Source organism: Pristis pectinata, chromosome 23 (assembly GCF_009764475.1).
Source record: "Pristis pectinata isolate sPriPec2 chromosome 23, sPriPec2.1.pri, whole genome shotgun sequence".
Lineage (NCBI taxonomy): Eukaryota > Metazoa > Chordata > Chondrichthyes > Rhinopristiformes > Pristidae > Pristis > Pristis pectinata.
In genome coordinates this window covers 17,616,422-17,860,214 of record NC_067427.1, presented here as the reverse complement: position 1 = coordinate 17,860,214, position 243,793 = coordinate 17,616,422, and the positions used below count along the sequence as shown (strand labels likewise).

General features: G+C 40.5%; 9 protein-coding genes across 22 annotated transcripts in view; 5 read left to right on the top strand and 4 right to left on the bottom strand.

The window, feature by feature from the left end:
- Positions 1-4,546: 4,546 nt before the first annotated feature.
- gfi1b (growth factor independent 1B transcription repressor) lies at positions 4,547-49,601 on the bottom strand. Of its 5 annotated transcripts, none has more exons than XM_052036986.1 (9): positions 49,551-49,601; positions 37,291-37,486; positions 36,664-36,751; positions 23,208-23,335; positions 16,894-17,055; positions 13,109-13,374; positions 11,958-12,095; positions 10,679-10,844; positions 4,547-7,410 (listed from the first exon to the last, which is right to left on the bottom strand). In XM_052036986.1, exons 4-9 carry the CDS (start codon positions 23,317-23,319, stop codon positions 7,229-7,231), a joined length of 1,026 nt encoding a protein of 341 aa, XP_051892946.1. In that variant the 5' UTR covers positions 23,320-23,335; positions 36,664-36,751; positions 37,291-37,486; positions 49,551-49,601; the 3' UTR covers positions 4,547-7,228. The 5 variants fall into 5 exon arrangements, with proteins under 5 accessions (XP_051892946.1, XP_051892945.1, XP_051892944.1 ...); XM_052036985.1 differs by lacking the exon at positions 49,551-49,601 and adding an exon at positions 37,999-38,048; XM_052036984.1 differs by lacking the exons at positions 36,664-36,751; positions 37,291-37,486; positions 49,551-49,601 and adding exons at positions 32,313-32,618; positions 33,062-33,332.
- On the top strand, positions 44,760-87,728 carry tsc1b (TSC complex subunit 1b). 4 transcript variants are annotated; one of them, XM_052036968.1, is made up of 23 exons: positions 44,760-44,876; positions 56,330-56,511; positions 57,535-57,638; positions 59,859-60,011; positions 61,278-61,422; positions 62,448-62,602; positions 63,903-63,976; positions 65,127-65,305; positions 65,874-65,986; positions 66,800-66,932; positions 67,847-67,959; positions 69,178-69,259; positions 71,663-71,767; positions 73,507-74,101; positions 74,670-74,717; positions 77,162-77,205; positions 78,063-78,229; positions 79,298-79,480; positions 80,614-80,724; positions 82,487-82,609; positions 83,945-84,138; positions 84,354-84,512; positions 86,168-87,480. In XM_052036968.1, exons 2-23 carry the CDS (start codon positions 56,406-56,408, stop codon positions 86,640-86,642), a joined length of 3,561 nt encoding a protein of 1,186 aa, XP_051892928.1. In that variant the 5' UTR covers positions 44,760-44,876; positions 56,330-56,405; the 3' UTR covers positions 86,643-87,480. The 4 variants fall into 4 exon arrangements, with proteins under 4 accessions (XP_051892928.1, XP_051892929.1, XP_051892930.1 ...); XM_052036969.1 differs by lacking the exon at positions 44,760-44,876 and adding an exon at positions 50,015-50,083 and having other exon boundaries at positions 86,168-87,728; XM_052036970.1 differs by lacking the exons at positions 44,760-44,876; positions 74,670-74,717 and adding an exon at positions 50,018-50,083 and having other exon boundaries at positions 86,168-87,489.
- Positions 87,729-89,637: 1,909 nt separating this feature from the next.
- On the top strand, positions 89,638-112,515 carry gtf3c5 (general transcription factor IIIC, polypeptide 5). Its single transcript, XM_052036821.1, has 11 exons — positions 89,638-89,879; positions 91,008-91,233; positions 92,654-92,852; positions 95,175-95,370; positions 97,474-97,578; positions 100,153-100,267; positions 101,283-101,363; positions 102,727-102,824; positions 103,298-103,380; positions 103,876-104,018; positions 106,151-112,515. Exons 1-11 carry the CDS (start codon positions 89,664-89,666, stop codon positions 106,303-106,305), a joined length of 1,617 nt encoding a protein of 538 aa, XP_051892781.1. The 5' UTR covers positions 89,638-89,663; the 3' UTR covers positions 106,306-112,515.
- LOC127582295 (bile salt-activated lipase-like) lies at positions 111,915-127,871 on the top strand. The gene is made up of 11 exons (XM_052037473.1): positions 111,915-111,920; positions 112,381-112,636; positions 114,424-114,543; positions 115,529-115,726; positions 119,309-119,439; positions 120,659-120,766; positions 121,290-121,407; positions 122,821-123,004; positions 124,250-124,453; positions 125,147-125,344; positions 127,013-127,871. Exons 1-11 carry the CDS (start codon positions 111,915-111,917, stop codon positions 127,185-127,187), a joined length of 1,698 nt encoding a protein of 565 aa, XP_051893433.1. The 3' UTR covers positions 127,188-127,871.
- A 655-nt stretch (positions 127,872-128,526) lies between these two features.
- spout1 (SPOUT domain containing methyltransferase 1) lies at positions 128,527-145,193 on the bottom strand. Its single transcript, XM_052036823.1, has 12 exons — positions 145,086-145,193; positions 142,022-142,064; positions 140,061-140,174; positions 138,902-139,061; positions 138,033-138,122; positions 137,054-137,103; positions 135,031-135,161; positions 134,609-134,681; positions 133,312-133,410; positions 133,114-133,216; positions 131,724-131,871; positions 128,527-129,607 (listed from the first exon to the last, which is right to left on the bottom strand). The coding sequence occupies exons 1-12, from the start codon at positions 145,128-145,130 to the stop codon at positions 129,533-129,535; spliced, it is 1,131 nt and encodes a 376-aa protein (XP_051892783.1). The 5' UTR covers positions 145,131-145,193; the 3' UTR covers positions 128,527-129,532.
- Positions 145,194-147,258: 2,065 nt separating this feature from the next.
- endog (endonuclease G) lies at positions 147,259-152,599 on the bottom strand. Its single transcript, XM_052036774.1, has 3 exons — positions 151,949-152,599; positions 149,642-149,751; positions 147,259-148,520 (listed from the first exon to the last, which is right to left on the bottom strand). Exons 1-3 carry the CDS (start codon positions 152,483-152,485, stop codon positions 148,238-148,240), a joined length of 930 nt encoding a protein of 309 aa, XP_051892734.1. The 5' UTR covers positions 152,486-152,599; the 3' UTR covers positions 147,259-148,237.
- Positions 152,600-154,719: 2,120 nt separating this feature from the next.
- Positions 154,720-192,742, bottom strand: tbc1d13 (TBC1 domain family, member 13). 3 transcript variants are annotated; one of them, XM_052036770.1, is made up of 13 exons: positions 192,625-192,742; positions 188,873-188,946; positions 185,500-185,540; positions 184,249-184,310; positions 181,482-181,581; positions 179,964-180,046; positions 178,946-179,105; positions 178,427-178,628; positions 176,331-176,494; positions 174,131-174,291; positions 173,163-173,220; positions 168,083-168,184; positions 154,720-161,600 (listed from the first exon to the last, which is right to left on the bottom strand). In XM_052036770.1, the coding sequence occupies exons 1-13, from the start codon at positions 192,645-192,647 to the stop codon at positions 161,535-161,537; spliced, it is 1,296 nt and encodes a 431-aa protein (XP_051892730.1). In that variant the 5' UTR covers positions 192,648-192,742; the 3' UTR covers positions 154,720-161,534. The 3 variants fall into 3 exon arrangements, with proteins under 3 accessions (XP_051892730.1, XP_051892732.1, XP_051892731.1); XM_052036772.1 differs by lacking the exon at positions 168,083-168,184; XM_052036771.1 differs by lacking the exon at positions 185,500-185,540.
- Positions 192,398-224,251, top strand: zer1 (zyg-11 related, cell cycle regulator). 5 transcript variants are annotated; one of them, XM_052036765.1, is made up of 17 exons: positions 192,398-192,484; positions 192,980-193,137; positions 199,045-199,274; positions 201,020-201,179; positions 203,645-204,084; positions 207,336-207,512; positions 208,358-208,472; positions 208,677-208,823; positions 209,853-210,026; positions 210,404-210,619; positions 211,343-211,384; positions 212,502-212,621; positions 214,892-215,007; positions 217,634-217,822; positions 218,328-218,425; positions 219,467-219,569; positions 223,304-224,251. In XM_052036765.1, the coding sequence occupies exons 3-17, from the start codon at positions 199,117-199,119 to the stop codon at positions 223,359-223,361; spliced, it is 2,313 nt and encodes a 770-aa protein (XP_051892725.1). In that variant the 5' UTR covers positions 192,398-192,484; positions 192,980-193,137; positions 199,045-199,116; the 3' UTR covers positions 223,362-224,251. The 5 variants fall into 5 exon arrangements, with proteins under 5 accessions (XP_051892725.1, XP_051892726.1, XP_051892727.1 ...); XM_052036766.1 differs by lacking the exon at positions 192,398-192,484 and adding an exon at positions 194,227-194,313 and having other exon boundaries at positions 193,015-193,137; XM_052036767.1 differs by lacking the exon at positions 192,398-192,484 and adding an exon at positions 194,227-194,313 and having other exon boundaries at positions 193,026-193,083.
- An 11,266-nt stretch (positions 224,252-235,517) lies between these two features.
- Positions 235,518-243,793, top strand: part of zdhhc12a (zinc finger DHHC-type palmitoyltransferase 12a) — a 9,390-nt gene continuing 1,114 nt past the window's right edge. Inside the window, exons 1-5 of the mRNA XM_052037021.1 lie at positions 235,518-237,316; positions 239,843-239,979; positions 240,676-240,777; positions 241,634-241,800; positions 241,941-243,793. The exon at positions 241,941-243,793 is cut by the window's right edge and continues 1,114 nt beyond it. Of these exons, the coding sequence (XP_051892981.1) occupies positions 237,220-237,316; positions 239,843-239,979; positions 240,676-240,777; positions 241,634-241,800; positions 241,941-242,256 (819 nt within the window). The 5' untranslated portion in view covers positions 235,518-237,219 and the 3' untranslated portion in view covers positions 242,257-243,793. The remainder of the gene's footprint in view (positions 237,317-239,842; positions 239,980-240,675; positions 240,778-241,633; positions 241,801-241,940) is intronic.

The following is a 243,793-nucleotide window of genomic DNA, read 5'->3' as shown; positions in this document are numbered from 1 at the left end:
GCTTTCAGATTTTTTTCTTTCAACTTTCTCTCCTTATCTTTTATTCCCTCTCTTTCAATTCTTTGTTTCCTTGTTGACATACTGGGTTATAAGATTTCATGCTGGCTCTCAGTCAAATAAAGTTAGGAGATCTCTGCCAACAGGTGATGTGATGCTTACTTATGTGGCCCCAAATCTGTATTTGCTGGTTTAATGAGTCATTTTCCCATGAAAATATCTGAACTGTGAGCTATTGTATGTGATGATTATCTGAGTTGTTGGGCAGAGAACATTACATATGTTTGGCCAATTACTGGAAATCAGGATTGGCACTTTGTGCATCATTTTCATACTAATGTCCAGGATCAACGTTGGTGTAGCATGCATTGATCTTACCTGTTAACACACAAAACCTGTCAGTCAACTTTGTTATCCATGTCTCTGAATCCTGATTTGCATATTGAGCTGTCCAGGTGCCTCTATTTTGTTTCATCTCTAAAGAAAGATCTTACACTTATATTGTGCCTTTCACAAAGTCAAGCTTTGCTAAGGGGTTTTACTAAATATTTCTGAAGCCTGATGAATTGTTGTCATGTGGAAAACATGGCAGTTAATTTGCATGCAGCAAGGGCTCTCAAGTATCAATGAGCTGATGACCTCATCAGTTGGTTTTTAGTTTTTGGTTGAGCAGTAGGTATTGGCCAATACAATCTTTTTCCTTCCAAAGATCAAATTTGCTATAAACTGAAACCTGCCCCATTATACATATTAAGTGGGACAGTATGTTCTCAAGAGAAGCAAGACACTCGAGTTGGTAATTAGTATTACTTTTTGCTCTAGTCAGAAGGTTTGGGGTTTGTGCTCCATTCCAGAGATCTTGAGCACAAAAATTACTCCAATATTGTACCAAGCGAGTGCTACACTAATGAAAGGAGAACCTTTTTGAATGAGCTGTTATATTGGAAGGGCTTGATCGCTCTTTCAGGCAGATGTAAATGGCACTGCGGTAAGTTATTTTTGGTGTTTGGGCCAATATTTATCACTCACTCAATGTCACTAAAACAAATACAAAAACAGAATGCAGAAAGAACTCAGCAGGTCAAGCAGCATCTGTGGAGGCAAAAGATAAAAGTTGACATTTCGGGTCAAGACCCTGAATCATGACTGAGAGGGAACAGGAAAGATTGCTGGTTTATAGCACTATGTAGGGGTGTGGGATAGAGGCTGGTAGGTGATAGGTGGAACCGGATGGGAAGGGATGATGGGCAGATGGAGCTTCCAGTTGTATGACTTTTTAATTCTCCTTCCCACTCCCACACCAACCTGTCTGTCCTTGGCCTTCTCCGTTGCTGTGGAGAGGCCAAATGCAAATTGGAAGAACATCTCATTTTTGGCTTGGGTAGTTTACACCACAATGGTATGAATATCAGATTTTCCGATTTCAGGTAACCTACACCCCCCTGGTGCTCTCCTCCCTCACACACTCACCTGTCCACCTAGTCTTCTTTTCCCTTTCTTCACCCCCTCCCCCACCTGGTTCCATCTTCCCATCATCCCCTCCTCATCTGGCTCCACCTGCCAGCCTCTTTTCCACCCCCCTCCCCCAACCTGGTTTCCCCTGCCCATCATGTTAATATGCATCATAATATCTGCCTCATCCCTGCTTCACTTACAGGCGTCAAGTCATGTCAAAGGATGAATTTCACAGACAGACAGCCATCTGAATCTTCCCCAAGTCAGTATTCAGCACGGGTGAGCGGCTACAACAAATGGCACCCAGCGATTTCATTATGCGGAACATCAGTATTGAGCATTGTCCTCATTCCACCCAATTTTCATAAAGGTGAAAAGGTGAAGTGATGGACGACCAGGATTTAAGTCGAAATCTCTGTAGTTCAGTACGTGCAGAAAAGGTTTAGACACATAAAATGAAGAGAGGGTATCACCATTTGCAGATGGTACCAGATCTAACATATTGGAGGAATATCGCCAAAAATCAGAATGGTTTCCATTGTAAGCAGTAAAAGGCAAATTAAATTTGAGATAGCAAAGAGGGAGATGTAATTTTGTGGTCCACATTAGAACACCACCCATTCCTTGGAAGTTGTTAAAAAATGGATAGAAGAACAAAGATATCTAGGAATGCAAATGTGTAAACCATTAAGATGAACAACACCATTTGATAAAGTATTTAGGGTCATTTTTTAGAGGAACAGTAATACAAAAAATATTAAATTTGCATAGAATAGTTAGACTACAGGGAGTACAGCTCTGCTCTTCATATTACAAAAGTTATACAGAAGCACTGGAGAGATTTGTCATGTTGCAGCTATCAGAAAAGATTGAATGGGACGTGGCTTATCCCACTTAAATAGACACTTGGTGGAGAATCTGTTTGATGTCAAATTTTGAAGGAGTTAGATGGTGTGGATGAATCTAGAATAAGGGGTTGTAAATATAACACAGTCACTAATCAATCTAATTAGTATTTCACATGGGATAAAGGGAATGTGGATCTTATTGCCAAATTGAATTGTTAAAACACAGAATTGATGCCCTTAGGGGAAAGATGTGACATGTATATAAGTGGGAAGGGAACAGAAGAACACAAAGGCAGGTGGAAAGTTCTAATTAAAGTAGAATGAGTTCCTGTGGACTGCAAGAACTGGCATAGACAAGTTGGGCAGAGTGGCCTGTTTCTCTCCTGTTTATTCCATGTTGTACAATGCAATGCATGTTCCCAGTGGAATCACTGAATAACAATCAAGGACAGGCACTTGGTCAGAATTTTCACAGTAAAGAGGGAATTAAGGCAGAATAATCACTGCACTGGCCTTTCGCTAGGATCTAACCGTGTAGATAACAGTCAAACCTGGAATCATTCCGGATTGTATGTTTCAGTAGGGCACTGCAATGCCCCATCTTAGACCCACTGGCTATGAGAGTATTATGCCACCCTTCAGAGCCAGAAGGACTTGTATTTATACCTCCTTTTCTCACACAGTCCTTGGGATTGAGGATGGCTTACTTCTTATAATGCCTGTCAGCATCATCCCAAAGCATCTTACAGCCTATAAAATATTTTTGAAATGCAATCACTGGTAATAACAGAAGAAATGTAGCAAACAATTTACTCCAAGCAAGGTTTCACTCCCACAAACTGAAACCTGATAAGGCCCTGATCATGTAGTTGTATAAATGATATTGGTTGCAGGATTATATCCTAGCACAAGACTTCAGGCAAAACATCTTCTGCCTACCTGGGAGGGAAGATCTTAAAGATGCATTACTAAGAGTGCAGAGTTTATGTTTGTACTCATGTCTCTGGTGGGATACTGAACCCACAACTTCTAACTTAGAGGCAAAATGCTACTCCTTCAGCCATAGACAACACCAATCCCTACTTATCTGGAAAAAGTACAGTGCGTACCCAACCCACCAAGGGGATTGTACCGTTGTCAAAGGAATGGTGACAGTAGGTCTCAGTGTCTGGTCAAAGCTTCTCAGAAACTACCAGTTCACAATTGGCGATTGCTGCCTTCATACAATGGTGCAAGTCATGCAGCTGTTTGCATACTTAGCATAAGAACTCTCAGAACCTGTTCAACCTTCCATCAGCTGCTCCAAAACTGATTTAGGTCTTTATTAAACTACCTGATTTGACTTGGGTTGAAACTCGATGCTTGTTCTGTACTGAAATCTTGAGTCATTCACAACAATCAACACCCTCACCACAAGAGTAAATTTGCTTGTCAAATAGGACCCAGTTCAGTGTTCTCTGATACTCCACTCTCCGTCACCCTCCCCACAGCTCCAAAACCAGCTGCAGAGGTGGGAGATGAGAGTGGGGAGGTGCTCTCTGTGTGCGCATTTCAGCAGTTTAAAGGTCGCAGGCAAATGTACCTATAGCTGCAGGCAATGTCTCATCACATGACCATCTCTAGATGGATGAGAGACAAGGCGGCAAAACATTTAACTCCTTCAGTACCACCTTTGTTATTTTGAGCTGAGTCTGTCTGTGGGGAGCACACTTCTACCACTGCCAATTTGTACCAGCCCACATTTAATGAAATAGACATGTGTCAGCACATTCTTTACGTGTCCTACTGTACACATCTGTATCCATAGATACCTGTACCTGCAGACAGTTCCTGTGGCCCCATAGTGGTGCACCACACATTCTTGCACAATGGTACCCTTACGAGACAGCACGGGTCTACCACAGTCCTGTACTAATATGCACTTCCACTCAGATCAGGAGTAGGAGTATTGTTTATTTTTCCTCTCTCCAGCACCAGGCAATGAGCTCAATCACAGCAACCCAATCACATGATCTCCTCAGTCGCAGCTGAGACCCTGTTAGCCTTTCCACCCCCTGCCCGGTTGTGAATAGACTGAAAATGGCCACAGGACCTGGTCTCTTGTGGCAATGGGTAGTAAACTGATTCAGCCTCCTGCAAGAGAGATGCAACCCGTATCATAGGTCAGGGGTTACAGTTTAGCATCACCAGGGATGGCTCAGAAAATTAACATTAAAAAAGATGAAGGGGAAAAAAATCAACCAACTCAAAACTGGCAAATTTGCATGGATTTTATTCTGAATAAACACAACTGGTATCAATAAGAGAAAAAAAAAACAAGTGATAAAAATCGTTCTTCGCACATGCTGGTGTCAACAACTTGGTGGAACATATTGCTGGACCTTCAGTTGTCCCTGCCCCACACCTACCACCGGCTTCCCATAAGAATGTGATCAATATTTAGAGTCTTTAAAAAGACTCATATTATACACTTATATGCATATGTCATTAATGTACTTAATGCAAACCCACCACTCCCTCCCTACCTATAAATGGTATGCCCACATCTACTTTCACAATAAATTGGAAGGGAAATCAAGTTTTTATTATTCTGTTGGATGATTTTTATTCTTTAATCAAAAGGAATTATAACAAAATTATAATGCCATCCATTATTTATCTTCCAGGAGTTCCCTCAGCAGGGTCCTGGAGATACAGTTTATTTCCTGGATACTCTTGGGCAAACCTGTATCATTGGTGATGCCTGCACCACACAGGCTTGTGGGATGGAAGCAGCTTCCTTGCAGGATGATGAATCCATTGATTTCAATGGAAACAAATTCCAGAAACAGAGCACAATGCGCAGCTGCAACAATATTGCATGCTTTGCACGTGCAAGTGAGCATGAACAGTTACCCCCACTTCTCAGGAAGAACAAAAGTAGGAGCAATGAAAATAAGAGAGCCACTAATAAATCCAGGAGATGCTTTTTTACCCAGGAGGTTTTAAGAATATGGAACTTGCAATGATATGAATATTTGAAATAGATAAAACATAGATGCAATCAAGAGGAAATTAGATCTGCAAATAAGGAAGGTAAAGAGATGTTGACAAGATGAGATGATGAGTTTGGACGGAACGTAAGTACCAACAAGGACTTGTTAAGTCAATGACTTTTTCTTTGTAGCACCTGCTGTACAATTCCAGATCTGTGATAAACTGATGATCATAACTAAAGAAGAATTTCAAATCACAACATTTTCTGAGCCATTTATTTCCTCTACAGCCACTCTCCCTACCCCCTATCCCTTCTCACCTCCTCTGCCCCAGCCCTGAATGATGTCCAGGCTATATTTGATATAGAGGGAGGAAATCCTGTCAAATTCTCACCCACCCCTCCCCAACAAAACCCAATGGCACAAGGTCAATTATAGATTTTGCTCTTTAGCTGAGATCAACCAGTTGAGCACAAATTGGGAAGTAAACTAGGAAATCAATTTGTTTGGTTTGGTCCATGCTAATCAACAACAGCAGTAACAGCTTTGCAAAACCTCTCTGTTGTGTCTGCAAGGGTGACCCTGAGCTTCCAGTTGCCTGTCACTTTAATTATCTATCCCACTCCCACTGTGATCTCTGTCTTTGACTTTCTACCTTGTTCCAGCAAAGCCCAACATAAGCATCTTCTGTTTAGCCCTATAACAGCCCTTGGGACATGATATGGAATTCAACAACTTCAGATAACCAGCCTTTCCTGTTCGTGACCACTTCTGATGTGAGATTGTCCATCTGTAATATTGTCAGTTTTTATCTCTCCACAGATGCTACTTCATCTGTTGAGTATTTCCAACATTCTCTTTTATTTCCGATTTCCAGTAACTGCCGTGTTCTGCACCTCACAGTTTCAGTACTCCACTGCCTTTACCTGCTTTTTCTATATTCACACTCTTCCAGACAAATCAGCAATGATGAAGAAGCATTCATTTCCTTCCTTATATAGCACTGCAAACAACTGTGCCACTGGACGCAATTGGTCTCTACTCTCTCATAGACATTGTCTTTGTTCTCTCCCACCCCTCCCCCTTTCTGCAACATAAAATATGCTTGTATTCTTCATTTCTGAGCTCTGATGAGGGGTCAACTCTTGCTTTCTTCACAGATACCGCCTGACCAACTGAGTATACGCAGCATTTTCTGTTTTTAATACGACAGCAACAAAATGCATTTAAACTGTGCCTTTCTCATAGTAAAACATCCCCAGAAACTCCACAGGGATATTATCAGATAGAAATTGGCATTCAGCCACTCAACATCAATCAATAGGACTGTTTATCAAAAGCTTTGTCAGAGAGCCGGGCTATGAAAAGTGTTTAAAAGGAGGAAGAGTTAGAGGAGTGGAGGTGAGATAGGGAATTCCAGGGCTTGGAGCCTGGGCAGCTGAAACCAATGACAGACCAAGGGCAAGTGGCTTGAATTGGAAATGGGTAAAGATTTCAGTTATTTGTAGGGCTGAAGGAAGTTACAGGTTGGTGGGAATGGAATGACAGTTGGAGAGGTTTGAAGCTAATTGACAATCTGCGTGGGTCACCAGAGGAATAGGATAGAAGACATTACAGCAAAATTATTTCAGAATACTTTGAAAACAACTGACAGGAAAATTGAGGAAAAAACAGCGCCAACAGGGATTGAACGTTCCTTCCTGCTTTGATAGTCCACAGTTGCTTGTTTTATTGACCACAGGGCCCAGTTGAATCGCCTTGCCTACCAGCAATTTTTTTCTGTAAAGCAGAGTAAGTGAATAGTTGGGATGGTCGTGGGGGGTGGGGGGGGGCGAGGGGGCAGGGGGGTTAGGGTTGAGGAAGGGACTGCATTCATTCTGGCTGTTGATTGTCATTTGTTGCCCGATTCCCTCACAAACTCCCACCCCACACCCCGCACTTCAAGTGTAGCTTCTAACACTTCAAGCCATGCTGAGTCTCACAGTGACGGCGGAGATCCACCTTGCGTTGGAAGCCTTTGGCACACAGCTCACAGCCAAAGGGTTTGAAGCCACTGTGCTTGCGGCTGTGAGTGATGAGGTTGGAGCTCTGACTGAAGGATTTCCCACACACCTGACACTTGTGGGGCTTCTCACCTGAGAAACAAAATGAAGCAGATGGTAAAGTTAACAGGGAGTAGAAACTTGCATTTCAAAAGCTCTGCTCACACCTCAGGATATTACAGCCAATTAAACTGCTTTGTTTCTGACGTTATTATCGAAAATGTGGGAAGCATTTTGCTCATGGCAAACTCCCACAAAAAACAATATGATTAAAAAAAGAATGCTGAAAACACTCAGTAGGTCGGACAGCATCAATGGGGAGAGAAACCATGTTACTATTTAGGGAATGGCCTTTACAGTGTGATAATGACCAGATCAATCATTTTATTATATTGGTTTAGGAATAAAATGTTGGCTGGTGCTAAAAGAGAGAACACTCCTATTTTTCATTGAAATAACATCACAGAATCTTTTAAAATCTAGCCAAGAGGGCCAACAGGGAATACTTTTAATGCCTTCCAAAAAGGTAGCAAGGAAAACAAGACTTGTATTTATATAGCAATTTCCAATGACATCCCAAAGTACTTTGCATTCAATGAAGTACTTTTGAAGCCAGTCAGTCAACAATCCCTCAGTACTACACTGAAATATCAACTTTGATTAATTTTAAGTTTAAATCTCTGGTGGGGGAATTGAACCTACAGTTTCTAACTCGGAGTTATGAGTGCCATCATGGGCAGTAGCATCAGGGTGGGGGGCAAGTTATTGAGCATTAGTAGTGTTACAGCCACAGGAGGGAAGCAGTTTTTCAAAGGACTTCTGAGTATTGTGTGTTATTATGATTAAGTAATAGTGTCCCCAGATTTCTTAATACCACATTTGCTCTCAGCTGCGGCTCAGTGATAGCATCTTCTCACACTCTGAATCAGAAAGTTGTGGTTTCAAATTATTTTTTCTCTCTCAGAGGGTCATGAGTCTTTAGAACTTTCTTCCTCAATGGGTGATGGAAGCAGAGTCTTTGAATGTTTTTAAGGCAGAGGTAGATAGCTATTTAATATGTAAGGGGTGAAAGGTTACCACAGATAGATAGGAATGAAGAGTTGAGATTACAGTCAGATCAACCATAATCTTTTAAATAGTGGAGCAGACTTGGGGGGCTGCAGCTAGTTCATATACAAGTCCAGTAGAGTCAAGGTGATGCCTTAGGGTAGCACTATAACAGTGCCAACGTTAAGATGAGACTTCAAACAAAGGCTCTATCGGAACTCTCAGGCGGATGTAAAAGGAGGCTGGATATGGTGTCTGCTTTTCTGACTTGCAGAAATTCATCCCCAGTCCTTTGTGCTGAACTTACAATACAGCAGCAGTTCCACATTGTATCCTGCTTCCAAAATTTGGTTCTAATGCCTTTGCTTTCTGCCCTTGTTATTACTCTTTGGGGTATCTGTGTCTCTCCCTCTCTCGTTGCCTAAATCCCACATCCTGCAAGCCAATGTCCATTGTATATTTTGTTATATCCTTGAGAAGTTACGTGTGTCCCATTATAATCATGTGAATATCGGTCTGTTACGGGGTGGATACATGAGTGCTCCTGTGTTCAACTGCATCTCACTGTAATGTCAGTGTTCCACCGTGCTTATATGAACAAAGATTTCCTTCTGCCCACCTGTTTGGATATAATGTGTTCCTGTGTGAAAATCAACGTGTTCCACTTCACCTACATGAAAGATTGCATTCTTTTTCGTAGCTTTGTGAATGTAGTGTGTTTCTGTCTGAATATAATGTACTCCACTTTCCTTGTGTGAATATTGGTGTGCTCATGCTTACCTGTGTGATTGTAACCATGTGTGAACAAAGGCATGTTCCACTCTGCCTGCTTGAATGTGATTTGTTTGTGGGTGAACTTAGACATGTACCTGTCTACCTGCATGAATATGAGTGTGATCTTTTGTGGAGACGGTGTTGGTGGTTTCTTAACAAGTGCCTTGAGGTCCCTGCTGTAGGCAATCCAGGTCTCAGAAGTGTACAGACCATGAGTTTTGTGCCAGGTCCAAGATCTGTGGAAGAGTCTATGGTTTCCATGTTGGCCTCATCAACCAACTTAGATCCCACAAAATTAGAATCCTTCACCCTCAGGGGTAAGAGAAGGGAGAGAAGAAGAAAGAAGAAATAATAAGAAAAGGGCACATCCTGGACAGTGATTGCCATGGAGTTGCAGGATTTTGACTGAATCAATGAAGGAACAGTGACACACAAAGCACTGGAGGAACTCAACGGGTCAGGCAGCATCTATGGAGGGAAATGGACAGTCAAAGTCTTGGGATGAGACCTTTCACCTGGACTGGAAAGATGTCAGAGACCCACTCTCCCCTCTCCCTCATCTGCCTATCACCCCTTCACCTGGATCCACCTATCACTTGGCAGCTCTTGCTCCACCCCTTCCATCCATTTTTTTTATTGGCTATTTCCCCTCTTTCTTACCAGTCCTGGTGAAGGGTCTCAACCCAAAACATTGGCTGTCCATTTCCCTCCATAGATGCTGCCTGACCCGCTGAGTTCCTCCAGTGCTTTGTGTGTTGCTCCAGATTCCAGCATCTGCAGTCCTTTGTGTCTCCAAGGAACAGCAATATATTTCCAAGTCAAGCTGGTGTGTGACTTGAATGGGTTACTGAGAGAGAGTTGGTGGTGCTCCCATATAACTGTGCCCTTTTCCTGTTAAGCATTTTAGATCACAGGTTTGGAAATTCCTGTCAAAGAAGCTTTAATGAATTACCATGCTGAACCTTGTAGGTGCTACAGGTTGTAGCCAAATGCAACAGGAGTGGGTATTGTCTGGTTTGGTGTTGTTGAGCTGGAGCTGCACTCACGTAGGTGAGAGTATTCCTTCACATTCTGACATTCCTGGCAGCTAGCAGAAAGGTTCTGGGGAGTCAGGAGGATTCCCAGCCTTTGACCTGCTCTTCTAACCACAGTGTTCATGTGGCTGGTCCAGAAGTTTCTGGCAAATGGTAACATCCAGACTGTTGATACTGGGGACTTAGTGATGGTAATATCATTGAATTTCAATGGGAAATGGTATACGTTCTCTTGTCAGGGATGGAAAATTACTGGGAGTTGAGTGATGCAAACATTACTTGAGACTTATCAACTCAAGCCTGAATGTTGTCCAGGTTTCACATGCAGGTGTGGACTACTTGATAATAAACTTGTTGACTCCCTGTGAATAAAGGCATGTTCCACATACCTGTGTGACTGTATGAATGTTCCACTATACATATATGCATATAGATGAGTTCCACTGTACCTGTGTAAGTATAGGTGTGTTCTACCTGAGTGAGTAAATACACACATTTTACTCTACCTGTGTGAATATAAGTGTGCTTCTTCATGTCTGACTTCTGGTGGAATCGCTTTCCACAATACTGACAGGGATATGGCCGGGTGTCAGAGTGAATCAGCAGATGGGTGGACAGTGTGGACGATCTCTTGAAGGTTTTCCCACACATTTTGCATTCAAAGATTCTTTCCTATAAAGGAGAGAAAGCATGAAACTGAAACTTAAAATTACACACCAGGACAACATGTAAAAGTAAATATCAGTATAACTCATCAGGCAGCTTCGAGAGGGAAGATCACATTTTGGCCCAGAAATTCATTCTCACTGAAGTGGTGAGTTAAACCAAAACCCACACCTATAAATACTGGTGGATCTGCTCTCCCCTCCTCCCCTGTATCTGCCTATCACTATCTCTTACCTGTATCTACCTATCGCCACCTTGTGCCCACACCACCTCCCCTCTTTTGTCCACCTATCACTGTTCTGTTTCTCCCCCCTATATATTGGGCTTCCCCTTTTCCCATCTTCAGTCCTGAAGAAGGGTCCTGACTGGAAACGTTGACTGCCTGCTTTTCTCCACGGGTGCTGCCTGACCTGCTGAGTTCCTCCAGCATCTTGTTGTTTTTTCTCCTATAAATACCAGTGCAGAATAAACACCGTAGTACAAAGTGATCCTCGTGGAAATGTTTATCTGTTTTCATTTCCCTTGTTGGGGCACAGTTAGTAATGGAGCTGTATAGGATATAGAGCATCCAGAAATGCCAAGATGAATTCACGGACGCTGATCACATTTCTGCAACTTCAGTTGAACTGCACGTTACACAAAACAAAATTATACTGTTTGATGGAATTTCTAAGCCTACGGTTTTCCTAATTTTTGACTCCTCTCCCAAATACTCCTCCCACTGGGATATAGGTCACCACCTATCATGAACTTCCCGATTCCCTCTAGAGTACAGGCTCCCCCTTGGAGGTAATGATTCTCTCTGGGTTCTGTCCTCCCCTGAAGGCACTGCTCCCCTCTTCTCGTTTGATGTGGACTCTCCCTTTAGGGATAGGTCCCCTCCTCTCCTTAAGGTGCCGCTGAATCTCAGTGTTTCTTTCCTCAGTTTGCAGATGTAATTGAGATACAACTTGCTTCCTCTTGTGAAAGCTCTCTCATAAAGGTATGGGGACTCCTCCTCTCCCAAAGATGCTGATTCTCACATGAACGTGGAATTTCCTCCTCTCTCCGCTCCATGGGCTCTTGACATTCAAAAAGTCAAATTTCTGACAACAGGAGGAATGGTATGGATTGGAATACCTGTGAGTGGATGTTCAGGTGCTGTTCCAGGCTGACAGCATGACCGAATGTTTTCCCACACAGATCACAGGCAAAGGGCCGCATTCCACTATGAGACCTCCTGACATGGACCTCCAGGCCATGAGGGGTGGAGAAGACCTGCTGGCAGAAGATGATTATCAATGCAAGGATCATGTGAGGGCTTTCCATTTGAAATAAGGACCTCTCTGATTGTCTCTCACATTCTACATCACACATTGCACAGTTCTCCCTGTTCTTATTCCCACTGCCTTTTTCATTTTCATTCTAATTCACATCCTGTCCTTATCCCAAATCCCATCCTCTTCCTCATTCCAATTTAGATTCTTATTAACACCTCAAATGCCAATCAAATTTCCTTTCACAGTGAGATTGTTCAGAGGACCCAATTCCCAATGAAATGGGCCCCACTGGTCTCCAGAATTCCCCACATGGATTCTACAGTGGATGGTTCCCAAGTCAAGCATTCACCTGGATTCCCACACACGAAACAATTGTGGATGTGTTCGAAATAGAATCTTTCACCACCTCAAGAGATCACAAGTGATTTATAATAATGTACTTACTTATTAATTAATTAAGTACATTACTTATTAATGTACTTAATTATTTACAATAATGTACTTTCCTAGAATGCATTCACTGTTGTCATAAAAGAAATACGAAAGCCAATTCACACAGAGCAAGATCCCACAAACAGCGATATGATTGTGACTAAGAGGGTGGACTGATATCTCAGGGAGAGATTGTAAAGTCATATATGCTCTGGAATGAGTCTTGGGAAGCTTTACTTCTAGGTCAAGGTCAAAAAACAATCGTTACTAGTAATCTGTGTTTAGTTGTTGATGGAGGGATAGACATTGGTTTCCTCCTCTTCAAAATGGTCCCATACGATCTTCTACATTCACTTTAAAGGGTAGACAAAGTTTTGACAACAAAATGGCACTTCTCTGTTGACACTACACTGCAACATCTACATAGTTTTCATGCTTAAGTGTCTGGTGTGAGACTTGAACCCACAACCTTCTGAAAGGACAACAAGAATGCTACAATTTGATTGAAGGCCATCAACTATCTCTGAAGCCCCATCCCTGTGTAAAAACCCAATTTTACTGAGCGCCAGTAGCAATTACCTTATTACACTTCACACAGTGGTAAGACTTTGATTCTGAGGAGTAATGTGTGCTGTAATCAATAGGCTGGTCAATCTCTAGTGGACTTGCAACAGAGGACCTGTACAAACCACCTGCATCCACTAAGAGGGTGGACTGGAAGCTGGGGGAGAGATGGCAGAAGTCATATACGTTCTGGAACGAGCCCCAGGGGAAGCTTGGCTTGTAGGTGGAAGTCAACAAACAATCTTTATTGCCAGAGGACCTTGAGAGAAGGGAACCTGATCCTGCAACAGAAAGGAACACAACTGAATGTTAAATGCAAACTTTTTTAGGATGTGCTGGAACTTTTGAAAAAAAGTTAGGATGGATAAGTCCCTGGGACCGGACGGGATATATCCCAGGAAATTGTGGGAAGCGAGGGAAGAGATTTCTGAGACCTTGGCAATGATCTTTGTGTCCTCACTGGCCACAGGAGTAGTACCAGATGATTGGAGGGTGGCAGATGTTTTTCCTTTGTTCAAGAAAAGGAGTAAGGATAATCCTGGGAATTATAGACCCGTGAGTCTTACTTCAGTGGTGAGCAAATTATTGGAAAAGATTCTTAGGGACAGAATTTATGAGCATTTGGAGAAGCATAGGCTGATTAGGGATAGTCAGCATGGCTTTGTGAGGGGCAGGCCATGCCTCAGGAGCCTGATTGAATTCTTTGAGGATGTGAAAAAACACATTGATTAGGGTAGAGCAGTGGATGTGGTGTATATGGACTTTAATAAGGCGTTTGATAAAGTTCCCCATGACAGGCTCATTCAGAAGGTTGGGAGGCATGGGATCCAGGGAAACTTGGCTGTGTGGATTCGGAATTGGCTTGCCCATTAGAAGACAGAGGGTGGTTGTAGATGGAGTGTATTCTGCCTGGAGATCGGTGACCAGTGGTGTTCCACAGGGATCTGTTCTGGGACCCCTGCTCTTTGTGATTTTTATAAATGATTTGGATGAGGAAGTGGAAGGGTGGGTTACTAAGTCTGCAGATGACATGAAGGTTGTGGATAGAGTAGAAGGTTGTCGAGGGTTATAACAGGACATTGATAGGATGCAAAGTTGGGCTGAGAAGTGGCAGATGAAGTTCAACTCGGAAAAGTGTGAAGTGATTCACTTTGGACGTTTGAATTTGAAGGCAGAATACAGGGTTAATGGCAGGATTCTTAGCAGTGTGGAGGAACAGAGGGATCCTGAGGTCCAAGTCCCTAGATCCCTCAAAGTTGCGCCGCGTTGATAGGGTTGTTAAGAAGGCGTGTGGCGTGTTGGCCTTCACTAGTTGGGGGATTGAGTTCAAGATCCGCGAGGTAATGTTGCAGCTCTATAAAACCCTGGTTAGACCACACTTAGAATATTGTGTTCAGTTCTGGTTGCCTCACTATAGGAAGGATGTGGAAACTTTAGGAAGGATGCAGAGGAGATTTAGCAGGATGCTACCTGGATTGGAGAGCATGTCTTATGAGGACAGGTTGAGCGAGCTCGGGCTTTTCTCTTTGAAGTGAAGGAGGATGAGAGGTGACCTGATAGAGGTGTACAAGATGATAAGGGGCATGGATCGAGTGGACAGCCAGAGACTTTTCCCCGGGGCAGAAATGGCTAATACGAGGGGGCATAATTTTAAGGTGATTGGAGGAAAGTCCAGGGGGGATATCAGAGGTAAGTTTTTTTAACACAGAGAATGGTGGGTGCGTGGAACGCGCTGCCAGGGGTGCTGGTAGAGGCAGATATATTAGGGACATTTAAGAGACTCTTGATAGGCACATGGATGATAGAAAAGTGGAGGGGTATGTGGGAGGGAATGGTTAGATTGATCTTAGAGTAGGTTAAAAGTTGGCACAACACCATGGGTCGAAGGACCTGTACTGTGCTGTAATGTTCTATGTTCTAAGGTCAATCCCAACTCCCTACTACTGCACCTATAACTCTGCTCCTCACCTTGTCCCGGGGGAACAGATACAATGAAATCTCCATAAGTGCATCCAGTCAAAGAGCGTTGCACGTCAAGATCCACTGAACAGAGATAATCCATTTCAGAAATGATAAATGTACGTCAATGCATTCAATCGCTTTTATTTCTACCACCACAAATACCGCACTCAGACCAGGAATCTCAGGTGTTGTTTTTTAGCAATAACTTACTGCATTTATTCCAGTGCGACACTGGCTAGTCTCACCCCTTCCACGTTCCTTACACTCAAACTAAAACTCTGCTGGTTTTACCCTAATTTACTCCAAGTCTGACATGCCCATCACCCTTGTGGTTGCTGTCCCAAATGAGCTCCAAAAGATTAGGATTACCTCTTGCACATGCTTGATTTTAATCACTGTACTATTGCCAGCTGTATTTTCAGCTGCTAAACCACCTAGGTCTAAATTTCATTTCACCCCTACCAAACTCTCTCTCTTTACCTCTCTTCCCTCCTTTAAGATGTTCCCTAAAATATACTCTCTAACTATCCTTAATGTAATATGTCCTTGTGTGCCTTGTTGTTCAACTTTGCTTGATAAAGATCCAGGGAGACATTCATAGTGTTAACATCGCCGTACAAATTCACACTTGTAAATCATATTCTCTTTATCTGTATGTCATACAAGCATGTATGTCATACATTATAATGGCTGGTCAATAAAAAATGATCAATTCAGAATATATAAATTCAGAATACAGCAAAACTCCAGTGATCTGACATCCTCAGCTCTTTGGTGGTGCTGGGCTGGCAGGTTTTCTAAAATAGTGGATGTTATTCCCATTAATAGCCAACACACTTTTCATTCACATTGTTTTAGATATTACACAGTAGTATAATAAATCTTCCAATGAACCAGGAGAGTTTAAAAGCAGCAATGTGAACCAGAACCCCCAGAGAGTTTGAAGGGAGCAACAGAACCAGGGCCCCAGTGTGGTTAAAGGGAGTGCAGTATATGGAACCCTGGTGAGTTTAAAGAAAGTTCAGGAAATAGCACCCAGTAAGTGGAAAAGCAAATTATTGGAGTTTTACTATATTTGTGCATTTGAAAAGAATGTTGGTAGTTCAAGAACCCTGTCTGAACATGCCATAAATGTACAATTTAAAGGAAGACAGCCATTTCATTCTGTTCATGACTTTAGGGCCCCCGGGCACAAATTTGCAACGTGTTCCTATTATCTCTATTTACTTCAACTCTTGAAAATACCAGTTACCGGGTACAAAAATATACAACTGCAGGAGGACCCAATCCTGTGCTCACTGATTGTTATGACCACAGTCAATGGCAGTCATGTTATCTATCAAATCTTCAGGAATACCTCTAACTACAGTTGACAAAGCTCTACTGGGGGATGTGCCCCAAAGCTGGAGATGCTTTCTTTCAGGTTAGGCTTAAACTGAGGTGGCATCTGCCCAATCAGGTGGACATTAAAGATCCCATGACACTATTTTGAAACAAAATGGTAAGTCCTCTCCAGTGTCTTGGCCACCAAAATAATAGTAGTGTGATCTGGTCAAATATCACTGTCCATGGGATCTTGCTGTGAACAAGTTGGCTGATATGTTTTCTACAATGACTGCTCTTTTAAAATACTTGATTTTTAAAATTGCCTTGGACATTCTTAGGTTATGAAAGATACTATAACATGCAAGGTTTCCTTGCTGTACACTCATAAGATTTGTTTGTTTATGGGTATCATGAAAATCAGGTTTGCACAGGAACATTTCTTTATCCTACTAAGATGTTTTAAATGGGGTGAGCTGAAGTGCCTGTTGTGAGAGTGCATAGCATCTCAGTACCTGGAGTGAAGTCATATGTAGCGGCTTTAGTCAAGCTCAAGGACGTCTTCTCATAGTCTCTGCCATTCTCCCAGGCAACCTCCTCTTGCTCATGTTCACTGTCATGAACCTTTGCCCCAGCGGAGGGGCTGGTGTGCTCTACTGGAGACCATATGGGCAAATCTACAGAAAAACAATGAAAGTTAATCAGATTTCTGAAGTCTTACAAAGAAGAATAATATATTCACATTGATATTAACTCCAACAGGTTTTATTACTCCTCGTCTCCATTTCTTATCTCAGCTCTCTTTAGAAAGAAACTGGTGCAATTTGTGTGAAGCCCTCCCTTGTTCTTGAACTCACTGCAACAACATAAGTGGTGCAAGAATTACCTGTTACTCTCTGCCTGCCATTCAAAGTGAATAGATTGAATTTGAATAAAACTGATTTGAATCCAGTGCCTTGGTTTAACTTCTCAATACTGTGTTAGAAAATACACTAGGTTTTAATCTTTGTGCCAAGAAAAGTCAAAATCTCTTGTTGTAGAGTTATATGTTGGGCAAGGAGGAAAAAGTGGCTTATATGGAGTCAGGATGTCCTAAAACACATCATAACTTAAGAACTACCTTTAAAGTGATGTAGGAAACAGAATTATTGCACCTAATTTGCAGATGACACAAAACTTGCCAATGTAGCGATAGACTGCAACACAATATAAGCAGGCTGGTGGAATGTGCAGATGTCTGGCTGATGAAGCATAATGTAGAGAAATATGAGGTGGTGGATTTTGGTGGTAAGAATGGGAACAGGCAATATAGAATAAACATACTGTTCTAAAAGGGGTGCAGGATCAAAGGGAACTGGGGACATAGGTGCATAAATCATTGAAAATAGATGGATAGATGGGGAAAATGGTTAATAAAGCATACACAATTCTAGGCTTTATCAATAGAAGACATGGAGTACAAAAGCAGGGATATTACACTGAACCTTTATAAACATTGGCTTGGTCTCAGTTGTGAATGGCACTAAAGGAGCTCAGTGCAAAGTTTTAAACCTTTGCATTTTTGATTCCAAGAGAGTGATGCCTGAAAATTATCTTTACGATTCCAAAAGGTTCCCTCCTATCCTTACCCTCCTGCTTCTCTCTGATGCTGTTGGTTCTGAAATTGCTTTAGATGCTTCAATTGCTGAGCACCCACAATATCCCCAACCTGCCAGCAGCCAGGCATCTTGATCCCAACCTTCAGAGGCAAAACTGCATTCCCAACCCCTTGTCAGGGTGAGTCTGGAGGGTGGTGCTCCAACTGTGGTGAAGGGGTGGTACAAACTCTCGAGGGAGAGGTTAAGCTTTGTCTCTAGATTTGAAGCCACAAGACACAGGAACTGGGGCTTCAATTTGGAGATTTTAGAGGGGCTTAGGCAAGGAGAAGGAGCCACTCATTGTACATCTTGAGAGGTCTATTTGGAGGGAAAGGGAAGGCTTTTCCTCAGATATTCCACCCAGTGCTGAAGGACCTTCTCATGAGTAGCCTGTGTCAGGGTAGAGAGGCATTGAGTCTCATGGTGAGTGTGATCATGGGGTACTTTCTTGATCACTGCTCTGGTGTAGACACCTTATCGAGACCTTACACTGAGATGTGTGTCAGTTAATATGATGAGTGCCCAGCTGTTTGGGCATGAAGGTTTCACGTCTGGGGCTGCTTGTCTTTACACAATATCCAAGAAAAATGGCTGCACACGAATCATAGTCATTTTCTCCCCTCATTAAATCAGGAAACAGTGACCAATTAGCCCTGCCAAGACTAATGACATGGCCCCACACTACAGGAAGCAATTTACCTTTATCTATCATAACATCTTTTATCGTTGTAGACATCTTAATTAAATCAACCCTACCTTCCAAACACAAGGTAACACAAGGCAAAGCCTGTCATTGTCAATTAACTCTTTAATCCGTGTTTAAATCTGGTGAATCTGTGCCGCATCCTCTCCAAAACAAATATATCCTTGCTGAGGTGTGGCACCCAGAATTGAACCTAATTATTCTAGTTGGATTCTGATCAAGGTTCTGTACAACTTCCTCCCCATTGTATTCATAATCCTCTCTGCAAGAGAGGCTTCTTCAGAAGGTCAGAGGCCAAGGGATCCAAGGAAGCTTGGCTGTGTGGATTAGGAATTGGCTTGCATGTAGAAAGCAGAGGGTTGTGGTGGAAGGAGTGCCCTCAGATTGGAAGGCAGTGACTAGTGGTGTCCCGCAGGGATCGGTTCTGGGACCTCTACTTTTTGTGATATTTATAGATGACTTAGATGAGGGGGTGGAGGGCTGGGTTAATAAGTTTGCGGACAACACTAAGATAGGCGGTGTTGTGGATAGTGTGGAGGGCTGTCGGAGCTTACAGAGGGATAGTGATAGGATGCAGAGCTGGGCTGACAAGTGGCGGATGGAGTTCAATCCGGAGAAGTGTGAGGTGGTACACTTTGGAAGGACAAACTCCAGGGCAGAGTACTGGGTAAATGGCAAGGTACTTGGCAGTGTGGAGGAGCAGAGGGATCTGGGGGTTCATATTCACAGTTCATTGAAAGTTGCCTCACAGGTGGAAAGAGCAGTTAAGAAGGCCAATGGGATGTTGGCTTTCATAAATCGCGGGATTGAGTTTAAGAGCCGCGAGGTGATGATGCAGCTTTACAAAACTCTAGTTAGGCCACACTTAGAGTACTGTGTTCAGTTCTGGTCGCCTCATTATAGGAAGGATGTGGAGGCATTGGAGAGGGTGCAGAGGAGATTTACCAGGATGCTGCCTGGATTGGAGAGTATTGAATATGAGGAGAGGCTTAAGGTGCTAGGGCTTTATTCACTGGAAAGGAGGAGGATGAGAGGAGACATGATAGAGGTATATAAAATATTGAGAGGAATAGATAGAGTAGACAGTCAGCGCTCCTTCCCAGGGCACCAATGCTCAAGACGAGAGGTCATGGCTTTAAGGTTATGGGTGGGAGGTTTAGGGGAGATGTCAGAAGGAGGTTTTTCACCCAAAGAGTGGTTGGTGCATTGAATGCACTGCCTGGGGTGGTGGTGGAGGCAGATACATTGAACAGGTTCAAGAGCTTGTTGGATAGGCATATGGAGGAACGTGAGATAGAGGGATATGCGGGAGGAAGGGGTTAGGTAGTGTGAGGGTGGTCTGATGGACGGCACAACATGGTGGGCCGAAGGGCCTGTTTTGTGCTGTATGGTTCTATGGTTCTATGGTTGAATACATTTGCACAGATTTATGCCAAGGACAAGAGGATTTAGTTATAAAATTGAAAAATATAATAAATTTGTATAACATTTTTCATGATCTCAGAATGTCTCAAAACATATTATAATCAGAATCAGGTTTATTATCACTGTCTTATATGACATGAAACTTGTTTTGCAGCAGCAGTACAGTGCAAAGACATAAAAATTACTATAAATTACAAAATAAATAAATTGTGCACAAAAAAGGAACAATGGAGTAGTGTTCATGGGTTCAGGGACTGTTCAGAAATCTGATGGCGGAGAGGAAGAAGCTGTTCCTAAATCACTGAGTGTGGGTCTTCAGACTCCTGTACCTTCTCCCCGATGGAATCAGTAATATAATAATCATCTATTTCTTCCTCAGAATAGTGCCTTGGGATTCTTTAGATGAAACACAGTCTTCACTGGGGCTAGGGTTAGGGTTAGTGCCACACTCCCTTAGCATGGCACTGGAGAATCTCCGTAATGAACTTGAATCTGCAACCCAGAGGTGAGATAGGCACTCTTTGAGTTCATGGTCACGAAAAGGAAGTGCCACTGTGGGAATAGCATGGGCACAAGCACAGGTCAATTACATAAACCAGAGTGAATCCTATGACCTCGGACTCTGACCATCCTACCTCTTCCACAAACCCATCTTCGTCTGCTTTTCCATGGCCAATGGGAAACTGAATGACTTTCTTCATTCCTTGGCTTAGATCGTCAGACAGCCTTTATGCCAATATCCAATAGGTTTATTGCAAATAAATTTATATTGTTCCAGGAACATTTATTCTGAAAAAGTCTATTACAATCCAATAAAATAAATCATTAATTAGGCCACAGCTGAAGTACTCTTGCATTTCTGATTGCCAAATTATAGGAATGACGTGATTGTACAGGAGACCATGCAGAAGATGTTGCCTGGGATGTGTTTCAGCTAGGAGAGACGAAATAGGCTGGGTTTTTACCCCTAGAGTGGACCTGATTGAGGTGTACAAAATTATGAGGTGCATATACAGGGTAGAAAGTGAGAAACTTTTCCCCTATTAGAGGTCTCTGTGAGGCTGTTGTTTTAAACTGAGATTTAGGAGACTTAGAGCAGATTTGAGGAAGAAGATTTTCACCCAGAGGGTGGTTGAAATCTGGAACATACCGGAGGCAAGTAATACAATATCTCACGACATTTAAGAAGTATTTAAATAAACACTTGAAGCGCCATGCATAGAAAGTCATAGGCCGAGTGCCAGGAAATTGAATTAATATAGACGGGTAAACTTGATGACCCACAGTGGGCCGAAAGCTCTACTTCCATGCTGCATGACTCTATGAGTTTCGTCCCGTGTATTGCATATTAATATTTAAATTCCTGGAGACTTCAGGGCAATCCGGGAGGGTTGGGAAACCCCCACCACACTTCTCTGGAACTGAGTTGCAAAGTAGAACCTAAAGTGCGGAACATTGTGTTTTATCACATTCCCAAGCACCCTTCCCGGGTGAGCCAGCGATCACCTGCCTTTGGCGGACTGTTCTCTCGGTTTGTTTATATAACAGAATGGAGCCCCCTTCACCGCCCGGGTTATGCAAATCTCTTTTCCAACTCATTACCACCGGCAGCAATTGGGATTTCAGTTTCAATCTCTTCCCTCATGAAAGCATTGCCACAGCTACTGGTCACGAAGAGATAATGATCTCTGTTTACTATTAGCAACACAAATGCAACTGTCTGCCTAAACCCTCTCCTATTGAAGAGATTAATAATAATCAGGTCGGGGTTTACATGTAAACACTTGATTCTTGGCTGGGTGAGAATTTTTTCGGCAGTTTCTTCTTCCCTTTCACCTATATCAGCAATAACTTTTAGCTGGAATCAGCTCCAAATCTCTCGACTTTCAAATCTCTCTTCAATGCACTCCCCAAATAGAAGTGCCAACCCCAACTCACACTCTTCCTGCAAGTTTTGTCCGCCCCTCCCACACTCCTTTAACCGCCCCTCCCACACTCTCCTGTCATAGGTCACCTGAACTGTCAATTCACCTGAACTGTCAACAATGATGAGACCTTTATCATTTCAAGAAAGCAGAAGGGAACAAAATGATTGAGAGATGGAGAGAAAGGAGATTAGGCTGTAAGAACATGTGTTCATAAGTAGGTCATTGAACCTACTCGGATCACTGCTGACTTCCTTCCTTTCCTGCCTCATCATGACAAGATACAGGGGATAACATATCTCGCATTGCCCTGTCCTACAGGAAACTTACCAACAGGAGGTGCCGACACTGGCTGCAGTTTGCAAGACACTTTATCATCGGTGTATCGAGGCTGGTTACAAGAGTTTGTCTTTCTAATTTTCACCACTTCTCTTTTCAACATTTCAGATTTAAAATCATGAATTGATCTAACACCTGCTGGATTTTGAAGAAGAGTATTTCACATTCCTGCTACCCTTTGCATGTTCCCGAGTTTCTACTTAAGAGCCTGGCTCAGATTTTAAGATTGTGTCCCTTAATTTAGTTTTCCACAAGTGGAAACATTTACTCTCAATTCCTGTTAAAATCCTAAAATTCTCAAATCACCTTTTAATCTTCAGTATTCCAAATCTTGTTTATCTATGCTCATAATTTAACCCTGGTAACAGTCTAAGGAAACTCACTTGTATTCCTTGTAAGATCATTATTTTGTTTCCAAAGTGCAATGCTCAGAAGTTACAAAGTCCTTCAGATCTAATCAGGGTTTTACATGGTACTAATAACACTTACTCTGCTACATATCGAGCTCTCCATTTATAATGACTATGATTTGTTCCAGAAACCTTTTTGATTAATGGTGGAGTTAAATGAAGGTCAAATGAGGGGCTTTCAGAGAGACCAGAAAGGGAGTGCGGAAAGTTAGAGAATCGGGAAGAGTAAGAGGGAAGAGAAATGGGAGGAAAAGATGAAAAGTACAAGGATAGAAATAGTAATGATGTCATAATTAGTTCATAAAATCCATCTCCCTTCTTTCCTGCCTCATCATGACAAGATACATGGGATAACATATCTCGCATTGCCCTGTCCTACAGGAAACTTACCAACAGGAGGTGCCGACACTGGCTCCAGTTTGCAAGACACTTTATCATCGTTGTATCGAGGCTGGTTACAAGAGTTTGTCTTTCTAATTTTCACCAGGAATGATTTTGGCATTGTGAACTCTAGAGCACTGGGGAGGAGAGGAAAGAATGGAAGAAATTAAAACATCATAAATTGAAATTGCCAAACAGGAGGAACAGCATTCAGGCCATCAAAATTCATCCATCCCCAGTGCCCATCCACCACAGCATCCAGTAACTGCTAAAATGATTCCAGGCTCCCCCCAGCCCTCCCCAACCATACCATTATGAGTCATATCCCAATCTTGATCATGCTTACAAAAGGTGCGAAGAGCTTACACAAATGGTTCCAAGGATGTGGGTCTTCAGTTATGTAGGGAGAATAGAGAAGCTTGGGTTGATTTCCTCAGAGCAGAGGTGGTTAAGGGGAGATTAAACTAGGGTTTTGACAGAATAAACAAGAAGAACTTTTTCCAATAGCAGAAACATAGTGGAGAATATGATTTAAGGTAATTAACAAAGTAACCTGAAGTAAGATGAGGTTATCTTTTGAGCAGCAAGTTGTAATGATTCAAAATTCATGACATTAAGAGTGGTAGACATAGACTTGATTATAACTTTCAAAGACATTGTATAAACATTTGAAAAAGAAATAAAATACAAGGCTATTATAAATCCCCAGGATGACTTGCATCCTAGGGTTTAGAAAGAATTGACTATGAAGCAAGCAAGATCCAGAGGGTAAAGGTACCCATCATGTGCGTCCATCATCTTTTGTGTGTGTGTGTGTGTGTGTGTGTGTGTGTGTGTGTGTGTGTGTGTGTGTGTGTGTGTGTGAGAGAGAGAGAGAGAGAGAGAGAGAGAGACTCTGTGTGTATTAGTGCTGAGTGAAACTTATACATGTGTCCACCAATCTGTGACCATTAATATCCATGCGGCAGTTTGATCTCCAGGCATCTTGGTCCCTTTGTCTCTGGGTCAAGGCCTCACTCTGTCTGGCCAGTGTGATTACTGGAGAGAAATGACTATCCTACATAAAGAACAATTGCACACTTGCAAGTTCCACTCCACCATGTAAACTTGAAGACTTGGGACACCAGGACCCTCCTGGACAGTGCTAACTGAGTATCATTCTGCTGTCACCGCTTGGTAACTCAGATGCTTTCACAATGAATTTGCCACACTTCAGTTCACTAGGGTCATTGACACACAAACCCCAACATTGGAAGCTATGGATGAGGCTAAGCAGAACATCTAATCTGATCTTGAAAAAATCCTGATCAGCATCCATGAGGGAGACAAACTGATCTTCCTGGGTAACTTTCTTAACAAAGTGCAATTGGCGAGAAGCAAGTAGGGAAAGCTAACTCCAACAGGGTCTTTCTGACAAAATGCTCAGAACATGGTCTTGTCAAACCAACACGGTTTCATCAGACAGATGACAAAATCCCTCGTCCAAGCACTGGAACCTCTTTGATTACATCATCGTCCAAGTTAGGGACCACAAATATGTTTGCATCACCCGTGCATGACAGGTACTGATGACTGCTGGATAATTACCTCTAAACCACTACATTATTTCCATCAACCCGTCCTCAAAATACTAATGTCAACAGAAAAGTGGCCACAAGAAAATTAATGATGAATCTCTCAAGGACCCCAAAAAGATACTTTTCCTTACACAGCTCTTCACAGACAGCCCATCAACTCCCAACCTACAGGGGCTACACGTGGTCCACACCATATGGACTGCCCTGAAATCCACCCGAATTGGCACCTGTGAAGAGTCTCTTGGCACTTCTACCAAGAAGAACAAGGATTGGTTGATGAGAACCAGAATCAGGTTTATTATCACTGACGTATGTCGTGAAATTTGTTGATTTGCGGCACCAGTACAGTGCAAGACATAAAAATTACTATAAGTTACAAAAATAAATAAATTGTGCAAAAGAGGAAATAACGAGGATTCATGGACTGTTCAGGAGCCACAGACTAATTAACTGCAAATGCAAGGCATTCCTAGATTGGAAACTCCATCATGTTTCAAGGGAAGAAAAACAGCTCTACAGCCCCTGCAGGCAGAGGTCCAGCCCACATCCATGACCTAAAGAATGGATCATGGATGGAAAGAATGCGGGAGGTCCATCAATTCGAAATAGTGATGCCAGTGGGTGTTTCATCACTGTTAGGGCCCGCTATTGGCCAAACATCTGAAGCCCCACACCACTGAGAGCCAAGAACAGAGGTGAATTTATTAAGGACAGAGAGGCAGTCAACGCTTGCAGGAAGGAACACTTGGAATACCACCTCAACCAGGAGCCTGTCCTTGACTCCATCCCATCGCAGATTGCACAATCCAGCCTTCCGGCCAATCGTGACTGACAAAGTCAAAATGGCCGTATACCAACTAAGCACAACAGGGACCTTGGAGCAGATAGTTTCCCTTCCGAAGTTCTAAAATGTTCATTGAAGAGCTTCAGTCATGAATCCATGTCTCTTTGTCCACATCTGGGGAGAGGGGGCTATGCTAGGGGACCTCAGGGTGCTGTAATCCTGCTCACCTTCAAGAAAAAAGACAAATCTGACGATGGTGACCATTGGCACCTCCCTACTATCTGCCACAGAGAGAGCCACTGCCAGGGTCCTTCTCAACCACTCCTCCCAGTGACTGAAGAGCTGCACTGCAAATCACAGTGTGGTTTCCATCCATCTAGATCCACAGTGGACTTGATCTTCACTGTATGACAACTCCAAGAGAGATGAAGGGAGCAGCACTAAACGCAATATGTGGCTTTTTATGCCCTCACTAAAACTTGTGATTCTGAAAACTGGGAAGGACTGTGGATTACCCTCTTCAAATTCAGCTGCTTGTAGAAATTCATTTCCATCTTATCCTTGCTTCATGATGGCATGCAGGTCATAATCCTAATTAACTGGTCTACAATGTAGCTAATCTCATTGAAGACCAGAGTCTAGTAAGGCTGCATCAAGGCCCAACATTTTAAAAAATTTTTCTCACTGTACTACTGTACCTCACCTCCAGCAAGCTTCCTGCTGGTGTGGAGCTAAGCTTCAGGACTAATGGGAAACAGTTCAACCTATGGCACCTAAACTCTAGAACTAAGGTCACCCCATCCTCAGTCTTCATACTGCAGTACACAGATGACTCTTGCCCATGCCCACGTCCAAGACATTGTTCACTTGTTCACTGAAACATAGGAGAGGACGGGCCTTACATTGAACATCCTCAAGGCAAAGGTCCTCTACCAACCTGCCAGCACTGTGCAATGCCACCCTTTAACAATAAAGATTCATGGCAAGGTCTGGAAAATGTGGACCATTTCCCAAGTCTCAGGATCCACCTCTCTGCGAGGGCAGAAACCAATGATAAAATTTACCACCCTGTTCAGTGCACCAGCACAGCCTTTGAAGAAAAGAGTGTTTTAAGACTAAGACCTCAAACCCAGCCACAAAATCCATGGACTATTGAGGAGCTGGGATCCCTGCCCTCCTTGGATCATCTACAGCAGGCATCTCAAGGGACAGGAGATATACCACTGCCAAATCCTCCAGATCTACTGGAAGGATAAATGGGTCAAGTTCAGTGTCCTCTCTCCCAGGTCTCAGCTCCAGCACTAAAGCTCTAATTACATTTATTTGGCTCCATTAGGCAGGGTATGCCATTTGCAAGCTTGACATCTTGAAAATTTCTACAGATGTACAGTAGAGAGCATTCTCAGTGGTTGCATCACTGCTTGGTAAGGAGGCTCCAATGTGCAGGATTGAAAGAGGCTGCAGAGGGTTGTAGACTCAGCCAGCTCCATCATGGGAACAACCCTCCTCGCCATTGAGGACATCTTCAAGAGGCGGTGCCTCAAGAAGGCAGCATCCATCATTAAGAACCCTCACCATCTGGTACATGCCCTCTTCATGTTACTACTATCGGGGAGGAGATACAGGAGTCTGAAGACCCACACTCAACATTTCAGGAACAGCTTCTTCCCCTCCGCCATCAGATTTCTGAACAGTCCCTGAACCCATGTACACCACCTCATTATTCCTCTTTTGCACTATTTATTTATTGTGTAACCTAAGTAATTTTTATGTCTTTACATCATACACTGTACTGCTGCTTCAAAACAACAAATTTCACAACATACTGTATGACGTCAGACTCCTGAAGCAAACATTTGATTCCAAGCTCTCTCACAGGAAGAGATAACCAGGTGGACAGAGGAAAAAATTCAAAGATGTCCTCACAGCCTGCTTGAAGTAAAATACAAAATTCCTACTGACCTCTATGAATCCATACACAAAAAGACCACTGTGTGTTTCAATATACATGTGACTAATAAAGATATCTAATCTTAAGAAGATGGAGCACACCACCTCGCAAATTTTCCACCTGTCCATCCTATCAGACACCTCCTACTGCATCTATATAGGAGACTGTTTCCTACATTGGCCTCATCAGTGACCCTAGACCCCACAGAACTGGAGTAGAAGCAAGTCATCCTTGATTCTGAGGGACTGCCTGAAAAGATGATGATTGTCACTTTCTACAGTTCCATTGGCTTTAGAACGGTTCCCATAGTTTGGAAGGTAGCAAGTGTAATCCCACCATGTAATCCCACATAAGGAAGGGGGAGAGACAGAAACAGAGACCAGTTAACTGGACCTCAGTTGGTGGGAAAACACTAGAGACTATTATTAAGGAAGTATTAAAATGATACTTAGAAAGTAATAATTGGACTAGGTAGAGTCAAAGGAAAGGAAACCACTTTTGACAAACCTGTTGGAATTTTGTGAGGATATAACCGGAGAATACATAATAGTGAAAACCCTTGATAAGGTACCACATAAAGGGTTATTAAACAAAATTAGAATATATAGGATTGGGGCTAAGATAATAGTATGCATTAAGGGATGATTAACAGACTGAAACTGAGAGTGGGAATAAACAGGTCATTTTCAGATCAGATTGTGATTAGTGTGGTGCCACGGGGATTGGTGCTGGGATCCCAGTTTTTCAAAATCTTTTCAATGAGAGGACTAAGGCTGAGAGGACTAAGCATAACATATCCAAGTCTGCTACTGGTATAAATCTGGGTGGCAATGTGAGTTGTGAGGAGGATGCAGGGAAGCTTCAGAGGGATATAGACAGACTAACTAAATAGGCAAGGACATGGAATATAGAATATAATGTGGAAAAATCTGAGGTCATTCATTTTGATAGAAAAAATAGGAGGAGAGCATTATTTTTAAAGTTGTGAGAGATTAAAAGCTGTTGGTATTCAGAGGGACATGGATGAACTAAAGTTAATATATAGCTACAACAAGCCATTAGGAAGGCAAACAGTAATTTGGCCTTTATGGCGAAAGGATTTGAATACAGTGGCAAAGATACCTTGCTGCAATTATACAGGGCCTTAGTGAGGTCACACCTGGTATAGTGTGTACAGGTCTGATCTCCCTACTAAGGAACGGTATACTTGCAACAGAGTGAGCGCAACATAGGTTCATTAGAATCCTAACTAGAAAGTCATATATGGGGAAATTAAGCAAAGTAGACTTACTAAAGTTTGAAGAATAAGAGGTGAATGCACAGAAACGTACAAAATTCTTACAGGACCTGACAGGATAGATGTGGGATTCGTGGTGTATGGAACCAGGAGTCTGCCATTCAAGTGGTGAGGAGGACCTTCACCCGGGGGGGGGGGGGGGGGGGGGGGAATGTTCCTTCAAAATTCTCTACCCAACATGGTTTGTGGAGACTTGGTCACTGAAGGCATTCAAGACAGACTGACAGAATTTAGGATATCAAGGGATATCATGTTATAATACAGGAAAACATTGCTGAGGTAAAAGTTCAGGCATGTTTTTATGGAAAAGTAGAGCAATTTGAAGGGGGGTGGTCTACCCCTGCTTCTATTTCTTGAGATTTTTTGAATGAAAAGCTGTTTCAAAGAAAACGCCAGAGACACAAAGAGGAAAATGACCTTATTCTGGCCTGTATCATCTTGTGACTCACCCCTATGTTCCACCTGAGCCAGAGTCAAAACCATCAAGAGAGGTGATAGGGGGAGAAAATGTAATGGAAAATGTTGACAAAAATAAATGATACCTAAATGTTATTTCACTCTGGTGCTTTCTTTCTCTATAATTTCTTCATTTCTTTTTATCACCCTTCCCCCAAACCTGGCGGAAGCTTATTGACAGAATGGGAAGGTTCAAAGATTGGCTGAGGTTTTTCTGTGAATTTCTGACATGCCGGTATTTCAATGTATTCAGGCATATCTGTGGTTTTTCAACTCAGATATGTGTCAGAGGCTGGGTCATTAGTATTAGTAAAAATAACCAGCCAAACTACAGTGACAATGGAATTTGTATTGAACAGTTATGTTGTGTTAGAAAGCATTAATAGTTTCCCAAATATGCAAAGGACCCTGATGTAGAAATTCACTGAAATCCTGGAACATTCCCAAAGGAAAAAGAGGCAACCAGAGCACCTGAAGGAAACCCGTGTGGTCACAGGGAGGACATGTAAACGCCACACAGACCTCCGGTGCTGTTTGTGCGGAGTTTACACATTCTCTTTGTGGCCACTTAGGTTTCCTCTGGGTAGTCTGGTTTCCTTCCATATCCCAAAGATGTGCGGGTTGGTAGGTTAACTGGACATTATGAATTGCCCCTGATCTGTCAGTGAGTATTAGAACCCTGGGGGAGTGGATGGGAACACAGGGAGAATAAAATGGGACGAGTTAGGATTATTGAAGATGTGTGGTTGGTGGGCTGCGTGGACTCAGTGGGCCGAAGATTCTCTTTCAGTGTAACTCTGCCTTCTCAACTTAAGGAACTTAAACATGAGAAACTTTGAATAAGAAGTATCAGAATGGGAATTATATTGCTGGTCGGTTAAAAAGTCTTGATAGGTTAAGAGTCCTAATGACGTGGCAGAGCATGATTGGATCGTCGTGTGTGTGAGACAGAGCAGGAACCCAGGATAGAGCAGGAGTAAGTGATTGGGTTGGAGTCCGTGACAGGGTCAAAGCTCCTCTCAGCCGTCCATCCCTCCTTCATGCTGAGATCATAAAATGAGGGTGCTCTTGTGGAGCTGTACAGTGTGGAAGGTTAGGCTGCAAGTGATTAAGCGATAGAATGAAGGAAAAATACTTAGGTTTTGGAAGCTCCCATCCTGACACCAGGATGTTCCAAAACAAGTGAACCAACTCTGAAAGGTCGTCGCTGTTGCAATGCAGAAACAAAAACACAGCTGTTAAGTTGATCAGAAGGTCCGACTGCTTACAGTGATGTTGGCAGAGGTGTCTATATTGGTCAGCTCACTGGAAAGAACACCCGAGCTCCGCTCTAAAATGAAAAAAACACTGAGGGATTTTCACGTGCGTTCCGGAAAGGCGACGGGATCTTTGCCCAACCCCTCATTTGGAACACAACACCTCCGACCAGGGCACCGCACCTTCTGCAAAGCACTGGGTCGGCTGGATATCAAAATCAATCTGATTTAAATACGGCAATAAAATGCAAGTAATGCATCCAGAGCGAGGTTTTGAACACGCGTCCAGCTGCCTACGAAGAGAGCGGCCACACTGCCACGGTTACAGGCACCTCCAACTTGCCTTCACAGAAAGCTATAAACTTGGAATTTCAGTCGGGAAATCCTTTCCCCTCTAAAATGAGATTTTATTTTCCCGCAAGAGCTGTACAAAGGCAAATTATTGAGTGAGCTCATCTGATGAATGCTGCAGTTGCCCCGCTGAAGGGCGAGGGGTATCAGTGTTCCTAATCCCTATTAATGGTACCTGGTGCATAGCGTGCAATGTTCTTACTGAGATCATCCGCCACCGACCCCGTGGTCGAATAGTCTCCTGGCATTCACTGTTTAAGTGAACAGCAACAGACCGGGCATAGAAGAACTGGAATGAGGGACAGCAGGAAAGGAAGACTATTTCCTTCATACATCCTGAATATCTGTTCTTCATCGGGAATAAAATGTTATTTTCTGGTGTGCAGGGGTGTTAGTAACACGCGAAGTCCCCGCGGACACTTTCACACTTCGGGTGTCGGGGCTATTTCATCCCCCTCATTAGTAATGGTGACGGCAGGTTAAACGGTCCAGAGGTTTACCCAGACTACAACAAGGTCCCCGAAATTATGTTCATTAGGTTTGCTATTAAAATAAAGCGAAATCGCCAAGTATTTCTTTCAAGTAAAAATCACGTATTACAACTTAGTTGCGTTCATAAAGCGTAGTGAAATTTAACACAATAATCTTCGCAAGACACAATCCTGTGTCATTTACACAAATAAATTCAGCATTCATCCTGACTAGTTCTGCCCCTTCTAGGACAGTTGACCGTATTTGTGGGAGCGAGTCCTTGAATCAACAGCATTTGGAGTCAAAGAGATTCCAAACTTTATTTACCTCTAACGTGGGGACTGGGGAGAAATTCAGATTGGGGAAAAATGGAATTAGGTTGGTGGGGATGTGGGGAACTGTAGAAGGGGAAAGACTGGAATTGGGAGGACTCGGGTTCTGGGGAGACAATGGTTCGTGGAAAATGATATTTAAAGAGATTAAGATTGGGGAGAAATTGGGATTTAAGTAAATCTAGATTTCGAAATTGCTGGGCGTGGCGATAAAACTGGGATTGGAGTAAAATTGGAGAAAGACTGCGGTGGGGAGAGGCAGGGATGGGGGGGGGGGGTTGCTAAATAGAATCGGGAGCGGCTGTGAATTAGGGAGAGACCGCGATCGGAGTCTGTTACTTCGAGTAACTTGCTCCAGCGCGCACAGTGAAGGAGCAGGATCAATTGTAACTATTCAGGTCCGGTTACCTCTCAAATCCGATTCATAAAGCGCCCCGAGCACAATGCTTAGACCAAGCACAAACGAAGAATATTATATACCACGTCGGACGACCTTCCTCATTAACTATAATAATTGCTATAAATATTTATTAGTTGCATCTCATACGCACAACTTGCTGCTTCGCTTTTCCTTCTAGTACGTTATTACTTTTGTCTGCGAACTACAGTCCTGCTGCGTTTAAAACCTCCAACACTCACCGAATTTGCAGGCTGGAGCGAGGGACGTGTCCCTGATCTGTGTTGGTTGTTCCTGTGTGAATTGTAACAGGAGTCGGGGCTCCCGGACCTGCGGGACAGGTTGCACCTGAACTTGTACAAACTCTCCGCTGTCTCTCCGCTGCTGAACCTGCCTGTTAAATTCAGCGAGTTTCCCCTCTTGATCTTCTCTCTCTTTTCAGCCCGCCCTGATTTTTCAATCTGATAATTATTTTTTCCCGCAAATCTGTTTTTTTTTCTGGAAGTCATACGGTAGCCAATAGAAAAAGAGTAAAGTGCAAAGCTGTTCTGAAGGAGAGATCAACAGAGGAAAGAGATGCGGACACAAACCCGAATCAGTTCCATGAGTAGTACAGAGACACTCAGATCAACAACATTTAATAAAGCGAAATAAGGGAAATTCAAATAAAGGCAGAAAGTACTTGAAATACTCATAAGGTCAGACAGCATCTGCGTTGAGAGAACTGATGAAGAGTCATCGACCTGAAACGTTGATCCTTTCTCTCATTACGGATGCTGCCTGACCTGCTGAGTATTTCTAACATTTTCTGCGTTACCACATATATCCCACAAATGTAGACCAACGTGTATTATAAACGCATGAAGGGAAATACACTTTGAAACAGAAATAGACAAACAGAAGGTGAAATAATGATTGTATACCCACCCACCCACACACATCAGAGACAGAAATATCCCCTTAGATTTTGCCTTCATACATCCATCTTTACCTCCTCCTGTTCCTCATCCACAGCCTCTCTTGATTCACCAACAGTTGTTTCCTTTCTAACTCGTTTTACTATTAGCATCACTCCAATCCTGCCCGGGGTGCAGTCTCTTGAATTACACGTGCTTTATACATGCACATTGTTACTTTTATGAGCAACAGAGAGAGAGAGAGAGAGGGGGGGGGCAGGGCGAGCGGAGAGAAATGCACAAACACATGCGATGTTAGAGACACAAAGACAGATTTAAAGCCAAAGAGAACTCAGCTAAAAAGAGGGAGGGAGCGACTGGGGTAGAGAGAAAGTCAAGCAGAAATACATGCTTGTACGTTGACAGATAAAAGAGATAAACACGCACATAAACAAAAAGGCATACACTCAGTATACACTCAGTATACACTCAGCATACACTCAGTATACACTCAGTATACACTCAGCATACACTCAGCATACACTCAGTATACACTCAGCATACACTCAGTATACACTCAGCATACACTCAGCATACACTCAGCATACACTCAGTATACACTCAGTATACACTCAGCATACACTCAGTATACACTCAGCATACACTCAGTATACACTCAGTATAGCCTGAATGATAGGGACCGATGGATGTTCACTGACAAAACACTATCTCGGTAAATTTAGAAATATTATTGGGAATGTCAATCATTTTTGGTTTCAAAATAAAAATGCTTTGATGCATAACATTCATAACAGACATCTAGTTCTGTGTACGTAATGAATCCTGTGCCACTCATTCAGATTAGGCATAACATTTCCCCAGTGGTGAATGTTCTGATTTTATAATGTGTGAACAATTTAAAGTTCATTTCTGTTACAATAAAAGGATACCGTGATTAACGTACAGATAAGCAATCACTGAAAGCATAGGTTTCAAAATGAATTTGATGTTCACATACTTTTTTAGGGGAACTACGTGGTTTGGGAGTACATTAGAATGTAGACACATAATACACAATTCCATTGTGTATCAAATATAAAAATATCTTTTCACTAGGTGCTGCTAGTGTTTTGGATTGAAGTGTATTTATTCCATTTTCTCATCAAAATGACAAAGTTTACAGCACAGAAAATGTCCATTCAGCCCGTAGAGTCTGTGTCAGCTCTGTGCGAGAGTAATTCAGCTAGTTCCACTCTCCTGCCCTCTCCCATCGCCGAGCAACAATTCTTTTGCCTTTCAGGTACCTATCGTTCCTTTTTGAATATCGAGATACCTTCACAACCTAACACCCTGCACCCCAACAGAAGTTACTGCCCTTTGTCAGTCTTGTTGTGGTCACCATTGACCAAAACCTCACTGGATCAACTACATAAATACTATGGCTGCAAGACCAGGCATCCTGTGGCAAGTGACTCACCTTCTGGCATCCAAGTCCGTTCTACTAGTTACAAGGCACAAGTCAGGAATGTGATGGAATACTGTCTACTTACTAAATGGGGGCAGCTTCCACAATACTGAAGAAATTCTACATCATCCAGGATTTTGCCCGTCATCTTCATTCTGCATCATCTGCCTCCTGACTCTCTGCCAGCGGGAACAGTTGTTGTCTACACTGCTTAGACTTTCATGAATACCTCTATCAGATCCCCTCACCACCTTCTCTGTTCCAAGGAGCAGCCACAGCTTCTCATACAAGTGCCTCATCACCCTCCTTAAGGCTGTCACATTTCTCCTAACTCTCCACCTTGAATCTTCATTCCCTGCACCCCTGTGGCTACAGTTCATATCTTCTACAAAATGCACTGTAGTAACTTGCCTGGAATCTCTACTGTCAGCAAGGGCAAGGACTTCAGGTGTATAGGACACCAGCTCCTAGTTCGCTTCTACATTGCACACCATTCTGATTTGGAAATCTTTCATCTTTCCTTCATCATTACCGGGTCTAAACCTGGAATCCCTACCGACTGTACTGTGGGTATACATTAACCAGGACTGCAGTGGTTCAAGGAGGTGGCCCGCCAATACCTTCTCGAGGGGAATTAGGAATGAGTAATTAGGGATGGCCTATCATGTTCATTCTTTGTCCTTTGGTGCTTAATCCTTCTACCAATGGGAGCTGCCTCTGTCTACTCTGCATGGACCTTTCATCATTTTAAATATCTCTATCAGATCCTCCCATAGCCTTCTTTGCTCTCAGGAGAACAACCCCAGCTTCTCTGGTCTATTCATGTAACTAAAGTCACTCATCCTTAGAATCATTCAAGTAAATTTCTCTCTAAGGTCTTCACATCTTTCCAAAAGTGTGTTCTCCAGAAATGGACATTTTAATGAACCAGTGTTTTATAAAGCTTCATTGGGATCCCTTGCTCTTGTTCTCTATATCTCTATTTATAAAGTCCAGGATGTTTTTAAGTCCCTTTCTCAATCAGCCCAGCCCCTTTCAATTATATACACATATACCCAGGATCTTGCTTATCCACTACGTAGAATTATAACCCCTAGTTTATATTGCCACTCCTTGTTCTTCCTATAGAAAGGTAACACTGCATTCCTCTGCAGTAAATTTTATCTTCCCTGTATCCACCCATTGCACCAGCCTGTCTAAATCCTAGAACTATTCTACTTACAGTTTACCATACTTCCAAGTTTTGTGTACTTGTGGAAATTGTGCCCTGTACACAAGTCCAAGTCATCAACATATATTAAGAAAAGTGATTGTCCTGGAACCCATCTCTGGGGAACACTACCAAAGATTTTCCTCCAGCATGAAAAACAACTGTAACATATAACATCAATGCATAATATATTTTTTTTAATTTCTTCTTTTTAAGTGCCACACTTACATCTCCCAGATAACAGAATTCTTATCTAAGCTGTGCAGAAAAAGCTTCAGGGTTGGTAAGACAGAAAACCGCCTTGTTCTCGATACAGAGAAGACAGAGATAGACCAAGTGAAGGAGAGAGATAGGGCAGAAAGAAGAAAGGAGAAAGTGAAGGAAGGAAAATAACAAGGAAAGAGAACCAGAAGGGAGAAGATATGATTGAAAGTGGCAGTAAAATAAAAGGCATTTAATACGCACAACAACACAGGTATAATTTTACATGTAAAACCATATTAATCCATGCTCAATATTGACAGATCCAGTACAGTCCACTGAGGTGTATACTGTGGTGTAATATAATATCTGAAATATGAAAAATGTTTTATATGTACACATGGAGCTAAAGAGAATATGGCTGTGAATCTGAATAATGTGCAAAGAGGACAGATACAGGCAAACAGAGAAACAGATTTACATATATACACAGGAACAAACACAGATTGTGTTAGTTAAACAAACAGTTATATGTATATGGGGATATACACAGATCTCAAGGTTATGGGAGGGAGATTGCAAGGGTTCATTGAGGGTTCACTGCAGCACCAATCATGTCCACAAAACCATGAAATACGTGTTAATGAATGCTGACAGCCATGCAGTGAGTCCTCCAACTTTGCCAGGTTTGATGAATGGAGGGCAGGCACTTCCCAATGGGAATATCTAGCCCAGAAACACCCACTCAGGACAAAGTAGCAGTGAGTCATAAGATTCTTCCTGGAAGGTTCTAACAGCAGAAATATTCAAGACAGTACTACCTTTCACTGACAGTGATGTTCTCCTGGTTAAAGCTGACTTCAGGCTTCGAATGAGCAGGGACATGTTCAGCAAATGTAGAAATAGAGTCTGAAAAACAAACATGAAGTCTTCCTAGCTTGCAGATCCCAATAAGTGAGCATGTAAGTTAGTCCTCAGTCTGTATTGCAATGGCAGTACACTTTAAAGATACCTCATTGACTGAGACTGTGAAAGATGCAATAGAAATGTAGATCTCTCCATCAAATATACTGTCCTACTTCCAACACTTCTTGTTTTCATTGGAACAGAGGGAATCCTGCTGGGAAATCCATAATCCCGGTCCACAACATCCTTTCAGTAGAGCAGATTAAACAAAACGGGAGCGGTCTCGACAGACCGTCCAAAATAACTGACAGCTAAAACTGATGTGGAGGCAAAATAAAAATCAGAACATAAAATAGCCTCTGATCTACACCTGTGACTTTCCCCTCCTCAACTCATTGTATCAAATGGAGAAGATGGAGCAGGTGGGTGAACGGGTGAGGGTGGGGGTTGAGGGGCTGATGCCAGGGTCTCAGCTATATGTGGTTAAATGCACTGCTATAAGCCTTCAGTACAAAGAATTTGGATGATGTTCTTTTACTTACAGAGCAATTAAGGTAGTGGGCCCATCTTACTTAGCCTTTTGTCGCAACACCACTTGATTGAAAGGAAAATCCCACACCAGGTGCATTAGAAGAACAGACTTGTACAGACTGTTGTTGCTCCAGACTTGTTGCTGTTTATTACAGGTGGAGTGATGACCATGATGGCTCATATGTATGTCTATGTAGAATGGCACTCCTGAAAATGTTGGAAGTACTCAACAGGTTAGGCATCTTTCTTTATACAAAGTGCTTCAGAAGGCAAAATTTGACACAAAGTCACACTAATTAAGACTGAGTCCACTGTTTTTAACACTTACAGGAGGAAAGAATGACTGGCAAGGCCAAGATTTATTTTCCATTCCTATATGCCCTGAGAAGGTGATGGCAAACTGCCTTTTTGATCTGCTATAGTTCTTCTTGTGAAGGTATGTCCTTGTTGCAATTAGGTAGGGTATACCAGGATTTAGACCAACAATGGCAATATATTTCCAAGTCAGAATGGTATTTGATAGCATTCCCAAATACCTGCAACTTCAGAATAAGTCATGTGGCTATAAGCTAATGCAGGTATATGTGTGATTAAATAGGGAAAAACAGATATTTTTAGCCAACATTCCTAATTCAATCAGGTTTACAACTGTTGCCTAGTCTTTCATTAATTTGCTGTTTGTGAGATAACCCTGCGCACAACCTGGTCTCTGCATTTACCTGAATAATAATCATATCGGAACTCGAAAAGTAATTAATTGGTTGGAAACCTCTTGATGCTGTAATGAAAAAACAACATCCGTTAAATGGTGTCTTTTACAACATTTGGATGTCCCAAAACAATTCATAGCCAGAGAATGCTTTTGAAGTGAATGCAAGGCCCCACATTCATGAATAAGGTAAATCTATTTTTACTGATGGTAGAGCAACAAATGTTGCTGAAGACATCAGGGAAAACTTCCCAATCCTTCTTTAAAACAGTCCCTTGGCATTGTATTAGGAGTGTTGACCTAGATTACGTTTTGAAGTGCGACTTGAAGCCACAAACTTTTGCTTCTGTTTTAGAGAAAATTACCTCTAAGCCATCGCTGGCACATCCAATTCTGGGTTGAGAACAAAGAATAGCAATCAGCATTCCTCTTCCCTATGTAGTTGGAGCAACCCTGTGATGGGTCTTCTTTACTTAACACCTGACAATTACTTAGAAGTGTGTAACTCCTCAAGATGTTCCCCAAGCTTTTTAAGTAGCTGCTCTAGCGCCATATTCCACTGTTCCCTGCCCAATTCATTTTTAATAACATTGGGAAGGCCACCCACAAACTTTAAAATTAGGTTAACCAGAAAAAAGAAGCAAGCATCCAGTGGGACACTATCTCAAAACACAGCTTTACCAGAACAAAATCCTGCCAGCTACTATCAAATGTGTCTGGTATTCCTCAGGTGATGGATAATAATTCCTCCTGCTCTCCCCTTATACTACCTCCACTCCTGCAAAGCATTCTTTCCTGTATTCTTCTGATTTCCTCCATCATACCTTTGATAGTTTTGCCATTTGTCTTTGATTTTTTATTAACCAATTATTCTCCTGATATTCCCCCATCATCTCTCTGATATCTCCTGCATTATCCATGATATTCCATCTATGATCCCTCTGACCCTACAACATCCCTCTGATAATCCCACCATTATCCCTTTGCCATTTCTTTCATTGTTTATGATTTTCCACACTTCCTCTCCTTTCTCTTTTTATTGGTTTCCCCTATCTTGTTTATATCTATTTCTCTTACACTTTATCTCATTCTTATTTTTTTCTTTTTGATTCTCTGTCTCACGGACTTTCTGTGTCTCCAAATTCTTCTAATGCTCATCACTCTGCCTTCCTCTCCTACTCTGACCATCTGTCTCTCTTTTCCCCATTTTGTTTGTCTCACTTCAAGACATCACTTTGTCCCCACTTCCCCCTTCCTCCCTCTGTCTAACACACTCCCTATCCCCCTCTGGATCATCTTTTCCTTTGTCTATTGTGCTACTGATGGGTTAATGTCCTTCTGTCATTGTAAAAGCCATCAGTGTCATTCACTGAAGCAGGATAATACTCTGCAATCCTGTCTTAACTCATTTGCATTGGAAATTACTTCAAATGTTTCCATCTGATTTGTGTACAACTGTTGTGGGAACTGTTGATGGAACAGACTTCATGGAAATGATGGTAACAATACCTGTGCCAGCAAGTGATCAGTTGCAAATCCTACAGTAAAATCTCTGCCCCACCGTACATCAATCTAACATTTGGATCTTGTTCAGAGAGATGATCTCAATAAACCCAGTGTCACCCAGTAAAGTAGAAGCTATTATTGAAGTGGTAACAGGGTACCTCAAAAATAATATTAGGATTAGAAAGAGCCAACATGAATTGTTGGATATTTGACAAATCTGTTAGTGTTTGTGAGGTTATGAGCAGCAGAATAAATGAGGAGGAGACCAGTGGATGTGGTGTATTTGGACTGTTAGAAGGCTTTTGATAAGGTCTCATGCAAGAGATTATTAAACAAAATTAGAGTACTTGGGATTGGAGATATTTCATTGGCATGGATTGAGGATTGGTCAATAGCTAAAAAACAGAGAGTAGGAATAAACAGATCATTTTCGGGTTGGGAGGCTGTAACTAGTGGGATATTGAGGCCCCAGATGTTCACAGACTATGTTGATAAACTGGATGGAAGGGCCTAGTGTAATATATCCAGATCTGCTGATGGTAAAAGGTTGGGTGGCAATGAGGAGGATGAGAAGGAACTTTAGTGGGTGGGCGGGGGGGGAATAATAGATAGGTGAAGTGAACAGGCAACGACAGGGAAGATGGAAAGTAAAGTGAAAGAATGAGAGGTCATCCACTTTGGTAGAAAAAAAAACGAGAAAAGCATGGTATTTTTCAAGCGGTGAGAGGTTAAAAGGTTTGGTGTTCAGAAGGACCTTGGTGTCCTGGCATATAAAGCACTTTAAGTTAATGTGCAGGTATAGCAAGCAATTATGAAGGCAAACAAGAGGATTTGAGTATAAGAGTAAGTAAGTCCTACTGCTTTTAAATAGAAACAACATAAGGAAGGATATACTTGCAGCAGACAAAATGCATTGAAGGTTTACCAAATTAATTCTTGGGAAGGTGGGATTTTCCTATGAAGCACACAAGGCCCAGATTCTCAAGAGTTTATAAGAAAGAGAGGTTAATTTAACTACACAAAATTCTTTCGGGCCTGACAGGATAGATACAGGAGAGATGATTCCCCCGACTGGACTGTGTAGAACCAGGGACAATAGTTTCAAAATAATGAGTTCTCCCTGGCGTACATGTATTCCCCAACTAACATCACAATTGAAACTGATTCCTGGCCATTTATTTCATTGCTTTTGATTAAACATTGCCTTCTAACTATATCTAAAAAGTACTTCCTTTGTTGTGAAGGGCTCTGGAGTACGCTAATATTGTGAAAGACACCATAATAATGCAATAAAAACAGAAAATGGGGGAAATGCTCAGCAGGTAAGGTAGCATAAATGGAGAGAAAAACTGAGTTAATGCTTTAGCATGTTTCAGGTCAATGACCTCATGCCTGACCTGATAAGTATTACTGGGACTTCCTGTTATTATTTCAAGTTTCCAACATCTGATGATTTTGCTTTTCAATCATAATAATGCAACTCATTCTATTTTTCCTTTCTTTAAACTAGAACAAAAAAAAAGAACTGAAGTTATTTGTGCAGATTGTTTTTCAGCAAGGGAGAGAAAACCCCCAGAGAGAGAAGGGAATGGTGGACTAAAACTGTGCAGAGATGGGGAATGTCAAGACAAGAATGATTCAATGTATATTCAGAATAGATACGAAGGAAGGGCTGGTGTAGCACTCCAGTCAGCACAGGTTTGGCTGAAGATATCTCACATGGCTTCTGTGGCCAGAGTTCCGGCAGCCTGCAAGGGGATCTTCAGCACTGTTCTGCAATTAGCTAGCTGTTGAGTCTGCTATCCTTTATCAACTTCCCTTTCCCATTGCATGCTGTAGCTCAGTTGATAAGGCACTCATTTTTTAGTCATAAAGTTATGAGTTCAAATCCTGCTCCAGAAATAAGCACAAATATGAAGATTGACATTATAATCCAGAACTGAATGAGTGCTAGGTTCTTGGAGGGGCTGCACTTTCTATATTGCAAGAACAATTACACTGCAAAAGTACTTCAGAGGCTGAAAAATGCTATGGATGGCAGTTAAAGTCTCGATAATAAATAGATGGTTTCTTTCTAATTTCAGAGTGGTTTTGAACAGTTAACAATGCTGTGGAGGCATCAAATAAATTGAATACATAGAAGGTCCTGAGTCGACTTGGAGCTCACCCCCAAATCCACCCAAACACTTGAAGAATGTGCTTAAGATCCCAATGGTCTCTTCAATACAATCCTGGTAATGCCAGAAGCATGCAAACATGTTCATTCAATACATTCCAGGGGTGGAAAAAATTGTTGGGAGAGAGGGAGACTGTTAGGGAATCAGGGGTGGGGAGAAAGAGGTGAGGAATCTGAGGGCGGAGGGCAAGCGGGTGGAGCGGATCAGGTTTAGGGGTTGAGGCTGGAGGTGTGGGAATGAATGTGTGCCTGTACATGCTCCACATATAACAATATGCATGCTAAGAGTGAGTAGCAGAGTCTGATCTCCAATCATCTTGGACCTTCTTGCCTTTGGACAAAGACCTCCCTTTCTCAAGACTGCATGGTAGCTAGTGTGCAACGGCTATCCTACATTAAAAGGATTCATGCGCAGGCATCTTCCACTGCTCAAAACTGGAGTGGAAAGCAAGTCACCTTCGATGCCAGGAGGCCACCTAAGAAAGTGGAGAAATAATCCTTCAGCACATTTTATTTCCTGGAAGGTATGGATTAAATTTTTTTTAAAAAGTAAATGAAAACCAACAAAACTGACAAAGGGTCGCAGACCTGAACCGTTGACTGTTTCTCTTTCCACTGATGCTGTTGAGTTTTTTCCAGCATTTTCTGTTTTTATTAATGCTCTTTAAAATGTTCGCTCCCGGCGTGCCTGCAGTCCCACTATCTACCATTGGTTGGCACTGTCGCGCGGTTCCAGCTCTGATTGGGCAATAACTTTAGAGAGAAATCATGGAAAATCCATGAGAAATCATAGCAGATTTATGATCATGTCTATGCAGGTCAGCGAACATGTTTAAGGTGCCATGAATTTACCGCCCACAACAGATGAAAGCTCTTTTTGCATGAGATTTTCCTACAGCTGCCCATAATTATACACAAGGCATAGAGTGACCAAAGCACATAAGTGCTTGAAGGTGAATAATAATATAGATGGTGGACAATTGACCTAAAAAGGGACAGAAAATGCTGGAATTATTCAGCGAGTCACGTAAAGAAGCAAAAGATGGGCTTAGAGAAGGTAATTGGAAGAGCAGAATCATTATGCTATTTCAAAGATGAAATGTTGTTTCTTGAATTTATAGAGTTTAGGCCAAGGGCAATCTAACACTCCTGGGTACAGGGGTTTCAGATAAGGTAGCAGGGGTTAAAGTTACATAATAGAAGGAAGTGGTAATATTGACTAAGAAAACAATTACAGCTTTGAAGAGGGATGATCTACTGGAAAGACCAATGGGAATATGCATTGAACTGGGAACACAAATGGGGAAATTGCATTGCATGGAATTGTACTATAGGCCCCCTAAAAGTCAGAAGTAAATGGAGATCAAATATATAGGCAACTTTTCAAGAAGTGCTTCACTCTGGAATTCACTCCTTAAATATCCTTGGTGATAATTGGAGAATTTAACTACCCTAATATTAACTAGAATTGGACCAGAGTAAATCATACAGATGTTGAAAGTCTTTCTCCACTGACAGAGCCTAGCACATTCTCAGTATCAGGTCCAAGAATATCCATTTCCTCCATGGGTCAGGAATATTTAACCATCAAAGAAATTCTCTGAACACATTTCAGAAACCAAGAGGGGAATGTAATTAAGATGGGGAAATGGAAATGACCTATTTCCCTTGGTAGAAAGGCATAGATTTAAGTCAATTGGTATAAGGATTAGAGGGCAGTTGAGAAAACTCAGTGAGTGGCTGGGGTTTAGAACACTGTTGTTGAAAAGGTGGTGGAGAGAGAAAAACCATCACCATGTGTATAAAGGACCTGGATGAGCTCTTGAAAGGTTGTGACCAAGATATGGGAAGTGGGTGTAAACCTAAAATCCATTCCTTGACCAGTAGAGACAGGATGGGCCAAATAGGCATTTTGTGTGCTATAAGTTCCATGACAGAGAGGAAAGAGTGAACATTTTGCTGAAAATCGGAAGAATAGGTGAATGGAAGTTTGGAGTCATTCTTGTGATCTCAACAGAGTGGTTGCCCAGTCAAAGAAGTCACCCCATCAGGATTTGTAAAAAGATGACTAAAATATACTAAATTAAAAGAATATGTAAAATTCTGTATCTGCTGAAAAGAGTCGTGAGCCCCTGGATGGTGGAAAGAAGAGCTGTAAAGACAAGTATTGCATTGCTCATGAAGGTGCAAATGAAAAATGTATCTCCAGATTTCTATCAATAGGTGGTGGTGTTTTATAATTAATAATACATATACAAGGTTATAAGTGGTTCAGTGTAGTTCAGGAATGCTGCAGTAATTTTCATATATACAACAGCTTTAACATGGAAAATGTTCCAAGGTGGAGAGGATATTTAAGGAGGGAATTCCAGAGTGAAAGGCCTGGTGGTGTGAAAGCTCAGCCACCAATGGCTTGAATGATAGTGGGAGGGGGGGGAAAGCTCCTTGCCAGGGTCAAAAGGAACTTGAAGTTCTGGTGAAGGCAATGAAGTGGAGGAGGGGAGCTGGCTAGATGAAGTTAGCAGAAATAGGGAAAAGCAAATCGAAGGTACTGGAGGCGGGGACCAATATAGAGACAGAGTTGATAGGTGAATGGTTGTGGACAAATTGGCTCAATTTTGTACAGTAATAATATGATGGATAAATTATTAAGAAAAGCATTGGAATCCTTAAGAATCTAAACTTTAAGTAGAAATTATTAGAAAAAAACAGTCAAGCATTTGTAGCGTGGCCAGTTTCAGACATACCCTTCCATTAAAAAATGTGTTAAATTGAAGAGCATTTTATAGACCAGAACAAAAAGGAAGAGAAAAAGTGATACACAAATGAGAGAGTAAATATGAGGAAAGTGTATGTGGTTGCGAGAAAAACTAGAAATGTTTAAAAATCTGGAGTGATTTAAATATGTGAAGATGTGTTAACAAGTCATATTCTAATCCTCGTATCTCCATGTTGTAATCCTTCGTCTTCTCGAAAGATGGCACGTTGTCCAGCAGATGGCAGCATCACCATCCTCTGCTAACAAAATGTTGCTTCATACAGAATAAAATATTCACGTTTTACTGCAGTGTACTAAAATTCAGCAGGGGCCACTATCAAGCTATTACATCATTGAATTTTATTTTTAATTTTATTTCATGCCTTTCCTACAGAAACACCTCCGTAAGAACATAGCATGGAAGAGAGGCAGGCTGTTGCTGCAAACGGTAAGCAATACTTTGCCTGATCCTAATAATAGTAACCTTGGCTGGATCCAGGAGCAGACCAATGTTCTCCAATAGGCACCTTCCCTTCTGTGATGGATGACCAAATTCTTGGATCATGAAGACTGTGGTGCAACTGGAAATGGGGCAGCTGTGCTCATAAATAGTGAGGAAAAGGGTTTCAACCCTTAAGATGAGAAACGGGTGCATTGTCTGAAACAAATGCATGCAAAGTTCATGAAAAGGCTTGAAAATATTAAACATGACAGCCTTGTGCATACACTTTATTGTATCAATTGCAAATAAATTGAATGATTTCATTTCTGGCAAATGTGGGAGAAAATATGCAAGCTGAATAATTTAGATTCTGGGGTTTGGTTGTGGAATTGTTGTTTGTCCACTGCTGCTTGTCATCTATACTAATGATTTGGATGAGAATGTAGGTGGCATGATAAGTAAGTTTGCAGATGACACCAAATTGATCGTGTGGTGGACAGTGAAGAACATTGTCTAAATCTACAACAGGATCTAGATCAACTGGGAAAGTGGACCAAGGAATGGCAGATGGAATTTACTCAGACAATTGCAAGGGTTGCATCTTGAGAAATTAAACTTGCACTGTAAATGGCAGGGTCCTGGAGAGTGTTGTGGAACGGAGAGATCTAGGGCTACACGTAGTTCTCTGAAAGTGGCAACATAGGTCTGTGGAAAGTGGCAACATTTGGCATGGTTGCTTTCATCAGCCAGGACACTGAGTACAAGACACAAGACACTGAGTACAGCTGTACAAGACATTGGTGAGACTGCAGTTGGAGTATTGTGTGCAGTACTGGTTATCTAGATTGTATACCTTTGTATGTGATTAAGCTGGAAAGGGTGCAGAAAAAATTCACAAGGATGCTACTGGGACCGGGGGGATTGTGTTATAAGAGACTAGATAGGCTGGGGCTATTTCCCCCTGGAATGTCAGAGGCTGAGTGGTGACCTTATAGAGATATATAAAATCACGAGGGGCATCGATAAAGTGGATGGTCACAGTCTTTTTCCCAGGGTAGGAGAGTCTATAAGACTAGATAGCATATGGTTAAGGTGAGAGGGGAAAGATTCAAAGGGATCTGAGGGGCAAGTTGTTCATGGAGGATGGTGGGTATATGGAACGAGCTGCCAGAGGAAGTGGTAGAGGTGGGTACAATTACAACATTTAAAAGATACCTAGACGGGTACATGGATAGAAAAGGTTTAGAGAGATATGGATAAATGCAGGCAAATGCCACTAGCTCAGGTAGACAACTTGGATGGCATGGACAAATTAGGCTAAAGGGTTGTTTCTGTGCTGTATAACTCCATGTCTCTACGACTCTATCATTGGAGGAGGCTGCAGAGATAGGGTGAGGGGAGAACCATTTAATTTAATTTGAAGTTCCCTGGCCATGTCCTCAGATTCTGTGCAGATAAGCTGGCAGGGATATTTGCAGACATTTTTAACCCCTCACTGCTTCAATCTGAGGTTCCCACCTGCTTTAAGAAGACCACTATCATCCTGGTACCTGAGAGAAACAAGGTAATCTGCCTTAATAACTACCGCCTGATGACTTTGACATCCACCATCATGAAGTGCTATGAGAGGCTGGTCATTGGCACGCATTAACGCCAGCCTCCTAGGAAACCTCAACCCACTGCAATTCGCCTACCTTCGAAACAGGTCTATGGCGGACACCATCTCCCTGGCCCTACACTCATCTCTGGAGCATCTGGACAGTAAAGACACCTACGTTAGACTATTGTTAATATTGACTACAGCTCCGCCTTCAGTGTTATAATTCCAAGCAACTCATCACCAAACTCCAAGTCCTGAGACTCAACACCTCCCTCTGCAACTGGATCCTTGACTTCCTGACCAACAGACCTCAATCAGTAAGGATAGGCAGCAACACCTCTGGCACTATTATTCTCAACACTGGTGCCCCACAAGGCTGTGTTCTCAGCCCTCTACTCTACTCCCTGTACACTCATGACTGTGTGGCCAGATTCTGCTCTAATGCCATCTACAAGTTTGCAGATGATACCACCGTAGTGGGCCGTATCTCAAATAACAATGAGTTGGAGTACAGGAAGGAGATAGAGAGCTTAGTGACATGGTGTCATGACAACAACCTTTCCCTCAATGTCAGCAAAACAAAAGAGCTGGTCATTGACTTCAGGGTGGGGGGGGGTGCGGTGGTACACATACACCTGTCTGCATTAATGGTGCTGAGGTCGAGAAGATTGAGAGCTTCAAGTTCCTAAGAGTGAACATCACCAATAGCCTGTCCGGGTCCAACCACACAGACGCCATGGCCAAGAAAGCTCAGCAATGCTTCGACTTCCTCAGGAGGCTAAAGGTGGCATGTTTCCCTTGACATTCACCAACTTTTATTGATGCACCATAGAAAGCATCCTATCTGGATGCATCATGGCTTGGTATGGCAACTGCTCTGCCCAGGACCGGAAGAAACTGCAGAGAGTCGTGGACAAAGCTTAGCACGACACGCAAACCAGCCTCCCCTCCATGGACTCTGTCTCTACTTCTAGGTAAAGCAGACAGCATAATCATAGACCCCATCCATCCCATACATTCTCTCTTCTCCCTTCTCACATCAGGCAGAAGATATAGAAGCCTGAAAGCACATACCACCAGGCTCAAGGACAGCTTCTATCTTGCTGTTATAAGACTATTGACCTCACATTTATCTGGATTGAAAGCCATTTGCCAATCCTCAGCCCACATAGCTAGTTGAGGATTGGCAAATAGCACAATAAGATGGTCTCTTGACCTCACAATCTACCTAGTTATGACCTTGCACCTTATTGTCTACCTGCACTGCACTTTCTCTGTAGCTGTGACACTTTACTCTGCATTCTGTATTGTTTTACATTGTACTATCTCAATGCACTGTGTAACGAATTGATCTGTATGAATGGTATGCAAGGCACGTTTTTCACTGTACCTTGGTACAAGTGACAATAATAAACCAATTCTAAGTGTTTGGGGCAAAGGAGTTGATCGAGGTCAGCAAGCACAGGCTTGATTTGTGATAGACACAAACAATGGAGATTTGGATAAAGACATAAGAGCTGCAGCTGCTGGAATCTGGAGCAAAATATACTCAGTGGGTCAGGGAGCATCTGTGGAGACAGGGGATGTAATGTTTCGGGTTGAAACATAAGGACTGAGAGTGTAGAGGGGAGATAGTCAGTATAAAGAGGTGAGGGGGGTGAGGCAGGAGCTGGCAGGTAATAGGTGACGAGGGGGATGATGGGCAGTTGGAGCCAGGTGGGGGGAGCAGAGGGGAGGATGGATGTAGAGACTGAGGCTGGAAGGTGATAAGTGAAGACAAAGGACTGCAGGCTCTGGAATCTGATGAGTAATGAAGGTGATGTGGAACCAGATAAGGGAGGGATCATGGACATGTGGAACCAAAAGTAGGTGGTGTTGTAGATAGTGTATAAAGTTATGAAAAATCATAGGGGATATTGATCAGCTAGCTATATGGGCTGAGGATTGGCAAATGGCTTTCAATCCAGATAAATGTGAGGTATTGCATTTGGGAGGTCAAACCAGTGTGTAGTGCAAGTGTGTAGTTCACTAAAAGTGGTGTCATAGGTAGATAGAGTGGTGAAGAAGATATTTGGCATGCTGGCCTTCATCAGTCAGGGCATTGAGTATATAAGTTGGGGAGTTATGTTGCAGTTATATAAGCCGTTGGTGAAGCTGCACTTGGAGTATTGTATACGGTTTTGGTAACCCTGTTATAGGAAAGATGTTATTAAACCAGAAAGAGTGCAGAAGAGATTTACCAGGATGTTGCTTGGACGGGCGGCTGATTGACAAGGAAAGGTTGTATAGACTAGGACTTTATTCAGTGGAACATAGGAGATTGAGGGGTAATCTGATAGAGATAAGATCACGAAGGGCAGAGACAGGGTGAAAGCACATAGTCTTTCCCTGGGAGGGGGTGCTAAAACAAGAGGGCCAAAGGGCATCAGGGGAACTTCTTCACACAAAGGGTGGTGTGTATTTGGAAATGAGCTGTCAGAAATAATGGTTGAGGCAGACACATTAGCAACATTTAAAAGACATCTAGAAGAGTACATGGATAGGAAAGGTTTAGAGGGCTATGGGCCAAATGCAGGAAGATGGGACTAGCTCGCTGGGCAACACAGTTGGCATGGACCAGTTGGGCCAAAGGGCCTGTCTCCATGCTGTATGACTATGACTATATGAACCAGTGGGAAATGGGATAGCAGAGTGAAGTATGTGATTGATGGGCAGCTGGAAATGGGTGGGGGGGGGTGGAAAGAGTTGAAGTGCTGTGTGGTTGATTATGTTCACATTGGAGGAAAGTAGTACTGCAGGAATAAAACAGCAACATTACCATATTTTTGATTTCAATGATTTGTTATCAATGCCTGGACACTGTTGTTACCAAGTGGGTATCACTCATAATCTGTCACCAGCTATTTGTAAAACCATTCCATTTCCTGACTACATTCCATTATTCCACATTTTGAATAATGGAAACTACCTTATCCAAAACAAGATCATTTCATAATCCACTTTTTATGTCTAATATAAATGAATATAAAAAGTTGCCCTGTTTTCCGAGGCCATGAGCTGCCTCTTCAGGTAACTTGTACCTTTATTTCACTGGCTCTCTCCCCGCCGCCTGCTGCAACCATTGAAGCTTCACTTCTGACTGTGATTGACAGCTCGTTGGACACGCCCCTTTGCCCGGCAATAACCTGTTTACCAGAATGCAGTGACGTCATACCGAGTCGGGGGGGGGGGTCCTTCGGGCGACCAGCGCAGGCGCGCTACTGGCCCCCTGAGATCACGCGCAGCCGCATCGCCCCGCGTGAGATCCCTCCGCAAGCAAGAAAAGGAGAAAAGAGGCAATAGAACAACAATTTACACACATTTTTAAAAAAAATCTCAGAAAAGCATGTATAATAAGAGATATTTTTGATTGTGGAAGGAGGGGAAATTATAGTTTGCTGACAGGTGATTTTGCAGTGAGGGGGTGCAAGCAGCATGACGCGTTGTGAGGAATGCATTAGGAAGTAGTCCGGGGTTTATTTGTTTTCCGCTCGGCGGCGGATGTGTTGAGTCGGGGGGAGGGGGTGAGGTGTTCAAGATGGCGGCGCCCTGTGGAATGTGGGGTCTGTGAGAGGTAAAATGCCGCGGTGTCCGGGCAAGCGGGGGGCGTCCGACCACGGCTCCGGCTCACCGCCGCCCCTCACCCGCGCTCCGCTCCCCGCCGTGAGCGGGTGGGGATAAACCGCTCTTTTCCCCGCCCCTCATCCCATTGCGGGGGGGAATGAGCCGTCGGGGGGACCGGAGGGTCTTGAGGCTGCTTCGTCCAGCCCGGGGGCCGTGGCTTAGCGGCCACTGGGTGTTTGGGACGTGGGGCTAAAGGAATGGGTGCAGTGTGTATGACCCGGTGCCACTGTCTCAGGGTCTAGTCAGTGTTGGTGTTGTTTTCAGGCCCCAAGCTGCAGCCGTGGCAGGCAGTCCTTTAGTACGTGTGGGAGCAGCAGAACGGCTCCCTGACCGCCCTTTATTGTACAGTAACCACTTGCTTGTGTGAAAGTAATTGCCAAGTCTGATCTTCCTATTGCATTCTCTCTCGCGGGTCCCGCCCCAAGCCACCCCCAGAATGGGTTTAAACCAGTGTTGTGTGGATTATAAGGGAACTAAGATTCTTGCCATAGTGACCCTTTTAACCGTTCCTTTTGTGTTAAATTATTTTGAATTGTGGGGGTACTTTCAGGTTATTTCATGTGTAAGTGTTCTTTCCTAATTGTCTTAATAACTGGGTTGTTGCATTTAGTGTGATGAATGGATTATGCCTAGGTGACTAATTTGGTAATATATTCCACTTCTGAAGGAAATGAAATAATTAGGTAGTTAATAAGTAGTTAAAAGATAAAATAGGGTGAGGAATTGCTTGATGGTTTGGGATTGAGTTTGTGTGTACCTGAAATGACGGATTTTTTTTAATTGAGATGACAGTTAACCAATCGTTAATGTGATAGTAGAACTGTTAGTAAGTAATTGCATCTTATCATCTTTCTGCAGTTACATTGTGTAGTTTGGGTGTGTATAAATTTGCATGAATCTCAATGATGTATGCAAATTCTTGGTGCTTGTATTTTTAGATGCAAGGTTGCCTTCAGGCTAAGGTGGCAAGCTGTAGTTTAGTACATTCAAAACATTATATTTTTTGAATATTGGGAATCAGCAAATATGGAGTCTTTCAGGAAAATACCAGTTGGGTAAAAGTTACTGTAGAACAGTGGAATAGACTAGGGGCTGAATGGCCCATTCTGTTTTTATGTTCTTGAGGAGGGATTGGGGACAGATCTTTTCTTTCTGTTCAATCTTGCTTTGAGCTGAGAACAAGGATGAACTAACTTTACAAGTTTGCTTAATAAGTATTGCCTCCATTTATTGTCAGTTCCTAATTCTCTCATGGTGGTGTACGTCTTTGTTCTCTGTGTGGTGAGGATACTTCATAATATTAAATTCCAGAATTCTGATGCACTGTTGAAGGTTTCCCCCCCAGTTTGGGCTCTGATAAGATTATCTTGCAGTTATTGGCATTTACAACTGTTACCTGTCCCCTTAAGTGGTGCAGGTTGTAGACCTGAGAGGTGCTATTGAAGTAGTCTTTGTGAATTGCTGTAATAAATAGTAAACAGTGAAGTCTCAGTGCACTGATATTGGAGGACAGGAATGCTTGGGGCATTTAGTATGCCATTCAAGAAAGCAGATTTGTCCAGGATCGCATTGAATTACTTCAGTGTTGGTGCTGTATTTATCCATGAATGTGGAGTGTTTTCCATAACGTTCCTGGCTTGCACACGGTGAAAAGGCTTTGTGAAATCAGATGGGTCACTCCATAGAATGTTTTAGAATTTGGCAGACAGTATGCTTCACTCCACCATCTTTGAAGCCTTAGTAATAATTGCCAATGTTTGTGAAAACAACTATAAACCATCTACCATATAACTGAAGCATGCTAAATAGCTAATGTATTTCTCATGGGTCATTGTCCTCATTTGATGATGTCAATGCTCCAAAGCTAGAATTGTCTGCTTGATTGGATAGATTAAAAAAGATGGAAAGAGGTCATTTAGTCCATCCTACATGTTACCATTCTCTGAAAATATTTTCAATTAATTTCATTCTTCCTCATTTTCTCCCACAGCCTTAAATTTCTCCTAAAACTGTGTGAGTAAATGATTAATTTTCAGTTGGTAGGCTTTTACTAGGTAATAGGTTGCCACAAATATCAATGTGGAGCCTTTGCTATTTACAATCTGTCATTGATCTAAAGTTGCTGACTTGGTCTGTACCAAGAAGCAAAGAATGAAGTGACGACAGCAAAAAGGTGTGAACAACTGGGCAGTATGTGAAGTAGTCAGCTGATATCACAGTAGCAGCAGCGTTATTTGTCACATGCTTTCCTGCAAAAAGAATTGATCAGTGATTAATGTTTAGCATATACTGTGACATATTGATGTGGACAAGATATGCATTTGTGTGCATATCTTGTGTCAATCTTTGGGGCTGGTTGCAGTGACAAATGGAGTCAGTGCTGGCACCAAATGTGCAGATAATGAATAGCTGGCAGGTGCTCTGTAGGATATAGTGTAGTGTGGCAATGTCCAGACTTCATTGTCATTCTAAATGTTTCTGTCATGTTCATCTTGCAAGCAAGTTCACTCCTTGGCTGGATAGGTTCATCAGTTTAAACAGTTATGTGGGCTGTGTCAGTCCAGGACATTACTCTTTTCTTTAAAAGTGCACTCCAAAAGATTTTTTTAATGTCCATTACATTTCAGATGATGCCTACTGTTGGATTTCTGTACATGTTTAAAAAAAACATTTTGACATCATACAAAATGAGACCATGATATTTTTACACCTTTCTGAAAGTGTAAATCGGGCTTTTCCATTCTGAAAGATTGCAAATATTGTTGCAAGATTCCATTCAGCATAATTTTAACACTTTTGTGCTAAAAGAAATTCACTAATATTTCTGGGAGATCACATGTGAATGTGACCTCCCAGAAAACTTGAACAGTTGAAACCATTTTCAGTAGGAAAGGATTTGTATTTTAATCCAATCAGTTTGACTGTGTAGTTTATGCTCCCTGTGAACATCCTCCCACTCCACTTCACCTTGCTCTATCAACAGAACATCCTTTTTTCCTTTCTCCCTCATTTAAGTTTACCCGAAATGCATCTATACAAATTACTTCATCCACTCGTGTTCCTGAGATCCATGTTATTGCACTGTGTAAACATCTCTCAGAATTCCTTATTGGGTTTAATAGTGACTCTTGGTTTGGATGCTCCCTATGTGGAAAGAACATCTTGCATCCACTCTATCAAATGTCATTCTACCACCTCCATAGCCTCCAATCTGATATTATTAGTCTCAATTTTGCTTTGTACTGCATGATGCCCAATGTGAGTAAATAAACTTGTGTAGTTGTCCCTACAGCAAGTGGCCAAGAATTTGAAAGCTATTTTATTTTGATCAGTAGTTATGAGCATTTTGTCTTCTATAGGTTCAGTTGCTTTAAGTTTCAAATGTATGTATGTTCCCATGTGACAATGAACAGTGCTCATCAGAGGCTTTGAGGTAATATTTGGCTTGGATGTGAGTTGGGGAGGGGAGAAGAATGCAGAGTACCTAAGGGATCTGTTCTCTGCTTTTATGTTCTGCATGTGTTTGTATAGCTTCACATTGTAATATAAAGCATTTTTACTTAGGCTTTTTAAAATAATAATTTAAAATTCTCATCTTCCTATCCAAATCGTATCCACACTCTTGCTTCCTTCTCAGTACTTCAGTTCTCCAACCCTCTGACATTTTTGTGGTCCAGCTCTTAACTTATTGGCCATACCTTTAGTAATTGAGAACACATGTTCTGGAAGCCTCTGCTTTTGTCTTTCCTCCTTTTAGATGCCTCTTAAAATCTGCTGCCTCTGTCCTGATATATCTCTGTCATCTTCAAATTTTCTACTTTTCTGCCTTTGAAGCATCTTAACATATTTTACAAGGATCTATAATTGCAAGTTTTTGAAATTGGCAGATGCTGCTTCTGCCTGAGGTTATGAACAATTGAAACAAATGAAACATTTCCTTTACCAAGAGCACAGGAGGAGCAGGTTCTTGTGTGCATTACCATTCTATAACACTAAAGTTTTCATGCAATGCAACAGTTAGTCCAACAAAAATGTATTTTTCTATCACAGGGTTGTGTCCTTAACTCTTGCTACCACCCATTGGTTGTCAGTCTGCTAAAATGGGTTGAATCATTTTCCCAGCTGGTGACCAAAAACATTGCTAACATTTGGGTCCTTGAGTTTCAGCCCTCTTCTGATGTGTTATAATGTCAGTAGTATTTACTTCCTTCCCCTCTGGCCCCTTTTTCTCCACGCAACTTTGGTGTTCAAGGGAAAACTCATGTCTCTACAACGTTGTGATACAGACAGACAAATCTCCAGAGTGTCTTCAGTACCCAGTCGGACTTGGTATTTACACCCATTGAATTACTTTTTTTATTTATAATGATTGTGGTAACTGAAGAATGATGACAACCCAATTTGTGTATGGCAAAGGCCTTAAAAAGTAGCAGTGGGTTGATGACTGGATAATGTATTTTCTAGCAATGGTTTTGAGAAATATTGGCCAAAATACAGAAATAATCACTTCCTTGTCTTCAGATTAATGCCATGGGATCAATAATAGCAAGAGGTTTGAGTACAGGACCAAGAATGTCTTACTACGATTGTACAGGGCTTGATGGGGTAACTCCTTGCATTAGAAAGCATACACTTGAAATGGAGGGAGTGCACTGAAGGTTCACCAGACTGATTCCTGGGATGGCAGAGCTGCCATAGGAGAAGAGATTAAGTCAGTGTGGTTTGTGCTCACCAGAGTTTAGAAAAACTTGGAATATTCTGACAGGTCCAGACAGATGATTCTGACAGATTAAACAGACTAATCATCAGGAGCATGTTTCCCCTGGTTAGAGTGTCTTAAAATGAAGGGTCACAGTCTCTGGTTACTGGGCAATAGATTTAGGACTCAGATGAGAAATTTGTTTTCTCCCCAGAGGCTGGTGAGCCTCTACCACAGACTAAGGTTAAGTCCTTGATATTTTCTAGAAGCACATGTCATCAACGGGTATGATAGAGCAGGAATATGGTTTTGAGATAGAAGATCAGCCATGATAATTTGGAACAATAAACCTGTTAGCCTGACATTAATAACGAGAAAAATGCTGGAATATGTTTTTAAAAGTGGTGGAGGAGCACTTAATAATATGAGCGAGTAGTCAATGTGGATTTATGAAACTGAAATCGCATTTGATAAATGTTAATTTTTGAAGTTGTAACTAGGAGAATAGTTGAAAATGAGCCAGTTGATGTGTATTTGGTTTTCCAGGAGACATTCAGTAAGATACCATGAGGTAATTAGACAAATTTTGAGCACATTATTAGAGGTACTTGCATGGATTGAGTATTGGTTAATTGAAAACTGTAGCAATGAGTGGAGTCATCTGTAAGTTGAGAGGCTATGACTAATGGGGTGCCTTAGCAATGGGTGCTGGGATCTCAGCTGTTCATAATCTAGGTCACTGATTTAGTTGAGGGGATCAAGTCTAATATTTCCAAGCTTGCTCATGGTACAGTGGGCTATACGGAGTACACAGAGCTTCTGGCAGATATAGACAGATTAAGCTAACAGTCAAGGACATAGCAGCTGAACAATGTCGTCCACTTCGATAGAGGAAAAAAATGAGAGCGCTAATTTTTTTAAATGATCAGAGATTGAAAGTGTTGGTCAGAAGACATGGGTGTCCTTTTACACGAGTCACCAAGAATCAACATTCAGGTACAAAAAGCAATTAAAAAGTAGGCAGTATGTTGATTGCAAGAGAATTTAAGTATGAGTACAGCCATCTTGCTACACTCGTACAGTGCCCTGGTGAGGTCACATCTGGAATAGTGTCTCCCTACATAAGAAAGGATATATCCGTGGGACAGGAGGTGAAGCAAAGGTTTATCTGATTTGTAAAATGAGGAGCTGTTGGTCAGACTGGGTCTGTATTCTCCTGAGCTTAGAAAAATGAGAAGTGGTCCAATTGAAAACTACCAAGTAATTTGACGTGGTATGAATGTTTAGAATTTTCTACCCAAGCAAGCTGTGGATCACTAGGTATATTTAAGGTAGAGATCAATAGATTTTTAAATGGTCAAGGGAATCGTGGGATATATGGTTAGTGCAGGAAAGTGGTGTTGATATGAAAGACCAGCTGTGATGTTGAATGGTATAGCAGGCATGTGGAGTTGAATAGCCTACTCCTATTTATGTTACCGTGTTCTTGTATTTTAGGGCTGCCCTACTAGTCAGCAGTTTAGCATTGCAGAGGGTGGAACTGAGGAGACGATATACGTGAAGTGCGCACAGCATGACGCAGCCGGTGAATGTTAGTGACCTGGTTCTGCTGCTAGAATCCACAAACCTTCAAATCTTTGAGGACGTGAAAGGACTTGTTGTGGACCACCTTCGCTCAGGTGAGGCTGTGCTGGGGCTTGTCTTTCAGATTTTTGATGAAGTGGTCCTCACCAACTTGGGATCTTTATATGCAGTATGCTCGTAGGTGATTCCTTTTGTTTAAATTGACTTTTTTTGAAGTAACTTTCCCTGTGTATGTTTTTGGTTAATATCTGGTGTGTTTTGGTAGTACTTTCATCATCAGAGGTTAATTTGGGAGTCTTCAGTGTTGTAATATTTTTTGAGCTCATCCAGTGTTGCAGTTAAAGCTGCAGTGTGTGCCTTGCGGTTTAAGTATTTCCACTTGCTACATCTGTTAATGGGAAATCTTTAAACTTCCTATATATTCTTTAAACTTTGCCACAATTGCAAAGAATTGGAGGAGCACCGTTAAATGTATCAAGGTACAGGGTATTTCCAGATTAATGTTCCTGTCCTTTGCTGATCATTAGAATCTTATGCACAAAAGGAAGCCATTCATCATATAATGCCTGTTGGAGCTCTTGGGAAGAACCAATCAATTAATCTTGCACTGTTCATAATAGAGCAATTTTTTTTTTATTCAGCTTCATCTTTAAAGTTGCTATCAAGTCTCCTTCCTGTAACCTTCTATTAGGCATTGCACTTCAGATTAAAAAAAATTGTTTTATTATCTCTGCACCTCCCCTTGGCTTCTATTTTGCCAACTGTCTTAAATACTTGTTCGCTGATTCTCAAGCTAGTCAAAATAACTTAATCTGTCGAATTCTGAGCATTTCAGTGAAATCTACCCTTTAAACATGGATCCAAGAACAATCCCAGGTTCTCCACGTAGCTAAGCTGCTTTACCCCTGCTGCCATCCTAGTGTGGTAAGCACAATGTTCCCAATTGAGACTTAGCAAGTGATTTAAAATAGTTGCATGTTATTTCATGCAGAGAATCATGGTTGGTCTCCTTATCCAACCAACTTATTTTGAAATGCCATTTTGCAAAGTTGACTGAACTCTTGCTCAACTAGTAGAAGTTCCTTGTTTGTGTCAACTAGTTGTTGATATGTCTGCAGATCGTGGCCCCTTGCTGCTGAACTCATTAGTGGATCATTACTTGGAAAATAATTCTCTGCCAGCTGTGCAGATTCTTTCAGCTGTACAGGAGCCTCATGATAAGGTAAGCAGGATAAACAGTGTGGTGACTTTGAAGACATATTTATCTTAATAATTTTAATTACACAATCATTTCTGAAGGGCTTTGAAGGAAATCTGGTAAATTTAGATTCAACTCCATTAAGTGGCAGTTGGTTTAAAAACTTAAGTATGCCAAATTAAAGGAACTTTCAACAGAAGGTTCTTGTAGCTTAACAAGAGAAGCCAGTGCTAGTTCTTGATGCTATTACCCAAGATGCTAAATGTGTAGATGTGAAAGAAGACATTTTATTTCATTGCTAAATTTAATCAGATGTGCAAATAACCCATTTTGTGAATGCCCCTTCTAAAACCTTCACAATTGTCAGATCACAATTTTTAGGATTTAAACTTCACCTTGGGACTGGATATTTCAAGAAGTGACAGTCAATTTTTATGCAAATATGATTTTTCATTAATTTACATACTTTTTCTTCATATGCATCTATTGTGTGTATTCTGAAAGGTACCTTTACATATCTGCCACTGCATCTTGATTGATCCCTCCCTTAAACCTGCTTGCCAGTTCACTGTAAATCTGCTTTCATGGTCTCACAATTGTCCTTAGTTAGGTTTAAAATAATAGCCTTGGAGCCATCTTTTAAATGGAATGCCAAATTCAATATGATCATTGCTACCTTGAGACACCTGCACTATTATTTATCTTGTTGCATTATACCAGGTTGAATAGAGCATGCTCTCTGGCTTCAGAGCATGCTATTGTAAAAGAGAAATATCCTAAAAACTTCATTTAGACTTGTCTTTGCCCATCTGATTTTTTTTTCCTCTAAATATAGATTAAAAGTCCATGTGATTATCACCATACTTGATAAACACCTATTCTTTTTGATTCTTTGTACTCTGTCCCATAGTGTGGTTACTTCTGGGGGGGGGGCATAATTGCTGCCCCAAGTATAATCTGCAGGATTCTAAGCAACTTGCCTAAGTTGCTTCAGTGGTACTTTTGAGCTCCCTGGTTGCTTCCTCTTGGGTCAGTGATAATAGATGTAACATCGTCTATAGCTGTCCACTACCTATACGAATACATATCATTCCTTCACTAATGCTAGATGAAAATCCTTGGTTTTCCTGCCTACCAACACAGTGGGAGAATCTTCAACACAGATTGCATTAATGTAAGAAAGTAGTCCATTCCCACCAAAACCACAAAGACCAGAGAGACTGGCAATTGTTGAAAGTAATGCTATGTCCGGAGAACATTTAAAAGAAAAAAAAATTGATGATTGAAACAGTACCTTGAGAGGACTGGATGTGTTTTGATCATCAGAGCTATATCCTGGCATGTTGGTAAATTATGCTAGTGTTCACACCACATGGGCACTGATTGCTGGCCACTTCCCATCTGCCTAGATCAAATGTTTGTTTGTTTTTAAATATTGGCTAGCAGTCAGCAGCAGGGTTCCTGGCTTTTTTTTCCCATGACCCCCTTGATATTCGTGTATCTAATAAATACCCATGTCCAAGAGTCCTTTCCATGCTGGGTACTATACACGTAGACTGAACAATGAAATCTTAAGTTTTACTGCTGCCAGAAAAATTCCTGCCTTTGAGGAGAGCTTATTTTATCTAACACCACACTCTGCAGTCTTGCAATTTTTGGTAAACTCCTTCCCCCACACTAGGGAGGGAAGGAGAGGTGAAATTGAACACCTGTCAGGTTGGTTGTAACTGGATGTTTGACTGTGCTTTTTTGTTGAGATTAGCCTTTTCAGAATTCTCTTGATGGGGCTTGTAATGAGCATGGCTGGCAGCATTATTGCAGTTGAGAAGTTTTAAGCTGGTGTCTGTGGGACTAAAGTTGCACAAAGTCCAGAACAGTGGTCTGTCTTAAGGAATGTTAGTGAGCTGCTTGGAGTTCTAAGACAATTCAACAAATAGATTTTTTTTTACTGATTCTATATTTGTTTCCAGATTTTAGCTTAACAGAACTGAATTCAAAGTCCTGCCACAAACACACTGGGCCAAATGACTTGCTCCTGCGTATCACTCAATGGTTCTAAATTTACTAACTGCTATAAATGGGATTTGACCCCTCATTCTGAACTACTAGTTTAGTAATGTAACTGTTATTTCACTGTACCTGTGGTGTGGTATGTACCAATGTCTGTGGCTTGGAGGTTTTTATCCCAGGTTTAACAGGAGGAGTTGCAGTGGCTTTAGAATTCATTCCACTTTTATTTTTCAGCATCTTTTGGATCGACTAAACGAGTGCATGGGAAAGGCAGCCACCCGTCTAGCTGCTGTGACCTTATTGGGTCACGTCATCCGACGTGAGCCCACTTGGATTCATAAACTCTTCCGTGCCCCTGTGTTGGTTTCCCTGCTCAAGTGTCTGAAGGTTCGGTATTCATGAGTTAATTTTTTTAACTGAACTTTATTTTTTCCTTGTGCCCCTGGTGTTTCTATCACACTTCATGTTCCCCCACAAGATAGGCTCTGATATTTGTGAATCTCTTGCCTTCTGAAGCTGGCAGTGTATAGCTTTAAATTATTGCATTACTGGTAGACTTGAGGCTTTATTAATCATTTTTGATCAATTTTTCTGAAGACTTTGACTTTAAGGCTTTAAATATTTAAGGCTTTATATGAATATAAAGTTGGATCTTTTTTCCTCTCCTATTCTGTCTACCTTCTCAGCCCCTAAATCCCTTTGATCTGCAATTGAGCTCTTGCAAGTAATAAGCAGAGAATAACATCTCTTAATATTGTATGTTGAGGAGTCTGTGACTTGTTTTTGTCCAATGCTGGAAAAGTGTTGATTTTTGGGATATCCCAAAGTGCTTTAGCCAAAAGAGTACTTTAGAAGTGTAGTCTTTGGTCACGGTGTAATTTTTAAAAAAAATTGTACAATATCTCACTAACTTCAATGAGGTAATGTCCAAGTAATTTGGTTTAGTAATGTTGGGGTATTTGATGGATAAATATTGGACAGGACATGAAAGAACTCTCTGGTCTTCAGAATGCACAACTGGGATCTATATTTAGTGTAATAAGGCAGCACCTCTTGACACCGCACAATACCTTCAGTATTGTGTTGGAGTGTCTGCCTGTGTTTTGTGCTCAAGTATTTTAAGTGAGACGTGAACCCATAACCTTTTGCTTCTGAGTACTCCCATTGAATCACAGCTGACACAGCAGATATGCTGTTATTTTAATGTTAGGATTTCAGGGGGTAAAATTTTTCTATACTGTAGAAAACTACAAAAAATAGAGATGTACCTTTTGCAGCTTCTCTATGCCTGACGAAGGTTAGTGGAAAACTGGAATGTCCTCCAAAAAGCTGTTGAAAGTGGGTGTCAACTTAACCTCAGATTTATTGGGCATGACTATTAAAGCAAATGGAATCAAAAGCAGGTAGATGGGGTAAAACACAAATCATCTATGCTCCAATGGAATTGACAGAACAAGGTGATGAGACCGGTTGTCCCTTTTTTTTTCTCTGTAAGCCTCCATGCTAAAAATGTACACAGAAGCATTCCTCTAAAATTCTCATTGCCTGATTGGGATTGAGTGCCATCATCCATGTTTTGTCATACAATCTTTAATTTGTATACAATTGCTTAATTTTTTTAAAGATCTGCCTTTGTTAATTTGATCTCTACAGACTGAGACAGATGTTGTATTCCTTACTACTGGAGTTCTTGTATTAATCATCCTCCTGCCAATGATCCCGCAAGCTGGGAAGCAGTATCTCCTTGATTTCTTTGAAATCTTTGGCCGGTTGGCTGCCTGGAATCTGAGAAACCCAGGTATGCTGATGCATCACTAAGACTGATGAGCTTGCTCTTCTGCTTGAGGGATTTTCACCTGCTTGGGAAAACTTTGCTTTCAGTGCAATACTTCTGTAATGAGTATCCTTTTCTCGCTAAGTCTAGTGAATAAAATTGAGTTTTGGCACTTTCTACTTAATCAGTTAGTACTCAGTACAAATTGGCAATCTCATTTGAGTATTCAAGGCTAATTAATATAGAGATGCCATGGGCAGTTTAGGAAGTTGAGAGATGACATGGCTTGACCCTTATGATCTTTGCTGTATTTGCCCTGGAAAGACTTTGGATTTGTGTGGGTCCTTTCATTGTTTTAGGATGTCCAAACTGCTTTTTGTGATGGTAGCAGCCTGGCAGCCAATTCATAACAACATTGATAATGAGCAGACTTGTTTATTTTCATGTTGCTAGTTGAGGGATTAAATATTAGCCAGGAAGGATTCCTCTAATGCAAAATAGTGGCAATGGATCTTTTGTTGCAACAAAGGTGGCTGCCTTTTAATGTGCATTCAAAGTTATTTTAATCTGTAACTTGGGCGTTCAACCTTTTTGGAAGCCCATAATTTTTTGTAACCAAACAAAATATTGTAAAATGTGGAAATCTGAGTAAGTGAAATACTGGTTTCTCTTGGTAGATCTGTGAGAATTGATATTTTAGATCTATGATCCTACAGTAGTTTTCTGCACACTTCACTTTTACCAATTACTTGCATTTATAGAATGCCTTCAACATGTTATTCACTCATTGGAATAATGAAACTGATGTAGAAGCACTGGACCCTAGACTGTAATTAACCATGTCAGTATGTGAATTGCAAATTTGCTATTAAGCAAATTGATGCAAAGGGAATAGGGAAACTTCCTGAAGTGCTTTTCTTTATAATAGAATTGAGGAACAACTGGAAGTTTAGTTCTCTTTAATTTGACGGACAATTAATTTGTTAATGTTTAATGATAAGGGCAATACCATCTCTTCATTTAATCGTTTTTTTTCCTATTGCTTCTAGGCCAAGTGTCAGAAGTGTATCTGATCCATCTACATGCCAGTGTTTATGCATTGTTTCACCGTCTCTATGGGATGTACCCTTGTAACTTTGTATCCTACCTCCGCTCCCACTACAGTATGAAGGAAAATGTGGAGATTTTTGAGGAAGTGGTTAAGGTAAGAACAAAGATTTTTCTTTGGGGAGGCAAAGGGTCAGAACATTGAAGTGCTATCTAATGAATGGAAAATCAGTCTTGGTTGAGTAAGATGATAAAGCCCAGGATCCTTTCCAACATTGGAAAGGAAGGGCAAGGCAAAGCTCTTGTATTGTCTCGTTAAAGTTGCTGTAGGTTAATTTTTAAAACAAAATTGCTTTTCTATTGTCTTTCATTACCACCATGATGTTCCAAAAATAATGAAATCAGTGGCCAGTGAAGTAATTTTGCGGTTCTTGTCCCTGTAGCGTTGCTAGAAATGTCAAGCCTGTTTGTGTGGCAAGATCCCACAAGCAATGAAATAAGTAGACCTTTGGATCTGTAGTAAGATGTTGGTTGAGGAGCATTGTTAGGACACCTGGGAGAGTTTCCTTGCGCCCTGGGACTTTTAAAGCAGAGAAGGAGGCTTCCTTACTTCCAGGAAGACTAATCCATTCACATTTATTCCCTGTCCTCAGTATTTATGTTAAAGGTGGTGTTGAGCTATCATCTTGAAATGCTATTTGTGATTTTGATTTTAAATGAGCATCTTGGTGTAAGACTGGAGTTGCACTGATCAAACTGAGTAGTGATGGTTGAAGGATTGAAAGTGCATGAAGTGGGAGATGTGTGGTAAGCTGCAAAACAGACCAGCTGGAGATTATAGGGAGAGTGGCAGTAGGAGGACTGGACTTGAGATGTGAGGGGTAAAGGCAGGCTCAGTGTGCCATCTACCATGAGTAAATTAATTGCCAGTGTCCATGCTCTAGTGTGACACAAGTAAGGTAGGATGGGACATTAAAGCAGCCAGCTCCGGAATAAGTCAATGCTTTTAAGGAGTGAAAACTATTTGAGTGGGCAATGTAAATATTTGTTAATTAAAACAATCTTGCAAATTAATTTCTTGGTTGAATGTTGAATACAATTACTACTTTATAATTAACCCAATAGTTTATAAGAGGCAAAAGCGCAAAATTCAGGAAATACTTGGGCCAAGCAGCATCTGTGGATTGAAAAACTGAATTAATGATTTGGGTCAATGATTTTCTGTGACACCGTTGCCTGAGATGGTAACTGGTATGATTTGTAAGTGTCTAAGATTTCAGTTTTGCTGCAGACTGGTGCAAACTTGGGCCTGAGATTTATTAATATTACTGCAGCCCTGATTCTATGTTGGTGAGGTGTGTGTCAGAGACTGGCTTAGCTCTTTCTTTGTATTAAGTGCCAATGGATTCTTTGTTGCACTGTTTGTAAACTTGCTGCTTTCCTAATATCTCTTGCAGCCGATGCTGGAACATGTGCGAATCCACCCTGAGCTAGTGACTGGAACCAAGGATTATGAACTGGATCCCATTAAGTAAGTGACATATTGCAATCATAAGGTTCCACTCTTATCTTCATCACAACCCCACCAGTTTTTTTTATTTTAAAATGTCAACTCATTGATGCATTTAATCTAATATGGGTTGTGTGGAATTTTCAATTAGTATCACCTGAGCAACTTAACATTGACTTGTCTACTCCACACTGTTTTTGGTGTCAGTCAGATTTTGTCTTTAAAAAGTGATTTGATGAAGTGTAAGTTATCTATTTATAATACAATCCAAATGCTAGTTGCCCTATGAGGAAAGTTATCATTGAACTAAAAATTTTCTCACTATTGTATTTAAAAGAAAATCCTCATTTATCTGAGGATATCTTAAAATACTGTAGCCACTTGAGTATTTTTGAAGTAAAATTGCTAATTGGAATGTGAGAAGCCCAGAAGTGATTCTGGCATCTAATGACCCACAAGTAGTGATGTGATTTGATGTTCTGTACTATTGATTTTGCAGTTAAACATTGATTGTGGCAGAGTGAATAAATTTGTCTTGTGAAATGTTGTGGGAATTTTTGCATCTGCCTGGCAGCACAGACTGAGCCTTAGTTTAAGGTCTCATTAGAAAGATGGCCTTTACAGCATGCCTCGAGTACAGCTGGAAATTATGGCTTGGTTACCTGCTTGGGTCTCTGGTGAGGATGACTGGACAAGATAGCATCAAAGTGTGATGGGGAAAATGTGCAAAGGGGCATTAATATAGGAGCTATTGAATAATGTACAAAATAATGTATTTAGCAGAAATTTCTCTGCAGAGGTTCGAATGTCAAACCTGAATGAAACTGATGGCACTAATGCATTTGAAGGGAAGTTTAATGAATGCTTGAGGGAGAAGTGAATAATGGGTGGAACAGTTGACTTGTTGGGGGTGTAAACACAAGCATTGGATCAGTTAGGCTTTTGTATTCCATCTAAGTATCTGGCAAGCAACTTGGGCTGAAATCTAGCACAATAACATAAATGTAGTGAAGCTGTAGTTGTGTGAATTTAGTGTGAAAGCTGGTGACTAAACCTTCATTCCCATGACAACTGGTTTAGACATGATTTGGGGCAATACTTCCTCTTGGTCTTACTCAGTTAAGTGTGATTAGCAGTGGTTAATGGTTCTGTTTCCTATTCTGTTGCACAGATGGAAGAGATTTGAAACTCATGACATTGTTATAGAATGTGCCAAAGTTTCCCTGGACCCAAAAGAGGCATCCTGTGAGGAAGGTTACACGGTCATGCCTAAACATTTCTCTACACATAGCCAACACAAGCACACTGACCACAGCTCCAGCCCATTCTCAGATTCTCAGAGCAGCTTTGGTAAGTATTGGAACCTTTCTTTTAATTTCATAACACTATAGAGAAATTGCATGCAAATTGGCTATCTAGTCATGTTGGTGTTTGCTGTACACGTGACCAGCAGCTCAGTGACAGTTATGTTTTGATCTTTTTCTTTCTGACCTTATTTTACCAGACTTTCTGGTTCGGTCATCAACTCTGACAATGCAACCCCCTGTAGTGTATAAATCTGCTCATAAACCATTGCTTTATCCTTCATGACTTAACCACTTTGAGATATGTTAATCATTAACAGCATAGTGTAAATTTTCAATGCATTATTCTCATTGTGGATGTTTTTCTCTAACTGGGGCAACCCTTCAGAAGAAGACAAAGGTTAGTTCTTCAGGGACTCTTTGGAGATTTTAAGTGGCTGTATTTTTCAGAAAATTTCCAAGGCATAGCAGGTTACAGACCTAATGTGGACAAATGGGATTAGTGTAGATAGGTACAATGGTCAACAGGGACGTGGTGGGCTGAGGGGCCCATTTCTGTGCTATATGACTCTAAATTTTTTTTGCTTAAAGTCTCACTGTTCACTTTATTGCAGGCAGTGTTTCTTCTGCAACTTACACGCCCAGAGTCCCAATCACCAGTCTCCCAGGATCCCAGTCTCTGTACAGAACACCAACTGCACAACGCCTTCCTGCAGAAGGGCTGCAGGTAAGTGGAGTCACCACTTGAAGGCATGGCCGGTGTGTCTAGTAAGTGGCAAGTGACAGTTGCACAAAAGTGTCAGACATTGACCACTTCTAATAAATGCCTTGGCACCAATCCTGGCATTACCATCAGTGTTTCCCCTCTTCCCCCAACCCAATTAATAGTCTGGATGTCATGACTGACCAGAAACCAGAGCAGAGCAGCCACACAAATATTGACACTGCAAAATCAGGTTGGAGGCTGGTTATCCTGGGTTCCCTGACGCCCTAGAGCCTTTCCACCATCTACAAGTCAGGAGTGTAAAGGAATACCTTCCATTTGCCTGCATGAGTGCAGCTTCAAAAACATTCAAGATAGTTGCTGCAGTCCAAGAAAAAGCAGCCTGGTTGATTGGCCTCCCATCTGCCACACAAAGCATTCATTCCCTCTGAAGCTGGTGCAGTGGTTGCTCTGTGAACCATCTTGCAAAATTTATTGTAGTTAGCAGCTCTTGAGTGCACCATTAAAATGTGTGATCTCTACCACCAAGATTGAGAAGGGCTTCAAGAGGCATGTGGGGACACCATCACCTGCAGGTTCCCTTCCATGTTTACTTGGAAATGTATTATCTTTCCTTTGCTGGGTCTAAATCTTGGAAGTCCCTACCCAACAGCATTGAGTACTTTCAGCAGAAGGACTGACTAGGTTCCAGAAGGCAGCTTGCCACTGCCTTTTGAGGGCAATTAAGGATGGGCAATAAATATTAGCTTAGTGCGTGATATCAAGATCCTAAATATGAATAAATAAAAAATCAAGTTGAATTTGTCTCCCTTTTAGGATGTGCTGTGGAGCCCATCTTCAGCATGCGGGCTGTCTACACCCCCTTCCTCCAGGGGACTTTCCCCAACGAGCCTTCATGAAATGTCCCAGAGTGCCTCCTGCCTGTATGCTAGAGTCCACAGTACACCTGGTATGTATATCACAGCCAATTCGTGGTCCATGTAAGAGCCCCTTGGCTCACTGGACATAAACTGTTTGGAAGCTGTGACACTAATCAATAGTCTTTGAGTAATTGAGTACTTATCGAGCTGCTACGTGGCATCTTGACGTAGGCTTGTCTGTGTGCAGAGAAGCAAAAGCTGAATGCACTGAATTTCATTTTTCAGCTGGATATACAGACTATAAAATTCAAGTTATCACAAGATTTCTGAAGTTTAATGGAGGTTTTTATTTTCATTCTTTCCACAGTAAATTGAAAAGTACTAAGCACTGCAATTAGTTAATTCACTTCCATTTAAGCTGGATTGAACAAATGTGTGGTTTTGCACTGATTTTAATGGGAGAGTTTTGAGAGAGAGCACTGAATTCAAGAGCATTGGCTTCTTATGACCAAAACCTGATACTTCATGAATCGAAGTTTCATAGAGCTTGTAATTGGGAAGATTGCAGCAGTTGACTCTGAACACCATCCCAAACTTTGTTTTATATCTACCAACATTCATGCAAATAAGGAAAGCAAAGAGAAGGCATGAAAAGTACTGAATAAATCTAAAAATCCAACAGTTTTTACATAAGAGGATAATTATCTTTATTGGCTCTTGTTATCTGTTGTCACTTTTTCATAATTTTGTGGAGTCTGTATTGCTCCTTTGTCTCTCCATCCTGGTGTGCAGGAAATTTGCCCTTTTAGAATAAATTGGATTGTGTTTTGAGCACTGTGCATGGATCCTTTGTCATTTTATCTATCATCCAATTGCATTTTCCAAAGTATGAAATACAATTTGAGATTAAAACTACTTCCCCTTCACAATATGCTTTTTGTTAGAAGTGGGAGGACTGGAGTTGGAAGAGCTGTTTGTTAATTTTGACTTTTTTTTTAAACAGTAGGTGGAAAAGGGCAATCTACGGAAGCACCAGCCATATCCCCTTCCCTGCCATGTCCTGCAGATGGGAATGAACTAAGCAGCAACTCGGCAATTGCAGTACCATCAAGAAAGGTAAATCTTGCTGGATATCTGAATGGTGTAAATTTACAGGTTCATAATGATTCAATTCTTATGGTGTGAATGCTGTTTGAGAGGCACATTATCCACTAGCCAGTAACAAGTTCAGTGAGAATTTGTTAAAGGGAAATTGTATCCAACTTGATAGTTTTTGAAGGAGGATTGATGAGGAAAATGCAGTTGATTTGCTGTATATGACTTGCAAAAGGTGTTTGATAAAGTGCCACAGTAATAGGCTTGTCACCAAGACTGAATTGTGTGATATTCAAGCTCTCAATTGAGATTAAAGGGGCTGAGAGAGCTTGGACTGAAGATTGGCGAGGTAATAGGAAACAATATTAGTGAGAGTTTGTTGGACTTGAGGGACATGCACTATGCAGTTCCCCAGGGGTAAGTACTAGGACCACTGCTTTTCTATGTTAATGATATGGGCCTGGGTATGTAGGGTGAAATGCTATATGGCAGAATAAGAGACAATGTAAACCACAAGGCACAATGCTAAAGAATAAAAGAACTGTGACCCAAGGACGTATGCATAGTTTGTGGGTTTTGGAGCACAGAGGTCATGGGCTTTATAAATGGAGGCAAAGAACAATAAGAACATGAAGCCAAACAGTCAGGGAAGGTATACAAGGGTGCAGAAGAAATTTACCAAAATTATTCCAATGACAAGGGGTTTGGTGGATTGAGGTAATTTGAGGTATTTAAGATCGTAGGTAGAGAACAGCTGTCCACTCTTGGAGAGATCAGAGAAACAAAGGACACCAAATGAAGGTGAATGGTAAACGAACATGACCAAAAGCTTTATGCAGCATAGTGGTTGGAATCCTGAAGGTACGGCTAATGGCACTAGTGGGGGTGAATCCAACTGGAACATTCAAAAGGAAGCTGGATAAGTATCTCAAAGAAAAGAATGTGTGGGGCTATGGGGGGAGGGTGGGGGAGTGGTATTAGTTGGGTGGTTTTAACAGTTGATACAGACTTGACAGCTGAATGGCTGCCTTCCATGCTGTAACCATTTCTTGTGCTTTCATATCATTTAACTGTAAATTTCAAATGTCTTGCAGCTCTGCTTTAGTCATCTTTTGGGTATTAATTAGAACCTAAATGTTAACTGCAAAGATTCCAATATTCTTGACATCTTTCACTTTGGACATATTGGTATAATGTTCCTCCAAGACCAGTGGTGCAACATTTGTATTTTTGTTGTAGGATGGTAAACATGAGAATGTAAAGCCATTAAAGAGACAGCAGCATGTGACAAGTGGTGATAAGGGAGCAGCTGACAGTTCACGTGAGTAGAAAGTTTTGCATTGTGTAAATAACCAAGTGCTTGGCCCCATGAATGTGTTCCAGTTTATAAATTAGTAGAGAAAAATAACTTGTTCCTTGAAACTTATCTCAAAATTGTATAATAATTAGATTATTAATACCAACTGCTTGTGTTTATCTTCTATACAAGTCTCTTCCTGATCTTCATTTCATCCAAGGGCCACAAGTAGCTTGAGATGTTTTTCATGGTAGTCTGGAGGTCTACTGCATCATAGAATAAGAAATCATGAAAAATATATGGTACAAAAGGAGCCCATTTGTGTCTTTGCCAGCTTCCAGCATCATGTCTGTCGCCTTTCAGATTATGGCTCTTCAAGTACACATCTGTATTATTTAGGTGTCTGCCTCTACCATCCTTTCAGGCAAGGAGTTTCAGATTTCTACCACCCCTGGTTATTTTCTTTCACCTCATCCAACTAATTACTTTAAATCTACACTGCCTGACCACATGGTTAAGTGAAGTAGATCCTTCCTATTTACTCTCTCTAGACCCCTTATATTAAGTCTTCCCCTGCCTCCTTTCTGTTCCAGAGGAAACAACCCTAGTTTATCCAATGTTTCCTCAGAGCTTAAAATTTTCCAGTCTTGGCAGCATCTTCCTACAGGAGAGGGTAGAAGCTTACAATCGTTTCTACCCTCTAATATGGTGGGCAGAACTCTATGCAGTGGTGAAGCTGTAGTGTAATTAGTGTTGTATATTCTACCAAAACCACCTTTATTAACCAAGGTGTGTATTCCATGCCTTTCAACCACTTATTTGGCTGTTCTGCTACCTTAAGGATCTGCAAGGTTTCTGTTCCTCCATACCTCTCTATCTCGCCATTTATTGTATATTCCACTGCATTGTTACACCTTCCCAAATGCATAACCTCACCTGGATTGATCCCAGTGACATTTTTCTGCCAGACCACCTACATCTTTCCTCCTCCCTGTCAACCATGCAGCTAGTTTTGTATCAAATTCAAGCTTTCTAATTGTGTCCCCTACATTGAAGTCTAAATCATTAATAATTTCTGAAAATTACAGGACTGAGTACTCAACCTTTGAACTTCATTCATGAGACTTTTGGTGTCAAACAGCTGTTACTAATAACTCTGCTTCCTATTAAGCCAGTTTTGGATCTGTTTGCCACACTCCCTGCATCCTAGGGGGCAATTACTTTAGTTGCCCTGCCATGTGGGACATTATTTAAAGCCTTGCTGAAATCTATGCAGATTACATCAAATGTAATGCTTTTTGTCTCTTGAATTGTGGTGGGCGGGGGGGGGGGGGGGTGAAGAGTATTTGCAGTGGCAAGTAGTGGTTAAAGTGATTGAATATACAGTATACCAGGTGACTAGCAATTCTGAATGTTCAGATTTAAAATAGCTGATTTGAAACATTCAAAGTCAGAATGGAATGGTCACGTAATCAATGCGACACTAAATGTAGAATTGGTGTATGTAATAGCTTGAAGGTGCAATTAGTAGTGTTAAAATCAATTAAAGATTAACTTAAAATGCTTTCTGGGATTCTAACCCAAACTCTCCAGAATAAAGAGGCTGAAAATGATTGCAAGCAGCTTCAACTGTCAGATATACAAACCCGTAAGTTGTAATTTACAATTAAATAAGGAGATGATGTTTGGTAGCAGTTAAAAATAGTTTCTAGCAGTTGTCTTAATCAAGGCAATTAGAAGCATCAGGTAATGAGTGGATTAAGTAAAACTGGTTTTATGCAGTTGGCCCACCAAAATGATTCAGATAATCAGATTGGACCTCTGTGCACTGCTGCCTCAAATATCTTCACTCTCGCCATTTCAAGCACTCCTTGTGGTAGAAAGTTCAATATTTGATGAAGTTCATTCTTAGCTCTTAGTAGGATTTATTTTATTAACCTTCCTAGTTTGGCCTCATCAAATAAACCGCTTTTTCTACATCTATCTTATGAAACCTTTACATTATCATGGTCCTCTCTGGGATGATTCAAAAGCAAGTGTCCTTTGACTCTTTGTAGCTACTGCTCCATCACAGTAAATTATTGTACCTCTGCAGTCTGCGTGATGTTTGCACATTCTCCTTGTCACTGTATCTCTGGTTTCCTACTTCCCAAAAATCTGCTTTGTAGGTTAATTGGTTGCTGTAAATTGCCCCTAGTGCTTAGATGGCAGAATATTGGGAGAGTTGAGGAGAATTTAAAAAAAAATAACAAGGATTAATGTAGGATTAGTGTAAATGGGTGCTTAATGTTCAGTCTGGACTTGGTGGGCTGAAGGGCCTGTTTCCGTGCTGACTTTGACTCCATGTGTGTTAGAATTTGGCTGTTTTTGTCAGACTTGGTATCGTTTTCATGTAATCAACAGTTTTTATTTGCATCTTGTATTCAGGTTTAGAGAATGAGAATGCCAAAACAGTATCCTTGAAAGAGCTACCAGAGGTTATAAAAGGATTGAATCTACAAGAGGATGGAACAGAAAAGGAGAATGAAGAAGGTATGTCTTATTCACCAGCAGTAGTTGAAATCCATTGATTTGTTGCATAAGCAGTAAGATTTTTTTCCACTACAATTAAGTCTTTTTTATTCTAAGTGCCGCATTCAATCTTTCTAAATTTTTATTAATATGTCCTCCAAGTTGTGTTCATAAGGAACTTTATCCAGAATACTGCAGTCTTTTCTGATGTATCAACTCAGCAGACTATAATGGTAGATAATTGTCAAATGATTGGGAGTCTGTGGTTAATTGAGTCCTTCGCCATGAATTCCAATTCTATCAATAAATTTCAAATGTCATTCCTCGGGAAACATCCACAGCAGGAAGTTGACCAATTTTTTGAAAAGAAATTAATTAATGGATTAACTTTGTACTGTAGTGACTGCACACAGTACAGATTTTGCATTTTATTTGTAAAGTTTCATGGTCTTGAGATCCTTGTATGAAGGAGTAAAATAAGTGTAGGGGAGGGAGAAGATGGTTGTTATTGAAATTGATAGCACAATAGACGGAATTGCCATAGATGCTGCCTGACCTGAGTATTCCCAGCATATTTCTGGTTTTATTCCAATAATGAGCCATTTGGCTCATTTGGTCTAAGCAAGCATTTGTGCTCCCCAAAAGCTGCTGCTTATCCTAAATCATTTAACCTTATTTTGTTCCTCATGCTTCCCTGTGATAGAGGAGGCCATTGAGTCCATGCTGGCTTTGAGCAATTGCATCAATCCAGTGCCCTTACATGTTTTCCCCTTTTCTCTATTATACTCATCATGCCCTACTCCTGGATTATCCTGCCACCCACCTATGATGTATAGTAGCCAATTAACATACTAAATATCACATCTTTTGGGGAAAAAAACAAGAGCACCTGGGAGAATCCCATGTGATTGGGGAGAACATGCAAACCCTAGACAAAAGCAGAGGTTGAGAACAAACCTGGGTCATTAGAGCTGAGGCAGCTGTGCTACCTGTTGAGCTACTGTGCTGTCCTATTTAAGGGGAGCCTTGTTAAATGTATAACTTCCATTCATCTTGGATGCTCCTTGTTACAGCACATTCTACACGTTAAATACCTTTTGGACTAGAGAGGTGTCTCTGAATTCTTTATAGGGTCTTGGTGATCTTTTTATGGCTCCCCGTTCTGATCTCTTCCAACAAGTGGCAACATCTGCCCTGATCTATTACATCAAACACTTTCTATCATGTCACCCCTCTAATCTTTTTTTAAACCAGAGTTTAAGTACATGAGAACATAAATGAAAATGTAATTTTATAGTACATAGGAATGTTTCAGAGGTTCCTGTGGTCATACTCTGGCATGGATTTTGTGCAGCAAATGGCCTGTTTATATGTTGTAATGTTCTAAATTCTTATGGTATCTGCATCAATTTCTATCTCTAACCTCACTTGGAAATTCTCTCCCTAACCCTTCTTCTTCATCTCCTCTTCCTTCATTTTAAAGTGTCCTTAACACTGTTGCTTTGACCAAAATTTTAATTTTTAAAATATCTTTGTGGCTTCATGGCAAATTATCTTAAACTTCTGTGAAATAACTCTGATTGTGAAATCTTTATCAACTTACCACATCAAATGTACTGTAGATGGTGATTGTTGCAGATTTATCAAAGGAATGGACCCTAGGAAAATGTTCAATTATGTAGAGGAGGGTAAAAGAATGGTATAAGTAGACCTGTACTAAGTTTTACAGTAGATAAAGGATATATTTTTAACTTTAACAGCTGCTATTGCCGATGAGCTTTCTGAAATTACATCCTTGGATCTGCAGTCCCTGGTTATTCGGGGAGGATTTGACTCTCCTTTTCAACACACAACTGAAATGCTTACTGGTCCTCAGACAAAGCGTGAGCAAGAATCATCCAATTCTGCCACTGAACAGGGATTGCACACTGACCCCCACCAAGTGCCATCAACAGCTGGTAAAGCATCGGAGCCTCGCAGACAAGAGCAGTGTCCTGTTAAAAAGGGGTTTATGCCCATTGAGAAACCAAGTGAAAACTGTTCTGGAAACATTAAACAGGAGGTGGTCAAAGCTGGATCAACATCATTGGAACTTATTACACCCAGTCCCCTGTTTAAGGTCCAGGCATTGAGACCTCCTCCCCTTGGTACTGGGCATCCTCTCCCTTATGAACACCTTTTTGAATTGGCCTTGCCCAAAGCAGCAAGTCTTTTCATTAAACAGAAAACCACTGAACTTCAACAGTTAGCAGGCAAGCAATTAGAGGATCCATCGTCTTCTTTGATCTCACCTCTTGATGTGCTGGATAAGCTGATTCAGCAAGGAGGAGATGCGCATGTGAAGGAGCTTAGCAGGTAAGGTAGAAAGAAAAGGTATGACTCCCAATGCAGTAATGAAGTGTTCCATCATTGCAAGTGCTGTCTTTCTGACACATTAACCTAAGGCCTTGTGCCGTCTTCTGTAGGTCCATAAGGTCCCAGGGAATTATTTTGAAAAGCAATATTTATCCTTCAACCAACATTACAACATTTCTGATGAATGTGCTCAATACTTTCAGACAAAGCTGAAAGTACTTCTCAATTGTTCTAAGGTATTTTTTCTCCCCCCACATGATCAAATTATTTGGAATTGTTAATGCTTGAAAATTGCGTAGATTTTTCATTTCGTAGCTTTCTTTTTTATCCAGCTCTAAGTTTGAAGCAAAGGCTGAAGTTACTTTCATACATTCCAGTCATTGAACCAACTGCTTTATACAACATTCTCAACTAGAGTTAATAGATTAGTGCTGGGTAGGTCTTGCACTCCAGCTTGCAATCATTTGGATGGCATGGCATAATTATTGCTGTGAGATGTCTGGAGGTGTCTTGATTGTTCATCTGGGCAAGGTAACTGATGGAAGTGCCTCTGCCATGTTTATTTTAGAGTTTACCCTGTGCAGCCTGATCCCCACAATCAAAGAAAAATGGTCAGGTAAGTGCAGAATTTACCATTGTATCATTAATAGCCACCAATTAATTTCCAATAAATGGAACCATGGAATATTTCTAACTCACGTGGTGCTTGTTTTGGTTAATTTGCCTGATTGAGTAACCTGTTTCCTTAGCAATTAAATTTTGTACATAACTTCTGCTGCAGAATGGGATCTGATTAGTTTTTAATGGCTTTCTCTGAACACATATTTGGGGGGAAAAATGATGAGTTAATTGGAAATGGAGGTGAAGTTTTCGGGATCACGTCTAACCAGAGCTTGTGACATAACACCACTCAACGCACTGGCTTTTTACAAGGTGCTGTTTGGGCAGGCATGTCCTTTTATTTCTGATGTCAGAGCAGTGGGTCTCAAACTTTGGCTAAGTGACTTGGGATTTGGCCACCCACACTGTTCAAGCCATCTTCTGAAAGTCAATGTCAAAAACACCAAAGGAGAAGAGTGTTGCCTTTTACAATCAGATTTTGTTAGCACACAGCAACAGATTTTGCTGTACACTAACAGAAACCAATTGTTGTTTGAATCTGATTAACCTTGGGTAACATCTTGTTAATTCAGAAACCCAAGGAGGGATCAGTACATGTGGACTACATCCAGTCTCCTTTTCATGTGTATCCACTTCTAGCCTACACTGGAAACAAATGCTTTTTTTATAATTTTTTTCACAACCCAGGGCGCCTGTGCCAGCTGGGAGTATTCCTACCAATTGGTCCTTTTTCACTGTTCATTAGACCAGAATGTATTGTCAGAAGACCAGAGCATGTCAATGGACCATCTCTGTAGCAGGGTGCAGTGGACAAGTCTCTTCTACTTTCCTGTTTTTAAATTATTTTAATTGAGCATCATATCAGCATGTGAACTAATCAGACTTTTCCATTGCTTTGAATACTGCACATAAAAAAAATAACCATAGTATTAGCAATTTGCATACAATATGTTGTGGACAAATGATTTTGTAGAATTTACAATGCACAATTGAGACTTCTGATATTTGTAACCCATGCAAGAGTCTCCTCATTAAATCTTATGCTGTGATTTCATTGGTAACTTCAGTTATTGTATATTAAGACTAGTGTTGTCTCCAAGCATAGTTAATTGATGTTTTCCCTCTTCTGATGTATTCATGTACTCAGATTTTGTATCTCATTGTATTTGCAGTTGTAGCTCTAATTTGCAGCATTCTTCTTTAATGTACTCAGCTTTCAATTGGTCTTGTTTTACTTGTGGGAAAGAAGAATAATTTTCGGGGGCAGGGCTTAATGTGCATTGAGAATTTAAGCTCTGCTCTTTTGCCCAATTTTACAGCCAGTCGATTTGTTTTTGATGTAATAGGAAACTGCTCTAAGTTTGGCAGGTGCATTGTGCGGAATCCTAAGAATCTTATTTTGCAATGTGAATCAACTGAAGGAACATTTTGCTATTTCCACTTTGGGCACCCTGTGATATTTTTCTTCCAAGTACTCACAGCCCTTGAGTACATTGCAGTTTAACCAAATGTATTTATTTTTAATCTGACCACCTTCTGTAGTTTGGGATGCTTACTTTTTAAATATATCTAATTTCTTCACCCCAGCTGTCTACAGGTGTAGAGGTCATTGCTGCTGTGTTTTTATTACAAAAAGCTGAATTGCCACCAATTGATAGTGAAATCCATCTAATGAATTACTTTAGAAATGTTCTCTTGGAAGCCAAGTTTCCCAATAATTCATGCACTGGGGAGAAAAAGCACATCAGCAAATGAGATGTTACACTTTACTGGTTGGAGATATTAGTGACTGTTCTGTTGTGTGGAACTTCAGGCTGCCTCTTCAACAACAGAAACACACCAGCCTTCGGTATGGTAGTGAAACGTTAGCCTAGAGTTTTGCCATTGTCCCAGAAGTTGGGTGGGAAGGGGCTTGAACTGCATGGTCAGTGTACCTCCAGCTAAACTGGCAACTGCTTTCACTATCCCATAAATCACTGGTAGCAACTCAACATTTTTACAACTTTGTACCTCTTCCTTTTTTTTTCCTACTGGTCTACTGACTCCTGAAGCAGCCTACTGCCACATTACTCAAATGATGATTCTGCACGTGAGCCCTAATGTAGTGTCAATGGACTATTCAACTGCTGAGGACCTTCTAAGTTAGGTGCAGTCCTATTTACAGTGAAGACCATCTGCTCATTTCCAAGCAGAAGCTGCAGTAATATGGTAAGGGGGAGATATGAAGAAAAAGGTGTGAGATTCTTGAAACAGTTAACAGGAGCTACAGCCATTGACTAATACTGCATTTTACTATTCAAGTGGAATCTTGAAGTTCATTATTGATTGCATTTCACTGTCATTGTAATGACTTTGCATAAATTGAAAACATTCAATTGGTAAAATGATTAATACTATTTTATATCAGTTTCTTACTTTTTTTTCCTGTACTAATTTTAGATTGCCTTTGCCCAGCAAATCTGCAGACTGGACTCACTTTGGAGGTATGTGCTATATATTAGTGAATGCTGTCCAATTACAGTGAGTGAAGCTGACAAACCTAAATGACGCAACATCTGCTATGAGCTGCAGTTTAAGGCGAGTGGTTATTAAGCTGATGCATTGCAATGGAACATAAATGTACACTTGTGCTCATCATTTCTTGTTGCCTTGTGCTTTTACAACCAAGAGGTAGCCTTGGGCCAATTTTTTCGGATTTTACTTCCTTTTGTAGTTGCAACTTCACAAGATTTGTCTGTGGTTTTTGTTCCCTCCCAACTGAACTATTCCCAGTCTCTAATTTTGCACTGTGGACCCGAGTTTGTCAGATATGCTATCTGTATTCTAACTTTCATCTGGTCCTGTCGAATACTACACCTTGGCACCTGTTTTGGCAATTACTTGCATTTTAAATCTTGGTCCTGTTTTCCATTTTCTCCATGGCTCGTCCCATTTCCTGCTTTCAGTTTTTAATCAAACATCTATTCATTCTAAGTTTGGCCACCACAAATGAGCCATATGCTCTTTCGAGTCAACTGTCAATTTTGGTCACTTGCAATCCCTATTTTAATTGCTCTACTGTTGGCAAATGTTCCTTCAGCTATTTCACCTGTTGTAACTCTGTGACTTGGTATTTGAAAATTTTATTCAACACTCCATAGTATCTGGGATTTTGACCTAGCAAAAGACGCTGTGTGAGTGCAAGCTCTTTTTAGCAGTCAGGTAGTGAGGAATTAGATCTTTTGTATTTGGGGTTGTATAAAGCCAGGAGAAATTGTTATTGCTACAGCTTGGCAAAAGCTTGTAGTCCTTTAAAGCTAGTTGTAGCTTTCTATCTTTAACATTGTTCTATTGATCCCAGGTTCTGCCCCCATGGATGAGCTGCACACTCTTAGGAATCAACTTGTTCTACTGCACAACCAGCTGCTTTATGAGCGTTACAAGCGAGAACAACATGCTGTTCGGAATAGACGTTTGCTGCGCAAAATTCTCAAGGCAACTGCACTGGAGGAACAAAATTTAGCTATGGTGAGGCTTTAAAACACTTGCATTTATCTTGCTGGCCACTTACTCCAGTAATATCCCTTGCTTTAGGTTGCATAAATTTCTTTCTGTGCATTGTGTGCAAGAAGGTTCAGTTATGACTTTTTATATTTTTCCCTTCTGTTTGGTTGCATATTGAACCAGAAGGGTATTTTCTAAACTCATAAATATTTTACTATGAACAAAAGGAACCTGTCAAGTTCCTACTGTCTCACAGGGTGCAAATCCATTAGTCCCATTCTGCCTCTGGTTATTTCCCTGCAACTTGTTCTCACTTGCCCACCAACTCCCCTCCCCTTTGATTCTATGGGGTTGTTTACAGTTGCCAATTAACATGCATGTACATCTTTGGTATGTGGTTGTGATGAGAAAGCGCCCTTGGCCTGGTCCCTGGAGCTGAGAGGCAGCAGCACTAGCTGCTGTGCCACCTTTTCTGCTAAACTGGATGCAAGAGATCCCAGAGTGCTCTCGATACAGCATCCTAGATGCTCTCTCAATTCTATCTGCATTCCTCTTAAGTCAACATGTAATTTGTATGGTCATTAGCTGCTTATGGAATCTTTCACAAATTGTAAACAGTGATCTTAAATATATAAAAGGTATTAGAATCCATTTAGCAGAAAATGGTCTCCTGGCAACATTCACATTGGTATCTGTTGTAGGGTTTTGTTCTGGAAACACTATTCATGATTTACCCTCTTGATAGTTCAGTAATTGCTACTAATGTAATTGAGGTTATTGCTATCCTTCCTCCTTTACCAGACCCTGGAAAAATCTGATAAGCTGTTCTGTGTTTAGTCTTGGTTAATACTTGCAAAGTGCCCACTTGGATGGCTGGTGCTATTGTGGAACTGTGCAGTCAAAAATAAAATCCAACCAGGCATGGGTAAGACAAATGAAGCTTGTGGCGTAAGGTGTCTGCTGAATCACCAGTGAGGTGGGGAGAGGTTTGACCATTATACATTAATCTACTTCATTGTGGATAGTATGAAGTTTACTTCCTGACTATGGCAATTGAGCCTTATTCCTCTTTTTGCCAACCCTGATGTGCAGAAGGACCAGCTGAAACTCCAAGAATTGGATATCGGATCTCTCAAGCACAGTTTGATTGTCGAGCAGGATAAGTATCAGCAGCTGAAGAAAGAGAAAGAATCTATCACTGGACACCTTAACAGCCAGATTGCAGAGCTCCAGAAGGGACGTGATGACTATCGTGCCAGCTGCCAGGAACTACAGGTAAAGACTGACTATTGGAAACTTGCAATTGGGCTAATTTGGGATGAAATTGGAAGTTAGAGATTATTGTGCCTGTTAAGCTCCAGCACACACCTGTACACAATTCATCTTGGAATTGGTTTATTACTGTCACTTGTACTAAGATGGTGAAAAGTGTCTGTTTGCGTGGATTCAGCCGGATCATTCCAGACAAGTACATCGAGTTAGTAAAAAGGAAAACAAAATGCATTCCAGTAAAGTAACTCATTATTTACTAATCAATAAAATTCCACTGAATCCAATATTTATGGTAGAATTTGCTTTACTCCAATTCCCTTTTATTAATCGGATATCAACCTTTTTGGTTATTCCTGGTTGTCCTTAAAAAGGTGGTGATGAATTCCCTTGAACCAATGTAGGTTGTGTGGTGAAGGTATTCCTACAGCACTGTTGGGTAGGGAGTTTTAGGGCTTTGATCTGGTGAGAATAAAGGAATAAGTGTTATATTTTCAAGCTATGTTGGTACTTTAGATCTGCTTACAACAATGTTGAAAATATTTTAAAGCTATCTGAATAAATGTGGTAGGTACTTCAAACCAATGCATCTTAATTTGGAGTTCAACTGTCTACTCTAAGGTGACTTGCGCAAGGTTGAGGATGTATGGGGGTTAAAAACTCTGGGCAAAAGCAGTTGAGGCTAAATCCATGCAATTTTAAAAAGATTTAAATAAAATTTACCTATAGTGTTAATGGTAGCAATACAAAAAATGGTTTTGTTAAAATGAGGTTTTCATTGGAAGGAGACACGAAGCAAAGATCACAAATTTAATACAATTGGCAAAAGAGTAAGAATAGAAATGGATTCATAATTTTCAAAAGTGGCAAGTAGAAATATTTTTGCATAGCTCTTTCAAAGCACTACCACATTTAGTCCAATGATCTTGTTTAGTATTAAGTGGTGAATTGAGTTGATGAAATGTACAGAACTCTTTGCTGTGCTGCTGGGTTGGAAGAAAGGTTGGTTTAACTTGGTAAATTTTTGGACATTGGAAAGGTAAGTGGGACAGAGGCCACAATTTTATATAATACATCCATTATCTTTGTATCCTGAGTTTTGAGCATATCCAGTTTCATGTCATTTCCATTTTTTTTAGAATAAGCTACAAGATTGTCAGAAGACAATAGGAGAATTGAAGCTGGAGCTACAGAAAGCCAATAACAAAGCATGTAACACAGCATATCTACTGAACCAGATGACTGAGAAGGTAAGGAATGTGACAGTTTACTTGATAGAAATAAAATCCTAAACTGGCTTGGGTAAATTGACAGTTGGCATTGATTAATGTTATGAATGTTTTTCCTTCCTTATTCTGGCCTTGACTTGTGATAATTACATTCCCAACATTTGCTTCCATTTGGCCCATGTCAGTAAACAAATATGATTCTCATTGACAGGGTATGGAGTTTCCCACTGAGTGCAGATCAGATGCATGATGTAGATACAGAACAAGTCTTTTCTATCTGATGAAATATCCAAAATAGATATAGCAAGGGTAGAGTAAAGCTTCCTTTACAAGTACCTATGCAATGTTAGAGTAACATTTCTTTTTCCCCCACTGCTCTTCCAAATTTTAGACACTTTCTCCAAGTTACTACACAATTATTGCTGCATACTTTGACTAAACTTTTGGATTGTTTGCTGATGAGGAAGGAAGACATTTGATCCTGCTTTTAGTTACCTGGTGGGAATGCCATCATCTGAGTCAAGCTTAATGAAGTTTGAGTGCATTAGTGCAGCAGTGCTGAGGGAGCGCCACACTGAGGTGCTGGTTTAAAGATGTCAAAAGTCGTAAGCTGTGGCTTCAAAGCACTTGGACATAAATCCAAATACTTGCTGAACTGATGTGGCTACTTTAAGCACTCTTATTACCTGCCCTCAAAGCTATTTCATGGAATTGTACACCACAGAAATGGGCCCTCTCAGCATACCTCCATGATGTCTGTCTATGCTAATCCCATTTGCTTGCACGAGGCCTGTATCCCCCTATGCCTTTCCTACCCAAATATCTGACAAAATGCCTTATAAACTTTGCAATTGTATCTGCTTCTAGCATCACCTCTGGCAGCTTGTTCCAGATGACCAGTATCTTCTGTGGAAAAACTTGCCCCTCAGATCTCCTTTAAATTTCTCCCCTCTCATTTTAAAACCTGTGCCTTCTAGTTCTAGATTCCCCCTTAGTTGATTTCTGCTAATTGTACCTTCACAGTTCAGGTCCAGATGAGCAATATAAATCTTGGAAAATGTGAAGCAGGAAACTGTAGTTTCCTACTTCTGAAACTAACTAACTGAAATCTTTCTAAGTGCAGGCTAATGTTTTGTCTGCTTACATTGAATGATCGGTAATGCTAGCATTTATTGTCCATCCCTAATTACCCCTCCATTTGGAGCCAACTATGTTGGTGGATCTGGAGTCTCAAATGAGTCAGCATGGGCGAAGACAGAAGATCTCATTCTCCTAAGGACCTCAGTAAACCAGATGGGGTTTTATGACTGGTGTTTTCATGGTTACCATGACCTGAGACTATCTTTAATTCTGGATTTATTTAATTACTTCAAATTCCCCAGCAGCCATGGTGGCATTCAATGATCCAGAACTGTGACTGCTAGTCCCGTAACTGAAATGCACTACCGTACGTAATTAGGTTTGTTTAAGGTGATCACCTAATAATAGGTTTTATACTGCTGTTAATTTAAAGCAAGTTATCCATTGTGAAATCCTCTTCCTCCAAACCTACCCCTCCTGTCTCCTCTTGAGCTCCCATTTTATGGAGAGAATTGGGAGTCCCAGTATCCAGACCTCTTGGCATTGCCTCATTCAGTGCTGTAGATGTTGGTTTTTTGGCTGCAAGGAAACAAAAGCCCATCTGTTAATCTCCCATCATCCTTTGTACAGCATTTCTTCCTTGACCCTCCGTTCTGTGCCTTTGTTCACAATGAAATGCTGATCATCTCTGTATTACTTCTAGTTCACCAGTACCCAGTCTGTGCAGCAACAGATGGAATGGCTAAATAAACAGCTCCTGCTTCTGAGCGAAGTGAACGAACTGCATATGGAGAAATTGCTACACTCACAGCTGGGCTCCGCTAAGGTAAGGTTATTGGCAGAGCTTTGTTGGAACTTGATTGTGTATGTTGAAGCTCAACAAACACTTCATGTTCAGCAGTTCTTTGAAACTGGAGTCACTGGAGAAATTTGTCAAATCTGTAGCAGTGGTGTATAGGAATCTTTAAATTTGATCACTGTGAACCTGTGAATTAGCCTTTCTAGCTTTGTACAAGGGGGAAACTAAGCTGTGAAAAGCATGGCAGGGGTGTTGATACCTTAGTTTTTGAAATTCTCTTCTTGACCAGTACCCTGCAATGGCTTCCTCTATCCCTTTAGCCATGTCTAGCCCTCAATCTTTTGATCTCTGCTTGATTTCATTTTAATCAACCCATTTATCGCTGATTCCCTTTGTATATCCCTTCACATGGCTGTGTTTGGGCTGCATAGGTTCTCAGTCAGGCATTCCATTTTTTAAAAAAAGAAGGGATATATGTAGGATTAGTGTAAATGGGTAGTTGATGCTCAGGTCAGGCTCAATGGATTGAAGGACCAGTGTCTGTGTTGTATCTTTCTATGATTCTGATTCTAAAAGATCTCCAGCTCTCTTTGACCAAGTTTTGCTCAACTGACCTAATTTTCTTGTAACTTTGTCAGATTGTGCTTTTGTGGATTGCCTCGGGATATTTCACTTTGCCTTCTAATTATATACTGCCTTAACAATAAGACCAATGCCCATTTTGAAAATATTGCTGATATTGGAAGTCAGAAATAAATGTTGAAAATACTCCCAGGTCAGACAGCTTCTGTGGAGAGAGGAAAAACATCAGAATTGCCTAAATGTAAAAACATGAACCATAAACTATTTCTCTTGCTGCACAGATGCTGCTTGACCTGCTGAGTGATTTCAGTATTTTCTGACTTGATTCATTTCATATTTGAGTCACTACATTCTGTTCTGGCATTGTTTTTAATGTATACAAGTGGGTCTTTCTGCAAGACTTCTCTCCAGCTTTGTCTATCCCCATTATCACTGTTTTGAATTTCTTATGGAAGCTGTGTATGTAACTGCGACTATAGTTTACTGATAGTAGTTGTGCTGTTCTGTTTCTGATTGGCATGAGGGTGTAATCACATTGTGACAACTTTATAGAGCACATTCTGTTACAAGTATAGTTATCTCTTGGGGAAGTGCAATTCCTCAGGTGAAATTTTAAACAGCCCCCCAGCAGATGAGTGTAAAATATAAATTGATGTCATATACTTGTTTTCTTGGTTGTTTATATCAGACTCTCCTCTAGAATACAATTTGCTAATGTTCATGTAAGATCCTTTTCTTTCCTTCCCCCTCTCCCCACCTCACCTTTGTCATTTTGTTCAGGCAGCAGAGACAGAGATGGTTCGGGCTACTTTAATTCGAGAGAAGGAGAAAATGAGGAACCGCATCCAGCAGCAAGTCCAGCGGATGGAGGCATCACAGCGGCGCATAATGGAACTCGAAGGCCAGCTGAATAAGAAAGAGCACCTTTTAATGGAGCAAAAAAAATACCTGGAGAATGTTAAAAATATGGCTAGGTATTGTGGTGCAGTACATGTCCAAGGTCATGGTAGGGTTTCTTGCTATAGTGGTGCATTTACCCTTTTGAGTTACAAGATGAGCTTTATTATTTTCTCAATGTTGGCATCTGAATGATTCACTGGGAATTGGGTTGTAGTAGGGAGGATTGGTATTGAAGACATCTGACCACCCTGATTGTCTATAATGAAAATCTACTCTATATTTCTTTCAGTGGAGAGCTGCAAGCAGCAGAAAGCCGTTATGAAGCTCAAAAACGAATTACACAAACTTTACAGACTGAAATTTTGGAACTTTATAGCAAGTTGGAGCGGACAGGACCTCCAGAGAAAACATCTGCAGCAGAGAATACCACTCAGTCCGTAGAAGAAAAGTAGGTTCTTAAATTGACAATGTGTATCTTGTATCATATGATGAATTGAAATACTCCCCTTTTCACCTTCTGTGGTCTGAATTCTATCTATTTCAGACTAGTAACCAAGTGAAATCAGCTTAACCTTGCCTGCCTTGAGGTGGACAGGTCATATAGGAAAGCTGATACTTTGGCAGTTTGCATCAAGGCAGTTTGAGTTTCTTTTTCCCCTCAAGTCTAAGAAAACTGTTATCTACTGAAAAATCATGGAACTGAGTGAGACCTTCCCAGTTTTTACAGAACAAATTAGGGCAGATTTTGACAATAAAAATTAATCCTCGCACAAAAATATTAAAGCCAACTGAGTGAAAGCAACTCATTCAATTTCATCCAGAGATTAGAATAGGCTATAATTTCCACTTAATAGAACTAGCACTTCTCTGAAAATGAACTTCATTTCTTTCTTCTGATAACCTTTCTTCTAATGCTGTAACATTAATTCTCTTGAATCTTCCAATATTCTTCCACAGAGATCAAAGTTACTTAATCTTAGACTAAAACGTTATTCATGACTTTCCTATTTGGAGATCCTATGTCCTTGAGGCTCATTTTGCCCAAATAGCCCCTTGAGTCCTGTTCTTCATCCAAAGTCAATGTTCAACATCGCTGTCACAGACTTTGTACTACTTTTTGGTATTCCTGTAGGTGCAAACTTGATTACATTTTGAGACTCAGGTATTTGCAATGAAGATATTACCTTTTTATATCTTCACTTGATTTGCGGTCCAACCTTTCAAATTCCACTGAATAATTGATGATTATATCATACAAGATCAGCATAGAGTCAGGTTAAGTATTGCTTTACCTTTCAGTCATATTCTATCACGCAACTTCCACAAGTTGCATCAAATGTGTAAAATTAACATCTAGTAAAACAAGTGCAAAAGCAAAATACTGCTCATGTGGGAAGTCTGAAATAAAATTGGAAATGGGTGGGGCAACATTTCTCTTTTGGGTCAATGATCTACCATGCATTTGGTCTTGCCTCCAAATTTAGAAACAAGTTTACTACTTTTCCTGATTATCTGGTAACTCCTGATGGGATTGTGTGAAGGTTGAGTGGGGACACAAAGTGTGGTTGTAAACATGTATGAACAAGTGAATGCCCTCTTGAACAAGGTGCCAGATGCCTTGATGTATCCCTGATAACATGCTTGCAAGAATAGGAAATAATGCAGATGGGGGTTATTGAAATTTGGTGTGGCATTTAAAATGGAATGGACCAGTTGGTCAAATGGCACTTTGCTATATAATTACATAGCTCAACCTGAAACTAATGGAGTTTGAATTCACTGAAGTGTTTTAATGGCACTATCCCTAGCCCTTTTAGGATGAGGGATTGGCCACTTAGGATTGATCTCTTTTTTTTAAAAAAAGAGCTTTGTCAATCTTTGGAGTGTTCTCTCCATCACTATCGACATCCCACTTCCAAAGGACAGAGTATGTTAGGTTGTTGAGTGTTTTCAAGGCTAAGTAATTTGAGAATTGATGGACAATAGTTAATGTAGAAAATCAAACATTGTCTTGCAGAACTGGGCAGGCACTGCCACTGCCCACATGTCTACTCTTTGTTGCTGAAATGTCATTGTCTTATGGTCTTTTTCTTGTGTAAATAGGTCTGAAAACATTATTATTTCTGAATCATTTGATGAGACTTTGAATGCTGAGAACAAAACTGAACAATCCAAGCCTCCAATAGCCCCAAGCACATCAGCTGATCAATCTCCCAACAGGAAAGCACAGCCACCACCAATGGTGACTGAGTTGATGGACCAAAGCCAGGGTGCTTCAAGTATGATATTTTTGGAGCAACCCACAACACCAGTCACTGTCGGCTCCTATCCCAGCTCCAAGAGTTTTCTTGGGATGCGTGCCCGTGAGCTGTTCAGGAACAAGAGTGAAAGCCAATGTGACAATGAGCGGCCGAAGATGGACAGCCTTTTGGACTCCCTCAAAACTGAGTGCAACATGGAGCTGGGCAGTTCTTTGGGCCCCTTGAAACTGCAGGTGCCTGTGCAAGTACCCAGTCCTGAAAGTGTCAGACAGCTCAGCATAATGGACTATGATGGCACACACCATGACCAGAATTAATTGTTTTGGGGGTGGGGGGGGGGGGGAGGAGGTAGGTGGAATGGAAAGAAACTTAGTCAGTATTATTCTGAGCAGTTAATGCCTGCTTTCCTTTGTAAGCATGTCGTAAGTTTAAAACAAGGTACAATCCAGTAAAGGGCACGTGTTCCCTTCAATGGAATGTTTATATATTTAAGAGGAAAAAAGACATCAAATTCCTGTGTAACTGTGAACAAATGTTGTCTTTAATGTTTTGCACTACATTATGTTGTACATATGTCTGTATACAATGGCCACCCAGTTATGATGGAACATCTGATTGGAATCTTTTATACTCCCTCCCCTTCAAATGCTTGCTGCTGACCCAATCGGACTGCTCCTCGTCAGTTGGGATGGAAGTGTGACTTTCAATGTTCATCATACAAGCAGACTGACTATCTTGCGGTGTTCAAAAGAAAGGCTGGACCAACTTCCCGCAGGAGCTATCTATCAGACTATGTACTTTAAATAATGAAACACTGCTGTGATATTTTAACTACCCCCCTTCACACTTTCCCCTGGCACTGCAGTTGCTGTTTCCCATACTGCAATGATTTAAGAGTCTTGAAATTACTCACCACTTGAAATCAAGCCAGAGGCTGGGGGCAGAACTGCTTGTTGTGAATCTAAGCTAGAGACCTTGACTCACCATTTGAAGTGTAGTGGTTTTGTTCATGGTATCTTGCCAGATTCATGTGAATCTTTGGAAGTGGGGGCAAAGGTTTGGTTTGACTGCTCAGATACAGTATTTTTTCTTTGGGGGTTCACAGTTGAGTTGATGATATTGCGCAGTGATTTAATAAAGGGCTACCCTCCACACTTGCAATTCTGTTGCATTAAAGTTATTTGTCTCCTGACTAATGTCATTGTATTTCAGATTTTTGATTATCCAGCTGGAATGTGAATGCAGAGTGAACCCTTTCTACTGCTTCAGGTGTATATGGAAATTAGTTAGTTTTTCATCCTTGGCCTCTCCAATTGATGTACTAATTTTAGTCTGTCAAATATTATGAGCAGTAAAGTAAAATCAAACATGCTAGACAAGCAGTTTTGGTTGGTTATAGAATTTCTCAATTAAAATGAGTAAGCTGTTGCATTTACACAAGGAAGCACAAATGCACTTTTAAAAATCACCCAAAATTCAAGGCTTCTCTACCCTTTGAAATGAGAGATCTTTTTAATTGGTCTATAATTGCTCATTACTAAATTGATTACCTATTAATATGGCACTGTTTGATTTGTCTCAATATCAAAGGATAGTGCTAGTCTGGAGAGAATAAATACTGGATTAATTTCTATCATGCTGGCAATTTTGCATTTGTTTTATTCCCCAAAGTGAGAGCATTATCAGCAGGGGTACTTTCACTGCCCTCTTTAGTTCCTTCAGATTGGAGTTTTTGATGTCTGTGATCTGCTGGAGTCCTTGTGACAACACAATCAGTAGTTTTGGTAGAATATTAACTTGCTAGCTGTGAAAGAACAACAATATATGACCAAGTCAGAATGGAATGAAACTTGATGTATCCAAAACATAGCTACATTTGATTTCCACATTTGATGTTGGAGGGAAGAAAAGTGCTGTTCACATCTATGTAAATTATTGCATTGCATGCTTGTGTTGCCACATACCACCAGTGTGATGGTAGGGTGATTTGGTTTGGGAAGCAAACTGTTTAATGTAAAGCTTGAGTGTTTTTTGGATCCATCTGTCTAAATGAAGTTGAGGTAAGCAGGAGCATGACCTGTTATTAAGGGCTGAAGAGTTTAGACTTCATTTTGTAGAGTATCAAATCTTGCCCCTATTCTTGTCATCTTTTAAGATGCTCTGGGGTGCTTTAAATCTTAACTTTAACCCAATAACTTGGAGACAGGGTAACCTTAACCCTAACGTAAAATCAATGAAAGTAGAGATGTGAGCTAGATGTTGCAGGCTATTTGTGTAGTGGCTGTCAGATACAAACCAACGAGCTTGCAGGATAATTTAAGTTGTATTTCACCACCTGCACTACACCACCACTTCTATTTCTATGGAAGCCAAGTTTTTGTTGCCTTTGTCCTTTATGCTACAATGATTAGATATCATGTGCAATTGTTCTCATGTTATTTAGCCTTGTGCACCAAGGGCAAGGTTTTGTTATGTGACTGTTTGCAGCTGGCAAAGTTTAATAAGGTTTTATGTTCCTAGTGTCATTTGTAATCTTGGTGTATGTGGTACATTCACCAACCATGAATATTGCTTTATCCTCTGCGTTGATCTTGGAAGTAACGGGTAATGTTGTAGTTGCATTTAGATGGTTCTTCTATTATTCACAATTTTAACAAGTAAAATCACTAACTCCTAGATCTTGGGAAGAAAATGGATGTGTTCAAATCCATGTAAACCTAAGCTGCTTGGTACTGTTATAAGTATTATGGGATCTCATAAGGAATTAGGAGAAGAGCCCTGTTTTTCTTATGTATTTTTGCACTCAGCAAATTCAGTAACCAAACTTTGGATCCTTCACTCAACATTACTGGAGAAACAATTAGTTATCACATTGCTGTTCCTTAGAGCACACCTCAAATCTTCATTAAAGTACCCTGTGCCATTTCAAATTACAGGATCCAAAGTAAATGCAAAATTTTTAGAACAGTGAGGTGTCATTTCCATCTATTCTGCATAGATAAGATTAAAGCAACATCAACCATGGAAACTATTATTAAATCAAAATCACCCCCCAGAGAAAAAGCTATATAAAATATACAGAGCAATAAAGTAATAAAAATAAATCTGTTATAATGATAACATGAGCAGCAGAAACTGAATTTTTTTAAAACACCTTAAGTTCTTTCATTTAGATCCTTGATCTACAAAACAGCTCATCAGAATTGTACGACTTTTTTCCTGAAATCGGTCTATTAAATAATTACAGTACGTTTATAATATAAAGCGGAACCAATAGTATGATTATTTGTTCCTCCTTGTACGCCGGACGTAGTTAGGTGTAGGACTAGGTTACTGCTATGGCGGCAGGCGTGCAGGCGATGGAAGTGGAGTCCGAATCTGGGTTGGAGTCTAAGTCTGGTCAGGGGTCTGCCAGATTTGTCGGTGCACAGACCACGGCGGTCAAGGTCAACTTTGACGCCGAGAAGCGACTGGTTTGCGCTGAGTACCCTGGGTTGGTCCGCGACCCGTTGAAGATGCTGGAGACTTTGGGCGGGGAGGAGGGGGTCTCCCGGGTGAGTCAGTGAGCCGCCGCTAACGGCTCTGGCCTGCTTCCCCTTACCCCAGGAATGGCCCCAACCTCCCAATGAACCGTGCGTCCTCCGCGTCCGACTCTGAAACAAGATCATCATCACTTCTGTGTTCGAATTAGTGACAAGGTTACGTTGCCAGCCCAGGCTCACTGGTGGGACTCTCCTGTCACCCATAGATATGAGCACAAAAATATAGGCTAATCATTCACTGCACTGGGGAATGTACTATCGAAAATGACTTTCAGGTGAATTTTTTAAATGCTAGCCTATCTGTCTCCCCAAGATCAGAAAATGCACAGAGGAATGCACGGGTGTTTGTTTAAAATTGACAGATTTTGGAGGGGCGCATATGTTGCGTCTTTGATGTACGGGAGGGACATTATATATTTTTCCACTATCATTGAGGGGGAGAATGTGTTCCCGCTATGATATTATTTCAAAGAAGTGTATTGTCACTTGACACATATGACTAAAGTAGATAATTTGGCCATTATTATATGTAAGAAGTTGTTGTACATTAATTGGCTATTTGATATCCTGCACTTCAAAAATATATGATTAGCTGTAAAGTGTTTTGACTTGGGGTAAAGCCACAAAGGGTGGTTTATAAATCAATACTCTCCTTCCAGACCTGACCCATTGCCCCCTCACCTGGTGTTGACAACCGACCAACCTTCCCCAGGATATCATCCAACACTTACCAGGAGGGGTTTGTTTTTCATGTTTGACTTATCAAGTGTTTCCAGATTAGTATAGTGTTGATTAGAAATTGAGTAGAGCATCCTTTGTACTAAACCTTTCCTCTGATTCTCAAATCTACTAAATGCGCTACATAGGTATAACCGGTGTTTATAATAATAATCCTTTAAAATAGGGGTGGTGGTAGGAGCTAATACGATAGGTTATACCTATGTAGCGCATTTAAGAGACTATTAGATAGGCACATGGATGAAAGAAAAATAGAGGGTTATGGAAGGTGAAGTAGAGAGGGGGATAGATTGAATGGAAATAAGGTTTATATAGGTTGGCACAACATCGTGGGCTGAAGGGCCCGTACTGTGCTGTTCTGTTCTATGTCTTATGTTCTAAAATCTGTTTATTTTGGAATAGACTTATGCTGATCCATGCAGGAGGCTTGAACTGCACTTCCGTCCAAAGGATCCTTACTGCCACCCAGTGTGTGGTAACCGCTTCCCCTCGACCAGCATGCTACTTAGGGTTAAGAGGAAGAGGAGAAAAATTACATCAAAGGGATCTCCAAAAGAAGGAGAGAGTGAAGAGGTTAAATATGAAATGGAAATCCTTGGACTTATTGGGACCACTTACAAATTTCAAGGTAATACATTATCAGACTGTATATGATTTAGCTGGTTATCTTCAGAGGAAATGAGAAAATAAATACTATACAGTAGGTTCATGACAAATTTCAGCCTGGCATTGCCTGTAATTTGCAGGGGTTTGTTTGGGGCAACAGGAAAGAGGAGGGAGTGTGTGATGCATCAAAATCTTTGCTGACCAAGGGATGTTTGCAGGTGGAGTGAAAGAGAAGGAAAAGCTCTCATTGGACTTAGATGTGGGTGATTCTGTGGTACCGCTTTGAGAAAAGCTAATTGGTGTGGCTATTATTTGTCTTTCAACCAACATATTTTTTAAAAAGGTTGGTTAGCCAACCATTATCACATTGTTTGTGGGTGCTTGTGCAAAAGGTCTGTCACATTTACTACATTGCAAAAGTAACTACAAAAATACCTAATTGGTTGCAATTTTGTTGGGATTCCCTGAGATCATACAGAAATGCATATTTATTTCAATCTGTGCAATGTTAACAAGTGAGAATTCTTTGTTTTTACCTGAATGGCATGATCCTCTGTTACTTTCCTCTGGGGTAGTTCATCAATATTTAAAAATGCGCCTCTGTCTTCTATTAAGTGCAGAGTACATTTTTTCTTTCTCTTAAGAAAATGCTGGACTTGGATTTCCTGGGCAGCCTCAAGTAGGCAGCCTTCATTTATTAATCTGTGGTGAAATTTGCATCAGGATACTGTTATACCTTATACCACTGAAGGCCCTTGGGTCTGTTTAGTCTATGTCAGTTCTTAAAAGAAATTTATCCAGTTAATTCCACTCCTGCCTGTTATTACCCTATAGGCCTCCAGATGTTTGCCTTTTTAAATATTTATCCAATTCCCTGTGAAAGTTACTGTTCAATCTGCTTCTACCAGTCAAGGTATTTGCAGCTCACCAGATAAGAACAATTCTCTTCAACTTCTCTAGTTCTGTTGCCATTTATTTTATATCTGTGTTCTCTGGTTACTGACCCTCCTGCTAGTCAAAACCATTTCTTATCTGCTCTTGCCAACGAATGTCAGGATTTTGAACACTTCTTTGAAGTATCTCCTCAACCTTCTCTTTTGCAAGAGCAATGATCACAGCATTTCTTGTTACTAAACTTTTGATACACTTTCAAAAATGTGGGACCCTGGATTGAATACAATACTCCAACTGTGATCTAACTGGTAACTTACAAAATCTTAAGCATAACTCATCTTCATTTTGACTTTGAGGTTATTACATATGAGCCAGATCTATGCCAGTGCTGTGCACCTCAAAGAGGTAATGGATACTTTTCTATCACCCAATTTTTGCTCCTCTATCAGTTGAAGCACATTGACAGATACGCACAGACTTGTTTATTCTCTCTTGCTCATTCTCTGTCACTATTCATTGCCTGGTGGATTTCTGATTGTGTCTTACAGGTATGTCTGATTTCCAGTTTCTTGCCTTGCACAATACAACAGGAGGCTCACAAATGTCCATGTATGACAAAGTCATTCTCCGCAAGCCTGAACACAAGGAGTTTTTTGACCAAGAATTGCCACTCTATATCCCTCCTCCAATATTTTCCCGTGTGGATAACCCTGTAGATTATTTCTACCGACCAGAAGTCCAGCACAGGTCAGTATAGAGTACCAATATTGTGAATTTAACTCATTAAGATGATTAGGGAACCACTGAACAGAAATGGGCCTTTTGGCTTATCCAATCTTTGTCTGCTTTAAGGCTTCTGTCCTTTTTTAACTAACCATAGCTGTATAATCTTCTGTTCCTTTCTCCTTCATTTCTTTCTGCCTTGCTCTTAAATGGATCTTTGTTTGTCATCTCAGCCACTTCATGTACCAGCAGATTTCACTTTCTCACCACTCTCAAGGAAAAGTTTTTCTTGAACTTCCAAGTGGATTAGTTGTGTCTATCCTTTCTGAATTAGGAGCAGAATAGGCCATTTGGCCCCTCAGGCCTGCTTCTCCATTTAATAAGATCACAGCTGATCTGTCTGTAAACTCAACTCCACATTTCCATCTATCTGCAGTAACCTTTCAACCTGTTACCTATCTAGTATCTATCTACCTCTCTTAAGAATGTTCAAAGACTCTGCTTCGACCATCCTTTGTAGGGAGTTCCAAGAGACAAGCCCCCCAGAGAGAAAAATTATCTCCTCCTCTTTGTCTTAAGCAGGCAACCACTTATTTGTAAACAGTGACACCCAATTCTAGATTCTCCCACAAGAGGATACATTCCCTCCACACCCACCCTGTCAAGACCTCTCAGAGTCTTGCATCTTTCAATTAAGTCCTCTCTCACTCTTCTAAACTCTATCAGAATCAAACCTAGTCAGTCCAACTTTTCCCCATAACTGTCTCCCCTGCATTCCTGATATTAGTTTAGTAATCATTCTCTGAACTGCTAATCCATTAATTTCACAGTATTTCGATGTGGTCTCACCAATGCCCTACATAATTGAAGAATAACTCTCCCTACGTTTGTATTCGGTTCGCCTAGCAATAAATGATAACGTTCTGTTAACTTTTCTAATTACTTGCTGTACCTGTATACTAGACTTTTGTGAATCATGCACAAGGACGTGCATGTCCTTCTGCACCTCAGAACAATGCAATCTCTCATTATTTTGATAATATGGCACCTTTTCATTTTTCCTGTCAAAATGGACAATTTCACATTTTTGCACATTATTTGTAAGGTCTTTGCTCACTGACTTAAATCTGTACCCCTATGCAGCCTCCATATATTCTCTTCATAACTTAATTTCTTATGTATTTTTATGTCATCAGTAAATTCAGTAACCAAATTTTGGGTGCCTTAATCAAAGTCATTTAAATAAATTGTAAAAATTTGACACCCACCCCAATGCTGATTGCTCTAGCTTTCCACTTGGAAAAGATGATGGAACATAATCACGGACAGAAAAAGACCCATTTATGTCTATTCTGTGTTTCCTGTTAGCTAGTCAATCTTCTTTCTACATGAAAATGTTACATCCTACACTATGAGCTTTTATTTTCTGCAATGACCTTAAAAATTGCTTTCTGGAAATCTAAGTCTAGTACTTCCTCTTTACCCACAGCATATAACTTTTACAATGAACTTCAATAAATTGGTCAAATATGACTTTACCTGATTACCTTGAATTTTTCCAAGTGCTCTGCTATGACATCTTTAAGAATAGCTTCTGATATTTTCCCAATGGCAGATGTTAAGCTGACTGGCCTGTCATTTTCTGCTTTCAGTTGCCTTTCCTTTTTGTATAAAGGCCCTTAGTTTTAATTTCTCCCACTATTGAAAATATAACCTTTTTGTCTACTCTAGCAAACCCATTCATAACTTCAAAGACTTTAATCTGTTCATCTCAATTCATTTTTGGAGAAAAGAGCTCCAGCCTGTTCAGTCTTTACCAGTCATTGTTTTTATTTTCAATCACCAAAATAAAATTGTAGCATCTATATTTCTTCAAGTGATTTTGCTCTAAATCCATAATACTAATTAATTTTGTATTAGTTTTAAAAGCCTTATCCTGACAATATTTTCCTCCTGTAGGTCCCTATCGATCAGCACATCCCAGTGGGTAGTTTGGTTGCTGCATTCCCAAAAAAAATGTACTTGCATGATTACATATTTTTTTGTGGGGTTATAGAAGGTTTAATTATAATGCAAGCTCTTTTGTATTCTATTAGTAAATATGTATTTATTCACAATGTCTAAAAATTACTATCTGATGTTGAGAAATTGCAGTTGCTTTTCCAAATGACTGGTCATAAATCCATTCTATTTGAATTTTGGATCTGGCATCCCACAAAGGGTTTCATTCTTGGATACTGTGGCATTTTATCTGGTATTGGCAGAACAGTGGAAGATTTAGTAGGTGTGATGTAGAGAGTGAAACTAGTTAGCAATGATTTGTTTTTCCTCTGTCCCTGTTTCTAGGGAAGGTTATCACCCTCCAAAACTGTCCAACGAGAACTTGATTGGTCTGGGCCGAGCCCGCCGTCCACACAATGCCATATTCGTGAACTTTGATGATGCTGAGGTCCCGTCCCAGCCACTTGAAGCTGCAGTTCAGAACTGGAGAAAATTTAACACTCAGGAAACAGACCGGAAAGCTGAAGAAGAACTGAAAAGGGTGAGCAGTAAAATTGTCCTTCTCTTTCAGCTAAATGTTGTTTATTTAGATCAAGGGCGAAGTTCACTTTTCAATAAAGAGCAGGTAAGTTCTTCCTGGTGAAATGGCAAATATTCATTCCTCAACCAACATTATTTAAAAACTGGATCATCTTGTTTTTATCACATTGTTGTGTCAGCTTATTATTGCAAATTATCTGCCATTTCCGCTCTACTATAACAACAATGACAATTCGGAGATACTTTCATTCTAAAGTTCTGCTGTTTTTACTCTTGTTTATCCATTTTTGGGATGGGAGGTATCCCTGGCAAGGTCAACACTTAGAGCCTGTCTCTAGTTGACCTTGAAGGTTGTTGTGACCTTTTTAACTTGCTGTGGTCAAAAGTGTGGATGGGGTTATATAAATGCAAGTTTTTTTTATCCTGTGGTGTGAAATGATAAACTGATGTTGCACTATTCCTTGGAAAAATCTCCTAGAAGCAACCCCATGTCTTTTTAACGTTAACCAGTGAAAATCTCACCTTGGAGATTTGTGTACAAAATCCAGACTGAGACATCAGTGTAGCAACTGAGAGAGTAGAGCACTAAACAAGGTGTCATCTTTTAATTGAGACACTAAACTGAGCCTCCATCTGACCTCTCAAGTGAATGTAAAGTATACTGTGGCAATATTTCAGAGGAGTATTGTGGTTGGCCATAGTCCCAGCTAATAATAACCTCTTCACAAACATGATCAAAAACAGATTCTGGGAACTATCACATTGCTCTTTGTGGCACACAAATCGACTGTAGCATTTTTCCATTTACAAGGTGTCAATGGTTCAAAGGTGTTTTGTTGGTTGTTATTTGAGATGTCATAAGTTCATGAAAGGCAGTCATCACTTTTATTTTTGCAGTCATACAATGATACAGGGTAAAAACAGAAAATGCTGGAAATATTCAACAGGTTAGGCAGCGTCTGTGGAAAGGGAAACAGAGTTAATATTTCAGATCATTAGAAGAGTCTTAAACCTGAAATATACTGTTCCTTTCCACAAATGTTGCTTGACCTGCTGAGTGTTTCCAGTACTATAGTTTTAGTTTCAGATTTCCAGCATCTGCATTTTGTTTTTAATTTTCAATGACACAGGATGTTGCTGTGTAGATATGAAAAGGCAAGTGTTTGTACCTCATGCAGCAAGTTCGTTTAATTTAAAATATCATCTGGCCCTATGGAACAACAGTGATATTGGTGAAGAAAGATCAGTGAGAGTTCCCTGTATGTATGTTGTTTCATTGTCACTGCCCCAGTCTGACACGAATCACGCAGTTTTCCGCTGGTTATGGAGACGTCAAAATGGGAGTGAAAAGCCACCTTGCAAAATGATACTGTAATAAAATATTTGTTAATGATCATTTTGATGCTTGGCTTTAATATTTTTTTTAAAAAACTGCCTGGGCTTTGTCTATATTTATAACAGAAATTATGTAAGTAAATTTGTTTTGAAGTAATTACAGTTTGCTCTTACTGATGACGCTGTCATTCCTCAGATTTTTTTGGTCTTATTTCCTAAAAATGTTTTACAGTGAAATTCCCATGCCATAACCAACTCCTTCTCTGCTTCCCACACTGCTGAGGTTTTGCAGTTAACCATAAAACAATTAAGTTTTTTTGTGTATAAGCTCATGATATATTATGTCAGGATGGAAATTGAATGTTATCTGTTTTTGCTGTTCCAGTCATCTCCTGCCCTTTAACCACAATACTTAATTTTTAAAATTAATTCTCACTGACAGGATTAGTATTAAGTTGTAAATTGCCCTGCAAGGGTGTCTTCTTGAACTGCTGTTTGAAGCAACAGGCTAGCTTGCAAGTCTGTTTCAGAGGGCAGTTTAGAATCAACCACCTGAACCTGCACTTGATCATTAATACTCTGGTTTCCTGAAGGCTCAGTACGTGACAAGGACTAGTATTTCTGACAGTGAGCTAACTCTGCCTTCATGTGCTGTTTCCATCAATAAATAAAGGATTACACATACAGTGTTGTGAGTTGTGTGAGATTACAGAAGTGTAGTTAACAGTGGCAGAACATAGAATCACATTGTGTAAATCTGTCTCCTCAGCTCTTTGAAATCCGGCCCATTTGGTCCCGAAATGCAGTGAAGTCAAATATTAATGTTCATCCAGAGAAGCTGAAGCTGCTCCTGCCGTTTGTAGCCTACTACATGGTGAGTCACAGAGAGTGTTCTTCATAGAATCATAAAGACGGTTTCAGCCCACCTCGTCCATGCCGACCTTGATGCTTATCTACGCTAATCCCATTTGCCCACATTTCGCCCTCATCCCTCTATACCTTTCCTATCCAAGTACCTGTCTGCACTCCTTTTAAACATTGTAATTGTATCTGCCTCCACCACCTCCCCTGGCAGCAGGTTTCAGATATTCACCATCTGTATGTATGAAAAACCTCCCCCTCAGATCTTTAAATTTTTCCCCTCTCACCTTAAACCTGGTCCCTCTAGTTGTAGACTCCCCTGTCCTGGGGAAAAAGATTCTGACTGTCTCTTCTCTCTGTGCCCATCATAATTTTGTAAACCTCTATGAAGTTATCCATTACCCTCCTATATGCCAGTGCAAATTAACCCATCCTATTCAATCTCTCCTTGTGACTACTGCCCTCCATTCCAGACAACACCCTGGTGAATTTCTTCTGCGCTCTCTCTATTGTTACCACTTCTGTCCTGTAGTGTGGCGACCAGAACTATACATTGTACTCTTCAGTGTGATCTAATCAATGTCTTGTACAACTGCAACTCTTATACTCAATGCTTTGGCTTTTGAAGGCAAGCATACCAAATGCCTTTTTCATTACCCAATCCACCTGTATCACCACTTACGGGGAGTTATGAACTTGTACCCCAAGGTCCCTCTGTACGTCAATGCTACTAAGATCTCTGCAATTTAATCTATGTTCTACCAGAATTTGCCCTTCCAAAGTCTAGTACCCCACACTTGTCTGAATTAAATTCCATCTGCCATCGTTGATCCCAACTTTCCAGCTGATCCCACTGTATCCTTCGACAGCTTTCTTTGCTATCTACGACTCCACCAATTTTTGAGTCGTCTGCAAACTTACTAATCATACCACCTACCTTCTCATCTTAGCTGTTTAAATATATATTACAACCAATAATAAGTGAACACACCATTCAGTGTGGTACTGAAGTGCATCTGTCAGAGGTTGGTGATGTGTTTTAGTAGGTCTGCCATGTTTGGCTTCTCTGCCCCTGGGCATTGACCTGTGTACTCACTTCATTAGCCAGTTTACCAGTGCTGAACAATTCTTAACTGTGGTCATCTATGTGAGTACCAAGTTGTAGCAGTGCTTGCCTATTCCCTGGATGAATAGTTGCCGTTAGTCACTGCCTTAAGTTCATAAGAGAAGGACTGCCATTTCAACAAAGTACTACTTTGCTGGTAGGAATTGTTTTTAGTTTTGGCTTCACAAAGCAGTTGAACAAATTTGTCAGGGTTCTGTGTTTTTAGTGAAGTTTTTCTTTACAATATTTTTATTAAATCCATGAAAAAAAATACAGAGTACATGCATCAAAAAAGAAAGTAAAAATACTACTGAATACTTTGTATTAAGTCGTACTTAGGATTACAATACTCTAAATCAATAATCACATATAGTAGTTAGTTAATAAGGAAAGAAAAAAATTGAAATATTACAAAAAAAAATCTACCCCCACTACCAAAACCCGAAGCTGTTAGATGGAAGAAACAGCAAGGAAAAACCTTAAAAAATGTAACAATGTAAGCCAATATCTGCATTTTAGTCCCCAAATCAGAGATTTTGAAAATAATTCAAAAAGGGTCCCCACAGGGTTTGGAAGTCCAGGTTAGATTCAAAAACTGAACAGCGAATCTTCTCGAGATTCAAGTATGACATAACATCCCGTAACCATTGAACATGCGTAGGTGGAGTAGCTTCCTTCCATTTAAGCAATACTGCTCTCCTGGCTGTAAGAGAAATAAAAGCCAGAATATGTAAATCAGAAGCCTTCAAAGTTTCTCCAACAATCCCAAATAGTGCAGTCAAAGGATTAAGTTTAAAATTTATTTTAAAAATTACAGAAAAAGTGTGAAAGACCTCTGTCCAATATTTTTTAAGACTCTGACAAGTCCAAAACATGTGAATTAAGGAAGCCACTCCGTTATTGCATTTATCACAGTAAGGAGATATATCAGAATAAAAATAGTGAAGTTTTTAATGACTGTAAAAAGTCAGTGTGGTTTGTGGTTTATCCCAGCATAAAATGAGAACATAAATTTAAGCATCTGTGGTTCATTGCTCGGGGTCTTTGATATGGATGATGTTGGGGATAGTTGGGACAGAAGAGGAAGGGTGGGTCGCAGTGCTGACTGAGTGTCAGTAGGTTATGGGATTTGATCATCGTGAAACCTTTAGCATATTACGTGGCTGGGTCTGTTGTCTCTGGTTCTTGTGCAGCTGAGGAGGGGAAGAATATTTGTAAACCTCACCTTCGTACACATTCTTCTACATATGTTCAGAAATATGGCAGAAAGCATTTTTACAGTTCTTTACTACGGAACTGGATTCTTACAGAGGGTATAAGCTTGCTGTGAAATTCCTAAATCCTAGTTTCCTCTGCTTTAGATTGCACAGTGAAGCCTTTAATTGGCAAAGCAATAGTGCAGTCAATTCCAGAAATGTTATCTCTTATATCTACTGTTCACAACTGGTTGTTTTGCATTTTCTCTTCCGTTCTCTTTCACAGCTTACAGGTCCCTGGCGAAGTCTCTGGGTAAGATTCGGATATGACCCAAGGAAAGATCCCAAAGCGAAGATTTATCAGGTGTTGGATTTCAGACTTCGTTGTAGTACCAAACATGGTAACTATTGGGAAAGAGAAACTGAGCGTACTCTGTGCTTAAAATCAAAAAAACGTATATGTGGTACAGGAAAAGAAACTTGTGTGTATGTGTTTATTCTGGCTTTGCCCTCTCCAACTTCGTTATCTTTCTAAACTAGGTTGAACTCCCAGTGCAGTATTAAAGGACTACTGCACTGTCAGAGGTGCCACCTGTAATATTAGGTGTTTGTCCACTTTCATGTTCATGGAGTTGTACAGCATGGAAACAGGCTCTTTGGCCCTCTCTGTCATTGTCATCCAACTGGTATGTGTCTAACTAATCCCTTTTCCCAGTACTTGGAATTTCAAGTTATCATCTAAATACTTAAATGTTGTCAGAGTACCTGCCTCAGCTATCTCCTCCGGAACTGTGTTCCAAACTTCAAACATCCTGTGGGTGAAAAAAAAATTCTTTCTCCAATCTCTTCTAAATCTCCTATTAATTGCCCTTAAACTTGTGCCTTCTGGTCATAGGTACCCCTGCTAAGTTTAAAGGTTTCTCAATACTGACCCTATCTATACCCTCAAAATTTTGTGTACCTCAATCAGATCATTCCTCAGTCTTCTCCATTCCAAAGAAAGTTAACCCAGCCTATCCAGTCCCTCCTCGTAGCTGAAATGATCCATCTCAGGAAATATCCTGGTGAATCTGCTTTGCATCCTTCAGTGCACTCTCTGAAGTAGTGCTGTGGGATCTTTTCTGTTCATCTGGAGGACACACTTGAGCTAGGTTTGACATCTTTTCTGAAAATTGCACCCCTGACGATGGAGCCTCCTTGGTATTGCAGGTCCCTCAGTAATGCACCTCTGTCAGTGCAGATTTACTGATAATGTTTTGTGCTCAAGCCTATGACAACTTTATGGCTCCATAAAGTACATTACGTACCTGCTCCTGAATAGTATGAGCTATGCAAACAGCCTACAGGGGATTAAGTAAATGGAAATTCCACAGTTAAGTGCTAATGAGGGCACAAATATAATCTTGTGTTTTGCAGGTTATATGCCCTCTGACATGCCAGTGAAAGCAAAGCGCAGCACATATAACTACAGCCTGCCCATTACCATCAGCAAGCCAGGTAAGGGTCAGTAAATGTATGTACGGCAATAGGAAAAGAGCTGGTTCAGCCACTCCCACACAAGTTATGATTTGCAATGCCTTAGGTACTAGAGATCAACTTCAGTATAAAATTTAAAACCTGACCATAGCCAGTACAGCCATTCCAAATCCTGTCAGGTTTTGATCAGGTAGCAAAGTTCTATGTTGAGTACTGAGCCTTGGTGTATTTCTTTTAAAAGGCTCAGCCCAATCTGACCCAAACCCAAAAGCTTTGATACCAGACCCAACACATAGTTAGTGTTGGTTCTGGTCTGCCGAGCTCTTACCTTGTACTTTTTTGATAAAAGGTCATTGAACTGAAGTGTCTCCGCAGAATTCTGCCTGACCTATTTTCAGCATTACTATTTTGACTTTATATAAGGAAATTCTAGGCTAATTCGGAGGGAAAATATCTGAAAAATTCCTCTGCAACTTTATCAGGTAATCAAAGCTAAGTCCCGAATTCCCTGCATTGCCTTTCTTTTGTATGAGGTGATGTTTACCCAGCCTGAAAGTGGTTCATCTCTAGCACAAAAAATTCAGTGAATTATCACCCCCTTCATGGACTTGCAGTCTATTTTACAGTTTCACTGTTCTCTAGGCCAACATGCTACAGCCTTTTGACAGTGTAGGTGATATCTTTATGACATGACGTCTTCTGATTTATTTGTGTCCAATCAGGAGACTGAGGCATCTTCTCCTGTTAGAACCTACTCTATCTAAAGAAATTAATTGAAAAGAGAGAGAGCATGTGGAATTTTGTTTAAATCCCTGTTACCCTCGACTTGCTCACCCCTTATGACTCCTTTGCCCTTATAACCATCTGAAATCTCTGCAATTGACCCACCTGAGCCTCTTCCACATCCAGCGGTTTAATTACTCCAGCGGAGGCAACTGTGCCTTTGACTGCCTGGACACTAAGCTCTGGAATTCCCTCCCTTTACATTTCTGCCTCTCTCACCTCCTTTAAGATGCTTCTTTGAGCCTATCTGTGAAGTGCCTGGGGCATTTTACTGCGTTGAAGCTACTGCATAAATACAAATTATTGTTACCAAATAGCAATCACAAGTGCTGATTGAAATTGCTCAAACACCTGAAGACTTACCTGATAAAGTTAGTAGACTTCAAATCTGCAAATACAAAACAAGTAACCCATTAAGCTGTTGGGAATATTTTGCTCAATGCTTTGAGCAACACCATAGTAATTGAAACCTATGCTAATATCAGATGGTCAACACTGTCCAATGTTGGCAACTGAGCATGATGTGTGGATGGTTTAAATGACGGAGACTGCATTGCTTTTTAATTAAATGTGTGATTTTGATATTCCCTCTAACTCTTAGCCCCCCAGGTTGTGAGTATTCAGGATCTAACGAAATCTCCAAAGGTCCTCAACTTCCCACAGAGGAAAATGCTAACCCTGTCTGGATACAAACTCAAAGTAAGTTTCCACACAGTGGAGATGTTGGAATTTCGCTCAATGTATATAGAGAGAAGACTATGGACAATGTATGGGCCAGAGAGGACAGTGCACAGACTAGAGAGAATCATGAGGAGGGTTGTGCATATATTCAAGGGAGTTACTAGAAAGGATGGCCATAGGTGAGAGTGAGTCAAGACGAACAGGGTGCAAGAATCACCACCAGGAGGTTTTGTGATGGACACTTGTACACTGTTGTCTGGATTGGTTAATTAATTAACTGAATGCCTCTTCTCACTCGCACATCTTGTAAAGTTTTTCTGCCCCAGTGGGCTTTGTTTTAGCCTTTCTTGGCATTGTCTCTTCCTACCCAGATGTATCCCTCTACAGGTTTGAATAGCCTTGTTGCCAGCAAAGGATTGAATTAGATCAGGTTGTAAGGGATGCCCTTTATGATGTCATCATCCCGATTTGTGCTATTCTTACAATTCTAGGAGTTGGCGTACATCTTCCGAGAGGACACCTTGCCACCCTATCGCCAGATGTTTTACCAGTTGTGTGACTTGGACGTGGAGAGGTACTGACCCATTGAACTTAAGTAGGAAGGGGCTTCATTGGGGAATAGAGAATGGGAGAGTGATTGGGATGTGCAAGTATTGAGGGAATTTGTCTTAAGCTTCTCACTATTGAACTGGGGTGTCTCAGTGATAAATATTGGCCAGGACATCAGGGAGAAATTCCCTGTTGTTTTTCAAAGCATCACATCTTTTACACATACCTAAGAAGACAGGTGAAACCTTGATTTAAGTTCCTATCGGTCCTGTGCTTAGCCTATCTGTTAAAATCTCTGGATTGAGACTGGGTCCTCAACCTTCTGACCCAGGACTCAACTTGTTTGTCACAATCTAGACATTCTGATCTGGATTAGTGTGTATTTACTGTAACCTCCCATGGAACTTTAGCAGTAGAAATATGGAATTAAGATTAATATAGCAGCTTACCCAGTTTTCAGAGCATTTCAATAGTTAGAAATGTTGAACGATGGTCATCTTGTTCTCTTCTGATATTTCAGTTTAAAAAAGATCATCCATCGCAATAAAGGCAAAGAGACCACTTGTAATGAGAGGGATGGCTGGTGTTTGCCCAAAACCAGTGATGAACTCCGGGATCGGATGTCTAACATGATTAAAGAGGCTTGTCGTAAGAACCGAGCAGGTAAGGACGGTATCTACACTGAAAAGAAGAATCAAAATCATTTTCTTCTGGTCAGTCTGACTTTGTTTCTCTCTCTGCTTCAACGTCTAACTATCCTTTTTTTATTTGCTTCTCTGCTGTGACTTGGGTTAACCTTATTCATCCTGTTTAAACTCTTTAATTACTGTGACAATATCCACCCAATAGCCAGCACCCCATGATTCTTGCGTACTTCTCCATACCTGGATGCAATCTTGTTAACGTTCTCTGCTTCATCTCCAATATGTCTCTCTGCAGACTCTCCGCATCCTGCGCACAATTTGCTTTTCCACTCAGTTTAGTGTCATTAGTGAACTTAGATATGCTGCACTCAGTCTCCTCTTCCAAATCATTAATGTGAATAGTGAACAGTTACAGGCCCAGCACTGACCCCTGCGGCACCCCTCTCACCACTGATTGCCAACCAGAGAAACACCCATTTATCCCAACTGTCTGCCTTCTATTGGTTAACCAATCCTCTATCCATGCTAATACGTTACCCCCAACGCCAGGCGTCGTTATCTTATGGATTAGTCTTTTATGCAGCACCTTATCGAACACCTTCTGGAACTCCAAGTATACAACATCCACTTGTTCCCCTCTATCCACTGTGCTCATTATATCCTCAAAGAACTCCAGTAAGTTTGTCAAACAGGACCTGCCCTTCCTGAGTCCATGCTGTGTCTGCCTGATAGAACTATTTCTATCCAGATGTCTCGCTATTTCTTCCTTAATGATAACTTCAAGTATTTTCCAAACTATAGACATTAAGCTAACTGGCCTATGGTTACCTGCCTTTTGCCTACATCCTTTTTTGAACAGTGGTGTGACATTCGTTGTTTTCCAATCTGCCGGGACCTGCCGAGGATCCAGAGGATTTTGGTAAATTATCACAAATGCCTCTACTATAACTTCTGCCATTTTTTCAGTATCTTGGGTTGTATTCCATCAGGACCGGGGGGACTTATTAACCTTTAGGCCCACTAGTTTGCTCAGCACTACCTCTTTAGTGATAGCGATTGTATCGAGGTCCTCGCCTCCCATTGCATCCATAACATCTCTCTTTGGCGTGTTAGACGTGTCCTCCACCGTGAAGACCGACACTAAACAGTCGTTCAAAGCCTTGGCCATTTCCGCATAACCCTATATTAATTCCCCCTTCTTGTCTTACAAGGGACCTACGTTTACTTTTGCCACCCTTTTTCTGCTTTATATAATTATAAAACTTTTTCTACCTGTTTTTATATTTTGTGCTAGTTTACTTTCATAATCTATCTTCCCTTTCTTTATTGCTTGCTTAGTGGTGCTTTGTTGCTTTTTAAAGTTTTCCCAATCTTCCAGTTTCCTATTACTCTTTGGCGACTTTGTAATACATCATAATATGAGGTGTTACAGTACACTTCTGACTATCTTAAAGGATGAAAAGGTGTGTCATGGCTCTTTGAAGAATCAGCAGTGGGATAATTGGGTAACATTCTCAATTCAGAATTAAAAGATTGCATCTTCAAGCTCTACTCCAACATTTATGCCCCAAAATCTTAGCCTGACACTTCAATGCAGGACTGCTGGTTGTGCCAATGGCTCTTCCTCCCACCACCCTCCTCAACTCTTGGCATTGTCACATTTCATGCCTCCCCACTGTTTGTCCTTTCACACCCTCCCCAAGTCACACTGTCGTCTGTCACTTGTTGCTGCACCTCTTTGGATCTGTTCTCCTGGAGTGACATTGTTATCCATAGCCCCATACAAAACAGGAACCTTGGAATTCTGTGACATCCATCTGAGTCTCAGACTAACTGAAACATAAAGGCTATTTGCCAGTAATTTGGGGAGCTTCTAGTATCTAATGCTGGAGTGCAATGGGTATTTTGTAGCACCCTGAACATCCTCTGTCTACATGTGTATTAGAGATTTGACTTGTGGAATAGCTCCACTTCACTAATAAGGCTTAACATTTGAAAGTTACACTTTTCACCTACGGCATATGACAAGTGGGTGGGCTGGGTTGTGTTTTATTATCCTCTGCTAAACTGGAAGGACCAGATTGTAATCCCTTGTCTCTATAAGGCTGACATTGCCTTTTCTTGTAATTGTTTTTTTTCTTTCATGGTCAGCTTCAACCTCTTTGAGAAAGAAACCATCAGTCACACAGGAAAGAGAAGAGTATGAATCTGCTGAGGAAGAGGAGGAGGAAGAGGAGGAGGAAGAGTACGCACCATCAGAGGGAAGCGAAAATGAAATGGAGACTGAAATTCTTGATTACATGTGATTTAATTGAATGTGAGCTGGACTCAGTTACGAGGAGAGAAGAGCAACACTGATTATGTTGCATTGAAAATACCCCACTATACTGACAAAGGATGCTAATTTTGCAGGGACTGTTTGTAACATCACGTAGACCTTGTGCAGCAGGGTCTCACGCTGGCGTTGCAGGCTGCATTGGGGCCAACATCTCCGATAGAAGAAACTGCTGCTGGAGTTGGGTGTTGGCCGTCACTCACTCATTCTGCAGCTGCTTGTTTTCTTTTAGCGAAGGCAATGTATTGGAAGGTGACCAAGACCTGAGCAAGTTTAGTTGAACTGGTGTTAGCTGACCAAGAGATGTGGGACCTATCTGCTGATGTGCAGCATCTTCTGTCTCTCCATTATGTGACCAGGGAGGCAAGTGGATTGTGTGGAAGCTCAGTAATGTGTAATTATGAATTTGTTATGGAATATCAAATGAGACATTTCTGTGGTTTGATGTGAAAACTTGTGGTTGAGTTGTGGGCTGCAGGCTGGTGTTCTCTGTGACACCTTATCCTTCAGGATTTCTCCTGCAGTGAGTATCCATTCAATAGGCACCTAATCTACCAAGACCAGCTTCCTGCTGCTGGCCATGATGTTGGCACCAGAATCAGTTCCAGACATTCCCGTTGCAGGTAAACAGGTTAGGTTGCAAGACCTTTATTTTCAGGCAGTTTAGTGTATCTATTTTTGTAACCCAGTAGGCAGTTGTGCTTCTGATTCCGCAAGGCAGTGATTTTCCATCTGGGATGAAATGAAATCCAGAAGGGACCCGAGTGCCTTCACTAACAGAGTAGTGAGTCTAGCATCAGACACTGGCAGAGGTGAGGGAGAGTAAAGCCAATAGACTATAGAGTTGAGGGGGAAGGGGAGGTTCTACTATCAGATCGTACTAATTATTGCTCTGAGAGAGCAACTTCAGCCATTCCCAGCATTTAATGGATTTATTTCAGATTTCCAGCATCTGCACAATTTTGCTTTTCAATTCTAATTATGCCTGAGCCAGCCTCTGCAGATCATGAAGTTAATACTGCAAACTAATGGAAACTTCCCTGCAACTTATGTACTTCCAGTAAACCTGCAATCCTCACTTAACATTCCATAGGTCTTGGTTCACTCAGCCTGGGCTTAAATTCCTTGGCTGTAGGAGAGAATGCATTCATACATCTGCAAATGAAAGGTAAGAAAAGACATGCCCCACACTTACATTACCAAACAAATCATTAATCCCTCTATACCCATGATATTCCTAAGTGCATTTCTTGGTGGTCTGGTTTGGCGGTTATTAGTATTAGGACAGGATTGTATGTGGCTTGAATGGACATAGGCAGCACTCGTGGGAGGCTCCAGGCTTCAGGTGGATTGTTTTATCCATTTGGTGAATGATGTACTGTTAACCTTGAATTCTAATGTTACTTTTGCTGCACTCATTCTAAGTCTGACTGAACACAACAAGAGCATGGAAGCAAAGGAAAAAGAGTGGTCCAATAGTGAGAGGGAGCTGGAGGTGGCCCTTTGATTTTCTTCTCTCCACCAATCTTTATCCTTTCCTGAAAGTGTTAAAAAAAAATCCAAAATTCCAAAACAATTGGTGCAAACTTGGTGTTGGAGGGGGATTGCAATGTGCAGAGTTAGCATGATCTAATACAAATGGAAATCATGTAAGCAACAGGTGCTTGAAGCTCAGAACACAAACTAATCTCGTGCTTGAGAAATTCTCAGCTGTGAAAACAGTTATTAGGATAAGAGAGTGCGATTTGTGGAACTGTTTACCTTAGGGAAGCAGGGACTACAGAGTGCAGGACGAGAGAGTTACTTTTATTGTGAGGTCAGCACGATTGATTTTCTGTTTGTTCATGTTTTATTGACCCTTTGCCATCATCAAATGAAAACTGACACTAATCCCTGTCACAGATCTGTTGCTCCATTTCATTTCATAAACTGGATATTATAACATTAACTCGTGGTACTGGTTGTGCCAGGGGAGGCGTAGTGTGCAACTTTGCTCTCAATTACATACTAAAGAGAACTGACATTTATGGAAGTGTACAAAAAAAAGTCAGTTGGGCACATAATTAAAGAGGACTAATTAGTATCCTTGTAGGGGAAGAAGCAAGAGTCCAGGACCAGTATGGAGAGTGTTTTAAAGAACTGGTACAGGGAGGATTATCCAGATGGCCTCTTTCAAAATCGTTGTGGTCCTGTGAATCTACCTCTCACATGCATGCGATATCTGAGAGTACCAGTGAATCAATGTTTAGAAGTAAATGCCCAGTTATTCTGTATTTTAGTAGTATTAGTTGATCTCCAGGATACCAGGAGAAGTCCTCTGTTCTTTGATTAATACAGTGGCAACCTTTTACATTTTTGGAAGTTGGGAGATAGGTTTAGTATTTCATTCCACCTGTTGGTAAATACTGTTCCTGTTCCTATGGTGCACTACATAGAACAAGCACAGTCCAAGTCCAGGCCCACAGGTTCTGCTGTTGCCCAGGGCTGATGGCATGTGATGGACAGTGCCAGCATTCTAACGGAATGGATCAGAGACCACTTATGGTATCTCAAAGGGCAAAAGATTAAGATCTGATGATTCCCAGTGGGTGTTTCATGGCACATGCCCTGTACACAAACTTTTTCCTTGCTCCTCTCCACAACTCACAATGTAAATTAAATGTAATGGTGCCATTGCATTTGTCTACAAAAACACTGCTTCCTATAGCAGCTATTCCATATTGAGGCCAAACATTTAATTCCAAATTTAGGCCATGCTTTCCCCAACGTCTTCTCTGAAGGAAGAACTCACTGGGGACTGGATCTAATGATGTTGGCTGCATTTGATGGGCAACAAGCTAAAATAATGTTGGCTAATTAAAATAACTTCTCTGCAGCCCTGGTGATGTAATTTTGTCGTGTTTGGAGGGAGTCACATTATGGGATGTGGCCCAAAGAGCCACTGGCAAAAATGAATTGAAAGCAGCTGCATGATGTTCAATGGCCGCATCAGATAGAAATCATCAAGCCTTTTAAAACAAAATAATTTAAAATTGCATAGAATGTAAAACACACAAGCTTGTCATTTGTTCCATGCTGGTATTTGTAGTCTATTAGAGTTGCCTCCTACCCCATTTGATTTCACCCTGCACATCCTTCTATGGTTCTCTCTGTCGCTGTTTACCTCACTTCTACTTAAAGGCATTCCTGCAATTCATCTGAACTGCTCCAACTTTAACATTTTAATCATTTTCTGGATAAAGAAGTTTCTATTGAATTTCTTACTGGATTTATTAGTGGACTTTGTTTCTTTATGACCACATTAAGCTCTCCTCAAATGGGATCATATTCCCCACATTTATTCTGTTATACACTGTCCTAAATTTAAATACTACAGACTGGTACCACCTCAACTTTTCTTCTGAGATAGAAACCCCAACTTGCCTGACCAAACTTTCTTAGCAGTCTTACTGTGGTTTCTAAAATTATTTCAGTTTTTCAATAACAGTGGACCGAATGGTCTCCTGCGGTGTTCTAGCACAGGAGGTCTAATTGGAAGGAAAAGAACCAAGATAATTTTTATGACCAGCCGGGTGTTGAAATATGAACAAATTGAATGGCAAGGGCATCAGCAATATCCCCTCTAGTAGAAAGAACTAGCATTTCTAAGTACCAATTTGTCCTATTAATTTACACTTCAATTTCAGTCACTTTATGTAGGGAATGAAGCAGCAAGTTTGTAGACCAGTAAATAATTGACCAGGACCCTGGGGAGAACTTCCCTGTTACATGGATTCATGTCTCTGGAGAAAGACTTGATCTGACAATCTTCTAAATCAAGCGATGAAGGATTACATATTGAACCACAGATGATGCCCTGACAGAGATGCTGTTGCTGTTGGACCATCAGATTAAAGTAAAATGTTGCCATCGATGCCACATCAGATTGGCTCTGGCTCAGGAGAATTCCAACTATCCAAAGCCTAATGCTTTATCTTAGGTAATTGGGAGGCTGCTGATGAGGTCAGACAGTGAACAGGTGTAATTCCTATTAGGGCCTGAAAAGATCACAACTGCTGCATTGATCACTGTGAAGAGCAACAGACCTTAATGGAACTCCATCCATGACAGCCTCACCTCCATCCCATAGGTAACAAATGTCTGTCATGATCTAGTGGTCCAATACCACCGCTAAGTGTGGAAAGATTGATGGTCAGAGATCACTGCACGAGGTTCTGATGTGAATTGTATTTAAAGATTGCAATCAGTGATGAGGCCTGAGTGTTGAAAAGCAAGGCTGGCAAATGATAAGGAAAAACATCCATGTCACAGTACAGGCATTTTATTTCATGTTGCCGATCTCCGTATGATTGCTCCTAGCTTTTTTTGTGAGTGTGCAACAAAGATTGTAAGTTGCAGACAAAAGCTTCAATTTATGTCACAAATAAGGAAATGTGACTTGTGACTTAGGTGTGCAACTGAAGATAGGAAAACATCAGTTTTGTCAAAACTGTTGAACTGAATTCATGTAGAATTGCCTTTGCAATTTTCCTGATGGGTATAATTTAACTTGGGAGTGATTGCTAGCACTATCTAACCTACGTAAAATGACTTTATGTGGAATTTGCATATGAAATATGAGTACTGATGGACCAATTCTTGGTTCTACATCTACTTAAGGAACTCCATCATAGTTTTAACAGCCCTTTGTCAGTTTTCTCCTTTCTAAAGGTAGGAACCCTAGCCTGTTCAGTTTTTCAGTTTTCCCTTGCTTTTTTTTTAAACTGATTCCAATTTTTCAGTCCTTCTCTGGGCACCTATTCCACGAGTCACTCTTGTGTGCAAAGAGAAGTTTCCAGGTATTAGTGCAATGCTTGTCTAATCAGTTCGACTTTTGTCTCTTGTATTTAATTTAGTTTTCTGAGTGACCTTTTCCCCAGCATTTACTGCTATTTGCAAACCTCTGTGTAGGATCTCAGATCTGTATTAATAGTGCATTTATCCACTGGACTAATAACAGATCCAAAACGTATTTGTTTTCTTCTTACAATTAAACAGATGAGGCGTATTTATTTTGTGAATATAATGTCCCAGTGGTTTGGTAAAAATCATGGGGAAGGATAGTGAAGGAAGAAAACACCTGAAACATTCCTGCTTTAAGCAGTATATTTACTGAACTTCTGTATATTGATAAGGTGTTGTCACTGACCTTGAAAACTAGTCTGTCTTTTGCTGATTATAAATGCCTATCCACGTTAACTAATGTCATTATGATATACTTGTTTATTAAAATAAGCAGACTAACCTTGACAGTGTTATCTATGGTCAATATATAGTGTAAGCTAATATTCATGTATATAAACGTATGTTGGAAAAGCTCAGATTTAAAGTGCAGACCTGTAAGATGACTTACTGGCAGTTTCTTGGGCTCCTGTTAGGCAGTTTTTTCCTTGATGCTCTAGCAAGGGCCACAGTGAGTCTCCGCATACCTCGTTATTTGTAACTTTGTGGGATTAGTAGTCAATTGTTATACTGTCCTTTCCCTGAGGGGACTTGAGTTTGACTTCCATTTCGTTTGACAGATGTAAGTCCTGTGTGGCTATGGAGGTAATTGGTATGATGCATGTAGAAAAAGGAATCCACCCATAAAATAGTCTTTAACTCGAGACAAATTAGTGCTCAGTGAGACTATCACTGGAGTGCAAAATGCCAATATCACATAGCCATCGAAAAGGATCTCTTCCATTCGCTGAAAGCATTTTAGAAGGAGCTTTATTCTATCCAATCCATTTAGAATGTTTGATGGGTTGGTGTAGAGGTGCGTTTGCTCTGTATTTAACCAAAGTTTAATAGTCCTTTGATAAACAGGGGAATTGCATGATTATTAAGAATGGAAAAACAATGATCTAGCAAAACAGATAATTGGGGCCTAAATGAAAGTAGAAAGGTTTCTTGGTTTTACGTTTGGGACATTGAATATTTAAAAAAAATAAGATATTGACTTATATAGGATGCTGTTAGACTGCAATTCTGTATTAACTAATTGACCTAACCACTGTGGAACTAGTGTTCTCTGATTCACTCACTTGATTCTCTGTACAATATTTCTCTCCCTCCTCTATTCTTTTTCCTTCACTGTCTCTCCCTCTCTGGTTCCCTTGCTCTTTCCCACCAGCTGGGTGTCGTGGAAACCGAAGGTGGACGTGTGGAGGGTACCTTCAAACGGGATGGATTGTTTTCATCTGTGGACATTTTCAAAGGAATTCCTTTTGCTGCCCCTCCAAAGCGATTTGAGAAAGCTGAACCACATCCCGGGTGGCCTGGTAACATCTCTCCTTTTTTGCATTTTGTGATGCCTTTATTCCACTTAAAAATGGATAAAAGATATCTTCAAAGTCCATGGTCCAATCAATATAGGGAGCTAAGGAGGGAAATAGCTTGTAAATATAATCTTGAATGCTCTCACAGATAGAGAACATCATTATTTAGACGCAGGTTGTGGGTGTCGCTGGCATTGCCGGCGTTATCACCCTTAAGAAGATGGTGGCAAACAAACTTCTTGAACCCTTGCAGTCCACATAGACAGAGGTACTTTATCATAATTTGGTGCAACTAAGTGACTTTTTCAGAGGGCAAATCAAAAGTGAACAATGTTGCTCTAGGTCATGAAATCACATGTAAGACGCTCATTTATGGTTAAGGATGAGAGGTTTCCTTCACTTAAAAGTCAATAGTGAACCAAATGCCCAATCTGTTATTTTTCTCATTCCTTATTTTGGATGAATAATTGAATTTAAATTCATTGGCTGCCATGGAGAGATTAGAACTCGCATCTCCAGTTTATCAATGCGTGTTAGACTGGATTACTAACTCAGAAGCAGCCACTACACCATTTGGGTTGCAATACTGTTTTGGAATTGGTTTATTATTGTCACCTGTACCAAAGTACAGTGGAAGAACTTGTCTTGCATACCCTTCATACAGATTAATTCATTACACAGTGCAGTGAGGTAGTACAAGGTAAAACAATACAGAATGCAGAGTAAAGTGTCACAGCTACAGAAAAAGTGTAGTGCAGGTAGACAATAAGATGCATGGTCATAACGAGGAAGATTGTGAGGTCAAGAGTCCATCCTATCGTACTAGGGAACCATTCAATAGTCTTATAGCAGCGGGATGGAAGCTGTTTTTGAGCCTGGTGGTACGTGCTTTCAGGCTTTTGTATCTTCTGCCTGATGGGAGAGGGGAGAAGAGAGAATGTCCCAGGTGGTTGGGGTCTTTGATTATGCTGGCTGCTTCACCAAGGCAGTGAGCAGTGTAGACATAGTCAATGGAGGGGAGGCTGGTTTCCCTGATGTGCTGAGCTGTGTCCACAACTTTCTGCAGTTTCTTGGGTCCCAGGCAGAGCAATTGCCATACCAAGCCATGATGTATCCAGATAGGATGCTTTCTATGGTGATTCAGTAAAAGTTGGTGAGTGTCAAGGGGGACATGCCAAGTTTCTTTAGCCTCCTGAGTATCAATTCCAAAATCAGATTCCACTCCACAAACTTGAGCACATAATCCAGCTGCTACTACTAGTACATTATTGCTAAATTTACAAGAGCCATGATTTTGTTTTATAAATATGAAAGTCTATTTATTATTTATTGTGTTCCTCTATTTATAATTTGAGCACTCTTAATAGACATACTTAATTTTAGTTTGATTGCATAAAAGACAACTGAATTGTACAACAGAATCTACATTTAAAAATGTTATTGATGGATATTAATTCAAAAATGTAGGTTTGTGCTATGTCACAAGCTCAAATTTAAATAAATGTTCTAATCAATTGTATGGTCTTGGGAAAAATGTGTGAAAACATTCATTAATAAAAGAAAAATCTGCTCCAATTAAACACTAATAAGTAGGGTTTGAAAATTTTCCTGCATTTATAATTGATTTAGTTGAATTAATACTGTCTAGTGATCTCCTGCCCTACACTATCACAGAGTCTACACTTAAAAACTAATTGCCTGTAAGGTGTTTGATATTTTCAAAGGATCATTATAAACCACAGTGCATTTTCTTTCCTTCTATTAACTCCTGGTGCTTGTGTCATTACCAGATATATTGAAGGCTAAAAAATTCAAACCCAGGTGTTTCCAAACAACTTTGACACAGGATTCTGTTTTTGGGAGTGAAGATTGTCTTTACCTGAATATTTGGGTCCCACATGGGAAAAAAGGTAAAAAAAAAATAAAATCACAGATTAAAAGTGTACACAATCACCATTCTCAGTTTAGTGATTGTAAAGTTGCATCAATCTTATGAACACAATCATTTTCTTTGAGGTCTTTGTCTTTTCCAAATATCTATGGTATTGTGTTTGTTAGGGATGTTGGTGTTGAGATGTCAAGTTTTTTTTTACACCTGTAGTAAGAGAGACACTGATCTTTAGCAGACCCAGTACTTAGAGTTCAGGTTCTCCTATACATCACAATACAATGACTTTAACCCAATTGCAATTCACCCACAGTTTCATCAGTTGCAGCAGGTATTCCTGTGCCCTGTCTGACAAAATACCTTTATTTTGTGGCATCTTATGGGTACAATTATATCACTACAGAATTGGGTTGCTAGTCTGCCTCTCTTCACTTGAGCTCCAATGCACATTACTTTTATTAACTTAATGCTGAAATTATTGCAACACAAATACTATTTAATTTGAGTTTACATCCAAACTGTACTTGGAAGTGTTTGAAGGTTTAGTACGGAGGGAGCTTTATTACAGCTTGACCTATACTCTGCCTGGGAATTTTGATGAGACACTGTGAAGAGAATTTTAGTCTTCTCTAACCTATATTGTACTGGGGAAAGCTTGACATTGATAACAGCGAAAACCAAAACAATTTTTTCAGTAGTAAATGAAAATTTAAAGAATTGCAAATGTTTTTCTGAAACAAAAACAGAAAATGCTGGGAATATCCAGCAGGTCGATCAGCATCTGTGGAAAGAGAAACAGTTAATATTTCAGATCAAAGACCTGATGCTGCCTGACCTGTTGAGCATTTCCAGCATTTTCTGTTTTTGTAATGGTTTCGCTGTGTATTCAATTAGCTCTTTTGTAACCACAAGCTCCATCCTTCAATTTTATAACATCTGTTGCTATGTAGATTTTAATCTGATTAATCAGTCATAATGAAAAAACTATTTGCATGTGCCCTCCTCAGTGTCCACCAATTTGCCCGTTATGATTTGGATCTTTGGAGGAGGTTTCTTGATAGGATCAGGGCAGGGAGCCAACTTCCTGAAGAACTACCTGTATGATGGACTGGAGATTGCAACCCGAGGCAAAGTCATTGTTGTGACCTTAAACTATCGGGTCGGTCCACTGGGGTTTCTCAGTACAGGTGATGCCAATGCACCAGGTTAGTGTTTACACCTTTTTACCATCATCATGACTGTCACTGGATCTCAGTGCAATAATTTACATGTTTCTCATCCTCATTTTTAAACATCTCCTTTGATCTCACCTCTCACTATCAATGTAACCTTCTCCAGGCCTACATTATTTAAGATCTCTGTACTCCTCCTGCTCTGGTTGGATTTCTATTATTCTGCCTTAAGGACATTTTACTATATTTAGTTTGCTATATAAATGCAGCATAATGTTGTAATGCTATATGATCAGGTGGCCACAGACACATACAAGGTTGCCCTCCTACCTGCTCCTTGCTCCTCCCTCACACACCCTCTCCTGATCCCTGTCTCCACCACCTCTGAATTCCTTCATCTCCAGGTCCCAAACCTCAGCCTCTGTCCAACCCTTCCTCTTGCATCCTCTCCTCTTTCTCTCTTCTTTCAAACTCCCCTTCTTTTCACACCTGTTACCTCCTCCCTCCTGCTCACCTTTTAGTCCTCCAGTCCATTGCATGCACCCACTCCTGGATCCTACCCCTCCACTGACCCTCCATCTTTGCCCTACCCCACTATCCGGCCTTAGAAACTTAAAGTAAAATTTCCAGTCGTTTGTTGAATGCTGCCTGGAGTTGACTGAATAGCTTCTTGCCTAGTCGCAGGTCTCCTTTGAGAGATCTTGATGCTGGTAGTGTGCAGATTCCCGGTGTGTTACAGGCATGTAGTTGGTTGTCGATGCACCTTTTACTGGTCAAAGGAGATAGATTATTCTTCTCAGAGGAGGGGCCGAAGCCTCTACCATCAATGGAAATGGCATCTGCGCGCGCGCGCGTGTGTGTGTGTGTGTGCGTGCGCGCGTCTGTGTGTAGCCTGCTCTCCAATTGTCTTATCACAGGATGAAGCTCTTCCTCTGTTTAAGACTGTGTAGTAGTCAGTGTGCAGTGGTAACCCACAATAAAAGAATGCACCCACAGGCAGATTCCACTCCTCAATATGAAATTAATTAGAAAGTCAGGGCCCTCATGGGCAACCCCAAAAGCTGCAGACCTGAATATTGCTCAGCTATCATTGCCTGGGCATCCAACCACTTTACACTTTGCTGACATCACCACCTTGAATGAGAGGCAACAGACAGGAGATAGCCAGCTCAACAAACAAGGTAACAAGGTGGTGGGTACACTTTCTTTTGGAATGCATCATCATTGGGTGAGTTCCAGTGTCAAGGATGAGCAACTTCCCTCCCGATGGCTGAGTATCTCGCGATGTTGCAGCTCATCCAACAGAGAACAGGTATGCTGCAGTCATCAATATGTACAGTCCCATCCTGGAAGCTACAGGTGAAGTCAAGGAGAACTTCCTCAACCCTGGTCTGAGTCCCAAAGGAAGATAAATGCTAGAGTTGGAAAGGAAGCAAATCTCTGGAAATGTATGATTGGCAAGGAAGGAAAAGAGGAAGCTAATTCCACTGGAGCTCTCCTGAAAAAGTGTTTGGAAAATAGTCTTGTTAAAACCAACAATCTCTTTTTTTTAGAGAAACAGCAACCTCGTGACAAAATCCCCTAACTGGGCTTTGGCATCTGTTAGACTATGTCATTATGCAAGCAGGAGACCACAAGGATATTCTCATCAGCACTGCCGTAACAGTTGAATTGACCATCCTTGTCCTGTCATTTCCATCAGCCTGACCCATAAACAACGATGAGACCAAAAATACTGATACAAGAAAAGGTTGCAAGATGCCTCAGCCTTTCACAAGCAACCAGATGATTCCCAAGTAACGGGAGCTACAGTGTGTCCACAGTTCTTAGTCTATCCTGAACGCCACCATATTTAGATACCCGTAAAGAGACACAAGAGACTGCAGATGCTGGAGACTGGAGCAACAAACAATCTGCTGGAGGACCTCAGTGGGTCGAGCAGCATCTGTGGGAGGAAAGGGATTGTCGACGTTTTGGGTCGAAACCCTGCATCAGGACTGCTAGTGGAGAGGCGGATGACTGGTATAGAGAGGAGATGGGGAGTGGTGAGAAAGGATTCTGAGCTGACTGGTGGACTGAGGAGGATTGCAAGGTGACAGGTGGGTAGTGCCAGGTAGGGGAGGTGAGTGAGGGTGGAGTTAGAAGACAGTGAGTGGTGAATGATAGATGGAGGCAGACAGAGAGAGAGGAAAAGGGGAAAAAGAGCAGCTGTGTCCTTTCTTCACACTCCCGTCCACCCACTTTGCTTCATCCTTTTTTTCCCGTTTTCCTCTCTCCGTCTGCCTCCATGTATCGTTCACCAGCCACAGTCTCCCAACTCCACCCCCACTCACCTCCCCTACCTGGTACCACCTGCCTGGCACCTTACACCCCTCCTCGGTCCACCAATCACCTTGGAATCCTTTCTCACCACTCCCCATCTCACCTCTCCACTCGCAGTCCTGATGCAGGGTTTCGACACAAAACGTCGACAATCCCTTTGCTGCCACAGATGCTGCTCGACCTGCTGAGTTCCTCCAGCATATTGTTTGTTACCTGTAAAGAGACTCTTGGCTTCTTTAGCAGTAAACACTGGGAGTGGGGCAAGAATGACCAGAAGGTAATTAACTACAAAAGTATGGTCTTCTTGGATATGAACCTCTACCATGCATCAAAGGGAAACAAAAAAACTACAGGCACCTCAAGTGTGATGTGCATAAAATTCTGATCTAAAGAATAGGTGATAGTTGGGAAGAGTGCAGGAAATCCAGCAACCAGCTGTTAACCACAATACTCATGGATTCTTCACAAATATTGTAGTTAACAGCAAGTTGTTGGATTTCCTGCATAGCTAGTAGCTTCACAAGATAATCTACAACACAAAACCTTAAAGGCCCATCAGGTGCAAAGGAGAGCTTGGAGAACAAAGAGCCTGTCAGTGCCCACTGGAAACATAGAAATTAAGTGCTGGAGTCAGCAATTTTCCCCTTCAAGCCTGTTGCGCCAATCAATGTGATCATGATTGATCCTCTATCTCAGATGGAAAGGAGTACTTCTAAGAACTCAAGTTAGACTCTGCCCTGAAGCAAATCTATAAAACAAATGGGAAACTGGTCAACCTTCACTGCCTCTACCCCAAAGCTAAGGTCGTTGTAAACTCAGTTATTGAGCTGCTGTACCCTGATGACACTTATGTATGTGGACACTTGACAGACCTCAAACTCATTGTGACTTGTTCATGGAAGTGTACAAATGGCTTCACACTAAACATCCATAAGACAAAGGTCCTTTCCTAACCTGTAATGGTACATGGGACCCTACAAAACGTGCATCCAGTGTGCTGTAAATGCCGTCTTGTTCTCAACATCTGCATTATTTTTAAGAACTTGATGGACATTAATTAGTCTTTCAACTCACTACCACAGTAAGCTAAACTTTATAATGAATAGTGTGTGTGTGTTTGGACAACCAGTTAAATTATCATTAATGCATTAGCAATCAACCTCTCTGGCCCAGAGAGAGAAGAATTTAAACTGTTGCCTGCCATTCCCACAAGTAATGAATTCTTAAATATTTTTAAAATGTTTGCATTTTTCTTTCTTCATTTTTGTCTATCATTGCTATTGCTATGCACAGGTAACCAAGGTTTGTGGGACCAGCACATGGCCATTAGTTGGGTAAAAAGAAATATTGCTGCATTTGGTGGAGACCCAAATAAAATCACTATCTTTGGAGAGTCTGCAGGAGCTGCTAGTGTCTCCCTCCAGGTAATTCGACAGTGGCAGTGATGGGTGATGTGGTGGATAGAGCAGATCTGGGATTCAGTCACCTTCTGAGCTCGATCATCTGAGATGGAGCAGCTCCACTCCAATTAAACTTGGTGACCTGGGCCAGACGGGAAATAATGCAAGTCAGGTTTGAGATATTCCTGATCATTGTCCCTGATTAAAATAGAGGGTAGGACCAGGTTTAGTGGACTGCTTTATATATTTAGAGGTGTCGGTTTGGTGGACTGCTTTACATAATCAGAGGTATTGATTATGTTCAAAATAAATAGCTGCAGGGTGGCTGGAACTATGATAGTCAGAAGTATCACACAGACTCACTGACCTGTACACCCAGAGAGTTAGAGTCTGAGTCTAAGTCGAGTTTATTGTCACATGCACAAGTGCAATGAAAAACTTACTTGCAGCAGCATTACAGGCACATAGCATCATAAAGCAGCATTCACAAGAAAAACATAAACATAAATTATACCCAATTTTTACAAAAAATTTTTACAATGACCTGAACACCCAGAGAAAGTCTGAGGCAATGACCTGTACACCTAGAGTCAATGACATGTAACACCAGAGTGAGTTATGAGCTGTATGCATCAGGTGAGTCCAAGACCTCTGCACACAGGATGAAACATTGACCTGTGCACCCAATCAAGGCAATGATCTGCACCCCGGGGAATCAGAACTAAAGCCAGGATTATTTTAGCAGGGGAGATCATTTGATCTCTTCCCTACGTGTTAGCTGTTGACCTGACATGAGTGTTGATTTTGCTCCATTCTATCTTCCTCCTTTCAATATATTTTATCTACAGGAATTTTCTGAAGGTGTGCCAAAACAGTTTGTTTTCTGTTTAAGTGTTCTAGATAAAAGAACATTCTCTTCTTTTGCCACATATTCTGACAATAGAAAAACTGTTTAGCTAGTCTTCTTGCACTATAATTTTGAGGCCTATCTACTGTAAGTAATTTGGCACTTCATAAACACAAAATGCCACATATACTGTAGCACTATTCAAGGCTGTAGTACTTGGAGTGCTCTTCTGCATCTAAGCTACTGTATAAAGTTAGGGATGCTCGAAATAGATCCCAAACCCAGATTGTGACAACTATTTCCACCAAACCGCACCCCCACCCCACCCCCATAGAAATAGTCTAACGAATGTATTTTATTAGTCAAACTTACATAGACTTTCATATTTTTTCGCAGACATTGTCACCATACAATAAAGGATTGATAAAGAGAGCAATTTCACAGAGTGGGGTTGCTACTTGTCCCTGGGCAATTCAGAGGAACCCGTTACATTGGGCACAGCAGGTCAGTAAACATCAATGCCATTGCAACAAATTATCTTCCAGAAACTGACCTGGGCTGAGTTGGATTTGCTGAGCCAGTGTTCAGTGTCAAAACATCTGCTTTATTTAATATTGTGAGAAATATTATTGCACACGGCCATAATTTTCTACTGAGCGATTCTCATTCCAGGGTATGGCTGGGGTGAGTGTGGGGAACTCGATGCTTCACAGATGTTGGGCTTCATAAGGTGAGAATGTGCATCAAAATGTAGCCCAAGCCTGTTGATGCCCATCTGGGGAAGAGATTCCAGTAACAGTCGAGATCTGGTAAGGAGCCAGTCTGAAGAAAGTGACACAAAACTGGGCAGCAAAACATTAGTGGGCAGTGCATTGTCATCTTAGAATCTAAGGTAAATCCTCAGAGTTTGAATGGAGAATTCTTGGGTGTACTTGATGAGGACACTGGTTTTGCAAAGTGAGGAAGTGCTAATGGGAGAAACATAACTGTATCTGAACATACTAAGATGTGATCTGGCATTTTTCAGCTTGCTGACAAGGTTGGCTGTCGAAGGAATGACTCTGCTGCCATGATGGCTTGTCTGAAGGTCACGGATCCCAAGTCTGTCACTTTGGCAATTCCTCTAAAACTTATAAAATCGGAAAGTAAGACTCATAATATGAATATTCCTATCTCATTTAAGTAGTTTTTGACCATATTTTGACTGAAAATATTTAAGCAATATGGCATTTATATTTTGGGGTTTTCAAAGCGTAATGCATTTATTTGGTAATTAGTTTATTGTTATCATATGTACTGACATACAGTGAAAAATATTGTTTTGCATGCCATCCATACAGATCATTTCAAAACAAGTACATTAAGGTAGTGCAAAGGGAAAAGCAATAACAGCATGCAGAAAAAGTGCAGTGCAGGTAGACAATAAGGTACCAGGGCCATGACGAGGTAGATTATGAAATCAAGAGTTCATCTTTTTTGTACAAGAAGTCCTTTCAAGAGTCTTAAACATGACAACTTAGACTGTGAGGCCAAGAGTCCATCTTATCATACAAGAGGTCTGTTCATTAGTTTTTTAAACAGCGGAATAGAAGTTTTCCTTGAACTTGGTGGTGCTTGTTTTCAAGCTTTTGTATCCCCCCTCCCATCGGGCAGAAGATACAAAAGCCAGAAAGCACTACTACCAGGCTCAAGGACAGCTTCTATCTCGCTGACGAACAGACCTCTTGACCTCACAGTCTACCTTGTCATGGCCTTGCACCTTATTGTCTCCCTGCACTGCACTTTCTCTGTAGCTGTGACACTTTATTCTGCATTCCGTTATTGTTTTTCCCTTGTACTACCTCAATGTACTGATGTGATGAATTGATCTGTATGGATGGCAAGCACAAAAATAAACCAATTTACTTCTGTCCGATGGAGAAGAGAGAATGTCCAGGGTGGATCGGTCTTTGATTATGTTGGCTGCTTTCCCAACAAAGTCTGTGAAGAAAATAATTTAAAAAGGTAGTTAAACTGGGCGTAGGCAGGGACTGAAGTTGCTTCTTTAAGTTGATTATTACTTCTCCCCCCGGAAATTCTCTCCACTTGCCTTCAAAAGGTTTCTTTAGTCCATTCACCTCGTAGTCCATGCTGGTATTTATCCTCCACATGAACTTTCTGCCAGTCACCACCCAATCCCATTAACACAATCCTCTGTTGCTTTCACTCTCATGCCTTGATCTAATTTTCTCATGAATAGATCCATTCCCCTTTGCCTGTGGCGAGGAGTTGCACATTCTTCCACTCATGCTTTTCTTTTAATCGATGTTTGCTATTTATTACACTGCCCTATAAAGTGCTTTGAGATCTCCCTCCGCAGAAGAAGGACAATATGTTATTGTCAAATTTCCTCCAGTATCCAAAATTCCACCACTTGAAGCAAGTAGTCAGAAAAAGAAATGACGAGCATATTAGGTGGTAATTCCCTATTAATGAGGGAATGATATCATGGTGTCCTTTTGCATGTAAGAGGAACAGCATAACTGACCAACTACTGCTCTTTTTAAAAAATCACTTAGATCCTCTTATATTCAACATGGTATGGGTCCCTGTCATCGATGGAGACTTCATTCCTGATGAGCCAAAGAAGCTCTTCCACAATGCTGCTGGTATTGATTACATCGCTGGTATCAACAATATGGATGGACATATTTTTGCTGGCCTGGATGTTCCTTCAATCAATAAGGCTGGAAAGACCTATCCGTATGGAACATGGGTTATTTTATTCACTGTATTGGTTTTTGTTGTCTTGGGTGAGACTCCCTCTTAGGAAGATATTTCTTTCCCTTCCCAATATCCCCATATCAAGCATGATTCTTTGAGAGGAACTTATCTTGGACAGATGGTTGAGTGGCTACAAGACTTTGTTGAGGGCAACTCATTTCCTGCGCCCCCCCACCCCACCCCCAATCCCTTTGTGAAGAAGAAACTTGCTCTTGTTTGGAAACTCTCCAGATTCTGAACTCAATGTTGTACGGATCTGGGGGACTTTAAGTACACATCCCATCCCATCAGTTGCTACTTCATTTATATTGTAAAACATAGTTCCAGCAATCCCATGATGTGGACTGCATCTAATAAATGGGTCTAATAAAAGTTGTCCCTGGCCTGTATTGGGAGGGGGAGAAAGGACAGATGTTTTAGCAGATGTACACTTGTCACTTTCTTTAACTAGGGTGTGGAGTGCTATCATTTTCTGACAGCTTTTTCATAGAATAATACATCAATAGTATCATATAAATAGAAGTTTAGAATCTTCCTGAGGTGCTTAACAAGAGCAATATGAAAATAAATATTTTTTGATACAGTTCCACATTAGAAGACATTAGAACAGGTGACCAGAGGCTTCATCACAGGTAGGTTTCAAGGTGCATCATGAAGGAGAAAGAGGTAAAGAAGCAGAAAGGTCCATCGTGCCAGCACTGACTTGTGGAAAGAGCAATTAGTTCCATTGTGCGGGACCTTTCCCCATAGCCCTGGTAATTTTTCCTTTTCAGGCATACAGTCCAAACCATGATCATCTGCCCAAATAGCTCCTTATGTGGCTTGGTGCCAAATTATTTGCTATCACTCCTATGAAGCATTTTCCAATAATGTACTGTTTTAAAGCAACATATTAAGTACTTGGCATAGGACAGGAGAAGGTCTTGAGGAAAGCAAGGGGAAAGTCTATGGAAGGATTTATAAATGAATGAGAATTTTAAAATTTGAGATTTACGATACACTTATGCAGGTTATATTAGTTGCGTGTTGGTAACCACCAGAGAAGACAGGGATTGGACAGGTGGCTATAGAAGTTGTAATGGACAGGGTAGACAATGGCCTATTTTTAAACAAAACTTATCTTGTGATTCGTTACCATTGTAACATTGAAATTATTTAACTGTAGAGTTTTTAAAAAATTGTCCACAAAATAACCTTGATTGTTGGTGTCTACAATATCCACAGGAGTGATCTGTATAATCTCATTCGAGGGCTCACTGTTGACACAAAAGGACAAGGCGTCAACATTACTTATGAGGAATATACCAAGAACTGGCCTTCCAATCCAAGCCAAGAGACTATTAAAAGGACAATAGTGAATCTGGAAACAGATGTCCTCTTCTTGGTGCCCACACAACTGGCACTGGATCTTCATTATCAACATGCTCAGTAAGTAAATCTCCATCTATGAGTACATCTTGTGTAGCAACTTAAGTAGAGAGGCATTGAAAAGAAGTGGAAGTTAATAGACTGTACCATTAAAGGAGGGAGAGGAAGATTCATTCAGCTATCCAATCAGCCACTGGGGATGAAATATATTGATATGTATCCACTGGATAACTATAAATATGGTTTGGACTCTTCTGTTTGAAACCAGTATTTTCAACTGAAACAAAAGAACATTTTATTCTTGATTCTTGCCTGGGTTTCTGTTCAATGCCCAGGCTACCTTTGTGCTCAATTCCTTCCTGGCTGTACTGGTCTGAGCAAGGTACCGATATAGAAGGGAAAATGGGGAGGGGTTAAGGTGGGATAAGAGTGGGGAGGAAGAGATTGTCATTTTTGTTGATTTTCTTCTGTTCCCCTGGGAATTGTCTGGATGTTGTTGGACCCCTACACAAAATTGATATAAAGAATAGGAACGTGGTTAGAACTTGAGGCCTCTATAGCTGCTGCTCAGCTAGAGATTAGTGAGATAAATATAGAGGGAAGAAGGAATAGAAGGACAGAGTTAGATAAAATGTGGGGAGAGACCTATTATGCAGCATCAGTTATGTCAGATGGCCTGCTTCATACAGCTGATATTTCAATGTGTTTTATCTGTTATTTCATTGCATTATTTCTTTTTCACTCCTCTCCCAGGGGAGCACAAACATTCAGCTACCTGTTTTCTTACCCTTCCCGGGCTCCTATATATCCCAAATGGATGGGCGCTGATCATGCAGATGATCTCCAGTACGTCTTTGGAAAACCATTTGCCACTCCGCTTGGGTACCGATCAAAGGACAGAGATGTCTCAAGAAACTTTATTGCCTATTGGACCAACTTTGCCCACACAGGGTGAGAAAACAAAAGAATAGATTTACATTTCTGCTGTACTTTTTCAATTCAGGACTTGCCAAAGCATTTCACAGCTAATGAAATAATATTGAAGTGTGGTCACTGCTGTAATATAGGAAAACACCACTGCCAATTTGTGCAGAGCAAAACCCTGCAAATAGAAGTGTGATCATCTATTTTTAGTGATATTGGTTAAGGAATAAGATTTAACTTGGGACTCTAGACAGAGTCCTTCTATTCTTTAAACTAGAAGTATGGGATCTTTTACATCCATGCCAAAGGACAGACAGGACCTTAGATTAGAACCTCAAATGAAGATGGCATCTCTACTGGAGCAGGTTCCTCAATTTTGCACTGGTTACATTGGCCTGGATTTTTGTAATTCTGTCTCTGGAGTGGGATTTAAATCCATAATCTTCTGGCCTAAGGTGAAAATCCTATCCACTGATCTGCAGCAAGATGTGCATCACTAGCTGCTTCAAGCCAAGATACTTTCTCACTTGGATGGTCCACAGCACCCATTATATCAAAAACAAAAAACACTTTTTTTTTAAAAAAAACATCTGTGTGTAGATCATGCTGTAGTTAATGCCCATCAAAGGATCATTGTTAGAAAACAAACAGGTGGAGTAAGTGGCAAAACTATAGTAGATGAAGTTCAGCTGGACTGCACAGTGATATAGTGGTTAGCATGCTGGATTTGATCCTGACCTTGGGTGCTGTTTGCACATTCTCCCTGTGACCATATGTGTCAGTGTGCTCTGGTTTCCTCCTACATCTTAAAGATGTGCTAGTAGGTTAATTGGCTATTATAAATTACTTCTATAATGTAGATAAAAGTCAAAAGGGTTTTGATGGGCACATGAGAGAGAGAATATATAGGACAACAGGGAAATGAGGATGGAGGGAATGGGTTTGGTTTTGTAGGGAACCAAAGTGAAGCTGTATGGTGAAGATCTGACTTTAAGCAAATTCTCCCATATATTTTAAAGCATTTAGATAGTAATGATAAAATGTTTCATGGAACTCATTAATGCCTGGATACACTATATATTTTCATTAGTTTAATTATAACATTAAGATGAAAAAAATCAATGAAATGAAATTATAGCAAGGATGTCTAGAGTGATATGATATGGGTAGGTATAGACGTTTCTGACTTGCAGAGAAATCTGCACTGCCTGTACTGTTCAAGATATACCACAAGGAGACAGTTGTAGTTTGGGCCCCTACAAATTCCCTTAGCTATGCCTTTGAACTGGCAAAAAGTGAGTAGAATTGAAGGAAAAGTTATTCAGCCAGGTGAATGATTATGTTGGTGGAGGTAAACTAGTTGACCATCTATTCAAGGAAGGAATGGAGGCCCTCAGAGTAGAGGGATTGTACGTCCATTGGGCAGGTGAATTGGTTAGGCCTATGATCCTATCAAAGAGGCAAAGGGCATCAGAGGTATCACAGATGTAAACAGGAAGGAAATCAAGGTGAGCAGAAGCAAGTTCAGCAGGGCAAGAGCATGCTGAAGCACGCTGCCTGAGCTGCTGAGTGTTTCCATGATGTTCGATTTTTATTTCAGATTTCCAGCAACTGCAGTTTTTTTTATATAAGTTATAACTATAAGCTGCTCAAAGAGAATATAACCAGCATATATAAATACATTTTGTCTTTCAGTGATCCTAATAGGGGTGAATCCCAAGTTCCCACTTCATGGATCCATTATACATCAACATACACCCAGTATTTGGAAATTAACAATGACATCAACATGAACTCTGTCAAGCAGCGGCTTGGCTACGAGAGTGTTAACTTCTGGAACCGGACATATACTGCTTTGATCACTCCTTAAACCTGCGCGGAAGGGTTTGATCAGTGCACAACTCTGAAATAAACCAATAATTTTAGACCTCATCTTTTAGATGTTTACCTTTGTCTTACTGGTTAGATTGACCCACCTGCATTCATGAATAGACTACCAGCTATAGAGTAGAGAATTTTCCTTCTCATCCCACCTACCTCAATGAAAGATTTTACTCAAGACCAGTAAATTGAATCCTTCCCTTCCCATTGACCATTAAGGTAACAATGAAGGGAATGGATAGCACATTCCACATTGGGACAGCCAAGTTTCTGTATGGTTGGTACTTCCCATTTCATAAAGTACAATCAATCAATCTCAGCTCAAGTAGTAAAAAAGACTTGCATCATATAGCATCTTTTCATGACATTAAGACACCCAAAAGTACTTTACAGCTAGGAGTGTAACGGTACTATTGAGGGAAACACAGAAGCCAATTTTCATAGATGTTCATTTTTCAATTATGTTAATAGGAGATAATCATGGTGAGGCAGTGGTGATATTTGTCATCTCCAACATCAGGGCAATCAATTAGGAATGGGCAATGATGATCGCATCCTTTCAAATATTGCCCACAGCCTGAAAATACAAAAGGAAAAAAAGGTCTCAAAGCAGTAAATGTTCCACTTAGCCTTTGCCAAGGTTTCTTCAAGATGGTTTATGTGGTGAATAAGGGAACAGCAAATGGGCAGTGTCCTCATCAGCCTCCATAACCTTTTTTTTATATCTCCCTATGAAAGGGATTTGTGCCAAAGTTAGAAGGTTGTAGTCCCCAATGAACTGCAACATTGAGTTCTCAGTGAATTAAAGCATTGCACTGAAGGTTGATGCTGATAAATACTTGCTGAACTAGGAGTAAATTCTGTAAACTTTATACCCCTTACACAAGATTCATTAAGAGAGGACAGCCATACTAAACTTTTTTTTGCACTGAATCCTAACCTGGAGATACTGACTTCGAAAGTCCAACACAAGGGTTCATGTTCTGGACGTCAACCTGGCAATCCATATTATTTTGTATTTGTTAATTGTTGCTTTTTAATCTGCCTGTAAATCAGTATACATATCTATAACACAAGTAGCTTGATACTTCTAATTTATTTGGAACAGAAAGTTATATGTGCCTTTTTATGAACCCATGAAAATTAAAACTATTGGTGCACCTCAGAGTCATTTAGAATATGCAGCAATTTCACATAAAATTAGAAAATTAACAATGTTAGTCAGCATATTCTTAAGGTAGCTTCACAGATAAGGCAATATCTGAGTAATTATAAGTTGTTTATATTCTAATATTGTGAAATATGGTGGACTAGAGAAACAAATGTTTTCAGGAAGTAGCATTTTCAATTCCATGTTTTTGATGAGTCAATTGACCTGACAAATAACTTGCTCAGGCACACTAATGTGAAGCAGTTACCTTTGGTATATAAAAAAACACAAGTATTAATTTCATTGCTCCCTTAAATTTCTACACACCAAATTTGAAGTCCTGAATCAAGGCAGCTGCCAATGGAGCAGATACTGATTAACATAATGGGTACTTGATGGTCAGTATTTCCATAGTGAGCTGAGGGTCCTATATTTGTGCTATGTATGACTCTAAGTTGAGCCCAAACACCTTGGCTAGAACTAAACAGTCAATAAGATTCTTTGAGGATTCAGAGCAATACAGAAGATGGCAGGAAGAGGGAAATTGGGTAATCCAAAGAGAATTATAAAATCATGAGAATAATCAATGGTCTGCCCCTGATCTGTGACAATTTCTCCAAAGTAACAGTTCAACTAAAAATCAGAAATATTTTAAAAAAATAAGCCTTTACTCCACATATTACGTCAATAATTCATCATAAAAATACAATTTAACAGCCCGTGGTCTTAGACTGGAGTGATTCTGCATGGCAGTCAATACACCTGAAATGTGACACTAATCAGTGACTCCAAGAAGGGTAACAAGAAGCTTTCCTGATCCTACTCAGAGATACTATATCAGCTTGTCTATAAAACCATTTATTCTGAAATTGACAAAACACCAGAATAGCAGTTGTAAGATAAGTCAGTTTGGGTCCTGTTCTACACATTCTATAAAATTACTTGAATGCTTGAAGATGAATAACATGACCGTTGGAAAATATGCATTATAAATCTTCCCCAATAGTTCTTTTAATCTGGTAAACATTCTCCAGATTCCTATGTAAACGTAGCAACACATGATGGAATGGATCTCTGTAATATAGAGATAAGCAATATCTGTCAGGAGAATGAGCAATGGCTGATAATTAATGATCCTCCAAGGTTAGAGTAAGAGAGACGTGTTGTAAAATGTTTCCATGAATTCAACTTGAATCGGCTCTTCTGAGTGCACTGTCAATCTTTGGTCGTAATATAGAAAGAGTGATGAGAATAGCTTCCTGGAAAAGGGCAAAAATACAATTTGCTGTAAAATTCAATCCCTAAACATTGAGATATTGTTCTAAGTGGAAGGACTGGTGGGAATGCCAGGCATTTATCCACAGAATGCAAGTGACTCTGGAAGGAGACACATGGGAATATTTGAGTATTCATTGGGAATATGGGCCATTAGCCTCTCAAGATTGTTTAAACATTCAATGAAAGTTGAACCTAGCTCCATATTCCCATATTTCCCAATATCCCTTAATACCTTTGGTTAACAAAAATCTGTTAATCTCAGATTTAAAACTAACTGACGTAGCATTAATTCCCATTTGTGGAAAAGTTTGATCATCCTTTCCTGTAGAAATATTTCCTTATTTCAATTGTGAAAGGCCTGGTTTTAATTTTTGGATTAAGTTCCTTAGTCTTGACCTCTCCAAACAATGAAATTAGATTAATGCCTACCCTATCAATTCCCCTTAAAATCTAAAAAAAATCAATTAAAACACTCCCTCAACTTCTAAATTTGTGGAATTACTTCCCTAATTTGCGTAATCTCACCTCATAATATTGGAATCCAGATGTCATTCTGATTTAAAAACTGCTCTATTCCCTCCGAGACCAATGTTTTCTCTTTAAACTACAACACACAATAACTGCCCACAATATATTTCTTGTGATATAGCTATGGTTTTCTCAGTATAACTGCGGGAAAACCACTACTCCCTTGCATTCAGGGTCTACATATTAAAGTCCAACATTTTAGCCATTTTGCTTATTTCCTGTGACATTTTAATGATCAACATACATGAGTCCCATGTCTCTTTGTACCTCTACTACTTTTAGCTTTTAACAGTTTAGCAAATTTTTAGATTAAAGGTGTGTGACTTCATATTGGGGGACTCGGAAATCCATTTGCAGTTTTGCCTACATTCCATTAATGTGTGTGCAAATTAATGCTTCCAACTACACAGCGAACAATGCCACTTATCCTGTCAAGCAAACTCGAACATGGCTTTTTTTAATCCCATCATCTAAATTCTTTACATGGTGAATAGTTGTGGTCTCGATATACACCCTTGTGGGAGATAATTAGCCAATTAGAATATGTGCTTATTATCCTTACTCTCCACTTTCTGTCACACAGCCAGCTTCCTAGCCACATCAATAATTCAGCTTCAACTCCTCAATTTTAGCTAACGGTCTCTATGATTCAGCCTGGTTCTTAATTTAAGTGGAGCAGCAGACAAGCATGGAAAGTAGGTGATTTGTCCACGATGAGAATTTTCCAATTTATAAAAAATGGAAGAAATTAAATTTCCATGTTCAAATGTTTCAAACACCTGACAGACTCAAACAAGTCACTAAAAGCAACATTGTTCTGGAGACCAGTAAAAGAAAACTTATTTTGCGTGGTCAAGTTTGAAACGTCAAAGTCATAACTTCGATTTCATCTCAATTGTACTGTTTAATCAAAGGCACACCAAACTGGCCCAATAACGGAGGAACTCAAGATAGAAATATTGAAGTTTAATTCAGATGCCTGCATATAGCTATTGCTCCACAACATGAGTTTAAATACTGCTTGAAGAATTTAGGGAGGATAATTAAGGTGGTTCAGGCAGTCTCACCCAACCCAACAGCCAGATCACAAATGGTGAGAGGTCACAGTTGGTAAAACTAAAACCTAAATTTCATTTCCTGCAGTATATTTTTGCAGGAGATAGTCAAACTGGTTTTGTACAAAACGTTGCCCTATTTTTTCTTAATTTTTCTCCTCTTCTATAAAGAGAAAAGGCAGAACTCATTGAGACTGCATTACATAGAATATTAAAGCAATAAAATAACTGAATTACATCAGCAATTCTTAATGTCTCCAAAGCACTAAGTCACAAATAACATGCGACACCAAAAGTATTAAAACTTCTACTCTCTTTACATAAGCATGTCTGCCATGATTGATAATATTAAATAACATGATGGTCTGGACCATTTTTATGAAAATTATTTAGGTACACAAATGCCTGTATGATGGATAATAGTGGGGAAGATACTACCTTGGATGTTGAGTACATAATCAGTGTAGTTACTGTGTAGCCTACCAGTGAGATTTTTGAGCAAAATGAAACAAACCTCAGTGCGGATGGTACGGCTGCCTTGACCAGGACAGGTGTTCAGGTAGTGGTGAAAGAGGACACCAGGCTCTGTAAGCTTGAGGTTTTCATCAGCATCAACACTGGCCTCAAGTCCCTGAAGACCACCAAACACTACCAACATGTGCCTGATACAAGGGAAGAAAATTACACGTACTGAGTCAAATCCTGTAAAGAGAATAAGAATGGAACAATGGCCCTCAATAATTAAATCAACAATAAAAGTGAAACATTTTAAAAATACAGCTGCGAACTTAATAGATGGCAATCATCCTAAAATATGCTGCAATACTATGCCGCTGTTGAAGTTTGGTTGTTTGTAAGTGGGTTTGTACCTTAAGGCTATTAAACAGTAGCATCATAAAATTAATAACTTGTCACTGTGAATTTTTCTTTGCAGATTGAGAATGATTGTGCCCTTAAAAGAAAGCAAGCCTAATCCCAATAGTAGGTGCTGAGGTGAATTAGAGTTTGAGATCTTAATGTGCTGGCTCAGTAGGTGCATAAAGTAAACCTATAGGCAGAGCAGGCAAACGATGCTCCCTGGGAGTTGTGGAATCCAAAAGTAAGAAAATCTTATTGATATTGTACAGAGCTTTGGTGAGACCTATTGTGTGTAATTTTGCCTCTCCACCTAAATGTTATACTTGCTTTGGAATTAATAAAATTACTCCTAGGATGAAAAATGGTTCTGTGAAGAGAAACTGAGCAAGACTTGACTCAACTCAATGGAGTTTAGAATAATGAGAGGTTACCTCAATGAAATATAATAGATTGAGAGGAATTGACAGGTAGATGCAGAGAGGGAAGTTTCCCTAGAACCAACAGGGGTGGAGGGAAATGTACATTTTGGACACAAAGGAAACAAGAGGATATGGGGACTGAGCAGCCAAATACATGTGAGACACAGGATTAGCCATGGATTTACTCAATGGTGGATCCAGCTTGAGGGACATTTCTTTTCCCCTTTTTTCCTCAGATGTTGATATTAGATCAGGGAACCTACAGGGGAAGGGGTTAAGTCAGAAGCAGAATGTGATGTCTCACCATTTCATTAAAAATTTGGGTGGGTAGATTAGATAATTACATCCTGCTTATCGTATGCTAATACATCTCAGAGATGGTAGTGCAGAAGAGTTCTATCACTTTATATTTTTGGGGATTATGTGGCAAGAAAGAAGAAAAGTGAAGAAAATTCCACAGATAAGAAAACCACAGTCAATGTGATTACAAAATAGATTCTGTAGTAAATGGTAATCAGATAAGGTTATTAATAAAAAAAACATACTCGTGAACCTGCCGCTTTTACTAAATGTCTGCAGTCGCTGAGAAGTAACAGTTTAAAGGACAAGGCATAGCTGACATCTTACCTGAATGAGGGAAGTGTAGTGTTGTCAGTGTTTGACCCTCGCTCAGATGTACCAATTGTAAGATCGTAGCCATCTTCGAATGGGCACTCTGTAAATACAGCACCTACCAAACACAGACAATCAGGCCTTTCCTCTTTTTAAATTTTCACTATTGGTTCAGTAACATCACCAAGATTCAAAGGAAGATTTAGAACTCACTGAGGCAAGAAGCAAGTCGAACCGTGTAACCCCAGTAAAGACCAGACTCTGTCCGGGGAACATGAGGGGCGACAACTGTACCCTTCAAATTTTTGGCCTCTGAAAATATTTAGAAGAACAACTTTCAAAACCATTTGGACCGTCAAGAAATTATACCTCTTTTTAGGACAGTGAATCAAAGGCAAGAATGTGAAATATCTCACTGCGGTAATTTAATCCAATTCCAAGCAATGGTCTAATAGAACATAATGCGGATGCACTAATGTTCCAACAAGCAAATTTAAGCTATTTAATAATCCCCAAAAAACAAACCATTAAATTCTAAATAACATGGAAGGGGGTAAAAAAGCTGTGGAATTCAATGCCCTCTCCTTGCAATAGATCCTGTGTTCTAAAGTACTATGCCACTGGAAACAAAGAAACAGAAGTAGGGCACTTAGCCCCTCAAAATTTTTTTTTGTACTATTCAATGAGATGGCCGATCTGAAAACTTTCTTTATCTGCCTTGATGCTATGCAAATTAGTCTAGCAAAAAAAGCTATTGATCTTGGATTTAAAATTATTAACTGAACTATGGTCTCAAGCTTAATGTGGGAATGATCCATATGTGTAACACCCTTTGCCTGAAATGTTTCTTAAGTTCTCTCCCGAAAAGCCCAGCTCTGTCGACTCCATGGAAAATATCATCTTTACTACATTATCAGTTCCTTTCAAATCCTACTAACCTAATCAATTCACTCCTTTTAATGTTCCAGTTTTACAAGTCTTATATATGATCTTGCCATATAACTTAGGTTCCCTGTTAAATTTGGACTGCACTCCTTCTGGTCAATTTCTCCTTTCTAAAGAAAGATGACAGAATCACAAGCTGAACCAGCAGATGGTGGGTGGTCTGGGACCCTTTCAACTGCCTTAGTACACATGCACTAAAGTTCACAACTTGCCCCCTGTACAACTGACATGAGGGGTTCATTCTGCCATTATCATAACTATAAAAAATATTACTGCTAAGGACTAACTAGGGTTTGTAACAGGATGTCTTAAGTTTTACACACTGACCTTCTAGCTACAAAGACTAATACTACATTAGATATTTTGTTAGTTTTTTGTATCTACTTCAATGATCTAAGAAATACAGGAGTAATTTACAAAGTTATTGTCCCTTCTTACACTACAGCTACAACTGGGTGTTGTAAAGAATGCTTCTAGAAAGTAAAACTGGATTTTTTTCACTAGTATAACTTCAATTTCAGGTATAATAACTAGAAACATAATCAGCATGTCCTGATCTTCTTACCTGGGTTTTCACTCTTGTGTAATTGAACTGTAACACGGAGGCCAGGTTGAAGTTGTCTGTCAATCTGTACTTCCTAATTTAAATTAGAAAAGCAAAAGTGGAAAAATTCCAGTGCAAGAATCTTGTGGAGCAAATTTGACCAAATGGAGGATGTTTTTGCAGGCAGGAGAGTGGGACTATTTAGACTGTTCTTTCAAAGAGTTAACACAAAGGCTAGGGACCAATTGGCTTCCTTTTACATTGGATGACATTATGATTCAAGTCCAAATAGATGGCATGACTACTCATTAGCATGATCAGGAACTTGTTTCGATCTCCTGCTAATGTTTAGGAATGATGCATTGAAAACAAGGTACAATGCTTTGCACGTATTCAAATTACAAATCAGTATTTGCATTGAACTTAGATCCTAATATACAAACCTTTCTCATGCCACAGTTGACAAATGATCCTTTCTTGGGCTTAGATGGCCTATCAACAACCACCCCCTCCCGATATTCTGAATCTTCGTCAATCCTCATATGGTGTGGGCTGTCCAGTGGATTCAGGAGACCTAGAGCACAATATGCAGAAATACATCCAAAAGAAAATAACTGAAATAAATCTGAAATAAAAGCAAAAATTGATAGAAAAACTCAGCAGGTCAGGCAGCATCTGTGGAGAGCAAAATGTATTGGTTAATGAGAGCTGGGAAAAGTTAGAGACACAACAAGTTTTCAAGATGCAAAACAAGTATGAGTGGAGGAAAGAAAATAAGGCAAGGTCTGCAATGGTATCACACAAAGGCATGTTAATTCACTAGTTGCCAGCACTTAGACACTTCTTTTTAGATCAACAAGCAGGTGAGGATGCCCATCGCCTATCTTTTGATTGGTTGCTCACTGATTGGCAGAAGCCTCTGCTACAACGTACAGCTTGTGTAACCTCCTGGCCCTCAGGCTGGCCAATGGCACCATTGGGGATCCAGGCAGACCCATTAGAATGAGCAGTTTACTTATCATTATGACACAGGAAAGCCATTTGCCCCATTGAACCCAGGCTAGCTCCCAAAAGAGCATCAGTCCCAGTCCCCTCACCTATTTCTCCTGCTCATGCCCATCATCTTTTTTTTCCTTTTGTCATTTGTCCACACTACAGGATAATTTACTGTAGCCAATTAATCTACCACAATCTTTGGGATGGGGAGAAAACTCAGAGCACAAAAAGAAAACCATTTGATCACAGGGAGAACGTGCAAACTTCACACAGACAACAGCAGAGGCCAGAATCGAACCTAGGCTCCTGGAACTACGAGGCAGATATAAAAGCTGCACCAACACGCTACCCCCGCTGGTTCAAATACTGGAGGCAAATTCATGACTTTTGAAAGAACAGTTATTGATCCTAGTTTACAATCACTAAAATAGTGGTTTTTGAAAGCTTTTTCCTGATTCTGAGAGTGCAGTGATTTCTAATCTTAAATCTCTTTCCACTGTTTTCAAAATATTTAGAAATATCTATGAACCCCAGGTTTCACTAATGTAGAGTCTACGATGCCCAGTATAATTAGGTCTGCCTTACTGCTGGTGCTGCTAAAGGTACAGAGATTCACAGATCCAGATGACTATTGTTGCTTTGCACTTCTTCACCTTCTCTCTGTTTCATTGCAATATCAGACAGCATAGTGCCCAAGCCAACTATGTTGAAAGGGCCACCGAGAGGAATGTATATTGAAAAACTTAAATAGCGGCAACCTGGGAGCAAGAAAGGGCCCATAAGAACACATGCATTGCAGTCTATGTGCACAAAGTGTATAACCATGCAGTGCATTACACACAGTGAAATAAAGTTTCATAAAACATCTCATTTATAAACAGTAGACCACTCTTTAAGTATCCCCTCAACAGATGGGATTAAGTCCTTGATTTTAATAACTGTGCAAATTAGCCACTTGAAAAACTTGTGATTTTCAATAAGGCTTTCACCCTGCAAGCCCTTTTCAACCAAACAGCTGCTGAACTCCACTGGAAGGTCGGAAAGATACATGCTTTTCAGGTAACAACTTGAAGAGGGGAAAAGCACGCAATATAAATTAATGGCGATTGGGCAATAAAATTTTAACACATCCTTCCTCTTTTATGTTCATCTACTCTTAAATGCTTCTATGCCAGTCAATTCAACCCCTCTAGGTGATAGAGAGTTTCACAGTGTAACCATCATCCGGGTAGCTTTTCTCTGAATTACTTGAATTTATTATAACTAAACAATGAAATAATTTATAAAGCACTCTTACATCCTTGTGACATCCCAAACTACTTCTGCAGTTATGTAGGCAAATGTAGCAGACACACAGGCCATACAAAACCAGGCACACAAACACAGAGCCACTTATCTCACTGCTGTGCAGTTCACTCACTCCATTTATAATGTGTTGCCATCTTATGGGACCATAATAGACTAGTTTACCTGCAAACTGTAAATCCTGATGTTTTGGAAAGAAGGATTTCCTTAGGTACCTGGTTACAAGCAAAAGATAAGAATCTTTAATTATACAGAAAAGTAAAAGTTCTCTACATTCACAACAAAACCTGGGGGTTGGTTTCTGAACCCTAAATAGTATTTGTTGATTTTGTAATCAAATGGGCAACTGGAGTGTGACTGTAAGCTGGATTCCTTTAATATGCACTGCTAATGTAGAGTCTCAACACTGGATAGAACTTTGATAGGCCCTTCCTGTGAGAAAGGAAGGCCTTGCATCAGAAAGGCCCTCTGAGAAAACTGGATCTGATGCATTAAACTACAGAGAATAGGATCTGGACAATGATCTCCATGAACCAAAAATCTTCTCTCCATCAATGGCTATTAGCAGTCTTTAGTAAAATAGGTTAGGACGCTTTTCACCCAAAGCTCGTGAATTAATTCCTTAAAGGTGCCAGCCTGTCTCATGTCCTTTAAAGCACCTAAAATTTTGTGTAAGCTTTTAGTGTTCCCAATTTACATCCTTTTGTTTAGCTCATAATAAACATTTTTCTGATTCCACTTCAGAGAAGCACTTTAGAGATTACTTGCTACAGTAAAGGACCTGCATAAATGTATGCTGCTCTTGTTGATGAACTACAGCCCTTCCTTGGGTTATGAACGCCCAGTTTACAGACACACCTGCACACAACCGAGCTCCCATAATATTATTAAGCTCAAAAGTCTGAACTACATACATATGCTCGTTCCTACGAACAGCAGAACTAGTTTGCTCTCCCTCTCTCCACTTCAAGTAATTATTCTTTCCTATTGGTCATATGCTTTTGATGCTATTCATTACAATACTATTGAGGTATGGTTACAATACCGAGCGATTTTTGTGTATTTTCTGACTTATGGACGTCTGTAAAAATTCGTTAGCCAGGGATGGCTTATAATGGCACATTTCCACTCCGAAGTGACTCACTGTGGACATTCAAGGTATTGCAGGATCCGTGCAAGTTGCACACTGGCATGTCCCTTCTTCCCAATTCCTTGGAATGTACCTTCCACAGTTCTGTAGTTACAAAGACAAGACCCAATTCAATACTCAATAATCAAAAGCTTCCATATTCCTTGTGTCTTCATCGTGATTATCACTTAGTAAAAGTGCTATATAAATGCAAATTAATAACAAATATAGTTCGCTCCCTTCAGTACAGGTGTCAAAAATTGCACTGTCCTGGAACTTTCTTTGGTTCTCAGACAGAAACTATCCCGAGTTTAAAACATCAAGGGAAGATTGGTCCAAGCTGTTCAAAATGTTAATAAGATTAGAGAGGGTTGATACTGAAAACTTATTTACTCTTGTGGGGTCATGCAGAACCAAGATTTATATTACATCCACTTTATATAGTAAGGTAATCAAGAAGCACATAATAAAATCTGTATCTCTTCCCTCAAAAGTTCATGGATTGTGGATCAGATCAGGGTTGGTAGGATTTTTGTTGAGTAACTGTATTAAGAGACATGAGGTAAAGGTAGATCAGAAGGCTCAACATACAGAACTGAGGTGATATAAATGAATATTGGATCATGTTTAAGGCAATGAATGGCCTACTTCTGTACCTTTGTTCCTTTTTATACATATGCACAATAGAAAAGCTGGAGCAACCAGATCAGACCACAGTTATTTTCTAAGCACACATGAAATAGAAATAAATTTTACTTAATAACCAAGATAAGTTTGAAACATTTAACACTACAAACACTTTTTGTATGTTGCAGAATTAAATGTGTATACATCAGATAAGTTAGCATGAGGTATGATTAATTAATGTTTCTGAGCTATCTTACTTTGCATCTTCTCCTTGTTCATCAAAGACTACAATTTCATCCACACAAAACACAGTGCATGCACGAGCTATCTGTCCAGCCAAGTACGTCCTTAGTTCTGGAGACTGGGCATTGTCCAAAACTGATCCTGGTAATGCCACACTAACAGTAGGCAGACGACCTAGAAAATATAAAAATCACCTGTACATATCAAAAATTAGTTGCTAGTTGGCACAGTGGATCATCATACACAACCAGTTGTTAATTCTTTCTGGAGAATGGTGAAGGGCTTATTGGATTTTCCATCGCACCAAAGGCCTAACTTTAAATTACAAGTATTTGCTTTTGACATAACAGTGTCAACTGTGAATGATTATTAAAAAGAAATCATCTGAATGAACAAGCTGCATAACATTTCCACGTTTTTTTTCACTGCATGCTAAACATTTCTGCAGGTCACTATTAAAGGTAGAGCTTTCTTATTGCTGGTCTTGTGCCACAGAAGCTATGGAAAATGCTGAATGCTTTGGTTATTGGTTCAATCAAGAATTAAAATCTGCATTAACAAAACACCTTATACTTTTTAAATGTCTCAAAATACTTTTACAAACTATTAGTTGTGAAGTACCTTCACATTATACATTCCATCACAGCAACATTTTTCCACACAAGAAGGTCCCACCATCAGCAATGAGAAAAATTCTCCTACTTCAGGTAGTGTTGAAGGAGGACTATTGACATAAAGAGCAAGATATCTCTCTGCTCTTCTTCACTTAAAACTTAAGCTGAAAGAATGTTTATGTATGATATTTCTAGCACTTGAATGCAAACTCTAATCAGCAGACAACAGAAAATGTACTCACATTTCTTTAAAACATCAAGCATCAATTGACTCTGTTAAAGGTGATTTTATTGACAAGTTCAAAAAATGATTTCATCTTTCTTTATAGTTACAATTTACACCCCCTATTTGTAACATTAATCATTGTGAAGACACTGTAAATTCAGCTGTTTTCTCAGATTTCCTCCACTAACTTGGCTAAAGAGAATGAAAGGAAGATCTCTGCTCATCCACTCAACTGTGTCATGGTGCTTCACAAAGGACAGCTAACATGGCAGCTTTGTATTATTTTAGAATTATACCCTTTACAATGAAGTTCCGAATCATTTTATTTTGTACCTTTCTGTTCCTTTTTTTCCTCTTGATCCTTTTCTGTTTTCTGCTGTTCCGCCCTTTGTTTCTCAAGCTTCTTCAAGAATTTCGATTCTTTGAATTGTTTTGTTGCCTGTCTTCCTACAGACAAAAGAAAAATCAACTCCTTTTGTCATCAACAGGCTAAATTGGCCGACCTATCACTGAACTCAAGACAGGAATTTGCCTGTATTCTTTTCCATTCTTGGATTCAAGTTCCATTTTAACATCCTTTACTCCAACATATGTTACTCCAACTAAAGGCACTCTGTGTTTAACACTAATTTGAAAATTAGCATGCTAGCAACAACTCTTTCTGGCTTTCAGCCTTCTCTACTTAATTATTACCATATGGTGTACCTGCACTGAACAGCAGTCAGGAAATGTTGCCACGAATGTGGATTGAGAATTGGTTGACAGACTATGAAGCAGAGAGTATGAATGAATGAGTCTTTTTCTAGGTGCCAGGCATTGACTAGTGGAGTGTTGCAGGGATCAGTACTTGGGCCATACACATAATAATGATTTAGATGAGAGTACAAAATGTAATATCTCCAAGTATGCAGATGACATGTGGATAAGGTGGACGGTCACAGTCTTTTCCCCAGGGTTGGGGAGTCCATAATTAGAGGGCACAGATACAAGTTAAGAGGGGAGAGATTTAAAAGAGACCTGAGAGGTAACTTCTTTACACAGAGGGTAGTGCGTACCTGGAACAAGCTGCCAGAGGAAGTGGTCGAGGCGGGTACAACTGCAACATTTAAGAGGCATTTGGATAGGTACATAGAGGGGAGGGGCTTGGAGGGTTATGGTCCAAACACAGGCAACTGGGACTAGCAGGGAGGATGCTGTGGTCAGCACGAACCAGTTAGGCCGAAGGGCCTGTTTCCATGCTGTATTACTCTATGACACAAAGCTGGGAGGTGGGAGGAGTGTGTGCTATGAGGAGGATGCAAAGAGGCTTCAATGTGATTTAGATAAGTTGGGCGAGTGGACAAATGCAATTTAACAGGGATAAATGCAAGGTTCCAAAAACAGAAGGTCAGATTAGATGAATGGTGATAGTTTGAGAAGAGAGAAGGTGCAACAAAACCTGGGTGTCTTGCTACACTAGTTGCTGAAAGGAAGTATTCAGCTGCAGCAGGCAGTTAGGAAGTCAAATGGTATGTTGGCCATTGCAAGAGGATTTTGAGTAGAGGAGCAAGAATGTTTTGCTGCAGCTCTATAACGAGACCCTATCTAGAGTTTTGTCTGCAGTCTTGGTCTTTTCTAAACTGATCCCGGGAATGCAAGTCAGATGTATGAGGAGAGATTAGGTCAGTTAAGCCTATATTCACTGGTGTGCAGAAGAATAAGAGGTCATTTCAATGAAATCTATAAGATTCTAATAAGACTAGACAAACTAGAAACAGGGAAGATGTTCCTGATGGTGGAGGTTCCAGAACCAGAAATGACAGGGTATGCCATTTCAAACTGAGATCAGGAGAAATTTCTCCATTGAGAAGGCATGAACGTGTGGAATTCTCTACCACAGTAGCCAGTGGAGGCCAAATAATTAAATATATTCAAGGAGGAGGTAGATATATTTCTTAATGCCAAGGAATCAAATAATCTACTCCTGCTCCTATTTTCTATGCTTCTATAATTTGCCAGTGCCTCCTCAGGAACAGTAAGAGATGCACAAGAGCAGCCAGAGGGGTCAATCCCTCCTACTTTTTCTTCCCTCAACATTTGGGAATTGGCTGGTTTCTTCACTTGTAAATGACATCAAGAACATTTACTCATGAAATAATTAGGGACTCGAGAGAAATGACAGTTAGAAACCATCCCATCTTCTTGGCTACAGGAAACCCAGGGTAATTAGCAAAAAAAAAACTGGAAGAGGAAATAGATAAACTGGAATGGAGACTTAAATGTAATATAATACAATGTAAAAATTAAATACTCACTGGCTTCTTTTGTTTTCCTCCAGTAAGCTCCGGTCATTTCATCCTGAGAGAACACCAAGGCAATAAATTATATAAACACATACCATGTGTGTTGATTAATGGAACTCACAAAAGGATGCAAGCTACTGACATATTGTTATCTGTGGAAGATACACTTCCAGTTTTAAGCAACAACATTTTTAGTTTCTTCTGAAAAGAAAATAAATTAATAGCACTCAGTTTTGTTATGTGTTTTGTATGAAAGTGCAGATGTGAATATTTGATTGGATCAGATAAGAACATAAGAGAAAGGAACAGTCCACGTGACCCCTTGAGCCTGTTGCACTATCAAATAAGATTGTGGGTGATCAGATCACGGTTCCACTTTCTTGTCTACTTCTCAAAAACCTTAACTGTCCCTTAGACGAAAAACCTCCCATCTCAGCCTTGATAATATTCACTGATTCAACCTCCACAGCTCTCTGGGGGAGAATATTCCAAAGATTCACAACCCACATAAGTAATTTTCTCCTTTCCACCTTAAATGGGCAACCCCACTTCCGAGGCTTCCCACTGGATTTCATTTGGAATTCTCCCACCTATTATTTTAAACTATACTGTGCAAGTATTTCTAGATTCTAGATTTCCTCACGGGGGAAACATCCGCTTAGCATTTACCTTATCAAGGACCTGCTACTCTTCCTTTTGCTGTGCTCCGATAAATACAATTGAAATATGTGATATCACTTCAAACCCAAGCATTAGTTGCACTTTAAATGCTATGAGCCTGTATCATTATTACAGATGATTACAGAACATTACCTGTAAAGGGTCAGTTTATCTGTGCATAAGAAATAGAAGCAAGAGTAGGCCATTCATGCCCTTTTCTTTAATTGACCAAAGGCTTTACTGGCACATTGAAGACAGCAGTAAATTTCTTACTGATGGCTGGCTTTGCTGAAGCATAGCTCCTGAGATTTGGGAAGTGATCCAAGATTTCTAAGGTCTTCATTGTTTGAAGATGGTGTGGTGCAGTACAGCCTGGTTGGTAGAAAACCTTAGTTTTATGCACATTGAACATATGCTTTGGTAAACTAGTCCACAAAATCCTGGGGGAGTATGTTGCTTTTTGTTTGAAACGCACATGCAATGTAGTTAAAATAATAATGAAAGAATTCCAGCTGAAATCCAGTAGGAAGCTGAGTAGTGATGAGGATGCAAAAGGGCTTCAAGAGAATGCTGTCATACTGAGTGAGTGGGCAACAACATTGCAGATGGCAATTAATGTGCAAAAATGTGATCAGAAAACAGGAGCAGGAGTAGGTAACATGGCCCCTCAGGCCTGTCCTATCATTCAATATGATCATGGCTGATCAGCCCCAGACCTCGATTCCTCTTCTATGCCATTAATGGTAGCCCTCAGTTCCCTGATCATTCAAACATTTATCTACTTACGCATTAAATACCCCCATTACCCAACCTTCTGGGAATTCCAGAGATACATCACCCTCTGCAGAAAATAGTTCCTATGTACCTTAGTTTTATATGACCATGCCCTAATCTTGTAAGTATGTCCCCTCTTTTGAGATAATGGAAACACCAGCTCTACTCTGTCTTGCTCCCTCAGGTGCTTATATGTTTCAATAAATATCACCCTTCATTCTTTTAAACTGCAAAGAATATATATCAAATTTCTTCCACTGCTTGTGTTAGGACAACCCTCTCATCCTAAGAATTAGCCTAGTGAATCTCTTTTGTACTGCCTCCAATGCCAGTAAATCCTTAAAGGGACCAAAACAGTGCTCCAGGTGCTGGCCTCACCAGTACCCTTATTTCTCTATATACTTCCTTATTTCCAGCCCTCTTGTGATAAAGGCCAATATGGCTTCCTTACCACTTGCTGCACCAGCTTGGAAATATTTTGTGAGCTAGATCTCTCTGTACTTCACTCATCTGCAATCTTTCTCCATTTAAATAATAGTCTGCCTCTTACTAAAGTGCAAAACATTACACTTTCCTACATTAAACTCCATTGTCAAATTTTCATTCATTCACTTAACTTGTCCTTATCCTGTTGCAGGGTCCAAATATCCTCATTGCATCATCCTCCCCCAACTCACCTCACCTATTTTTGTGACATTGGCAAACCTGGATACCTTACACTCTGCCCCTCCTACAGGTCATTAATATAAATCATAAATAATTGAAGGCCACGAAGGCCTTGGGGCACTCCACTGGTTACATCCATCCAGCCTACCTGTTTATTCAGACTCTGCTTATTATGTGATAACCAGTCTCCAGTCTGTGATAACACACTTCCCCTAATACCACAAGCTCTTACCTTGTGCATCAGACTTTTATGTGGCGTCTTGTCAAATATTTTCTAAAATCCCAAATACACTACATTTACATATTCCCCTCTATTGACTCTGCTTGTTACATCCTTGAAGAATTCTAGCAAATTTGTCAAACATGGTTTACCTATCATAAAACCATGTTGACTTGCTTTAATTATGTTGAGCTTCTCTAAGTAACTAGTTATTTCTTTTCAGCATCTTGCAACAATAGTTATTACGCCAACGAGCCTATATTTAACTCTATCTTCACTTCTTGAACAATGGAAATGTCATTGTTTGATGCTTAGATTTCTTACTCATCACCTCATCCTGCTTGAATTTTATTTGGCTAAAGGTTTGGAAAAAGACTGATCCTGACATTACTACCTGGTTGATTAATTGTAAATCTGAACACTGTGATCTGTATCTGCGAACTTGGACAGGAATTAACACCATTTAAAACTTTACTTTCACCCATTGGATAAACTATTGGCACTGCCATCGTTTATTCTGAGTGTGGGGATAACAAGAAAGAAACTTCCACCAGTAACGAATTAAATCAACTCGTGCCCAGCAACACACGCCGGTAACGTGTGTTTAAAGAGGGAAGCTGAACCCTTCCCCACAGCGTGGTCAGGGGAGACCGCAGGGTTCCTGGAGAGCCCGTGAACACCTGCAGACCGACCGTCTCTCCCTGTTGTGTCCCTCCCTCCATCTCTCCATCTAACGAGCAACCTGGGAGGACTCACTTGCTTCCCCTTCCACCGCTTCAGCGACTGCTGCAACTCGGACATGTCGGCTTCCACTCGGTAGCCAAGACTCAACAAGAGCCGCTCCTACTGGTCGCTGAGGAGGCCTAGCTAGAAAGCCGCTCTCCTATTGGTCCCTCCCAGCAGCTGCTCATCAGCTGGGGAGCCGACCTGAGTGACAGGCCCCTTTGCCATGTGCTCAACAGGTGAACAAAACGGGAATGAAATTTGCTTTACACTAGTGTATTGAGTGCAAATATTTAACGCTTCGTGTGATTTGACCCCACATGGGGTTGTGTGCGGCCTTGGTTTCCTTATCAGACAAAGGATGTTCTTGTCCTGGAGGGACTGCATCAAAGGTTTCCTCAGTCGGTTCCCGGGATGGCAGCACTGTGGAGCGATTGGGTGGATTAGACCTATACTCATTGGAATATAGAAGAATGAGGGGGGATGTCAGAGAAACCTATATAATTCTTAGAGGACTAGAAAGACAGGGGAAGCATGTTCCTGATATCTAAGGAGTCCAGACCAGAGGTCACAGCCTCAGGATAGGGGGTAATTGGTTTATTATTGTCACATGTACCGAGGTGCAGTGAAAAACTTTATTTTGCACGCCATCCGTACAGGTCATCACATCAGTACATCAAGGCAGGACAAGGGAAAGACAATAACAGAATGCAGAATATAGTGTTACAGAGAAAGTACATTGCAGGCAGACAATAAGCTGCAGGGCTATAACCAAGATAAGAAATTTATTCATCCGGATGGTGATGAACCTGTGAAATTTTCTGCCACAGAAGGCAGTGGAGGCCAAGTCATTAAATATATTTAAGAAGATAGATATATATTATTTGATTCTTTTAGCATTAAGAAGATAGGAACTGGATACTAAAGTGGATGATCAGTCATGATCATATTGAATGATGGAGCAAGCCTAATGGGCTGAATGAGCTACTCTTGCTCCTATTTTCTTTGTTTCTGTGTGTGAACTATGTACATGCATAATCTACATTGTTCTGTTGTTTGAAATTAAGTAATCTTGTTTTTTAAAAAAAAAGCCGCACCAGCTATGTAGCTGTCGCTGGTCAGGTCTGTCTCTCCAGCAACAAACCTGAATGCTATACCACTAGTGGAAGTTATACCACTACTGAATTTAGGCACTTTGATGTTGCTAGGATAATAATGACAGTGGATTCAGCCTGATGTACAAGTTCCTTTTGTCCAGATGGTCCAGAGCAGAGTGCAGAGGAATCACTAAAGCTGTTGACCTGTTGTGGTGGTAGGCAGATTGGAGCAGATCCAGGTCACCTCTGAGGAAGGAGTTGATTTTTGCCATAACCAACCCCTCGAAGCACTTCATTACAGTTGATGTAAATGCTACCGGACAGTAGTCATTGAGGCAGGTCACCACGCTCTTCTTGGGCGCCGGTACAATAGATAGCTTTTTGAAGCAGGTGGGAACCTCAGACCACAGAAGTGAGTGATTGAATATGTACGTAAGTACTCCAGCCAGTTGGTCCGCACAGATCTTTAGTACTCGGCTAGGTACACCATCTGGACCAGAAGCCTTTTGTGGATTCACCCTCTTGAAGGATGCCTGGATGTCAACCTGAGACTGAAATTACAGGGTCATCCAGAGATGTGGGGGCATGTGTGGGTGTGTCATAGTTCTTCCTGTCAAAGCATGCATAAAAGGCATTGAGCTCATTTGGGAGTGATGGGTCATTGCCACTTATGCTACCTAATCTCGCCTTGTAGGAAGTTATTGTGCAAGCCCTGTCACAGCTGTCAAGCATCCATCTGTGAATCCAATTTAGTCCAAAATTGCCTCTTTGCACTCGCAATGGCCTTCTGGAGGTCGTACCTGGACTTCTTATATGACTCTGGGTTGCCAGCCCTAAACGCTACTTTTCCACGCTGAGAAGGAAAAGGTACATTTAAATTTAAATTTGAGACATTTCAATAAAGCTGTAATTGTTTTAAAATGATAGAATTCAACCTGAATGAAGTCAATGTTGTGGTTCTTGAACTTGCCATGTTCTTTATGCAGCTCAAACCAAGGTGATGTACATCTGATTATGGCTCAAACCACAAAATCAGCAGTGACACCCTTACAATCAAAACTTAATTTTAATAAAAATTATAAACAATAAATATAAACCAAATGCAATGATCCTGGATTTTAAAAGTTGTAACAAACAACACACTTCAACGAACGTGGAACTTGACAAAACAAATTCTTTTTTTTTGGAGTGTGACCAGCAGCAAAAAGATCAATACAGTGATCACCTTGCAAAAATGTTTACAATTTTTACTTTTCTTTTCTCTACAGAAAGCAATTTTTTGACCACAATTTTGGATGTCCCCCACTGTTCTATTGCTTGTTTTCTGTTTACTGCATGTGAAACACTTTGGGGTGGCTTAAAAGAAAAAGTACTTGGTTATATTGCAGCTTTCACAACCTCAAAACATTCCAGAGAGTCAATGGAGTACTTCTGAAGCAAAAGGCAAATACTTGAAGGGTCCTGAGATAAAAAAAAACATAAAATGCTGGATGGAAATAGTAATTCAGGCTGTATCTGTGGAGAGAATGTTTCAGGTCATGTCCTAAATATTTTGGAAAAGCTAATTTCTGAACAGCAAGCACCCACAAACAGAGGGATTAATCAACCAGTTTGCTTTTTACAAAATAGGGCCTTTGAGGGACAAATGCTGCTAGATGAACTCTCCATTCTTCTTCAGTTAATGTAACAGGATTTTTTTCACCGCACTCACAACTCCAAATGGTGAATACATGCTGGCCTTGCCACACTCTAAGGAAAAAGAGCTGACCCATCTGATCCCCAGAAGCCACAATAAGGCCTAAAATAACTCTTAAGTCCAGTAAGAAAAACCGTAGAATATTCCAATAATAGTCATCTCCATGTTTACAGTGCTTCCTTTGCAGTTTTGAATTTAATAATAATGATTTCAGTTAAACAACATAAATAACATGAAAGCTGGATAAAACATCCAAATGAGGAGATAACCTAAATAAGGGAATTAAGGATAAACTTTATTTATTCAAGCCATAAAATGAAGGGGTACAATTCATTCAAAAATTATTCCCCATCCTGATAATTTCCTACCTCAGTCACTGCCCTATGTGCCATTTATTTACTACTGGCACTTATGGCTTTCAGGTTATTGGTTCTTTTCAGAATGTTGCTGACAAACAGAAGGCCAGACGCTCGCTCGATGCTTTCGATTGGCACCAAGAAATTTTCAAGAGGAATATTCTCTGAAACTGGCAGATTTGGCATTACATATGACCGCAGTTCAATTTCCCCGCTGTGCTTCTCCAGTATCACCACTTTAAAGATGTGTGTTGGAACTGCAACGTTATTCTTCCCGATGACCTGATACTTAACATATATCTTTCCATCTGGCTCCCTCCTGATCAAAACATAACCAAACAACTCCATTTTAAAATAACATGGGATTTATACATGGCTTCAGAAAGTCCCAAAATGTTTTATATTCAAAGCAATTAAGAAGGGCTTTGTTGTAATGCGAAAAACACTGTGACCAATCTACACACAGCAAGGTTTTACAGGCAACCTGGTAATCAGTTTAATGTTGTATTTGGGATAAATATTGGCCAGAGAGAATTCCCTTGCTCTTCTTTAAAGCAGTGATCATTTACCCACATTTAATAAGACAGGCAGGGCTTCAGTTTGGTGACTCAGCTGACAGATAACACTCCAGTAGTGCAGTATTAATTGACAAGGAAACTCAACTTAGTGAAAGTGTCATACAGTATGAACACAGGCCCTTCAGCCCACCGTATTTAAGGAGTTAATGGATTTGGGGGAGCTGCTTCTTCATGACATTGTACAAATCCCTTTTCACTGTACCTATGAGTGTTTATTTTTAAGTGGGTAGAATGCAATGTTGCTAATTCCCCCATTTTCCTCTATATCTTGCAGTTGGTGTCTAACACCAAGTAGGTGACCAGCTGCTGAGACTGTAAGGCCTGACCTCCCAATATCCCACACTTATTCCTGGCCCTCCCTTCTCCAGAGCAGAAGCTGCAGAATTCGGGAAGAGGCTAGCACAGGATTTGGTGGCGTACTATTATTCTACTCTTGTCACACCCATTCTCTTTCTCCTGCTCCTCCTCAAGGTGTTCATTCATCTCTTTACATCACTTAACCAAAGGTGGCAGCTTCCTCTTAGCTCACCCAAGTTCACCATGTGAATCTCAGCAATCCACAAGGTTATTTGTTGAACAAATTCATTGCAGAAGAGGCTGTCCTCGTCACAGTCCCCACAAAGTTTGCAGAAAGGTTCTCTGGATAGTAATAAGGAGCAGTGAACCTTTCCCAAGCTGCGGAGCAATATGTTGCTCTATCTGTGATCAACTAACACCAAATGGATACTTGCTATGGCATCTTCCTCCAAAGTAAGACTTTCACCTCCAAGCTGCGAAAAGTTACTTTTTTTTTGTTTTTAAGTGGCTTAGATTATGGGTTTAATAATGGATCAACGGCTGTCCTAAGCAACCAGAGACATACCTCGGCAGATAAAGGGGTCCAGTGCAAACATACACATTTTTGTTGTACTTGGTTAGGCTCCGGCAGTACTTCTCCAGATTGTTCCAGGCACTCTTATTTAAATTAGGATTCTAAATGAAAGTAATGAAGTAGATACATACTAAATTTAGCACAGAAAAAGACAATACATAGATAGTAAAATGTGTTTTTGTGTGTGGGTTCATGATTCAATTTGACAACAACATGGTCACAAGCAGTTGGTTTTATTTCTCCAGAGAAAATCAATATACATCAGTATTAAAATAATAGTTACTAAAATGAAAACAAATTCCAGCACTGTTCTCTGAATGTATCCCTAGGATTCATTTCTTTCTCTTAAGGTGAAGAGAAGTTATGCTCCAGACTGTATTAACATCCCTCTCAAAGGCTGCTTAGTTCTCAACTGCAAGAAGCTGTGACTTTACCATAAATTTACTATATTTCAGAATTGAACACATGCTTTCCCCTACAACCCATCAGATTGCTGTGACCACATTGTAGAACCAGTGAGAATGAAGTTATTGACCATGATATGCCATTCCCTGAAGCTGTCTATTTGTCTGTGGAAATATTTCCTTATTTCTTGGTAGATTAGAAACACATTCCCAGTCTCCAGCTCAAATTTGTCAGTGTTTCAAACTTAGCTTTTCTGTGTTAATATTATTTTCCAGCATTCCTCTCAACTGCATCCATGACTACATTTATATACTCACAAGTGTTTTATACTATATTATTACTCTGTAACAACATATGATTAGAGTACTTGAATAAATTTGAAATGTGACATCTGATAAATGTAGCAAATTTAGGAAAAACAGGTGATACTGAACTTAAGAGTTCGCAAAACTCTGTCCCTGAGGATTTCTGTTTAAATCTTATGTCTATTGTAGATTAATTGAGACCAATTGATATGATTATTTAACAACTCTGCTAGTGTTTCATCATGTGATCAACAGGATGCTAAATGGGTGCTGTTCCTTTTGACTAACAATTACCATATTCAAGTGTAAAAGTAACAGAATGTTAAATTACTTGAATTGCTACCGAAATGTCATCTTGCCCACTGCAATCTTTCACAATGCCAAAAGAAAGCTAAACAGAAGGGGCTGTGAAAATAAAATAAACAATTAGGAAGGCAGAGAGGGAGCAGGAAGAATATATTGGCAAGTTAAAATATAGAAAACCCTCAGCCATTTCATAAATATGTAGTGAGAAAAATAATAGCAAAGAATGATTAAGATCTACCCAAGTGTAGAGAAATTAGTAATTTGCAACCCTCTACATAAAGGAGATGGGATGTAGACATTGACATTGTGGATATTGTGGAAGGAGTAGGTGAAATACTGTATTATAGTAAAGAGAGAGAAAGAGACAGAGACCAAATAGATAAAATGCATCTTGAAGGAAGCAAGGAAGGAAATGAAAAAGGATCTGAACTTAATTTTCCTAATCCTCTTTGATTAGAGGACTGGAAGACTCCGAATGACTTTAAGAATCTGCAGCTGGGACAAAATGACAGAGAGAGAAACTGAAACATAACAAAATAAAACAAAGGTATGGCCATATTTACAAAAAAGAGGATTTTACTTTAAATTATTGAACTCAGTATCAAGTCCCAATGGTTGTAACATGACAAGGCAGAAGATGAGCTGCTGATCCTTAAGCCTGATCCTGAATATCTTTGGAGCAACATTGAAGGCCAAAGGCAGAGGTCAGAATAGCAGTGGGATGGAGAATTAATGTGACAGGTGACTGGAAGGTCAGAGTCACCCTTGTGAACATAAGGGAGGTGTTCTGCAATGTGTTCACCCAATCTGCATTTGTTTTTTCCACTGTTGAAGAGATCACACCATAAGGACCAATGTACTACACTGATGTGCAAATGAAATACTTCCTCACCTGCAAGGGCTGTTTGGGTTCCTTGATGGTGGGAAGGGACAAGGTGAAAGAACAGGTAATGTATCTTCCACAGTTGCACAGGAAAGTACTGTGAGAAGGGGAGTGGCCTGTGGAGATGGAAGAGTGGACCAGGGAGTCAGGGAGGGAACAGTCCCCACCGAACTGTCTCCTCCCAGCCAGAACAAGGATAAAGTTTCCTTGTCCTCAACCGGAGAAGCAATAATTCATCTGTACATCTCCTATTTCTTGTATTGCTACCGCTGTATTGCTCCAGCAGATTGTTTATTGGTTCTGTGTCTCTCCCCACTGATGCTTCCTGACCTGCTGAGAGTTTCCAACATTGTCTGTGTTTCGGATATCTAGCATTTGGAGTTTTGTACTTCTATTTACCTGCGGTACTATGTTGCTGAGGTAAAAGGTATCATCCATGCATTTCTGGCTCTGCTTATGGTTGCCGGCTGCTGCCAAGTGACCCCGGTCAAAACCGCTACCTTTGTAGTCGCCGTTCTGTGCTCGGTGGTATTCGTGCACAGACTCGTCCTCCCTGAATTCACTTCGACTGCGGTCGGAGCAGGACTGGCCCAGCCTGGCCGTGTCCAATTGCTCTAGTACCCACAGGGCATTCCTGGTGCGTGGGTCATAGGCCAACACGTATGATTCGCGTGTCTTGATGTGGGACAGAGAGGGGAACCCGAACTTCATGATTTCGGTCGTCTTGCCGAGGCTGGGCTGAGCCGGACCGATTGGTACCAAGGACTCGTTGCCAATGGCATCCGCAGTTACAGACGGGATCGGAATCACAGGGAGACGGAGGAGGTGATCGGAAGCCTCTGGGTGCCGGCGGGTTCCGTATCCGATCCCCAAACCGGCTCCCGCAGCCAAGGAGACTCCCGCCAACAGCCACCGTGAGCCGAGGACGCGGCGCATCCCGGGCCGGCGTCACTCCCCGGGAGATACTCTCTTTTGTGAATGGAACTTTGTCACTGAGACACGACCTTGCGCATGCGCCGCGCCCAAAATGAAATGTAACAGACGCCAGGAAGTGACGCACGGCTCTAAAGGGCAATGCATCGTATAACACACCAAATTCACATTAAAGGGCCCACTGGGAAGATGATGGCTTGTGACATGCTCTTTTGGTATGAAAGGCTTTATCGTTAAATACGACCAGACGAAGTTTGACAACAACAAACTAGATGCTGGGGAAACTCAGCGGGTCAGGCTTTCGGGTCGAGACCCTTCATCTGGGCCAAGTACATGTTTGCCCAGGTGCAATGAAAAACTTACCTGCAGCAGCAAGCCAGGCACATAGCAATCAGGTAAGCAGTATTCACAAGAAAACATAAACAGCATCTTATTCGTTGCTCTAGATTCCAGCAGCTGCAGTCTCTCGTGTCTCCGAAGTTTGAGAGTTATTCATTTTTTCAGGATCTGGGCATTGCTGGCAATAATTATTCTTATGCACCACTTTGAGACAGTTTATTCTCGCTTTCCTTTCCATAGATGCTGCTTTTTCCATCATCCTGGTGCCCCCGGTACCAGATTTGTCCTACGTTCTTGACCCTTGGTCGCCGAAAATGGGGAATGAGATTACCCACTTGAAGACCCGCTCCTAGACCTAGGAATGACATACTGGTTCAGGATGAGCACCACTGTCTTGTTACGTGCATGAGTGTGAAGAATGAGAAACCTTTGTTAATACGGTTAACTAACATGGTAAAATCAGCAGGCTTTGCAACAGCTATCTGGTAATATATTTGAAATTTAGTTGTGCAATTTTAACAAAATTCATACTCAACTGGCTGAATTACTCAATTAAGTCTCGATCGCGACGACTCTTGGAGTTGCTTCTCCGGATGAAATTACTTCGACGCAATGCCAAGCGCGCGTCCATAGAGACAACGCAGGGAGAAATTGCCACAGAGAATGTAAAATTGCCAAGTATTAAACAATGAGTGAACACTCCATTAATCCGGTAAATCCTGGACTTCGCTGATGCGGGGCCAGCTAGTTTTTTTTACACTATTGGATTGATAATACAACACACTTTTAATTAACGTTGTTTTCGATGTTACACAATGGAATAATACATTTTCCAGTGAACCCATTTAAGTTTAAAAGGAGGGCAGGCTATGAGGTTCCGGTAAGTTTCAAGGGAATGTGGGAAACAGAATCATTTGAGTATCAAGGGATTTTAGAGGGTCCATTTCTTGGGCCTCTGCAATTTATCTAAATTGGCTACGATATTGAATAAGGTAAGAAAGTGAACCATGAGGCGAAGGCAATCTTCCTCGGTATATACGCACAGGTTGAGAGGGTGGGCAAGGTGGTGGCAGCTGCAATAGAAATTGGGTTAATATGATATGGTGCACTTTAATAGGAAAATTATTTTTTGGAACACAGACACTAATACATTTTGATTTAGAGGGTTCTTGATACTTGTGAGATGTAGAAACATGCAGCTACAAGCAAGGAGGAAGAATAAATCAAAAGTATTGTCTCATATGTTTGTTAAAGCCTCAGATTGACCAGACTTTGAGTATAGTGCAAAGTTTTGTACTCCATACCAAAAGAATGAATAGCTCCTTTTGAGTCACTCCACAGTAGATTCGCTAGATTCCTGGGATAAAGGACTTGTCGTATGAGAAGAGATCAGATAAAATTGGCCAATACTCACCAAAACAAAGAACGGGAGGTTGACAGGACAGATGCAAAGAGTCTCCTTTCTTCTAGCTACAACAGGGGAACAGTCTCACGATGACATGAGAAATTTCACAATGAAGAGGGTTGTAAATTTGTGTAATTTTATCTCATGTCATTGTTTATTTAAGGCCAAGATAAATGGACTTCATGGGAGTAAGACAGGAAATTAGGCTTGAAGATCAATCCTACGTCTAGGATTGGATGTTCTGGTCCAGGTCAAAATTTGATAGCCACAGAAAGAAACCTTAGGGCAAGTGACCAAATGTTTGGTTAAAAGGTAGGTTTCAAGGAGCATCTTGAAAAGGGAGGTGGAGAGACAGAGAAGCTTATGAATGGAAGTCTAGAGCCTGGTGCCTAGGAAGATGAGACTTGAATGCAAAGTGACAGAGCGATGAGAACTGTGGATGGACAAGTACTTGCAACTAGTGATGCACAGAGACTACATAAAGCAACCAAAATAATATGTATATATTTTAATGATTTTTTTCCAAAACAACAATTAACCATGTGCACTTTGAACAAAATACGCTAACAATTTGTTTCCATTCTAAAATTCAGACGCAGACATTAAGCGCAATTTGTAAAAAATTTTTTTAAATACAAGTGCACATCATTTTGGGAAAACATTAACAGTCATTGGAATATCACACATTAAGTAAACCTTCATTGAAACAAAAAAATACAATTGAGAGCTTATATGGAAGAAAACCAATGAAATGCCCCTTCCCCCAAAACCTTCATAAGGTGCTAGACACAGATGGTTTGTAGATGAGCCAGGAAGTTATTTTAAAAAATGGAGGCATTTAGATAATGAACCCTGCTTATGCTTACAGTGACCATTGGTCAGGTGATAACACATGGCTGGAGGAGGAGGGGCAATATTAATCCAAAGTCATAATCAGCAGGAAAAATATGATCCCTTTAATGTAACATAGTCTTGAATTTGCTCAGTAAATATAAAGCTTGTGCAGTAGCAGTAAATAATATCTTCCTTTCTCTGTTGCATTTCTGAAAAATTGAATTGATTGATTTAGATTTTTTTTACCTGTGCAAAATGCAGCAAATTATAAACTTGCCACTCAATAAATGGCCACCATCAGCCATGAAATAAATGTTTATATCATTAATGATTAAAAAATAATTTACTGGCTCTTCCAATGCAATATATTCCAGTTTATATACATCATACACTAGCAATTGACATTTATTCCTTCCTGCATTGTAATTTAGTACATGTTTCATTGCTGCCTTTGTCAATTCCTTAATCAATTCTCCAAATAATTTAATGAGAAAACACAAGCATAACCATAGAATGGCAGCAAGCTACTTAACCCCACTCTTATGATGTTGATGGCACATGCAACTCCATTTAAGTAGGGCAACACTTATAAACATGTCAATAGTTTTATTCTATACAGGATTCCATGGCTGTCATGGTAACACATCAGTAGTTGTGAATGGGGCATTACTAGCTTCAGAGAATAATGCCACATACTGTACAGTGGTTGTTTAACCTGCCTCTCTTTGCCTTCAATCCCAGTTCAGCCTCAAATTTCCAAAACTTTTATGATTACTACAAATTTTGGGAGGTGAATGCAACTGTTGTCATTTAACTCAAAATTAAGTTCTCTCGGGATATTGCATGCCATTGGTAGGAAACATTACCTGTTGCCTTGCCTTTTCCCTTCCCTCTCTACCACCACTATCACCATGTTTTGCTTTTAAAAACAGAATACAATTTGTTAAGGCCACTTTCTGTTCTGAGAGCACAGATTCACATTAATTCTTCACTGGAATTAACAATCTCATATCCAAACCAGGCAGAAATGCAGCACTAACTGTTGGATGACTGTTCCACAAAATGTGCGATCAGGAGGGCCATTATCCTTCTAATAAGGGCTGGGATAAAACCTTACCCAGCTCTAGGTAAACCCTAGAAGCAAAAGGAAGCTTAGCAGTGCTTCTTGCCTACACCCAGAAACTGCATCTGCCAACTCCACAGAATCCATTACCCCTATCGTAGCTTCTCAGGGATAGCCAAGTGCAAGTGTCATAGTAAAAGCTTGAAATCAATTTTCCAGCTTGGCATCTAATTCTCAACATCTTCATTTACCCCACAAACACTGACAATCGAGCTTTACCCACAGATGGAATGTGCTGCAAAACTCCTGCTTTCTAATTCTGATACTGAAAACAAAACTTATTGTAACTTGTAAAACTACAACAAAAAAATACTCACGGTTCGACAGATATATAACTTACATTTAGGTGAAACCACTCACGGGAAGTGTTTTTGGTCTATTAGTGTCAACATGCCCTACATGGCTCTGTAGCATCAACACAATAAAAGATAACCCATCACTTGATATCCAGCTATAAATGAACACAATTCTAACCATATTCTAACCTTTAAAATAACACTGCACAATGGCAGAAACAAGTTTTTCCATTGCCACTTATTTTAACACCCTTTGTTCTAACATTGACCATCACTTCTCCCCAACACCTATAAAGGGACGATGTTGAGTGTGACACAAATGTGTGAATGAGTGAGAAACAGACAGAGTCTGTACAAGAAAGGCCATTTATGTTGTCTCATGCAAGGAGAGAAACCAATGGCTACAGACCACAAGCTTGCAACCATTGTGTTCAAGAAACAGGAGGTATGTACAATATGTGAGACACAGAACACCAATGTAAAAAGCAGTCAGATAGAGTATACAAGGAAGATGCAGACTACTTGTTGTGTCTCATGAAAGGTTAAGACAAAGACAGGCAAGAGCAAGCAGGATACAGTGCAAGAGCAAGCATTAGCATGCATACAAGGTGCATGAGCAAGATACAGATATATAGAATACATGAAAGACAGTGCATGTAGAAACTGCGATCACGACTGCAGTCATAGGGCACTGTCAGTTTTCTCTGCTTGACCACTTAAATCAGATACATCTTGCAGTGCTGGTGGCCGTTTCTTTACCTGAGTTTTGAGCACATTGTACCTTTGCCAGAGATCAACAGAGAAATAATGAGTATATCACAACCTTTTGAAACTAAAACCCAAACAACATTCACCAGAATAAGATTTTTTTTTAAAAAGAAGCTTTTGCCATTCATTGCATTCCAAACAAGAAAAAAAGTGTTTCAAACACAAAACTATGCACTGGTAGCCAAAGTATACATTCTGTAAATGCTTAAATCCAGACCAATTTGAATTTTTGCACACTACTCTGAAGAGCTGACTCCACAAAATATAATAAACAGTATTATTTTGTTTTGTCCATAATCTGGAAGGTCATCCTGTCATGCAGTTGCAAGCATAAATTTGTGTCACATTAGCAATATATGCCCTTTGCTCTCAGGTACTACAAGTGAAACGGGGAAAAGATGGGAGAAGTGTGAAAATACTTGTGTCACAGTATTTCCCCCATGGGCATTTCCTAAAAAATTAGAAATTTATTTATGGATTTTACAAGGAATACCACTCACTTCAGCAAAAAAAAAAGTGGAGATTCAGGCACCTGTGGTCAGGAGAGGGGTGATCAATAGAAAAGGGGCTTCATTAAGGAAGGAGACATGGGAGGCCTGCATTCACATGTGGTGGGAAATATCAATGGGAACAGAAATGTCTATAAGTAAGGTTAAGGGGTTGAGGCAGACAACGACTAGCATAATATAAAATGAAAGATGATCTTACGAATTATAATTACTCTTTAAATTACGCTGAAAAATAACCAAGACTAAATTGGAATTTTCCCTTGATGAGAAGATGTGGAAGAGAATGTCTGGTCCTCAAGTGCATTGCCCTACTGCTAGTAGTATGATATACAGCTGCAGTCTCAAAATTGCCTCCCATGGTCAGGTTGAGACCCAGTGATTTAACTCCCACAGCCTAGGCAACCTTGTTGCAACATTTTCTATTTTCAGTTGTTTGTTCCCACAAAAGGTGAACAAGCTTTGATGCTCAAATCAGTTACTGGATTGATAGGGCAAAACTATTTCTTCTGATCTAGTGCATAACAAGGGGATAACCATAAACTGCTCCCATGTTATTCAGGCATAATGTCAGGAAATGAAGGACGGTGGATATCTAGAAATGATTGATGGTGACCGGGATCAATAGAATATCTCAAGACTAACATCCTATAATTTTTGTTTGGTAATAGAACAGAACCAGAAGCAGATAAACAGAGCTAAGATACAATCTGATCACAATTCAATAGAATGGCAAAAAAGATTGGAGGGGTTGAATTACCTCTTCAAATTCATAGGGCTAATGCGACTGGAGGATTGGAAAGGGTTAGTTCATTCTTAAGTGCTGTGAATTTGATGGATACATTCGAATTAAATGGAATAGAAATTTCACAAGATTTAAATAGAGTCCATACCCTTATGAGATTCACTCTGCAGTCCTTGAAAACAGATATTTGAATACTTCCAGGTGAAATTGGTTTGCACTCTGTAATAATACTGACATCATGTCTGTGTAGTACAGTGGCTTGTGTCATGTTGAGCAAACAAGAAAGGGCTCTTTGTTCCCACCGAAAAGACGAGCAAGACTTCTCTTCATAGAGAATAAAACAGGGCAGTCAGAGAAGGATACAATGGGAGAAAGAGTAAGGCAGAGCACAATGGGGCATCAAAACAACAGAATATTCAATATCTTGACATCACATCATAATGACAAATCCTGAAGATGCAACTGTGAAAGGACATGATCTACTGTGTGAAAACATTACAGTAGAAATTGCATGGTTATATTTTGACTGCAGGCTGCTGAACCCTTAGTTTCTTCCTTTAATTGCTGAGTTTTAAAAGTTACTGATTCCCTTTTGCCCACCCAACACTTGAGGTTTTCAGTTGGTCTTGCAATTCTCTGCTTGCTGGCTGTTCCAATCAGATCTTTATTTAAACTTTGAAGAATGCCGAGATGGACAGCCGAGAACTGACCAAATACAAAGATCAACAAACATAGTAACTGTAATAATTGCATGAAAAGGCACCATATTGTTAGGTGGATGAAGGGGAAACCCTAGGACCTCAAAAAAAAGTGAACTTTCAGAGTTATGCAAGGGGTGGTGTCCGATCAAAGTAATGATGTAAGGTTAAAAAGTTGTGGGACTTGCCACTGTTGCAAATTGCTTTCCCCAATTATCAAAACACAAACCATAAAATTATATAGACTGGAGACTAATAGAAATCTTGGATGATTTTAAATTCATGCAAACATTGCCAAAATTAAAAGAAGAATGGTGGTATTTTCTGGATCTATACACACGTCACAAAATATTTCATGCTGCCTTCATACTTCATTATGGAATATAATTGTCCCCCCAAGACCTATCAGAATTGTGGCTTTGATCAAAGGTAATACCAATTAAAGGAATTCAATGAGAAAAGTTTAGTCCAACCCATTTAAAAGTGTTGATATTGTTTTACGTGGGCAGTAATCTAAATGTTATATTTGCAATAAGGTCAGGGAAGGTCAAATCAAAAATCATAAGTGAACCTAACAGGGAATCATTTAAATTAAGAAATGACATTCAGTGACGGTGATGGACGAATGCTAACCAAACCTAGCTGAGACCCACCTTGGTAACCCATTGAAAAAAAAAGGATTGATGTCAGGGACAGAACAGAGGAATATTCCCTAGATGTTTTACAAGTTCTAATGATTCTGGCATCATCTCAGCAATCTAGTCATTTTGTTAGAAATGAAGCTTTCTTCTCAGAATGTCAGAGTGATTTAGTATTAAATAACAAGCAGGTAGAAAAGGAAAACAAAAATACAGTCTGTAAAAGTTTTAGGAAAGCCAGTATTAGCTCCAAATCTGACATTTGCCATATAGGAGCAGGCATTCAAAAATTAAGCTTGACAAATTCAGATGCTTTTTTCTGCTACATATGCAAATTGTTTTTTGTATGCTTTGAACCTTGGCTTAAATCTTTTCTAACTGTTAAACATTTCTTTTGAAGCACTGAAACAGAACCATGAATTCCACAACACAGTTCCAAACAAATAAAAAAAAATAATCTGGGGTTAAAAGGTTTAAGTTTAAGAGAACTGATTTCAATGCATCCCAAAGCTCCTTGTGCCCCTCTACCACTCACCCTAAGGGTGACACTAAATTATAGTCACTAAAAATATTATACAGCTTCACATGGCAGAGTAGTATAAATCTTAACTACAGGTGTAAATGTGGTGATATGACCACTGGCTCATCTGAAATTTAGCAAATCAGAGTTCTTAGTGTGAGTTACTAGCTTTGATACAGCAACTGAAATGTCAAAGAACAAACCATTTTGCACTTTGTTCAAATCAGCAGCAATGATCAGATCTTACTCTGGAAGGCAATCAGTGTGAAAATCCATATAATCATTCAAATGTTGCACGAGACTGTGAAAAAGGACTTCCACAACATTCTCTTACAAGACATTGTGGCAATGCTGACTACCACAATCAGTGGGGCAAACCTGTAAAATATTGCCTAGATGCCCAAGAAATTTTTGGTCAATCACATCCTGGTCCTTAAAACACAGCAAAACGTTCAATTCTTGTGGCCACATTCCTGTAGGTACTGAAAATTTAGTAAACCTCACTGTGTGTTTCAACATTCAAGACAGTGAGGAGTTTACAGTTTGTATTTCAAAGCAACATTAGCTTAAGTGTTTTTTGGTTTGGTTTGGGCAGTTCCGATTGAAGTACCTGATTTAGTGACTGATCTTTCACCCTCTGACCCATCTGTCACTAGCCTAGCCCAGAGACCTCCATCACAGCAATAAAGAGAGCAAACATCTAGCACCAACCAAGAATGTTGTAGAATTGTGCTTTTGCTTCCTTTAACTCTGTGATAAGAGTTTGTTTATTAACATCTTCTACCATACTCTTACATTAGAGGAAAGGTCATTGCCTTCATTTTGGAGTGCAAATTTAAATACATATGAACATACAGACGCCATAATTAGCACCATTAGTGCATATCGATTCACGAGAGAGAGAAAGAGAGAGAGAGAGACAGAGACAGATCAAGAATCTCACAGGGTTTTCTCCCCATGGTGTTTGGGAGGCAGGGGGTGACACAAATGGGATGAGATGAGGAATCACAGGATTGCACAGTACAGAGTAATAGACCTCTTTAGCCACACACTGCATAGCAGTGTGGAGAAGTTTTCTCAGAAGGCACAGCAGAGGCAGGTTTGATCACCTTCACACCATATATTCGCTGCATGTGCGTATCTGGCAGTTTCTGGAATATTGAGCAGATTTGCAATGTTGCTATGCAGTATCCTGTAGTTCTTTTGCTTTCTTCAGGATCAGGTCAACATCAGAAATTGGATAATCCTAGTCAGGGGTATGGGAGGGGAAAAACCCAAAATATACCAATAAAACATTTGAACACCTCCACTGGCAGAACATTACATGGACCATGTTTATAGCCTTATAAAGATTCGCATTTATATATCCCAAAGCACTTTTTACAATAAAATATAACACAGTAAATATGATAATCAATTTATATGAAGGTTCCACACAATAAGATAACCATATAATCTTTCTTTAAAATCAGTGATGGTTAAGTGATAAATATTGGCCAGCACATTAGAGGCAGAATGCCATATTAAGCCAGTGCTCCAGGAACTTTTACTTTCATTTGAAAGACAAGAAAGGCACACATTTTAACATTCTATCTGAATAATGGCTTTCCCCAACAGTGCAGCCTCCCCTCAAAAAAAAACTGCACTGGGTGTGTCAGTCTGGATTACATGTTGGAGTAGGACAAGAATACACCTAACTCGAGAACCACCAAAAAAGCCATAGCTGATGTCATTGTGCAGCTCACAAACCCTTTAGAGCTGAATTGACATGGCTACCCTGTTTTACTTCTGTCCTGGAAATAAACTCTCCAAGCATTGTGTGAACCATTCTGAGTCAAAACTAGACTTGACTTCAACAGCAACATTTCAGCCACTAGGTGTATGGGGCCCAGTTTCATATCCTGCTGAAACATACAAATAAATTTATGCACAAACTCAGGTCTGGTGAAAACCAGGTCTCCTTTGTCCATATAATGCTCTGAATAATATGAACAAGTTGCAATGGTTACACACTAAGAGTTGGGATTGAGCTGATTTGACTTTGCCTCAGTAGCCATACAAAATCATAGAGCACAGAAGGTGAATTAATTTTTTATGTTTGTACTAGCTCTTTAAAAGAGGGATGCAATTAGCTTCATTCATGTCTTTTTCCCCCACAGAGCCATGCAAGTTTTTCTTTATGTATCTTTAATACTCAATGAAAGTTATTACTGAACTTTTACCACATTTATCAGGTGATGTACTCTAGATCATAACTCACTATACAAAAGAAATATTCTTCTCTTTCCAAGTATTGTGTAGCTGCAGCCAAATCAGCTGTATTCTAACACACATGGAATAAATTCTCCAACCCACACAGGCAACTGGGATATCAGAAAATCCCAGCAGTATATCCACCTTTCACATCAAGCACTTAAATAATTCAGATGCCACTTTCATTGGATTTAAAGATGAAATACTTTTTTTTTTAGTAATAACAAAAGGAGAAAGGGAGATCTCATCTTTCAATAATCACCATTCTTTTAATTCATAGGGTGCCACATCCATAGAGTTGAAGTGGAAATGGACATCATGGATTAGTGATTCTCCAAACAAAATTCCATGGTTACTACCATTGTGAAAGCTGACTGGGATGAAAGGTACCAGTGAAAATTCCAGGCATAAAAGCCTGCATTTATTTGGCAGCTTTAACATAGAAAAATTCTCCATAGCTTTTCACAAGAGTTCAAACAAACAAAACTTAACACAGACACCAGGAAGGGAGGCTAACCTTGATGAGGTTTCAAGGAGTAAAAAAAAAACAGAAAATGCTGGAAATACTCAGCAATGCATACGACATCTTTAGAAGACCACTGACAGAAGTGGGAAAGAGAGATTTTAAGGGGTGGGGAAAGAATCCGGGGTAGAGACAAGATAGCTGGCCATCAGTGGAAGGAGGAAGAAAGTGGCTATGCACAAGAGACTGGACCTCAGTGGTTTTTGGGCAGCTGGAAGTGTTGCAGATGTAGGACTAGGAGGTCAGCATTAAATTCAACTGCAGCAACTCTCCAATAGGGAATCACACCTTTGGCAACTCCAAGCAAGCATTCTTGAACCAGAAATGACTGCAGTATAACACCAGCCACAGAATCCCTGCTGTCAAAACCCTCAAGACCTCCAGATTTGGACGATTCCAACAATCTCCTGAACAGGCTCACATCTACCACAAACTTCAACACATCCAAAACTGTGTCTGAATTGGCATCAAGTTACATCATTCACCTATCCCATCCTTGCTGATCTACACTGATTCCTGATATCCCATCACCTCCAATTTAAAACTCTCATTCTATTCAAATTCCTCCATGGCTGAGAGTACCCCTTCCCTACATCCCACTCCACCCCCACTGCCCCCCAACTTTGTAACCCATTTCAACATCCCCAGAAGCATACATCCCATTTATCTGAAGTCCAGAGAATTAAGAACTCTCTCATCCCAACTACACATCAGACTTTAATCTGAAACACTGGTACACTTCGGGCTGCTGCCTGGGCAAGTTACCACCTCTTATCCACTGGGCAGTGGTCATCTTCAAAGAATAATTGAATTAATGAGTCGGAATACAGAAAGGAGATAGAGAGCTTAGTACCATGGTGTCATGGCAACAACCTTTCCCTCAATGTCAGCAAAACAAAAGAGATGGTCATTGACTTCAGGAAATGGTGATGAGGTTGAGAGCTTCAAGTTCCTAAGAATCAACATTACCAATAGCCTGGCCTGGTCCAACCACGTAGACGCCACGACCAAGAAAGCTCACCAGTGCATCTACTTCCTCAGGGCTAAAGAAATTTGGCACGTCCCCTTTGACACTTACCAATTTTAATCGATGCACCATAGAAGACATCCTATCTGGATGCATCACAGCTTGGTATGGCAACTGCTCCGCCCATGACCGCTAGAAACTGCAGAGGGTTGTGGACACAGCTCAGCGCATCACAGAAACCAGCCTCCCCTCCATGGACTCTGTCTATACTTCTCACTGCCTTGGTATAGCAGCCAGCATAATCAAAGACCCTACCCATCCTGGACATTCTCCCTTCTGCTATCGGGCAGAAGATACAAAAGCCTGAATGCATGCAGCACCAGGCTTAAGGACAGCTCCTATCCCGCTGTTATAAGACTATTGAACAGTTCCCTAGTATGATAAGATGGACTCTTGACCTCACAATCTACCTCGATACGACCTTGCACCTTATTGTCTACCTGCACTGCACTTTCTCTGTAACTGTAATATTTTATTCTGTACTCTGTTATTGTTTTACCCTGTACTACCTAAGTGCACTGTCGTAATGAATTGATCTGTATGAATGGTATGCAAGACAAGTTCTTCCTCGGTACAAGTGACAATAAGAAACCGATTCCAACTTATGACACAGAATGAGACCATTTGGCCCGTCTTGTACATGGTCAGAAAAGACCCACTCAACCTATTCCCACCTTCTGATACTGGTTATGAGGTAGAAAGAAGGATGAAGAGGGCTTCAAGGATTTGCATGCAAAACATCAACTGGCAAAGTCCGGTTGGGTGAAGCGTGCTGATTCCATGCTGTAAATTATATGCAATTCTTTTTAAAAATTCAACATGCCATTACTCTTGAGTATATCTACATGTAGTTTTAGAAAATGATCCTTTTTAACTTTCAAGCTGTTTCTTTCTTTCAATGTCTTCCCGCCATATATCTTCATTATATAATTTTCCTCCCAACACTCACCTCCTCTCATTTATCTATAGTAGGCTACACTTTCTACTTTTCTGAGCAAAAAAGAAGAAAAAAAATTGGTACTGAGCTATATGGAAAGGGAGATTAAGACAGATTACCAAAAGTTTGTCCATCAGGTGAATTTTAAAGAGCCAACTAAACGAAGAGGGAGAGGTTTATGAAGAGAACTCTAGAGCATAGGGCAACTGAAGGTGCAGATTCCAGTTGCGAAATGTTGAAATTCAAGGACATGCAGCGTGTCAGAATTGGAACAGCATACACATTCTGGAGGAGAGAATGAGAGAGAGGGACAGATCCACAAGAGAGAGAAAATCCTTAATTCATTCATTAAGGATTTTATCACCTCCAACTTTTTTTGTTATCAGTAATTTTATTTAGAACTATATCCATTTCATATTTGGGTGTTTCCCAATGCTGACCCGTTGTCCCTTCAAAGTAAATTATTGGCCTAGTTCATTTTAACCAAATCTCTTATCTAACTCAACTTCACCTTTTCTAAATCTAGTATGGTTGCTTTTGATTGGCTGCTATCTTTCTCCACAACATTGAACTTCTATGGAGGCATTATTTCCTAACTCTTTTTCTACTTCCCTTAGCTACTTTAACCATTTCTTTTCCCAGAATTAAATGAAGCAATGCTTAGTTCTTTGTCCACTGGAGAATGTACTCATCTGGGACACAATCCTGGATATATATTCTTCAATGAAATGTCAACTACTTTTATGGCAAAAGATACTTTTGTTCCAATCTGTCATGGTATTGTTAAAACCTCAATTATCTCACCAAGCTGTCTTCATAAATCCCTCCCATGGTTTTTCAACTCAAACCGTAATGATTTAGATCAGCATAACTCCCTGGTACAACTGAGTATTGCGAGAAGAGTTGTGGCATCCTCACACAAAGGCACACCCACAATGAAAATCAAAATACTGCAAATGTGGGAAATCTGAAAATAAAAACAGAAAATGCAGGAAGCATTTAGCAGGTTAGGCAGCCGAAAAAGAGAAACAGAGTTAACTTTTCAGGTTGAACACCCTTCATTAGAACTGGGAAAGAGAAAAGTTTGTTTAAGGTTTCAGAGAGGAAGGGATGGACAAGGCAAAGAGAATATTTCTGAAAAGGTGGGGCCAGGATTGCTATGGAAGGCAGTTTGAGGGCAAACTAGCAGGGGGCCAGGTAAAAGCTGTGAAACGCAGATCAGAAATATGGGAAATACTCAGTAAATCAGGGAGCGTCAGTGGAGAGAGAAAACAGAGTAAATGTGGCAGGCACGGTAGTGTAGCGGTTAACGTAACACTATTACAGTGTCAGCAACCTGGGTTCAATTCCAGCCACTGTCTGTAAGGAGTGTGTACGTTCTCCCCGTGTCTGCGTGGGTTTCCTTCCACATTCTAAAGACGTACGGGCTAGGAAGTTGTGGGCATGCTATGTTGGCGCTGGAAGCACGGCGACACTTGCAGGCTGCCCCCAGAAAACTCTATGCAAAAGATGCATTTCACTGTGTGTTTCGATGTACAGATGACTACTAAAGAGATCTTAATCTTAAAATCTTAAATGTTACAGATGGACAATCTACAGCATCACTGGTCATTTATGATACAAATAAGGAAAGCAAGTTACCTAAAATTATTGAATTGAATATTGAGTCTTGAAAGCAGCAACATACCCAGACCTCAACCTCAGTCTGAGCACATTGCAACCTTTGGGATTCAATATTCAATTCAACAGTTTCAGCTAATTCACTCTCTCCGTACCAGAACTAGCCAATTTTGCTGCAAGTCATCGATCTGTAATGTGTTATCTGCAGTATCTGTAACCTGTTTCTGCTCTCTTCACTGACATTGCTTGATCTGCTGGGCATTTCATAACCTCTGACCTGCATTTCACAGGCTTTGCATGTCTTTTTATTTGTATTCTCTCTCTCACTACTCTCGTAAATCTATCAACCAGCTGGTGTCACAAACAACATATAATCATGGCAATCTTGGCCCCACTCTATCCATCTTTCCCCATACTTTCTGCAACTTAACACTAATTTGTTTTCTTTCTTTCCCATGTCTGATGAAGGGTTTTTTGATCTGAAACATTCACTGTTTCTCTTTCCACAGATGCTGCCTGACCTGCGAGTGTTTCCAGCATTTTCTGCACATCCATAATCGTAGTGACGAAATAGAGAGTCATATCCTAAGTTGCTCCTTTACTTGCTGACAGACTTGGATTTATCACTTAACACGAGTTGCTTTCGGGCTCCGACATTCTTTTGGATCTATATAAACCACAAACCTACTGCCTTCTACTGATACTAGGTAAAACTGATTGTGGTTCAAGGGCGGATCCTCTGAGTTAGAAGGTTGTAGGTTCAAGCTCCACTCCAAAGACTAGATTCACATTATTGGTCACGTTTTGAGGGAAGGCTGCCATCTTTGGGTGAGACATTAAACTAAGATAGCCATATGTTCTCTCAGATGCAAAACTATTTTGAAGAGCAAGGGAGTTCACCATGGTGTCTGACTAACATCACTAAAACACAAAATCTCTTCATATTCACACTGTTCTTCGTGGAAGTGTGTTGGGTGCAAACCAGCTAGTTTCCTAAAGTCAGCAATAGAAGCATTTTACAAAGAGCTTTTGAACACCCAGGGGACATGAAAAGTATGATATAAATGCAATAGTTTTCTTTAGAGGCTGCCTGATCTGTTGCCTTTCCAGTTTTCTCAGTTTTTATTTCAGATTCCCAGCATCTGCAGTATGCCGATTTTATTTTAGTGTTTTGTTTATTAAAGATTTTTTAAAAAAATTTGTGCCCAAATGAATTGTGAAATAGACATTATTGTGTGAAAAACTAGTGATGCACTTTAACTCTGAAAGACAAAAAACTTTTTGCATGTGCCAAACTAAACTACAAAATGACTGACATCATCCCAACCTCTTGGCCTTTTTTAAAGTTATAGATTTTCCAGTACTCACCAAATACTGGGCCTTTGGCACACTGAAATCCCCCACCTGATCTTTGGAGATGGGACTCAAAGGCACTTCCCAGCGTGCTGCTTTTCGAAAGGAACCCACTGTCTGATAAGAGGAAGTCACTTATCAAGTTTGAAAATAGGAAGCATCTTGTTCATGAGACAGATGAGAACTGAGGTGACAAGTCAGACATTTAGAAATAGTATATATTGTACATACAAACACGCATAAACATAGCGAGACACAGAGAGTCAAATATACAGAATTGGACAAATATATTCAAGGAAACAGGCAAATACATCCAAACAGGCAAAAGGACTGATATGCACGTCAAGTAAATATGCATGGGCAGAAAGTGGGATAAGTGGTTTTATATGGACATAGGTAAAGATAGATACAGACACACAAGCAGAAGAATACAGATATGTTCATGCCCAAAGTGCACGTGGACACACACACACGCTCAACTCTAAGAGGGAAAGACAGGCAGGTAAACACAGAATCAGGGGTGGACAGACATAAAGATGGGCAGACACATTCACACATGCACCTGTAGAGATGAGCACAGACACTCCAGTGCGAAGTACGTACATTAGAATTGATAGGAAATTAAAGGCTCAGGTTTTGCAAAAACCCTATGCAACATTATTAAAGTATAGAGAAAGGGATTAGAGAATTTAGCAAGATCACATTAAACAGATCTGAGGACAGCTGGTCACTAAGTGTCTGACTAAACTTGCTTTTAGCCTGTTAAAATGACTAAGTTTACTGCAGTTCCAAAGCAGAAGTCACCATCTTAAGGCAGCACAGAGATTGGTCAATCAAAATGAGTATAAAGCGTTTGAAGCAATTTAGTTTTCAAATGAAGAAACAGCAAATGAAGAAACAGCAAATGGGGAAAAATGATCTTAAACCAAGATTTGGATTGATAAACATAAAATTCCCCTTTAAGAGCGAGTTTGTTGTAAGACTCAATACACAGTTATTCTAATGTATACACTGATATAATGTGGCAATTTTCTACTATGATATGATTCTGAAACTAAACAACTTTAGATAACCAGCATTTCAACTTTTCATGAGACTGAAACAACAAGCTTCCTCCCCAGATGCATCACCATACCACTGTATAGATCATTTTGGATTATAAAGGAAGATTGCATGGAGCAGAGGCCAATCGCTGGTGAACGGGGCAGACAAATGGTAAAATAATACTGGTAAACTTCTCTCGTCACAATGCAATATTCTGGGTAGGTTCAAGGATCTCACTTAATCTAATAAAGTTACCATGCTATATCTACACTGATAACTATCTTTAAGATCACTGATGATGCCACTGTTATCAGCTGGATCAACAACAATGATGAGACAGAGTACAGGAAAGAGATTGTGAACTTTATGTCATGGTGTCAGAACAACAATCTAGCCCTTCATGTCAGCAAGAAGAAAGAGTTGGTTGTTGACCTTAGGAATGGGGGTGGGGGCTGGGGGGAGAAACTGGCGTGAACACAACCCCATCTTCATCAACAGAGCTGCTGTAGAGATGGTCGACAGCTTCATGTTCTTTGGCATCCAATATCACCAGCAATCTCACCTGGTCCCTTCACACTGATCAAAAAAAAGCGCATCAGCTAATTTACTTTCTTAGGTGCCCGAGAAGATTTGACATGTCCATGAGGATTCTCTTGAACTTCTACAGATGCGCTATAGAAAGTATTCTGACAAGTTGCATCTCAGCCTAGTATGGTAGCTGCTCTGCTCTTGACCAATGGAACCTGCAGAGAGTGGTAAAGGCAACCCAGTCTCACAGGCTGGTCACTTCCTTCCATCCAGTCCATCTTCATGGTGCATTGCTTCATGCTGCCTGGCCATTCGCTTTTCTCTCTACTACCTTCTGGGAGAAGATACAGGAGCTTGAAATCCAAGACGTCCTGATTAAGAACAGCTTCTTCCCCACTGCTATCAGACTTCTGAACCAATCACCTCTTTTACACCTCCTTCCTGGTGGTGCTGCCACATTCTTGTACTCTTAACTCTACTTCTCTCAGTTATTCCATTATCATTTAACCATTTTTAGCATTTCTGTTTGCACTGTTTCAGATTGCACTACAATGTTTGCACCATTCTGCTATTTTGCGCTCGTCATAGTAATAATACAAAAATACAATAACAAATACAATGTGCTGTTTATGTTGTGAGCTTTGTGCGAACAAGGAATTTCATTGCACCCTGGTGTATATGGCAATAAACTGATCTAATCTATTATATCTAAGCAAAAGTGAAACTCCATCACCTCATTTAAATGTAAAATGATTTTCAGCACGTCACTTATATTGACTGCACTGTTTTGCACAAGGTGAAACAATTCAACGTACAAAAGTCTGACCAAAATTTTAGCTCAGGGTTATCAGATTCACTGTAAGTCTTTAAATTAACTATTAACCCCATCTTTTCTCTTGCCTCCATCTAATTTCCTGCTCTATTTACAATTACATTGGAAAGAAATATTTTAATGAAACTTTCCTGATGTAGCCAGCTCTATTTTGAAACTGACTAGCGGGTGTTTTGCAGGAGTTCCTTCTGAACCCTGCTCAGAAATTCACAATGCAAATTCAAGCATGAGTAAGGAACTGCTTTCTTTCTATCATCATCAACATCATTTTCATTGTTAGCCCATATACAAAACAAAACTAAGAGGTTCAATGCAATCCAGTTCAAAGCATTCTATTTTCAATACCAAGTTCCACTCCAGATCAAACACCATCCCAACCTGGACATATATTGCCCAGGCGTTCTTAACTATTATGTTGCAGTCCTGAATCCTTCTACAGTGGAAGTATCATCACCACCCAGACTTTAACAGATTATTACCAACATTTCTAAATCATACAGCTCCTTGAGCCTGCTGCACTGATGTAATATCTACTTTACTATTCTATTCCAATAACTCCTGATTCCATTAGTATCCAAATCTCTGTTATCCCAGTCTTGAATATGTTAAGTGACTGAACATTCACAGCCCACTGATGGTGGAGAATTCCAAAGATTCCCAACTCTGTGTGGGGAAATTCTTTATTTCAGATCTGAATGATCATCTTCTTATCCCCACTCTCTATTTAAAAAAAACATACTCTTAGCACTTACTCTGTTAAGGCTGTCAAGAATTTTGCACATTTCAATGAGATCTCATCTTTTTCTAAACAGGAAAGATAAGCCTATTCTACTTTCTCTTTGTAAGAAAAACCTCTCATCCCTGGAATGAATGGATGCTCTGTATAAGCCTCGTCCATTCTACTTCATTTCAGTACGTCTTTCAATAAATTTGTCTTTTAAGTACTTAGACACCTTTCCCTGAAAAGGCACCTGGAATATTTCCATCATCAATCCCTAGTAGCAGTGCATCCCACATTGTTATAACTGTAAGAAGTTTCTTGGGATTTAATTGGCTCATTTCTTGAAGTATCCAATCCTAAGAAGAAAAAAATCTCACACCAACCACCAAAGTTGCTGGACAGCCAGCAGTGTTCAGTAATAACTATATGTATTCATAAAGCACCTTTAATGTAATAAAACATCCAAACACTTTTTATGGGAGTGTTACCAAATAAAATTTGACACTAGTGCAGAAGATCAAAAGTTTGTTCAAAAAGATAACTTGAAAGAGCAACTTAGAGGAAGAAAGAGAGACTCAAATGGCAAACTTTAGAAATATATTACAGGAGACACCGAAAGCCACAACTGCCAATGGTGGAGCAATCAAAATCACAGATGCTCAAGAGGCAACAACTGAAAGCGCTCACATTCCTCAGGGAGTGGTTGGATGAAGGACAGGGCATTAGAAAACTGGAGGAGAATACAGGAAGTAGGAGGGCTGATGTCATGTTGGGATTTGAAAACAAAGGCGACAGCTTTAAGAGCGAGAACTTATTTGTTGCTTAACTGACACCCAATAAGGGTAAATGAGAACAAGGATGATGAGTGAATAAGACCACACAAGTTAGGATATGGACAGCAGAGTTTCAGATGACTATAAGCTTATACAGTGCAAGAGGCAGGAAGATATGCAGAAGTAAATGGGATTCCTCATTAACAGAGGCAATAAGAATGGAATTGAAATAGCTTTCCTTCAGATATCCATCACCTTCTGTATGTTTGAGGAATCGACCTCCAGTCTCTGAAGAACTACCTTACTTTCTGTGTCCATCTGGTGGTAGAGGCTGGTTATTTTGGAAATTACAAGCAAGAGTCAATTCTACAGTGTTGCTGGATCTATTGGTATTACAGAAGCATTATTTATAAGTTCACCATCACTCCATGCTCCTTGGCATGATAGGTATTTCCAGAGCACTACCATCAGTGTGGGCATTGGGGTGAGTGGGGTGGGAAAGAAGGCTGTGTAACACTAGGAGAAGTCTCTCCAAAAGGTGATACCATACCATCTGCAAACAAATGGTCCTGCAATGGGAGATACTAAGCTAGCATAAGATGCAGCAGGAAACAAACGTTTATCAATATAATTTAATAAATCCTGCTCACCTTGCAGAGCTCACTCGATAGTGACAGGGACAGCTGCAGCAAGACATTAAATGCTACAAAAAAGAACACTAAGTGGTTGTGCTAGTACAGTTCATTTGCCTCTGTAGAATATCGGAGTAAGGTTTTAGCCACACGGTATCATCGTTGCCTTTAAGTGAGACGGTACAGAGCTTTCACTCTCATCAGTCCCCGAGAATGGAACTCGGGCTCTGGGCAGGCATCCAGAAGGATACTCAGTTTTAATGGACAAGGGTGAACTCATTCCACATTGCAAGTCTATAAAACCTTCCCACAGTAATAAGACTAACCCCACTCCTCCCCAATCAACTCATATGAAAGTTGATATGGCATTGATGTCATGGCCTATCAGACTACGAGACAAGTGCAACAATACTCTCACCCTCTGGATTGTTAATCAGTCTAAACTCTTCAAGAGTTGAAAGATAAACATCTAAAGTGGTCGCAGTCTTATTGTTTCATCATTAATACCCCAGAGAATCTCAAATTCAGTTTTATTATGTGATTATATTTTTAAACGTTTCCTCACCTGTAGCAGTCTCATGTTTATCGTGAAGTCTCCAGCAAGTAACTGATCCCGAATCAAACTACAAGAAAAATACAACAGCTTTCACTAACTTGCAATAATTACTTAAAAAAGTCTTGATGACACAGGTACAGTCTCATTTATACTCTATTATAATGATGTCTGGAATTACTTAAATCTACTTAAATATATTTATTTCATATACTCAAATATATTCAACTTGCTAGAAATAACTTATAAAGTCCATCCAGTTTCAAGTCAGCTGTATAAAGAGCACCCTCTCAAACTAATCAAAGGAAGTTTGTTGATATGTGAAATACTTCAATATACTTATCTGATGTAATTGCCCAGGATAACCTGAAAGTAACCCCTGCTTTTGAAATAGTGCCATGAGGATATGTAGGGCTCAGTGCAGCCAGAAGAGGGATCATCCAAATGATTAGGTATTCCCTCAGTACTGTACTGGAGCATGACCCTAAAGATGGGCTCAAGCTTGCAGAAAGTGATTCAAAAACTGGCTCATAAATAGGACCCACAGTCAATGTATGAATGGAGCTTAAATACTTGAAAAAGGTAAATTCTCAAATCTCTGAGGAAGGACCAAGAATAATGGGACAAACTACACACAACTTTCAAAGAACTGGCACAGGAACAATGCGTGAATGTTACTCACCGCTGCTCTTCAAAATAAAACATTTGTTAAAAAGAGTATGCAATATATCAATTATTTAAATGGATTGTTCTGAAACTCAGTTCCCTGATAAACTGTTCTTGCAACCTCAGGCTCCTACCCTAGCAGGTAATATGAAGGAGCTTAAAAAAACATACCAGGCAATTCCAATGAATTTGACTGGCCGACAGCCTTGATTAGCCTCACATTCAAAATCGCTGGTTTGAAATGAAAGCATTGCATCTTTTAAATAGCACAATGACTCTCCCATGTCAGAAAAATGGTGGATTTTGCTACTTACATCAACATGGCACAGCAGACTAGGATGAGGAAATCAAATCTGTCAACATCAGAAAAGAGGGAATCCCATATTCGGATAACATCAGGAAGAAGGAACTCTTGGGATAGCAGTAGTGTGAGCCAGCGAAAGGCAAAAAATTGTGGCTTGATATTCTGCTCTTGCTGGAATGCAAAATGTACAAATATGTGAAGCAATGGCCATGAATTATTCAAATTACATAGATGCTATAACATGGTATTTACAGTGCATGTACAGGCCATCATATTTACGTGGAGTTAATGCTCCCCACAGGCCTCCTCCTATTCCACTTCCAATCCCACAAGTAAAATCTTCCTTCCACTTTTCAAGTTTTCCTTTAATCGCCTGTGCCATTTATCTCATCTGCACAACATGACAGCAAGTAACCACACTCCAAACAAAGAAGTTTCTCATGAATTTTCTACTGGAGTAATTACAAATCTGTATTCATATTCTGAAGTTTGGACTCTTCCACAAGGGGAATTATTTTCTCTTTTCATCACAAGCCACACTACCCAACCCAATTCTTCGTAATCCCATTTATACCAGCTTCTAAATATTAATGCATAATCAATTTGTTCAATTGGTTATTTTACACAAAAATACTTAAGATTGCTTGTGTTTATCACCATAAAATTATCCATCCGTCTCAGCCTCACCCTATCTGCTGTAGAAGTCACAATTCATGCTTTTGTTACTGCTAAATGACAATTCCAGTACCTCAGCTCTGCTAACTTGCAACAATTCCCATTTATTATTGCTGAGCTCATTGATTAAATTTGACTCCATCCCCAACCTATTTATTTGAAAATTCTTTTTCTTTACAAATCTTCTACTGTCCTGCCCCTCCCTTTCTTTGTACATTCCTCCAGGCTTACAACACTCATTGACATCTGTTTTCAATTCTAAACTCTCAATGCATTCTGCACTTCTTTTGCCTCACGACTGATCATGTTTTCAGCACTCTCAGCTGTAAAACTCTGAATTCTTTCCACAGACATCTCCAACTGTATCTCCTTCTTGCAGACAATGCTTATGACCGATATCTTTGACCAAACACTTGGCCAACTGAACTAATGTCTTCTCCTTTGATTGAGAATCAATTTTGTCTGATAAGTCTGTTCTGTAAAGCACTGGAACGTTTTGATATGTTGAAGGTTCTATAAATGCAAGCTGTTGCTGTTACTAGCAGATCTCACATGGGTTTGCTCACATTTAGTCAGATAATACACTTTTAAGGGTATGAGTGTTATACCATGTGTACACAATGCATTGTTCTCTTAAGCAGCAATAACGTCCATAGGACCACAGAATCTGATTGTGGAGTGATAGGGTGCTGAAGCTGATTAGCATTTCATTGTTGTTTGATGGGAGAGGTCTGTGAATTGGCAAAGAAAGAAATGCTTACATTCATTGCACTTTTCACCATTATAAAATATTACCCTTAAAAAAAGTAATTGGCCATACTTCAACATCCTGAGATGATGAAAGGCATTTATATGCAAGTCTTTCTTTATAAAAACCCCTTGGATCACTCCCTTAAATATCTATTCAATTTTCCCTGAAACCTTTTCCTATTCCCTTTTTGCATAGCAAGGTTAACACTAAATGTTCAGTGTATTTCCTCTTGTAAAAAGGAGCCCTTGCTCATGTTCTGATATTTAGCTCTCTATTTGAAGCTTATTACTTGGAGCTTCACTTAAATATTTCCTTAGCATAATCAATTATAAGCCAAACATACAAGGAGAGTTATCAAATAAAAGTTTGACACCCAACAACTAAATAAGAGAACAACAAAAAAGGAAGAAAAAGAGGTTTTAAGGAGGGTCTTAAAAGAGGAAAGGGTGAGGGGCAAAGGATTTAGGGAGAGAATTCCAGAGCATAAGATTTAGACGGCTGAAGGCATGCCTGCCAATGATTGAGTGAAGCGAATGAGAAATTCGCAATGAGTCTGAAATAGTGCAGAAATCTCTGGAAGTGGGAGTGTGGAGTCAGAGGTTGGAAGAGTTTATGGAGGAGCAAGACTATGGATGCTTTTGGAAATAAAGATTTAAATTTTAAAATCAAGGCCTTGCCAGACCGATAGCTAATGTCAGTCAGTGAGCACAGGGTTTGATGGTTGAATGGATCTGAAACACGCTCCACTGTTCAGTCTTATTTGTCTTAATACACCTTTTCATACCAGTTTGAGATACAGATCCATGTCTTTCTCCTTCAGTGTAGAGTAAACTTTCTCCATTTTACAAGTGATCCCACACTGCGAGTCATCTAGGCTCTTGATGAAATTGTCCCTGATTTCTGACATCAGGTTTGTGAAGCAGAAAAATGTGTCTGCTTCTGCGTGTTCTGGATAGTTCAGGGAAACAAAGAAAAATATAAAATAAGCAGTATTCCATTTTCCCTCCCAAGTTTCTAACTAGAAGAACATTCACACAACAATAAACTTGTATCTATATTGTGGCCTTAACATTGCAAAATGTGCCAGGGTGCTTTAGAGTCAGAATTTAACACCAAGCCTCATAAGGAAACAGTAAGGCAAATGACCAAAAGTTCAGTCAGACAGATAATTTTCTAATGGAGTGTTTTGGAGGAAGTAAAGATAGAAAGACAGAGAAATTTAGGGTGGCAAGGCCGGAGCTTAGTGTCTTGGTGGCTGAAGATATGGATACCAATTTTAAATCAGTTAAATTCAGAGGTAACTTGAGAACAGAATTTAAGGAGTACTAATATTTCAAAGAGTTGTAGAGCTGGAAGAGATTACAGAGACTGGTACAGTGGTGGAAGATGGGGAAGATGGTGGTGGTTGGTGTTGTGGGGGGGGGGGGGGGGGGGGGGTGGTGGTGCTGGTGAGTGAGACCTTGGAGGGATTTCAAAACTAAAATAAAAATCCTAAAATTGAAGTGTTGCACAAGTTGTATGTACTATTCAAATCAGCAAACAAATGGAAAACATTTCATCATTTGATGGCTTCTGCAGGCACAGAGACTAGGAATGGCCCATCATCAATTGAAAATCAGGGCTGAGTTATGCAGTTATGGGTACTGCAATAGTGTCCAGACCTCCTAATTTGTGTGTAGAGGGTAAATAATGAAACCAGTCAGAACTCTTGTTCTGAAAACTGCTCAGTGACCCCTGATAGGAACCACATATGTGCAGAAAGGACAAGATCTGGTTCATTTGTGAACCTTTACTTGAACAAATGGTCTACCAATACACGTTGACAAACTTTTGGATGGAGTTAAAATCAAAGGCCATAATGATAAAATGATCACTAATAAATCCTAAGAAACTTCTTCCAGAGTTACAAGGATGTGGAATGTGCTACTCCTTGGGATTGTTGATGAAAATATTCCAGATGCCTTTTCAGGGAAAGATGTCTAAACACTTAAAGAACAAATTTATGGAAAGGCATACTGAAATGAAATAGAATGGGAGGAGACTCAAACAGAGCACCTAGTTATTCCTGGGAAGAACACACACAAAATGCTGGAGGAACTCAGCAAGTCAGGCAGCATCTATGGAGGGAAATAAACAGTTGACAATTTGGGGCAAGACCCTTCATCAGGACCCATGATGATGCCTGACCTGCTGAGTTCCTCCAGCATTTTGTTTGTGTTGCTCCAGATTCCAGCATCTGCAGAATCTCTTGTGTATTCCTGGGAAGAGATGGTTTTCTTATCAAGGGAAAGTAGAATAGGCTTCTCTTTCCTGTTTAACAAAAATTGAGAAGAGAGCTCACTGAAATGTGAAAAATTCTTGGCAGCCTTAACAGAGTGAGTGCTAAGAGTATTTTTTTTAAATAAAAAAAGAGAGAAGGATAAGATGATCTTTCAGAACTGAAATAAGGAATTTCCAGAGTTGGAATCTTTGGAATTTGCCACCACCAGAGGGCTGTGAATGCTCAGTCACTTAATATATTCTAAACTGGGATAATAGAGACTTGGATACCAATGGAATCAAGAGTAATTGGGATAGAATAGAAAGGTGGAGCTGACATGTGTAGCAGGTTCAAGGAGCTGTATGACATAATATTATTTGCGTTTATTATTTCTTATAAATACTGCTGTATACTAGTTGGTTCAAACAACCCATTTCTGTGGCATAAATCCTACATGTTCAAAAACGACCACCCAAAGGCAATGGAAAATGGATGAAATCCAGTTAAAGAGGGGGAACGTAGGAAGAGGACAAGTGGCTCAGAATTATGTATCATTCATTAATCTTGTGAGTTCCTGGTACTGCGGTTTTCACTTCATGACAGAACTCTCAGAACCTCACCTTTCCACTCAGTGTTAGGATCGGTAGCGAAGGTATAGTAAATCGGACCCACAATCTCATTCATGCCCTGTACGTAAGCAATTCCTGGGTTCAGTTTGGCATAAATGAACAGGATTCTCTCGACCACCTCCCAGTGAGCCTCACAGCCATTGGGAAGCACTTCATATTCATTGGCAGAGGCTGTTTTGCGAGGGGAACAAACCTTTTGAAAGAGGGAGACAAGTCAAGGAAGCAACTGGAAATCATAGCAGTGTACAGAATAGGTAAACTAATTTAAATTAATTGAAACCATATGCTGGCAGATATTACTTAATCACAATTGCACCAGGCAATGCAGAAGGATGAAAATTTAATTATCGAAACAATTTATCAATAAAGATTAAAAATTTTTTCCATCCCACTGAGAGAAAATGCCAACAAGATTAAACTTAGCAAGAATTAGTTGATGCAAATGCAAGTCCTTGCCAGACTGAATCAGTTATTGAAAATATAAGAATTATCCCACAGTGCAGATCTTACATTTGTGACACCACTCCGATTATGTGCGACTGTCTGGGATTTCAAAGTGGTTTGCTCTACCCTCCTTCGAAGCGTTTCAAACTCATTTTGGGGATCCATAATCAGAAGGCATGGATAGTCAGTGGGCCGCTGGAAAAATGCCATATCTGGATATAATCGCCTGGAAGTGAGAAATTACGTGCAGTGGATTAGAGACAGTTTAAAAAGCAGAAGTGCTTCACTTCAATTTAAAATACAAAAAAAGTTCAATTTCTAATCTCCCTTACCTTTTTGCTATATATGCCTTCATGTCTCCCATACATTCCTTAGGCAAAATTAGGAACCCAAATCCTCCCCAGAACATCATAAAAATCCAAAGTGGGCTTGACCACTCACAATGTTGGAATCACCAACTAGGATTTCATTAAAGCACAATAGCAAGATAAAGCATTTAAACTCAGTCCACTGCAATACAAGGCTACATAAATTTAGTTTATATTCCCCTGAGTTTAAGATATTCAAGCATGATCAAACCAAGTTGTTTAAAAATATGTAGAAAGGATTCAACAGGGTTGATACTGGGAAATAATTTCCCCAGTGAGGGAATCAAGAATCATAAGGCAATATCATAAAATTAGAATTAGGCCGTTTAAGAAATAGATTGGCAAGGACCTTTTCACATAATAGATCATAGAAATCTAGAATTCTCTCCTCAAATGAATGTGGTTGTTAGGGATCAATTGAAGGACAGATTTTTGTTACATAAGACTTGGAGAAAAGGCAGCTAAATAGAGCCGACATGCAGATCACTGGGATTTAATTGAATTATAAGGTAGTCAAGGGACTAAATGATCTCCTTTTTCTGTATTCCTAAGGCATTGCAGTTTAAGAGAAGAGAACTTGCTCTGCACAAACTTTCTCCCAGTTTTGCTTACAAAACAAATGCACATCAAAAATATTTATTTGTCATAGAGCACTTTGGGAATATCCCAAGAAAATGGAAGATGCTTTATCAGTACCAACTTCTTCCTCGCCTTACCGGACATCTTTGTCAATTTGCAGGAGAACCTCATTGTCTTTAAAGTAAGTGTTCCATCGACTATCAGGGTTTGGATTCAAGGGCTGTTCAGAAAAGAAGTAAACAAATGGGAAAAGGAAAAAATTAATTGCAAGAAAATATAGGAAGGGAAATCTCGCCAGAAATAGAACCAAATTTTGTAGAAGCAAAGTCATGTTCATCAACAAGAACAACTTGTATTTATATAGCTAAATCTCTGAGGGGTGTAGGATGTTACAGAGGGGAAGGTCAGAGAAGCACTTGAAAGCAGAGGTTAGGTTTCTAAATAATGAGGTGCTGGCAGACCAAGTCCCAATGAATGTCATTCATTAATTAGGATGGCATATATAATAGAGGATTGTAGTAAAGGTTTGTTCATCTTCATTACTTTGTTTCCCTTCTCATGTTTAGTTACTCTTGTCCTCCACTGTCACAGAATTTACCCTATAAAAGGGAGAAATGTGTAAGAAAAACTTAAAGGGGTAGAGCATAATTTTAATGAATAGTTGTACCACCAATCTGACTGGACACCATGGGTTGAATTTCTCATATTTTCCTCACAACATAGGAGGCCATTCGGCCCACTGAATCTTTGCCAGCTCTCAGGGCATTTCCATCAGGCCCCTTCTTCCACTTATTTATTTCTCTCTCATATACCTACACACCTAAGCCAAGGGCAATTTATAGCAGTCAACTAACCTACCAGCACACCTTTAGGATGTGAAAGGAAACTGGAGCACCTGGAAGAATCCACATGGTCACAGTGAAAATTCCACACTAAGCATCCAAGGTCAGGATGAGGTTATGCTCCAACTTTATAAAACAGCAGTCAAACCTCAAGCTGGAGTACTGCATGCAGTTCTAGTCACTACACTATAGGAAAAATGCGATAGTGCTGTTGCCTGGGATGGAATTTTCAGTTATGATGGGAGACTGGAAAGGCAAAGTCTATTTTCCCAGGAGAGGAGGTGGTTATGAGAGGATATGATCGAGGGGTATGGATAGGATGGACGGCAAGAAACGTTTCCCCTTATCAGAGATGAATAAAACTAGAACATGTAATTCTAGGGTAAGGGGGGGGGGGGGGGAGGGGGAAGAGATTTGGAGAGGATCTGATAGTGATCTTTTTCACCCATAAAGTAGTGAGTACCTGAAATACACTGACAGAGTGATGGAAACAGAGACACTGACAGCATTTAAGAAATGTCTAGACTAGTATTTCAATTGCCTAGGTATTGAAGGCTACAGGCCAAGTGCTGGAAGATGGGATTAATATAGATGAGTGCCTATCGGTCAGCATGGACGTGGTGGGCCAAATGGCCTATTTACATGCCGTATGACTCGAGAAAACCAGATCACTACAGGTGTGCAGAAGCAGTACTGACTGCTGCATCACTGTGCCACCCTTAGTGATGTACTCCTGGATAGCAGTCAACATCTGAAACAAATTGACTAATGAAAGTTCTTTCCTCTCATGACAGAAAGCAAAATGAGACTCACATGGTCTTCCAATGTGACATCCTCTCGGAAGAAACCCAGATTTGCCTTGGCAATGCCAGGCTGAATGATCATCTCCTTCAAGAACTGTGCATAAATTTCCCTGCAAATGAATACACCACATGGGGTCAGATTAAATACAGACTGATCTTTATTCCACACAGTCCTACAAAACATGCTCCTTATGTTATCAAAATCCATCCTGGTGACTGCTCTGCTTCAATCCTTCCTCATGCTGAAGATAGAATGTATAAAATGCTAGACAATCAATTGAACCAATTTTTTTTTAAATGCTAATAAGACAGACCAAATTTAGTTTTTGCCAGGGGTGGGGGGGGGGGGGGGCCTTTAAGGCTATAAAATATAGCTATTGTTAGATGACGCAGAATGTAGGAAGTTTAATTATGGTTTTGGATGCAGACCAGAAATGTTTCAGCCCTGAAGGATTCAGCACTTTAAGACTACTTTGTGATTCACAATAAAAGTATGATACCTGGAATTAAATTTACAATTCTTCACAAATATTATAAATGCAAGATTATGTCAATCTAAAATAACTAAGCTAGAAAAATAGGCCCAGAGAAAATTTATGGAAGTTATTGAAAAGAAAATGTAAAACAGATCATGGAATCATCCAGCACCTGAGGAAGCAATTTGCCCTTTTTTGTCCATGCTGGCTTTTTGAGAAAAGAATCTGCCACTTGAGGTAAAAGAGGCAAACAGGAGAATCAAAAGCATAGTCATTAGGGAGGGAATCACCCTATAAATTTAGGGTTTCTGCCCCCCCCCAAACACACAAATGCACAGTCAAGTAAATTACAAGACTGCATTGCAACAGCAGGTGCCCAGAGTAAATTTCGAAGCCCCATTCCCCCAATTACTGTCACAAGAAGCTGGCTCTACCACAGACTGGGACTTTTTGTACGATGCAACTACTGGTATAGTCGAGTTCACTGTAATTGTGTTCTAGCAACTAATATGTAAACTAATTCAAATGGAATTTCCACATGTTGTATGAAATGAAGAATAAATGCTGGGATGAATAATCAACCTATTGTTGTTGTTTGAACTCCAAGTCACTTCAATAGTTGATTAACATCAGTCACTTCCAATGCACATTAAGCTATTAACCATACAAATCAGTTGGCTGGATTAATTTAAATGTATAGCTTGCAAAGCTTCTTTAAAATAAGGTCCTCCCACTGATACTGTGGAAATTAAAGTACTGTGCATTGCTTCTGTGTCTTTTAGCTGTACGACTTGAGCTTGATAGAAAGTTTGTGCAAAGAAACACCTTTGAATACAACTCAGTGAGCTTCATGTAATATCCTCAAGGCATTAAGAAGAAAGATAGTGAATCCTATTGAGTGGTTCCCTGAATAGACTGTCAGTCATTTGACAAAACATTAAATCAGAAGAATGTTCAAACAAGTACCAAGATACAGCAGAACTGGTGATGAGCAAGCAAAACATGAGTGTCAATGTCACAGCTGTGGTGGGGAAAAACTGTCACATGTCTTCTCCTGGAATGTGCATTTGCAAAAAAAAAGGTCTAGAAAGAGATGCACTGTTTTTTGTCAGTATTCATCCCGACAATTCTGTAATATGGGACCCTTATGCTCTACAGGTTATTCTGAAGGATACACACTGATGCAAACATCAACTGGTGCTGGAAGACCCATCATTTCAATGAAAGAAATCCTTTTGTCTGCCTGAAAACAACCTGGCACCCAGTGCAAAGAGCTGTCCATGACCACGTGTTGATGGTTGGCATATTTCAAGGTCCAGGACATTGTGTGCTATGGGATGCACTACAGCTTGATGCTCTGCCAAACCTTCATGGTGAAAGGCCACATTTTAGGACCCTCCTGCTTCATCACAACAGGGAGCTTGCATTTGCATAAAACCTCAAAATGCATAAACAACTTTTAAGTGGAATGAGGCAACCCTGATTACGCTGTTCTGCACTTCTATGCTTGGTGATCTGTGACATTTTGAACATCCTATACTACATCAAACAAATTTTATTAATGAAGTTTCTTACTGGAAAAAACTATGGCTAGATTAAAATTAGAATATACTCAGTGCACAAAACCTCTTAAAAAAAAATGGTGCCTTTGAAAAGTAAATTCATGAGGCAGATCCACTTCACTCAGGTACCAATCAGTATACTCAAAGACACATGCACAAAGGTTGGAAACTGTTGTAGATTATCCTTTTTTTTTGTTTGTTGTTATCCTTGGTCATGCATTCTACTTCAGAGAGTCTGTGGGGCAATGTAGGCAGATAAGGAGCAGATAAGTGGAGGAAGTACAGTTTAATTTGGTGAAAAAGGCCTGTATACAAACATCACATTACTTTCTCTAATAGTTTTGTTCAGAATTCCGTAAACTGGCATTGGTACTGAAATACAAGTGTAAGCCTCTTTGCTCATGTGAATTCATGTAGTTGTGGCTATTGGTGTCAAAGTAGCAATAGGTTTCAAGACTTTCTCTCTTCCCTCAAAATAAAATGAAATCTCCTTACCCTGTAAATGCAAGTCCAATAACACCTCTTTTTACAGTACGTAGGTCTTTCCTCCATCCTTACCCTGAAATCTAGTTCTTCACTAATATAAAAACAGAAAATTCTGGAAATACCCAGCAGGACAGGCTACATCTTCAACCTGAAACATTAGCCCCGTCCCTCTTCCCATACGTGGCCTTTTCTGTCTTTATTTTAGAGTTCTAGCATCTGCAGTTTTTTTTTATTTTCACATGCAGTTCTTCACCTTTGTTTCTTCAAGGAGGAGCTCCACTGAGCCTGCTCTATGGGAAGGTAATTGAGGAGGATCTGAGAGGAGACAAAAAATTCATGGATTAAGAAACAGCTAACAAGGTAGAACCAGGAAAGGGTGAATTTATATATTGTCTGGAGCACAGAAACAGATCTGGTGGTCCTTTGAGCCATAGCACTGCTTATGCTCCACTTGAGCCTCCTTCTCCTACCTCATGTAAAACCATCAATATTCCTTTTTGTCCCTTTCCTTCTCACGTATTTTTTGAACTTTCTCTTAAATAGTTCACTTCAGTATTGAGTCTTGAGTATGTTATTCACTTCAGTATTAAGTCCCACAATTTAACCACTGTCCAGTTAAAGACATTTCCCATGAACTCCCTATTTGATATCTAAGTGTCAGTGTTACCTAAATAGCTTATAATTTGGTCCTCCCTTGTTTAGGCAGCTCCCCATCATATATATCATCAAACACTTTCATAATCATAAAGAACTCAGGACAACAACTTGCATTTGTATAACATACTTAATATGGCAAATTGATTTAAGGAGCTTTATAAGAGTATTATCCAAGCCATATAATAAAAGATAAGACATTAAGTCATTTGACCAAAGCCATGGTCATAGAGGTAGGTTTGAAGAATGCATTAACCTATCACCTTCAAATACCCTTAGATGCAAACCCCCACATCACTCTGTTTTGCCCTCCCCCTTTAAAATTATACCATTTAGTTTACATTACATAAATGTTGTAATTTTTAAAAGAATATTTCAGTGGATACACTGACTGAGATGTATTGACAGGACCACTATTTAATCTGTAATTACAAGGGCAGACTGTTGAATCCTGGCCCCACCAACAATAGTTTCCATGAAGAACATTTATGACAGATGAATTCCCTTGAAAAATTAGTTTTCAAATTTCCCTTTCATGAACCCAGCATGCACAAATGGCTTCAGAGCAAAAACTCAATTTATGTGGAATTTCCAAACTTCCTGTACATTCTTGGAGTCTATAGTAATAGAATCTCATGAACAGTGCTGTGAGCAAACTTGAAAAGAAGCACTGCACAGTTGAAAGAATAATGTTTTATTTATTTCTCGGTACACCTCCATTTACTAGTCATTAAAAGTGTGGGAGATAGCTAAAGACTAGGCAGAGCAATTGGATGCATGAGCCACGTGACAAAAATTCGAGGAACACATCCAGTGCTAGCAACCCTAATTATCTCAAATGAAAACTTACCTTCCAACAAAGCGAGCGCAGCCCTCCTTCAAATGGAATTCCTGTGAGAAGCAGGTAAAAAGCTCAGGCTTGATTAAGGACCATTGTGAAACACAAAAGAGAAAGAGAACATTACTCCCACAATTGTAGAGTGACTGAGAAATACAGCACGGAAACAGGCCCTTTGGCCCACTGATTCCATGCCAACCATCAACCGTCCATTTACACTAAACCTACATTAATCCCTTCTTTTATCTTCCCCAATTTCTCATCAACTCCTCATAGAATCTCACCACACACTAGGGGCAATGTACCAATTAACCTACTAACCCACATATCTTTGGGATGTGGGAGGAAACTCGTGCACCTAGAGGAAACCCACACAGTCACAGAGGAAACGTTGCAAACACCAAGCTAGCAGCACCAGATGTCAGGATTGAACAGGGGTCTCCGGTGCTGTGAGGGTAAGATACATGCAGACAATGGAATGTCATCTTAGAGAAAACCCCATCATCACAGGAAGTTATAAGACCATAACAGCCTTGCATTAAAGTATTTAGACATAACATAGTTGGTCCCAGGACTGTCTCTATGGCAGTGGGGATAATTCTAGAATAGCCTGCAAGGCTGTATCCATAACAACCCGTGACCTAAATTGAAACACGAACCTACTACCATGGGGCACATAGTAATGATATTAGAAGACAATGATGTATACTTTTTATGTTGAGTAAATGTGGGTGATTGGGATGGTTAATTAACAGAGTGCAAGATAAAAGACACAGAAGGCCCCTTGAGGAATGTCATAATTGGAGGAACATCACCATGACAACTGAACAAAAGGATTCTTTAGGGATGAAACCAGCAGACGCTGACCTTGAATTTCATGATGATCATGCAAAGAAAGTGATGTCTTGAGCAACTGATCACACAACTCATCTTGTGTTGGTCAAGAAGTGATACCTGAACATCTCTCCACAGGCATAAGACAAGGCATCTTCACCAAAATGTGTATACAAATACCACGCTTTGTACAATTAGGGGGAGAGTATGTGATCATGCTCGTGAGTTGAATGGGCATCTCTCGCCCACACAGACTAATGCAAGTGATTCGCTTGCTCCATAACCACCACCCTTAATGGTGGTGAATTCATGATTCTGACCACTGAGTAAAAGCCACTCCTTGTGTCTCTATTGTACGGTTTGGCCCAGATTTTTACATCTGTGCTTGCTTAGTTTGGACCACTGCATGCAAACAGCTTTCCTCTATCGAAACCAATCATGATTTTGTACACCTCTATCAAATCTCCTTTCTACCTTACAGTCACAGAGTTATACAGCACAGAAACAGGTCCTTCAGCCCAACTTGTCCACGCCTACCAAGACATCTTCCTAAGCTAGTCCCATTTGCCTGCGTTTGTCCCATATCCCTCCAAACCTTACATCCATGTACCTGTCCAAATGTCTTTTAATGTTGTAATTGTACCCACCTCTACCACTTCTTCTGGCAGTTCATTCCATGTACCCACTACCATCAGTGGGGAAAAACTTGCCTGTTAGTTCCCCTTTAAATCTTTCCCCTCTCACCTTAAACCTATGCCCTCCAGTTTTAGACTCCCCTAGTCTGGGAAAAAGACTGACAATCCATCTTACCTATGCCCTTCATGATTTTATAAACCCCTATTTGGTCACTGCTCAGACTTCTTCACTCCAGGAAAAACAATCCCAGCCAATCTAGTCTCTCTTTACTCCAAGGAGGACACAGCCTGCTTCTTCCTTCTAATCTCTCAGTAGAAATCCCTTATTTGTGGAACTATTCCAGTAAATCTTTTTGGTAACCTATCTAAGAACTTTACATCCTTTCTGAAGTCCAGAGGCCAGAATTGGACATGATACTACAGTTGTGGCGTAACTTGTGTTTTCTACAGGTTCTACAGAAAAACCCTGCTTTTTCATTCAATGCCCTTGTTTATGAATTCCAGGATCCCATATGTTTAACTGAACATTCTCTCCACTTTCATAGATTTACTCGTTACCAAAAATCCAGGTATCTCTGCTCCTAAACATGCTTTACAACTCTTTGATCTACAATGTCTCTCCTTATACTTTCTCCCAAAGTGTATCACTTTATACTGGCATTACGCTTAACCTGGCAGGGTGCTGATTTATTATAGTGCTCTTGGTTCTCTCCTCTGAACACTCATCAGTACTTACACCTCTGTCCTTTAAAAAAGGTATCCATTTGTACAACCGTACTGGAAACCTAGCACAAATCCCTGCTCTCCACTGGCAGTCTCACAGCACCTGATCCATGTATTGTCAAATCAGGTGGATCCCACGGACTCTCGTTATCGCCTGTTGAATGTGAAGGAAGCTGCGTCTCCCCTCCCTTCGTTTGATTACAAGGCTGTCTTCAACCTGGATTTTTCTCTGTGGTGTAAACTTGTCATCACAGAAAATTCTCCAGGCTGGGGAGAGTTGTGTAACCAAAGAGGGAGAGATGGCAGCTTCTATCATATCCAACAGTTGATGTTGAGAGTGACTGTAGGATCTGGGCAGTCTGTCAACATATGGAGCAGTTGCTGCTAGTCCCCAGCAATAACCTCAGCCCTCAAAGGCAGCCTCTCCACTCCAAGACATGGGCAATTCATTACTGCAAGAACATCTGGGGACGGCACAGATTTACACCAGGATATCGGCAGAGCAGTGCTGTCAGTATCATATCTCTATATATAATGCTCTGATGACACCTTTTATTGCCAATTCCACTCGCACTTTCATTCCTGGCAATGCATCCTAAGTACTAAATGAGGTACGAGTGTACACTACTCAGTATTAAATTTCATCTGCAACTTGTTCGTCTATTCAGCCAACTATGTCTAATGCTACCCTCCTCACAATATAGTTTAAACAGATACTGAACGCTGCACAGAATTCCAAGTGGGAAATAAACATATCACATTTGTTTTACTATCTTCAGTATTTTCAACCAATTATGAACTTTTAAAATATTTAAAGATGTAATTCATATTACTAATTGTAGATAAACCAATATTAGAGTTTAATATTGGGATTATATTAAATTGAAGCAGATTGTTGCAAGTAGGGTGACTGTTAATTCTTGGGTCACAAATCTGTAAGGACATATTCTTCAAATATTACAGAGATAAGATTTTGGATTTTGTTGAGCTTTTGAGAGAAAAAAAATGCTTCTACAAAGTTGCATTAATCAGCACCTCATTACATCAAACAGTCTAATTTGGTTTTTTTTAAATGAAGGCCAATTAGTTAATGTCAGATCTATATCTTCAGTAGACACAATACAAATGTTCACAGACATCTTACCACCCATTCTCCAGAATCTGATATTGAAATGATGGACCATTCTCCTTACCACTGAAGCAGAGTTCCCGCAGTTTTGAGAGGCTGATCTTTGGTTCATTCAAAGCAATCCTGAATTCTTCAATCCTATCAACAGAAAAGAAGTCCATAAGTAAAGGGCCATTCAAACAAAGACCAGCATAGTCTGCAGCATGATTCGTATTGAAATTAAGGTCCATTAACATCTGGATGATCAAATGCATTCTCCAGTGATGTTCAGCAGGTACTGCGTGTTAATTTTATCACCTAAAAGGAGTAAAATCTGAACAACAACCTTATGCTCAGTAAGTTATTTCTAAAATACAAGTCATTTCATCCATCATCCATGTTCCGAAAGACATATTGGCAAACTTAATTGTAAAATATTTCACAAATATGTTTTTGAGCCATTCTTTCACTGAAACTTCTTCAAGCCCTGCACTTCTCTGAGATCTCTAAGTCTATCTCTTGCTCATCCCCATCTTCTATCAGTTCTCCACTTACAGCTATGTCTTTATCTTCCTTGGTCCCAAACTCTAATTTCTCTTGAAACTCTCTATACCTCTCCACAGTGCCTCTTAAAACCTCTTTGGCCAAACTTTTGGTCACCGCTTCTAACGTCTTCTCATTACCTGGCGTCAAAGTTTGTCTGATATACACTTTTATGAAGCACCCCAGAATCCCTTGCTACATTACATGTGCTGTTTAAACGCATTTTATTTCCTACCTTCATTTCTTTTGCTGAGGTACAATGCCACAGATACCTTAGTAAAGTGGGTATTCATCAGGTGTCTGTCAGCAAGCAGGATGGTGTAAGAAGTCTTCACCTCCAAGTACCATCCTGTCCTCACCTGCATGTTCACACCAGAATCACCAAAGGAAATTCCAGTAGGTTGCAGTGCCCTTACCGATTGCTTGACTGAGCCCAGCTAACTCAACACCCTGGAGAATGACCATGATGCCCTGAATTCACCTCTGATCACTGCACCTCAAGGAGAATATAAAGGTCCTGTGAGACTGCAGGGAGTTTCACCAGTATGATACCTGGCCTAAATGGATTTAAACAATGAAGACAATCATCATTAACTGGACATACACCCTGGAGTATGAGAAATGAAAGAATGATTAAGAAATTTAACAGCACAGTAACAGTAAGACTTTTCTCAGGTGGCAGTCTCTATGACAAGCAGCCATATCTTAAAATCAGATCTAATCCATTCAGAGATAATATGAAGCAGCACTTCATACACATTCAATCCCAATAAGCTGTTGAAGTTGTGGGCTTGCAGAGGAGCGGCAGGTCAAGAGAGAAATTTAAACTAAGATTGAAAGCGTTCTGGTGGAGAAAGACATTAATAACATGCATTTTATCCAAAGGGAGTAGATGGGGATTTTTATAGCACCCTGACAAATCTAAATTGAAACCCAATTAAGAAAAAGGTAAAACTGCTAGACTAAATCTTCTGACTTTATAAATTTAATGGTTTCCTATAATAAGAATTACAGTAAAACTCCAATAATCCACTCTGTGATTGTTTGGAAATCCCGATGGTTCAGCATCTGGCTCAACTGGTTCTGTTTCCTGTGCTCCCTTTAAATTCACCAGGTTCACAGGAAACAATATTATCTTCTTGTATAATAGTTATAATACTGCTGTATAACATCTATAAAAAGTTAATTAAAAGTATGTTGGAATATTAATTGAAGTAACATCTAATAGTCCGGAAAAATCACCCAGTCCAGCATGACCAGAGTGTGGTGGATTATTGGACTTTTACTGTAATTTATTCCAAAATGACTTGAAAATTTGATCAATCACAACACCTGCCAATGACAATCCTAAGGTATTCTGGAGATAAAAATTGTACTCTGAATTCATTTAAATACAATGGCAATCACAGCTCTATTCATGCCATACGATGCAAGTGGAGATGAGGAACAAAAACTCACATTTAAGTAACACTTATAATATGGTTTTAAAGTTCATGATGCTTCACGGGAGCATAATCAGACAACATTTCACAGCAAGCCACGTAAGGAGATACAAGAGAGGAGACCAAGACAAATAGACAGGTCATAAAGAATGCCCTAAGAGGAGAGACATAGAAGCACATAGAGGCCTGATAAGAGAGTTCCAGACCTTAGGCCAAGGCAACTGAATACGCAGCCTCCACCCAATGGAAACATGCAAAAAAGGCAGAAATGGAGGAAAGCAGAATTCCAAAAAGGTTGTAGGTGGAAGAGATCAGCATAGAACACACTTATGGCTTGAACAGACTATTTTGCTTTGTTGAGAATAATTTAATTCTTTAATCACTGAATTATCACATATTATAAAATATAAATAAGACTGAAGACACTGTAAATTGAAACAAAAAGAGAAGATATTGGGGATAGGTCTTTGACCCAAAACCTTCACTCTCTCTCTTTCCACAGATGCTGCCTGACTTGCATTTTATAATAAAAAACAGAAATGCTGGAAACACACAAGTTGTACATTTTGATGCGGGGAGAAACTCCGCACTCCTACAAGTATTTAAATGTGTAGAGTTGCATAAGGATTTGTAGGTACTGACGCACAATATATCAAAAGTAGTGAGCCATATTAATAAAAGCATGAATTATTTCTGGAATTGAAAATGAGGCAGCTCATATTGAACTAATTGAGTTGGGTGTATACATTGTTCCCTATATCACAAAAATGTTGAAGCACTGGAGAAAGTGCACAAAATACTAATAATGACACTATCAAAACCAGTAAGTTTCTACCACAAGGAAGGACTGAACTAGCTATACATTTTATGTATGTATACTATATATAAAAAAATAAAATGCAAACATCTAAAGAAGATTTGAGAGAGGTTTTTAAGATCATGAAAGGGTCTAATAGTTTAGTAACAGAGATGTTACTACTACTTGTGGTGAGTGCAAAACGAGAGTAATTATTAGTCACTAATAAATCTGAAGAAACTTTGTTAACCAAAGCAAATTGAACACAAACTCCATAATACAAGTGGTATTTGCACTGAGTAGCAGAGAAGCATTTAAAGGATAACTAGATAAACACAAATGTGAGGAAGGAATAAATACAACGTTATATTGATTAGTAGATGGCCTGAACGGAACACAAGCAAGAGCATGGAGCAGTACAGCTGTATGCAATTCTGTCTTTAAGAAAAAGATCCGCTCTGTTGAAACTCAGCCATTTGAGCCCTGGATTTCACATTTTACAGATGTCCAAGGAAATACATTGAAAAAGTTGCTCAGCTGCAAACCAAAGACAATGCTAAAGAGCATACGAATCCACAAGCTGGAAATCTGAGAACAAAAGCTAAAAATCGACTCGGTCAGCACGTGTAGCAGAGACAAGCGTTTTAAATAATTTTAAGGAACATAAGGCCAATGTTTCAAGTTCCACAATACAAGACACCATCAATTTCTTCCAAGAAAGATATTCCAAACTGGAAAAAAAAAGGATACGTCCTGGGGAGGGGGCTTTCCTATGTGTTCAGACGAACTGAAGTGGAGATGCGAGCAAGATTTATCTATTCGGGGGTTAAAAAAAAATTGTACTGCTTCTGGCCACTGACTCTGCTGGAAGAGAGCACAAGCGGGGCTTGGCCTGTGGACCACTCAATTCCTCCAGGTGCCCAGAGTTTGTCTCATCCCCCTACTCCACATTTCCGTCGAGCCCTTCAGGGCTGCTCGTAGACAGCAATAAAGCCCTGATCCTGTTCAACAAAAGATCCGTCATTCACAGACCCACTTCCATTATCAGCTCCTCACCTGTTCTTGTACAGAGTCGACATGTTGACTTCCTATTTCCCAACCGGCAACTCCACCGGAAATCTGTCCCGTGAATATTAAGTCCGACGAGAGTAATATTGACGAAATTAATTATTTCTTTCCACCGAGGAATTGTAAATCCGGCATTTATATAGATTTATTCACAGTGCAAATGCCTCCAATACAGAGGTACCTCAGCGGCTAAATTACCAATGTTTTGGTAAATTCAAATCCGCTTCAATTACAAAAAAAGAAATAACAGAATCAGCTTCACTATTAGATAATTGAAGCTATTGTTACATTAGCGGCGCACCCTTTACATTGTGGATTTACAAATATTTTCTCTCTGGCTGAGGCGCACCGACTTCACACCGGAGATAGTTGGCGACTGACAGACTGACCCGGAAACGAAGCTGGAGTTTGTTGAAAGCGGTGGAGCGAGTTCTATTTGAAAAGAAGGTGATTTTTAAACAAAAATAATAATAATAATAGGCGGAGCAGCAGGAGGAGCAGGTGAGTGTTGTCGCGACCCGCCCGGAGTTGGGAGGGAGTGGATGATGGAAAGTGAGAGCTGGGCAGCCTGACAACCGAGGTGGTGGAGGCCGGCGGAGGATGGTGAACCGAGCCGGGCCTGGGAGCGGAGTGAGAGCCTGTCAGCCGCTGTGAGGGGCTGAAGGGGTGAGAGGGCGGGGGTCGCGATGGGAGAGTGAGGTGTTTGACAGGAGGGAGATGTTCGTGCAGGGCGCAGTAAAGAGAGTCAAGTGCTTGCGGGAGTCGCGGCAGCGAGTGGGGTGTTAGGGGAAGGGAGTCGGCGCAGCGGGGGGGGGTCTGAGGGGGGAGTCGGGGAGGGAGAGTGGGATGTTTGAGGAGGAGGGTCTGAGGAGGGGAGTCGACGCTGGGGGAGGATCATCGGGGAGTCGGGGGAAGGGTCTGAGGGAGGAGTCGGGGCAGAGAGAGTGGGATGTGTGAGGGGAAGAGTCTGAGGGGGGAGTCGGCGCTGGGGGAGAATCAGCGGGGGCCTGAGGGGGGAGTCGGGGCAGAGAGAGTGGGATGTTTGAGGAGGGAGGGTCTGAGGGGCGAGTCGGCGCAGGGCGACATCCTGAGGGAGTCGGGGTAGGAGGTTGGTCTAAGGGGGGAGTCGGGGTAGGAGGTTGGTCTGAGGGGGGAGCCGGGGCAGGGAGAGTGCCTGAGGGGGGGATCTGGGGCAGGGAGAGTGCCTGAGGGGGGGATCTGGGGCAGGAGGTTGGTCTGAGGGGAAGTTAGAGGTGGTCTGAGGTGGGGGTGGGAGGGAAATGTGTTGGAGAGGGTGTCACAGCAGGGAGAGGGGGTGGTATTTGGCTTACAGGTCATGTAAGGGGAGTGAGATGCTGGATGGTTTGCTGTGGTAGTGATGAGATCTTGGTTTGTGACTGAGGGCGAGATGTTGGTCGTTTGTGCATAGGGATCGAAAATTGCTCAGGAGTAACTGTGTGATTATGTAGGTTGAGTGTGTGAGGTAATGATTAATAGAGACTCAGACTATGTTAGAGAAGGGAGAGAGGGACTGTGAGAAATCCAAGGCTTCAACAGCTAACTTACAACCAATCTACTCCCACCTCCTAGATTTTCCTGCAGCGAAAAGCCATTCAAACAAAGGAATTAGCTATGCAAAAAATATTGCCTTGTCCACAGGATCTTTGACAGTGATTGGTAGGTACAGAATCATTGCTGAAATTTGATTAACTACAGAATCCTCTTTCGTCACAATCGATTGTACACCACCCCAATCCAATGTAATCTTTGATTAGGTATGGAGACACAAGAGACTGCAGATGCTGAAATCTGGAGCAAAATATTAAACTGCTGGAGGAACTCAGCAGGTCAAGTAGCATCTGTGGAGGCAAAGGGATAGTCGACGTTTTGGGTTGAGACCCTGCATCAGGACTGATAAGAAACAGGAGCAGGAGTAGGCCATCTGGCCCATTGAGCCTGCTCTGCCATTCAATGAGATCATGGCTGATCTGGCCAGGGACTCAGCTCCACCTGCCTGCCTTTTACCCATAGCCCTTAATTCCCCTACTGTGCAAAAATCTGTCTGTGTCTTAAATATATTTAATGAGGTAACCTTTACTGCTTCCCTGGGAAGAGAATTCCACAGATTCACTACTCTCTGGGAGAAGCAGTTCTTCCTCCTCTCCATCCTAAATCTACTCCCCTGAATCTTGAGGCTATATCCCCTAGTTCTAGTCTCACTTATCAGTGGAAACAACTTTCCTGCCTCTATCTTTTCTATCCCTTTTATAATTTTGTATGTTTCTGTAAGATCCCCTCTCATTCTTCTGAATTCCAGCGAGTATAGTCCCAGGTGACTCAATCTTTCCTTATAGGCTAACCCCCCCCATCTCTGGAATCAACCTGGTGAACCTCCTCTGTACCGCCTCCAAAGCTAGTGTATCTTTTTTCAAGTAAGGAGACCAGAACTGCATGCAGTACTCCAGGTGCAGCCTCACCAGTACCCTCTACAGTTGCAGCATAACCTCCCTGCTCTTAAGTTCAATCCCTCTAGCAATGAAGGCCAGTATTGCATTTGCCACCTTGATAACCTGTTGTACTTGCAAACAAACCTTTTGCGATTCATGCACAAGCACTCCCAAGTCCTCCTGCAAAACAGGATGCTGAATCTTTCACCATTTAAATAATAACCTGATCTTCTATTTTTCCTTCCAAAGGATACCCTTGCCCACTCACTTAACCTATCTATATCTCTTTGCAGACTCTCCGCATCCTCTGTATAATTTGCTTTTCCACTCAATTTAGTGTCATCAGCAAACTTAGATACACTACACTCAGTCCCTTCTTCCAAATCGTTTATTTATGTCATGAATAGTTGCAGGCCCCTGAGGCACTCCACTCACCACTGATTGCCAACCAGAGAAACACCCATTCATCCCAACTCTCTGCCTTCTATTGATTAACCGATCCTCTATCCATGCTGATACATTACCCCCAACTCCATGCATCCTTATGGATAAGTCTTTTATGTGGCACCTTATTGATTGCTTTCAGGAAATCCAAGTATACAACATCCACCTGTTCCCCTCTATCCACTGCGCTCATTATATCCTCAAAGAACTCCAGTAATTTTGTCAAACAGGACCTGCCCTTCATGAATCCATGCTGTGTCTGCCTGATAGAACCACTTCTATCCAGATGTCTCACTATTTCCTCCTTATTGATAGCTTCAAGCATTTTCCCAACTACAGATGTTAAGCTAACTGTCCTATAGTTATCTGCCTTTTGCCTGCATCCTTTTCTTAAACAGTGGTGTGACATTCGCTGTCTTCCATTTCGCCGGGACCTGCCCAGAGTCCAGAGAATTTTGGTAAATTATCACAAATGCCTCTACTGTAACTTTCGCCATTTCTTATAGTACCCTGGGTTGCATTTGATCAGGACCAGGGGACTTTTGTGTACCTTTAGGCCCACTAGTTTGCTCAGCACTACCTCTTTAGTGATAGCGATTGTATTGTCACCTCCCATTGCATCCATAACATCTCTCCTAGGCATGTTAGACATGTCCTCCACCGTGAAGACTGACACAAAATAGTCAATCAGCACTTTGGCCATTTCCACATTACCCAATATTAAATCCCTCTTCTCATCTTCCAAGGGGCCTACATTCACTTTAGCCACCCTTTTCAGTTTTATATAATTATAAAAACTTTTACCATCTGTTTTTATATTTTGTGCTAGTTTACTTTGATAATCTGTCTTCCCTTTCCTTATTGCTTGCTTCCTTATTGATGCAGGGTTCAACCCAAAATATCAACTATTCCTTTCCCTCTACAGATGCTGCTTGATCCACGGAGTTCCTCTGGCAGTTTGTAATTTTGCTTTGATTGGGTATAATGCCTTGGCCCACAGTTGACAGGATACAGACTCATGTCCCTCATTGGTTTGGTGAGAGGCCTGTCCATGGTTAGCTGAGTACAGAACCATGTGCATAATTAATTGCAGCCTGAATCCTTTGTCTTGATTGGTCGAATGCAGAACTCTGTCCTGCGAGTAGTTGCATGCAATTGATTGGGTACAGAGCAGTATTCAGCGATTGTCATTTTTTTTGTTCAGTGAGTTCATCGTTGAAAGAGAAGGTTATAGATTCAATGGAGCAATCCAGGCTGGCACTCCAAATGCAGCATCGAGAGTGCTACACTATTGTGCTTTTCTGGTGATGCTTTATATCACCCTGTCAGATAAATGTATAAGATTTGAAAAGTAGGTAAGTTCTGTAACTGGGTGATATTTATTCCCACTTAACCACCTCAAAAAAAAACTAATCCAGTTATTTATTCCGTTGATGATTTGGGGATTCTGATTGGCTATTTTGTTTCTTATAATAGTGATTTAAGAAACCTTGATGAGAGGCAACATAGAATTAGAAGCAGGTGCTGATGTTTGAGCCCATCGTGCCTGCTATGCCATTCAGTCACAAGATCATGGCATAGCTTTTACCTTGGTACCATTTTCTGTGTCATATTCTTTGATTCCTTTAATATCCAAAAATCTATAAATCTGTCTTGAATATACTGAGAATTCCACAGTAGAGAATTCCAAACATTCACTACTCTCTGGGTAAGGAAATGTCTTCTCAACTCTACCCTGAATGGCCATATTTTGAGGTTGTGACCCTTAGTTTCCAGTCAGGGGAAACATCAATTCCACCTATACCCTGCTAAACTCCTTAAGAATTTTGTATGGGTCCTCTCCAGGTTACAGCAGGGTTCCGTTCCTGTGAACTGTTCATAACCCAGACAGTTTGGAAGTCGGATAGGAACAGAGTTCCCAGGTGGCAGAAGGTGCCTGCAGCTCCATAGCAACTGGCAAATCCATCCCACCAGTCTCCCAAGTGGTCGTAAATACCTACGGGCTGTACGTAAGTCGGGTGTCCATAACCTGGGGAGGACCTGTACAGTATATTTCGATCAGATTGCCTCTCTTGGGAGTAAAAGTCCCATCTGTGTAATATTTTCTCATACAACAAAGGAATCTATCTGGTGAACTCCTCTATTCTAAATATATCCTTTCTCAGGTAGGGAGACCAGAATTGTACACAGTATTCCAGAGGCAGCCTCGCCAGGGCTCTATGTAATTGGAGCAAGGTGTCTCGACTCTTGTAGTCAAATCTTGCAATAAAGGTCAACATACCATTTGATTCCAAATTGTTTAATTTATCTGCATGTTAACTTTCTGTGATTAGTGTACAAGCACACCCAGGTCATCTAAACATAACTGCTGATAGATTGAAAGGTATATAACAAAAAACTCCCTATTTCCATTTTTCACCATGAAAGTAGATGATCTCACATACTTCCATATAATATTACATTTGCCATGACCTTGCATATTCGTTTAGTCTGTCGAAATACTCTTGAAGCCTCATTGGATCCTCATTATAGCCTACACTACAATCTTTTGTAGCATAAGAAAACCCATCCATATTGCCAGCCATTGGGGGGGGGAGGAGTTACCCTTTGCTCACTCCACTTCCTTTTTACCTTTTCTACTTTGGAGAGAATTTCCTTTGTGAAAAATAAACATTTCTTTATTACTAAAGCTTCTTCCGCTATTGATTTATTCAAACGCATTTCAAATCATAACAATTCACAAAGTCACTAGCAAAGAAATGGGACATTTGGTCCAGCTGTGTTAATGCACCACACAAGCCTTCTCTCCTCATACATTTTCCAAAGCTATTAGCAGAACCCTTTTATTCCTTTTTCTTTATGTATCTATTCAAATACAACTGCATATTTTGGTTTATAAATTTCATCTTCTGATTTGTTTTTCCAATTATCTTAAATCTGCACCTCTGATTATTGACTTGCCTGTTATTGGAAAAAGTTGCTTTCTATTTACCTACTCAAGCCCGTCGTAACTTTGAACAATTCTATTAAATTGTGCCTAATCTTCTCTGGTACAAGGAATGCAATTCCAACAAGGCTGGTAGTATTTCTCAAAAGTTCAGGTTGTTTAGCATGTTGTTGGACGATGCACAGCACGTGTAGCCTGGAACCTAAAACTTCAGTTTGTTCACTTTGTCCGTTATAGTTCAATGAATCGGTTGAAGTTATTCCAATTGTAAATAAAAGAATGCCAATCCAGTAAATGAATACCTAGTAAAATGTTGCAACAAAATTCACTCATAAATTTCCAAGTTTGTAATAATTATCTGGACAGAGCGTAGCCCAGCCCAAGGAGAGGAAAACCTGAGGACAGCTAATTGGTTAGCTCTTTCAAAGAGCTGGTACATAAACAAAAGGCCAAATGACCACCTCCTGTGAGGAAAGATTTTGAGTGTATAATTTTCCTTTGATATAAATAGTAAAAACAAGACATGCTTGTAACTGAGACTGGTTTGCATCATGCTTTCATCTTCCACAGCGCTCTCCCGATGTCTGTGTAGCTCCAGGCACCATTGCACCACTGCGAAAGAGGTGGAGGGTGCTCCCAGCCATGGCAACGTACAGCCCCGAATCGCTGATGACTCTGTGCACCAAATATTGTTTGTGGAACCTAGAGGGAACTCTGTGCTACATGCAAGACAATGAGACGCTGCGACTGCACCCTGATATCTTCCTTCCCAGTGAGATCTGTAACCATCTTGTCAACATGTGAGTCTCAAGTACAGAATTGGGAAGGGGGGAAGGGAGTCAGAGCGATGAGGCCATTCAGGATGGTGATGTCAGGAAACACTCTTCACTTGTAGGGTAGAGAAAATCTGGAATCCTGTCACTGTATGTGGGGCTTTGCTCTGACCAAATTGGTTATCACATTGTCTATATTAGAATTGCGGTAATACTTTAAAAGTTCTTTGAACTGTAAAGCATTGTGAGGCTTTAAAAGGTGTTGGTCAGATCACATTTGGAATATTGTGAGCAATTATGGGCCCCATATCTAAGGAAAGATGTGCTGGCCCTGGAGAGGGTCCAGAGAAGGTTCACAAGAATGATCTTGGGAATGAAAGGCTTAACGTATGAGTAGCGTTTGATGGGTCTAGGCCTGTACTCCATGGAGTTTAGAAGGATGAGGGGAGATCTCATCGAAACCTACTGAATACCGAAAGGCCTGGATAGAGTGGGCATGGAGAGGGTGTTTCTATTAGTAGAAGAGTCTAGGATCAGAGGGGCACAACCTCAGAATAAAGGGACGTCCCTTTAAAACTGAGATGAGGAGGAATTTCTTCAGCCAGAGGGTGTTGAATCTGTGAAATTTGTTGCCACAGAGGGCTGTGGAGACCAAGTCATTAGGTGTATTTAAGGCAGGGATTGATAGGTTCTTGATTGGTAAGGGGGTTAAGGATTATGGGGTAAAGGCGTGAGAATGGGATTGAGAAAAAAAATCAGCTATGATTGAATGGCAGAGCAGACTCGGGTCAAATGGCCTAATTCTGCTCCTGTATCTTTTGGCCTTATGATATTCCAAGATCAGGAAAGGTTATTTATAAATGAAAAATTTTTAAACTCTCCTAAAAAGTTATGACTGCCAGTAAGCTGATAATTTCAAAACCGAAATTGATTCTTGTTGGACAAGGATATTAAGTGGGTAAGGAACCACAAAAGTTGGATGAGTTATGGTGCAGATTGGCCAAGACCTGGCTGGATGGCAGAACAGGATTGAGAGGCTCGAGGTTTTTGTGGTTTCAGAAACTGGAAATGATTCAAGAGGAAGTGACCAAGGTAATTATGGGTGGTAAGGTCCAATCAGCCCATCTGGCATGCAGAGGAGATAAGTCAGCCCTTCAAGCCTGATCTACCATGTGTGATCTTTATTTCAACTGAATTTTCACATCTTTGCTCCAGGTTTTCTGATGTATCTACCCACAAAAATCTATTGGTCTCAGCCTTAAAAGCTTTAATTGACCTCCAGAACTTGTAGCATTTTCAGATCCAGAGAGCTGCAGATTTCCAAAACTGTGTGACAAAAGTGCTTATGTATTTTGCTACTAATAGACATAGCTCACTAATATAGCAATAAAAAACTTGAGAAATTCTTCAATAAGACAATGGTGAAAATATGAATCTCACCACTACATAGAGTAGTTGAGTGAAAAATCACACATAGATGTAAGAGGAAACTAGGTAAGAATATGTTCGCAAAGCTAAAGTATGAGGTTGAGCTGCATAAGTTTGAGTTTAGATGATTGAGGACTGGTTTGAGTGAGATGTCGAAACACTATGGGGTGGAAATGAAGGAACGATATACCCTAATGGAGGCATTTGCATTTTGTAATGAAGGATGATGGCATTCCAAGGATATTTTATTTTCTTCTCCTGATCCCTCATTCAACACATTCTTTCCAGTTCTGAACTTCAGTCATTTTCAAAAGGTTCATAACCATCTCCTGTGCTTACTCTAGGTACATGGACCTTGTGAACACAGACAACAGCTTCCCCGGACACTTGAGTTTCTTTAGCTTGTTCTCAGACCATCGGAGCACCCGACTAACTCACGTACACCTGAGGGGGATTCACGAGGATATCATTCAGGATGAGGACTTGGTGGCATTTTCGAAACAAGTATGAGCGACATTATTTTTTTTTAAGTGTTCCCCCATTATTTCTGTTTGTCACTCACCTAGTCTCTCTCTAACCCCTCTCTTCCAAAAACATGGCATCTTTTAATCTGACATGTTGATGTTTGTTACTTGAACATGCACAAGCTCTTTCAGGTGACTATGAACTGAGAAAACATTTAGATGGAGTACTTCAAAACAGGATAATCTGAAGATGCCTGGTTTCCCCAATCATCTCCCTTCACATGGTTCTGACTTCACATCAGGGGTTCAGTTTCACAGTACCTGGTCTCCCTCAGAGACAGTTGACTAGCTATTGTTTGGGAGAGGCAATTCACAACTGGTCCTAATCTTATCCACATAGCCGCATAGCTAAGTCATGCTCAGGGATGGAAGCTCTGCCCAATTCTCCTTTCTCCAACAGAGCCACCAAGTCCAATTGTGGTATTCCCAATACACCGTAGTTGAAATAAACTTAGACTGAGGATCAAACCTGGAATATTCCTATTCTTAGTACCATATAGGAAAAATATAAGCCTAGGAATTGGATTTGGACATTTGTGCTATGGTAAGTGGGTGATACATTTTGCCTTAATGCCAAATGAGCAGTCACCAAAAGAAAAATCACAAAATTAGGACATCCTCACTTTAAGAAATTGCTATCACAGTTCTTTCCTTTTAGCGGAATTAAAAATTACATGCTCACAAATCACAGCTGCTTCCAGAGCTTGTAGCTGCCATCTCATTTGTGCACTGCCCACTTGGAATAAGATTGACACTATTAAAGTGAACTGTCTATGGTAGCTACACAGTCTGCCATGGAGATGTAAGAAAATGGAGTGGGGGAGTGGGGAGGATAATGGAGTGGTGGGTGAAGGGTTCCACACCATAGATTGCGGCATCCATAAGCACAAATGTTGCAACCTTTATCAGTGCCATCGGTCTATAGAAAGGCAACCCATGTAACTCAATATGTGGGAATCATTGAAGATAAAAATAATGTGCCAGTGGGGACCCTTTAACTCAAATACGATTCCTGACTTGCTGTGTGATGTACTCCATGTCTTATTGAGAATGGAAAAACAAAGATCACAGGTTATAACATTTTGATCCAAATTCTGTTGGTAAGTCAGAAGTGTGTGCTGCACACATTGATGACATCATCACCTGTCATTTCACCAATGTTTGGATGAATCATGACAGGAAGCGTCCACTCAATTTTCCAAAGGGTGGGATTTTGATAGCAATGGAGACAAGCACTTTGGAACGTGAGCAAATGCTTTTTATATGTGATTTACATATCATAAAAAGGTTTTTTTTCTCTGTCCAACTTCTGGGCTATGGTAGGTTAAGGAATTGTGAATAGAAAAGTAATTTCTGGAGTTTGATTGAATGGTATTGTAGTGGATACAGTGCAGACCAGCAACCCACCTTTTCTGTGTCTCTGTATTCCTTGCATATACATCAAACTTCCTCTTAAATTCGTCAGTTCTCTATTTTTGTTATGTAACAATTCTCCATTTTCACCACTCATGAGATGTTCTTTCTAAATTCTTTAAGTGACCATCTTGTGTTTACTACCTCTTCTGGACAAGCCAACAGGTGAAAAGAGTTACTTCAAATACCTTCATGATTTCAAAGACCTTGATCTGATTCTCCTATCCGTCCTTACTTTCTTCCTGAGAAAAGGGCCTGAGTTTCCATATTTTCTGATGATTATAGCCCCTTCATTCTGGTCATATCCTTTTAAATCTTTACTGCATTTTCTTCACTGCTGCTATTATCATTTTGATAAGAACAAATATTGTTTTGAAAATGGTTGAGGTAGGTAGGACCTTCTCAAAAATTTCAAATCTTTTGCTGTGTGTAAAATCACATGGAAAGTTGAAACATTCTGAAAAACATAAGGGACAACTCAATAGATACACTGGAAAATAGTATTAATTGAACTATGCAATCAGCTTAGGGGCTCTTTTTCTTTTAATGTTATTCATTCTAAGCTATGGGTGTCACTGCCAAGGCCACCATTTATTGGCCATACCTTGTTTCCCTGAAATGAGTGTTTTGCAAGGTCCAAGGGCAGTTCAAAGTCAATCATGTTTGATGTGGAACCACACACACATCTAGAATGGGTAAGGGCAAATAGTATCCTTCCCTCAAGAAAATTTGTATTTTTATAACCAATCTCATGGTCACTTTTGCTGACATCAGATATTTATCCTTGGACTTTGTTTTAAGTTCTGAAACGATTACAGTGGGATTCGAACTCACTGGATTAATAGCTAAATTTTCATGATCACTGTTTTAGGCTTCTGGACTATTAGTCCTTGTTTCTTAATGACCTGTCCAATCACATAGCTACTACGTTACTGTATTTGTTTGCTAGTTACAGATAACAATGCTCTGTTTGGTAATTTAGTACTCATTGACTCTTCTCCCAGTGACATCTAGTTTTGCTATGTTCTTCAGGATCTCGTTGAGCTTCGCTTGGTGAACTGCGACAGGCTCTCGGCCAAAAGCTTACAGACTCTGAATAACTTCCGTAGCACGCTGGTTTCACTCAGCTTGTTTGGGTGCAATAACATTTTTTATGAAGAGGAGAATCCTGGTGGCTGCGAGGGGTACAACAGCCTGGTCAACCCCTCACGGCAGGTTCTTGTTAAGGACTTCACCTTTACTGGCTTCCACCGGCTGTGTTTCCTCAACCTGGGTCATCTAACCGATGGAGTGAACGTGGACCGACTCCTGCGGCCACTGACCTCTCTGACCTCACTTGACCTCTCTGGAATCCAGCTGAATGACATCCAGTTTCTGCTGCAGTGGCAGAAGCGGCTTGGGTCACTAGTGCTGTACAATATGGACCTCTCTGACGAGCACATCTGGGTCCTCCTGCAGCTCACTAACCTCAGGTAGGAGATTGTTTTTCTAGGTCATGGTTACCTTGGTGGCCTAAAGTTCAGAACTTAATTGTTGCTCTCACTAACTCTCAGTAATAGTAAAAATTACTATAATTAAATGTAATTAACTAGCCCCTTTAATATAGTACAACATTCCCAGCACTTCGCATGACCAATAGTGGATGACATTTGAAACCAGGCCACATGAAGTACAATAAAGCTCAGTTAATCCAGAATGCTCAGAACTTTAGTGCCAGACTAACAGACTTTTGCTATTCCTAATAATTGTCCAACTCTTTAGATGAAAATAATAAATTGTCCAGTGAACCCATTAGTTAGTTAAAAGGAAACATGGGAAACAAATACCTGGTAAGTTTCAAGAGAATGCAGGAAACAGAACCAGGGGAGTGTGAAGGGAGCGCGGGAAACAGAACGAGGGGAGTGTGAAGGGAGCACGGGAAACAGAACCGGGGGAGTGTGAAGGGAGCACGGGAAACAGAACCAGGGGAGTGTGAAGGGAGTGCAAGAACCAGGAACTGGGGACTGTTATGTGAAGGGAAGTGGTAAATGGGCCCAGTGAGCCAGATACTGATTCACTGGGATTTCCATAAGTGTTTTACTGTTGTGGAAAAAGTGACCAAAAGTTTGATCAAAGATAGGCCTTCAAGGAAGGTTGTATGTCTGGAGGAGGTTATAGGGATAGTCTCATCCTACTCTATGAAGGGATTTGAAAACAAGGAAGAAAACTTCAAAACTGAGGCACTACCAGACTGGAAGTTGATGCCAATGACAACAGTGCCAGAATTCTACAGATGTCCTGCAGTGATCTGCTAAACAGTTCGGGAGACCCTGTTTTGCCACATCCCTATCATAGGTGGGAGTTTGTCACTCCATTGTAAGGAGCTTTAAAGGACCACTCTTTGTACTTCTACTGTGATTAATCATATATTGTTGCAGTACCTAATATAACTCCACCCTTCAGTTTTAGCAAATTACTTTTCCACAGACTAGTTTCACTCCCCAACTTTGTAAGCAATTATTTCAATCTTGTTACTGATCTTAAATTTACTTCTAGGCATAAAAGGGCTTGCAGTATTCTTTGCCAACTGTTCATAGATATATTAAGCATAGGACTTAGGATAAAAGAAAGAATTGCATTTAAACCTTTTTCTTTCACAATTTCAGGATGGCCTAAACTGCTTTAAGTAACTTTTGAATTATATTTATTAACATATCTTAAGAAACAAAGCAGTCACTTTACACACAGTTAACTTCCACAAACAGCAAAATGATAATAACCAGATCATCTACTTGTTAGTGATGTTGGATGAGGGATAAATACTAAACAGGTGAGAACTCCCCTGCTCTTCATCAAAATAGTGGCAAGTTATCTCTACATCCACTTGAGAGGGCAGAAGAGATGTCAGTTTAACATTGCATCTGAAATACAGCAGAGCCTGTAACCAAACCTTGCGAACTGTAGCCAAAGAATTAACTTATATTCCGGCTTCATGTTCTGTTCTCAGGTTGATTAGAGATTACTTGGTTTAGAATCTAACACCCACTTTTTATATTTATACTGTGACTAATCATATATTTTTGCAGTACCTAATATAACTCCACCCTTCAACAAACATAAGGACATAAGAAATAGGAGCAGGAGTAGGCCATCTGGCCCATCGAGTCTGCTCCACCATTCAATACGATCATGGCTGATCTGGCTATAGACTCATCTTCATCAACCTGCCTTTTCCCAATAAGCCTTAATTCCCCTACTATGCAAAAATCTATCTAACTGTGTCTTAAATATATTTAATGAGGTAGCCCCTACTGCTTCCCTGGGCAAAGAATTCCACAGATTCACTACCCTCTGGGGGAAAAGCAGTTTCTCCTCATCTCTGTCCTAAATCTACTCCCCCGAATCCTGAGGGAGTATGTCCCCTAGTTCTAGTCTCACCTACCAGTGGAAACAACCTTCCTGCCTCTATCTTATCTGTTATCTGTCCCTTTCATAACTTTATAAGTTTCTATAAGATCCTGTCTCATTCTTCTGAATTCCAGCAAGTATAATTCCAGGTGACTCAATCTCTCCTTCGGTTTTAACAAATTATTTTGCCATGGACTACTACCGCTCCCCAACCGTGAGCAATAGTTTCAATCTGATTACTGTACTAAAGAAGAAAATAAAGATGTGCATTTATATAGCTTCTTTCATAATGTCAAGGTATCCTAAAGCACTTCACAGTCAGGCAGGTGCTTTAGATGTGTTGTTGCTGTAATGCAAGATTGCTCAGACAGTAGTATAATAACAAACACGTAATATGTTTTAGTGATGCTGGTCAAGGGATAAATATTGGCCAGGACACCAGAAAGACCTCTCCTGGTCTTCAAAGTAGTGTCATGAGTTCTTTTATGATTGCCATAGAAGGCAATATTTAATGATTTACCCAAAAGATAGTGCCTAACTCCTTAGCACTGCAAAGAATAATCAGCTGGATTATATCCTCAAAGCTATTGAGCGGGAATTGAACCCACAACTTTCTGATTTTGAGCAGGGAATCTTGCTATGCCGTGGCTGATGCAGTCAAGTGAAACTTCCAGTTACAAGTTAATGTTGTTTCATTGCAATCTTTCACTTCTGAAAAAGATGTAGTTACTTTTGTGGGAAAATATCAACCAAGTAAAGCCCTCTGACTGGACTGTCTTTTAATTGGGGGTCTATTGCCTATAACCAATCAATGCCTTTCGATCAGAATTAATTGAACTAAATTGACCATTTTTGCCTAAGTAAGAAAACCTAGGAGAAATTAACAGCAGTATAAAATTAACTTCAAAGTGGGTTTATTAATCTTTTTCTTCCTTGCAAGATGGACCATGCTTTGCCCACTCACAAGGAGAACATTGAGTGAATTGTGTGTACTGCACTCCAGTGGGACTTATAAGGACCCTGGATTCTGAAGGAGAGATATTGTCAATTCTGATTTATCCACTCTTGTCTCCATAGGAACATTAAGTTCAGATGGAACTTGCCTTTGAATTTGCATCAGAGGGTGTCAGCAAGCCGAGGGAGGGAGCTTCTTAGCCACTCTCGGCAAATTCAGCTTGGTCAGCACAGACCAGAAATCTGACCTGGAACCTTAGTCTGTATGTCTAATTGGATAATGCAAAGCTGGTGTGATAGTGAGAGAGTTAATTGAGTTATTGTTTTTGATATGTCACCAAATGCATTTATCTCTAATATCTTGCTGCAATTTCTTCTACAGACACTTAGACATTTCTCGTGATAGAACTTCCAGTTTTTACAAATTCAAGCTGACCCGGAAAGTCCTCACGGCCTTTGTGCAGAACCTTAAAAACCTCGTCTCATTAGACATCTCAGGACACCTGATGCTGGATAACTCTGCAATCTCAAGTCATGATGAAGCCTTGGGCCCTGCAAGGTGAGACCTGAGGCCTAGCTAAATATCAAAGACTAAAGTGTCTTTATTGAACATGGGATCATCACCTGGCCAAAAAACTCAGTTATAAATATGCAGCTCTGATTTATCTTGCACCTTCCTTCTCCAAACAACTAGTCCTTTAAAAAGGCAAGAGTAGTAGCCAATTTTTATAGATCCTACAAATAGCAGTGAGATGAATGATTGGTTAAACTGCTTGGCACATGACACTATGTGAACTCTCTACCAATCTTTGAATAATGTCCAGTGTCATATACCTGTACATAGATTCCCATTGCTGGGTTCAGTGCCACTTAGAGTTGAGTGCATAATCTGACTTGATACTCTAGTCCAATAGTCCTTTGGATAAGAGGTTAATGTGAAGTTTTATGTGCCTGTTGTAGTTGTTGAGACAGAAGTTGAAAACCTCATGGAAGTATTGGAAAAGAACAGGAATGTTCTCACAATGTCCCAGCCAGTGTTCAAATTTTAATAAATAAAACCATTTAATTAGTCATTTGTCACTCTGTACTTTAAAACAATTTTGTGCATTTACATAGAACATCTCTAATATAGGAAAATATCTCATGGTGCTGCAGGGGAGAGTAACCATTTTAGATGAAAATTGACAGTGAGCCAGGTGCTCAAACACCTGATCGAAAAGGTAAGTTTAAGAGATATCTTAAAGGATGAGACTGTTCATAGATTTGAAGAGAGAACTTTGGAATTATGGACCTTAAAAAGTTGAAAGTTCAGCTGGTAATGGTGAGGCAAAAAAAACGTACACCAAGTTTCTGAGAAATGTGATAAATCTGAACTAATTTATCTCATTTGTTTTATGTGTTCAGTAATGAGCCACAAAAGAGCAGCATTGAACCATTCCGTGAACTAAAGAGATCCTTTCAGTTCCTGGGATTATTTGATACCACACTGTGCAATCTAACACATATTCCTGCTGATAAGGTGAGTGGGGCTGCCATTCCTCACTATTACTCTTTAGAACATTAGTTAGGATGCTCATTTAGGTTTGCGTGCGCACGTGTGTATAAATTATCTATTGTTACTGCTTACGTTCAATAATAAGCACTTTTGAGCCCATAGGCACGGTTTGAATTCTTCTGCACAATTGATCTGCAGATTGTGTTACAGTTCTGCTACTGTTACTAGATAACTGGTGAAGCAAATGAGGACCAAATCCTGAATGCCATTGAAGCTTATACAGAATATCGACCAGAGATTGCTTCACGTGCAATAAATCATCTCTTTGATATTGCACGTATTGAACAATGTGACCAGCCATTGCGTGCCCTACAGGTAAGGTTCAAAGGTCAAAAGTAAGGAAGAGTTCAATGAATTGGAAAGTAACCTTTTTAGAATAGAACGGAAGCCCCCTTTTAACGGAGTAAATGTAAAGAAATCACTGCTTGCCTCCAGGAGTTATGCATGGTGCTTGGTCAACTTCGTGATGTGTTCTTGTTTTGCTACTGGGCCACTTTTGTCCTTCTGTTTTTGCAGTGCGTTTCTGCAGAGAATAAATTGGTCTGCCCAACTTATAGATGTAATAAAAATATAAGGTGATCACAGATTCAAAAATAGGCAAAATTCACAAAAATGATAGCCTGGGTTTCTCTCTCTTCCACCTCCTCCCCCCCACCCACCCACCCAAACAAAAATACAGAAAGATGAGATGTAGTGATTAGGAAACTGGTAGAGGTTGCAGTATTCTGGAAGGATGAGATAAAAATCTTCATCTGAACCATGATTTTATCCTTTTTTTAAGAGATCAAGCTTTTTACTAGAAAATTAAGTTTAGGGGGAAAGAAGACTTGTATCATTCACAACCTCCAGTTATCCCAATGCATTTTGCAAACAATAAACATTTTTGAACTGTATTCAGTGATGTGACACAGGTAACACTGGGGAGAATCTCTTACAGTACTTCAAAATTGAGCTGTGGGGAAACTGCCTCCATACAATGTCTCATCTAAAAAATGCCACCTCTAGCAGCGCAGCAGTTCCTCAGTAAGGGATGGCAAGGTAAATCAGGAAACAGGAATTTAGAAGATACCAAGTTTAGCTCAGCGACATGGGATGGAGGGAAACCTGAGACATGCAGATTAAAACCTTATGCCAATTTAGGAGAAAATGTTTAGGTAGTTCTTCTATAAACCCTAAAGGTGATCAAGCAACTGTGAGGGATTGTGGTAATAATGATGTGTGTGGGTCTCTGTATAAAGATGAAGGAATGATTATTTGTAGAAAGGCATTAAGAGATGTACTAACCACAGTGCTAGTAACAATATAGAAGGAGACTATTTTGAACATCTTTTCTCTTTGTTGTAGCTGGTGATCTCTGCACTGAAGTATCACAAATTTGACAAAAGTGTTCAGGTGACGGGCAGTGCGGCACTCTTCTACCTGACTGGCTCAGACTACCGGCATGAACAGAGCATCAAGCTCCGCCGCCAGGTCATTCAGGTGGTGCTGAATGGTATGGAGTCCTACCACGAGGTGACGGTATGAATATACCTGTTCAACCCATATGCACGTCTATAAACTGCGTGGACTTGAGCTTTTTAATGTATAGACTAGACAGTACAGTTCCTTTCAGCATAAATACAGACCCAGTTGTGTTAGTCTCGAAAGATTTATACAAGAAATGGTATACAGCAGGTTGGTAGCTGAGTTGACACCTTGAGAACCCTCCCACCCCTCATCTCTTCCCTCCTGATTACTTTCTTGCCCCTGATTCCCTAGTCCTCTAAAACCAGGCTTTTTGTTTAATCCCTCTTTCCCTCCAGTTTTCACCTTGCATCTACTCCTCCACAATTAGCAGTTTCTTGCTGTTGATTTGTATTCTGTGCTTAATCATACTCCTTTGCCTGGCATTGTAGGTACAACGGAATTGCTGCTTGACGCTCTGTAATTTCAGTATTCCAGAGGAGCTGGAATTTCAGTATCGGCGGGTGAATGAGCTACTCCTGGGCATCCTCAATCAGACACGGCAGGATGAGTCCATCCAGCGCATTGCAGTGCACCTTTGCAATGCACTGGTCTGCCAAGTTGACAACGACCACAAGGAAGCAGTAGGAAAAATGGGATTTGTTACAGTAAGTATGGTGAAAATAAGGACTGGGGGAAGCACCATACTGTTGTATCATTGTCATTGTAACTTAGTTTTAACTCTGCTGGTGAAGCATGCTATTGGGGTGGTGGTGGGGGCGATGTGGATGGAAATGTAAGCTAATGGTTCATTCCAAGTTATGCTGTGCTTTTACTCAATTTATGTAAACCGGATATCATCATAACAAGGAGTTGTATTTGTCCCAAAGTGCTTTACAGACGGTAAAGTGTTTGCAAAATGTGGTCACTATTATAAAAAATGCACCAACCAATTTATGGAGAGTAAGCTCAAACAAGTGACAATCCAGTTCTGAGCAGCCGGTTATTATTGTAGTTGTGATTAGGCTGAATCACCTGTTACTTTGCTGTAAACATTTCACATTTTGTAAATTTGTTTGGCAGAGGTGAAAAAAAATGTAAGCCTTTCCTTACATTTTAATTAAGAATCAACTTTTGAAGTTACTTTCTATAGCTTTCAGCAGGCTTTTCATGAAATACAATCTGTATTTAATGCTTTAGTGCTCCCAACGCACACAGAGTTGAACAGTTTGGGATGTTGGGGCCAAAGTTCGATGATTAATTTTAATCTAATTTTAGATCTCTAAAAATATTTGCTTCTGAGTAGAAAGTAGAATGAGATATGTGTTCGAATGTATTTTAAATTTGACCTTGTGGACTGTGTTTCTAACCTGTTTTAATTCACGTTCCAGACAATGTTGAAACTGATTCAAAAGAAACTGGCAGACAAAGTGGTAAGTTAAAGAAAAACACTTGTATTGTTGAAGGCCTTTCAGAACCTCATGATATTTCAAAGCAGTTTACAACCAATCAAGTCACAGTTATAATGTAGGAAAGCTGGTAGACTATTTGCACACAGGAAGATCCAACAAAAGTTTATGATCAGATTATCTGTTTAGCGATGTTCATTGAGGGATAAGTATTGTTCAGTATGCCAGGAAGAACTACATGTTTTCAATATAGTTATCATTCACCTCATTTTAATGCCTCGCCTACTATCAGATTCCTCTCACAGCACAGCACCTCTGCAGTAATTGACCACATGCATAAAGCTTTATTGCTCAGGACGATGTTGGCAATTAACTATGCTTTGCTGAGCACAGCAATTTCTTGCCCCCAAATGGGTGTTCTTCACCTTTGAATGTAGAAAATGACAATGGTTGGGCTTCTCGGTTAAGGTGCCATCTAGCTCTGCTATAAGTTTGACAAATGACACACTTTCATTTCCCAGATTGCATAGCAGCGGCAAACCAAGCTCGTATGATACAGCTGATCATGGCAACTCAGCACAAGAGGAGAACGAAGATGTCCAAGAAATATTTAGATTTCCATTGGAAATTGCAAACTTGGGCAAAAATTGAATGAAGACAGGATAGACTTCAGCTGTTTATCCATCCCCCACATTTGATACTCCCCAAGCTCACTTGTCATTTTGACGTGGACCTCAGTCGAAATTCAGGAGAAATTTAAGACCGAAACAATAGCTTCCGATGTGTTTTTATGTGCCTTTACCTTGTGGTCACCTCCTGAGTCTGGTACTCTTCTAGAGAATACTACACACAGCAGGTCAGGTAACATCTGTGGAAAGAGAAACAAAGTTAAAGTTTCAGGTTGGGAACCTTTCATCAGAACTGGCGGAATGTTGACTGTTCCTTTCTCCATGGACAGCACCAGATCTGATATGTGTTTTTTGATATTTTTATTGAAGATTTTAGGCTTTAGAGAATTTTCCTTTTACTTCTATCCAATGTTAAATCATTTTGTACAATATTCTGCTTATTTGTGAACTAGAAGTTAAATGTGAAATATTTCTAACATATTCCCTGTGCATCTCATTCTTTCCCTGTGCAGTGTGACCAAGTGATGGAGTTTTCATGGAGTGCACTGTGGAACATTACAGATGAGACTCCTGACAACTGTGAGATGTTCCTAAACTGCAACGGAATGAAGTTGTTTCTTGAGTGTTTGAATGTAAGTTCCTCTCTGGAGGGTGTGTACTTCCTTTTACATGTTCAATGTGCATTTTAGGATAAAATCACTAGATTGTCTCTCTCTGTTTGCTTGTGAATAGTAGCACAGTTGGCTAATTAAATGTGACTGATGGTGTTCTCTATAGTTTTCATTTACTTGAAGTTTACGGGGACTCGCCTTATAGCTGGTGTGCGATAATGGGAGCTCAATGTAGTGCAGCCGGAGTGGAAGTCCAACTATAGTTGGCTTTGAAAACCCAAATGCAATTGATGCAGGCAGTGGGACCAAAATTTACTCTGGGAGAGAAGTGGCCTTCAATGTACTACTGGGTCCTTAAGGACACAGCTGTAAGATTGGGCCTGCAGTAGAAAAGAAGAGAACTAAAATGAGGGAAAAATCTGTGAGGTCTCATCCTCGCCAATATGCCTGTCCACAATAGTACCAATAGGTGAGAACACATACACCAAGGATACCTTTTATCATGTTGTGAGGTATTAAAATCATAATAAATCCTAAAGAATCAGAACACATTTTTTGTTAGCTAAAAGCTGGGCATACATGAGGTCCTGTGAGACATCAGCAACTGCAGAATTACAATCCACCACAATCTGCAATCTCTTATCCCAATGTACCCATCGCTGCTATTAGCATCAAGCCAAGAGACCAAGCCTGGTTTGGTGATTCTATAGAAAGCATGCAAGGAGCACCACTGGGTACACCTGTAAGCAAGATATCACTCTAGTGATGGTGACAATGTGAAATGGAAGGAGTGTGCAATTGACTGATCAGCTCTGTTGGTTGTAGGATCAAAATATGGCAGTCCTGTCACATCCAGTCACATGGTAGTGGATAATTAAAAGACCAAGGGGAGGTAATGGCTCCGTAATTACTTCCATCCATAACAGAAGAGTCCAGCAAGTAAGAATAAAATATATATTTGAAGTTTTTGTGCTCACCTTCAGCCACAAGTGCCAAGCCAGTAATCCACCTTTATCATCTCTGAAGTTCCTCACCATCTTCAGCAAATGGATTTGGTTCATGTGCCATTGAGAAGGCAGTATGCACTGTTCACAATAAAAACAATGAGTTCTGGCAAGGGTCATGGCTGTAATCCTGAGGGCTATTGCTCCAGAACCAGTCACACCTCCAGCAATGATACTCCAGTACAGCTACAACACTGATACCTACTTGCAAAGTGGAAGAATGCCCCTCTCGAAGAAAAGTAGAAGAAAAACAATTCAGCCAATTATCACCCCATCAGTCTACACTCAATCATTACAAATAAATAGGAGGTGTCTTATTTAATGGTGTCTCTTGGTGAATTTGGTCAGTCTAACATTAACTCTTGATATTCAATCTCCCATTTTCAGTATTTCTAGCAGTAAGCTTAACAGGACCAACCACTGTTGCTGCCAGCTTTGTGAATGGATATTCTGCAGCAGAATCATCTCCATACTACCCAACTGCATTTCATTGTGCATGTCAGTCTGTGTTGTTTCACCAGTTTTAGATATCTCTGGGCAGCTGCTGGTATGCTGTTCCACATTCTTCACTGAGCTGGGGTCGGTTTCTTGTTTTGACAGTAACAATAGAATGAAGGCAGTGGTGAACTATGAGCTCACAGAATTTGGTGATGAATATGTGATAGCATATTCTCTGCCTGGATCAGTGCACCTCCCATAACAGTTTAAAAGCTAAATACCATGCAGGAAAAAGCAGCCTGTCTGAATGATACCTCCTGTATCATCTTAAACATCAATTCCCTCAGCTACTGCAACACTCTGGTGTAGTTCCAGTGTCTGCTAGCTACAAGATGCATTGCAGCAACTTTAACACCTTCCAAAGCTGGGAGTTTTATTAGTTAGAAGAACAAGGGCAGTATCCTCCTGGAAAGGTCGCCACTTGTAAGTTTCCCTCCCAAGTTGCACATGTTTCCGACATGGAAATGAATTGCCATTCATTGGGCCTGGAATTTCCTATCTAACAGCACTGTGGGTTTATCTTCAGCAGGTCTGCAATATTTCAAGGTGATGCTCCAGTGCGATACATGGAGTAATGGACAATAAACACTGGCCCTGCCAGCAATGTCCTCATCTCGTGCAAATAACAATGGTATTTATTGGAGACCACCCTGTAGTTGGTGTAGGACCTTGGAGCTCAGCTGTTGTGTGTACAGGCTCTAGGAGCCACTCAGAATTTTCCAGAACACTGATTATCCATTTATTGCATCCTACTTTTCTCTTCATTCTTTTTCCTCTCTTTAATCCTAGGAATTCCAAGGAAAACAGGAATTACACCGGAACATGCTGGGACTCCTGGGAAATGTTGCTGAGGTCAAACAGCTTCGGCCGTACCTTATGACCACACAGTTTATCAGTGTCTTCAGGTCTGTTTTGAGGGAATAGTTGGAAAAAATAATTTGTGATTCCAGAAGTTATTTCAGTTATTTCTATTTTTCTCAACCCTTCCCGCACCCCTCCCACATTGTTGCAATCACTGTTTATGCCATCTTCACCAAAATATCTCCTTTAGTGTATTATTTTTCACCCAATTGTGTAAAAGTAAGCATGGCGGCACTTGCGGGCTGCCCCCAGAACATTCTACGCAAAAAGATGCAATTCACTGTGTGTTTCGATGTACATGTGACTAATAAAGAAATCTTATCTTATCCTCCTCCAATGATGTAACTTTCAGCACTATTCTTGCACCTCTTCCCAGCAGCTTGGTCACTCTGCTCCTCGGTTGAATCATTCAGCAAAGGAGAGGCTATTCAGTCTATGCTGCCTGTGCTGGCACTTGGAAAGAGCTGTCCAGTTATTCTTCCTTCCCTACTTGTTTCCCTTAATCTACTAATTTTCACTTGTATGTTCATAAGCATGTACCATGTGTAGGTTAATATTGAATCAACTTCTATCATCATTTCAGGTGGTCCATTTCAGATCAAAACTCACTGCAAAAAGAAACCTCCCCTCTGGTTTTTTGTTTAGCAATTACCTTCTATCCATGACTGTCCTGCCAGTAGAAAGTGTTTCTCCCTACTTGCTGTATTAAAATCTTTTCATGATTTCTGAGCACCTCTTCTAAGTCACCTTGTAACCTGCCAAGGGGTGAGGAGAGCAATCTCACCTTCTCCAATCCTTCCACATAACTAATCAGATTGACATTTTCCATATCCAGTTGCTGCAATCCTGCCTGTGTTGCTGTGAGCTCACTGTGTTAGAATTAATTCGGAAACAGAGCTGGTCCAATCCATTTGTTCCTTCAGTGTGGGGCATGAGCTGCTTCTGCACGTGTTTTTTCCTATATTATTGATCTCACTTCATACAAGAAGTACAGAAAGTAACTCTCAGTGTAGTCATCTCTAAGTCTTGGGGAAGGGAGAGGGTTGGTGGAATAGTTTTAACCTACAATGCCTGCCAGGAAACTAATGAGATTAGATCAGTTTATTTTCTGCAGCCACCTGTGCTGACTTACTATTGCTAACCCAACGCCAGTCAAATTGGGTTAAAATAATCCAAGGATATATTGGCCTTGGGGGGGGGGGGGGGGGGGGGTGGTGGAATACAAAGCTCAGATTTATCAGAATGATTGTAGGGCTAAAACAGTTCAATTGTAACTGCATAAACTAGGCTGGTATTTACTTGAGTTTGGAGAAATTAATGAGCAAACCAGTTAAGGTGTTGTAGATGATTAAAAGAGAAATCCCCCAGCAGAAGAAAAAAGAATCTACTTCCTCTGCTGGGAGGCACCCACGGCAAGTGCTTAAATTTAGAGCTAGGGTGATGTCAGGAATCTTAGTCACACAAAGGCTAATGGAAATCTGGAATTCTGTCCACCAGAAAGCTGTTGAGGTTAAAAGTGGATTGAGCATTTCAGAACTGAATTTGATGGATTTTCATTTCACAATCAAGGCATGCATGTAGTAATAAGAAATAAATCCGCCATGACCAACAGAAAGGCAAGATATGATACTCAGTTGCTTCATGTTTTGCATTAACAAGCAGTCATAATTACCCCCAACAAAAACATCAAAGAAATTAGGAAAGATGTCAAGACTTGGAGAGAGGTGCAGAGGAAATTTAATAAACTAGTACTAGGGATGCATGGCTTCAGTTCAGACTAGAGATGCTGGAATTGTTCTCCTTGGAGCAGAGTAATTTAAGGGGAGGTGTATTGAGGGTTTCAAAATTATGAGGGGCTTTGATAATAGCTGAAAGGGAGAAATACTTTCCACTTATAGGAGAGTGGTAGCCAGAGGATGCAGGTTTAAACTAATTCTTAAAATATCTAGTGGGAAAATTAGAAGCATTTTCTTTTACTATTAGAGATTATGATCAGTGCAGCCTGAAATGATGGTAAAAACAAATTAAAAAGTAACTTTCAAAGAAAATATGTTCAAAGGAAATTATTCATAGGATAATGGGCACATTAATTAGAAAGCTCTTTCAAAGAGCTACTATGTTGTAGTAATTATTTTCTTCCATAAAAGAGGGTGAAAATATTGAACAAGAATTATCCCTATATATGTTAATCCAGTTAATTAGACTAATGTTCTAGTCGTTACCAGCAATAAACTGTAAAGATGCATCAGACAGTAAATCTCTCTGGAGCAACAAACGATCTGCTGGAGGAGCTCAGCAGGTTGAGCAGCATCTGTGGGAGAAAAGGAATTGTCGACGTTTTGAGTTGAAGCCCTGTAACAATTCCTTTCCTCCCACAGATGCTGCTCGACCCGCTGAGTTCCTCCAGCAGATTGTTTGATGCTCCTGATTTCAGCATCTGCAGTCTCTTGTGTCTCCAGTGAATAGCTCTGTGAATTTACTCCATTGTAAACTGAAATTAAAGTGCTATTTATTCCTGGATCTAGCTACAAAGTGCATCTCCTTGTGAGCATGTTTCTCAGTAAGAAAGATACATATTGTAAAACCAATTGCTTTCTGTGTCCTCTCTCCTCCCCTCCTCCCCCCCCCCAACCTGCACACAACGTGAGTGTTATTATGTTTCTTTCACAGCCGTCTCTTAGAAAGCAATGCTGATGGGATAGAGGTGTCGTATAATGCCTGTGGGGTACTTTCACATATCATATTTGATGGAGATGAAGCCTGGACCATCACAGAACCTCGTCGGGTTGAAGTGATGGATCGAATGTGGCGAGCAATCTCCAGCTGGGATGAAAATTCAAGAAGAAACATTAATTACAGGTGAGAGGTGGAATTATTCGCTGTGGCATGATATTATGAGCTGATTATGGGAGTGGGAGGGTATGTGGGGAAAGTTGGGATCGTGTGGTTTTTAGCTTTGCAGTTAATTTAAGACACTGCCCCTGTGTTGACCAGTGGCAGGGTGCTTTTGGATAGTGGTGGATTGCCTTGGCCAGTGGGAGGTGTGTACTTTGGCCAGTGTACTATTGGTTCTTTGTGTCAACAGCAAGAGTCATTTTAATGTTTTCAGTCATCAATGGGTGTTTTGACTTGGCTAAATTTGCATTTTGGCCGGTTGGGCTTTTCTCCAGTGGTAGACATTTTGCTGAATATCAACGGGGCCAGAGAAGAAGTGTGCTTTAGTCAGTGATTTTTAGCTTTCCTGGGTGCTGCTAATTGGAGAGCTAGTGATGGAACAGTTAGCTAGTGGTGGGATGTTTAGGCCAGTAATGGTATTCTGAGCAGAGGACCTTTTGAACTGTCATTCCTTTCTTCCTTCCTGCAGATCATTTGAGCCAATCTTACGCCTTCTTCCTCAGCGAGTGGCTCCAGTCAGCCAACACTGGGCAACCTGGGCACTCTTTAACCTCACATCTGTCTATCGTAAGTACTGTTTAGTGATGTGTCTCTAATATTCATTTCAACGAATTCAATGGCAAGGGAATTAAATTTCTCAAACTCATATTCATAGTGGGATTTCTTATTCCAGGGTTCTGAACTACTAGTCCAGAAACATCACCACTACAATCCTATACCCTGCACTTTGGAGATCATTAATTCTTTATCGTTTTAAAATCCTTTTGTGGCCATGACCCTTATAACTTCTGTAACCTCTTCAAGCACTACAACCCTCAGAGATTTCTCCATTGCTCAAATTCCAGCTGCTTGTGCATTCCTGATGTTCTCCATGCCACCACTGGCACTTGTACTTTCAACTGTCTAATCCCTAAGCTCTGGAATTCTATCCCTAACTTCTCCAACTCTCTCTCCTTCCATTAAGGTGTTTCTTAAAGCCTACTTTAATGAATGGTGTCCCTTTAAGTAGCTCTGTGTCAGATCTTGTCAGATAATATTCCTAGGAATCATCTTAAAATGCTATAAATACTGTGAGTAATTAAGATTGAAGCACGTAATGCAAGTACCATACCAGACTGGGCAGTGTTCCTAAACTGGAAGATATTTGTGGAATGATGCACTGCACTAGGATGCCATCACGCCTGTGCTGGTATTATTGAACAATTTGGGTTTCATGGCAATTTCACTAATTGTGCTGGGATTTGAATTAACTATCATTGGGTTAGCTGCTCAATACTGCAGCAGCGTTACAAATAATACCTTGTGCCGGGAAAATTTGTTCTGTGCTATCGTCAGACTGTTATGTCCTGTAAGAAAACAACAAGGGGAGGAAAAAATTCAATTGTGCATCACTCACTGCCACTTCTAATCTCTTCCCACATATCCCACTCTCCTATCCAAACACCAATCTGATGTTGAATTTGAAGCACTAGGTTTTCGGGAATAATAATTTTTTAATTTTTTAAAAGCTTACAGTTGGGGGGAGAAAATGTTGGATCAGAAAATTAGATGCTGCATTTGAGCTGATAGCAGTTTGTGAACCTAACGCTTAATAACTTAAATCTTCAGCTGAGAAATACTGCACGTTGTTAATAAAAGAGAATGGAATTGAACTGCTGAAGGGAGTGATCGAAAGTGACGCAGCTAGATCAGAGACCAAAGAAATGGCAGAGTAAGTAAAACTCTCAAAGGCAGGACTATGTGTCCCATTCAGAGAACTTTGAGCCAGAGGTTATATAGGAAAGCTGGAGTGCAGACAGGGTTTCAGTCTGATCCTTTCATTATCTCACAGTGCAGTGGTTCAGCTTTTAACGTTACACCAGAAAGTGACACCATAGAATCATAGGACAAATCTTGCACTAGATGCTCCAAGGATCCAAATCAAATAAGTTGAGCCACAGCCAAACACCAGGAAAAGGTTAAGTTCATAAAACTACCTACAAATTGGCAGTCGTATTCAGACTAGAATCCATTTGCAGTATTAAAGCTATTGGCAGCCTCTCAGTCCCTGGCAATCTGGTCACAAAACCCAGCCAGGATCCTGTTTGCATTTCTGAAGCTTGTGCGGTTCTCATGGACAACTGTATTTCAGAACATTGAAATCTGCAGTCATCAGCAGCAAGGATTTAAATCTTAAATGTGGACTCCCTGAAACTTCCATGATGGGTATTTGTTCAACCCCTAAGAATACAAAATTGGATATTCTTGGGTAACACACAAAATTCTGGAGGAACTCAGCAGGTCAGGCGCATTTATGGAGGGAAATATGACATTTCAGGTCGAGACCCTTCATCAGGACTGGAAAGGAAGAGGGCAGAAGCCAGAATAAAAAGGTAGGGGAAGGAGCACAAGCTGGCAGGTGATGGTGAGTCCAGGTGAGAGGGGGAAAGTAGGTGGGTGGAGGAGGAGGATGAAAGGAAATGATGTAAGAAGCTAAGAGGTGATGGGTGGAAGAGGCAAAGGGCTGAAGAAGGAGGAATCTGGTAGGAGTGGACAGTAGACTGTAGAATAAAGGGTAGGAGGTGGGGAATAGGATGGAGGTCCTGGGGGAGGGGAAAGACGTGGGGGCCACAGGAATGAGGGAAAACAAAGGGGGGATGGGGGGAAAACGGGGAAAACAGAAGGGAGAGGTTACAGGAAATAGAGAAACCGATGTTGATGCCGTCAGGTCGGAGACTACCAGACTACCAAGGTGAAATATGAGGTGTTGCTCCTCCAACCTCATCTGGCCTCAACATGTCAGTAGAGGAGGCTGTGGATAGACATGTCAGTATGGGAATTAGAATTAAAGTGGCTGGCCACCAGGAGATCCTTGCTTTTGCGGCAGAGTGAAGGTGCTCCATGAAGCAGTCATCCAATCTGTGTTGGGTCTCACCAATGTAGAGGAGGCCTCACCGGATGCAATAAATGACACCCTCGGATTCACAGGTGAAGCGCTGCCTCACCTGGAAGGACTGTCTAGGGCCCTGAATGGTGGTGAGGGAGGAGGTGTATGGTGTAGCATGTTGCAGGGATAAGTGCTGGCAGGGTCATCGGTGGGGAGGGGCGAGTGGACAAGGGAGTTGCAGAGAGAGCAATCCCCGCAGAAAGCGGAGAGAGGGGGTGAGGGGAAGATGTGCCTGGTGATGGGATACTGTTGGAGGTGGTAGAAGTTGCGGAGAATGATGTGTTGGATGCGGAGGCTCGTGGGGTGGTAGGTGAGGACAAGGGGAACCCTGTCCCTGTTATGTCAGCGGGTGGGGAGTGGGAGCAGACATACAGGAAATGGAGGAGATGTGGGTGGGGGCTGCATTGATGGTAGTGGAAGGGAAACTATGTGTACCAAACAAAAAAGGGGGACATCTCTGATTCCTGGAATGGAAAGCCTCATCATGGGAACAGATGCGGCAGAGGCAGAGGAACTGAGAGAAGGGGATAGCGCCCTTACAAGTGACTGGGTGGGAAGAGGTGTAGTCAGTGGGTTTGTAAAATAGGTCACTGGATAATCCGTCTCTGGAGATGGAGATGGAAAGATCAAGGGGAGAGAGGTGTCAGAGATGGAGCAAGTAAATTTGAGGGCAGAGTGGAAATTGCAAGCAAAGTTGATGAAATTGACGAGCTCGGCATGGGTGCAGGAAGCAGCACCAATGCAGTCGTCAATGTAGCAGAGAAAGAGTTGAGGAGTGTTACTGGTGTAGGCTTGGTACACAGACTGTTCCATGTAACCAACAAAAAGTCAGGCATTGTTGGGGTCCATGCGAGTGCCCATGGCTACACCTTTGGTTTGGAGAAAGTGGGTGGAGCCGAAAGAGAAGTTGTTGAGGGTGAGTACCAGTTCTGCCAGATGGAGGAAGGTGGAGGTGGAGGTGGAGGGGATCTCATTGGGTCTGTTGTCAAGAAAGAAGCGAAATGAGGCGGTCTTGGCCAGGAAACTGAAAGTTGTTGAAATGATGGAGAGCATGCGAAGTGTCACGGATATAGGTGGGAAGGGACTGGACCAAGAGGACAATATAGAGTTGAGATATGAGGACATGAGTTCAGTGGGGAGGGAGCTGGCAGAAACATTGGGCCTATGGGACAGTTAGGTTTGTGGATTTTTTTAGGTAGGAGTAGAAATGGGCAGTACAGGTTAGGGGAACTATGAGGTTGGAGGCTGTAGGGGGGAGATCTCCAGAAGTGATGAGGTCAGTGGTGTGGGAGACAATGGCCTGATGCTCCTTGGTGGGGTCCTGGTTGAGGGGTAAGTAAGAGGAGGTGTCCGAGAGTTGACGTCTGGCTTCGGCAAGGTAAAGATCAGTCTGCCAGACTACAACAGCACCTTGTCTGCGGGTTTGATGGTGAGATTAGGATTAGAACGGAGAGAGTGGAGGGCAGTGTGTTCACAGGGGGTGAGGTTGGAATAGGTAACGGGAGTGGTGAAATTGAGATGGTTAATGTCCTGTCTGCAGTTAGTGATGAAAAGATCCAGAGCGGGCAGAAGGCCAGGGTGGGGTTCCCCCCCCCCCACCCTTGATTTTTCCCTCATTCCTGTGGCCCCCTCACCCCTTCTCTTTCCCCTCCCCCACCCCATGACCTGCCCACTACTTCCCTTATTCCATGGTCTACTGTCCACTCCTACTGGACTCCTCCTCCTTCAGCCCTTTGCCTCTTCCACCCATCACCTCTCAGCTTCTTATATGATTCCCTGTCATCCGCCTCCTCCACCCACCTACCTTCCCCTTCTCACCTGGACTCACCCATCACCTGCCAGCTTGTGCTCCTCCCCCTACCTTTTTATTGTGGTTTCTGCCCTCTTCCTTTCCAGTCCTGATGAAGGGTTTCGACCCAAAACGTCGATTATTTATTTCCCTCCATAGATGCTGCCTGACCTGCTGAGTTCCTCCAGCATTTTGTGTGTGTTGCTCCAGATTCCAGCATCTGCAGAATCTCTTGTGTCTCTAGGATATTCTTGGACTAGAAATGCAGTGAGAGGAATGGAACCACGACTAAATATGGTAGGGAGCCCTTTAGAAGTTGGATTGAAGTGACAGGAACATAATTTTGTGTCTTCTGTGTAATGCTGACTTGAATGTTTGAGGTTATCAACTTACAATAATTGGCAGTGGGCATTGTATTGGATGTAGAGGACAGAGCTCCTCTGAATGAAGTACTCTTATCACTTGTATAATAAAAACAGAAAATGCTGAAACACTCAGCAGGTCTTACGAAGTGTCCCAGACTGGAAGCGTTTACTGTTTCTCTTTCCACAGATGCTGCCTTTCCAGCCTTTTCTCTTTTTATTTCCAATTTCCAGCATCTGAAGTTTTTCTATTTTTATTTACTCTTTTCACTTTCCTCTGATATCATTAAACTTTTGATTAAAAGCAATGTTGTTAATATACGAATCTGTTTTTAAAGTGATTACTCTTTTATTTCTCCATCCCACAGACAGGTCATCAAATTCTGTGAGAACTTTAAGGAGGAGCGGATGGACACATCGAGTTAAAGGCTGAAGATAAGCTGTCACCAACTCACACTACTTCCTGTCAAGCGTGGAGTCTGTGTAAACACTGAGGAACTTTTAATGTCCTGCTACGATAATGCATCAGATGCATTATAGGGAGGAACCTCTGTGCATGACACAGTGTCAAGATGACACGCAGCAGAATCATTTGGTGTTGCACAAGAAAATGTTAATTCATGTCATTTTTTATTCGATAAGGAATTAGCGTTTTCTCTCACTTTATCCCTTTTACCTTCTTTATTTTAATCTCTTCTTGCCTTTTGAGTCAAATTCTCCCCACCCCCGACTTTCCAGCTGTATTTTCTCTCTCTCTCTCTTTCTCTCTCTGCCCTTGTCCCTCCTTCCTTCCTTTTCCTGTTTTTTTTGTAAATTGTGCTTCCATGGTTTGTCTTGAAAAATTTTGATTGTGTGAAATCTCTTGGGCTGTGCCAGTTAATCAAATGTCAACGGTTATAAACTTTTAAGAAAAATAAGGAATAATTAATAAATGATTTGTTGTTGAGGCACCTGTTCCTTTAGATGTGCTGATCTTCAGTTCTTGATCTGCAGCTGATGATCTGATAACGAGCTTGTGAGCTTGGTCTTTAAGGTAGCACCAAAGTTGTATGTTTCCAATTCCTTGTAAATGATTTTTTATGTTCCAGCTTTAATTACAGACTCTGTGTTCTCAATGGGCCTACAATGTTAACACAATATATGTAATTTCAGAAATAATATGGTGGCATGACCTCAAGTGAGCTGAGTAGTTCCAGTTAGAGTTACACTCATAACTAATGGGCAATATGAGTGATGTGTAAGTAATAATTGATTAGTTGATTTAGGCATATGCTTTTCTGTTTTAATTAAAATAGTTCTTTACATTCTGGGGATGCCAAAACAAATTAAGAATCAATTGTCACTTTGTGCTTTTTGTTCATCCCCAGTCACTTGCCCTCCTCCTCCTCCTCCTCCTCCTCCTCCTCCTCCCCCCCCCCCCCCCCCCAAGGTATTCTGATTCAATTCAAGTCTGGGAGGAGTGATGGGAAGCTGGGGGAAAGGTCATGCTCTTTCTCTTGGCGATCTGACCCATGCAATTTATGTAATTTGATCAATCAGTGACTTATTGAAAGCTTGTCAAATTTTATATGAGGGTGGGTCCAGATGATGTAATGTTAGCTCTACTCGCCTGTGTCGACCCCATGGCTGTGTTTCTGTTGCTGGCTAAGTAGCACCATTTATGCTGTTGCACTCGCACTTTGCATATTCCATGAAGCCACAGCTTCCACAATGGAAGAGCCAGTGCACCCACTACTGGTACATGTCTACAATAGATAACCAGCATCAAAGCAGATACAGTATTTGTATTAACCATCTAATTATTGTACTTATTCTCATTTTAGTCTTAGTTCTCTTATCTAAAGCTTGCTTTCTTTTCTGAGTGTATCTTGTGATCACCTAGTCCAAAAGCACCTGATGGGGTACTGTCAACATGGAACAGCTGGACAGATGCATTTTGAGGATCCTTGTGCTTTTAAGTAAGTAATGGCAGGAAAATGCTTGTTACAGTTAGAAAAGAGCAATCCAGTGTTCCAGAAGTTGAGACTGCTGTAGGTAGAGATCTATTTGCTACACCCCACCTGAAGATTTTAGCATGTACTTCTTAGGCAGTGCCTTGGAGTAGAGGTGACTTCCATTCTATTTATGCTGAACTTTGGTGGGCTTCCAATGACTGGACATTAGGTTCAAACACAATTTTGTTTGGATGGCCAAAGTTGTGCCAGTGCAGTGAATGTAATGTCATCAAGCTGCAGTAATGAGAAAAGCTCCTTTTCCACTTTGACCGGCCATGGGCCAACGATCCTTATGAGTTGGTGGGGATGCTACACATTTTTAAGGAGGCTTTGAGAATATCCTTGAATGGTTTCTTCTGTTTGCCTGCATGGTGAGGCTCAGAACAGTGCATCCATGGAGGTCTGGCTTGGCCAACTGAACCATGTAATCAGGGACTCTGTGCTGGAGATGTTGGCCTGAGAACGGATGCTGACATTGGTTTGCTTGTAAATTTGGAAAAATTTGCAGTGACAGCATTGGTGGTACTTCTGCCAGCACAGCTTTTTGCCATTTGAGGAAAAGAGTGAAGATAAAGGCCTCAAAGCCTGCACAAAGTTTGTGGTCTACCAGGCATCAGTGATCCCTGCTCTTCAAGGGCACCCCATCTTCAGTTACCAAGCAGGAAAATACTGATTGCAGTCTTTAGAAAAGGGGAATCCAATGTTGAAGTGATCAAGTTTACATTAGGTGGAAACCAATATGGCATACCTCACCATGGGTTTTGGTATTAATGGATCCATCACATCTTAAGAGAGAATCCCCACCTTTATAACTGAAGTCTATTTGGACAGTTAGTACAGTGGGTCACTTCCAAATTTCCAGAGCAATTATCAGGTTCACAGTATACACCTTAATACTATGAGCTATGCTCTTGGTTGGATCTGAGGGAGACATTGGTGGGGGTGTGGAAGGAAGGGAGTTTAAGGAGATCTGACAAATACAAATCCCTGCTGTTAAAGATAAGCATCCTAAATTTCCCTGGGGAGAATGCTACTTACATATCCAACAAATAATATTTTCTACTTCATCGTCTATAAAGTCTTTTGGGACATGCTGTGGTTATGAAGGGTGCTTATCAGTACATTTTATGTTCTTTGGCTAGTTGTAAAAAAAAGCTCAGTTCATGCAGCTCGGGATTCCTTTGTCTCTGTGTTCTAGTCAATGGGTGTGAGGGTTGTACTGCAGATGATGGATAGTCTACTATGTAAGTTGAGCAGCAGGAACACAAGTGGAAGGGCTGGATTCCATTGTTCATAGGCTCTATGTCTTCCCTCTGCTGACTCTAGTGGAATACAGATGTTTCAGTGTGTTAGTCTCATGGTCTCAATCTTCATCTTCAAGTTGTAACTTAGCTGTTCAGGCAGACACAGCTAAGCTTTATTGCACCCTCACCTATTATACATTAGTATCTATGTCCAGAGAGCAAGGGTCATTGCCTCCTTCCCTCTCTTCCTCTTTTCTCCCATCCCTGCAATGAGACCAATACATTATCCTAGTTGAGATCAACCGAAACAGGTCGAATACCAATCTCAATGAGTAGTAGACAGGGCCACTTCATCAAGAAGCTGTAAACAGTGTTCAAACCAAGACATTTCAGGTGTAATGAAGTGCATAACTACAGAAGAATGTTTTGTTCTAAAGTCATAGTACTTGATGGGATGTGTTAATTTTTTGCACAAGTAAATTTTAATTTTTATTTACAGCGTGGTAACAGGCCCTTTTGGCCCAACGAGTCTGTGCCGCCCATTTTAAACCCCCAAACTAACCTACCCGTACGTCTTTCGAATGTGGGAGGAAACCGGAGCACCCGGAGGAAACCCACGCAGACACAGGAGAACATACAAACTCCTTACAGACAGCGACGGGAATCGAACCCCGATCACTGGCGCTGTAATAGCGTCGCGCTAACCGCTACGCTACCGTAGAGCAATGGATGTCTGAGTACAAAGAGTTGTAGAGCAATGGATGTCTTGAGTACAAATTGTGAAGGAATTCCAATTCTGAGTCTAACTATATGTAGATATCAGGTGTACTAGAAGCAGAAAGCCTGTGTCCATGAGCCATGGAGTCAGTGCAAGCCCGTTTTTACTTAGTGAGATGTGCAGCTCCTGCGATCGTGCAGCTCCTGCGATCATGCAGGTGACTGGTGCAAGATGTTTTTGAATCCCTCAATGCTCATATTCAGCTCTCATCAAAACAAACAGCTTTCCTGCATCAGCCCTTAACATCACAAATGACTTCCACATTTGAAGCAGATACCATAGTTATGTTCTACTTTGTTTAAGAAAGGGGTAATTGCTGTGGCTCAGTTAGTAAGATTCACTCGCCATGACTAAAAAGAGATTATTTAGTCATCAAATTGCTGTTTGTGGTAGGTTGTGGCTGTTTCATTTCCTACATTTGTTGTATCTATACTTCAAAAATATTTCATTAGCTGTTATGACTTGATGAGAGTGTGGAAGGCATTATATAATTACAGCTCTGTAGTTATTTCCCTTTTAATCCTTTTTTTGAACTTCAAACTCAGCTAGAACTGCAGTGTAACTCTCCAACTGAAGGGCTGCCCTCCCCTTGGAGTAATTCTTCAAAATATTTGTGCTGCTTAAAATATTTGCAATAAGTACAAAGGCAAGCCATACTTCATCATTAAATGGGCAAAAAAAAATCTGACCATTATAGCTGGAAGTACGTCTGAACAAAAAATGTGACAAACATTTACATAGGGACATTTTCCAGCATAGATAGCAAAGCTGAGGCAGGGTAGTTGAAACAGAACTATGCTTCCCACCTCACAATCACCAGAAGTGGACCACCTCACCCCACCAAACCAATCATCTAATTCACTATAAAGAAAGGACTAATCACTGGTACTGCTATCTGTACAGCTCCTCCAGCAGGCAAATACTTCACTTTTTTTCTTCATTATTTTCATATATACATGGAGTTTCAAATTTTAACAAGAGGCGGGGATCAGATACTAGGAAGTTCCAGTGCCTCCCATCAGGCTGTGACACCCATTCCAAATCTGAAAAGTGATTGGGTATCTGAAGGGATTCCAGGGATCATGAGAAACAACCATGGGAGTTCTGTAATTCTGTTAGATAAAACCAAGGATAAACACACTTGATTTTTCTTGTCTAGAAGGTGTGCACCTTGTTTCCTTGGCACATAGAAAAGGATAAAGATTCTGACTTTTAATTCCCATTCACACACTTCTTCCTGTTTCTCTTCGAGTTTCTAATTCGTTCTTAAATATGTAAACTATATCCAGGATTACTGCACTCTATTGCAGTAGTAGGGAGTCATCGGTGTAGTAAAATCAACAAGGAGCTCCAATTTCCTGTATTCAGAAATATGTGTTACTTTTAAAGGTCAAGGTTCACCGATTTCATCGAGGGATTACTGGCCAGTTACTGATCCCGGATCAAAACCAATATAAAGCAATGCGTAAATCCCAACACCCCTTGGTCTGATTGGACCAAGAAACGAAAAAGTTGAAGGTGGGTGAGGTAGGGAGGCCCAAACCACCTTTTCATAAATGTCCCACTCACACAGGCCTGGAGCTGCTATCTTAGAACTGTTAGTTCCCCCTCACATTTATCAACTGATTGTGCTGCTGGGTTCTTGAGAGGGATCTCTTGTTTGAGTATGTACTTGTACATAGCCAATGTTCATGGAATTATTCTAATTACTGCTACCTACCAGGAATAGTATTTAATATATGGTGGGGAATGTTGAAATTTGAAATGAAAGGGAAAAGGTGACTTTATTGTACATAGTGAATAATTTTACTGTACATTCTCCAATTAGACCATTCCACTCCTCCCACTGCTTGCCACATAAAGGTACTGCTGCCCACATGTCAGTCAAATGTCAAAAGGCAAACAAACAAAATTTGATTTTAGTAGTTTTGAAAACCACATTGAATTTTAACTTGTTGGTTCTTGTTGTATGAACTGGAAAAAATCTGTAGATTTAGATTATTAAGTGGAGAAAAGCAGGTGGTCAACGTTTCAAGGAAGTGTCCAAGAGTTGGCATCTGGCATTTGCAAAGTAGAGGTCAGAACAGCAGACTACCTCAGCACCACCTTTGTCGGCAGGTTTGATGACAATGTCAGGGTGGGTGTGGAGGGAGTGGAGAGCAGAGCGTTCAGAAGGGGTGAGGTTGGAGTGGGTGAGGGGAGCGGAGATGTCAAGATGCCTGATGTCGCGTAGATGTTTGGTCCTGACACGAAACGTTGACCGCCTGCTTTTCTCCACGGATGCTGCCTGGCCTGCTGAGTCCCTCCAGCATCACAGTGTTTTTCAACTAGAAAAATTACACTTAATTTACACCAGTGAAGCAGGCCATTAAACCCAACTAATCTGGGCAGGTGCTTGCATTCCTCACCAACTTCCGGTCACCCTATTTCATTTCATATTATCAAGCTAGACCTCCCCTCGCTCATGTTTTCATCTAACTAGCATTTAAATCGCTTCAACCAATCCACGTGGTGATATAAACCCATTCTATTTAGTGTTCCACCTTCCATGTGTGTTCCTCGCCACAGCGTTGTTAGTGTTTATAATGACAACAATCTAACCATTTTTTAAGCGTCGATTGTGAATTGTATCCCGATCAGCTGTTGAAACATTTCAATCCGGTTCAAGTAATCCAAACCGGCTCTTCTCTAACACCAACTAAGGTTGAATTCTTCACATTCCCCAAGGAGACTCAACTTGTAATAAGTAATTCCAGTGAACAATTTGGAGACAGGAGAACATATAAACCCAGGACCATCTCCAGTAGCCGGCTCTATTGGAAGAAATAATACCCTCCCCTTTCCCCAGCAGGTGAGTGTGTCAGGGTAACCTGTTGTTGAAGTTTTCTGCCTGGAAAACAGATGGTAAAAGTTTTTAATTTGAGTTTTATTTGTTCGGGTGAAGGAAACAATAAATGCTGGACATACTTAGCAAGTCAGGCAGGATTTGTAGATGAAAGGCCATTCACCTCAAACATCAACTCTGACTCTCTCTCCACTAGTTGCTTGACCTGCTGAGAGTTTACAGCATTATCTGTTTTTATCTCGTATTTCTAGCAACTATTGTATTTAGCTTTTTAAAATTTGTTTATGTACCTGAGGTTCAAGTAACTGTAAGCAGAAAATCCATTCCGGCTTCCACCTGTGAGCCTAGTCCATCCTCCAGGATTTAAAACCTCTCTTTCTCTCCTCGAGGACCTAGTGACCTGATCCCGGATCCTAAAAGATGTGCAAATTGGAAGATTCATTTTCCACTGTAAATTGCCCCCAGTGTAGGTGAATGGTAGAATCTAGAAGGGGTTGATGGGAATGTGGGGAGAATGAAATGGGATTAATGTAGGATTAGTGTAGATGGGTGTGGAACTGGTGAGCCAAAGAGCATGCTTCCATAATATATGACCTCACTAATCCATGGCTTTCAGTAGAGGAGGCTGCATTGTGAATACCAAATGCAATACACTAAACTGGAAGAAGTATTACTGAACTGTTACTTTACCTGGAAGGAATGTTTGGATCCCTGAATGGTGGGAGGGAAGAGGTAAAAAGACAGGGGCATCAGGTGTTGGTGGAGATGAGTCAGAGCATCGTGGAGGGACAGGCTCCTTTGGAATGCTTAAACAGGAAGGAAGATCTGTTGAAGGTGGTTGAAATTATAGAGGATGATCCATTAAACATTGAGGTGGGGCATAGGTGAGGAGAAGGGGAACCCTATCTTTGTTCTAGGCAGGAGGAAAGATGTTGAGAGCAGAAGTGATAAATATGGAAAATGGAGTGGCCTTTAAATCAAAAATTTACTGAACTAATTGTAGCTAATCCAACACCTGTGACATGAACTTCTGAACAAAATTCAGTTACTTAGTTTACAGCCCACTGCAGGTCATCGTGATGTCACAGAGAGAAAATCTGAAGACTGATGAAAACTTGGCTCTGATGAAAGATCTGGAGGATCGCCTAAGGATCCAAATCGACAAGTTAGAGCACTTGCGACTTTCCATTGCTGAGGTAACATGTACTTTATTTTCTTTTTAATTACTTACCACAGTTTGCTACAATCCTATGGTCAATATCCATCACACCACTCCAAAAACATGAATTTGCTTCCTTATTCTATTGGAAGAGGGTATTGATATAGTTAGGGAACACATTGCCGGTACTCTTCTTCTCCATTTGGGTAGGAATCACTGAAGTTGCGGTCAATTTAGTGTCAGTTATATACTTACCTGAGTCAGAATGCCTAGGGTTCAAGCCCCTCTCCAGGGCCTTGAACACACCAGTGCAGTCCAGATCAATCCCCATTCTTCAAAATGATATTAAACTGAGGTCCTCCTAAGGTTCCCATTTTCAGTAAGACATTGAGCTGAGGTGCCTCTTCAGGTGGATGCAAAGGATCCACAGTGCTCGTTTGCAGAAGAACTGTGGAGTTGTCATTGGAATCCTGACCAATATTAATCCCTGACCCACCTTCAGTAAAGAAAACATTATCTGGTGTTGTATATCCTTTCTCTCTGCATGCTTTCAAGTGGGAGGCTAGCAAGAACAAGGCATGCGTCATATCGAAAGTAATTGGATTAGAGAGTCATGGAATGTTATTGGAGAGAAGGAGCCTATTCAGCTCACTTTGTCCATGCCAACTGTATGGAAGAGCCATCCAGATAGCCCCCACCCCTCTGCTCTTTCTACATGGCCAAGGATAATTTTACTTTTCTAGTGTTGATCCAACTCTTTTCTGAATGATATTGTTGAATCTGCATTCATATTACCATGCAGAAAAATAATGCAGACAGTCCATTATATCAGGGGTTGGTGATGATTATGCTGAGTTGCAAAGAAGGTGATGTAGTTCGAACCATGTGGTTGTGATACTCCAGCCACTGAGTGTCGGGTACATTTGGGAGGCAAACTGCTTTCCTGCCTTTGTTTCACTATATTAGAAACTGTTGTTCTGTGCGTTCCTGCCATTCAGGCTGTGTCACCCAGCAGCGAGATTGGGTTTGATTTTATCCAGGAATCCAATGATGACCTGAAACTGCTGATCATGGACCATGGGGACTGGCTGGCAAGAATGAATGAACGAATGGAGACACTTCAAATGAACACAGCAGTGTTCGTACAGGTTAGAGAAAGTTATGATGCCTGGGTTGAGGTACAAATTTAAAAATATTTCTTAGCCTACCCTCCCCACCACGTACCATTCCCACAATCTGACAGTGCAGATCATGGAGGTGACCTACAACCTGTATTTATCTGTCTCCTTCAGCAGTCACATTAACTGAAATTTTACACAAAACTATCTAAGGATATAGGTAGACAGGTGACCGTAGCCAGGTCAGAGCTAGGTTTTATGGAGTATCTGTAAGGCAGAGAGATTTAGGGAACAAGTTTCATAGCTTACAATGTATGTAGCCAAATGCACAGACAAGAGAAAGAGGCTGGAGTTGAAGGAATACAGAAGTCTCAAAGGCTTCTGGGGCAGGAGGAGCTTGGGAAGAGGCAAGGGAACAGAAAGGATTAGAAAGCATGACAGCCTATTGATCCCTGTAGCCTATGGATAAAACTAAGTTTCAGAAGTTATCTGCACAATATACTGTATATTAGGTTTACAATCCTGTATGAATGCTCTATTCAGCTGAAGCACAATATACCATCCCCTTCTCCATACCTCCTGATTATACAGATCTACAGTTAGCTGCATGCACTGGATTTTTCTAATATTACATTTAATGGAATATTGTAATAGAAGTTTATATCATGAGCTCCATATATTTCTGTAAACAAAGGTAGAAACTCCATTTAGCATAATTCACTTGTCCCACATTCCTACTACAGTACATTGTGTGTCACTCTTAGGTAGGGGTTAACGTGATAAAATCTGCCAGCTAGAAATGTAATCCACATACCTTCCCAGCATGTCTGAACTGCATCAGAATACCTAACTTTTAGATTTTAGTTATGTATGATGCACATATCACATTGTACACATTCAAGCATGCATTACTTATATGTGACATGGTATATTAATTATCTATTCAATGTGTAACACTTTGTTTGAAGACAGATTGAGCAGAATGGATCTGCAATCACTGGAATTTAGAAGAATGTAATGATTTCATTGAAATGTAATATTTCAGTGGAGTTTGGGTTAAATAGAGAGTCTGTGGGCGAAGAGTAGAAACGGAACATAATCTTGGAACGTGGGTCAGGAGAAATTACTGAGAGGATTGCAAATATTTGGAACTCTGCACTTGAAGGACTATGAATGCTGAGTCACTGGATGCTTATCGCTGGATGTGGGGATTAGGCAGGAATGTAGAATTGAGGCAGAGGATCAGGACGATCTTACTAAATGGTGAAGCACGTTCAAGACCGTCATAATGCCTACTTTTGCTTCTACTTAAAAATGCAACTCCAATGCATATGTGTGTCATGTATGTATGACATGCACAATAGAATTTCCATGTTCCATAGGTGTGTATGGGACAAATATAGATACCATATGTCATTTCTTTCCAAAATTGTTTTTAAGTCACTTAACTATTAATAATGCAATTATTTTTTCTAAACATAATGTTGTAATTCAGATGAACACAAAACCTCGGATTTGGAATAATAAACAATCCACCAAGCGCTACAACCGCTGGCCAAGGTCAACAAACACAGATGACACACGTTCAGAAATGGGATGGTCCCCAACAAGAACCCGGCGAAACAGTGATGCTGCATCTGAGATGTCATGCGCTTGGTAATAGCCTGAAATCCTCAATCACCATCCCCTCCTACGTTTATGATCTGGAAGTGGGAAGAAGGGATTGCAGGGGTGGAATTCAAAGCACCCAACACATTCCTGCTCATGCATGAACTGTTCCAAAACAAATTTTCCAGATTCCATTGTTCTAAAGGGTCTCCGTTTTTGTAACAAGCTCAATAGCTCCAGCATCAAACTACATTTTCATTTTGGTTATTTGTTGCAATAAGGGTCAACCATGACTCAATAAGTTGCACTCCCTATCAGGAGGTCACAGATTCAAGTGCAAAACTTGAGTCCCAACACCATGATCCAGGCCCACATTCTTAGCCCTGTAAAGAAGAACCGTAGCATGGTTGGAGGCACTTTCTTTCAGCGAGACATTAAACCTTGCCTCTCAGATATCCAAAGAACTGAGGAATTCTGTGCAGTGCCCTGGCCAATATTTATCCCTCAACCAGCGATATTGAAAAAAAATGCTGTCACTGTCATATTGCTCTTTGTGGGAATTGGCTGTATGCATATTAGTTGTTACATTTCATGCCTAGCAGTGACTATAATCCAAAAGAACATTAGGGACTGTAATTAACTCTATTGGGATGTACAAAGGTTGTGTGAGGTGTTATATTTTAAGGCAAAGACTGAAGGAAATTGGTTAAAGGACCAAAATGGTGGTAGGAACGTCTGCTTTTATTTTTTTAAATATGAAATAAGGATTTGCAGTGATAGCATCTTCGATAGCCTCTGGTGAACCAAAGTGGTTTATAGCCAAAGAACTCCTTTCAATGTATTTTTGAGAAAATTGTGGCAACCAATTTCCAAGCAGCAAGCTCTCTCCCAAAAAACAATGTAATGACTTGACAATTCATTTTTGGTTTTGAGGGATAAATATTAGCTAGGACAGTGGGAATATCTTTTTTCCTCCTATTCAAAATAATGCCCTGGACTCTTTTACATTTACGTGACAGGGCAGATGGGGCCTCTGTTGAAGAGACAGCTCATCCAGTATTTCAACAGTTCCTCAGTAATGCATTGAAGTCCAGCTCTTTGTGAAATTGTCTGAAATGGAATTGGAGGCAGATTCAAAAGGGAATTGTATAAATACTTGGAAAGGCTGTAGCAAAGAACAGAGGAAGTTGGACTAAATGGGTTAGTGTGCGTTGGGGGAAAAAATATCACACAGGTGTAATGGGCCAAACCCTTCTGTACTGAAGGTTTTTAAATGACATTTCCTGAACACGACTGTCTTTGCTCACCAATGTTTGAAATGCCACCTTTTGTCACAAACACTGCAAGTTTTACCAGGAGGGCATCTTCCATTATTAGATATTTGAGCTGAAGTGACTTTGTTTTTGGATGGATGATGAAATAACATTTAATTTGCTATGTATTTTGACGTTTAATAACAATTTGCATCTTGTGACAAAAAAGGCACTTAGATGATAAACAAAACTATGACCAAATATTTAAATTCTTTATTAGAAGACTGTAACATGAATATGCATTTATAATACAGCAATAGAACAATATGTAAAGTTCTCACAACTATTAATAAAATTTCATACTGCATTATTCAGATACAACTTACTATATTCTCTGCAGATCCATCAAACTAATTACCTGAGATTCTGACACAGTCCCAAAGATGGAGGAGGAAACTGAAAGGATGATGATCCAGTATAGATCCTTTTGGGTGGAGAGGATATGGGGTCAAAACTCAATTCTTAGTCAACTACCTCTCTTGGGTTGTGAACCATAATAGTCAGCCTATTGCAGCGGGCAGGAATGGAATTGGTGGCCAATGGTCAAAAATGCCTGATCCTATGAGTTCCTTCAGCATTTTGTTTTTTGCTTCTGCCTAATATATTTAATTGGAAGAAATGACAGTCAATTCATAACTAGCAATATAGTAATAGACACAGGGGGAAAGTTTGACCCCCTGTCATCAAGGTACATGTGGAAACAGGTTGAATGACTTTGGATGATGTCAACATGGGGTGCTAACAGGGGAGGTGGGATACAGGAAGGAGATTCCATCACTGGTGATCCTCGGCTATGATTAGGACCAAGCTCACAGAGCTGGATGGTGGCAGATGTACCCTGGATGAGATAGTGTGGTTTCAGACGAGAAGAAATTCACTACAGTCACATGCACAGGAACCTTTTTAGTACTATAGGAGAAACTGAGGCACCACACCTGATTGGTGAGATTGAAATTAGAAATTACAGAAAAGATGGCCTTAAATTTAACAAATTTTAATATTCAAAACTTTGAATAAGAAAGGAAGGTTGGAGATGGGGGCTGACAAGGGAATGGTGGGCGTAAGAGAAAACACTATAGTATTTTTTGAAGTGGTTAGAAATAATGGCAGTTTCAAAAGTGAGTTGGAAACAATAGCTGATCAAAAGGAAAAGGTTGTAATGTCAGCTTGCCCGGGAGCCGGGAATGAAGGTGAAGCATGATATTGGGATACAGATCTGATTTCCTTAGAATAAGCTCAAAAAGGGAAATTAAGAGTTTTGAGTTCTTCCAGCAGTTTGTTGCTCCAGATTCCAGCATCGTGTGTCTCCTTTGATCAAGAAACTTTTCTGAAACACACTTCAAAAACTCCTGCCCCACCTTTCTTCTTATGTTATAGTAATCTTTGTTGGGATAGCTGAATCATTATCACTACTTCACTGCTTTTACACACCCCTATATCCATCCAATTACTTGCCACAATGCAGAATAATCCCAGGAATACAATCACATTTGTATTTCTTGCCTCCAGCGAGATTCTGTCCTTGATCATTCCAGGATATCCACTTTCTTCAGCCCTGCAAATATTCTTAACCAATTCAGCCTCTATCCCTGTCTCCCAAACACTGTGTCAAATATGTACCTGCACATATTTTTAACCCATTCTTGACCTTTTTTTTAAAGCTAAGTGGCCATTGCCAATAACATCACAACCACCCGTGGCCAATTGCACCTGTAGCTCCCAATCTTGTTCAATACATGTCTGAGGTTTGGAGCATCTGTATGTAAACACGTCTTAGACCCTCTTGGTCTGGTTCTGTCTAAACTTTTTTTTCTATTTCTTGTTCTGGTATTGTCATCTCTATCAAACTTTTTTTGCACCATTTTCTCTTTATAATTCATTTAAGCAACTAGCTTTGAAACCCTTTCTAATCATTCTCGACGTTGTTTATAATATTCAAGATCCAGTGATCCGGAGCAGCGGTAATCCAGTACTGGTTTTGCTTCGAACCAAACTGGGCATCCTCACCAATAGGAAGTCGTCTTACTGTCTCCCTTGGAGACTGTCAAAGGAGCGCGTCCTCCCCTCGCCACGGTTGTTCGCTGCTCCGGTTCTGGTTTATTCTTTCCTCTTGATCTCCTTCCCGTCTCCCCGTTAATGCAGAGAGAGGAGGTGACCCCGCCGCCCAGACGATGCGGTAGCCGAAACACAGGGTTGGTGAGGGACGACCCAACGTTTACTCTGGAATGTTCCGGAAGGTTCTCTCCGCCGGCTTCCTGGTGCGGGCCCTTCACGCGGCGCTGACGTGGGCGGTGACGTTGGTTCTCTTCCTGTATAGAACGGGTGAGCTCATCATCACAGTGCGGCGGGGGGGGGGGGGGGCAGAGACAACCGGGCATCTTAGTGTAAAACTGCTGGGTGCACTGAACGCTGCGATTGATGAACGAATTAATCAAATAGAAAGTACAATAAACAATTAAATAGTTAAGTATAGATACTTAAGTATAGAGTAAATATATTTCTTTAAGATAGTGATCATACCTTTGTTATTAATGGTGGATCATGTGAAGTATTGCAACAACATATTAACAAAATTAATTCCAAGTATTAAGTGCATTTCAACAGCACCTTTAACATATATAATTCATTCACAATTAGATTTTTATTTTCAAAAATAAACTTTATTCATAATATAATAGATATATACGAAAAGAAAAGCAGTGCAAAATTCCTTACATTCCTAGTGTCATTTGGCCAATGCATTCAGTGGTGTTAACCATGGCACTGTTGTTAAGAACCATGGCACCATTGCCACTCGTGTGGCCACCTGGGACAATACACCCTTTCATTGAGGGGCTTCCCCCACCAGACTCAGCCCCTCCATGTCCAAGAGCGGAAGGACCCTAGACTAAAACACTATGATGCTGGAAGAACGCAACAGGCCAGGCAGCATCCGTGGAGAAAAGCAGGCGGTCAACTTTTTTGGGTCAGGATCCTTCTTCAGGACTGAAGACAGGAAAAGGGGAAGCCCAAAATATAGGAGAGAAAAGCAGAGCAGTGATAGGTGGACCAAAGAGGGGAGGTGGGATGGGCACCAGGTGGTGATAGATAGATGCAGGTAAGAGATAGTGATGGGCAGGTGTGGGGGAGGAGGGGAGAGCAGATCCACAGGGGGATGGGTCAAAGGTAAGGAGGAAAAAAGGGGGGTGGAATAAAGAGAAAAAGGCTAGAAACGGGAAGAAGAGGCATGGTTGGGGGTGGGTGTGTTGGGGGGGTGGGGGATTACTTAAAGTGGGAGAATTCAATGTTCACGCTGTTAGGCTGCAAGGTTCCAAGACGAAAAATGAGGTGCTGTTCCTCCAGTTTGCTCCCATTTCCCCTCTTTTATCCACCTATCACTGCTCTGCTTTTCCCTCTTGTAGATTGGGCTTCAAGCTCCAAAACCTGCAATGACACTCCCTGCAGATGTGATTGTCCAGACTGCTTGGAGTCCCTATGAATTCCCACAACACAAAGATGAACTTTCTTGTAATACCTTTAACTTAAAAAAAAGTCCTTTTACTTAACGAGTAATCCAAGTTCAAAATAATTGCCTTTTAAATTAAGCTTCTAGTTAATTTAGAATTAGAAGCAACTTCTTTACCCAGTTGAATTTCTTGTGACTATCTATTGGTGACTAATTATATACTTATATACTCAACATGTGGAAATATTCTGTCTGTATGTATTCTATCAAATCCTTTCATAATTTTAAAGACCACCATTAGATCAACCCTCAGCCTTCTTTTCTCAAAAGACACCAGTCTATTTATCCTTTCCCACGGGAGAGAGCTGTGTGACACTTGCTACTGATGGCTGGGGCCAACATATAGCAGTGATAGGTATCCTAATAATTGTAAGTTTCATAAAATTACTATTTAGGTAGAGTCTTACTAACCTCCCTTTCCTCCTACCTTGCATCTACCTATGTTGAACTTCATTTGCTTTGCAGCTTATTCCCTCAAATGGTATCATCTGCGAGTTTAGAAACTGTTTTTGATTGCAGAGTCTAAGTTATTAATGTAAATTTTGTTCAGCAATGATCTCAGATAAAAATGATGAAGTCTACCATTACCTTCAGTCTGCCAACATAGCCTTTAGCCATCTGAGGAGGGAACATTTGAGATAAAGACCTCAGCATGTAGCTCATAGTCTACGTATAAACATTGATCCCTCCCCTCCTGTGTACTTCTGAGACTTGGACAACTTATGGCTGGCTTATCAAAACACTGACAGCTGTCTTCATAAAACCCTCTAAATCCACCAACAGGATATGGACCAACATCAGTGTCCTCTCCCAGGTCAACAATCAGGTTAAGGATCTAATTACACTTAGCTGACTCCATTATTGCTTGCCTGACACCAGAAACCTGAAATAGACGCTCAGAGAAAAAAAGATTCAAAGATGTTCTCAAGGTCTCTCTGAAAAGGTGTAACTTCCCTCCAACTGGTGGGAAACTCTGGCCCAAGACCACTTAGAGAAGGAGCGTTTGCAATGGCATTGAGAATCCATTTGGAGCATGCAGAAACCCAGTATAAATAATGGAAGGAATGGACCATTTCCCGGACTACCCACTTATTTGTAACTGTTTCAAAAAGCTTTTGCCCCTCTTATGGCTGAATCTGTGGGTCCTGCATTGGCCTCCTTCACCATCAAAACCCACAGAACCCGAGTGGAAGGATGTCATTCTAGATCCCAAGAGACTGTTTAGGAAGGAGAAAATATGACCACTCTTCTAAGCTACTTACTTGCCTGTGAATCATTTTCGGACATCTTTTATTTGTGAAAGATGCTTGATAAATGCAATTCATTCTTATTGTTAATTACAGATCTGAGGCAGAGTGAGGAGCATGGTGAGTTCCTACAGCCAATTGCCTTCCTCCTGCTCGTTCTCTGTTCAATGTTACTGTACTTCATCACCTCCCTGATGGATCCAGGATATGTCACATTTGATGATGAATTGAAGGTAAATCAATCTCTGTCTGGCACAAACTGCAGCAAGTGCTCAGGCTGCATTATTTCTCCATAGGAGCAGCCAATGTAAGTAGTATCCTTTAGAAACAATATTGCTCCATACCTAAAATTACACGTTACCCCACGTTACAGCTGTTCGGGTAACAGAAATTCACCATTACAAAGTTCACAGACCACTACTGAAAAACTTGAGATATGAAATAAAATTTGCTCTCACTGAATTTATGGGGGGGAAGAAAAAGTAAATAAATAAACACAACATTTATTTTTTTCAACTTGTGTTTCTCGAGGAATGCACATAATGTGGCTTTGGTTTACAGAAAGTCATGATACAGACCGTTTCCTAGGAATACAAGATCCCCAATAACATGGGTGTTACCTGCATACAAAACTTCTAGAAGAGAAACTGGCCATTGGTGCTATTCTTCCACATTAATGTTTTTGCTTTACATGAGATTCCTCCCACTCTTTTCATCTAATCCTGTCAAGATAATCTTCTGTTCCTTTCACCCTCGTGTACTTATTTGCTTTTCCTTAAATGTATCTACACTTCATATGATAGAGTTCACTAATATTCACCCTCTTGATTAAAAGGAACACTTTCTTCAAGTAAACAGTGCTCTGTATTTTATTTTGAAGATTGAGTTTTTCAGTTCCTGAGGTTTTTGCTGGTTCCTTGCAAACCCAGGTGTCGCAATCGAACCATTGTGTTTGGGATGATAAGGAACAGATGGTGCCTGTGATACAGAAAGCCCAGAGACTGAGGCGCTGTGGCTACTGCATGGTCCAGGTGGGAATTTCTATTTTAGAAGTACAGATTTAAATTATTAACAAATTGAAAATTCATCATCCCAAAGTAAATATCTCAAGAAATCCAAAAATACTTCACAGACCATGACATGCTATTAAAATTAGGGATAGGCAATAAGGTGCTGGCCATGTCATTGGTACCCACATACTAAAATGCAAATAAATTTGGGGGGGGGGGTGGGGTGGGGGGGTGTTGGCAGAAGTGATCAGATAATCTGGTTTCAGTGATCTTGTTGAGCAAAGGTTGTTTGGGAGGATACCAAACAGAACTCCTCTGCTATTCTTCAGAATAGTGCCATGATCTTTTACATCCATCTTTTAGATCATCCAGCGCCTCACTTTAACATCAGAAAGACTGCGCCCTAACAGTAAGGGATGCTCCGTATTGCCTGGCACTAAGTTGTATTAGTAGGATTTAATATAATTATTAATTGTTGGGCTCATGAAATGTGATCAATTTTTCTTTATTCTATCCACTTGGAAACTCCAGTGGCTAAAGTGAGTTACAGGAAATTGCAGTTTAATATAAAGTTATGTTGAAGTAGGAGCCTGTTAAACTGAAGTATTATCAATCTGTGTTTTTATTTGGGTACTAATTGACTTGCTGTGAATCAATTACATTTTCTTTAGCTGATATTTTTAGAATTTTGTTTTAAATTTTGTAAATTTGGCTAACTCTAGATTGGTATTGTGGAATTTAATTTCTTGATTCTGCATTTACCAAAAACAGGCAGAAGACTGAATAATCAGAATTCCACTTTAGGTTAACCATGACTAATTACTGCACTGCATATGATTAGAAGATAAATTCTAATGAGTTTCCTGTGTTCCAGCAGCAGCCCATGCGGTCTAAACATTGCCAGTCCTGTCAACACTGTGTGCGGCGATATGACCACCACTGCCCATGGATCGAGAACTGTGTGGGGGAGAGAAATCATCGCTTCTTTATGCTCTACCTGATGGTGCAATTGACCGTCCTGTTGTGGGCTTTCCACATTGCCTGGTAAGAATCAGTGTGAAATTATACTGCATGTATGGGCTTTATTGCAGAATAGTTGCACTCTTGCCTCTGATCAGAAAGCTAACTACTGAACTATCCCTGACATCTATAATATTCCAAAATATTATTGCTGTTACTTGCAGGTCTGGATTTTGTACTGAACCCGAATGGAAAGACTGGCTCCGTGTAAATATGTTCCTGCTGCTGGCATTTATCATCATCAGCATTTGTACTGTGGTGGTTATGCTGTTATTGGTATCACACTTGTATCTGGTGTCTAGCAATACCACAACGTGGGAGTTCATGTCCCGCCATCGCATCTCCTACCTCAAACATTGCAGCTCAGAGGAAAATCCATTTGACCAGGGCATTCTTGGAAATTTGTGGATGTTTTTCTGTGTGTGTAAGACAGTTGCATGGGAAAGGATTTATTTTCGAGAGAATGATGAGCTTGTTTAGAGAGTGGGTCACTGTAGATGTGTGATCTCTACTCTGCTTCTTTTGGTTTTCTGCCTTACTGAGATTGAGTCTGTTATTGATAAATAATGTTCACATTTTCTTCAAGTGCTTGGCTAAGAGGGTGAGAGAGATTCCCCCCTTGCCAGCCAGAGGCAAATGGGAGATGGAGGGCAAAAGGGAGGCAAGATAAAAATGACAAATTGCTCCAAACATTATGGAAATGGTATCTAGATTGCCTCCTCTTTCCATTCCATCCCAAGTCTGATCTTTAGTTATGCCTCAAGTCCAAACATGTTCCCTCTATAACTGGAGGGGGAGGTAAATAAGGTAGTTTTCCATGGTTAAAGATCACTCATTACTTCTCCTTAACAGCTTTTCAGTTTTAATGATAGAGAGGAGAGGTAAAATGATTTAAATTAGAATTCTGACTCTGGGTGCTTACCACTGTTTGAGATAATGTATTAATGCTAATAGACTCCGCAAAAGATTAAAGTGTGCTGATTCTCACTTTAACAAAACACCAATACAATAATATTTTTGATACTTCAAGAGTACTAATGGATATATTAAAACAATGTTTTATCATCAATTATCTAATGGATAATTTTGCAGTCCACATCTGGAATTGATTGTACCTGCATCAAATCATGATTTTTCTTTCAGCAAGGACTGCTATACTAATATTTATAAACATTTACAATTTAATGAACATTCAGTTTTAGCACAAAGCTTTTCATAAAATATTTCAAAGATGCTTATTACCCAGATTATGTTTACAAAATTCCTGCATATTTATCTAGATGTACCAAAGTCTTCTGGACAGCTTCAGTATTCAAATTCTGCACATGTCAGAAATCAGAACTTGCATCAGCTATGCTGCATTTGGTAGGGGTAGCAGATACAGTGCAACAGCATCCAATTTTCTTCCAAGTCAAATGCCATTATGATTGTGAAATATTCCTTCATTGTGGCTCAGTCCAAGTCCTGGAACTCCCTACCCCACAGCATTGTGGTAGTATCTTCATTTGGAGAGATTATAGAAGTTCAGAGTGGTCAGTAAATGCTGGCGCCACTAGCAAAGGTCACATCTTGAAAAATGGATGCATACAAAGTCTTACATTTCAGTGCAGTACTAAGAATTCTGTACAGCAAGATGAGATACAAAATCAAAAGCCCCTTCCCCTAAGTGGATGCAAGAAACAAGGGCAATAAATTGAAAGAGCATGGGGAGATTGCCCTGGTGTCCTAGCCAGCATACAACACTGGAACCAAAAAACATAATCCAAGCATTATCGCATGGCTATTTAATCTTGCATGCAAGTCAGTCATCTTGTTTCTTGCAATGCAACAGCGACCACACTTTCAATGAACTTTGTGTAGCCAGTCATGAATAGAGCAATATATATGCAAGTTCTTTTTTTTTCTAAAAAGAAAAACTTCAACCATTACAAATAGGAAGGGGAAAGAAAAATATTTAAAGATTATTTTATATTAGGTAGCCAGTATTACATGCAAACATTAATTCCTATTGTGACTG

Excerpts from the sequence above, each read along its gene's own strand:
- gtf3c5 (XM_052036821.1), top strand. The coding sequence starts at position 89,664 with ATGGCGGCAGGCGTGCAGGCGATGGAAGTGGAGTCCGAATCTGGGTTG. Across the intron at positions 91,234-92,653 it reads GACCACTTACAAATTTCAAG|GTATGTCTGATTTCCAGTTT; the intron begins GTAATACATTAT and ends TGTGTCTTACAG. Across the intron at positions 95,371-97,473 it reads CTGAAGAAGAACTGAAAAGG|CTCTTTGAAATCCGGCCCAT; the intron begins GTGAGCAGTAAA and ends CTGTCTCCTCAG.
- spout1 (XM_052036823.1), bottom strand. The coding sequence starts at position 145,130 with ATGTCCGAGTTGCAGCAGTCGCTGAAGCGGTGGAAGGGGAAGCAA. Across the intron at positions 142,065-145,085 it reads AGCGGTGGAAGGGGAAGCAA|GATGAAATGACCGGAGCTTA; the intron begins GTGAGTCCTCCC and ends GTGTTCTCTCAG. Across the intron at positions 133,217-133,311 it reads TCGACTTGCTTCTTGCCTCA|GTGCTGTATTTACAGAGTGC; the intron begins GTGAGTTCTAAA and ends TGTGTTTGGTAG.
- zer1 (XM_052036765.1), top strand. The coding sequence starts at position 199,117 with ATGGCAACGTACAGCCCCGAATCGCTGATGACTCTGTGCACCAAATAT. Across the intron at positions 215,008-217,633 it reads CAGTTTATCAGTGTCTTCAG|CCGTCTCTTAGAAAGCAATG; the intron begins GTCTGTTTTGAG and ends TTTCTTTCACAG. Across the intron at positions 217,823-218,327 it reads AGAAGAAACATTAATTACAG|ATCATTTGAGCCAATCTTAC; the intron begins GTGAGAGGTGGA and ends TCCTTCCTGCAG.
- tsc1b (XM_052036969.1), top strand. The coding sequence starts at position 56,406 with ATGACGCAGCCGGTGAATGTTAGTGACCTGGTTCTGCTGCTAGAATCC. Across the intron at positions 62,603-63,902 it reads TTTTTGAGGAAGTGGTTAAG|CCGATGCTGGAACATGTGCG; the intron begins GTAAGAACAAAG and ends TATCTCTTGCAG. Across the intron at positions 79,481-80,613 it reads CCAGCTGCCAGGAACTACAG|AATAAGCTACAAGATTGTCA; the intron begins GTAAAGACTGAC and ends CATTTTTTTTAG.
- gfi1b (XM_052036981.1), bottom strand. Across the intron at positions 17,056-23,207 it reads AGTGTCGGCACCTCCTGTTG|ATTTGCCCATATGGTCTCCA; the intron begins GTAAGTTTCCTG and ends GTTTTTCTGTAG. Across the intron at positions 12,096-13,108 it reads ACTGTGTGAAGTGTAATAAG|GTCTTCTCCACCCCTCATGG; the intron begins GTAATTGCTACT and ends TTCTGCCAGCAG.
- LOC127582295 (XM_052037473.1), top strand. Across the intron at positions 119,440-120,658 it reads CTGCTAGTGTCTCCCTCCAG|ACATTGTCACCATACAATAA; the intron begins GTAATTCGACAG and ends ATTTTTTCGCAG. Across the intron at positions 125,345-127,012 it reads ACCAACTTTGCCCACACAGG|TGATCCTAATAGGGGTGAAT; the intron begins GTGAGAAAACAA and ends TTTGTCTTTCAG.
- tbc1d13 (XM_052036770.1), bottom strand. The coding sequence starts at position 192,647 with ATGTCGACTCTGTACAAGAACAG. Across the intron at positions 179,106-179,963 it reads CAAATTGACAAAGATGTCCG|GCGATTATATCCAGATATGG; the intron begins GTAAGGCGAGGA and ends TCTCACTTCCAG. Across the intron at positions 176,495-178,426 it reads TCCTAACACTGAGTGGAAAG|AACACGCAGAAGCAGACACA; the intron begins GTGAGGTTCTGA and ends TGAACTATCCAG.
- endog (XM_052036774.1), bottom strand. The coding sequence starts at position 152,485 with ATGCGCCGCGTCCTCGGCTCACGGTGGCTGTTGGCGGGAGTCTCCTTG. Across the intron at positions 149,752-151,948 it reads TCAGCAACATAGTACCGCAG|AATCCTAATTTAAATAAGAG; the intron begins GTAAATAGAAGT and ends ACTTTCATTTAG. Across the intron at positions 148,521-149,641 it reads GGACCCCTTTATCTGCCGAG|GAGGGAGCCAGATGGAAAGA; the intron begins GTATGTCTCTGG and ends TGTTTTGATCAG.